The 218,963-nt window shown below is 49.1% G+C and overlaps 3 protein-coding genes across 5 annotated transcripts; 1 reads left to right on the forward strand and 2 right to left on the reverse strand.

Moving 5' to 3' along the window:
• Positions 1–54,500: 54,500 nt before the first annotated feature.
• Positions 54,501–123,765, forward strand: NID2 (nidogen 2). 2 transcript variants are annotated; one of them, XM_084834882.1, is made up of 23 exons: positions 54,501–54,834; positions 57,740–58,045; positions 67,623–67,849; positions 72,884–73,608; positions 83,729–83,878; positions 84,762–85,007; positions 86,696–86,896; positions 87,656–87,886; positions 91,649–91,792; positions 93,441–93,569; positions 96,260–96,403; positions 99,094–99,213; positions 103,679–103,906; positions 110,733–110,957; positions 111,285–111,509; positions 112,302–112,523; positions 114,010–114,179; positions 117,531–117,660; positions 118,509–118,680; positions 120,193–120,350; positions 120,882–121,005; positions 121,466–121,578; positions 122,931–123,765. In XM_084834882.1, the coding sequence occupies exons 1-23, from the start codon at positions 54,616–54,618 to the stop codon at positions 122,939–122,941; spliced, it is 4,620 nt and encodes a 1,539-aa protein (XP_084691008.1). In that variant the 5' UTR covers positions 54,501–54,615; the 3' UTR covers positions 122,942–123,765. The 2 variants fall into 2 exon arrangements, with proteins under 2 accessions (XP_084691008.1, XP_084690997.1); XM_084834871.1 differs by having other exon boundaries at positions 54,531–54,834; positions 103,682–103,906.
• Positions 123,268–136,877, reverse strand: RTRAF (RNA transcription, translation and transport factor). Its single transcript, XM_084834896.1, has 8 exons — positions 136,699–136,877; positions 135,215–135,342; positions 132,293–132,392; positions 130,588–130,674; positions 130,381–130,469; positions 128,402–128,470; positions 125,524–125,572; positions 123,268–124,309 (listed from the first exon to the last, which is right to left on the reverse strand). Exons 1-8 carry the CDS (start codon positions 136,757–136,759, stop codon positions 124,155–124,157), a joined length of 738 nt encoding a protein of 245 aa, XP_084691022.1. The 5' UTR covers positions 136,760–136,877; the 3' UTR covers positions 123,268–124,154.
• Positions 136,878–140,842: 3,965 nt separating this feature from the next.
• GNG2 (G protein subunit gamma 2) lies at positions 140,843–208,982 on the reverse strand. Of its 2 annotated transcripts, none has more exons than XM_084834913.1 (4): positions 208,766–208,941; positions 149,303–149,391; positions 147,476–147,615; positions 140,843–141,704 (listed from the first exon to the last, which is right to left on the reverse strand). In XM_084834913.1, the coding sequence occupies exons 3-4, from the start codon at positions 147,560–147,562 to the stop codon at positions 141,576–141,578; spliced, it is 216 nt and encodes a 71-aa protein (XP_084691039.1). In that variant the 5' UTR covers positions 147,563–147,615; positions 149,303–149,391; positions 208,766–208,941; the 3' UTR covers positions 140,843–141,575. The 2 variants fall into 2 exon arrangements, 1 of the variants encoding a protein (XP_084691039.1); XR_014787859.1 differs by lacking the exon at positions 140,843–141,704 and adding an exon at positions 166,682–166,747 and having other exon boundaries at positions 147,605–147,615; positions 208,766–208,982.
• Between the last annotated feature and the right edge of the window lie 9,981 nt (positions 208,983–218,963).

A 218,963-nucleotide genomic window follows, 5' to 3' on the forward strand; every position in this document is an offset into this window, starting at 1 on the left:
ACGTAAAGTGCATTGAAGTATTCTAATCGGAAAGTTACCGGTGCATGTACTACTGTGGCTGGGTTATCCCTGTCTGGAAAAGGCTGTAGCTGGCCCAAGTACTCCAAGCCACCTGGCACTCCAGGGACAGGGATGGATCTAGGCATACTCTCAAGCTACGCACTTCCCCCTTCAGGAGGAGTGCAACGCTGTCCAGGATAGGTTGCCTACCCAATTCCCAGACTCGGGAACCACCAATCCACAGAGCTCCCGTCTTGTCAGGATTTAGCTTCAGTTTATTGTCCCTCATCCAGCCCATTATAGCTTCCAGGCACCGGTCCAGCACCTTCACCACCCCAGCTGACTCCAACAACAAGAAGTATGGTATATGTATGGTCCCATCTTTGCCACAGGAGGACAAGTGGATGTGGCAAGGACTCTCTGGAACAGTAGCTGTCCGTCCAGCCCCACGCAAATTCTCATGGCGGTACCCATGCGAAGCCGGCTTCTTAAGAAAGACAGACCTCTGTCAATATTGGTACTTCTCAGCTTAACTACAATTTGTTGATCGTACCAAGAGCAGCTGCTAGATCTACCAAGGCCCCATGAAAGTGGTGACTGGAATCCATGGCGTATTTTCTTATTAGGTGACTGAGAAGTAAACATCCATCAATTGCTCTGTTACCCCACCTAAAGCCTGTGTTCTCTTTAATAAAGACATGATTAGCATTGGCTCATTCTTCCAGGATTCTCATGAAATAATGGACATATATATGAATGTATATGAACGATAGACTAATATCAGAGTAATTAAAATATATATTTAGTGCTAAAAGTTTTGGCTTCCACCTTCATCAATATGGATGACATACTGAATGAAAATGGAAAAAGACTGGCTTTGTTATTTTTTTAAATACTGGACTGTTGGTTCCCCTTTTGGAGGAAACTTCCCACAAGTGTGAACATAAGAGAACGATTTCTCCAGGCCAGGAGCCCGCCAGGTGAAATTCCCCGGAACAGTTTCAGGCACCCACAGCACATCCTCACCTGGAGATGTATCTCCCTGGTGACTTTTGACTAGGGTCTTTAAGACCACCCAGACCCAGCTTCTCCCAAAAGGTGCTTCCCACTCCTGAGACAAAGACTGAGAATCTAGTCCAAATTTTACCTCTCTAGAACATTACACTGCTAAGTTGCCAGGGTTTAGAATGCTCTTTTCTAATAGCCACTAGACACACTGAACGCCTGTGCCTGCAATTCAACATGTTTTACAGCATGTGCCATCCTCAAGCTTCTTATTTTAGGTGGGGACAATTTTTCCTTTCTTTTCCTTTCCTCCTCCTTTTGGTACACTATATTTCTCCGCATACTGGTGGCTTCCTTGGGCATGCAGAAACCCTACCCTATCGCCTACACATGGCCCCATTTTGCTGCTGTCCTGGCCGGCACAAGTTCACACATTTTAAAATTAGAGGGAATATTGGGGTGAGAGTGTGATTCTATATGGGCACCATGGCCTTATACATTATAGATTTAGGGTGCAGTCCTAGGCATGTTTAGATAGAAAAAAGTCTTACAGTTCCCAGCATTCCCAGCCATGCTGGGAGTTGTAGGACTTCTGTCTGTCTAAACATACCTAGGATTGCACCCTTACTTCATTTATATCCTGCCTTTCCTCCAAGGAGGCCAAGGCGGTGTACATCCTCCTCCTCTCCATTTTATCCTCACAACAACCCTGTGGGGTAGGTTGGGCTGCAAATCCGTGATTGGCCCAAAGTCACCCAGGGAACTTCATGACTGAGTGGGGACTAGAACCTGGGTTCCGTGAGTTCCAGTCCAACATTCTGACCACTACACCACACGGGCTGTAGCCAAGTCGAGTTGAGGTACCTTCCGTCTTGAGACAGATGCAGTCAAATGGTACTGGGGAACAGCTGAGTATTAATAATGCCAAGATTAAGGTGAAAACAATGAAGAGTTTCATAGCACTGTATACACCAACAAAGGTATGATGGCTTTCCTGGACAGCAGTCCACTTCATTTGATGGCTGCATTTGGCATGAGAGCTAAAGTGGTCATGTGGGGAGGACGTGGAGTACATTTGAACTTTCAGCTCTCTGGGTTTTATGTTTTCAGGAAAAGGGCTGTGGGGTCATCCTCATTCTGCAATTAAGACTAAAGCGTGTGATCCAGATATAGGTGCGTGCAAATGGGCAGGCAGAAGCAGACCCCCTCCCCTTCTCCCCCACAGCAGCCCCCCACAAATGCTACATAGATGGCCAGCCCCCCCCTGGTGAATGGGGTAGGCTGTAGGGCAGAGGAAATAGGGAGACCCTCCCACAAATTGGGCAGAGGCAGCTGGAGCTTTGCTCCTGGAAGGTGCCACCACCCACTTTGCAGGGATCCCACCTTCCCCATCAGCCTGCTGCACATGTTACAAGAATCAGAGTGGGAAATTTCATTGGCCCATCCCTTAAGGCAGGGGTGCAGAACTTCAGGCTGGGGGCCAAATCCAGCTCTCCGGAGTTCCCCAGATGGCCATGCCCCTTTCCCCCAGCCATTGATGGCCAGGCCATTTCTTGGCTTTCGTGCAGTTTTCCCCCATTCTAAAAGGTTGAAATGCCTCTCTTGGGACTTGGTTACTGGCAGGAAGCGCTTGCAGCTAAAATATGCTGGTATTTTGGCACTGCCCCTTGTCCCACGTGGACCACTGGAATGCGGCCCCCGAAAGCATCTCCAAAGTGGAATTTGACCCGCAGGCTGAAAGCTCTTGCCTTAAGGTGAGTTCAGGACAAGTCCTTTTCCAATGAACCCGTGCGGTTGAAATTTGGAGAACGCGTTGGCCAGCCCATCTTCGGGGAGCACAAAACAACTTCTTAAGAACCCTTTTAGGTGTGCTGCTGCACCCGCAATCCCACTGCAAATGTCAGAGCCAACGTGGGATTTTTGCCTGTCAGTGTGGCACCTTTGGAGTAGCTCCAAAGGTACAACATAATAACATAAGACGTCCTAAAAGGTTTTCTGGATCAGAGTAAAAACCCAGATTCTGACTCGTAGCCAAAGAACACACTGAACTCAGTTGCATGTAGTTTTTCTCTGAGGCTCCGGCCCCCCTTTACTGCCTTTGCAGCTACAGAGGCTGCAATCTGGAGTGGAAATCTGACGCAGGGGTGAGAGGAGAGTCTTAACCCCTTCCCCTCTTCCAGGTTTTTGGTAAAAATAATCCCCCCCCCAGCTGTTTCCTTCCCCAAGGGTAGCTTGGTGGAGGGGGGTGGGCAGAAAAACTGGCTGGGGAGTAAGTGTCATGAAGCTCCTCACACATATTCCTGGCTGTGTTGTTTTTTGTTCTGGATTACAGATCCTGCACAGCAAACAAGATAATGACAGAGAAAAAGCAACATGACTGTCTGTTCAGATGAGATGCCAAACCATGGTTTGGTCTGACATCTTCGGAATACAGGAAGCTGCCTGTTATCAGACCATCTGCCTGTTATCGCTGACTTTTGTCGACACTGACTGGCAGCGTTTCTGAGAGGAGTGTTTCCCAGCCCTATCTGGAGATGCTGGGGATCAAAGCTGGAACCTTCTGCATGCAAAACAGGGGCTCTGCCACTGAGTTAAGGCCACATCCCCGCACGAATGAGCCCTCTGTTTGTGTCCTCTCTCCTCCCCTTGTCCTCTCCTCCTTCACTTCTGATTTAGTAGCAAACCATAGTTTGTCCTTCCATCCAAACCCAGGAAACTATGGTTTGTGCAAAGGGCAGTTTGCCTGCAAACTAGGATTGGAAACCATAGTTTGCCCAGTTTGGAAGTAGCGCATTACTATGTTTTGCTGCTAAACCAGATGTGAAGGAGGAAATCGGAGCGCGTGAGGAGGAGGGAGCACAAGGTCTCTTTCGCTATTGTCTCGCCTTAGGTCCAACCCACTGAGTTATAGTTTGATCCTGTTTGGAAGTTGAAACAGACATAAACTTGTTATGTCTGTTATTTAGGATTGATCCCACCGTCATAGAAAATTGGAGGGTAGAGCCAATTGAACACATTGATACAACCTCAGCAAGTTCTGTGTTGATGATACGCAACCAATTCAAAATTCATTGTGCTCTCCATATCTGTGGTCTTGAAAAGAGTCACATGTTTTAGATTAAAAAAACCAAAGATAGTCATGCTGGCCATTGAGAACCCCCCCCCCCCAAGATCCACAGTTGAATAATATCTTTATTAGGACCAGCAAATTTTCACAAAAACGTGCAAGCTTTCGAGTTTTCCAGAACTCTTCATTAGGCTAGCTTTTTGGACCATCAAGCCTAATGAAGAATTCTGGAGAACTCGAAAGCTGGCACATTTTTGTGGAATTTTGGTTGGTCCTTAATAAAGGTATTGTCTAACTGTAGATCTCAGATGTTTTAGATAGATGCAATGCTTAGATTACTGCAATGCCCTGTACATGGGACTACCTTTGAAGACAGTTCAGAAAAGCCCATTAAAAACAGAGCTGCTAATTTACTAACCAGGACCAGCCAATATGATCATGGGATGCCAGTGCTTTTGTCAGCTGCGCTGCCTTCCATTCTGTCTCTGAGCCCAATTCAAGCCCTAATTGGCCTGGGACCAGAGTCTCCAAAGGAACATCTCCTCCTGCATGTACCTGCTCAGACCCTTATGCCACCTTTGGTGGCCCTCCTCTAGGTGCCCCCACTGAAGGAAGTTAGGTGAGTGGCTACAAGAGAGAGGGCCTTCTCAGTGGTGGCAACCCACTTACAGCATGCCCTCCCTCCCCAAGGAAGTCTGCCTGGCACCTACAGTGTTATCTTTTTGGCACCAGGCAAAGGCCTTTCTTTTCTCCCAGGCATTTTAGGGAGCAATCCGATGCGGATCGACAGCTGCCTCCGAGGCCAGGGGCGACTGCCTATCCAGTGCAGGGCAGGAGGAGTGGTGAGGAGTGGATCTCCTCCCTGCTCCTGATGCCCTGCTTTCGCGGCTAGATGGCTGATTTTGGCCGTCTAGCTGCAGGACCTCGAAGTGCAGGGAGAGGCGGCCGGACGACACATAGGAAGTGTTGTACTGGCACTTCTGACCTCCCCACCCCGCCCCCGGGAATGCCCCGTTTCCCCCGCTTTGCACTGCTCTTCTGAGCATGGAGCACAGGGTTGAGCCGCGCTCCTTACAAGGTGGTGTGGGAGTGGGTGGAGGGCGGTTCTCTGGGAACTGACTTCGGAGCACGGGCTCCCAGGAACGGCTCCCAGAAACCGACCTATCCTATGGCCGTCTAGCCGCTCACTAGTGGCCATAGGCTTGCACCCTTAGAGACCTAGCTCTAGATTTTTATGGATGATTTATTGATTCCTGTTTTGTATCATATTGTTTTTTATTCTTTTAAATATTTGTGTTGTATTTTATGTTTTTAACTGCTTGTATGGCATTTTAGTCTTATAACCGTTTGTAATCTGCCCAGAGAACATTGGTTATTCGGTGGATTAAAAATATAATAAATAAATACATTCTGTGACTTTTGCCCCCTGCCTCCCCAGTAATCTCTCAATTTGTTTATCTTAATACATTCCCTGCCTGTGATCTTTGCTTCTGCTCCTCTTTCCAATGACTCCACCTTTGCTGCCAAGTATACTTGGAACACTTTTTAATTGTGAAAACAACTTGCATTTGATTGCTTGGTTTCTTCTTCTTTAAGACGTGTTCATGCAGTTTGATTTATTTACATTTAGGTTATTACACAGCAGAAGTAGCAGGCGAGTTTTACCGAAATACTATTGATGCTAACACTTGGCTGAACAACCTTTTTTGTCTCGTGTTCTATGTAGAGGAAGCCAAGTATCAACTACTGACTGGTTATTACGGCCTCCTCTGGCAAAGTTCCTCCTGCCAGATCGCTGGATGCCAGATGGCAGCGGGCCCTCAATGCCAAGCCAGCCTTGCCGAGGGCTCTGTCACAGACTGGCATACTGGTGGCAGAGTTGGCAGATCCAATTCAAGAGGCATCCCAAATCGTTCTGTTTGCAAAAGCCTGTACAAAAACAGAGGCAAATTTTCTACCAGGAAACAATGGGAGTGAACAAGTGTAAAGAAAGCTGCTTTTAAAATAAAATGTGCGCACCAGAACTTTCTTTCTGCATGGTGTCTGCCACTACTCTAAAGTTTTCCTGCAGAAGCCATGTGTATGGATTCCCAGGACACCTGCATGGTGCTACTTTCTTTAAATCCCTCCTCAAAATCGATCTTTTCCGTGAAGCCTTTAGCACAACCGTGGCCCGCTTCTTCTCTTGTCCTACTGAAGAGGTGTTGAACCTCAGGCTTGTGGGCTGAATCTGGCCTGCTTGGGGGTCCAGCTTGCCACACCTCTTTCCCTTGACCACCAATCAATTGGTTTACCAGTTTTTGTGCAGTTCTCTCCCGCCCCCATTCTAAAAGGTTGAGATGCCTCACCTAATGCTCAGTTACTGGCAAGCTTTAAGCTACAATAGGCTGGCATTTGGGGTGTTTGGGGGCCGTGCCCCTTTCGCCTTTGGCCCCGCTGACCACTGGAATGTACCCCCCGAAAGCTTCTCCAAAATGGAATTTGGCCCTTGGGCTGAAAGGTTCAACAGCCCCGTCCTGCTGGAACTGAGCAGAGCAGAGGCATTTGTAATGTGAAAGTGCATCCTTGCCAATGCAGGGTTTTACATTCATGTTAGAAATCTGATTGAAACAAGAACTGTTTTAAGCCTGTGTGGTGTAGCGGTTAGAGTGTTGGACTGGGCCAGTCACTGAATCTCAGCCTAACCTACCTCACAGGGTTGTTGAGAGGATAAAATGGAGAGGAGGTGGTTCATGTACTCCACCTTGGGTTCCTTGCAAGAGTGAAAAAGGTGAGATGTAAATGTAAAAAGAAAGAAAGAAAGAGAAAGAAAGAAAGAAAGAAAGAAAGAAAGAAAAAAGAAAGAAAGAAAGAAAGAAAGAAAGAAAGAAAGAAAGGTTTCCTCCTCTGATGGCAAGCCATTTTGCTGTGTCAATATACTGCATGATCCAGACACACCCAATGCAGAGATTGGCCGACTGATCTGTCTCCAGTGGAGGCTGATTGGAAGGAGAGAGGGAATCATGCCGAATGCTTTGGGCTCACAGGAAACCTGCAAAGATTATTTAATGAATTATTTTCCTGTGGGCACACTCGCAGTTATCCAGTGGTGTGGAGTTCAAGGCCGACCGATCTAACCATTTTAACTAGACGGGATTTAAATACAACACATAAATAAGCCTTGTGTGAATGTGCCCTAAGAATGAAGCCTCTTTGTGCAGAGGCAGTATACCAGATGCTGAAGATGAACAGCAGCAGCTGGGGCTTGCCCTGCTTGGGAGCTTCCCAAGGGCATTTGGGTGTTGGAGGTAAGAATGCAGGATGAGATGGACTTCTGCCTCTTCCTGCAAGGCAGTTTGTATGTAGCTGTTGCACGCACCACACACACACAAAGGCTTGTGTTAAAAGGCTCCTTCCGAGGGCCAAGCATCCCTAGGCCTGCTCTGCATGAGGCACAGTGCTGCATGGGGGAAGATTCATGTGAAATGGACTCCATGCAGAGAGATCCTGCTGCAACAGTCTCTGGCTGCAGCTACTGCTGCCATTTCCCCAGATGTCATGACTGTGACAGTCGGTGGCTCTTTCCATGCATACCTTTGCTCCTTGTTCCCGATTCAAGCGTGAGCATGCAGCATTGAAGTGAGCATGCAGCATTGCCCTGCTTGGGAGCTTCCCAAGGGCATTTGGAAGAATAGGGATGTATGGCGTTTGTTAAATCCCTTCCCTCTGTGTTTCGCAAATTGCCAGGCGTCTTTCATTCCATTGTCCATTCATTGACACAGTTGGGTTTTTAAGTAGAATTTTGTTCTGCTTGCACCAATGAGCACTTGTGCAAATACATATTAATTAATGCGAATTAGAGCTAATGTGAATGAGTGCAATCCCCCCGAAAAGTGAAGAACCAGTCCACAAGTCCACAGAGTCTGCACGACTCAGCAAAAAATGCTCCGCTACGGAATTTGCAGGTCGGATTCAGAGAAATCCAAACTAATTTGAGTCTGTTGAGGATTTCTCTGGCATCCCTTAGTCTAGATGATATAGTGTTCCACTCGTAGCCATCCCATATTTTCCCACCACTTCTTTTTCCCCATCTTTTTTCTTACTGCAGAAAATCTGTTTAGGAGAAAAAGAATAGCTGCGTAATATCTTTGGACTGGTAGTGCTGGAGGAACCGTCTGCCTGGAAGCACCCCAGGGTGTGAAGGGGAACCCTTCCGCTTGTGTACTGGCCAGTCCCAGGGGGAAACAGCCCGACGTCTCCCAGGGCATGGAACTTGTTCTTCGCCTTCCCGAATCCATGTTTACTTTGCATCGTTTTGGGGCTCTTCCAAAGCTGAACAGATTTATTGCTCTACATCTTCCAGAGCTTAGCCCTGGCGCTGAAAGGAATGCGGATTAAGCTCTGAAAACATTGTCTCGCCGAGTGGCCCCATAGACTGCCAAGCATCAGGGGCCGGGGTGCTCGGTGAGGACTGGATGCTTTTGTTCACTTCTCTAGTACATTTGGAACAGGCCACTATCCGAGGCGAGGCAGAGGAACAGGCAGAGGTTGATCTGACCTCACAAGGCGTCTCTGATGTCTTTATGGCTTGGACCCTGCCTGTGATGTCAGCTTGGACATACTGCTCTTTGGAATGGTCTGCTTGGTTTCTTTCTACGCCTGCTTGCTTTCTCTCTCTGTCTCTCTGTCTCTCTCTCTAAGGTATTCCTCAAAACACCAGACTTTGATTACATTTTTTGTTATGGTAATATTAACAACTGGTAAGCTCTGTATGTGATTTTATGTAAATACAATAAAAACTTCCGAATTTGGAACAGGGAGCAGAATTCGCCTTCCTGAGAATCCCAGCTTATTTGCATAATATATGCAACTAAGTGTATCAAAGCACAACCCTTAGTCAGCGAACTTTAGAGCTTTTGTCAGGCTTCTGACTGCACCCTTGCATTGACCACACACTTTCAGGCCTACCTTTGCAAGCATAAGGGATAGAAACCATTCTTTTTAGAGGTTGCTGTTGCGCTCATGTCCTGCTTGTGGGTTTCCCATAGCAGCTGGTTGGCCACTGTGTGAACAGAATGCTGGACTAGATGGCCCCTTGGTATCATCCAGCATCAGGACTCTTCTTATGTTCTGAAAAGATTCCTTGGAGCCAAGAGGAGACACAGCCCTGTAATATGCTGTTGTTCAGTCGTGTCCGACTCTTCGTGACCCCATGGACCATAGTACGCCAGGCCTTCCTGTCCTGCGCTCTCTCCCGGAGTGTGCTCAAGTTCATATTCATTGCATCGGTGATGCTACCTAGCCATCTCATCCTCTGCCGTCCCCTTCTCCTTTGGCCTTCAGTCTTTCCCAGCATCAGGGTCTTTTCCAGGGACTTTTCTCTTCGCATTAGGTGGCCAAAATATTTGAGCTTCAGCTTCAGTATCTGTCCTTCCAATGAGCAGTCAGGGTTGATTTCCTTTAGGATGGACTGATCTGACCTCCTTGCAGTCCAGGGGACTCGTAAGAGTCTTCTCCAGCACCACAGTTCGAAAGCATCAATTCTTCGGTGCTCAGCCTTCCTTATAGTCCAGCTCTCACAGCCATACATTACTACTGGGAAAACCATAGCTTTGATTATACGAACCTTTGTCGGCAAGGTGATGTCTCTGCTTCTTACTATGCTGCCTAGGTTTGCCATAGCTTTCCTCCCAAGGAGCAAGCGTCTTTTAATTTCATGGCTACAGTCACCGTCTGCGGTGATCTTGGAGCCCAAGAAAGTAAAATCTGTCACTGCTTCCATTTCTTCCCCTTCTATATGCCAGGAAGTGATAGGGCCAGATGCCATGATCTTTGTTTTTTTAATGTTGAGTTTCAAACCAGCTTTTGCACTCTCCACTTTCACCCTCGACAAGAGGCTCTTTAGATCCTTTTCGCTTTCTGCCATTAGGGTGGTGTTGTCTGCATATCGGAGGTTGTTGATAATTCTCCCAGCAATCTTAATTCCGACCTCTGATTCATCCAACCGGCATTTCTCATGATGTACTCTGCATATAAGTTAAATAAGCAGGGTGACAATATGCAGCCTTGTCGTACTCCTTTCCCAATTTTGAACCACTCGGTTGTTCCATGTTTGGTTCTTACAGTTGCTTCTTGACCCTCGTACAGGTTTCTCAGGAGACAGGTAAGGTAGTCTGGTACTCCCATCACTTTAAGAATTTGCCAGAGTTTGTTGTGATCCACACAATCAAAGGCTTTAGCGTAGTCAATGAAGCAGAAATAGACGTTTTTCTGGAATTCTCTTGCTTTCTCCATGATCCAGTGAATGTTGGCGATTTGATCTCTAGTTCCTCTGCCTCTTCGAAACCCAGCTTGTACTTCCGGTAGTTCTCGGTTCGCATACTGCTGAAGCCTAGCTTGTAGGATTTTGAGCATCACCTTGCTGGCATGTGAAATGAGCGCAATGGTGCAGTAGTTTGAACACTCTTTGGCATTGCCCTTCTTTGGAATTGGAATGTAAACTGACCTTTTCCAGTCTTGCGGCCATTGTTGAGTGTTCCAAATTTGTTGGCATATTGAATGCAGCACTTTAACAGCATCATCTTTTAGGATTTTAAATAGCTCAGATGGAATACTGTCATCTCCACTAGCTTTGTTGTTAGTAATGCTTCCTAAGGCCCACTTGACTTCACTCTCGAGGATGTCCGGCTCAAGTTCAGTGACCGCACTATCATGGCTATCAGGGACATTCAGATCTTTCCTGTATAGTTCTGTGTATTCTTGCCACCTCTTCTTAATCTCACTGCTTCTGTTAGGTCCCTGCCTTCTTTGTCCTTTATCATACCCGTCTTTGCAAAAACATTCCCTTGAGATCTCCAATTTTCTTGAAGAGATCTCTAGTCTTTCCCATTCTGTTGTTTTCCTCGATTTCTTTGCATTATTCATTTAAGAAGGCCTTCTTGTCTCTCCTTGCTATTCTCTGGAACTCTGCATTCAGTTGGATCTATCTTCTCCTTTCTCCCTTGCTTTTCGCTTCCCTTCTTTCCTCAGCTACTTGTAAAGCCTCATCAGACAGCCACTTTGCTTTCTTGCATTTCTTTTTCTTTGGGATGGATTGAGTTGCTGCCTCCTGAACAATGTTATGGACCTCCGTCCATAGTTCCTCAGGCACTCTGTCTATCAGGTGTAATCCCTGAAATCTATTCCTCACCTCCACTGTATATTCAGAAGGGATATGATTTAGGTCATACCTGAATGGTTTAGTGGTTTTCCCTACGTTCTTCAATTTCAGCCGAAATTTTGCAACAAGAAGCTCATGATCTGAGCCACAGTCAGCTCCAAGTCTTGTTTTGACTGACTGTATAGAGCTTCTCCGTCTTTGGCTGCAAAGGACATAATCAATCTGATTTCGATATTGACCATCTGGTGATGTCCATGTGTAGAGTCGTCTCTTGTGCTGTTGGAAAAGAGTGTTTGCTATGATCAGTGTGTTCTCTTGGCAAAACTCTATTAGCTTTTGTCCTGCTTCATTTTGTACACCAAGGCCATGCCTGCCTGTTATCCCAGTGATTTCTTGACTTCCTACTTTAGCATTCCAATCCCCTATGATGAAAAGGACATCTTTTTTTGGTGTTAGTTCTAGAAGGTGTTGTAGGTCTTCATAGAACCGATCAACCTCAGCTTCTTCGGCCTCAGTGGTTGGGGCATAGACTTGAATGACTGTGATGTTGAATGGTTTGCCTTGGATTCGTGCTGAGATCATTCTATCATTTTTAAGATTGTACCCCAGTACTGCTTTTCCCACCCTTTTGTTGACTATGAGTGCTACTCCATTTCTTCTAAGGGATTCTTGCCCACAATAGTAGATATGATGGTCACCTGAATTAAATTCGCCCATGCCTGTCCATTTTAGTTCGCTGATTCCCAAGATGTCGATGTTCAATCTTGCCATCTCATGTTTGACCACCTCCAGCTTACCTTGATTCATTGATCTAACATTCCAGGTTCCTAAACAATATTGTTCTTTACAGCATCGGATTTTCTTTTCACCACCAGACACATCCACAGCTGAGTGTCCTTTCGGCTTTGGCCCAGCCGCTTCACTCTTTCTGGCGCTACTTGGAAATACCCTCTGCTCTTCCCCAGTAGTATATTGGACACCTTCCGACCTGAGGGGCTCCTCTTCCGGCGTCATCTCTTTTAGCCTTGCGATACGTTCCATGGGGTTTTCTTGGCAAGAATCCTGGAGTGGGTTGCCATTTCCTTCTCCAGTGGACCACATTTTGTCAGAACTCTCTGCCATGACCTGTCTGTCTTGGGTGGCCCTGCACGGCATAGCTTATGGCTTCACTGAGTCATGCAAGCCCCTTCGCCACAACAAGGCAGTGATCCATGAAGGGGCCTGTAATATGAGCATGTATTTAATGGAAACATTCATTTCAGGGGGAGAATAATTTTAAAAGCATACTCTTTATTTATAAGCAAAAATCTGAATTTTTCTAATCTCATATTTCAAATGTGCTTCAACTTGCGGTATCGGATTTTTCGGAAATTCCAAGCAGGGAAGATGGGCAGCAAGGAAAGGGTCATAGACGCCTTTCCCCGTCGCCACCAACTTCTCTGCCAGGACAATATACCACCATTGTTATTTCCACACTGTTTTAATTGCATCCTGTTTGTTTGAAGTTTTCTTACCATTCCCAGCAGCCACGCAGATGTGCACATAAAGGGAATTTAAATGGGAATCACAAATCTCGTCTTTTGAGTGCAACGTGTTCTGTATGGCTGGGAAACAAACCAGCTGCCAAGGGCAAACAGGAAGCCACCTCTGGCCTAACAGGAAGGATGCTGGGTGGCCATGCAGATCACTCCCACCACAGTTACCGCCTGCCCCAGCACAAATTAACCAGCCTCCTATGTGAAGCATGCACGGGCGGGCAAATGGTTGGTCTGTGAAGTCCTGGCATGTAGCATTCTCGGGGGCCGCCCACAACTGGCATCCACCCTGCTCCTCCATTAAAGACCCCAGAAGGGTCTAGAAGCCAGCCTTTTAAACCTCCCCTCTCTTGCCCTGGACTTGTAGTGACGCTGCTTCAGGGACATGGTGGCTCGCAGACTCCCTCTCTCTCCGAGGTCTGGTCTTTAGAATCCTTTGCCCTGGAATATCCCATCTATCTCCTGCCTCCATAGGCCAAGTCAAGTCACTCTTATTTCAGTCTGTTTTTGCCCTTGGCCATCTTACTGGGCTTTGTTTCTGCTTTTGCTGCCCCTTTTTGGCAGGTTTTTTTCTTCTTCTTCCAAAGATTGCATTTACATCCCACTGTTTTTCCAGGCATCCTCAGGCCAGCGTCCATGGTTCATTTCTCCCTCTCCCGCCATGTTATCTTCACAACAATCCTGTGAGGTAGCTTAGGGTGGGAGATTGTGATTGGCCTAAAGCAGTGTCCTCCAAGCAGGTGCCCTCCAAAGGTGTTGGACTGCAACTCCCATCATCCCCATGACAGCTGGGGATGATGGGAGTTGCGGTCCAACACGTCCAGAGGGCACCTGCTTGGGGGACACTGCCCTAACGTCACCACCCAGTGAAGATCAGAACCTGGGTCTCCCCATCCTTGTCCAACACTTGGGCTCTACACCCCACTGGCCCTGGATGTGCCGGCATTTTATTTGCACTGATGCTGCTGAGCCTGTGTGGTGTGTGGTTGGAGTGTTGGGCTGGGAGTCAGAAGACCCAGGTTCTAGTCCCCGCTCGGCCAGAAAGCTCACTGGGTGATTTTGGGCCAGTCACTGACTCTCAGCCTAACCTACCTCACAGGGTTACTGTTGTGAGGATAAGATGGAGTGGAAGGAGGAAGCCACTTTGGGATCCTTGCAAAAGGAACAAAGGCAGCATATAAAAGTAATAATATAATTTAAATTTGACTTTTTTAACCTGTTTTCATGTGTGTGTTTTAAAGTTTTATTGTGAGCTGTGTTGCACAGGGTCTGTGCAGATGGAACAGTGGGATAAAAATAATTTCAGAACATCGGCAGCTGCTTTATACTGAGTCAGGCAACTGGGTCCCTCTAGCCATGCTAACTGGCAGCAGCTCTCCTGGGTTTTCAGACAGAAAGGGGCTTTTCCCATCACCTACTATGTCTTCCTTTAAAAAGGGCAGGGGGAAGAAGCCTGGAGACACCAGGGATTGAACCTGGACCTTCCGCATGCACAGCAGGGACTCTGGCACTGGGCTGTATCTGTGACAGTTATAAGAAAGAGCAGCTGGATTTCTTTCCTCCTCCCTTCCTTCCACTCCCCTTTCCTTTTGTGTTCTGCCTTTTGGCTGTAAGCCTGAGGCCAGGGGGCTGCCTTACTAAACTTCATAAGCCACTCTGGGACCCTCCAGAGCAGGCGTTCTGCCACCGAGCTATGGCACCTCACTTTCATGCAGGCAACCTGGTGTCCTCCAGTTGGACTACAACTCCCATCAGACCCAGCTGGGATGCCCAATAGTCAGGGATTATGGAAGGTGCAGTCCAAAACATCTAGAGAGTACTGGGTTGCCTCCCGCTGCCTTAACATGTCCTTCCTTTTGGTGTTGGTGGGACAGTCACGCAAAATGCTGCTTCTGTAAGGAAACCAGGGGTGGATTTTTGAGGCTGCCCCTGGCAGAATTTTGCAAACTGGATAAGAACACAAGAAGAGCCCTTCTGGATCAGACCAAAGGTCTATCTAGTCAAGCATCCTGTTTCCCACAGTGGCCTGCTGGATGCCTCTGGGAAGCACATTAGCAGGCCACTGTTGCTCCCCCAAAACTCTTATTCTGTGGTATACTTCCCCTGAACCTGGAGGTTCCACATGTCATTTATTTATTTGAAGTATTTTTACACGGCTGCTCAGCCAAAAAGGCTCCCAGAGCAGCTTACATACAATTAATTAAACAAGGCAGTCTCTGCCCGCAGGCTTACAATCGAAGAAGACACGACACAAGGAAAAAGGAATGGGGAGGGAAGAGGGGGGAAATGGAGTCTTTCATCAGGGCTGCTGAAATGGCCCAGGTTGCTGCTCTCATCTCTCTGTGGATGGCCTGCTGGAATGGCTGCTGGTGGTGACAGCGGAGGGAAGAAGGGCTTCACGAGGGAGGTTTTCAGCAGTTCTGGTGGAACGGCCCCGCACTCCCTCTTTTCTCGCCCCGTACAGAATTTGGACTGCAAGTGGCGATGCTGTTTTCAAATGCTCCCCCTGTATCAACAGCCTGCGCCTAAAAGGCTAGTACAACAGGAAGAAAGGTTCTCGCTCACAGAACCTTCCCACCTAGATCCAGCAGATTTTCACCGCCATCGGTACAGCATCCGTTACAATTATAGGCCATTCATGTGCCCAGGACTCCCAAGTCAACGCAAGAGGCAAAGTGTGATGTTTTTTCTTTCCGGCAGGTGACTAAAAACGGATATCAAGGCAGAGTTATCTTCCCAGGGTTGTAGGTGGTAGGGGGAGGCAATGTTTCTCACACAGTGAAGCAATGGATGGATGTGAAACCAGACGTCATCGATCCAGTCCAAGGCTAGAGTACATTTCCCATCTAATGGTAAGGAACCTGCAGAAATTGACTGCAATTTCACTCTGTGCAAACACAGTTTTTTCGCAAGATTGACGTTGAGTCTTCAAAGCCCCGACTAGTTCTTCTCCAGAAACTGGAAAGGAAGTGAAACTTCTAAACTTCTAAGCTACAAAATGTTTCAACGGAATCTTCTGAACGAGAAAATTTACGCCCCAAAAGCGAAAACTAAAAACACCAGCAGTAGAATGATCAGTCGACTTCCTTTGGATGACGAACAGACAAGACAGTGGGCCTGTTTGGATGACCACGGGGGAAGGAGGGTTGCGGAACCATGTTGCGAGGGGGGGGGGGACCATGGCATTGGCAACCCCCCCCATGGCCGCCAAACCACACCAGGCAGAGTGGTGGACTTGCCGCCCGGTACCCACGCCCCCTCTGCTGTCCTCCCGCCACGGCTGCTGCTCATCCCAGTGGCCACTGCGACAGAAATGGGCTCTCGACACCGACACCAGCCATTGCTAGGTGATCTCGGGCATAGAGATCTGCCAAGTGGGTCAGAGTGTTGGCGGCGTTTCAGGCCGATCTAGGCGGCTGTCTCTCTGGCCACTCATGGTAATCCACGGGAGCTCACCACTCGACACAGTAAGATACCCCAGGGCCCTTTACCCACACTGCAGAGGGTGGATTCCGAGAGTGGGTAACGGACCCACTGTGAGCACGAGAAATGGTCCCCACATGACACATTAACCCCTCGTGGGTCACCCCCGGAAGCTACCCACTGTGGGTTATCGTCTCCTGATCAGGGGTGCACAACCTGCAGTCCCCTCGATGGTTTGGCCTACAACACCTGTCAGTCCTAGCCAGCAGAGCCAACGTTGAGGAATCATGGGAGAGGTAGGCCAAAACCCCTGGAGGGCTACAAGTCGCCCACCCCGTAAAAGAAACATTTGACATCTCTGAGGCCTAACTCTGAAGAGCTATTTGCCCTTTGAATCCTTTTGTTCGGAGAGCTTCTCTCAAGCCTGGCGCTGGTAGTGGCAGGTGGGGGAAAGGGGAACGTGTGTCCCACCCCTATTACAGCCCTTCTAGGATGTCCCAGCTTGTGTGGCTGCTCCCTCAGCTGCTCCCTCAGGCCGCTTCACACACGCATGCTTGTCACCTGATCACAGACATGAGCTATGCAGAGGGGAGGCGATGGGTTTTGCAGTCCAACACATCTGCAGGTCACCAGGCTGCGGAAGGCTTCGCTAGACACCTCTGCCTGATACGCTCGCTGGCCACTCTGTCTTCCACCCATGTCCAGCTCTGCAACCGGCTTGCTTTCATTGGCATTTGCCATGGCAGAGTCGCAGAAGTGGCGTCGTTTCGGGGCAAGAATGACCCCCAGTTCAAATGCAACCTTGAGACAGCCATGAACTGAATAAGTGACGGAAGGAAAATTTGCCAATTCCTCAGCTGAAGCCTTCCATTTACAGCATGGGGATAATAACACTGGCCTACCATGCAGGGCTGTTGGGAAGATTGCTGAGATAATGTAACCGAAGCATTTTAAAGCTGCAAAAAGTGCTACATAAATGCTATCGTGCTAATAAAGCATGGAGCTCACTGGAGCATCTCCATTCTTGGCTCCTCCTTCCATCTCCCCTCCCCGTTCTGCTTTCCCACTGAAAGGGCTTCCCAAAAAATGCCGTTTTACGAGGAACACACAAGTGCAGAGAACAGATGTTCTAGGACGGATTCTCCGTTCTGTCCCAAGGACTGCACAGTACAAATTGAACGCTGTTTTATTGCCTCTCTTAATCCCAGTGTATTTTGAGCCCTCAAATACTCCAAAACATTACCAAAAAATAAAATAAAAAATCACTGGTTTGGTGTTGATTTAAGGTGACCTAAGATTTAAAGGCAGCATAAAATGGATTTATTTCGATACCTGTTTTACTTGTTCCTGTTCCACACTAAATGGTGCCCTTCAAAACTGCTGCCCTCCAGATGTGCATCTCCCATCATTCACAGTCAGCAGAGCCAATAAATTATATATATAAACTACACATGTAATTTATTTTAGAAACTTTTATGCCACCTTTCAAAACAAAAACTTTTCCAGTGGTGGCTCACAGTCAAAAAATCTCAAACAAAAAATAATATAAAGAATAACATCAGTATCTAAAATATTAAAAACAGAAACAATCAGAACATAAAAAACTAAGGGCGCAATCTTATGCAGGTTTAGACAGAAAAAAGTCCTACAACTCCCAGCATTCCCCAGCCAGCTCAGAGCAAAGAGCCAACCCAGTATTAACAGTATCATTTTTGTGTGTTTTTTGTGAACCGCCCAGAGAGCTTAGGCTATTGGGCGGTATAGAAATGAAATAAATAAATAAATATCACAATTTTTTAAAAATGAAGATGAGCCGTATTCAATTGAAACCAGCCTGTCTACTTTATCTAAAATATCAAGTAACATTATTATTATGTGTATGTGTGTGTATTAGAACAGGGTTGGGGAACCTCATGACCAGGGGCCAAATCTGGCCCCCAGGACTTCTCCAGAGGGCCACACCCCCTTCTCTTGGCTCTACCCCCTTTCCCCCAACCATTGATCATTTAGTGGTTTCCTAGCTTTTGTGAAATTCTTTCCCCATTCTAAAAGGTTGAAATGCCTCTCCTAAGGCTTACTGACTGGCAGGAAGAGCTTTCAGCTACAATATGTTGATATTTTTCGTAGTTTTTTGCATTTTTGGCCCCACTCCCTTTGCCTCCAACCTGGCCCGCCACTGGAATGCAGCCCCTGAGAAACTGAATTCAGCCCTTGGGTTGCAAGAAGGTCCCCAGCTCTGTATTAGAAGATTCCCACATAAAACTCTTTCCAGCTACAGCCCCATCTGCTTCCAGTAGGGCCAACTGAAGATATTTTGCAGTCAGGGAAATGGAATTACTGTGATCACAGTCGTCCTGTATGTAGCAGGGGGTGGGGAGATAACCCATCACATTCTGGGATCCCTTTGCCACAAGAGGACAGTAGATCTGTTACAATCATGATATTATATTCAATAATAAGCCTGTGACAGTGATTCAGCGAGGTGCCTGATTAACCTGGTGGGAATGTTAACTGGCTGGCACGCACAAGAAGGATGACTGAGCGCTCCCATGGATTCCCTGGGTTCTGTGCAAGAGGGAAAAATGCAGGATATAAATGTCAACAACAACAATAATAATCATTTGGAGGGGCCTTTCTCTGCATCATCATTATCATCATCATTATTATATTTATATCCCGCCTTTTACACAATACTGGGACTCAAGGCGGCCTTACAACATTAAAACTGCTACAATTAAAACCTATAAATAGAAATATAAATACAACTGTATAAAAGTTAAAAATATAATTAAATCATCAATATTAAAATTATAAAGATATTAAAACATTAAAAGACAACCAGAACAATAAAAATGGTATCCATATGTCACATTTCCCCAGGTCCAGACTAGTTATCCCCAAAGGCCTGCTGGAACAAAAAGGTTTTTGCATGCCTGCGAAAACATATCAAGGAGGGTGCCACTCTCGCCTCCCTGGGAAGGGAGTTCCAGAGCCTTGGGGCAGCCACCGAGAAGGCCCTCTCCTGCATTCCCACCAGGCGTGCCTGTGATGATGGCGGGATGGCGAGAAGGGCTTCCACTGAAGATCTCAGGGCACGAGTAGGCTCATAAGGGAGAATACGGTCTTTCAGATAACCTGGACCCGAGCCATATAGGGCTTGATAGGACATAAGCAGCACTTTGAATTGTGCCCGGAAACAGACTGGGAGCCAGCGAAGCTGTTTTAACAGGGGAGTTGTATGCTCCCTGTAACCAGCCCCAGTCAGCAGTCTGGCCGCAGCTCTTTGAACCAGCTGAAATTTCCGAAAACTCTTCTGAGGCAGCCCCACATAGAGTGCGTTATAGTAATCCAAACGGGATGTAACTATGGCATGTGTCACTGTGGCCAAGTCAGACATCTCAAGGAACGGGCGCAGCTGGCGCACTCGCTTTAACTGTGCAAATGCAGTCCTGGCTGAAACTTGGGCATCCAGGCTCAGGGCTGAATCCAGAAGTACACCTAAGCTGCGAACTTGTGTCTTCAGGGGGAGTGTAACCCCCTCCAGCACAAGCCAGATCCCTATTCCCTGATCTACCTTTCAACTGACCAGGAGCACCTCTGTCTTGTCTGGATTAAGCCTCAATTTGTTTGCTCTCATCCAGTCCATTACTGCGGACAGACACTGGTTCAGCACCCCAACAGCTTCCTTGGAATTAGATGGAAAGGAAAAGTAGAGTTGGGTGTCATCAGCGTACTGGTGACACCGAACCCCAAAACTCCGGACAACCTCCCCCAGTGGTTTCATGTATATGTTCAATAGCACGGGGGACAAAACAGAACCCTGAGGGACCCCACAAGCCAATGGCCAGGGAGTCGAACAGGAGTCCCCCAGCACCACCTTCTGGGTCCGCCCCTCCAAGAAGGAATGGAGCCACTGTAAAATAGTGCCTCCAAGTCCCATCCCAGCGAGGCGGCCCAGAAGGATACCATGGTCGATGGTATCAAAAGTCGCTGAGAGGTCCAGCAGAACCAACAGGGACACACTCCCCCTGTCTAGTTCCCGGTGTAGGTCATCCACCAAGGCGACCAAAGCTGTTTCTGTCCCATAACTGGGTCTGAAGCCAGACTGAAATGGATCTAGATAATCTGTCTCATCCAGGAATCTCCAGAGTTGGGAGGCCACCACGTGCTCCAATATCTTGCCCAGAAATGGAATATTGGAGACTGGCCGATAATTATCCAATATAGTGGGGTTCAGGGAGGGCTTTTTTAACAAAGGTCTCACCACCGCCTCCTTCAAGCAGGCTGGAATTCTGCCTTGCCTAAGGGAGGCATTAACCACTCCCTTACCTCTGGCTGCTTTTATGAGCCAGGAACGGCAAGGATCTAGAACACACGTGGTGGCTCTCACCTCTCCAAGGATCCTGTCCACATCCTCAGGCTGTACAAATTGAAAAGTATCCAACAACACTGGACAAGCAGGGGCCAAAGTTACATCCTCTGGGTCTGTAGCAACTATAGCGTCCAAGTCAGAGCGGAACCGAGCGATTTTGTCTGCAAAGTGCTGAGCAAATTGTTCACAGCGGGCTGTCGAGGGGATTAAATTATCCTCTTGTGGGCTAGCGTGTAAAAGACCCCTGACCACTCAAAACAGCTCCACTGGATGGCTCTTTGCAGACGCAGTAGTGGCAGAAAAAAATATTCTCTTTGCTGCCTGTATTGCCACAGAGTAGGCCTTCAAATAGGCTCTAGCCCGTGTTCGATCGGATTCGCTCCAAGCTTTCTGCCAACGTTGCTCCAGTCATCTTCTCACTCGTTTCATCACTGCCAGCTTCCTAGAAAACCAGGGTGCTGGTGCAGCTCCACTTCGTCAGAGAGGACGCTCAGGAGTGATTGTGTCCACAGGCCTGGTCATTTCTCCATTCCAGAGATCGGCCAGGGCTCCGACAGAATCGCCTGCCGAGGCAACGGGAAAATCCCCAAGAGCTGTCAGGAAACCATTCGGATCCATCAGCCTCCTGGGGTGGACCGTCTTAATCGGCCCTCCACCCCTGCAGAGGTTCCGAGTGCCAGCAAGCCTAAACCCCACCAGGTAGTGATCTGTCTAGTGATCACCAGGTAGTGACAACGGAACTACAGAGAGTTCCTCCACTCTCAGATCACTATCACCCCATCCAGCACAGAAAACGAGGTCCAGAGTGTGCCCAGTAGCATGGGTGGGGCCAGATACCTTCTGGGACAGCCCCATGGTTGTCATGGCGGACATGAAGTCCTGAGCCGCTCCCAACAGGGCAGCCTCAGCATGGATGTTGAAATCCTCCAGCACAACAAGCCGAAGGGTCTCCAACACCAACCCCAAGACTACCCCGGCTAGCTCAGGAAGGGAGACTGTTGGGCAGCAGGGTGGATGGTACACCAACAGAATCCCTATTCTGTCCCGGACACCCACCTTCAAATACACACACTCGAACCCAGCAGACTTCAGGATAGGGCACCTGGTAAGGGGGATCGAATCACGATAGACCACTGCCACTCTACCTCCCCGCCCCCCAGGTCTTGCCTACTGCTGAACAGAGAACCCTGGAGGGCAGAGCTGAGAGAGATTAACCCCCACCAGCTTCGTCCAGCCAGGTCTCTGTAACACAAGCCAGGTCAGCGCGCTCATCCAGGATCAAGTCCTGGATAGCAGTTGTTTTACCATTCACTGACCTGGCATTCAGCAGCAGCAGTTTCAACCCAGGGGGTCTGTTGCCGGGGCCATGCAGGTTATTTGAGTTGGGGAACGGTTTAGGGACAGTCAGCACCCTATTGTTACACACTTTGCCTTTACAGCGTGACTGTCTCCCCCCTCCGTATCTCCGTCTGCCCTGTAGAACTGTAATGGCCGTTCCCTGGCTCCCAACACCTCCCCCCTTCATTGGAAAACACATATTTAATGCAGGCAGTCCAGCAGGCCGCACTGAGGCAAACAGTCCCCTTCCCTCCTTCCAAGCAGGGGGACAGGCCCTCACCCTCGTGCTCCCCCGAAGTGGCTCCCCCAAAGGCGCAACCCCCTTTGGTGTCACCCCCTTCGGCGGTGACACCCGCCGGCAGAGGTCCCGCCCCCACCGGGCCTGGGTTTTACGCCCCAGCTCCCACAGGTGTTGCAGCTGGGAGTGGGGTGGTGCTTGGCTGGACCTGGGTCTGCAAGGAGGCAGAGTAGAAGTCCCCCAGGTGGAGGTACAGCTCCAGCAAGGCAGCAGCAGCAAGAGCGCCAGATCCCACCTGCCTTGCAATACTGAAGGGCTTCCTCTCCTTGCAGCAACGATGGCATCCCATCGTACTGCTTCCCACCAGTACGAGACATACACTATTATGGGACATGGGAGAGTGCCTGGCCTTCTCTGCTGTGGCACCCCAGTTGTGCAATGCCTGCCCTGAGGCCCGATTGGCGCAGATGTTGGTTTCATTTCGGCACCAAGTTAAAACATGGCTTTTCACCAAAGCCTTTGAGGGCTAATTGACTTCTCTAAAGTTGCACACTGTTTTAACTGTGCTATTGCTTTGGATTTTTAATTAGTATTAGCATGTTTCCCCTTCATGGATCACTGCCTTGTTGTGGCGAAGGGGCTTGCGTAACTCAGTGAAGCCATAAGCTATGCCGTGCAGGGCCACCCAAGACGGACAGGTCATGGCGGAGAGTTCTGACAAAATGTGGTCCACTGGAGAAGGAAATGGCAACCCACTCCAGGATTCTTGCCAAGAAAACCCCATGGAACGTATCACAAGGCTAAAAGATATGACGCCGGAAGATGAGCCCCTCAGGTCGGAAGGTGTCCAATATGCTACTGGGGAAGAGCAGAGGGTATTTCCAAGTAGCGCCAGAAAGAGTGAAGCGGCTGGGCCAAACCCGAAAGGACACTCAGCTGTGGATGTGTCTGGTGATGAAAAGAAAGTCCAATGCTGTAAAGAAAAATATTGTTTAGGAACCTGGAATGTAAGACCAATGAATCAAGGTAAGCTGGACGTGGTCAAACATGAGATGGCAAGATTGAACATCGACAGCTTGGGAATCAGAGAACTACAATGGACAAGCATGGGTGAATTTAATTCAGGTGACCATTATATCTACTACTGTGGGCAAGAATCCCATAGAAGAAATGGAGTAGCACTCATAGTCAACAAAAGGGTGGGAAAAGCAGTACTGGGGTACAATCTCAAAAATGACAGAATGATCTCAGTACGAATCCAAGGCAAACCATTCAACATCACAGTCATTCAAGTCTATGCCCCAACCACTGAGGCCAAGGAAGCTGAGGTTGATCAGTTCTATGAAGACCTACAACACCTTTTAGAACTAACACCAAAAAAAGATGTCCTCTTCATCATAGGGGATTGGAATGCCAAAGTAGGAAGTCAAGAAATCACTGGGATAACAGGCAAGCATGGCCTTGGTGTACAAAATGAAGCAAGACAAAGGCTAATAGAGTTTTGCCAAGAGAACACGCTGATCATAGCAAACACTCTTTTCCAACAGCACAAGAGGTGACTCTATACATGGACATCACCAGACGGTCAATATCGAAATCAGATTGATTGTGTACTTTGCAGCCAAAGATGGAGAAGCTCCATACAGTCAGTAAAAACAAGACTTGGAGCTGACTGTGGCTCAGATCATGAGCTGCTTCTTGCAAAATTTCAGCTTAAATTGAAGAACGTAGGGAAAACCACTAAACCATTCAGGTATGACCTAAATCATATCCCTTCTGAATATACAGTGGAGGTGAGGAATAGATTCAAGGGATTAGACCTGATAGACACAGTGCCTGAGGAACTATGGACGGAGGTCCGTAACATTGTTCAGGAGGCAGCAACTCAATCCATCCCAAAGAAAAAGAAATGCAAGAAAGCAAAGTGGCTGTCTGATGAGGCTTTACAAGTAGCTGAGGAAAGAAGGGAAGCGAAAAGCAAGGGAGAAAGGGGAAGATATATCCAACTGAATGCAGAGTTCCAGAGAACATCAAGGAGAGACAAGAAGGCCTTCTTAAATGAACAATGCGAAGAAATCGAGGAAAACAATAGAATCGGAGATCTCAAGGGAACGTTTTGTGCAAAGATGGGCATGATAAAGGACAAAGAAGGCAAGGACCTAACAGAAGCAGATGAGATTAAGAAGAGGTGGAAAGTATACACAGAAGAACTATACAGGAAAGATCTGAATGTCCCTGATAGCTATGATAGTGCGGTCACTGAACTTGAGCCGGACATCCTCGAGAGTGAAGTCAAGTGGGCCTTAGGAAGCATTAGTAACAACAAAGCTAGCGGAGATGACAGTATTCCAGCTGAGCTATTTAAATTCCTAAAAGATGATGCTGTTAAAGTGCTGCACTCAATATGCCAACAAATTTGGAACACTCAACAGTGGCCACAAGACTGGAAAAGGTCAGTTTACATTCCCATTCCAAAGAAGGGCAATGCCAAAGAGTGTTCAAACTACCGCACAATTGCGTTCATTTCGCATGCCAGAAAGGTGATGCTCAAAATCCTACAAGCTAGGCTTCAGCAACATGTGAACCGAGAACTACCGGAAGTACAAGTGGGGTTTCGAAGAGGCAGAGGAACTAGAGATCAAATCGCCAACATTCGCTAGATCATGGAGAAAGCAAGAGAATTCCAGAAAAACGTCTATTTCTGCTTCATTGACTACGCTAAAGCCTTTGATTGTGTGGATCACAACAAACTGTGGCAAATTCTTAAAGAGATGGGAGTACCAGACCACCTTACCTGTCTCCTGAGAAACCTGTACGAGGGTCAAGAAGCAACAGTAAGAACCAGACATGGAACAACCGATTGGTTCCAAATTGGGAAAGGAGTATGACAAGGCTGTAGATTGTCACCCTGCTTATTTAACTTATATGCAGAGTACATCATGAGAAACGCTGGGTTGGATGAATCACAGGTCGGAATTAAGATTGCCGGGAGAATTATCAACGACCTCAGATACGCAGACGATACCACCCTAATGGCAGAAAGCAAAGAGGATCTAAAGAGCCTGTTGTTGAGGGTGAAAGTGGAGAGTGCAAAAGCTGGTTTGAAACTCAACATTAAAAAAACAAAGATCATGTGGCATCTGGCCCCATCACTTCCTGGCATATAGAAGGGGAAGAAATGGAAGCAGTGACAGATTTTACTTTCTTGGGCTCCAAGATCACCGCAGACGGTGACTGTAGCCATGAAATTAAAAGACGCTTGCTCCTTGGGAGGAAAGCTATGGCACACCTAGACAGCATAGTAAGAAGCAGAGACATCACCTTGCCGACAAAGGTCCCCATAATCAAAGCTATGGTTTTCCCAGTAGTAATGTATGGCTGTGAGAGCTGGACTGTAAGGAAGGCTGAGCGCTGAAGAATTGATGCTTTCGAACTGTGGTGCTGGAGAAGACTCCTATGAGTCCCCTGGACTGCAAGGAGGTCAAATCAGTCAGTCCTAAAGGAAATCAACCCTGACTGCTCATTGGAAGGACAGATACTGAAGCTGAAGCTCAAATATTTTGGCCACCTAATGCGAAGAGAAAACTCACTGGAAAAGACCTTGATGCTGGGAAAGATCGAAGGCAAAAGGAGAAGGGGACGGCAGAGGATGAGATGGCTAGGTAGCATCACCGTTGCAATGAATATGAACTTGAGCACACTCCGGGAGAGAGCGGAGGACAGGAAGGCCTGGCGTGCTATGGTCCATGGGGTCACGGAGAGTCGGACACGACTGAACAACTGAACAACAAGAACAAATTAGCATGTTTAATGGTTTGATACACTTTTAGCTGTTTAAATTATTTATTGTTTTTACTGTTTAAATTGATTTTATCTTTACGTCTACCTGAAATCTTAATGATATAGGGTGGGACACAAATGTTTTAAATAAATAAATAAATAATCTAGTCCAGCATTCTGTTCACACAGTTCACATACAAATGTTTATTATAATAATAATAATATCCCACATAGCAGGTATGCAGAGTTGATAATGGGCTGGACGACGGCCAAGAAACCATAGCTCCAGCCACACATTAAGACCCAAATACCATCACTTAGGGACATGGTTGGCTGGAAAGCTGGAATTCAGCCTGTCCTTGGTTGGGTTATTTGGGCTGTCAGGTTTGCAGCTCAAGTGAGTACTGCGATTAGACCCACCCTCATGAGTGAATGCCCAGGAGGCTTCTCTGGCTTAGAGCAGCGCATTTCAAAGGCTTTGGCTGATACACCAGCTGCAGCTTGTAAAAGAAGTACTTGGGGGAGTGCGTGTGTGCATGTGTTCAAACCCTTGAACCACGGATTTTATGGGAGACAGGCCAAGCTTAACAAATTGATGGATTTTTTTTTCATTAGATGGTGAGGGAAACAAATAAACATCAAACTGGAATGCTAGCAAATTTGCGTCATTTGCGTGCAAGCCTCTTTTTATATGGAAATCTTAGAGTATCCTATTCCTAAACATACTCCTAATCTGCACCTCACCTCCCATCTCCCTTCCATCCTAGACACAGACCCAACCTCTCCCCGCCACCCTGTCCTGTCTTGCTTGGATCAAGGTTCCCAGGGAAGCCAATCTGAAACAGTTGCATGAACAAGAAGGATGAGGCAGGGTAGATCTGTGCTGGCTGGAACTCACCCAGAAAGAGCAGTTGTCTCAGCAACATGCAGACGCCTTCTGGAGGCTGGCAGGTCTGGACCTGCTGTTTAACTCCAACGCCTCTGATTTTAACCTCCCTGCCCCCCAATGTCCTGGACCCAGAGAGATGCTGCATCAGGGGCATAGTAGGAAACGAAAATGGTGACTCCTAGATTCCCCCTATCTCCTGGGTCTGATCTTTAGAATTCTTCACCCTGGAATATCCCATCAGCCTCCTGCCTCCACGTGCCAGGTCAAGACACTCTTGTTTCAGTCTCTTTTTGCCCTGTGTGTGTGTGAGGGAGAGCATCTCTACACCACCCTAAAATCCCACATTTTAAAGGGGGCTTTCTGCTTCCATTTTAAATGCAGGATAACAACGGACTCCCTTTACACGTGCTTCCTTTCCCCCCTCCCCTTTCCCCCTCCCTCTCCCCCTTATCTGATCCTTCCATATGTTTCATTGGTCTCGCTCCTCTTCTTGTGGCTTTTCCTTTTTCATGGAGGAAACTCAAGCAGAACACAAGTGGGGTAGTTGGATAGCTCATTATCTCGAACCTATTTAAAAATGGAATAAAGGTGTCAGGGTGGAGACTGAGCCCCAGAGCAGTTCTGATTCTGAGGAGGATCAGCAATCCGTGGGAGAGGAGCCAGCTCATCCCTCACAGGCACAGCAGCTGGCAGAGATTCCTCCTGCTGGCATTCCTGAGATAGATAGTGATCCTAGCAGTGAGAAAGTGCTGGAGGGGGGCTTGCTGGACGCTCGGCGCAGACGCAAAGAACGACGAGCGATGGAGGGCACGGAAAGGAGGCGTAGTGCTCGTTTGGAGTGCAAGCAACGGCTGCCTCCCGTGGACCCAAGGGAAAGAGGGAGGATCGCTCCCTAGCCCATACGTTCAGGGTCTTCACATGACTCTCCTTCAAACGAGGATCAACTGCCTACTGGGCGCATAGGCCACTCTGCTGTTCCTTGCTTAGTCGCTGGTAAATAGCATCTGAAAGAGTCATTAAGTTGTAAAGGATTAAAGCCTTGAAAAGAATCCTTTCGTCTGTGTCTTGAGTTGGCTATTGGGGTCTACTGAAAGAGGCCGCAACCCTGGAGGTTAACAACGTCATCTAAAGGGCCTGCAAACATCCATGAGTGAGCAATCTCAATAGCAAGATAAAAGCTCCATGTGAAGAAGCCCCATGTCTTTTGGGGTTTGTTTCTGCTTTTGCTGTTCTGTTGGGAGGGGGGATTTCAAAAGCTGCATTTATGTCCCATTCTTCTTCCAGGCCTTCTCAGGGCAGCATGCATGGTTCACTCCCCCCGCTCTTTCATATTACCTTTACAACTATCCTGTGAGGTAGGTTAGGGTTGGAGGCAGTGATTGCCGTCGCCAAGCTGGTGCCCCCCACATGTGCTAGACTGCCTCCTTCCCCCCTGAGTCCTCCTCTAAACCGGTAGGGGAAGGGATAGAGGCTGGAGAACATGACACGCCCATACCCTCCAAAGCCGAAGCCCACGAACAGCTTTTCTTGAGCTACCTTCCTCCCTTCCCATTCTCCTTCCCAACATTCCAACTGGTCTGTCCCCAAATCCTGCTCTCCTGGTGGGAATCTCTGGGACCATGTGGGTCCAGCAGGCAGTGCCTGTCCCCATGCAGCCCCCACGCCATTGGAACTGCTACCCACAGGCATCTCTGCTACCCACAGGCATCCGTGCGGGGGGGTGGTTGCTAGGGGCTTAAAAGATTCAGAGGCCAGGCCCAGAAGATACAATTCTGCACATACCGGTGTATATCTATAGGTGAACATTTAGAAACAGTTACTTGGATTTCTTTAGATTTCCCAGGAATGTAAAGAAAGGCAGTGCCAGGTTCCTTCTTCCTCTCCCTCTGCAATCAACACACTCCAGGAAACAAAGCTTCAGGCCAGCAGTACTTTATTGGTACACCACTAGCTTCTTTACATATGCAGATTTTAGGAAACTCTCAGACTGCATAGAACCAGCTAATCCACACATCTACAAATATCGTTAGAGGAGACGACTAGGAAGTTAGAGAAGTTGCCAGCAGACTGGACATGACCTTCACGGCCAGACTTGCTTTGCGAGGATGCCACTCCCTTAGGGTGGCTCTCTCCTACGTTGGCCTTCATGAGTGGCCAACCTGCCGGAGCGTCTGAGCTCTGCCCCTAACTTTTCCCGCTTCACTCTGCAACGGACCCTACCATCTCTTCAAGTCATGCCCCTCGCCCTCCTCCTCCTCCTCCTCCGAAACTTGAATTCTCATGGTGGAGGAATGGGGGAGCCGTTCAGGCTGGGCCATCTGTGCATCAAGGTCTGGGGAAGAAAGTCTCGCCATATCTGGGCTCACTAAGGAGGGTGCCTCCCTCTGTTCTGGCAGTTCCCATTCTGATTCCGAATCTGAGCTGAGCTGCCAGACATCTCCACACGCTCAGATTCATTCCTGACAGCCAGCCCCTTAATTCCTCATCCAAACCATCTCGAATGAAATGAATTCTTCCATTAATTGCACCCTGACCCAAATCATCCCAAACCAACAGAAGAGGTTCCCCCCCCCCATCTTACTTGCCAAGCAGGGGAAGAATTTTTTTGGGGGGGGTGTTGTAGCATGTGGGAAGGGGAGAGCTAACTCTCATCTTCCTAGCTGCAGTCCCCCTTGAAAATTGCTCCCTGCATGGCAATTAAGCTGAGAAAAAAAAACAACCCTTCCATTGGTACCAGTAGACACTCGGGGCTCTGTGGAATAGGTCTGGGGCCCTGGGAATTAGATCTGGGATCCTGGGAATCAGACTGGCAGTTAGGGTCCCATGGGCCCAGTCCTAGCATCACCCTGCACCCTGTCTCGCCTCAGGATAGCTGTCAGCTGGCAATTCCAGCCTCTGCCAAACCCTCCAACCACGGTTCCACCTAGTTTGCAGGAACTCTCTGGGCATCCTTGGTGCTTGGCTGGAGGCCGTGTGCTTGTTGCTGGGACTCCTTCCAGCTTTCCTGCTTTTGAGGACAATCGATGACATTTTCATAACCGGAAAATGGAACTTGGCCACTGTAGTTCCTGCGCTGATTACTTCCAGAGTCTTCCGCGACGCATGTGAATCAGGGCTCCTTTTTTAGTCTGCTCAGGAGGCTCATCGGTTCAAGAGGCAGTGAGCGGGCGACGAACTGGTCCAGCCCATACAGAGATGATTTCAGCCTACCACAACCTGCCACCCTCCAGATGTGCTGGACTGCAACTGGCTGGGGATGATGGGAGTTGCAGTCCAGCACAGATTTGGGGAAGGATCTTATAGAGTTGATTACACATAAAAGCTTGACTGGAGGCATGAAAGGCCTCTTGTCAAGGAAGAACGTACGGAAGAACATACGCAGCATTCTTTAAAAGTGCAACATCCTGCTGGCATTTTGGTACTCTTCCCAGGATATTCAGCGGGTGTTCAGGCCATGGGGTGGAGGAGAACCACAGCCACCTGAGGGAGCACTGCTTTGGTGCAAAACCCGCAAGAGCAGTGCAGAAAGGTAAACTGGGGTGTGTGTGTGTGGGGGGGGGGCAGTTTCAGACCCCCTTTCCTACTAGGATTTTGAACCAAAAGTTCTCAGTTGAGAACTTTCTCCTCAACTCTAATGGGTGGGTGGCTCTGCGGAGCAGGGCCCTCTCAGTTGTGGCACCTCCAGACCCACTGGGAAATCCAGACCCATGTTAATTGGTTTTTCTAAGGTTGCGCTTCTGTTGTGGAGAGATTATGGCTTCTGTGCTGAGAAAGCTCAACATTTTCTGCCTGGGGAAAAAGTCATCCCCTCCCTCAGACAGGGGCATTTGCTGTGGTGACTGGGGCTCCCCACTTTCCCCGCAATGTGTTGTGCACGGTATTTATAATGTAGTGAGTGTTCTGGCATCATCTGAGCCTTGAGGAGTGGTGGAGCATCGCTCAAGGGTGGGGCACTTGCTTCGCATGCAGCAGGTGCCAGGTTTGGTCTCTGACTGTGGCCTGCTCCAGCCTTATTACCTCAGCTGAGTTGACAATTCCGGGCATGGTGAACCATGGGTATGATCATTGGGTGGATTTCTTTCTGAGTAGACTATTTGGGAGGGACTGTCGCTCAGGGGTGGGGCATGTGCTTTGCATGCAGGATGAGGGCAACAAAGATGATCAGGGGACTGGAAACAAAGCCCTATGAGGAGAGACTGAAAGAACTGGGCATGTTTAGCCTCGAGAAGAGGAGATAGGATAGCGCTCTTCAAGTACTTGAAAGGCTGCCACAGAGAGGAAGGCCAGCATCTCTTAGAATCATAGAATAGTAGGGTTGGAAGGGGCCTACAAGGCCATCTTCTTGATCATCCCAGAGCGCAGGACATGGAATCATGGGCTGAAGTGACAGGAAGCCAGATTCTGGCTGAACATCAGGAAAAACGTCCTGACTGTTAGAACAATATGACAATGGAACCAATTCCCTGGGGAGGTGGTGGGCTCGCCCACACTGGAGGCATTCAAGATGAGGCTGGACAGCCATCTGTCGGGAATGCTCTGACCTGAATTCCTGCACTGAGCAGGGGGTTGGACTCGATGGCCTTGTAGGCCCCTTCCAACCCTACTATTCTATGATTCTATGAAGGCCCCAGGTTCCACCCTCGGCATCTCCAGGTAGGGCTAGGAAAGAATCGTGCCTGAATCCCTGGAGAGCCACTGCTGCCAGTCAGTGTGACCATGCTGGGCTAGGTGGACCCAGGGTCTGACTCCTCCTCCTCTGTTCCTAAGACCGTCTGCACTGCTGGGCCCTGCTCACACATGCCGGGTGGTGCTAGCCTGGGGTCAGGGCTGGCGTCCAGGGTCGGCATGGCTGGGCACCTGCGGAGGGCCCACGCCTTGCCTGGTGGCTGGCCGACAACAGCCCCCTGGCCTGCTCTGCCTCATCCCCATCGCAACCTGCTTGTTCGCCCACCCCTGGCTCTGCCCTGGCGGGGTGGGAGGAAACAAGAAAGCCCACAGCGCAGAGGAGAAGGGTGAAGAGCAGCTGCCCCTGTTTGCTTGCTTCCTGACGCTCCGTTTAGCAAGCAAGCGGGTGGTAGAAACGATGAGGGAGAGGAGCAGCAGCCATGAGCAAGGATGGCGATGTGGAAGTAGGCCCATGGAGGGGGGGGCTCACGGGGGTGTCTTACCCAAGGGCCCCCCAAACCTGAAGCAGACACTGCATGCAAGATCCTGCCAAAATGTGGGCACTCCCCAGGGACACAGGAATAGTGTGCATGTGTGTGGGGGAGGGGGGAACGGACAGATGGATTGAATTCCTCTCCGATTGGGCTTCCCAGCAGCTTCCTTTTGTTCGTCCTGAATCTTCTGTCAGCCCCCTTGGGTGAGGCCATGCTCTGTCTCAGGGCCCTCCCAAGCTTGGTGCTCTCCAGATGTTTTGGGCTACAACCCCCTGCCATCATCTCTGACCATTGGCCATGTTGGTTGGCGCTCTGATGTGTGTTGTGCTGCTTTTTTAGTCCTTTATTTTCTGATTGTTTCAGTTTTTAATATTTTAGGTACTGATGTCATTCTCATACTATTTTTTTGTTTAAGATTTGTTGACTGTGAGCCACCATGGGAAAAGTGTTTGCTTTGAAAGGTGGCATAAACGTTTCTTAGTTAAATTATATATGGAGTTTATATATATAATTTATTGGCTGTGCTGGCTATGAATGATGGGAGTTGCAGTCCAAACCATCTGGAGAGCACCGGTCTCTCTATGCATTGCCTCTGCCCCCTGCATGATTTTATAAATTTCTGTTGTGTCCCCTCACTTACTCGTCTTTTTCTAAGCTAAACAGCCCCAAGCGTTGTAACCTTTCCTTGTGGGGGAGTTGGTCCAGCCCCTTGATCATTTGGGTTGTTCTTTTCTGCACCTTCTCCAGCTCTACAATAAACTTTTTGAGATGTGGCAACCAGACATGAACACAGTATTTCAAGAGCTTTTCTAAAGGAGGTTGTTAATCCACTGTATCTTATTTTAGTTTTGTTGAAGAATTGAGATCTGAGCTAGTATCTGAAGATCAAGCTGCTAAGGGCAGAGGAGCAGGGGCCAGTAAAACAGTTGGCAACTCTAGATCCAACTGGGCTGTGGCTATGAACGGCTCACACATAGAAGTCCTGGAAGCCAAGCCATTAAAGATTTGTATTTGAACATGATTCTGGATGGAAACTAGTGTCCATGCCTTCTTTGTAGGTCTCCCAATGGAAGTGATGTGACCAATGGAGGCTGGTGGCTCCTATGTCAGTGGGGCTGTGAATCTGCTCTGAGCTTCAGTCAGACCTCTAACGGAGCTGTCCAAGGTGCCGAACCTATCTGGGGAATTGGGTTCAGCACCTTGGATAGCTCCTTTAGAGTTCTGGCTGAAACCCAGAGTGGATTTGTGGCCCCACTGACATAGGAGCCACCAGCCTCCACTGGATGTACACCCCCTCTGAAGTACTAACTGCAACTGGTGAGCAAGGGGAAGAACCAATGTGCTGCTGTGGCAGAGCATTTCTGAGGACATACCGTCATCTACCGGAGAGTCATTGAGCTGCAACATTTCTCCTTTGTGTTATGGTAGCCAGGGAGTATAGGGGTTAATTTCTATGGACTTTTCATATTTCAGACACCCTGCCCCAAACAAGCAATAACTAGACATTACTCAGATATAAGTCTAACTGTTTTATTCATTTTAAGTGGTTCCCCTACATAGAGAGTCAATAGAAGCTAAATTGGGTAGAATTACCTAATATGTGTAGGGCATGAAACCCTCATAAGTTAAGTCCTATGTTCATGTGGCAGGGTATCATTTTCCTCCCATTTTTGAGAGCCCTCTTCTGGACAGCTAAGTGCAGTATTCTCCAAAGCCCGCAAAAAACGTAGGTAACAAAGTTGCTCCATTAAAAACAAAACAAAACCTTGAAGCTGCAATATGGCAATACCTATAGCCTTCCTCAACCTGGTGCCTTCCAGATGGAGGGCACCAGGTTGGGGAGGGCTGCTCAACCCACGTCTCACATACTTGTGAGAGCATGTTTGGGTTTCCCAGAATTAAGAAGTTTGGAAATAGGACTGTCAGGATTCCTTTTGCCCGCGCGCTCAACTTCAAATTCAAACAAAGACAAAAGGCTTCAATCCACTGCTTTTAATCCATTACTTCAAAGGGTCATACAGATGCAAATTCTCAGTGACTCTCAGTCTACAAGGAAATGCCTTCAGGGGGTTCAAAGGATAGCTATGAAAGCTGCCTGCCATTTGAAAGGAAAGCGGGCTCACTAGCCTAACTTAAGGGGTGGGAGGAGGTCTCTGTCTCTCTCCTGAGGTTTCTAGGTGCAGCTGTTCGGGCAAGGCCAATTGGGTAGACGGTCTAAGTTCCGCCCCGGCCTTCTCCCTCTTGGCTCTGCGTCTGCACCTGGCATCTATTAATTCAGACTCCCCAAACTCCGCCTCTCCCTGTTCGCTGTCTCTCACAGGGGTGGTGGTGGTGAAGAGGGACCCTCCTCCTCCAGCTGGACCTTTGAAACCTGAGGATCCTACCTCACCATGTCTGGACTAGCCTGGGAAAATACCTCCCCCATGTCTGGTGGTACTTCTTCAGAATCTGAACTACTGTCCCACTCCCTGCACTCAGAGACACTCCTGACAAGGACCTTCAATATATGTATTCTCCAGCCACTAGGAAATACTGCTCAATTTGACGGCCAGAAGCAGCAGCAGCAGGAGATTTATTTATTTAATTATTACATTTCTATCCCACCCAATAGCTGAAGCTCTCAGGGCGGTTCACAACAATTAAACCATAAAATACAACATGACATACAATATAAAGGTTTAAAACTACAGTATAAAATAGAAGTAAAAACCAAAATAAAACCTAGCAGCAATTACAACAACGTGCACTGAATTCGTATGATTATGGGCGCTTTACACGAGGCTTTTATCGTGTGTTTGTGATTGTTCACTCACGGACGTTTGTGGGTCCTTTTCATGATGTCGTCAGCCTCCGGTGCCTCTCTCGTTGTTTTTTAGGTTTATAGCGCCTTTTAACAACAACAAAAAAGCCCTGCCAAAAACTGCATCAAAGAGCTGGTATAATTCAAGAATCCTGTGATATTTTAGAAAACTTGCAGCGCTGAATAAATGAAACATATGGAATTTGCCCACAAAGGGACCTGGGAAAAACAAGGAGAAGCATGTGTATTGTGCCCATTGTAAACCTGCAAAGATGCCAGAAGATAAAGCCCTGGTAAGTTTGTGGGATTTTTCCTTAATGGAGAGAAGCTCTCACTCTAGTCTTTGCTTCCTCCTTCCATCTTGTCTCCTTTTCCAGCACCGTTTTTCTTCTGAATAGATTTCAGGTGTTCATGAGAAAGGGAAGCATGCAGTGATGGAGATGTTCTAGGGCAGATTCTCTGTCCTACCCTCAAATCCAGGGACTCTGGACATTATCATCTCTCCTAATCATAATGGCTTCTGAACCCTCAGAAATAACTCAAAAAAAATCAAACCAGTTTTGTGCTGATGTAAGGAGTTTTCCTAGATGATGCTTTTATTATGCACTCATCATTCCTCATGCACGGTCGTTCACAGGTGCATTAGATGTTGGCGTCACTATTCAGTTTTGCTTTTGATTTTTAAAAGCAATTTCTCTGAATATTTTGGAGTGGGGAAAATCCAGTATTATTTGTGAAAGTGAAACAAAGCACTTGTCCCTGCCACTGTAGTTGCATTATTCTCCTATACCACAGTGCCACCTAGAGGTTATGAAGTGGAGAGTATAGAAAGACAGGAAAGGAAAATAATCCATGTAGACCTCCGACCTTAATTCTGCAACGAAATCAGAAGTAGAAATAATGGAGTAAATAGCCTTGTCTAGAAAAGCTCACAATGATGTAGGATTTAATGGCAGCATACAATGGACTGAACCTTGGGCTTGCGTGCTTCTCGTTCTCCTCCTCCAGTGCGGCACTAAGAAGACTGCAATCCTAGAAGCATATGCTTCTAGATTTAAACTAACCACAGTTTATTGTTACCTCTGAACTGGAGAAAAGTGTGGTTAGTTTAAACTATGGTTTATTGAAACAAGCCAAAATTGAATCTTGATTTATGTCAGCTTTCCCCAATCTGGTGCTGTCTTGATGTGTTGGACTGCACAGCTGGTGGGAATGATGGGAGGTGCAGTCCAACACATCAGGAGGCTGGTTAATGATTACATTTAATGAAACCCATTAAAAAATGTAAAAGCAGTTTTAAAAAAGTAGAGCAACCGCAGTCCTGATCGTACTATTGCCCAAAGAGGTAGCTGTCAAGATGGCAGACAGACGTGACCTCTGAGACACAACAGCTGTCCTTGTTTGTCCTGGGAAGACATGAGGTTTTGCTTTGAGACCACACATCTGCTACGCGCCCCCCGTGCTCACTCATCCATATAACACTCTCCTGTCCACCCAAATAGTAAAGGGCTGCAAATGTTCAAGTTGCATCCTTGACATTCTCCAGTTTACAGGCTGCTCTCCCTTACCCTAAAAAGGATTGAAAGAGGCTGTGAGACGATGGCAATCACATGCGCAGTTGCGCCTGCTGAGCTCACAGAGACTTAAGAACATCAGAAGATTCCTGCTGGATCAAACCAAGGGTCCATCTAGTCCAGCATTCTATTCACACAGTGGACAACCAGATGCCCACGGGAAACCCACAAAGAGGATAAGAGTGCAGCAGCACCCTCCAGCCCATGTTCCCCAGCAACTGATGATCATAGGCATACTGCCTCTGATACAGGAAGAAGCACATAGCCATCAGGGCTTATAGCATTGATAACCTTCTCCTCCATGAATTTGTCCAGGCCCCTTTTGAAGCCATCCAAATTGGTGGCCATTACTGCAGCTTGTGGAAGTGAATTCCATAGTTTAACTATGAGTTGTGTGAAGAAGTACTTCTTTTCCTCTGTCTTGAACATCCCACAAATCAGCTTCATGGAATGACCCTGTTGAGAGAGGGAGAAACATGTCTCCCTATCCACATTCCCCACACCATGCATAATTTTGTAGACCTCTGTCATGTCTCCCCTTACCCTCCTTTTCCCAAGCTAAACAATCCCAGCTGTTGTAACCTTCTCTTATAGGGGAGATGCTCCAACCCTTCGACCATTTTAGTTGCCCCTTCTGCACTTTTTCCTGCTCTACAATATCCTTTTTTAGGTGTGGTGACCAGAACTGTACATAGTATTCTAAGTGTGGTTGCAACATAGATTTGTATAGGGGCAGTATAATATTGGCAGTTTTATTCTCAGTTCCATTTCTAATTATGCCTAACATGGAGTCTGCCTTTTTTACAGCGGCCGCACACTGGGTTGACATCTTCATTGAGCTCTCCACCACAACCCCAAGATCTCTTTCCTGGTCGGTCACTACTAGCTCAGATCCCATCAGGCTATCCTTGAAGTTGGGATTTTTTGTCCCAACATGCATCACTTACATTTGCTTACATTGAACCACATTTGCCATTTGGATGCCCATTCTCCCAGTTTGAAGCTCCCCACAATCCCTTTTTGTTTTAACTTCCATAAATAATTTGGTGTCATCTGCAAACTTGGCCACTTCACTGCTCATTCCTAATTCTAGATCATTTATGAACAGGTTGAAAAGCATTGGTCCTACAGATCCCTGGGGGAACCCACTATTCACTTCCCTCCATTGGGAGAATTTACCATTTATTCCTACTCTCTGCTTTCTGTTCTTTAACCAGTTACTGATCCATAAGAGGGCTTCTCCTCTTATTCCATGACTGCTAAGTTTGCTCAGAAGTCTTTGGTGACGGACTTTGTCAAAAGCCCTTTGGAAGTCCAAGTAGATAATGTCTACCAGATCACCCCTGTCTACATGTCTATTGACACTTGCTTCTGGGCAGCATGCATGGGACTGGGCAGTAAGGATGGGTAGAGGTAGACGTTATCTTAGCAAATGCATGGTCCCATACGTGGTGGTGGCAGTGTGACTTCTGCTTTCACCACACCCCCAGCCCACATGGAATAAGAACAGAAGAAGAACCCTGCAGGATCAGAATGAGAGACCATATAGTTCATGGGGGTATGGCTATCAATGGCTACTAGTCTTGATGGCTACATGCTACCTCCAGTATGAGAGGCAGTATGCCTATGTCCACCAGTTGCTGGGGAACATGGGCAGGAGATGTGCCATGGCACTCATGTCCTGCTCATATCCTGTGGGCAGCTAGCTGGCCACTGTGTGAACAGAATACTAGACTGGATGGGGGCTGGATCTAGCCTGGCTGTTCTTATGAAACTGGAAGTAAGTTTTGGATTCTACCATGCTCTCTCTCTCTCTCTCTCTCTCTCTGAATATATATTCGTGCAGAATGCAAGATGGCTTTTGTGAATTTATGTAGGGCTGAGCCCTGGAGGGGGCACATAATTGGGAACCTGCCCCAGGTGTAGTCAGTTACCACAGTGCTCAGCAAAGAGAGAGAGAGAGAGAGAGAGACTTTTAATGTCTTAGTACAACAGAGGGCGCAATTGTCATCACAAACCATCGTGTTACAGTCAGCACTAGAAAGGATACTACAAAATTCACTTTTAGGAGTTCCTGAAATTATTACTCTGGGGAAACATGAGAGATGATTTTGGACAAAGCAAATATGAGAAAGATACATCAGTGTCTGTACCATAATACTAATAAGACTAATAATAATAATGTAGCTTCTTCTACTTTGTTGCTCGGAAGAGCTTCCAATCTAAATTTAAATTGTGTGTGTGTGTGTGTGTGTGTTGTGGGGGAACTCTATCTAGATTTAGGTGGGTGGGGCTGAAAGGCTCACAAGGGATGCAAATGACATTTCTTGTGCAGGCAGCCCGACCCACGCTGAGGCATAAAAGTAAGCCTCCCTGTCTCCAGTGGGGCTTACTCCTAGGCAACTGTGCACCGCAATTGCAGTCTTAAGTCTCGTTTCAGTAGGCGGTGAGGCACTAAAGCAGGGATTGAGAACCACCGGTGTGCGGGCTGCATGAGACCGCTAAATGGCTGGCAGTCGGGGGAAAGGGAATGGGGCGAGAGCGAGGGGGTGCGGTTATGTGGGGAACCCAGGGGGCCCGATTGAGACCTCAGGCAGGCCAGATCAGGGCCATGGGCCTGACCCTTGCTATGGTGTTCTGATTTCAGGGTGGGGTCTCCACCAGCAATTTACTCCGAGCTGGCTGAGTGTTGAGGTCGATAGGGATAGATGATGCTGTGGCCATCCAGTAGCCACCCTGAAGGGATTTTTTTTTCCTTATCAAGGAAAAAATGGATTTCCTGAGACTGCTTAAAGTCTGATTCTTTTCCGCAAGTCGGGTTCTCCCTGTATAGTTGTTGTATGCCTCAACCCCCTCGCGTAGCTCGGGTATGCTAGCCCTGCCCAGGGGTGTGCCTTTCACCCTGAAGGGGTGTTTCCTCCCACTGTGCTGAATGAGGCTTGCCCTCTCAATGCCCACAGAAATTACAGAGAAGCCCCTCAGTTGACATGGCACATTTTAAAGCCCAGTTCCTTAAGTGCGATTAAGCGCGATCTCGAGGCTCCAATTCATTGCCTTAGGAAGTAACCACTTCACAGTTTCCTTATAGAGATCCTGTGCGTGAAAATGGAGGCTGGTTTCCATCTCTTTCCCACAACAAACCCATTAGTGTCTCCTCAGAAGTAACTCCCATTGCAATCAATGAGGCTTGCCTTTGAATGCCCACATCAGAACTTAGAGATTCCCCCTCAATTGAAATGGCACATTTTAAAGCCCAATTCCTTAAGTGCGATCTCAAGGCTCCGATTCATTGCCTTAGGAAGTACTTCACAGCTTTGTTATAAACATCCTGTGGGTTACAGTGGGGCTGGTTTCTGTCTTTGTGTTTACTGCTCTCTTTCCCACAACAAACCCATTAGTGTCTCCTCAGAAGTAACTCCCATTGTGGTCAATGAGGTCCTGCGGGTCAAAATGGAGGCTGGTTTCTGCCTTTGTGTTCTCCCTCCCTCTTTCCCAGCACAAGCATATGTGTGTCTACTCAGAAGTAACTCCCATTGTGCTCAATGAGGCTTGCTCCTGAAATGCAGATGCATCTGGAGTTTCAGGGGAAAGGTGAAAGGGGGGGAGAGGGCGGGAAGCCTCTCTCATTGGTTGAGCAGCCCCTGCCAGTCAGATGATGTTCACTCCCACCCGGAAGTATGTTCTGTGAAGCGATTTTTACTGCTGCAGAGAACCTGCTGGTGGAGTCCTGCATGGACCAAAGCTGGCTGCTTTTAAAAAAATCCGGTACTCCATTCGCTTTACCTTCCACTGTCGTGGAAACATGGCCCAGCCCAGGAAGTGCCATTCCAGCTGCCAAGCAAAGGCTCCTGCGTGCCAGGCCAAGGGAGAGAAGCGTGGCGCATGCTGGCGATCCTCTCCGGGTTGGAGGAGGAGAACCTTCAGCTGAATACCTACAAAGGTGTGCGAGCTCCAGATGGGTGAAGAGGCCTTCCCCTTGCAACCACTGTTCAGAAGCCCCCCCTCCGGGGGCCCCGCCTGGAAGGGAGCACCGGGCACAGTGTGCAGCTCAGTGCACAAGTGTGTCGGCAATGCTGAGGGACCTCCCTGAAGATTTGCACAGGGCGCATCTGCTGCTCACCGCCTCACAAGGGGGGGGCAGAGGCTTCCTGGCCCCATCTGGTCCCAGGCTGTATACAGTCCTGAGGAGAAGCACCTCCCAAGTGACTGACATGAGAGGGTGGGGGGTGGGGATTGCCTTTTAACTCACGAAAGGAGATTTGCATTTCAGCCATCAGATGGCAGCAAAGAGCAGAGTCCTAAGATGCTGATTTTGGCAACCTGGTTTAGAGGGGGAAAGGGGCACATTTTCCCTCCCCCTTAAACTGGATGATGGGCTAAGGGTGCAATCCTAGGCATGTTTAGACAGAAAAAAGTCCTACAACTCCCAGCATTTCCCAACCAGAAATGCTGGGAGTTGTAGGACTTTTTCTGTCTAAACATGCCTAGGATTGCGCCTTAAGAGTCATTCCTCTTTTGAGAGAACCTTGACATTTTGGGTGATGTGGGGGGCTGGGGCATGTGATCCGAAACAGATTCCTCAGCACCTTCAGGAAAACAAACATTTCTGGGGGGGGGGCATGAATTTGTCGCAGCACAAAACCACAAAGGATCTGGAAGCACCTTAAAGACTAAAACAGCCTCCCTCCATCCTGATGACCCCCCCCAGGGGTGTTGGACTACAGCTCCCATCCTCCCCAGCCAGCATGGCAAAGGCTCTGGGTGGGCCAGGGACGGAGGCAGGGATGATGGGAGTTGTAATCCAACACTCCCAGTCGGGGAAGGCTGGACTAAGAGATGCATGGTGACATGCCCAGGGGAGCTAGGCTCTCAAAAGGAGAGGTGAGGGGCCTCGAGGTGGCCTGGGCGTCACTTTCTCTGACCCCAGTTGTGTGGGGAAGGGGTGGCAGTGGCAGGGAGCTGCATTTGGCTGTAAAATGATAAGAGAAAGTCTCTTTGCTCAGCTTTGAGTACGGAAGGATTGAGCTCTCTCGGGTTCCCTTGTCCAGCCTGGAGTGCAGCAGCCAGGGCTGGCGCCAGGACTTTTGAGGGACCTTGGGCAAGCCGCCCGCACAGGGCCCCCTCCCTCAGCGAGTCCCCCTTCTCAGTGCCAGGGCCCCCCCGCTGCTCTTGCGCCCCCTTCTCCTCCTGGCTCCCACTTGCTGGCTTGACAGGGAGAGAGCCAGGGAGTGAGGAGGCCTCTCCTGCTCCTCCTTCTCACCACCACCGTTGTCCAGAGCAAGAGGCAGGCGAGAGGCAGGAGAACAAGCTGCTTGCAATGGCGAAGAGGAGGAGCAACTCCAGGGGGTCTTCCCAGTGGGCCCCTGCTGGGGTCTGGGCCCTCGGCAAGTGCCCAGCCATGCCGACCCTTGATGCAAGCGCAGGCAGCGACCACTCCCAGCTGCAAGCCCACCGTGACTCAGCATGGGCCCTCTGGCTGCCTCTGCCTCCAGCCTGGGCCAGTTCACCCCTCCTTTGGCAGCCTGGGGTCCCCCAGTTCCCCAGGCCCCACTCTGTTGATGCTCTCCTTTGCAAGGATGCCCGCTCAGCAGAGCTCGTGGCAGTCCAGCATCCTGAGCTCAAAGGGCCCAAGCCTCCCCTCCGCCTCCCCGCCACCACCAGGCGCGGCTGGAAGGACAGGAGGGAGCCATGCTGCCCAACTCTCTGCTGGCCTGCTGTCAACATTTAAACTTGGGGCCAAATGAAACGATAATTGCATGAAAGCAGCTAACATTCAATTTTTTAAAAGATATATACGTAGCCATGAGAGAAGGGCCTGAACAGGATTGGGAGCAGAGCTGGCAGGGAGGGTGGTTAAGACCCTCCCATCTTGAGCTGTTATTAGCCCCAGACAGAACACCCCCATTGGCACCAATGGAGTCTTCTCTTCCCTCCTTGGGCTAATAGCATCGGGGGGGGGGCATCCATAGGGATTGTGATGCTGGGGAAAGGGTTAAGCCATTCCTCCCATCCCACTTGGGGGCCTCCTCACTGGCTATTAAAAATGTACACATCAATTGCTTTTATGCAATTGACGGCCTGTTCAGTTTGACCCTCGAATGGTGAGAATTTTGGTTGGCAAGAAAGTGGCAGGCGGGAAAAGAACCCAGGGAAGATTCAAAAGCAGCTTGCAATACAAGACGGGCGCCTGCCCTTTAGAGTGGGGGGAGGGGAAGCCCCACATGCCACCACGGGGCTAGCAGAAGCCCCTTGCAGGAGGCCACCAGGCAGCTCTTTGGATCCTAGCCAATGAGTGTGAAGAAATGCGCCCACCTGTCTTGTAGTGTGGGCTAGGCCGCAGTGTTTCTTCCTTTGTTTATACTCTCATCACTTCCACCGCTTCTCTTTCCACCCAAGGCCTGAAGCCAAGGGAACTCCAAGACCTGGGGCTTTACCTGGGAAGGGGCAGCTCTTTGCAAGCTCTTTAAAGACACTCGTGGGCAGAGTCCAATCTGTTATCCAAGGGGGCAGAAACCCTTCAGCCTGAGGGCCAAATTCCATTCCAGAGAAGATCTCGGGGGCCAAAATACAAAAAAATCTGCCTATTTTAGCTTAAACCTCTTCCTACCAGTAAGTAAGCCTTGAGAGAGGCAGTTCAACATTTTAGAGTGGGGGAAACAGCGGAACACCGCCAAATGTTCGGCGGTGGGGGGGGCGTGGCCTTTTATGGACCCCTAGAGGGCTAGATGTGACCCCCGGACTTGAGGCTGCAGGCCTGCTCTTATCCTTTTACCTCCCCTATAGCCAAGCTACCAGTATTGGCTGTGGTAGTGTAGTGGTGTACGGGAATTAGCCCTCAAGTACACCATCAACCCCAGTTCCAAATTATTTTTATTAAGTTTAAAGATAAGGAATGAGGGAGAAATTAGAAAGCAGCATAAAAAGAAATAAAACTATTTACTCTTTAGCTTACTATGTACCGTTAGAGAGACATGCTTCCTTCTCTGGATGGCCAAGGTTTGACTTCGCAGAGGCTCCGATGTCAGTGGGGCGGTAAATCTGCTCTGGGTTTCAGTCAGTACTCTAAAGGAGCTCTCCAGGGTGCTTCTGCACCTTGGATGGCTCCTTTAGAGTCCTGACTGGTTCTGACTAAAACCCGGAGCGGATGCACTGCCCCACTGACATTGTAGCCACCGGCCTCCACTGATCAAGAGCTATTGGACATGATGGCTGTATAGAACCTCGAGGCTGAGAGACAGTCTGTTGCTCGAGACCAATTGCTCAGGAATGAACAGTGGGGGGAAGTTGCCCCCTTCATGTCCTGCTCATGGACTTCCCAGAGAGGCATCTGGCTGGCCACTGTGCAAAAAGGGATGCTGAACTAGATGGCCTCTCGGCCTGATCCAGGAGCAGGTCTCTCCTGTTCTTATTCCGTGTGGGCCACGGGATTGCTAGAAGCAGAAGCCCCCACTGCCCCACCTGCCAGGAGTGAAGCCCTTAGTAGCTGCCTCCTCTTCTGCTGCTGAGCTGCTCACACCACTGGTGAACATCTGGGAGGTGGTGGGCTCTCTGTCAGGGATGCTCTGGCTTGGATTCCTGCATTGAGCAGGGGGTTGGACTCGATGGCCCTGTAGGCCCCTCCCAACCCTGCTGTTCTATGATTCTATGATTCTGTGATCTGCATAAAAATGGAAAGAACAGCCAGCTAATTCCCCAGGGGCCAAAAGAGCCTGGCCAAAGATGGGGCGGAATGCAACCGAGGTGCTTGTTGGGGGAGAATAGATGAGGGTGAAGAAGTCCTTCCTTTTATCCGTCCTGAATCTCACACCATTCGGTTTCATGGAATGACCCCGTTGGGCTCTAGTATTATGAGGGAGAAAAACTTCTCTCTATCCCCCTTCTTCACATCATCCATAATGTTACAGCTTTCCATCATGTTCCACTTTACTCTCCTTCTTTCTAAATGAAAAAGACCCGAACGTTGTAATCTTTCAGCTCTCGGTAGAGGATTCCGTGGTCCCCAGAAACAGTGAAAAGGATTTGGCCTTTCTCAAAATACAAAGAACTTGAGAGAGTCTCTATCAGGCAAACTGTGGAGCCAGCAGGAAACCTGGCTCACATTGCAGGCGGAAATTTTGCTCTGAAGTTTCTTTAAAGAGTACATTTGCCTTCAGCCTTGGAAGGAGAACATTGCTGACTGTATTGCAGCACTTCTGAGGGGCTCACAAGACACATTCTGTGCAAGCATGTGTAAGAGTATGTTTCCACCTCCGGCCAGGGGAATGTGCATTTTGAAATCCTGCAGAGGGGAAAGTTGGTAGCTGCTGGAGAAAGGGTTAAGCACCTCCTCCCTCTCCCTGCTTCTTTATTCCAAATTCCTCTTCCTCCATGATGCTTTTATTTTTTTTTAAAGGCAAGGCGGGGGGGGGGGTATATATGCATGTGAGCATAATGTGTCATTAGCAACCTAGACGTGCTACACTGTGCGGAGGCAGCAACCTCTTTTTTGTATTTACTAAACATCTTTCCAATGTTTAAGAAGAGTTGTAATTCCCAAAGAGAAGTCTTGACAATACTGGATTCCATTGGACAACATCCTATGCTGCCAAAACAGGAAATGTCCCCACCTGACATGGGGAAATGAGGCTCATACAAAAGTGAAGTCACCTCGCTGCTGCTGCTGCTGGGGGTTCTCATGAGGTTCTGTGCTTGCCTCTTGGATGCTGCAAAGGCCAGGGGGCCTTGGGAGTGCATGTTGAGAAACCCACGGGTGTGTCGGCAGGAGACCATCAGCGGCTAACTGAGGACCCAAGGCAGACTTCCATGCCTGGCACCCCCTAGATGGATCGGGACTACAACTCTCATCATCCCTGGTTGGCCAAGGATGATGGGAGTTGTAGTCCAATAAATCTGGAGGGTGCCGGGCTGCAGAAGGCTGACCTGTTTCCTAGTCTCTTAGCCAAACTTTTTCTGAATGGAAGCACATTTCACTCACACCCACCAAAAGGTTCATTTTTTACAGTACGTAAAAATGACTTGCTCTCCCAAGACCTCACCCGACTGTGATTCTCCTGGGCCAGTCTCCTCTGAGGGAAGGTAATTATTTCTAGAACATGGGAATCTGTCTTAGATGGAGTCCGTTCACCTAGTCCAGTATTATTGACATTGGCGAGCATCTGTTTCAGCATTTCTCAGTATGTCTACACCAGGGGTGGGCAGAAAGTAGATCTCCAGATGTTTTGGACTTCAACTCCCAGCGTTCCTAACCATTGGCCATGTTGGTAGGGGCTTCTGGGAGTTGAAGGCCAAAACGTTCTGAACATCCACCTTCTGCACATCTCCGGTTTACACCAGCTTTCCCCACCCCAATGTCCTCCAGATGTCTTGGACTACAAATCCCATGGTCCCTAGCCAGAGTTTAAGCCCTCCCTCCCTCCACAGTGTGGTTCCAGTCAAAATTGGAACCCCCTGGTGTTACTTTAAGTTTTAAATTTTGGGGAGGGAGAGCTGATGACAGATCTCCTCCACCACATCTGTGTTGGCCCTAAAGCACAGCAGGGAAAGCAACTGCCAATCTCTCTCTCCCTCTCTCCCTCCCTCCTTAAATGGCATCTCTGGGATTGTGAAATGGGCTCGTGTTCATGGCCAAAAAGGGAGTCGAAATTAGATGCAGACATTTGCATGGCAATTCTTAGGATAGGGATGGTCCCTGCATTCAAAACAAAAATCTGCTTCTTTGTGATTCCTTTCTTTCAGACGGTCCTGCGCCATTAGTGAAAGAAAAGATGAACATGGAGCAAAAACTGCCAGTGTTCTGATGGAGACGTTTTTTCCTTTGTTGTATTTTCACAGCCATGAGAACTGATAAAGAGTTCCAGATCTGTCCTCCAAAAAGATTCGCGCAGGCCCTGGGGACAACAAGGAGGGGAGCTAATGATGGGAGAAGCACAACCTCCCATTCTCAAAGCAGCTGCCGCAAGAGCATGGAAAATGAGTGGGATGGAGAAGAATCCGTTCCCATCCAAAGGCAGGCTGGATTGATGCACGGCTTGATAATTGCTCTCTTTCACAGGCCGTGCGGAGCCTCATGCGCACTGCGGCCGTGCGTGGTGGCGATGTCCTGCTAATCATGGTGATTTGCAGGGGCAGGGAAATTAGCCACATTCAGTTGTCTTGCTCAGAGTTGCTTGACTGATAGTTTTCTGTCCTGGAGATTCTCAGGGTGAGAACATGCCCTAGCAGCCCTCTCTTCAAAAATTGTGCGAAGCTCTCTGCCGCAACATAAGGAGGTCAACATCTGCACCAGGACCAAATCTGAATTCTGTGATGTGTGCCAGTGATGCCAAAGGAGGCAGATCTGAGTATGTCCATGACTGGAGGAGTCACAAGGAGGCACCAGCGAATAATGACACCTGACACTGAAGCCCAGCACCTGAAAATGCTGCTCAGACACCCCCACCCTGCTTGGAGATTTGATCAGGCTTCCAAGTCTACACTAGGACCTTGCTTTTAAAACAATAAATCCGAGATTCTCAAACTGCTGAACTCTGCATCGGAGTGTAAATGCCGTACTTGTGCATTGTGATCATGGGATGCACGCTCAGCCTTGAATGGGACATTTGCCTTCCCCTGGGGTGATTTAATTCTCCATAAGGGGTATGCCTGTATATGTATATATACACAAATATATATCTAACTGTACATCCATGTATACACAGCAAACGCCTTTGGCTGTAATGAATATGGGACACATCTTCTTGAATTAATAATCTGTTCTGTGTGTGGGGGTCCATGTGGTCGAGCAACGGCCATCTGGATGCTTCAAGAAAGCCCACGAGAAGGGCTTGCACAGGACGGAGCTGGAACGTAGTGCTATCTCCTGTGTTTCTTGTGCTTTCAGAGTAACTCCATTATGCTGTTCTTCTGGTACTTTAGGTCCATCTGCTTCAGCCCACTTTCACCATTTTCTTTATGTCAATGCAGGGCCAATGTCAAGGGTAGGCATGGTTGGGCACTTGCCAAGGGCCCACACCCCAGCAGGGGCCCACTAACAAGACCCTCCTGGACTTGATCCTCCTCTTCGCCACTGCAAGCTGCTTGTTCACCTGCCTCTCGCCCTGGCCCAGACAACAGAGGTGGTCAGGAGGAGGAGGAGGCGGAGCAGGAGAAGCCATGGCCTCCTCGCTCCCTGGCTCTCTGCCTGTCAAGCAACTGAGTGGGAGCAAGGAGGAGAAAGGGAGAGAGGAGCAATGGTGGTGAAAAGGTGCACTCACTGAGGGAGGGGGCCCATCGAGGGTGATTTGCCCCAGGCCCCCCCAAACCTGGAGCCAGCACTGCTTTGAAGGGCAACCTGCAGTTCTTATGAGGTTCTGTGATGGCCTCCAAAATCAGCCCTCCAAACGTCCTGCATTTTCCTCCTTCCCTTGGGTAGAATCCAACAGTGTCCCAGCGCTCATGATGTTGTGCTCACAACATAAACCAACACTAGCGCAATGGCAAATTGCCGCTTTACCTCATTGTACTAATTATCTTTGCAAAGTGGGTTTATGCTGTGTAACTGCTAATGCTGGGATACTGTGGGATTCTATCCCATCTCATTGCAGCCCCAGCATTTGTCTTGCCGATTGCAGTACAGTGGTGCTGGGGAGGGGGAATGCAGGGCAGGGCAGGGCAGGGCAGGGACAATGACATCATCTGCCAAGGGCATCCAGGTGACTGACAGAGCCTCTTGGTCTGGCAAAAGGCTGAGGCGATGAGAAGGCTTTCAAGTTTTATGACCGTTCAGCAGAGAGGAAGTTGGAGGAGGAGGAAATAGTCAAGCGGAGCCTAGTTACTTGCTTTTCTGTGACAGCAGTTCCTATTTCACCTTAGCAGTTTAAATGATAACACTTCTTTCCAAGATCATTTGCATGACAAATGAAAAGCAGAGGGTTGGGCTCAAGACCTTTTGTTGAAACTCCATGTGTTTTACAAGTCGAACCTATGTACTGGGAACACTTAATGCAACGGAGCTCACTCCCAGATAACTAGTCATGCCCTGTAAATGTAATGGTGAGATTTCATTGCTAGCTTGTTCATTTGTTTTGGATGTCTGTGTTTTATGATGGAGTTTTTAACCATAGTGTTAGCTCCTTTGAATATTAAAAATGGAAAAGCAGTGTCTGTCTGTCTACCTGTGGAGGCTGGTGGCTCCAGTGTCAGTGGGGTGGTGAATCCGCTCCTGGTTTCTGTCAGAACTCTAAAGGAGCTGCCCAAGGAGCCTCCACTGCTCCCTCCCTCCCTCCCTCCCTCCCTCCCTCCAGGGGATAGCCATGGAGGTAGCCATGATGAGCTCCCGCACTTCAAAATTTGCCACTGCACCATTTTCTGCAGTAGCTGTTAGCATACTTGCTATTTTTTATTGTGTCATTGGCACCCCCTAAAAATACTGCCTTTCGTTGAGCTGGATTGTTTCTGGGCCATTACGATATTTTTTTTACAGCTCTGCAAAGTAAGAGTCTGGTTTTTGTTCAGATGAATAGCAAAAGATTGTTCTGCTTCCTTAAAATGAGCATTGATGGCAGGTGGCTACTAGCTATTGAGCACTGCCCCCCCCCCCCGTTTGGGGGAAAGCTGGAGAAATATAGTTTGGTAGTTGGAATATAGCCAGCACAGGAGGCAGAAGTCTGGTGAATTTGGCTGCTGGCTGGTGAGAAGGAACTGGAGTATGTTTATTTGTGTGTATTTTGGGTCTCAAAGGGCATGCTGTTTGCTTGGGATGGGGGGACTGATACTGCCTGCCAGGGTGCTTGCCTGCCCCCCCCCTCCACATACAGGTCTGTAAATAAACAGATATCACAAAAACATACTGCATGTCTCCAGGGCCTTCTCCTTGCAATGTGATAAAAGACTGCCCCCACCCCCAAAGTATCCTTGTTTTCGGAGAAGGGGGACACACGAAACAGCATCCAGCTTTTGCTCAAGAGCAGCTTAACAGCCTTTGCTTATCCTGAAGAATTACGAGGACGCTGGGAAGATAAACAAACGATCTTTGGCACAGGCAGGGGGTTGAGCAGCTGTGAGGGCCTGACGTGAAAGCCAAGAGATTACTGATGTGGAGAGGGGAGCAGGAGAAAGAGCCCACCACATGTCTTCAGCACTTCCTCTCCCTGCTCCAGGCCATGCTCCGTTATCTCATGTGGGGCTCTCCTACACACCTGCCTGGAGCCCATCGAAGGCCCTTCTTCTTTGGAGTCACAAAAAAGATGTCTTCAGATCTGGCAAAGATCCCTGGTTCAAAGGCCTGCAGTGACGTCACTGTGGGGGCACCAGGCGAATTACCCTGGAATTTATTTCCATTCTTTCGCCCACGTGTCCCCCCCCACTTCTTGGCTGACATCACTGCAGATCAGGGGCTGACAGGCTGTGCCCTGGGTATTGCTGCGTGGGTGAAATATTCCCAGTGCTAGGAGGAGGCCCTCTTGACTGTACGCTGTCACAGCAGCGATAAGAACCTCTTGGTCCCGCTATTTCTAGGGAGCGTCTCATGCCTGGGAACACGAGGACATGGTTGAAACGGCTCTGGCCTCTTCCCTGCTGGTGTTTCGTGCTCCTGGATTTCCCAAGTGGTACAAAATTCCAGGAACCAAGGATGGCTCCAGGTTTGAAGGTCAGGGTGGCCACTTCCCTATAGCTGAAAGATAGGAAATGCATAATTAAAATAGAAGGCACCAATTCTCATGGCATTTGGACATGCCAGTTAATATGCAAATTTAGAAATAATGGCATTAATTTGAATAGAAGTACAGTTGTTGTTGTTGTTCAGTCATTAAGTCATGTCCGACTCTTCGTGACCCCATGGACCATAGCACGCCAGGCCTTCCTGTCCTCCGCTCTCTCCTGGAGTGTGCTCAAGTTCATATTCATTGCATCAGTGATGCTATCTAGCCATCTCATCCTCTGCCGTCCCCTTCTCCTTTTGCCTTCAGTCTTTCCCAGCATCAGGGTCTTTTCCAGGGAGTTTTCTCTTCGCATTAGATGGCCAAAATATTTGAGCTTCAGCTTCAGTATCTGTCCTTCCAATGAGCAGTCAGGGTTGATTTCCTTTAGGATTGATTGATTTGACCTCCTTGCAGTCTAGGGGACTCGTAAGAGTCTTCTCCAGCACCACAGTTTGAAAGCATCGATTCTTCGGCGCTCAGCCTTCCTTATAGTCCAGCTCTCACAACGATACGTTGCTACTGGGAAAACCATAGCTTTGATTATACGAACCTTTGTCGGCAAGGTGATGTCTCTGCTTCTTACTATGCTGTCTAGGTGTGCCATAGCTTTCCTCCCAAGGACCAAGCGTCTTTTAATTTCATGGCTACAGTCACCATCTGCGGTGATCTTGGAGCCCAAAAAGATAAAATCTGTCACTGCTTCCATTTCTTCCCCTTCTATATGCCAGGAAGTGATGGGGCCAGATGCCATGATCTTCGTTTTTTTAATGTTGAGTTTCAAACCAGCTTTTGCACTCTCCTCTTTCACCCTCAACAAGAGGCTCTTTAGATCCTCTTTGCTTTCTGCCATTAGGGTGGTATCATCTGCATATCGGAGGTTGTTGATAATTCTCCCAGAAATCTTAATTCCAACCTCTGATTCATCCAACCCGGCGTTTCTCATGATGTACTCTGCATATAAGTTAAATAAGCAGGGTGACAATATGCAGCCTTGTCGTACTCCTTTCCCAATTTTGAACCAATCGGTTGTTCCATGTCTGGTTCTTACTGTTGCTTCTTGACCCTCATACAGGTTTCTCAGGAGACAGGTAAGGTGGTCTGGTACTCCCCTCTCTTTCAGAATTTGCCACAGTTTGTTGTGATCCACACAATCAAAGGCTTTAGCGTAGTCAGTGAAGCAGAAATAGACGTTTTTCTGGAATTCTCTTGCTTTCTCCATGAAGGCACCATAGTGGGAAGGCTGTGACCAGGGGAACTATGTACTGTCCAGGTTTAACTCTCAGTGGGCAACTTCAAGGCCTCTCTTCTCCATCCTCGTGGTTCGTCAGTCTTAAACTGGACTTGGACTGGACCGCACTTCAAACAGAGGATGCCTTCCAGTGGAGGCTGGTGGTTCCGATGTCAGTGGGGCAGTGAATCTGCTCTGGGTTTTCGTCAGAACCAGTCAGAACTCTAAAGGAGTTTCACACCTTGGATAGCTCCACCCCTTGGATAGCTCCTTTAGAGTTCTGAGTAGGTTCTGACTAAAACCTGGAGCGGATTCACCACCCCACTGACATCGGAGCCACCAATGTCTACTGATGCCTTCCGACAGAGGACTGTCCTCTGTAAAGTAGGACACCTGGCCACCCTATGAGGGGTCTGTGGCAAAGTGCTCTCTGGTGGGCCCTCTCTCTCCTCTGTTGGTAGGCCCCTGGCCATGTGCTTACTTGGATGCAGGGGCCAGCACCTATGAGCACCCGTTCTAAATTCTCACAAAGGCAAATGCTTAAATGGGCATGACTAAAGGAGGAGGGGTGAGGCTAAAAGGCCACTAGCATTTCCCTATTATTAGTCCCAGCTTCTTGTCTTCCAAGATATACTATCTCTGAATACAGAGGTTCTGTATTGTGGCACATGGGCCTAAGGGGACAGAGAATTTGTCTGCACATTGAATGTGGGCCCTTCACTTCTGGCTGCTAGGGCAGACTTTGCTGCAAACTTTCAAGTTCTTTGAAAGGAAGCAAATGAAATCATGCACGGGATAATACATGGAGATGTATGCAATCCACATCATTTATGCAGCTCTCTTTGATGCAGTTTCTTTGATATGATTGCTGCTTTCCTAGCTACAGAATTGAGATTTTTCTTATTTATTCTTAGCAAATGCAGGCCTGTTTCTATCCCGCTCCCCTCGCTTGTGCCCCCTGGCCTTTGCACCCTGAAAGAATTAATTAGACGTTTCACTAAAACAAAGGAGCAGGAAATGTTCCATATCTCCCCAGGGCATTTTAAATGGATGTCCAATGATTGAACAAGGCTTCCTTTTCTTTATTTTTTTTTGTAATTACAAAAGGATGTTCTGTGTGGCACTGAGTAACAGCTGGGAATAGTCTGGGTTTCAGCTATAACTGGCTACATGCCCACATTAAGGGATATTAAGGCTGCAATTCTGAACCCATTTACCTGGGAGTAATTCCCATTGAATTCAGTGGGACTTACTTCTGAGTAGTCAGCTACCGGATTGTGCTGTAAGTAACAGAAAAACAAGACTGCTTCCTCTATTTCAAAGGCTGGTTGGTGTGAAAGGCCCCAAAGCTAGCCAGGAACTGACCAACAGACCTACCTGTTTTGATCCAGGAAGAGAACTTAGGCTGCAGTCCTACGCACACTTACTTGGGAGTAAGCCCCACTGAACGCAGTTGGACTTATTTTTGAGTATACGTACATTACACTGTTGTTAATTGATAAGAGTTATGAGAGAAATTGTTTTATTTGAACAAGGAGAGGGGAAAAGCCCCCCTCTGAGCTGAAGCCCCTTATGGTCCCCCTAGCAGTTCTACTCCAGATGTAGTGGGGCGGGCAACAGAACAGATTTTTGCACACTTGCTCAATGGAGGCTGGTGGCTCCGATGTCAGTGGGGAGGTGAATCTGGAGTTCAGCCTGAAGCAGTCAGAACTCTAAAGGAGCTCTCCAAGGTGCTCCACAGAGGTTGTTCTCTAGAGCAGCGGTCCCCAACCTTTTTGGCACCAGCGACCGGTCTCGTGGAAGACAATTTTTCCACGGACCGGGGGGTGGGGGGTGGATTCGCTGGTGGACTTCCGGCCACTGGGACGTAAATTTGTGTCCCTGTTCTTTGCAGTAATAGGCTACGTAAAGATTTACATAGCCTATTACTTGAAGAACAGGGACACAAATGGCGTCCGCATAGCGGACACCATTTGCGTCCCAGCGGCTGGAAGTCTGCCAGTGGCCGGAGCCGGCCAGCAGCTCCGTGGACTTGCTGCGGAGCGGAGCCGGCTGGGGCTGGTGAGGATTCTGGGGGGGGGGACAGATCACCTCCCCCCACCCCGCGGACCCAAGGTAAGGGGGTTTTGCACACCCCTACTGTGGCCTGGTTCCTAACAGGCCACGGACTGGTACCGGTTTGCAGCCCGGGGGTTGGGGACCCCTGCTCTAGAGGATAATTTGCTGTAGTTCAGGGGTGGGCACCTTGTGGTCCTTCAGATATTTTGACCTACAGCTTGCATCATCCTCCATTATTGCTTATGATGGTTAGAGCTGATGGGAGTTGTAGGCCAAAGGATCTGAAAGGCCACAAGCTGCCCACCCCTGCTGTAAGAGTTACTCCGTCACCACATCTGAATAACTGTAGAATGGGATTAACAACCTGGTGCCCTCCAGATGTTGGACTGCAACACCCATAATTCCCAACCAGCATAGACACTGTGCGCCACACACTCCCTTCCCCCAAGGTGTCACCCACCAGATGTGTTGGACTAGCACTCTCAGCATCCATTGGCCATGATCACTGGGGATTATGGGAGCTGTAGTCCAACACAGCTGGAAGACACTAGGGTGGCATCCCAGAGAGAACACTCCAGATGTTACCCCACCTCGGGCTGTTTACACCAGGGGTGGGCAACTTGTGTCCCTCCGGCTGTTTTGGCCTACAGCTCCCATCATCCCTCCCCATTGGCTATGCTGACTAGGGCTGATGAGAGTTGTAGGCCAAAACAGCTGGAGGGACACAAGTTGCTGGCTCGAGGAATCCACCTTGGAAGTCTTGACATGGGGAGGCAGGATACATATTCAATAAGCCGGGGTGGGTGGAAGGCCGATCTCCAGATGTTCAGGACTTCAACTCCCAGAAGCCTCTGCCAGCATGGCCAGCGGTCAGGAATGCTGGGAGTTGCAGTCCCAACGCTCTGGCGGTCTCCTTTCTGCCCACCCTTGCAGGGAACTGACAGGGCGATGAGCCCGCCGCTGTTCCAGGGCTGCAGGCGACACCCCTCGACGTGACCGTACCGGGAGCACCAGCACCCAGCTGTCGGGGGGGGGGGTGCTCTTGCCAGGCGGCCCGCTGCGGGAGAGCGGCCCGCGTGGGGCTGGCGGGGCGGGGCGGGGCCGAAGCAGCTGCGCCAGAGGAGCGCAGCTAACGAGATCCAGATGTTCGACGGGGGGCGCCGCTCTGGAGGGATTGGCCAGCGGCCGGGCCGCGGACAGCCAATGGCGGCGCGGGAAGGCGCCTCCGCCCCGCCCCGGCCAGGGCCAGCCGGGCACTTCGGGCTCGGGGCGGACTCGCTGCCTCCCGCACCAGCGCCGCCGCCGCCGCCGCCGCCGCCAGGGCAGGGAAGCATGCGAGGGCGCGGGCTGCTCGGCGGCGCTCCGCTGGCGCTGGCGCTGGCGCTGGCGCTGCTGCCGGGCTGGGCGGCCGCGCTGCCCCGGCCGCAGCTCTTCCCCTTCGGGGCCGCCCGCGGGGACCGGCAGCTGCCCGAAGGCGACGACGAGACCTCGGCGCCCGCGCCCCTGCCCAGCCCGCTGCGCTTCTACGAGGCCCGCTTCGGGCAGCTCTACGTAAGTGCGCCCGCAGCCCCGGGGTGCCCGCTCGCGGCGGGCCGCCGGCTGCCGCCCGCAGCCCGCCTCCCCCGACGGACGCGCCTCCGGACGTGTGGGGCGGCGGCCCCCGCCAGCCCCGGACAGCCAGGCCCGCGGGCAGGGGCGACGGGGCCGGGCTCGGCCCCTGGGCGCGCGCGGCGGAGGCCGCGGGCACCCCTGCACGGCGCTGCGGCGAGCCGGGGCCGGGCCGGGCCGCGCCCCGCAGACGGGCCCTGGTCCGGGCAGCTGTTTGCCCAAGGCGGCCTGGCGCCCCGCGGAGCGCTCTCGCCCTCCGGCGCGCCTCTCCCCTCTGGCGCGCCCCGGCCTGACCGAGGCCGTCGAACGCCCCGCAGCCCCTCGAGTCCGGGGCAGCTGCAGGGCGCCCGGGCTTCTCCCTCCGCCTCCGCCGCTGCGTCAAGCAGGATCAAGCCGACCTGCTTCTCCTCTGCCGGGGGCCGTTCGCTGCCCTCCCCGTTTTGCGGCCGAGGACGCGAGTCCGAGAGGCGGCAGCGTGTGCCCCGCGGCCGGGACAGATGTGGGCCCAGGGCTGAGCCGCGCCTCAGCGGGGTCAGGGAGCCTTCCCCGTTCACACCGTGAATGTGGGGGGTGGGGGTGCAGGCATTTATGCGCTTATTGATCTGTCATTTTTCAAACGAAGTGGCCTGAAGCAGGGTAGCTGCCTCTCTCAGCATTAGATCCTGAGGTCGATATGGAGGAATCAAAACACTGGCCTACCTTGCAGGGTTGTTAATAATAATACAGGCTTCCCTGATTTGAGAAGGCAGCTCCCTAGCAGCTGAACAGACTCTTCAATTACCCAGTGTTTTATCTTACCGGATTCCTTGTGTTTGTAAGCAGAGACTTGCACATTGGGTGATTGTGAATAGCGTATGAACATTCACACTTTCACATTTGGACAGCCTCCAGATGTGTTGGACTACAACTCCCAGCATGCCCCAGCTATTCAACGGTAGGAGCTGCTCGACAGTGGAACAGGCTGCTGTGGGAGGTGGCCGGCTCCCCCGTGCAGGAGGCATTTAAGCAGAGGACACGGCACTTGGGGATGCTGCCATTGTGTCTTGTTTTCTGGATCCTGCAGGGGGCTGGACTAGATAATCTCTGAGACGCTTTGGAGCTCTAACTTCCCCCCAAACTCTAAGAGCGATTGACCTCTCCAGTGGGGGCTGGGGGCTCCGATGTCAGTGGGGCGGTGAATCCGCTCTGGGTTTCAAGCCGAACCAGTTTCAGTCCGAACCAGTCAGAACTCTAAAGGAGCTCTCCAAGGTGCTCTGCCAGTTCTGACTGGTTTGGCTTGAAACCCAGAGCAGGTTCACCGCCCCACTGACATCAGAGCCACCAGCCTCCACTGGACCTCTCTTCTCCACAAATTTGTCGAGTCCCCTTTTAAAGCAGTTTAAGCTACTGCACAGAGGATCCTAGAACGGGTTTGAGAGCACGCTTTGGGTTCATGTGCAGCTCTGGTCTGCTGGGCCTCACCGTTGCCGTATGTCAGCGTTCTCCATCCAGGTGACCTCTAGATGTCTTGGATGATAAGCCTCACCTTCGCCAACCCTCAGTGCTATGGGCCATGTTGGCTGGGAATGAATGGGGCTGTAGTCCAGCACGTCTGGAAGGCACCAGACTGGGAACGACTGCCCTGTGTGAAGCGAGAGAGCGCTGTGGGGCACACCTGACACACCTTTGCAGCTGCACGTTGCAGGGGGGACACTGGTACTGGCGGGCAAGGAATCTTCTGGTAGCATTTCTCCATGGCTGCTGATCTGTTAAGTGAAGAGCTTTCTAATAACATCTTAGTTTGAATCCTGCTGCTCTAGATCCTGGGGTTGTGGTGGAGAGCGCGATGAAGTTGTCAGCCCAGCGTGCAGCCGCTGTGAAAAAGGCAAACTCCATGCTAGGCATAATTAGAAAAGGTACTGAGAATAAAACGGCCAATGTCATACTGCCCCTATGCAAATCTCTGGTGCGACCACACTTGGAACATTGTGTCCAGTTCTGATCACCACACCTAAAAAAGATATTGTAGAGCAGGAAAAAGTGCAGAAAAGGGCAACTAAAATGATTACGGGGCTGGAGCATCTCCCCTATGAGGGAAGGTTACAATGGCTGGGACTGTTAAGCTTGGAAAAAAGGAGGGTGAGGGGAGACATGATAGAGGTCTACAAAATCATGCCTGGTGTGGGGAATGTGGATAGGGTGACATTTTTCTCCCTCTCTCAAAATACTAGAGCCCAGGGTCATCCTGTGCAGCTGATCGGTGGGCGATTCAGGACAGATCAAAAGAAGGACTTCTTTACACAGCACATAGTTAACCTATGGAATTTGCTACCCCAGGATGTAGTGATGGCCACCAGTTTGGATGGCTTGAAAAGGAGGTTGCACAAATTCCGGGAGGAGAAGGCTATCAATGACTACTAGTCCTGATGGCTATGTGCTACCTGAAGTATCAGAGGCAGTATGCTCATGTACACCAGTTGCTGGGGAACATGGGCGGGAGGTTGCTGTTGCACTCATGCCCCGCTTGTGGGTTCCTGGTCGACAGCTGGCTGGCCGCTGTGTGAACAGAATGCTGGACTAGATGGGTCCTGGGTCTGAGCCAGTAGGGCTCTTCTTATGTTCTTATGTAGATCTGAATAGTTTTGACAGACATGGGGCTATGTGGTTCCTGATTGCTCATAGTTGCATTCAAGACCCCTTCTACCTTTATACTTAATGGCTCTTCAGCATTTAAAGTAACGCTCTCTCACAAGGTAGCAGCCTCCTCTCCAAGCGACGTTTCGTCGGTTCATTAGTCTCCCACTCCAGGTAGCGGTGTTTGCTGTTGGATCTCTTTTGCTCACTATGCTTTGATCTGGTTCCCTGACAGGTTGGGACCAACGGGGTCATTTCCACCCAGGACTTTCCCAGAGAGACCCAGTACGTGGATGATGATTTCCCCACGGACTTCCCTGTGGTGGCTCCTTTCCTGTCGGACATCGACACCAGTGGCGGGAGGGGCAAAATCTATTACCGCCTGGATGATTCCAGAGAGGTGCTGGATCGGACCGCCCAGCTTATCCAGGCTGGATTTCCCAGCGCCACTAACTTTGCCCCACGCCACGCCTTCATTGCTACCTGGGAGAACGTGGGGGCCTACGAAGAAGTCACCCGGAATGCGGAGCCGTCCAGACAGGTGAGGTGATGCTTTATGGCATCTGGACTGGTAATGATTCCCCCCCCCCCCATTGGCCAGGCTGCTAGGATCTTACGAAACATTAAAAAAATCAATAGGGGGGAAGAGTCAGTCATAGAATGCTGACAGCCTTTGCTGTTGTTGAGGGGGAAGTAGAAAGTTGATGTAGGTGAGAGAAAAACGTCACCTGGGATATTTGAACAGGGGTGTCTGTGTGCTCAGAACACAGAGGTTGACAGTGGGGGCAAGAGGGGGGGTGAGGTGGAAGGACCTCTGGCTCCCCCGTCAACTTGAAGGGTCAGGATGGGAGTCTGAATGGGAGATCTGAGGACAGAGATCTTTACTTTAAATTTAGGCTGTCTTTGCTTTCTGTTGCTGCTGCTCTGATATACCAGGCAGCAAAAGGAAGGGTTCCATGCAGAGTGGCTGCTCTTCCGTTGAGCTCTGCCCCATGCTTGGCACACAGAAGCTATGATGATCAAGGTGCCTTGTTTGACTGCAGAGGCAGAGGCTTTCTCGAATTCATTTAAGGTTTACGTTTGCCTGGAAGGATTATTTTGCATTGTGCAAGTATGGGATTATTGTGTGAGTATGGGTGCTGGAATCAGCTGAGGACCTCCAGCTCTCTTAAATAGTAAGCTTCTAGTCCTCATGGGGCTGCAAAGATAGCCTTGAAAGTGGGAAATCCCCAATGAAATCTCAGAACTGGGGAAGCAGGGCTGAGTAAGGTTACTAGAATCAGGAGCCACACTTTCAGTACTCTAGAGGGGTTGGCAGCATGGTGCCTGCAGGCACTCATGAGCCCCTGGGCACCTTTCTTGTCACCCACAAAGGTGCCCTGCTCCTCCCGCTTAAAAAAATCAAAACGCACTTTTCTTGCCAGCAGCTAGGATTGCCGTGACAGAGGTTTCTGCTGGGGCTGGTGTATACTGTGCTGGGGCTCAGACCTCTGCCTTGTACTTGGTCTCTTGGGTAGGTTACTTGTCCTTCGTCACGCCTCCTGTGGCAGCCATGTGGTGGTGGTGCCCAGGAGAGTTTCTCAAATTGCCAGATGTACCCATGGCCCCAAAAGCTTGCCTACCTCTGGTCTAGAGAAGAGATGGGGTGGCACAAAGAGAGAGAAAGAGCTAGGCAGTCCCACAACACTGCAAACTCTGGCTGTATGGGGCTGTGGCCTTGCCTGCAATGGGCTCTGGCCCCACCCACCCTCAGCCGCAGCCCCCAGTGGACTATTCCCTGGGGGTCAGCGGCCCCTCATAGGAGAAAGGTTCCCACCCTTGGTTTAGAGGTCTGATTAGGTTGTGAGAGATCCTGGGTTCAGTTCCCAGATAAGTCCATGCACTAGGGTAAGGGAGGGGTCATACTGCTAGAATTTTAATGTAGAGGGTCCATAGATCTGTAGCAGGGCACATGCTTTACACGCGGAAGATTTCAGATCCCGTGCCTGCCTCTCCAGCCCCAAAGGATCAGGAACCAAATGATGGGGGAGCCACCACCAGTGAGAGTGCCCCAGCCTTTTTGGGCCGGTGGGCACATTTGGGATTTTGAGTGAGTGTTGTGGGCACACTCACAAAATGGCTGCCATGGTGGGCATCACCAGTCACAAAACACCCAATTCTGGGAAGGCCAGATGGACCCTGGGTCTAATCCAGCACCAGGGCTCTTCTCATGTTCTATGGAGGACAGGGGTGCAAAACCCGACCCCTGATCATTTCATGGTTTCCCAGCTTCTGTGCAGTTCCCCCCCCCATTCTAAAAGATTGAAATTGATCTGTACCCCACCTTTCTCCCAAGAGAAATGGCACTCAAGGCGGCTTACAATTGTAAATGAAAACGTGATTAACACAAGAATAAAACAAATGCATTAGAGCACAACTAAAAACACAACAATAACAGAATCAACACAGCACACAGCACACAGATCCGCTTACACGCCAAAGGCGTGCTTGAACAGAACGGCCTTTGCCTGCCAGCAGAAGGACAGCAGAGGGGGAGCTGGCCTCCCTCTCTCCCCTAAGACTTAATGACTGGTGCCAAGACCTTTAAGCTAAAATCTGCTGGCGTTTTTGCTATTTTGGCCCCGCCCCTTTGCATCTGGCCCCACCCGGTTCTGCCTTTGGCCCCACCCACTGATGGAATGCGTCCCCTGAGAGCTTCTGCAAAATGGAATTCGGCCCTCGGGCTGAAAGAAGTTCAGCATCCCTGTGGAAGGGGAGCCTGGACCTTCAGGAGTGGCGCAGAAGGCGGAATTTCACCAGATGTGGCTTTTCCCCTGCAGCAATGCAGTGCAGGGAGAAGCTTCTCCTGGGGGTGGAGCGTTGCCCTCTGTGCGGTTCTGGGCGGTGGGGGGCCCTCCCAGGTTCTGGAGCTGGTGATGCTGCCTCTCTTCTGAGGAAGCGAGGAGGGTTTGCTCCTTTCGGAAACTCTGACTGCTTCGTTAGCTGTGTTCACTTCGGTGTTTTGTTTTGTTCTGTTGGTGGGTGGAGGGGATTTTTCGCCACACGATTTGTTCGCCTGTCAGCAGAGAATGGCATGTTCTGGATTTTCCACAGTGGAAAGGAGATACTAATGAAATTCCTATAGCGGGGTGGGTGTGCGTTCCTTTTTCGTTTTGGAATTGACTCATCTGCATTAAAGCACGCACGCACGCATACACACACACACACACACACACGAACGCACGCACGCACGCACGCATGCACGCACACCAATCCTGTCTGTGGAAAGCTATCCCTGGTGTGCTGTAACGTTCTTTAAATGTGGGGGGACACGTGAAAGCAGCTGTCCCCAAGCTGGCTCCCTCCAGAGGGGTTGGACTACAACTCCCATCACCCCCAGCCAGCACAGCTGTCAGAAAGGTTTAGCCTTTGCATTGAAAACAGATACAACCGGGGGGCTGCACCTCCTGCCTCCCAGGATGAACGTCATCACAGGGGGGAGACCAACCTGGCCCTACACATCGGTCAGCAGTGTATTTGCTTTCCTTCCCCTCCTTCCTCCCAGTCCCTTTTCCTTTTGTGTCGTGTCTTTCAGGTTGTAAGCCCGAGGGCAGGGACTGTCTGAATATTCATCTTTGTCAGCCACTCTGGGAGGCTTTCTCGGCTGAACGGTGGGGTGAAAACACCCCAAATAAAAATAAGCCATAGATTAGCCTTCTTCAACCTTGTGCCCCCCCAGATGTGTTGCTCTGCAACTCCCATCATCCCCAGCTAGCGTGGCCACATACAACTGCAGCTACCACCCAGTCCGATAAAACATAGTCGGGGAAAGGCCAGAGTAAAGTAATGGGTTTTCAGGGCCTTTCTGAAAACCTGCAATGAGGGGGCCCGGTGGACCCCTGATGGCTACTTATTCCAGAGGTGTGGGGCCACTGCATATAAAGCCCTTACCTGTGTAGTCGCCCACCTCACTGCCCTCACAGGGGGGCAAGTGAGAAGGGGGGGCATATGAGAAAAAAGGATGAGAGAATCTTTTGATTTCAGAGTGCGGGCAAAGATGGGTGAAGGTGCTCTCTCAAGGTCCCAAGCCGTCTAAGGGCGCAGCCCTATCGATTGTGGGTTTGCTGCTCAGAAGCGTCTGATGTCAGAGGCTTCCGCATTGCCTGTGCCCTGCCAGGCTGGAGCCGGCAGCGTGGGAGGAGCGGTGGAGGCGATCTCCCTGTCCCCGTCCTCCGTCTTGGGCAATTTTGACTGGATGGGCTTTTCAGCCTGTCCAGTGAAGGTGCTTTGGAAGGGGAGGGAAGGAGGCTGGAGGAGGCTCAGGGTATTATTTATTTATTTATTTATTACTTTTATATCCCGCCTTTTTATCCTGTCTCCTATCTTGGCCACTCTGGTCTCCTCCCCGCCCCCCAAACCAGAAAGCCCCCTTTCCTCCCCCCCGCAGTAGCATTTCCAGCCTCAGAGGGTAGCTGGCGCGGTTCTTTCCATGCCGGCTGCTGGGGGTGGGGTGGGGGGCGGAATCTCCAACGTCCCGTTCCGAGGTCGGAATGGAGCTTCAGCTATTGGATGGTATAGAAACATAATGAATACATACTTCTTTCCCCAGGTAGTCTTATGGTCCCCGGGATGTTCCCCCCAGGGTCATAGGATTGCTCTGTAAGGCGTTAAAGGTCAAGACCAGCACGTGGATTGGTGCTTGGGAACAGACCAGCAGCTGGCGCAGGGTGGGCGCTATGTGGCTGGATCGCGTCGCCCCCGCCAGCGCGCAGTCGGCCATGTTCGTTGTGGGACTACGGAATTTGCTGCCAAGATGCAGTGGCAGCCACTGACGTGAATGGCTTTACAAGAGGATTAGCTGAGTTCCTGGAGGAGAAGGCTGTCGAGGGCTGCTCGTCACGACGGCTGCATAGCACCTCCAGGATCAGGGGCGGTGTGCCTGTGTACACCAGTTGCGGGCAAGCACGAGCAGAGGGGTGCTACTGCGCTCAAGCCCTGCTCATGGGCTTCCCACTGGGGCACCTAGTTTGCCACTGGGGGAGCACAACTGGACTGGATGGACCTTTGGTCTGATCCGGCACAGCCCTTCTGTGTTCTTGCGTGGCCAGTGGGCTGAGGGCCGCTGAGGGCCGAGGGCCGAGGGCCGCTGGGAGTCGCCCTCTGTGTCGCTCTTAGCAAGTGTTGCGCACGCGAAGTCCACTGAGCGTGGCTGAGGAACGAGCGCCGATCTGACTGCTGCAGATGCCCTTTGACCCTTGACCCCACCGTGCTCTTATCTGTCGGCTTCCCCATTTAGAGCGCTGTGTCAACTTGAGGCTTAATCATGTTCTGCTTTTGTGCGTTACCTCTGTTTTTTTCCATTTGCTGAGGGCATGATCTGGGGGAAAGTTCTCTGGAAGCCCCGTTGAAATGCCTGGCATACTACAGAAGAGCATGGGAGGAGAACCTCCCCAGCAGGGACCGTGCCCTAAAATGTTACCCTTGTTGCCATAAGCTAACACTTATGCTGGCACCCTCCAGAGGTGTTGGACTGCAACTTCCATCATCCCCAGCCAGCAAGGCTATGCTGGCTGGGGATGATGGGAGTTGCAGTCCTCCAGAGCGTGCCTGCTTAGGGGATGCTGCCCTAACATCACCACCCAGTGAAGACTGGAACCTGGGTCTCCCCGTCCTTGTCCAACACTTGGGCTCTACGCCCCACTGGCCCGGGATGTGCTGGCATTTTATTTGCAGTGATGATGCTGAGCCCGTGTGGTGTCATAGTTAGTGTGTTGGGCTGGGAATCAGGAGACCCGGGTTCTAGTCCCCTCTTGGCCAGAAAGCTCACTGGGTGATTTGGGCCAGCCACTGACTCTCAGCCTAACCTACCTCACTGGATTGTTGTTGTGAGGATAAGATGGAGAGGAAGGAGGAACCCCACTTTCTTGCAAAAGGAACAAAGGTGGCATATAAATGTAATAAAATTTAAATTTATTTTTTTAACCTGTTTTCATGTGCGCATTTTAAAGTTTTATTGTGAGCTGCGTTGCACAGGGTCTGTGCAGATGGAACAGTGGGATAAAAATAAATTTAGGACATTGGCAGCTGTCTTATATCACAACGACTTAGAGAAGGGTGGTATAAACACTTTGGCAGTGCATTAAGGCCACTTTACACGACTCTTGATGGCTATGTCAAATTCCAACTAAGTTGTGGCAAAGATTTTCCATCACTTATTTCATTATTATTCATTCATCCATTTCATTGATTACGTTTCTGTACCGCCCAATAGCCAAAGTACCCCGGGCAGTTTACACAGAAGAAAAATCTTTAAACCCCCCCAATATGGTACATAATATAAAAACCATTTATGCACAAACACAGAAACAGGCAGTACACGTGCACACACGTATCTAAAACACTTTTAACAATCAACAATAAAACATCCGAGACCAGATTTGAAAACCTGATCATCTGCTGCCAAGTGCCTGAGAGTCAGGGAACCTGAATGAATAAATGAATGAATATATAGCGTTAAGAATATAGCAGTGTCAATGTGCAATGCACATCACAAGTTAGAAGAGGGCAGGTTATCTTAGCCTTTCCCCAAGCTGGTTCCCTCCAGATGTGCTGGACTGTGACTCCTGGGATTCCCAGCCAGCATGGCATGCTGGCTGGGAATTATGGGGGTTGCAGTCCAGCACATCTGGAGGGAGCCAGCTTGGGGGAAGGCTGCTGTAAGGAAACCCTTTGGCTTTAGCGGCAGCACGCCCAACTCTCTCCCTTCTCCCACCCTCACTGTGTCTGCCTAGGTTTTCAGCGAGGACCCACGCTTCCTTCCCAGGCTGTTCCTCCTCAGCCTCAAACCAAATTAGCTTTGTTTACACAGCTCGGCTGCTGTCCCTGGGGCTCAGTCCAGGAGATGTCTGTGTGTGCGTGTCCTTTGACAACAAACGCGCCTTTATATCTGGCAGGAATGACAAGTGGCTGCCACCGGAAAATGCACAGAAACTGGAAGCCATCTCCCGCCCCCCCAAATCCCTGCTTGCCGCTGGAAGCAAATGCTCAAGGCTTGCGGTCATCTTTCCATGACTTTATATAGCCTGTTCCTGCTTGAAAAGGGGGCATGAATGGAGCTCTATCAGCATTATTTCCTAGGAGAGCCTTCCCTGCTGCCTGGGGATGATGGGGCTTGTGGTCCAGTTTGAGGGTGGCTGCAATAACCTGTCCCTTTGCACTTGGGAAAATGCCTTGTGCATTGATGGCACATTATGGTCATCATTCTATGAAATATTGTAATGGAGAATTTCTGCCACACCTTTGTTGAAATCTGACACGGCCATCAAGAGTCACATTAAGTTGCCTCAGGGGCTGAATCATCCTACAAGCTGAATGTTGCCCAACTTGAAATAAAGGGGTGATGCATATAGTGACGGGGAAATGGGATGGATGGAGTGTAAAAATCAGCAAAGCATGAAGAGGTCAGCAGAGAAAGGCAATTCGTCTTGCAGAGCGTAAGGAGAGAAGAATAAGATTTAAGAATTAGGCAGAATAAAGAAGGGTGCCTCTGAGCACCTGTGGAGCGTTGCTTGCTCATCTAATTACACAGGCGTTTGGGCTAAGGCCTTTGAAATCCAGGGGACAGGCTTGGAACCCACAGCTTCCCCCTTTGGGGGGCATTGAGCATTCCAGCTCTGAAGCTCCTTTTGGCCTGGGTGGCGCCTGTAGCAAGAATTGAAGTCTCTCTCGTCTTTCCCGGGGTGTGTGTGTGTGTGGAATCATCAAATAGAGCAAAATAATCCCCCTGCTGGTGAAAGAAGAGGCAAGACCAAAAGCCAGGAAGATAAAACAGGAGGGAGGAAAGATAAATGGGAGCAAGCTGAGAGGTTTCATAAGTTCTTGAGCAAGAGGAGGCTTGGGAAAGGAGGAGCGGGAGAAATGGAATCAGCCTTTCCGAGAGGGTAACTGTGGAGACCTCACTGCTCCTTAAGTGGAGCTTTTACATTTTATTTTATTTTCGGTATTATTATACTGCCCAGTAAGAGACATGCTCCATTAATAGAGCTCTGCAGCAATGACCACACAGTGCTCTGGGAATGTAGGACTCTGTTTTCCGTGCATGGGGAACCCTCGGTCCTGTGTGCCACGTTAGGCCTGCGTAGCCTCCCCATCCAGCCCACAGAGGTCCTGGTAGAGGATCCTCCCACAAACTAAAAGCCTACAACCCCCAGAGAAGGGTGCTCTGATCTGGCGGTGGAGGAAGAGAACATCACTTTCTCCATGGCAAGATCGCTGCTTTCTCTGTGCCCTTTTCCTCATGCACAGAGAGCCATCTGGCAATGGAGAAAGAGATCGGTCCCTTTCTCCATGGCTGGATTGCTCTCTCTTCTGCTCTGTGCATGGTGCACGTGTGTCTGTGGGTGCAGGTCCATGGGGCATATGGATGAGACCGTGGGATGTGGGCCCACTCATTTTCAGTTGTGCCACACTCTGTTGGAATGGAATGCTCTCAGGATGCCCTGACAGCTCTCAGGGCAAAAAAGATTCCCCAGCCCAGCTGTATTCTGTGTGTTTCCAGGGCTGGTAGTGTAGGACTCTGTGATCTGTGTGTCCTTAGGGCTGCCGTGAGAGCACAGCATTGGAACTCTGGCACAGAATTCACCATCTTGAGATACCTAACTTTTTTTTAACTGAATTTTCTGGGCATTAAATCCTGGGTTGTGTGTGCATGTTGGGAACATTGGAAACTGCCTCATACTGTGTGAGACGCTTGGTCCACCTAGCCCAATGTTGTTGACACTGACTGGCAGCAGCGGCTCTCCAGGGTTTCAGGCAGTTTTTCCTATCCCTACCTGGAGAAGCCGGGGATTGAACCTGGGACCTTCTGTGTGCAAAGCAGGGGCTCTGCTACTGAGCTACAGCCCGTCCTCATATGAGTAGACATTCCCCATACTTTTTTCACATGAGTAGACATCGGCCATACAATTGTAAGCATATCTTTGCACCCATGAGGACTAGAAATGTGAGTTTTAAATTTTTCATATGAAAGCTTGAGATTCCTGAGGACTCGGTGACCTGCTTTTACTGCACTTCTGTGGAACCCCCAATATACATACTTAAGGACCAGAAACTTGGATTTTTAAAAAAAATATTATCTGCTTAAAAGTGTATAGACAATGCTTTTTGTTGTTGTTCAGTCGTTCAGTCGTGTCCGACTCTTCGTGACCCCATGGACCATCGCACGCCAGGCCTTCCTGTCCTGCGCTCTCTCCCGGAGCGTGCTCAAGTCCATATTCATTGCATCGGCGATGCTATCCAGCCATCTCCTGTAAGAAGCCATAAGAAGGCTAAAAATCATTTCCAGTAGTTGGGGTTAGGGGCTTCAGTGTCACACATTGCTCCTTGCCCAGGGATGAGCAAAACCAGAAAAATTATACAAAGTAATACAAAATGGCAGACGAAATTGCACGGAAAAAGAGCTGAAGGCTCCTCCTCCCTCAGCTGTTGCTACCAGCAGCCGTTCCAGCAGGCTGTATGGAGGGAGACCAGGGCCTTCCTTCCACCAGCCCTACTGGAAAACGTAACTTTTCCCCCTCTTCCCTTCCCTTCCCTTCCCTTCCCTTCCCTCCCCTTCCCTTCCCTTCCCTCCCCTTCCCTCCCCTTTCCTTTTTCCTTGCATGTCATGCCTTGTTAGATGGTATGTCTGTGGGCGGAGACTGTCTTGTTTAAGCGATCATATGTAAGGCACTCTGGGAGCTTTTTTGGCAGAGGATACTTGAAATAAATAAATAAATTGCTTAATTGACACAGGGCACAAAATTTCACTTTTTATTTTTTTCCTGAATGGCGCGTTCAAGAGGCTTTATGAACTTTATCTCAGCAAATCTTCACAACAACCTGTAAAGTAGGCCACTGCTATTATCCCCATATTACAAAGGCAGGGCTGAGGCTGACAGCATCTAAGATCACCGGTTGAGTTCATGGTAGATGGGAGACCTGAACCCGGCACAAGCTTGTAAGCCCTGCACCGCCTCCACTTGCCGCTTTGTGACTTGGTCTTGATTTGGGTCTTAGTTACCCTAATCATGGTCATGGCTCTGTCTTCGAAGCCATGAGTTCTGATCCCTGCATTTTCCCTTTGTGTTGATTTGCTTCTGCAGCGTAACACCTTCCAGGCAGTCTTAGCCTACAGCCATTTGGATGCCTACGCCCTCTTCCTGTATCCCGACGATGGGATCCAGTTCTTTGGAACGCGGCCGAAGGAATCGTACAATGTCCACTTGGAGCTCCCGGCCCGCGTAGGCTTCAGCAGAGGGGACTATCAACGGCGGGAAGGGCCGTACCACAGCGTAACGAGCAGCGAGCAGTCCGTCAAAAACCTCTACCAGTAAGTAGCTGCCATGCGGTGAAGGACTCTGGCCTAACTCATTGCAGGTTGTGGAATCCAGCTTTTCCGGGTGCAGAAGTTAGACCGAAATCTGACTTTAAAAAATGTTGTGCAGCCCAGATGTCCCCCTTGTACTTTTCAGGCCCAACAAGCATACCTACCTGCTTCATCAGAGATTGGAAAGCAGCGTGGATGTGATGTCAGATGTTGACTTGAACGTTGTTTGCATAAGGCAGCTGTTTCATTAGATAATGCCGTCTATGCTGGGAAATGTGTGCATTTTGTTTTTTTAGAGATTGGGTTCAAAGAGAGGCCAACGTTGTGTGGAAAACCTGTGGAAACATCCTTCCCAGATGGTGGTGGAGGTGGTAGCAGTGGGGACGTTGTTGCAAATGGTTAGGAGGAAGTACTTGCCAATGTCACTGTCTTGACGGATGATTTCCTACAGTTGACCTGGTCACGTTGTTGTTGCAGCATGGACAGGCTGTGGCCCTACGAGCTGCCGGGCTTAGAGGATGCCCTTCAGAATGGAAACAGATCCAAGCAGGCAGGCTGGAGAGTCTCCTCTTCAGGTGCCTGCCGCTTCTGTATCAACTTGTTTCCTCCAAGTCTGATTGGGGTGAAGGAGTTTGTGTGTGTGTGTGACAGGAAATATTCTGGGTTGCATGAAAGCAGCTATTGTTTCAAGTCAGTGGTGCTCTGATATCCTAACTTCAGGGAGCCCCTTCCATACTGACTCCTCTGCTGAGGAACTCTGGCCTGCCCCAGAGGATTCTGGGGCATGTGCATTGGTACATTCAGTTCTGGGCAGCACATGTTAAGAAGGGCTTTTACAAACTGGAGCGTGTCCAGAGAAGAGCAGCCATGATGGTTAGCGGTCTGGAAACCAAGTCCTATGAGGAACGGTTGAAAGAACTGGGTATGTTTCGTCTGGAGATGAAAAGATTAAGTGGAGACATGATAGCGGTCTTCAAATATTTGAGGGGCTGTTATGCAGAAGATGGAGCAGACTTAGGCTGGGTTCACACAACATAAGCCAGGGTATGGGTTGAGTGTGGGTTGCTGTTCAACCATGGGTGGTTGTGTTGTGTGAACTCAGCCAGGCTAACAAACCATGGTTTGTTAACCATGGATCACTCATGAAGAGAGCCCATGGTTTGTTGTGGGGTTGTGAACTTGGGTTGTTTGTGGTTCACAAACCATGGCTTGTTAGTGTGGCTGGATTCACACAACACAACAATCCACGATTCAGCAACAAGTCACGGTTCAATGACAACCCACACTCAACCCGTATTCTGGCTTGTTGTGTTGGGTGAACCAGGGCTTATACTCTTTTGCTCCAGAGGGCAGGACTTTGCCATTTGGCATCTGCCTCCAAGCCCGAGAGGGGTCCGGCTATGTCTTGAGTGGAAGGGCTGGCGGCGGTCTCCCTGAGTGCCTGGGATCCCCTTGACTTGCCTCGGGGCACCTCGACGCAGGCAGCCCCTCCGCGACCTTCAGCTTGAGGGATTTCAGGTTCTTCTCCTAGAGGAGTCCTTCAGAGGGGGCATAACAGGGAGTCACGTCCATGTTCTGTACTGAGTCAAGCATAGGGTTAGCCCCAGATTATTATTTTGGAGGAGGACTGAGAGGGGCAGATCACTCCAGGTGCGGAAGGAGCGCAGCAGAAGATCTCATTAAGAGCCCCCAGAAATGCTTCCTCTCCCCAGGGTCAAAGGTAGGCATGGCTGGCCACCTGCCCAGGGCCCACTCCCTAGCAGGGGCCCACCCCCAGTGGAGTTGCTGCTCCTCTTCGCCATTGCATCCAGCTTGTTTGCCTTCCTCTTGCTCTGGCCCAGACAAGGGAGGTGGTGAGGAGGCGGTGCAGGAGATGCCCTGGCCTGCGTGCTCCCTGCTCTCTCTGCCCGTCAAGCAAGCGAGCGCTGGTGCTGATGAGACAGAGGATGAGGAGCCAGAGCAGCTGGTGACCATGGCAGTGAGAAGGGGGGCTCACCGAGGGAGGGGGCCCAGGGAGCATGTCCTGCCCCAGGGCCCTCACCAAACTGGAGCCAGCAATGCCCAGACCCACTCCCGAAATGGACATTTCTTCCAGCCGTGAGCCTTCCCAGCTGCTTAGGGTGGCATTAGAGAGTCTGGGGATTGAGGGGGGGGATGGATTTAGACATTTAACTGAAACACAACCAACACAAGAAGTCGAGCTTGTAAAAGGAGCAGCTGCTGCTTCCAGTTCCTGCTGTTCTCAGATGCCAGCTGTTCTCTGGCTCGGAGCTGCCCCACACGAGAGAGGCCAAGAGGGATGCGGCAAGGAAAAGGCTGTGGAGCACAGGGGCTGCTTGTCCGGTTTCCCGATCCCCCCAGCGCACACGCTCAGGCAATCTGACACTGGACACCCAAACCAGTGAGATTTCTTCATTGCAGGGAATCCCACGGCAAAAGCTTAATGGTTACGCTCTTCAGAAATCATACTGCTGGTGGTCAGTAGCTGTAGGCTCTATGTAATTCCAGAACAGTCCAAAGCTAAACATGACCACCGTGACTGAGATCCTCAGCATGGTTTCTCCGTTGCCATCTCCACGGTTCTGAACACAAGGGAAGGCACTCTGGATTCCTCCAGATTTTGGAGGAGGCGGAATCCAGAGTCCCTGACAGCGCTAAACCAGCTTTTGAAAGAGACGCTATTTGCTTCGATATGCTGGGGGCCTGCAGCTGAGTATTTGGACAGCTATTTTGTGAGTTGAATTTTGTTTTGTACAATGAACACCGAAGCAGCAGCAGTTATGAATGCTACATCTGAGCTTCCTTCCCATTCCTCGTTTCACGTCCTGTCATGTCATCTTATCTACTCAGCTGCTTATTCCAGATCAGGATAGGGAACTCCAGCTGTCCTCGACTTTTCTGCATCCCTGCTCACACCAGTGGTTCGTGCTGTCCCACGCCCCAGGCCTCTTTCCTGGCTCCTGGCTTTCCTGACTTCCCAAACACCTGATCTCCCTGGACGCCTCTGCGACACCCAGCTGCTGCTCTCCTTCGGCCCTTTGTGATGTTTCCTGCCCCGTCCATGTTCTCATTGCTTCCTTTTCCTTGGTTTCTTCCTCCCTCGGCTGATCTGCTCTTCTCTGATGTGGCTCAATGTGTATAGAATCATAGAATAGTAGGGTTGGAAGGGGCCTACAAGGCCATCGAGTCCAACCCCCTGCTCAGTGCAGAAGTCCAAGTCAGAGCATCCCTGACAGATGGCTGTTCAGCCTCATCTTGAATGCCTCCAGCGTGGGAGAGCCCACCACCTCCCTAGGGAATTGGTTCCATTGTTGTATTGCTCTAACAGTCAGGAAGTTTTTCCTGATGTTCAGCCGGAATCGAGCTTCCTGTCACTTGAGCCCATTATTCCGTGTCCTGCGCTCTGGGATGATGGAGAAGAGATCCTGGCCTTCCTCTCTGTGACAACCTTTCAAGTACTTGAAGAGCACTATCCTATCTCCCCTCAGTCTTCTCTTCTCAAGGCTAAACATACCCAGTTCTTTCAGTCTCTCTTCATAGGGCTTTATTTCCAGTCCCCTGATCATCTTTGTTGCCCTCCTCTGAACCCTCTCCAGTTTGTCTGCATCCTTCTTAAAGTGTGGTGCCCAGAACTGGACACAGTATTCCAGTTGAAGCCTAACCAGTGCTGAGTAGAGGGGAACTAGTACTTCACGTGAGATTTGGAAGCTATGCTTCTCTTAATGCAGCCCAAAAGAGCATTTGCCTTTTTTGCAGCCACATCACATTGTTGGCTCATATTCAGCTTGTGATCGATAACAATTCCAAGATCCTTCTCGCTTGTAGCATTGTTGAGCCATGTATCCCCCATCTTGTAACTGTGCAGATGCTGGGTTTAAGTAGCCAGTGAAAAATCTCTCCCCCTGACCAGGATCCATGTGGCTTCTGAAGTGCAGGGTTGTTTGAGCATATGGCTGGTCCATTTCACATGGTGACTTTATCAGGGCCGCTGCCGTTGCAGTTAACCACGTGATCTGGGCTACCTGTGGGATTTTCCACTGGTTATCACGCCAGGGCAATAACGTATGAGAGCAGGCAGTTCTTGAGAACTCCCCAGTCCCAAGCCAAAAAGGGATTTATAGGTTGTCATAATCCCCCTTTCCCCTCCTACTCCCTGTTCCCTTGTGCATCATGCTTTATTAGCAGAACCCACAATTTTATAATCTGTGTCTCAGTTTTGTATTGCCCTGTACAGAAGCGCCATCTGAATGATAGTTTAAGAAGCCTTCGTTAAAGGCAGCATGTCACTGAAGACCCCTTGCAGGGGAACAGCAGCAGGAGGGGCTATTTTGCTCATGGCTAGTCTGGGCTTCCCAGGGGCATCTGGGTGGCCACAGTGGGAAACAGAATGCTGGACTAGACAGGCCTTTGGTCTGATCCAGTCACGGACCTCCTCTGATGCCTCTTCTGCATTTGCTCACAACTATCCCTTGTTAATCTTTTGTCCCTAGCTGTCTTCGTCCACTGCCAAAATTTAGACGATTGTAAACTCCTTGGGGCAGGGCTCTGCTTTCCCCACTTAGGTACGTTACTTTGTGAAGTTCCATGGAATCTGAATTAGTGACACTGTATTATTAATTCATTCATTATTAATTCATTACATTTATTATTATGTTTATATCCCACCTTTTTCACCTTGCAAGGAATCCAGGGGTGCTTACATAGTCCTCCTTTTCTTCATTTTATCCACACAACAACCCTGTGAGGTAGCTTAGGCTGAGAGGCAGTGACTGGCCCAAAGTCACTCAGTGATGGCAGTGGGGTGGTGAACCCATTCTGGGTTTCAGTCAGGACCAGTCAGAAATCTAAAGGAGCTCTCCGAGGTGCAAAGCACTCCTTTGGAGTTCTGACTAGTTCTGATTCAAACCCAGAGCAGATTCACTGCCCACTGACATCGGAGCCACCGGCCTCCACTGTTTTTTTTTTTTTTTTAATGTGAAAGGTGGTTGCCACTCAGTAGCCACCGCAGGTTTAACCCTTATTTCCTTCTTAATTTAGGGCAAGCAACGTGGGGATCCCTGGTGTGTGGGTCTTCCATATTGGCAGTGCCGCCCCACTGGACAGCGTGATGCCAGCCACGCTTGGCAAGAGCCCCCCGCCTTCTCCAAGAACGCCGGAGAGCGGCTCTGTTGATCACAACATCCTGGAGGCTGAATACCCCGATTCCAACCTTGAGTACGGAGACTCTTTCTATGATGGGACTGAGGACGACTTTGAGTACTTGCCCATTGCACCCACCGAGCCAGTGCCTGGCCCGGAAGTGAGACCCGGCAGCTCGTTCGACCCCGATGACCAACTTGGTTACAACGAGCCAAGGCAGTCCGGTGCCCAGCTGGATCTGGAGCGGGGGTCCCCCTTGCACTATCCGGCCTCGAGCCTTCTGCCGCCTTACCCTGACTTGGATTCCATCCTCCTGTACCCAGTGGAGGAAGTGCCGTCCGCAGCATCTTCTGTATCAGAAGACAGCGCTCCAACCCCGTCCTTGCCGTTGGTTTACGAGAGTCCGATTGAGGCGGTCACGGCCATCCTGCTGAGGCGGCCAGGCCACGAGGGTGCCTTGCCCCCCCAGGAAGAAGATAGGGGTGCCCCTTCGGAAATGGAAAGCTTTCCTGTCTACCCAGAGGGTGAGGCTGTCCTGGAAAGCTTCCCAGAAAATGCCCCTCCTTTCAGCCACCGGAGACGGGTCGTAGGTGTAGACGAGGACATCAGTTTTAACCCAGATGGTAAGTCTCCGAGACTTCTTAACATGCTAGACCTCATTCTCTGAACCACAGTCGTTGGAAACTCCTTAGGCAGCTAAATTAATAATTGCATGTATCCCACCCCATAGAGTCCTATGAATAAACCCTTTGCAACCCAGGAACAGAGGAAGCTGCCTTATCCTGGGTCCATCTAGCCCAGTACTGTCGACACTGACTGGCAGCAGCGGCTCTCCGGGGCTTCAGGCAGGATTCCTTCCTAGCCCTGCCTGGAGATGCCACTGGGGATCGAACCTGGGACCTTTTGCATGCCAAGCACGGGCTCTACCGCTGAGCCATGGCTCACTTTGCTTCTTAGCGAATTGTGCTCCAGACTATTGATAGGTACATTTTTTCCACACCGGCAGTGAGACCTTCTGCTGCCCGCAAGGAGATGTTCCACAGTTAGCATGTGGTTTACTGTTCGTAGTTGGGACGGCAACTGCGGGAGCCCCATCCACAGGGAAGCAGGGTTTCTAGTGGCCATCGTGCTACCCCTCCCCCCACCCTGTTTGAACTGGGCCATATTCGGGGTCAGAGAAGTTACACTAATTAGCGGAGACAGTATTAACTAGAGCCAGTGTAGTGTAGTGGTGAGAGTGACGGACTGGGAGCCGGGAGATCCGGGTTCTAGTCCCCACTCGGCCATGGAAGCTCACTGGGTGACTTTGGGCCAGTCACGGACTCTCAGCCCAGCCTACCTCACAGGGTTGTTGTTGTGAGGATACAACGGTGAGGAGGAGGATAATGTCAGCCGCCTTGGGTTCCTTGCGAGAGGGAGAAAGGCGGGGTATAAATGCAATAAATAAATAAATAAATAAATAAAATTAACTAGCTGGCCCTGGCACCACAACATCTGGTGATTGACGGGAGCGCATGAGTGCACATGCATGTAGATTGAAAGTATGCGCATGTGTGCTAATGGGATAACAGAGGAGGCTGCATGTTCAGACGCGGGCTAGAGCTGCATCTGCGGCCTGTCACGTGGCGGTGAAGGCAGCAAAGAAGGGATACGATGCTGCCTCCATCGCGTCTGCAGAGTGCTGCCCCAGGAGGCTGTTCCAAGTGGTCCGGAGCCTGGTCGGTCCTGTGGCTCCGGAACCACTGGAGCATTCTAAGGCCTCCTGTGAGGCCTTGGCAAGGCACTTTGCAGATAAAATTGACCGGATTAGGTGTGTTACTCCGCACGCTGTGGATACAGTTAGTGAGCAGGAGGCGCCTGTGGCAAACCGGTTTTGTGGGATCGGTTCCAGCTTCTTCCTCCTGATGAAGTGGACAAGGTGCTTTCATCTGTACGGCCGACCACCTGCTTACTTGATCCTTGCCCATCTTGGCTCATTATGGGCTGCAGAGAGAGACTGGGTGAGGGGATCAAGGCGGTGGTGAACGCCTCCCTTGAGGAGGGAGTGATGCCATCAGCCCTCAAGGAGGCAGTGATAAGACCGCTCTTAAAGAAGCCCTCCTTGGATCCTCAAGTTCTGAACAACTTTCACCCAGTCTCAAATCTGCCACTTTTGGGCAAGGTGATTGAGCGGGTGGTGGCGGTGCAGTTGAAGGCACACTTGGAAGAAACTGATTATCTAGACCCATTTCAGTCGGGCTTCAGGCTTCGGCATGGGACAGAAACGGCCTTGGTCGCCTTGGTAGATGATATGAGGGGGGCTCTGGATAGGGGTGAATGCTCCTTCCTTGTTCTCCTCGACCTCTCAGCGGCTTTCGATACCGTTGACCACGGTATCCTCCTGGACCGCCTGGAGGGGCTGGGCATTGGAGACACCGTATTGCGGTGGTTCCGGTCCTTCCTCTCCGACAGGTACCAGAGGGTAGCACTGGGAGAGGAGGTTTCGGACCCGTGGCCACTTACTTGTGGGGTGCCACAGGGTTCCATCCTCTCCCCGATGCTATTTAACATCTATGTGAAGCCGCTGGGGGCTATCATCAGGAGGTTTGGGGTGCAGTGTCATCAATATGCGGATGACACTCAGCTCTACCTCTCGTTTAAATCTTCACCAAGGTTGGACGTAGAATCCCTGTCCAAATGTCTGGAGACGGTGAGTGGCTGGATGGGGAGGAATAGGCTGAAGCTGAACCCTGACAAGACCGAGGTACTTTTGGTGGGAGACAAGAGGAGGCTGAGGGATGTTGACCTGGTGTTGAATGGGGTATGGCTACCCTTGAAAGACCAGGTCTGCAGCCTGGGGGTCATTTTGGACTCCCAGCTGTCCATGGAGGCTCAGGTGTCAGCTGTGAGCCGGACAGCGCTGTATCAACTCCATCTGATACGGCGGCTGCGCCCCTTCCTTCCTGACCATCTGCTGCCATTGGTAGTACATGCCCTGGCCTCCTCTCGTTTAGACTACTGTAATGCGCTCTACATGGGGTTACCCTTGAAGACGGTTCGGAAACTGCAGCTGGTACAGAACGCGGCGGCTTGCCTGATTAAAGGCAGCCGCCAGCGAGATCACATCACTCCAGTGCTGAAGGAGTTGCACTGGTTACCAGTTGTTTTCCGGGCAGCCGTGCTGGTGGCCTTCCCAGAGGAGAAGCAGCTAGCCTGCCCAAGCTGGAAACAGAATGCTGGGTGAGAGGGACCTCTGTTGTGTTCCATTAAGGCTCTCCTTATGATATGAAAGATGAAATGACAAGTCTAGAAAGCCAGACCAACACGAAACAGGAGTGGAGTCGAGTAACAGGGCAGGGAAAGAAAAGGTTCTGTGCGCATGTTCAGAAGTGCTCTGTCCTTTCAAGACACAAACAGTCCCGTCAAGCTCTATCCATGCTGACTCATCTTATCCCGGAAACCCATAAGGAAATTAGCTTGGTGTGCTGTGCTTTGGAGTTGCTCCTCTAGTCCTGAATCAGGAGAGGAGATTGAAGTGTGTGTGTGTGTGTATGTGTGTGTGGAGTGGAGAGTCATTTCTTTGCCTGGTGCCCTCCAGCTGTGTTGGACTACAACCCCCAGTATCTGGGGGATGCTGGGAGTTGTAGTCCAACACACCTGGAGGACGCCAGGTTGGGGAAGGCAACTTTGAATGATTTCAGGAGGAGTGTGTGTGTGGAGGCTGAACAATTAAAATCAGGGACGAGCCGAATTTTATAATGAGCTGGCTTGTTTGCTGAAACGCATCCATTCGTAATGCTCACCGTTGTGGCAAGCCTGGGTCACTGTACTACAAATTTGCTCTTAAGTTTGGAATGCATTTTGGGCTTCGGAGCATGTGCAGTCTGCATCCAAATGGTGCCCCCTTGAATGAGCCAGTGCTGCTTCCGCTGCAGCTCTGGTGCCACGAGGAAGAGCGGGGGGACTCAGGTGCCGTTTGTCTTTCTCCTCCGTGTCGGTGACAACAGCGAGTAAACATTACGTAGACAGGCCACATGGAAGCAGCCGGTCAGGAAGGGGATACAGGATGTGGTGACGCATGACATCAAGCCATGCTGTGGGGTTACAAGCCACAGCTCCCGTGTGGCCCTTCGATATTGCGCATGCGCACACGCGCGCGTAGGATGAGATTTTGTGTGCAAGGAGAACTCTCGTCTGAGCGAACATGGGTGAATTAATTGCTTTCTGGGGAAATAACACATTCGCTCAGGGCATGGTAATGATGCTGAACATGAACTGGATGTTCCCTGCCAGTCACGGATTGTGGGGAGGCCACTCTAGATCCTGGCACCATGGGGGAGGGAGGGACGCTGTTTACCCGCTCCCGAATGTGCACTCTGGGATTTTTTCTTTGGGCCTCTTCAACTCTTGTCATTTCCGGAGAGAAAATACACAGAAAGACCCTCTCTCATGTACTTGACCATTTACGTGCCCTCAAACGTGGGCAAGTGAGACGGGCCTCTTTTACTGATCTTAAAGCATGGGCAGGTGGAAACAGCTGAAGGTGGCCCTTCAAGTAATTTGGTCCCAAACCATGCCAGGCTTTAAAGGCCAGAACCAGCTGTTCAGATTGGGCTTGGCAATGCACCAGTATAAGTGCAGGATAGGCAATATAGCTGGGGCAATATCGGTGCCATAGGATCTGGCTGCCTTGACCACCCCAACACTCAGGTGCCTTTGGTAGCATCCATCAACACAGGTTTGTGGAACCCTTGCTGCTACTGTGTACTGGTGCATTTGGGTTTAGCCGTCTGCCGTTGGGTCCAGCCAAGGTACACACTTGGCCTAGCCTGATAAAGGGCAAAAGGGCTCAGTAAGCCAACTGGGTTTTTACTATTTACCTGAGTCTGAAGCCCCCCGCAGGGGTGTGGGGAATGGGCGGTTCTCAAGCTCCCAGCAGGCTAGAGCAGGAGAGGCATTTCAACCTTTTGGAATGGGGGAGAAATTGTGCAAAAGGTGGGGAACAGCCCAACCACTGGCAGGCAGGGGAAAGGGGGCGAGGCCAGGGGAAGTGGGCATGGCCTCCTGGGGAACCCTGGAGGCCAGATTGGGAACCCAGGTGGACTGCATTTGGCCCACGGGCCTCAGGTTCAACACCCCTGCTCTAAAGCAACTAGTACAATAAAATTCCACAAAAGCATTAAAAAGTATAAACATCACAGAAATAGCAGTTAAAAAAAATCTCCAGAGCCCACGACAATACTAGAACTAGCTGTAAAATGTGCTGGAATCCCTGGAATGCAGCGTTTTCCTTCTTTTTATAAAAAACTTTGCCTGGCGCCAAAAAGCCATCCGGGTTGGCTTCGGCCAGCTTCTCTGGGGGAGGAGTTCCAACTGGGATGGCCGTGTGCTGCCTTGCTTCCAGCAGTGGGCTTCCAAGGAAGGAGGGAAGGGGGAGAAGACGACCCCTCAAATTAGCCTGGGTCAAGCTCCTTTGGACCTTCTAGGGAATGACTGGCACTTTTGACTCATGCTTGGAAATGGACCAGCATCCTGAGCGGCTGCTTCAGCGCCTGAGAGATGTTTTTCCCTAGAGCCTGTTCCAGTGACTCACCCTTGCAGCTGGATTCTGCTCTGCTTGGCGTTCCAGTGTTGTGCATGTAGGCGAGGCAACTTCATTTGAACATGGGAAGGAGCCTGGGGAAGGAGGACCAGCCAGCAGCTGCACCAGGTGGATCCTGAGCCTGGGCCTGTTTCTGCCCCCGCCCACAGGTACTTAAGGCGGGGCTGCCAGAGGCAGCGCCTTAGCATGCTCCTCGTCATCGCGCCAAGTGCGACGCTAAGTGCGCACTTAGCGTCACACTTGGAGTCGCGTAGGATCTGAAGATCTACCCACCTGCCTCTCCAGAGACACCAGCAGCCACAATACCAGCAGCAAATAGCAGCAGTGGAGGGCAGCAGCTTTAAAGACAAGGGGAAGGGGCAAAAGTGGACTATCTGCTCCTTCTTAGCTGCTGTTCTCTTTTATCTCTTTTATATTCTTTTAAACTGTTGTGCATTTTATATCCTAACATTTTAATATGTGCCTGGGAGGACTGTTGGGCAACTCAGGGGGTGGGGGAGGTGCCACCATAACTGTGGTCACGGGCAGGGGAAGGTATGGCGTTGGGGGATTAACAGGCCAGCTGAGGAGAAGAGGGGCTAGACACCTTACAGCTGTCCCCTCTTCTGGTTCTTCCCCCAACTTGATGGTTCCTGGCAGCCTTACCAGTCTGCCTTCGGGTCTGGTGGTGCTGCTGCTGAATGCCAGGTCGGCCCAAAATAAGACCTCCCTCATCCATGACTTGATTGTGGATGAGGGGGCTGACCTGGCATGTATTACTGAGACCTGGGTGGGGGAACTGGGAGGGGTCACTCTCTCCCAGCTGGTGCTCCTGTCGAAGCCGAGGTCGCTCTGTGGAATGCAGAGATGACATGGGCGGTTGACACGATCGCGCCCAAGCGCCCTCTCCCTCTGAGCAGAGCCCGGCCAGCTCCTTGGTATATACCTGAGCTGAGGGCAATGAAGCAAGAGGGGAGACGGCTAGAACGCAGGTGGAGGAAAACTCGTGCTGAGTCTGAGCGAACACAGGTAAGAGCCCATTATCGAGCCTACTCTGTGGCGGTAAGGGTGGCAAAGAGGCAGTTCTTTTCCACCAGCATTGCATGTTCTCAGTATCGCCCAGCGGAGCTTTTCCGAGTGGTTCGCAGCCTGTTACATTCTGGGCCAGGGAGAGAGACGGTGGAACCCTCGGTAGCACGCTGTGACGAGTTTGCACGGCACTTTGAGGATAAAGTCACTCAGATTCGTCATGAATTGGACACCACCATTAATGCAGTTCCATTGGTAGAGGCGTTCAGAGCACCGTCTGGTCCAGTTTTATTGGATGAGTTTCAGTTACTGAGGCCTGAGGATGCGGACAAGGTGCTTGGCCAAGTCCGATCGACCACTTGTGTGCTTGACCCTTGCCCTTCATGGCTTATTAAATCAAACAAGGAGGGGTTGTCTGGCTGGGTCCAGGAGGTTGTAAATTCCTCCTTGAGAGAGGGAGTGGTGCCTGCCGCTTTAAAAGAGGCAGTAATTAGGCCACTCCTGAAAAAGCCTAACCTTGACCCAGAGGATGTTAACAATTATAGGCCAGTGGCCAACATCCCCTTCCTGGGCAAGGTGCTTGAGCGGGTGGTTGTAGGACAGCTCCAGGCACTGTTGAATGAAACTGATTATCTAGATCCATTTCAATCGGGCTTCAGGCCTGGTTTTGGAACAGAAACTGCCTTGGTCGCCCTGTGGGATGACCTCTGCCGGGAGAGGGACAGGGGGAGTGCGACCCTGTTGATTCTCCTGGACCTCTCAGTGGCTTTCGATACCATCGACCATGGTATCCTTCTGGATAGGTTGTCTGGGTTGGGAGTTGGAGGCACTGCACTACAGTGGTTCCGCTCCTACTTGGATGGCCGATTCCAGAAGGTGGTGCTGGGGGATTATTGCTCTGTGCCATGGAAATTGTGCCATGGGGTTCCACAGGGCTCTATTTTATCCCCCATGCTGTTTAACATCTACATGAAACCTCTGGGGGAGGTTATCCGGAGGTGTGGGCTGAGGTGCCATCAATATGCGGATGACACCCAGCTCTACCTCTCTTTCTCATCAAAACCAGGTGAGGCAGTGGCTGTTCTGAAACAATGCCTGGGCACGGTAATGGACTGGATGAGGGCTAATAAACTGAAACTCAATCCAGACAAGACGGAGGTACTGTTAGTGGGTGGTTTGTCTGCCCAGCTAGGTGATATTCAACCTGTTCTGGAGGGGGTTGCACTCCCCCTAAAGGATCAGGTTCGTAGTTTGGGGGTGCTCTTGGATCCAGAACTGTCACTTGAGGCACAGGTGAACTCAGTGGCACGGAGCACTTTTTATCAGCTTAGGCTGGTATACCAACTACGCCCTTATCTGGACAGAGATAGCCTAGCTACAGTTATCCATGCTCTGATAACTTCTCGTCTGGATTACTGCAATGCGTTATACGTGGGGCTGCCTTTGAAAACGGTCCGGAAACTTCAGCTGGTCCAAAATAGGGCAGCAAGATTGTTAACAGGGACTGGCCTGCGAGCTCATATTACGCCAGTACTTTTCCAGCTGCACTGGCTGCCAGTCCATTTCCGGGCCCGATTCAAAGTGCTGGTGTTAACATTTAAAGCCCTTAACGGCTTGGGGCCAGGTTATCTGAAGGATCGCCTCCTCCCATATATGCCTGCCCGGACCTTAAGATCATCCTCAGCGGCCCTTCTCCGTGAGCCCCTGCCAAAGGAAGTGAGGCGGGTGGCTACTAGGAGGAGGGCTTTTTCTGTTGTGGCACCCCGGCTCTGGAATGAGCTCTCTAGTGAGGTTCGCCTGGCGCCTACATTGTACTCCTTTCGGCGCCAGGTGAAGACCTTTTTATTTTCCCAGGCATTTTAGCATTTTAGCTTTCTAAATTTTTATCTTTGCTGTTTTAAATCTGTATTTTAAACTCCTGTACTGCTGCTAGGTTTTATTGTGGTTGTATTGTTATATTGTGGTTTTAATGTTCTATATATTTTAAATTGTTTTATTGTGTGTTGTTTGGTTTTAATTTTTGTGAACCGCCCAGAGAGCTTCGGCTGTTGGGTGGTATAGAAATGAAATAAATAAATAAATAAATAAATAAATAAATGACACCAGCTAGATGGGGCACCGGCCTGGTGACCTCCAGATGTGCTGGACTGCAACTCCCATCATTCCCAATGGCTGGGCCACCTGGAATGACGGGAATACCAGCCCGGCACATCTGGAGGGCCCCAAGTTGGAGAAGGATGTGGGCAACTTGTGGCCCTCCAGATGTTTTGGCTTACAAGTCCCATCAGCCCTAGCCAGCATAGCCTCTGGTGAGGGATGATGGGAGTTGTGGCTCTCCAGATGTCTTGGCCTACAGTTGCCCACTCCTGCCATATGCCATTGCATCCATGTGTTGCTGTTTTCTCACTGGTTTGGGGTCTAGGATTTCCTTTTTAATAACAACACGCTTCAGAGCTCTGAATGCTTTCCTCTGAAAAGGAAAAAAAGAGGTACATCTGTACCAAGAAGAGCTGGATTTTGTGTCTTGGAGAAGCTGCACCATTTGGGGGGCTGTCCTGGGGATCCCTACGGAAAGCACTCCGAGTTTCCCAAAGATGGCGCTGAATGTGAACTGAACCTATGGGAATCGTCGCCATTTCCAATCCTTTGGGCAAATGTGACCTGGATGTGAACACATCATATTTTTGCTTTGCTTTTGGATGCAAATGACAGCCATGTGCCCAACTGCAGTAAGTTACCTCTTAAGAACATAAGAAGAGCCCCGCTGGTCCCGTGTGTGGGGGAGCTACTTTAGGAAAAGGAATCCCCTGAAGGTGGCGGTGGTGGTGGGGCTCCCACTCGAACCTCTGATGACTTCTGGTGTCTTAGTGGGAATGCAGACTCCAGAGAGGACCTCATGTGGGATGCACGGGAGATACCAATAATAAAATGGTGATAATAATAACTCAACAAATTATAATTCCTTTATTTAATCTCCTGGTATGAACCTACTGTATACTACAGTCATCATCTGAGGCCCTCCTCCAAGGGAGGCTCAGAGGATGGCAACAAGGGAGTGGGCCTTTTCAGTGATGGCCCCTGTATTTATGGAACACTTTCCCCAGTGAGGCCCACCTGGTGCTGACATTGTGGTCTTTTCAGCGCCAGGTTAAGACTTTACTCCTGAATATATGACAATGTATGATAAGGTTTTAATAGACCCTGGGATTTATAACGGATTGTTTAGAATTGTTGTATTTTTGTATGTAACTAGTTTTATATTGTTGCTATATTGCATCTTCAGGGCTTTAATCTCTGTAAACCACCCAGAGAGCTTTGGCTATTGGGTGGTATAGAAATGGAATGAATGAATGAATGAATGAATGAATGAATGAATGAAATATTTTTATCTCGCTCTTCACCCAGAAAGGCACCTGGAGCAGCTCACATGCAATTAATAAAACAAGGCGGTCCCTGCTTGCAAGGTTACAGTCTAGAAAATCATGACATGGAAGGAAAAAGGGATGGGAAGGGGAGAGGAAAAAATGAAGCCATCTTTCGGCAGGGCTGCTGGAACGGCCCGGCTTTGCATTCTCATCTCCCTCTGTACAGCCTGCTAGGGATGACCACTGCACTTTCTAAAATTTTAAAAGGAAACGGTAACACCGGACTCCCTATGAATGGCCGAGAGGCTTTAGCTCAGCAGTGCAAAGTTTCGTGCAGAAGATGCTAGATCCAGACCCCTGGAAGCTCCGATTCAAGGAATCCCAAGTAGCAGGTGATTGGAGAGACCAGACTGGTCAGGGATAGTGGGCTTTGCAGGGCAAAACATCTGGGGAGCACCAGCTAGCCTACCCCGGGCTAGATGGGCCAGTGGTCTGACTGCCCGAGGCAGCTTCACGTGTCCTGCGAAAGCCAGGTGAGATGCGCAACCCAAACCGGACAGACTGCCAGTCAAGCATCGGGTTCTGCAACAGAGGCTACGGTGAAGCCGTGGAGCAGTCTTCCCCACGCTGGGGCCCTCCAGACGTTTTGGACTTCAACTCCCATCAGCCCCAGCCAGCATGGCCAGTGGCCAGGGATGCTGGGAGATACAATCCAGAACATCTGGAGGGCCCCAGGCTGGGCCAGGCAAGCCATCCCCTCCGATCGAACGGCTGCTTCTTCTCATTCAGGCTTCACGTACAGCACAGCCAGTGTGGACACTTGCGAGCAGCACCACGCCCAGTGCTCCCCGCACGCCTTCTGCACAGATTACAGCACCGGGTTCTGCTGCCACTGCCAGAGCAAGTTCTACGGGAACGGCAGGCATTGCTTACCGGAAGGTACGTTGCAAGGTTCGCTCAGCTGAGTCACGGAAGCACCTGGGTCAGTGGTGTAGCTCCAGGAGGGGCGTATGTTTGTGTTTTTGGGGTGGTGGGGCTGGCCCCGGCCTGAGTGATTCCCTCATGACCCAAGAGTCCTGTGTGGAAGGGTGGGTTCAAACATTCCCATATCCCCTTAGAGCGGGGCTGGGGAAGCTTGGGCATGTAGGCCATATCCAGCTCTCCTGGGGTTCCAGTGTGGCCCTCTGGGGTTCCCCGCCTCTTCCCCTGGCCCCGCCCCTTTCCCCAGCCCCACCCCTTTCCCCAGCCCCGCCCCTTTCCCCAGCCATTGATCATTGGGTAATTTCCCAGCTTTTGTGCATTTCCCCCCACTCTCGAAGGTTGAAACGCCCCTCCTGAGGCTGAGTTACTGGCAGGAAGAGTGTTAAGCTAAAACATCCTGGCTCTTTGGCCCTGCCCCTTTTGCCTCTGGCCCCGCCCCCCACAGCAATGCAGCCCCGGGACCTTCTCCGGAAAGGAATTTGGCCCTCAGGTGGAGGGGGATCCCCCAGCTTCTGCCCGGGAGACAGGGAGCACCGAACCGACTGAAGTGATCCTCAGCCGTGGGCGGTGACTTGATTTAAGAAGCAGTGTGTCCCCAGACTGGAGCACTTTCCCTCCACCTGATATGCAGCAGGACCCTGGCCAGTTCAGATGCGCGGTAGGCTTTTCGCCTCGTGAGGGATTTTCGCTGGTTTGGTCTTCTTGAAGTTCTCCTGAGCTGTGCTGCAAACCCTGGTCCTCCCGTGCCCTCCCAAGGACCCCCTGTCCCCTGCGATCTCCGCTGCCGGGTGTTGTCGGGAGGGCCCGGCCCTCCGTTGCAAGGTTTCCCTTGTCTCCGCAGGGGCAGCTCATCGTCTCAATGGCAAAGTGAGTGGGAGCCTGCTGGTGGGGCAGACGCCCGTGCGCTTCGGCCCAGTCGACCTCCATGCCTACGTCGTGGGCAACGATGGGCGGGCCTACACGGCCATCAGCCACATCCCCCAGCCGGCCGCCAGGTCGCTGATGCCGTTGGCGCCCATTGGGGGCTTCTTCGGTTGGCTCTTTGCCCTGGAGAAACCGGGCTACGAAAACGGCTTCAGTATCACTGGTGAGTGGAACGCGTTTGTACAGGGTTCCTTGCTCCTTTCCCTTCAGTGCATTGTGGGGAAGGGGAGAAGTGGTGCGAGGCTCTGAGGACCCCTCCTTTCGGCCCCTGCTGAGCCTCTAGAGCTTCTTTCTGGCTCTGGAGAATTTGCCGTGCGTTGCCCGTGCGCGCGCGCGTTCATGCCTCTTCAGGACTAGCCGCTGTGTGTGTGTGTGTGTGTGTGTGTAAATGGAAGCAGGAAGGCTCAAGATGCTGGATTCAGGATGGTGAATGTTGCGACTTTTCTCTGCATTGCACAAAATCGCAGTGGCTTGGATCCGGACTGTGTTAGTCCCGGTCAAATCAATGGGGCTTAAGTTAGTCATAACTAACTTTTCCCATTGATTAAGATGGGACTAAAACATGTCTAAGGGTGTGATCCTATGCATGTTTAGACAGGAAAAAAAAGTCCTGCAACTCCCAGCATTCCCCAGCCAGCAATAGCTGGCTGGGGAATGCTGGGAGTTGCAGGACTTTTTTTTCTGTCTAAACATGCATAGGATTGTGCCTTGACTTAGTCTAGATCCAACACATTTCACAAACGGCCCTGCAAAAGGAATATCTAGTAGCGTTTTCTCCTACGGATGATGCCCAGGAGAGATAATGCAAAACTTCTCATGTCTCGAGTTCCTAAAGCAAATTCCGGTGTCATGCAGACTTTGGCTCTGGGGGCTAAAACATGCTTGTTGTCCCAAGGGAGTGTGGCTCCAGGAATCCACAGAGCTGCTGATCACAGAATCCTCGAGTTGGAAGGGGCCACTGAGGCCATCGAGTCCAACCCCCTACCCAGTGCAGGAATCCCGTTTCAAGCATCCCTGCCAGATGACAGTCCAGTCCCTGCTGCAATACCTCCAGCAAAGAGAGCCCACCGCCTCCCTGGGCAGCTGGTTCCATTGTCTGGCCAGTCTGACTGTTAGGAGGTTTTTCCTGATGTTCAACTGAAATCCACCTTCCTGTAACTTAAGCCCGTTGTTTTGTGTCCTACAATCTTGGATGATAGAGAACAGGTTGCGGCCCTCTTCTGTGTGACCACCCTTTAGGCACTTGAAGAACACCGTCATATCCCCCCTCAGTCTGCTCTCCTCAAGGCTAAACACACCCAGCTCCTTCCATCTGGCCTGGACTCGATGGCCTTGTAGGCCCCTTCCAACCCTACTATTCTATGATTCTACTATTCTATGATCTTTCCTTGTAGGATAGAAAGGACTTAGTTTCGAGTCATTTTTGCTCATCTCTGAGCTCGTTCCAATTTATCTGCATCCTTCTGAAAGTGTGGTGTCCAGAACTGGACACGGTGTTTGAGGGGAAAGAAAGGATAGTAAATTTGAACTTACATGCAGGATTTGCTAGAGTGGGCGGTGAGCAGGTGTCAAGCAGAGCAGTGAGCGGGCAGCAGTGAGGTGTTGGGGGTGCTCTTGTGGACCCTGTGGCCTGCCTGGCACCCCCTGAGTGAGCCTTCAGGTGCAGTGGAAGATGCTGGCCCGTCACCAGTGCTCAAGTAAGGCTCGCTTGCCCATCCAGTCAGCTCCTCTGTGTGGATTGGGTGCCATCTTGTCCTTTGCCTCAGGCAGCAAAATGACTTGGGATGGCCCTGCTCTTCAGTGCCATAATAATGTTTTTTCCTCCCCTCCCTCCCTCCTTCTTCCAAATAGGTGCTAAATTCACTCACAATGTGGAAGTCACTTTCTATCCAGGAGAGGAAAGAGTTTTTGTCAGGCAAACAGCTGATGGGCTGGATGCAGAAAATTACCTCAGCATTAGGACAGAAATCCAAGGACAGGTGCCCGATATTCCTGAGAATTTTACTGTCCGCATTGCACCTTACAAAGAGATTTACCACTACTCAGATTCAGGTATGGCTGAGCTTCTCCTGTCTTACTTCCCTGAGCCTTGTATGCGATCATTTGTCCAGTGGAAGCTGTGCTGTTTTTGCAGTGCTGCCCCCACCCCCACAGCCACACTTGGCATATGATCTCTTAGCCATGAATAGGAATCTGTGGATTTCACACACCAAACATCCCAAAATTTCTCAACAGGAAAACCCACACTTTTGCAACCAAAATATATTTTTAGGTAAAGGTCCCATAGCCATCAAATTGATTAGTCAGTTCAAATGAGTAGGTAAACATCATCGCTTTTAAGCTAAGCAGTTGGAATATTGGTGAACATTCCATCACACCACAGCAAATCAGCCATGGAGGAAGCAAGCTAAGATTTTTGCCTTTTCCCTTAAGGTGGGTAGCAATGTGTCATTGTCTAAAACAACTAAATACAAAAAATGAAAGTCCTGAAAAAGAAAGAGGAATGTAACATTTAATTGTAAGTCCTTTGGGTCAAACAGTATCATCAGTGTCCACATTATGTATTTCTTTTATGGTGACACACATATTGTTAGGTGATAGCAAAAACCGATGCATATCTTTAGATAATACAGTGATTTTCTAACACCTGCCTCCCTCAACCTGGTGCCCTCCAGAGGTGTTGGACTACAACTCCCAACACCCCCAGCCAGCTGGGGATGTTGGGAGTTGTAGTTCAACACTTCTGGAGGGCACCAGGTTGGGGGAGGGTGCTCTACCACTATCCTTACCCTGTTTCGCTCTCTTCCACAGTGGTGACATCCACATCTTATCGGGAGTATTCCCTTACTTTTGGAAGCAGCAACCAAACCTTCTCCTACCGGCTGCGCCAGAATATCACCTACCAGGAGTGCCCGCATGGCCGCCACCGCAGGCTGGCCCCTGCCGCTCAGCAGCTGACAGTGGACAGGATCTTTGCACTGTACAACGAGGAGGAGAGGGTGCTTCGCTACGCCGTCACCAACCAGATTGGGCCCTTGGGAGGTGAGTCCTGACCAGGGAGGGCCCTCGATCCTCGCCAGATTTGTGTTCCAAGCTCAGTCCTGTGTGTTTTGACTCTCCGGGGGGGGGGGTGCCCCTCATCCACAGGTGTCTGTCACTGCTGCCTTCTTGAGAACCGCTGGCTGCCCGCTTCTAAGATGGCAGGACTGGGGAAACAACGGCCTGCCACGATTTTGGGCGGAGAGACAGTAAGGTTGCCCCATGCCTCCTGGATGTTTTTGGACTCCAGCTTCCTTCATCCCTGACGATTAGCCATGCTGGTTGGGGTTGATGGGAGTTGGAGGCCCAACAACATCTGGAGCAGGGGTGGGGAACCTCAGTCATGGGGCCTCATCCAGCCCTCCTGGGGTCCCAGTGTGGCACTTTGGGGTTCCCCAATGGCCATGCCCCTTCCCCCCAGCCACCAATCACTGGATGGTGTCCCAGCTTTTGTGCAGTTTCTTCCTCCTTTTAAAAGGTTGGAATGCCTCTCGGAAGGCTTTGGCACTAGCAGGAAGAGCTTTCAGCTAACATCTGCTGGTATTTTCTGTATTTTGGGCTCCGCCCCTTCTGCCTTTGGCCACACCCACCACTGGAATGTGGCCCCTGAGAGCTTCTCTGAAATGGAATCCTGCCTTCAAGGTGAACACAGCGCAGGCTGGCGGCTCCGATGTCAGTGGGGCGGTGAATCTGCTCCGGGTTTCAGTCAGAACCAGTCAGATCTCTAAAGGAGCTCTCCGAGGTGCGGAAGCTTCCCCACCCTTGTTCTGGAGGCTCCGCCCCCCTGGCTCTACATAAAGAGCCATGTAATGGAGTCTGCTTAGGTAGGGCCCGTGTACGCACTGCATTTTTGCCAACACAAAATGTCTGCCTGATATGCTGAAAAACCACAGCTATTCTGGAATGCTCAGCTGACACGCGCAAGGAATAATTCCAAGTGCTGTAAACCTACATTCTTGTCTCCGTTATCTGTACGACAACCCTGCTGTGTGTTGAGGGCTGATGTGCTTCTCTACCTGTCTCCCAGTTGTCTAATCGTGGCAGTGTAATCATGGATGAGCTCTTGGTACTACTCTCTGCCTGCTTGCTTAGTAGTACAAGAGAGAGTACATAGGTCCATGATCTGGCTCTGTATACGGCCGCTCCATACGTTTGTCTCTGTAAGCTCTTTGGGGCAGGGACCCATCTTTTTAGTTATGACACACTCATAAGCACCACGTCCATGTCCGGCAGTAATAAATATTAAATAATGGTAATATTTAGTTATGGAGCGACACGTTTCTGCAATGTTATATAGAGTCTCTAATGACACGCTTTTGCTAGTTCCTGGAAAGGAATTCAAGCATTCTGTGCTTGGGACCTGAAGGCCTAGAAACTTGCTTTTTACAGTTTAAAATAAAGGAAAATAAAGCAGAGATAAAGCAGAGATGCTCAGGATGTTGAGTCCTACAACCCTACCTCTTTCTGTACCAGTTTCTGCACTTCTGTAATGCAACTGGAAATAAAGCTTCCCCAGTAGTTTGTGACATTTTGGTTGGTCCTAATAAAGGTATTGTTCTACTGTAGATTTTGGCTGTTTTTCCTATGGACCAATATGGCTATGCTATTTTTATAAATGTCCAATGATATCATGCCTCGGGGCTGATTTATATGATCTGCAAGTTCACATGGAACATTTAAAGCTTTCCTATATGTAGAAGCTAGTGAAAAGGCTAGGCTAGAACCTTCTTGATACATTAATTTTCTACATGCAGGGAACACTCACATATAGAGGGAGCACTCTAATATGCAGCTTTCTCCCTGCATTCTGAAGTGGCACAGTCACTCCAGGAAGGACTCTACCATGTCATTTTGCTGGAAACCTAGCTCAGCTCTGCAAGGAAGAGCCCGAGAGGTGACTCACTTCTCCCACCGGGAGAAGTAACCCTGCATTCTAGGAAAGAGGAAACAAAACGGGCGCTGTGAAGGCCGGCGCTTGCTCCAGGATGGTGCTGACGTGCAGCGTCTCACGCTTGCAGCATCCTCCAAGCCACATTTTTTCTGGCCTCCAGTTTGAGTAAACATTGCGGGGGTGATCTTTCGATGGGGAGAAATGATAAATCTGGCTTTTGTGGGCTCTTCGTTGCTGACTTTTTCACCCCTGGGTCTGCAAAACATAACCTGTGTAAAAAATTACTCTGCGGTGGAGCTATTAAGGGAGGTTAATGAGACTCCCTCTTCCTCCTGTTAGTGATAAAGTCATTTCAGTGTGCGTGGGGGCAGAGCTAGAAGGCCTCGCCTGAAGAGCTGGGGTGGTCTGCTTATGCCTTCGCTAACAACAGAAGATGCCATTTGCAGTCCCCGCTCCTCCAAAGTGCGCCAACAAGTTCCAGATCCCGGGGTTACGAATCCAAGTAGTTTATAACCCGCTGTAATGAATAGCCAAAGAAGGACACATCTGTTTGCACAACTGCAGGACCTGGGGGAATTATACGGAGAGCCGTCAATCAGCTTGGCCACTCTGAAAGGGATGAGAACCATGTGCAGTGTCTATGGGGGAAGGTTTCGTCATTGATTACTGCATTTATAGCATCGAATTCAGCCTCCTCCTCAGCCTCATGACTCATTTGGTGGCTTCCCAGCTCTTGTGTGGCAATTTCCATCATTCTAAAAGGGTGCCCTGCCTCTCGTGAGGCGGAGTGACTGGCGGTCAGAGCTTTCAGCTACGATCGGCTGGTATTTTTTGTATATTGGGCCCCGCCCATTCTGCCTTTGGCCCTGCCCCCTTTGCTTTCAGCCCCACCTACCGCTGGAATGCAGCCCCCAAGACCCTCCCTGAAACTGGGAAGAAGTTCTCCACCCCTGCACTATGGGCAGTGCAGAGTCTGGTCTCGCGTGCATGAGATGCCGTATGCTCATTGAAATTCTGCCCGCAGGCTTTTCACAAAACCCCATTCCCCCTCGGGAGTTAAAACGTTCTGCGACTGCACTTGGACACCATCTATAGTTCTGGTCACAATTTAAAGGTAGGGATCAGAGTCTGAGATCTCTGAGATCAGAGTCTGAGCAGCAACAAACAGTTCGAATTCTCTTTTCTGTGTCCTGGCCCAACGGTCCAGCTGAGTCGCTGGTGGAGTGGCGCCAGGGCTCATGGGGATGCAGCACTGGTCTTTCCCTGTTAGCAGGGGCGCTGGCGTCCTCTGCCAGCCCGTGCAGAATTCCCTCTTCCCTTTGGGCTTACCTGCAGTCCTCAAAGCAGCTGGGGGTGGGTGGGAATGGATTTTCCCAGCAAAGATATAGTGTTCCCTGTTACAGTGTAAAGTATTTTGGGGTCGGCTTGGTCTTGAATGAGCAATGAGGACCCCTTGGATTTACAAAAGCCGCGCTCCTGGTGGAGATAAAAACTGCTAGAACTGGTTTGTTGATATGGATCAACGCAGCAACCTGAATTTCTGGACTCCCTGGGGGCATGGCTACGGGGATGGTCAGAATGAGTGCTTGCACTTCAAAATTGGCCACTACACCACTGGGCCCAGCTCTCATTAATAGGGTAAACCTGTGTCCAGGCTGTAGGACCCTGGACTGCAGGCATGGGCTCCCATCCGTATCCAAACAGGCACCCCTCCCCAAAAGACGGGAACACAAGCACATCAGAAGAGCCCTGGTGCTGGATCAGGCCGAGGGTCCACCAAGTCCAGCATTCTGTTCACACGGGGGCCGACCAGCTGTCCCCAGGGTCTCTCCGGGTCCACTCTTTTAACCCGATTGTTTTTCTTGCCTGTCTAGATACTTCTGGGTCGGCCACGCCGAACCCGTGCTATGACGGCACACACACGTGCGACACGACGGCACGCTGCCAACCAGGCGCTGGTCTGGATTACACCTGCGAGTGCACTGCTGGCTACTGGGGCGACGGCAAGGACTGTGTCGGTGAGTCGGAAAGGTGCCCAGCTCCTTTCTGTCTTGTCTCGAAGCGCAGTAGGGTTGTCCTGGCATCCTGCTCACCTGATGGCCAAATTCAGGGTTTGTTGGGGCTTGTCAGGGCTGGGTTAGGAAGCATCGGAAGCTGCCTTAGACTGAGTCAGGCCCTGGGTCCATCTAGCCCAGTACTGGTGACACTGACTGGCACTAATGGCTCTCTGAGGTTTCAGCCAGGGGTCTTTCCCAGCCCTATCCCGAAATCCTGGGGATCGAACCTGGAACCTTCTGTATGCTAAGCAGGTGCTCTACCACTGAACCATGGCCCTGCCCAAAGGTAGTACTGCGTCACAGAGACGGTGTAGGAAAGCTGAGTGTGGTGTGTGTGTGGGACTCATCCTGTCTCTGCTTTTATCATTATGGCACAGCAGTGGGCAACCATTTGCTAACAGTGGACTGAAGCTGCACACCTCAGTCTAGGCTTGCAAATATTCATTTGCATGGTCGCCTATGGTGAGCTAAGAATTGCTCGCAGATGACCAGGCAAGGAAGGCTGTGTACATTAGAAGATTATCGATCTTTCGTTCAGTTCATCAGAGTGCCCAAAATGACTAGTTATGTGTGGACTAAGGGGGCTTGTAAGAATGTATGTGGATTAGTAATGAATTTCAAGTTGACAGCCACGCTCAAGCAGATTTCCATATGTGACACTTACATCACCTTGGATGCTACCATGTGCTAGTCATCTTTGTATAACTGATCCTTATTCATGTGAAGGAAGGACTTTTGTTATACTAATGAGCATTCTGATCAATAAATATTTTACATATGTGTTAGAAAACAACTGAAGCCAGTGTCTCTTGAAGCGTGTGAAAACACTCCCAAGGTGGCTTGAAATGTATGTGGTTGCATGCCCAGTGCACCCTGCCACACATAGGCAGCAGTGCATAGCCTCTTCTGTGAAGGCTTAGTGAGGTTTCTCCTTGAGCTAAATTGACCCTCATCGTCTCTCACAGAAGCTGCGCTGATTGCTAATATTCTATGCTTTAAATGGTTAATCTGAATTCTGCACTGTCTCCCTCAGTAGTTAGAATATTTGTGAGTGTTCTGTGACATGATGGTACCTCAGCCAATAGCTAACTGGAGACTGCAGGAGACGGCCAGCTTCTTAGCCGTAAAATACACATGCACGCACACACACACACAATTGGGGATTGGATCGGCCTAGTTCAAATTGCTGTGGTTGAACTTCCCAGAGGTATGGTTGTGTCAAGAACAGTGTGATTTAAAGGGGTCCGGGGCAGGGAGTAAGAGGATGGAAAATGTTGCCCCCATAGCTCGTGTTATTCAAAGCCGAACTTGTGTGCTTTCAACACATTTAGGAAGCTGAGCCTTGGAACTTTGCTCCCCCTCAAAAACATCTGGAACCATTTGGCGCTGGATGTGTTTTTATAGCTGGAGGGGGGCTGAGCATCCTGGCCACATTGAGCCAGATGGGAGTGGGGCTGGGGAGTTGACGGTTGCAAAGCTGATAAGCGTAAAATGTGCCGGAACTCCCTGGAATATTAACGCAAATGCTTCTCCTCTTCCTCCTCCTTCCAGCCTGGCAACTGTCATGAGCATTTATTCGCCCATTAATCTTACCCCTGCTCCCCCCCAGATATCAATGAGTGTGCTGAAGGCCTCAGCAGATGCAGCCAGGAGTCGGTGTGTGTCAACACCCAGGGCAGCTACAGATGCGAGTGCCCCAGTGGATACCAGCTTGCAGCTGACCGGGCTACTTGTATAGGTAAGAGGCTAGTCCCTTTTGAGGAAGGCTCTCCCTGGAACGCATGTTGAAGGAACTTGGGTGAAATTTGCCAACGGCCATGTTGTAGAGGGCAACTGAGCAGTTAGAGAAGAGGAATACAGCCAAAGAGCCATGGCTGCTGGGCACTCTTGGCCAACAGAGCTGGACCTGCAGGGGGTAAACCTAGGAAGCTGCCTTCCACCAGGGCAGACTCTTTATTGATTTAGCCCAGATTAGTCTGCTCTGACTAGCAGTGGCTCTCTAGGATCTCTTCAATCTGGCAGCATGGATTCCTGAATTCTATCCCTTCACCATGTGCCCACTTCTGTGCTTCCTGGAGATAGCATGCCTCCATTCAAAAACTTTATGTGGTAATTGAAAGAGTCTCTGCACATAGAAAACTAGCATCCTAGGGAGACATGCTGGTTTTCTGCATGTAGGGAATGTGCAAAAGTGCAATTCCTCCTCCCCCAGATGTTTTAATGGTCCATTGCATTTTGAGGCACTTCTCTCAATGTCAGCTTCTCTGTGTCAAGAAAAGCTGGATTCTATAACTTTCATGCGTTATGCAAATTGAGCAGTTTATGCATAATTGATCTTATGTTTGAACATTCTGCTGTTTTAATCTATTTTGCATAATTCTGTTTGTTGTTAGTCATGGGGAGGGGTAGAGAAATATTCAGCGGAGTGTTTTTCAGGACACTGAAGCCCTGCCTCAAATCACTGCACATTTTATTCAGCTCTGCCCCCACCCCAGTTTTTCCATTTCAGCACATATTACCCACGCGCTTTCAAAGATATCATAAGGATTAACACCTTGCTGTTTCTTCCCTAATGAGAGCCAAGATTCTCAGGAAGCTGAATTCCTTGGGATTTCTGTGCCCTTGGAGAATCATGGCATATGCGTAGTCCTTGTTTCTTGGTCTCCATGTGAAGCTTAAGAAAAAGACAAAAAAAAAGAAAAAAGACTTGGGAATCACAGCCTTAGCAGGCGTAACAAATACTGCAGTCTCTGGCACTTCTCTTTTTCCCAGACTTCTGCTGATAGCAGTGGGAAATTTACTGGTTGCCTCAAAGTTACATCAAGGTTTGGCCTTGGGGCTTTTCTGGTATGTTATTAATTAACTCTCCAGTTGCATCCGCAGCCGGAGGAATTGCAGAGAAAAGCGGGGTGGGGGGTGGGGGGAAGAATATAGCCAGGCAGGGGAAAGGAGGAAACTTGGAGGCTGGTTAGCTGCTCAGTTTCTGAGATTTTATCAGGTATTGCCCTCATGTTTTTTGGCCTTAAGGACTAGAAACTTCGCTTTTAATGAAACAAAACAACTGCAGAATCCAAAACTGAGTGCCAGTTTTCTGTGCTTTTGTGGTACTGCAGAATGAATGCATCCTCGCGTGACAGTCCCAAGAAGGTTCTGCTGATGAATTCCTTCTTGGAAGCTTTCTCTTTCAATTAAAGTCCTGTCTAAATATAGTCCGGCCCTGTTGTCAGGGTGGGGTGTCCAGGAGATTGAAATATGCCTTCCCAGGACAGCTCTCCCCAACTTAGTGCCCTCCCGGTGTCTTGGACTACAACTCCTATCATCCCCCAGCCAGCATAGGACTTGTAGTCCAACACATCTGGAGGGGATCAGGTTGGGGAAGGCTGCTCTATGACACCATTTTCACTCTAGCTTTGGCCAAAGTTTCATGGGCACGATCCAGCCAAAGTTAGTTTTTGTGTGACTCACTCCAGTTGAAGCTGACGGAAGGTCCACTTGTCATGACAAAGTCCCATTCCATTGCTGTCAGTGTGATTCAGCACCAGCTACACTCAAGCTGCACATTACTCAGAAGTTCCAGCATCCTTTCCTTTTGGCTGTGGGGGCAGGCTGTGAATCCAAATAAAGGGATGATGGGCAGGGAGAAAGGCTACTTGGCCCTTTCCCTCCGGTCCTTTTACAGTGCAAAGCCATCGTAACCAAGCCGGATTTTCACCCATGGAGGGAAAGATCTAGGGAAGATACGTGCACTGTCCCCCGCAGGTTGAAAAAGCAGTTCACAGGAGGGTGATTCGAAGCCAGAAAATAACTGGAGGGCAAAGGGTTAAGCAATCTCCACCTGCATGCCCTTTTCCCACTCAGACCCAGCCTCCCCTCAGCCGCTGTGGGTTTCCTTTTCAATGCCAAGGAGAGAATGGCAGCATTCCTCTTGAAGTGTCACTGGAGTTTAATTGCTGCTGGATGTGCCATTGAGTTTAGGGCAGGGATGTTGAACCTCCGACCCGTGGGCCACATCTGGCCTACCTGCAGTCCCAGTCGGGCCCTCCAGGGTTCCCCAGATGGACATGCCCCCTTCTCCTTTCCCTCAGTTGCCAGTCGTTTGGTGGTTTCCCAGTTTTTCTGTGTTTTCCTCCCATTCTGAAAGGTTGAGACGCCCCTCCTAAGCCTTAGTTACAAGCAGTAAAAGCTTTCAGCCAAACTATGCTGGTATTTTTGGCCCCGCCCCTTTTGCCTTTGGCCCCGCCCACCACCGGAATGCGGCCCTCGAGAGCTTCTCCAAAATGGAATGCGGCCTTTGGGCTGCAAAAGGCTCCACACCCCTGGTTTAGGGTGGCAGGCTGGAAGGGTAGGCTCCCCAGCTCTTTCCCACGGGAGAAGATTAGCAACGTCATGTGGGAGCTGACCACCCCTCCCGCTCCTGACCCTTTTCAGCCACTGCTCCCCCTCCGGATCCCTGTGTGGACGGCACTCACACCTGCGCCTCAGCAGATCAGGCGCGCTGTGTGCACCACGGGGGCGGCACCTTCGAATGCGTCTGCCGTACTGGTTATGCTGGCAACGGGCACAACTGCACAGGTAAGGGCGAGAGGAGGTGGGCCTTGGACCCTTTCCTCGTCCATCTTGTCCTGGGATGGAGCGGCTCCCCATGAGGGAAGGTAGCAACAGCTGGGACTTGGAGAAAAGTAGGGTAAGGGGAGACATGACAGAGGGGTAGAGAAATGGGTGCATGGTGTGGAGAACGTGGACAGGGTTCTTTTTTCTCCCTCTCTCATAATACTAGAACCTGGTGGGGCCATCCCATGGAGCTGACTGGTGGGAGATTCTGGACAGACAAAAGGAAGAGCTTCTTCACGCAGCGCACAGTTAAACTATGGAATTCGCTACCACAGGATGTAGTGATGGCCACCAATTTGAAGGGCTTTAAAAGGGGACTAGGCAAATTCAAGGAGGAGAAAACTATAGGTGGCTACTAGTCCTGATGGCTGTTTGATACCTCCAGTCTCAGAGGCAGTATGCCTGTGTACACCAGTTGCTGGGGAACATGGGTGGGAGGGTGCTCTTGCACGCGTGTCCTCCTTGTGGTTTCCTGGTCGACAGCTGGTGAACAGAATGCTGGACTAGATGGACTCTTAGTCTGATCCAGCATGGCCCTTATGTTCTTATCCTGTTCCACAATGATGCCCAGGAAACATTGAAACCGGAGCAGAAACCACATGGCAGCAGCTTTTGAAATCTGAGTTACTTCCTTGAATGGTTAGAAAATACGTGGTTTCAAAAATCATTCCATTTAAAAATGTTCTTGGAAATTAGCGCATTCCCTTCCTTGGGAGGCAGCCCCGGTGCAAGCTCTCTCACTGCCTGAGGCAGGCAAGGACATGCCCCCTGTCCTGTGCTTCCTTTCCATTTGCCACTGCCACCTGCCCTCTATTTGCTTCATCACGTGAAGAGCTGCAAGGCTGGAAGAAGTGGCTGCAGAGCTCCAAGGGGAGCTTGCAAGACTCCCATGGCTGCTTCTTCGAGCTGTGCTGCTCTCCATGTGATGATGCAAACGGAGGGCAGGCAGTTGCTCTAGAGAGCCTCACCAGCCACTCTCTCACTGCAGCAGATGCCATGGCAGGGGAGTGGCTGGCAGGGCTCTCTAGAGCACCCACTGGAGGTGGCAGGGTGGTGGTGGGCCCTCGGGGGGGGGGAGGATGGGACACCTAACCCTGCTTCATGGAAGGGCTGGTCCTGATGGGAGGAAATTCCAAGGGAGCACCCAGATCACTCAACTGAAGGCAGAGCCCTAGTAGCCAGTAACCAGTTTTCAAAAACTGCCTCCTCTGTTATCTTTTTCCAATGGGAGCTGTTACAGCAAAAACTACGAAGAGCCTTGTAAAGACTTAAACATTTATTATAGCATAAGCTTTTGTGGACTAGGCATTTCTCTTTCGATGGTGGTGGAGTCTGTTGTCAAAACCTTTTTCTATAAATCTAGATGATACATGCTTTAAGCTAGGGGTGGGCAAAATGTGGCCCTTCAGATATTTTGGCCTACAACTCCCATCAGCCGTGAATATTCAATGGTGAGGGATCATGGGAGTTGTAGGCTAAAACACCTGGAGGGCCACAAGTTGCCCACCTCTGCTTTAAGCTCATATCTTGTTCATCTCCCTCCAGCCACACCAAGGACCTTGAAATAATTACCCAAAGACAGCTTTGACTTTGCAAATTTTTATTTAATTGACTAATCAGTTAAAAGCCCCATCAGTGAACACATTAAACCAGCCTTTCCCAAATCTGGTGTGCTCAAATGGTTTTGAACTTCCATTCCCTTCCATTCCCTTTTTGTAGTCCAAAACATCTGGAGGGCACCAGGTTGGCAGAAGGCTACATTTCAAAAGTAATAATTGTTTGATAGTCCAGCGTTTCTGCTTTCTCATTATTTGGAACACTGAGTCAGTTTCCTCCTAAAGTGCCCTCGGCCCAAGAGAGCATTTTCAAGCCCGAGGGAGGAATCTCCTGGCCATGGCAGAATGGGGCTTAGCACTTCTCAGCTCTGAAAATGTTAGGGGCTTAAGAAAGTTTTTCCCCTTAGCTTCTGATGCCAGTTACGAAGAAGCTGTCATCACTTTCCTAAAAAAAACAATCCTATGCTGTGGATTCATGGAAGGGGCGAGATCTGAACTGGGGACATCCTGATCTGGAGCTCTGGCTTTTAGCCAGGATACTACCCCAGTTCTAAGTTAGTTTATATAACATTTTATGAGCCTGAGCTATAATAACTCCCATTTTACGTCCCATTCCTAGGCTGAGAAGAAATAACTATTTTGATTCATTTTTGGAGTGGGGAGTGAAAGGGGGTGAACCCAATGGCAAGCTTAAAGCTGTCGGCAATGGCATTCGTAATGTCTTGACTAGTGGACACGGTATTTTCTTAAAGTTCTCAGAGTGGATGCAGGATACATTGCCCTCACTCTGATTTGACTTCAGGATGCATTGCCCTCACTCTGATTTGACTTCAGGATGATGCTCTGGCACGTAGTATCAGAGTGAGAGCCATGCTTTCTGCTTGCGCTTTGGGAGTTGCTGCCATCACAAGGGCATTGGAACAGGCAGCAAAGGAGTTAAATGAAGGAGGGGAGGTCCCCCCAGAGCCCCCAAATTTCGACCTGGAATTTTTACCAGATTTGGATGTCCTGCCTTGGGCCCCAAAATATCCTGGGCTGTTTCTGGGTAGGAACAAAACTCCTGGATGCTTTCAGCGTTTTCTTACTCCTTTGCAGATGTGGATGAATGTGCGGAAGGGAGATGCCACCGAGCTGCTGATTGCTACAATTCCCCAGGCTCCTTCTCCTGTCGCTGTCGGGCTGGCTATGAAGGAGACGGTTTCCATTGCTCTCCAGGTATGGGCTCAAGGGCTGGATCTTTCTCTCGATTGTGATCACATCCTGGTAAGGCAGAAATGGAATACAGTCACCTCCACTTCCCTTCTGATCTACAATGCAGCAGACATCTTTAGTTCACAATGTGCATTTTTCCAAGATGGGCTAAATAGTGTGTATGTTAAAACAGATAGGGTGAGAAGGCACATGAAATATCCATGTGGAAATGTTAGCTGCCAGCCATAGCCTGCTGGTAGTGCGCACTTACGCTTTGCATACAGGCCGCAGGTCCAGTCCCCAGCACAGGGATGTCGGAGAAATTCGCAACATAATTCAAATGAGTTTGGATTTCTACGAATCTGACTTGCGGATTTCACAGTGCACCACCTTTTTCTGAGTCATGCGAATTCTGCGGACTTCCAGACCAGTTTTTCAATTTGGGGAGGATTTGCATATTAGCGTAAGTGTGCATTACATGTGCTAACGTGCTAATCCGCATTAGTTGATGTGAACTTGCACAAGTGCAATGAAATTCTTAAATTACTTAAATTTCGGCTTAAATTGAAGAATGTAGGGAAAACCACTAAACCATTCAGGTATGACCTAAATCACATCCCTTATGAATATACAGTGGAGGTGATGAATAGATTTAAGGGATTAGACCTGATAGACAGAGTGCCTGAGGAACTATGGATGGAGGTCCACAACATTGTTCAGGAGGCAGCAACGAAATCCATCCCAAAGAAGAAGAAATGCAAGAAGGCAAAGTGGCTGTCTGATGAGGCTTTACAAGTAGCTGAGGAAAGCAGGGAAGCAAAAAGCAAGGGAGAAAGGGGAAGATATATCCAACTGAATGCAGAGTTCCAGAGAATAGCAAGGAGAGACAAGAAGGCCTTCTTAAATGAACAATGCAAAGAAATCGAGGAAAACAACAGAATGGGAAAGACTAGCGATCCCTTCAAGAAAATTGGAGATCTCAAGGGAACGTTTTGTGCAAAGATGGGCATGATAAAGGACAAAGAAGGCAGGGACCTAACAGAAGCAGATGAGATTAAGAAGAAGTGGAAAGAATACACAGAAGAACTATACAGGAAAGATCTGAATGTCCCTGATAGCCATGATTGTGCGGTCACTGAACTTGAGCCGGACTTCCTAGAGAGCGAAGTCAAGTGGGCCTTAGGAAGCATTAGTAACAACAAAGCTAGCGGAGATGACAGTATTCCAGCTGAGCTGTTTAAAATCCTAAAAGATGATGCTGTTAAAGTGCTGCACTCAATATGCCAACAAATTTGGAACACTCAACAGTGGCCACAAGACTGGAAAAGGTCAGTTTACATTCCAATTCCAAAGAAGGGCACTGCCAAAGAGTGTTCAAACTACCATACAATTGCGCTCATTTCACATGTCAGCAAGGCTATGCTCAAAATCCTACAAGCTAGGCTTCAGCAGTATGCAAACCGAGAACTACTGGAAGTGCAAACTGGGTTTCGAAGAGGCAGAGGAACTAGAGTTCAAATCGCCAACTTTCGCTGGATCACGGAGAAAGCAAGAGAATTCCAGAAAAACGTCTATTTCTGCTTCATTGACTACGCTAAAGCCTTTGATTGTGTGGATCACAACAAACTGTGGCAAATTCTGAAAGAGATGGGAGTACCAGACCACCTTACCTGTCTCCTGAGAAACTTGTACGAGGGTCAAGAAGCAACAGTAAGAACCGGACATGGAACAACCGATTGGTTCAAAATTGGGAAAGGAGTACGACAAGGCTGCATATTGTTGCCCTGTTTATTTAACTTTTATGCAGAGTACATCATGAGAAACGCTGGGTTGGATGAATCACAGATCAGAATTAAGATTGCCGGGAGAATTATCAACAACCTCAGATACGCAGACGATATCACCCTAATGGCAGAAAGCGAAGAGGATCTAAAGAGCCTCTTGTTGAGGGTGAAAGTGGAGAGCGCAAAAGTTGGTTTGAAACTCAACATTAAAAAAACGAAGATCATGGCATGTGGCCCCATCACGTCCTGGCATATAGAAGGGGAAGAAATGGAAGCAGTGACAGATTTTACTTTCTTGGGCTCCAAGATCACCACAGACGGTGACTGTAGCCATGACATTAAAAGACGCTTGCTCCTTGGGAGGAAAGCTATGGCCAACCTAGACAGCATAGTAAGAAGCAGAGACATCACCTTGCCGACAAAGGTCCGTATAACCAAAGCTATGGTTTTCCCAGTAGCAACGTATGGCTGTGAGAGCGGGACTATAAGGAAGGCTGAGCACCGAAGAATTGATGCTTTCGAACTGTGGTGCTGGAGAAGACTCTTACGAGTCCCCTGGACTGCAAGGAGATCAAATCAGTCAATCCTAAAGGAAATCAACCCTGACTGCTCATTGGAAGGACAGATACTGAAGCTGAAGCTCCAATATTTTGGCCACCTAATGCGAAGAGAAAACTCCCTGGAAAAGACCCTGATGCTGGGAAAGACTGAAGGCAAAAGGAGAAGGGGACAGCAGAGGATGAGATGGGTAGATAGCATCACCGATGCAATGAATATGGACTTGAGCACACTCTGGGAGAGAGCGCAGGACAGGAAGGCCTGGCGTGCTATGGTCCATGGGGTCACGAAGAGTTGGACACGACTGAACAACAATGAAATTCTAGTAAAAACATCTAATTCCATCAATGAGCAGCTGATGGAATGAAAGACACCTGATTATCCACGAAACACTGATGGAACAGACTTAACAAAATCCCTACATGCTGCCTACCCCAGCACCTATACTTAAAAATGATCTAAATTAGCACTGCTGGTAAAGAGCTATTGCCAGTCATCGTCGTAGGGAGTGCTTGCACCGCTCCCAAATTGTCCATCGTGACTCTGACTTCATTGGCCAAACACACGGAACGGCGGTAGCAGGCTTGTTTCTCGCAAAACGATTGGACAGAATAGTGCCTGAACATTTTGTCTCCTATCTCGGGTTCCACAAGGGCTAGCAAGCTGGGAATCTGGACTAGCCAGAGTGGCCCCCGAGGTAGTGGGTTGGGGGCTGCAGCCCCCTTAGCCCAAAGGTTAATCCGGTCATTCGCGTGCATGCATGTGTGCAATTTGCGGGAGAGAGGTGGCATGGATTTTAGCCAGAGAATAATACACTCCCTTTTAAAAATGTACATGTTGTAGCTTTTTGAGAGTGAGAGAGAGAGAGAGAGCAAGAGCCATAGCTGTATGCTACATATTTAATATAATGAAAAAGTTTCAATTGTTGAGTTGTCCTCATCCTGGCAACATATCAAACAAAAAAAAGACTGTGCCTCGTTATGCCAATGCCTAATTTAAAAAACACCATCTCATTTGTTTTCCAGTGTGTGTGATGGTCCTCCTTTTAACTTCGCCAGTTCAGCACAGTCCTGCACTCTCTCTTCCCGTCATGTCAGAGTGAGAATAGTTTGTTTCTTCCAAAGTTTAGCATAGCACCACATACTTTTGCAGCAGAAAAGAAGACACTTCTGGAGGTTTTCCCAAACCAGGGATAGATTTATTTTGGGGCCGGGGAGGTAGACACTAGTACAGCAGTTAGCAAAGGGGCTGAGTTATGAATCAGAAAGTTCCCAGTTAAAATCTCACCCCTGCCATGAGCTCACTAAACTGCTTTAGGCAAACCACTGTATCACAGCCTCAGGCCTCCCATCTGTGATATGGGAGGTAATAATATTGGCCTACCTTACAAGGTTGCTGTAAGGGCTAAAACTGAACAGTGCATTGTGAAATACTTACAGCTCTTGAAAGTGCTACGAAAACATTATTATTATTAATGTTATTAATATTATTTATCTTACACATTATGATATGAAATCTAATATCTATAACAGTCAATGAACAGCTGTTTTTCCATTGCTGCTGTTTTTGTGGTAGTTACTATTGTGTTGTTGTTACTATTGTGTTGTTGTTGTTATTATAGCTCCCACATTGTAGATATTATGAAACCTAATATCCATACGAGGCAATGAACAGCCTGCATTGTTGAACATTATTGTTGGTGATGTTGTTGTTGTTGTTGTTGTACGTTCATAATAGACAGTGAACAGCTTTCGTTGCTGTTGATGATGACTTAGCTTACGTGTTGGGGATATTCTGAAATCTACAGGATGGCTGCAGGCTTCACGCTTACTGCTGCAGCTGCTGGGCTCTGCAGGCAGCCCCCCTGCCCCCCCAGCAGGCACAGCACTGAGCCCACCTTTGCCTGCTCTGCTGGTCTCTTGACTGCGGCTGGACTCTGGGGGAGCCTCCGCTCCAGTGCTGGCCTCTGTGGAGCTCAGACTTCCTCAATGCGGTGCCCTCTAGATTTGTTGGACTGCAACTCCCGTCATTCCCAGGCAGCCCAGACAAAGGGCACATTGTCTAGGGATGATGGGAATTACAGTCCCTCACCTTAAAACTCCCACTGTGAGATCTTGAGCCCAACTGCCCCTCTCTGTTCCGGCCAGCAGGGACCGTGGCGAGTTTGACCCGCTGTGAACACGAGCGACGGCATTCAGGCCCGCTGGGCCTCCCCGGTGGTCCCCACATCCCCGAGTGCGACGACCAGGGGAACTACAGGCCACTGCAGTGCCATGGAAGCACAGGGTACTGCTGGTGCGTTGACGGGGAGGGCAAGGAAATTGCCAGGACCCGGGTGCCGCCGGGCACTCCCCTGCCACGCTGCGGGGCTCCAGGTGAGTGGCTCCCACCGTCCTGTTCTGCCTTGCTCTCAGCACTACTGGGGGAAGGCAAGGTTGGTGCTGTCCTCTGAGAGAATGTCAGTAGCAGCTCAGGGGCACTGAGGGTTGGCCCAGGACCAAGGGTGGGTTGCGTTGGCTTTCCGTGTGGCAGTCTTTCCCAGCCGGGTGCCCTCCAGATGTGTTGGACTGCAACTCCCATCATTCCCAGCCACTGCTGAGTGGGGTAGGAAGGGAAGATCACAGTTGCTCTGCCACCTTTGAATTTGCTTCTCAGCTGTGTCTGGGTTGAGCTGTCCACCCCTTCTTCCTGCCTGGCTTTGTATGTGTCTTGCTCTTTTTTTGCACTTTTGATGAATTTTTGCAACTCTAACTCTCGAAAGTGCCATGGAAACATTATTTATTTGTTTAGCTTACACGTTATGGTATTCCAAAACAAAACAAGTGACCAACGATGATGCATCAAGTTTACAAATTTATAGATTTTAAAATATATAATTCTAAACAGATATTTAAATGTGAAATGTTTCAGCAAAGAACTCCATCTTCAGTCACAAATAAGAGTATGTACTATGCCGCCTCTAAACTGAGCCCGAACCGATCATTCTGAAATGTAGTACTCATAATAGCCAATGAGCAGCCTTCATTGTTGCTGTTTTTGTTGTTGTTATTTTAGCTCACACGTTATTGATATTATGAAACCTGAAATCCATAAGGGGTGATTTTTGCCTCTTTTTTGGGCAATTTTTTGCAGTTCTCACTCTTGAAAGTGCTATGAAAACCTTCTTCTTATTATTATTATCCTTCCATGTTATGATATTATGAAATCTAATATTTATAATTGGCAGTGAACAGCCTTTGATGTTGTTGTTGCTGTTTTTGTAATTATTTTAGCTACCCCGTTATAGATATCATGATACGTAACATTCTTAATAGGGAGTGAACAGCTTTCATTGTTGCTGTTGATGATGATTTAGCTCAGGTGTTATGGATATTCTGAAATAAACATTTTCGGTGACAGCCTTCACATTTACAGTTGCAGCCGCTGAGCATTGCAGGTAGCCCCCCACCCCTGCCCCCCAACAGGCATGGCACACCTTGCCTTGGGCACTGAGCTCAGCTGGTCACCTTTGTCTGCACTGCTGGTCTCTCGACTGCTGCTGGACTCAGGGAGGAGCCTTCCTTCCAGTGCCAGCCTCTGTGTAGCTCAGACTTCCTCAATTCCATGCCCTCTAGATTTGTTGGACTGTAACTCCCATCATTCCCAGGCAGCCCTGCCAATGGACACACTGTCTAGGGATGCAGTCCCTCACCTTAAAACTCCCAATGTGAGATCTTGAGCCCAACTGCCCCTCTCTGTTCTGGCCAGCCGGGCCTCCCTGGTGGTCCCCACATCCCCGAGTGCGACGACCAGGGGAACTACAAGCCTGGGAAGCCACGGAAGCACTGGGTACTGCTGGTGTGTTGATGGAGAGGGCAGGGAAATTTCCAGGACCCGGGTGCCGCCGGGCACTCCCCTGCCACGCTGTGGGGCGCCAGGTGAGTGGCTCCTACTGTCCTGTTCTGTCTTGCTCTCAGCACTACTGGGGGAAGGCAAGGTTGGCACCATTCTCTGAGGGGACATCAGTAGCAGCTCAGGGATGCTGACGGTTGGCCCAGGACCAAGGGGGTTCATAGAATAGTAGGGTTGGAAGGGGCCTACAAGGCCATACAAGGGTTGAATTGGCTTCCTGTGTAGCAGCTTTTCCCAGCTGGGTGTCCTCCACATGTGTTGGACTGCAACTCCCGTCATCCCCAGCCAGTAGTCCCAACACCTTGAGAGTTGCAGTCCAACACCTTGGGAGGACCCCAGGTTGGGGCAGGCTGGTGTAGCTGCTAGGCTTTCTTTCTGGGCCTTCTTTTTGGCACAAGTTAACTTTTAGTGGGCCACTCTTCCCATGAGGACTCAGATGTCAGCTAAAAACTCCTGCTGTGATATCTTGAACCCAACTGCCCCTTTGTGTAACTGTACTCTAGATAACCCCAAAGTAGTGTCAATACAGTCATTTCTTCAACATGTAATGCTTCCTAATTTATTAGAAGAGGATAAAGAAATGTTGGAGAAACCAGTACAAGAAGAGGAAGTGAGAGAACTTATATTGAATACTAAGGTGGAGAAAGTACCCAGTTTAGATGGATTTCCTTATGAATTTTATAAAACATTTCTAGAGGCAGTCTTAAAACCATTAACAAAAGCAATGAATGCTATTTTAGACATAGGAAATATAGCAAATATCTGGAATGGGGCAAAGGTGGTGATTATTCTAAAAGCAGATAAAGATCTATGTACATTTACGAACCTCGAGTCGCCCTAGTTTATTGGTAAACTGTGATGATAAAATCTTTGCTATAGTTTTAGCAGGCAGGTTAGATTTGTTGTTGTTGTTCAGTCGTTCAGTCGTGTCTGGCTCTTCGTGACCCCATGGACCATAGCACGCCAGGCCTTCCTGTCCTCCGCTCTCTCCCGGAGTGTGCTCAAGTTCATATTCATTGCATCGGTGGTGCTATCTAGCCATCTCATCCTCTGCCGTCCCCTTCTCCTGTTGCCTTCAATCTTTCCCAGCATCAGGGTCTTTTCCAGGGACTTTTCTCTTCGCATTAGGTGGCCAAAATATTTGAGCTTCAGCTTCAGTATCTGTCCTTCCAATGAGCAGTCAGGGCTGATTTCCTTTAGAATTGACTGATTTGACCTCCTTGCAGTCTAGGGGACTCGTAAGAGTCTTCTCCAGCACCACAGTTCGAAAGCATCAATTCTTCGGTGCTCAGCCTTCCTTATTGTCCAGCTCTCACAGCCATACATTACTACTGGGAAAACCATAGCTTTGATTAGACGGACCTTTGTTGGCAAGGTGATGTCTCTGCTTCTTACTATGCTGTCTAGGTGTGCCATAGCTTTCCTCCCAAGGAGCAAGCGTCTTTTAATGTCATGGCTACAGTCACCGTCTGTGGTGATCTTGGAGCCCAAGAAAGTAAAATCTGTCACTGCTTCCATTTCTTCCCCTTCTATATGCCAGGAAGTGATGGGGCCAGATGCCATGATCTTCATTTTTTTAATGTTGAGTTTCAAACCAGCTTTTGCACTCTCCACTTTCACCCTCAACAAGAGGCTCTTGAGATCCTCTTCGCTTTCTGCCATTAGGGTGGTATCGTCTGCATATCGGAGGTTGTTGATAATTCTCCCGGCAATCTTAATTCCGACCTGTGATTCATCCAAGTGATGGGGGTTGGACTCGATGGCCTTGTAGGCCCCTTCCAACCCTACTATTCTATAAACCCGGCGTTTCTCATGATGTACTCTGCATATAAGTTAAATAAGCAGGGCGACAATATGCAGCCTTGTTGTACTCCTTTCCCAATTTTGAACCAATCGGTTGTTCCATGTTTGGTTCTTACTGTTGCTTCTTGGCCCTCGTATGGGTTTCTCAGGAGACAGGTAAGGTGGTCTGGTACTCCCATCTCTTTCAGAATTTGCCACAGTTTGTTGTGATCCACACAATCAAAGGCTTTAGCGTAGTCAATGAAGCAGAAATAGACGTTTTTCTGGAATTCTCTTGCTTTCTCTGTGATCCAGCGAAAGTTGGCGATTTGATCTCTAGTTCCACTGCCTCTTGGAAACCCAGTTTGTACTTCCAGTAGTTCTTGGTTCGCATACTGCTGAAGCCTAGCTTGTAGGATTTTGAGCGTAGCATTGCTGGCATGTGAAATGAGCGCAATTGTATGGTAGTTTGAACACTCTTTGGCATTGCCCTTCTTTGAATTGGAATGTAAACTGACCTTTTCCAGTCTTGTGGCCACTGTTGAGTGTTCCAAATTTGTTGGCATATTGAGTGCAGCACTTTAACAGCATCATCTTTTAGGATTTTAAATAGCTCAGCTGGAATACTGTCATCTCCGCTAGCTTTGTTGTTACTAATGCTTCCTAAAGCCCACTTGACTTCACTCTCCAGGATGTCCGGCTCAAGTTCAGTGACCACACTATCATGGCTACCAGGGACATTCAGATCTTTCCTGTATAGTTCTTCTGTGTATTCTGTCCACCTCTTCTTCATCTCATCTGCTTCTGTTAGGTCCCTGCCTTCTTTGTCCTTTATCATGCCCATCTTTGCACAAAACGTTCCCTTGAGATCTCCAATTTTCTTGAAGAGATCTCTAGTCTTTCCCATTCTGTTGTTTTCCTCGATTTCTTTGCATTGTTCATTTAAGAAGGCCTTCTTGTCTCTCCTTGCTATTCTCTGGAACTCTGCATTCAGTTGGATATAACTTCCCCTTTCTCCCTTGCTTTTCGCTTCCCTTCTCTCCTCAGCTACTTGTAAAGCCTCATTAGACAGCCACTTTGCTTTCTTGCATTTCTTTTTCTTTGGGATGGATTGAGTTGCTGCCTCCTGAACAATGTTACGGACCTCCATCCATAGTTCCTCAGGCTCTCTGTCTATCAGGTCTAATCCCTTAAATCTATTCGTCACCTCCACTGTATATCCACTGTATATGCATAAATTAATTCACACTGACCATCAAGGGTCAGTCACGAGTGATCGCCATGATGATAATTAAAAATAGGAGAATGGGTTATAATATTCATAAAAAGGTTAACTTGATAGATTATATAAACTGGAAATAAGTAAGACCACAATAACATTTGTAGACACAGAGAAAGCTTTTGATAGGGTAGAGTGGTCCTTCTTATTTCAGGCTTTACAATGCCATGGATTTGGACTAAACTTAAGGAGCTGGATTAATAACGTTTATAGATCCCCACATGCAGGATTATTAGTTAATGATTTATTATCCCTGCAATTTCAGATATTTATTGAATTTGTATTTCGAGCTATTTTGACTGCATTATAGAACAACCCTAAGATAAAAGGGCAAAGGATGGGAGATCAAGAAATTAAGGTCTGTGCATATGCAGATGATGTTGCCCTGATCAATATAAAACCAGAACTTTCTTTAATTGGATTTTTAAAAATTGTAGAGGAATTTAAGTAAAATAGATGATTAATATTATATGATTAATATTACTAAATCAGACTTGTTAACTTCTTATTTTACAGAACTGGAATTAATAATACTGGAAAGTAAGATAAAATTTAAAGTTAACAAGTTGTTCAGCAAAATTGAGTTTTGAGATTGAGTTTTCCACCACAAATGAACATTTACAAGTACTAAATTAGGTTGTATTGTAAACGAAAATAAAAGATGAATTGGATAGATGGGAATATCTTAAGCTATCTTTTTCAGGAAGAATATCAGCAATAAAGATGAACATATTTCCTAAAATAAACTTCCTATTACAAAATATTCCTATAGCCATAACAAAATCAAGAATGAACTCATGGCAATGTATGATTAATAAATTTGTATGGGAGAGTAAAACATCTGTAATAAATATCAAAATGATGACAGTAGAAAGGAAGGAGAGCTTCCTTTACCAGATCTGAAGAATTATTTTCAAGCAGATTGTTTAATGTGGATTATGGACTGGTATCATGAAATTAGAGAGGGATATATAGATAATTTTGAACAAAGTTCTGCTAAAATACCATTAAAAGCTCTGCTTTGGCTGAATGTGAAAGACAGACATTTATTAAAGGAAACCAGTTGTATTATTACAGCTTTACTGACAGTTTGGCAGAAATTAAGAGTCTATGTCACTCGAATTCACAATTGGCATCAGTCTTATTTGATCAACAATTTAATAAAAATGGAGTAATTGACAATTTTATGAAATGGCAACAGTATGGGGTTGATAAATTTTTTGATTGGACTGATCATAATCAGTTTAAGCCTTTAGACTAATTGGAGAATAATATGCTTAATACAAGACTGGTATTGTTTTGAATACTTTCAAATTAGAGATTATTTAAATAGCTTGTTAAGAAATCAGGAGGGAGGATTAAGGCAGCTAAATACTTTTGAGAAGATAATGTGGGACAGACCAAAAAAGATGCTAACTCAAATCTACCAAATTATAATGCACATCATAGAAGACCAGTTTTCATTCAAAGATGGGAGAAGATACGTGGAGAAAGAACATCAGATGAAATGTGGAAATCTCTTCGGAATAACTCAAATAGATATACAACCTCTATGTTTTTAATAGAAAATCCAGTTAAGCTTCTGACTCAGTGGTCCCTGACTCCTTTATGGTTATCTAAGCTCTATGAAAATTGTAAGGCTATCTGTTGGGAGTGTGGAAAGGGAAGAGCAGATCTCATACATTGTTGGTGGAATTGTTCTGAGGCAAGGAGATTCTGGAAAGACATTATTTTTAATATTAGTAATATTTGTTTATTAACTTATCTGAAACATGCAGTCCCAAAGAAAAAGAAACACTACTCTTTTATATGATATTAGCAGCACATCATCTTTATGCTGGAAAAGAAATGAAATACCTAGACTAAAGGAGGGATATATTAAGATGTGGGATTTGGCAACTAAGAAAATTACATGGGTTCTTTGGGTTAGGCAGGAAAGATAACACAATAAATCCATTTGAATAGGAATGGGAGCCATTTAGGAGATTTTGGAAAGACAAGCAAGGTGATACAATGCAAACCATTTCCTTGATTGTAAGTTTAAAGGTCTTTGATGTCTTATTGTGGTAAGGAATTTGATAGCTCTCACTGCTTTTTAATGTTTGCAATAGATTTTGTTGTGTCCAATGACTAAAAAACAGTAATATCTTAGTGTTCACAGTGATTCGTTTTGTAAGGTAATCTGTTTAAAAATAATAAATAAATTCTCTCTCTCTTTCTCTCTCTCTCAACCCCCCCCCCCCGATCAGGGACCGTGGCGAGCTTGACCCGCTGTGAACACGAGCGATGGCATTCGGGTCAGCCAGGCCTCCCCGGCGGTCCCCACATCCCCGAGTGCGACGACCAGGGGAACTACAGGCCGCTGCAGTGCCACAGAAGCACAGGGTACTGCTGGTGCGTTGACGGGGAGGGCAAGGAAATTGCCAGGACCCGGGTGCCGCCGGGCACTCCCCTGCCACGCTGTGGGGCTCCAGGTGAGTGGCTCCCACCGTCCTGTTCTGCCTTGCTCTCAGCACTACTGGGGGAAGGCAAGGTTGGCGCTGTCCTCTGAGGGGACGTCAGTAGCAGCTCAGGGGCATTGAAGGTCGGCCCAGGACCAAGGGGGGTTGTGTTGATTTCCCATGAGCAAGCCTTCTCCAGTTGGGTGCCCTCCAGATGTGTTGGACTGCAACTCCCATCATTCCCAGGCAGCCCGGGCAATGGGCACACTGTCTAGGGATGATGGGAGTTGTAGTCCCCCACTTTAAAACTCCTCCTGTGAGATCTTGAGCCCAACCACCCCTCTCTGTTCTGCCTGGCAGGGACCATGGCAAGCTTGACCCGCTGTGAACACGAGCGACAGCATTCAGGTCAGCCAGGCCTCCCCGGCGGTCCCCACATCCCCGAGTGCGATGACCAGGGGAACTACAGGCCGCTGCAGTGCCACGGAAGCACGGGCTACTGCTGGTGCGTTGACGGAGAGGGCAGGGAAATTTCCAGGAGCCGGGTGCCACCGGGCGCTCCTGTGCCACGCTGCAGGGCTCCAGGTGAGTGGCTCCCACCATCCTGTTCTGCCTCGCTCTCAGCACTACTGGGGGAAGGCAAGGTTGATGCTGTCCGCTGAGGGGATGTCAGTAACAGCTCCAGGGTGCTGAGGGTCGGCCCAGGACCAAGGGGTGTTGTGTCAATTTCCCGTGTGGCAGCCTTCCCCAGCCAGGTGCCCTCCAGATGTGTTGGACTGCAACTCCCATCATTCCCAGCCCTTGACTAGCACAGGTTAGGGCAGTGGCTTCTTTAGACATGGTTGCACTGAGGACCATCATTTTATTTTGCACGTTGCTTTGGGGCCCTCCACCTTTTCCTATCTTGTGGCTTCCTCACTGGAGACTTGAAAGGCGCTTGGATTAAAACTCATCTCCTACATGTCTCCTCCTCAATCCAGGAGAGCTGTTTTTCCCCACAAGCGAGACGTCTGTGCACAATGAGCAGATTCCTCTGGTGTTTCTGCTACAGCTTTTTATGCTGCTGAAGAAGCAAACTACTTTTCAGGTTACCTTTTCAGATATAAACTGAAAAGGCATCTTCTCCCTTTAGCACTTTGTAGAACATCAAATAAAGTGTTGGTGCGCTTCCGTTTGCCCCTAGCACTGTTCTCGTGGTCTCAGGAACTCCCTGACACCGTGCCAAAGACCACTTGTGGCCTGTAGATTAAGATCCACTGGGTTAGGAGCCAAGAGTTCTTTGGGGTCAGGTTGAGGTCTGGAATCTCTGTGTTTTTACAAAATAAGCCCTGAAGATGCAGGGTGCCTTATGCCCTCCGATTGTTTTATGTCGTTTAGAGCCAACACAGAGGCTGCAGACGATGTGTGAACGCTGGAGACACAGCCTTCTGGAGCATTATGGTGGCAGCCCACGGGGTGACCAGTATGTGCCCCAGTGCGACACTCTGGGCAACTTCAACCCGCTGCAGTGCCACGGAAACAGCGGTTATTGCTGGTGTGCAGATGAACACGGACGCGAGATTCAAGGCACGAGATCGGAGCCTGGAGTCCCTCCTGCATGTAAGTGGGTGGCAACCTGCTGCAAAGCTCACTGGGAAAATGTGGGCGTAAGCTTGACATACAGACTGGCTGTTCACAGCTAGGAAGCCACATGGGAGCAGAAGGTACGGAGAGGGGTGTGGAGGAGTTCAAGGGCGAGGGCAGGGGCGAAGGGCGACTGCCAATTAGGGATGGACAAAAATGTCAGTTTTGGTTTCTCTCCATTTCTCTTTGTTCCAATCTTTAGTTCAGTTTGTCCTGACCTTAGAGATTAAAAAAAAGCTGCATGAAAATTTGTATGCATGTCTGTGCCAATTTCTCCTAATGCATGCATTTTTGTATGTAATTTCACCTACTATACAGATTTTTGCAAGTAATTTCCCAAATATAATGCATTTTTTAATATTTTCACTAATATATGCATTTTGTTTGCAAGTTCTCTAACATAGCACATATTTGTACACATTATTGGACTGGAAAATTCTACTGCGAAATTCACAGATGTGCAAATTTCAACTGATAACTGAACTTCGGTTGCAGAGTGGTTTGAAAGTGGGAAATTACTAAAGAAATGTCTTCTCCATCCCTACCGTCAATTAGTTGGTGTAGAACTGAGAGAGCTGATGTGGTTGCTGGGGGGGGGCACTGACCCCCTCCAGCCCCAATCCTTGTTCAAGCTCCGAGAAACGCAATCCCTACTTGTTCATGGGTTTCCTCTTTGCAGCCTCCCTCTGTAACAGCACTTCTGCAGTGGGGCTGCTTCAAGCGGCATGATCCCAAGACCAGAGATTCTACAAAAGTTCTTGGTGACGTGGTGAGATCCTGGCTGCACTAATCCTGTGAGAAGGAGCCCTGCTTAAGCCAAGCACTGATGGGTGAAGATTATGAAGCCTCCCCTCGAGATAAAGCTGGAGGGGAATTGTAGGGAGTGACAGCACATTTAGACAGTGGTGGGTGGTGCCTCCAATATTGGTAGGGCAGTGAATCCTCTCCAGGTTTCAGTCAGAACCAGTCAGAACTCTAAAGGAGTCCTTTAGAGTTCTGACTGAAACCCGGAGTGGATTCACCGCCCCACTGACAGCAGAGCTACCACCCTCCACTGCCTTCAGAGCTGTCTTTGTAGACTGTTAAATATGGTGAACTGTGTGGGAGCTGCAACAAAACTTTGCAGTATATCCTACCTAACAGCAAAAAGGCAAAACACCCCACGAGAGTCTCAAGGAAGAGATAACCCAAACCTTATTGGAAAAGCACAGTCTTCAGCTGATGGCGAATCACTGGTGAAGTGGTATCCAAATGACCCTCGTGAGGCAGGGAACTCCACTTTCTGGATGCCACCGCTGAAAAGGCCCTTTCACTCTGGCCCCTCGGCCATGCTTCAGAAGGAGGTAGGACATGCAGGCGGTCCTCGCCAGATGATTTTGGTGGAGAGGCAGTGTGTGTGGATGTGGTTTGTTCAATATTTTTGCCCAGCAATGTAATGCGTAGGTCTCACTTTTGTCCACAGGCCTCCCCAGTGTTGCCCCTCCAACTGTTCGCCCATCTCCACGCCCTGATGTCAGACTTCCCTCGGCTGGGACGTTCCTGCTTTATGCTCAGGGCCAGCAGATTGGCTCCTTGCCCCTGAATGGCACAAGACTCAAGAAGGAGGCAGCGAAGACCCTGCTCTCTCTCCATGTAAAGTATCCCCCTTCATGGTGGGGCACATCTGGGGATGCGGAGGCGGGAAGGGTGTTTAGCAAAGGAGCATGGGATCATGGGTTGTGTACTGACATGTCTACACACCAGGGGAGGGTTCAGATGACCCACATGTTGAAGGAATATGTGAGGTGAGGGGGGTGTTGCGGAAACCCCTCCCCCGTGCACCAAGGCCAAGCCCCCGCCTGCCCATCAGTGCATTCAGTCAGAGCGAGTAGGGGCCTCATTCTCAATGCATGTAGAATGTCTTCTCATGCCAGACAAACTCGCGGGTGGCCAGGGGGCAGGAGCTTGGGACTAGCCTGCATGGCCCCACAACCTCCCCTCACCTGTTCTTTCAAAGCACGGGGGACTGTCTGAACCCACTACAGGCTCCTTTTCTATATTTTCTCCTCTTGGGCATGGAACCAGCCTCCAAACGTGAATTCAGAGATGTGCAGATTTCAAAGGATAACTGAATTTTGGTTCGCAGAGTGGTTTAGAAGTGGGAAATTACCAAAGAAATGTCTCCTCCATCCCTACCGTCAATGAGCTGATGTAGAACTGAGGGAGCAGATGTGGTTGTGGGAGAGGGGGGCCCTGACCCCCTCCAATTCCGATTCTTATTCAGGCTTTGAGAAACGCAGCCCCTACCTGTCCATGGATTTCCTCTTTGCAGCCGTGAATGCTGTTATGAAAGGGAGCATCAGGTCTCCTCTGTCAACTGGAGGCTGCTTAGACCTGAACTTTCCTTTCAAATTCAAATGGAAATGGAAATACAGCAAGTGTTTTTCTTTATTCTTAAAAACTCTGTTTGGAACGACACTTTTTAACACCCTACCCCCCAGGTTAGCCTCAAATCGTCTTGTTGATAAATTGTGAAGCTTTAATTCATCACATCCAACACTTCATTGCCTGGTTTGGGTTTCTAAAACCCTTTTTCATTCAGCAGCCTCCATCATCAGGAATTTATGTTCTGCTGATTTGCAGTCAGGAGAACTTAAATCCAGCCATTTGTAAGCAGGCACATGTATTGCCTTTAGGTAGCTTTCCCCATCCTGGTGCCTTCCAGGACTGCAGTTCTCATCAGCCCCAGCTAGCATGGCTAAGGATCATGTGCTTGGAACTGTGGTCCAAAACATCTGGAGGGCACCAGGTTGGGGAAGAAGGCTGCTCTAGAGCTACAGGTAAACCCTATATATCTTGCATTGGAAGTGAGAGTAGAAAACTAATTCCATTTTCGGCTGAGAATGCCAGTAGGGGCTTTGCTGGGATGGCACCCCCTTGTTTGAAGTATCTGGGAGAAACTGTCACCCGGAAGATCAACACACTCGAGCTGCCTGTCTGCTCCCTTCCTGCCTCTGTGTCATGCCCCAGGCCAGTCTTTGTGCATGACTTCGAAAGCTTTTAAGATAATAATTCCGCCCCCCGCCCCCCAAAGTAAAACAGTTTTTATTGTGAAAACTGCCTCTTTGAAGCAATCTTAACCAGATTCTGGCCCCATGATGGAGTCAGGCATGGGACAGGAGTAATTTCCCCTTTCCCAACCTGGTAACCTCCAGCTGTGCTGGCCTACAATTCCTATTCTCCCCAGCCAGCATGCCATGTAGTCCCAAGGTCACCAGATTGGAAAAGGATGATGAAAGTGTTGTTGGGAGAAATGACCCTTTTAGAGTCTCTTCCTCCGCCGCCGCCTCCCATCTCAAACTCTTAATAATATTTACCCAAATTTTTATGAGCTTGAGGCCAAGAAGTGTTTGCAAACAAAGCTTCCAAGAATCAATCTGGGAATTTTGTTTTTCGAGAAAGGCAGATGTCCTCCAGATCCACCTCTTCAAGTACACGACTACTTACGCACACACGTTTGCACACACACACACTTTTGGATTCATGCAAAATTAAAAGAGGCAGAGAACTCAACCTCCAAAGGTTCTGTTGGGAATATATCACAAGCTGACCAAACTTTCCCCAAAGTGCAGCCGCCTCCAGGTCAGCCCCCTATTTTACCATTTCTCTCGCGGTCGACGAATGAAGCAGAAAACCGTTCCAAAGAAACAGCATTTCTGTGTTAGAATAAAGATAGGACTGACTGGAAGAAGGTGCTGATGTTTTTCCAGGGTGGATGTTCTGGCGCCTGAGGCAGAATGTCCAAACCGCCACCCCCCTTCCCCATGGCTGTGTGCACACAGACAGACACAGACTTGTTCAAAATAATTCAGTAACTGAGTGTGTTGTCCTTTCGGAGTCTACAAACTCTCCTGCCTGAAGCAGCCCCCTTGAATCCACACAGTGTCTGGCTGAAATGGCTTTCCTGTGAGCTCCTGAACGTGTTTCGGCATGAGGACTGGCCCCTCGGATGGGTGAAGTTCTTATAAAACAGAGTGCCTTTAAGCATGTGCAGAATGCCTTTTCCATTGCCAGGGCGTACCTGCGGCTGGCTCCCTTGACACCTGGGCCTGGTCTGCTCTCAGATGTCACTCTTCCACTCTCATCGTTTCCAGCCATTGGCCGTGGTGGCTGGGGAAGATGGGAATTGGAGTCCAACACATCCAGGGGACACTAGGCTGGGGAAGCCTGATCTAAATCATTGTGGTACCCATGTCTGAAGAATTGCTTTGTTTACAAAGAGCACCTGATCCCCACCCAGAATATTTTAAGACCCTAGGAACACTATCTGCTCTAAGACGCCTCAGCTGTGCTCTCCTGAGCTGAGACTCAGGTCTAAAAGATGCTGGAGGTCTGTGCCTGGGTCTCCCATCTCTCTTAATTTTTGTAAAAAGCAGGAGGCGTGTGTTGGGATTGGATTGAGATTGTGGTGCTGGGGGTGTATGTCATTCTTTACCCCCCAGGCCTTTGTCCCACTTCTTAGCGGAAACGTTTGCCTGAAATGCCACATCTTCTCTCTCCCCTGAACTGCTTTTTAAATAATTTTTAAAAAGAGAATGGAGGTCCATCTTGTCTAGTTTGGTGTTCAGCCGAAGTGCTCTTTAAACCATTAAAAAGCAGCTATAAAACAAAATTACATACAAAGCAAATTTGCAGGTAAAATAACAAAATAAATGAAGCAGAACATTAAAATGCCTGTCCAAATGAATGTATCTTCCAAAGGGGGAGCAAAACCAAGGAGAGTGCCTGTTGGATTTTGCGGGGCAGGCAGGGGGGTTCCACAACCCAGCTGAAGCCACAGAAAAGTCTGGCAATCCCCATCTAGAATTCAGCATCAATCATTTTCAGGGACTCTGTTTCCTCATCAGGCACAGAGAGCCCTTTTCACCAGCAGGGCTAATGAGATGAAGTCATAGCTGACCATTTATTTGCTGTGTGCCTGCGCATTGCATGTGCCTGCTCCAGGGCTCCATCGTGGTGGCGATCGACTATGACTGCAGGGAGAAAATGATGTACTGGACAGATGTTGCAGGGCGGACCATCAGCCGGGCAAGTCTAGAGCAGGGGGCAGAGCCAGAGACCGTCATCAACTCGGGTAGGTGGCTGGATGACCAAACAATGGAGGCTATGAGAGCATTTTCCCCAGCTCAGACTTGCCAGGAGTCATGGCCAAGCAAGGGGAAACTGGCTGCGCTTCCGCTGCCAGCTGGCTTCAAGGGAAAGTGGGGTGGGGGGATTGTTCCTGAGAAAGGCCACGGCAGGTTCGATCCAGCCTATGCAATGCCTACAGAAAAGCGGTGGAAGTCCTAATGGCAGGAAGCACGATTTAGGCTGATCTAGTCATTAGGTGACTAAATCAGCCTTCCCCAACCTGGTGCCCTCCAGATGTCTCGGATGGCAACTCCCATAATCCCAAGAAAGCATACAGTGATGGCTGGGGAAGATGGGAGTTGTAGTCCAACGCCATCTGGGGGGCCTCAGTTTGGGGAAGGCTGCTCTAACCGATTAGCTGACGTTTTACCACCTATCTGCCGAAGGAGCTGCCAGGAAGCGGGGGCCTGCCCAACCAATTGCCCCCAAATGTGTTACTCTTCCCTGAGGTCCAGGGTTTCCTGCTAGAAAATCAGAAGCGGAGCACTATTTATTTAATATCCCACCCTTCTTCCATCGTGGAACTCAAGGTGGATAGATATGGTTCCCAGGTGGTCCCCCCTCCAAACACTGACCAGACCCAGGCCTGCTTAGCTTCAGCAAGGTGGCTGCCTCATGTGCTTTCAGACCATGTCTTGGGACCCACTAAACATCAACAGAACAGGACATACATAGGCTGTGCCACATTCTTACGTAGCACATGGCGCAAAACTCTTGCCCCTTGAAACACACCCAAAGTTTCACCGGTTGGCCCTGCCAGAAAGCGTCTTCCTTTGCTTTCTCCTCTCTTAGGGCTGATCAGTCCAGAAGGCCTGGCCATAGACCATCTCAGAAGAACCATGTTTTGGACAGACAGTGGCTTGGACAAAATCGAGAGCGCCCGGCTGGATGGCACGGAACGCCGAGTCCTCTTTGCCACAGAGCTCGTCAATCCTCGTGCCATTGCAGTGGATCCCATCCATGGGTAAGTGGGTGGTGGCCGTGTGTGCTTTTGACAGAGAAGCAAGTGAGACATTTCTAAAATCAATTTTAAAAACCCCTCCAATCTCCAAAACAATACTCCCTTGGCTAGCTTTACATTAATCGCAACAGTCGCATAGCAATGGTTGAAAACACGTGAAAGGTTTTAGGCCGCAATCCAGCTTACCTGAGAATAAGCCTAACTGAACTCAATGGGACTTACTTTTGAGTAGACATGTACAGCAGTTTCAAGCACTTCACATCCATTATTTTGTAGTCCACACAACAACCCTGTAAGATAGACCAGTGTTCTTCTTCCCATCTTCTAAAGAGGGGGCTGGGGCTTGGGATGTTAGAGAAATCCACAACGGATTCAAAGGAGTTCAGATTTCTATAAATCTGATTCGGCAGCAGACTAGATTTTCACTTTTCGGGGGATTTGCACTAATTGGCATGAACGCTAATGTCGATTAGCGCAAGTAGAATGAAATTCTGGTTTGAAAATATCTGACTCCATTGATGAGCGGATGACAGAACGAAAGATGCCCGACAATCCGTGAAATACAGATGGAGCGAATTTAGCAGCATCCGTACTTCCGCAGCTGAGGCAGCAGTTTCCCTAAGGCTACCTATTGGATTCACAGCAGGGGAGAGATTCATACTAGAGACTTCCTGGTTTCATTTTTCACCACAGTCACTCAGCAGTTTTACCCACCTTCTTGGGCGGTATAAACAGCATGGCGGAAGGCAGTGGAGGGTAGTGGTTCTGATGTCAGTGGGGCGGTGAATCCGCTCTGGGTTTCAGTCAGAACTCTAAAGGAGCGATCCACACCTTGGATCACCCCTTTAGAGTTCTGACTGAAACCCGGATCCGATTCACCACCCCACTGACATAGGCGCTACCAGCCTCCCCTGGTGGGAGGTACTTTAAAACAACAACATATTTCATTTTGTTTTCTACATTTCCAGATCTCTTTCCTTCCCATTTTGGGTTACAGCAGCTCACAAGCATAATCATACTTGCAATCAAAGTGACAAGATCTCCCTAAAACAGCCTTCCCCAACCTTGTGCCTTCCAGCTCTGTTGGGCTGCAACTGGGAATGATGGGAGTTGTAGTCCAACACAGCTGGAAGGTACCAGGGTGGGGAAGGCTGCCTGAAATTAAACCCGAACTCTGAAAAATGCACACGCAGAGCAAGTATTCATCCCCAAAGCCCCAGAGGAAAAAAAGTGTTGACATTCTTTTGAAAAGTGAGCCAACGGAGCAGATATCGGGAATCCCGCAAACCAGGAACCACTCCTGGAAAAGTCCGTTGACTTGTGGATGCCACTTTCGCTTCAGCCACGGATGGCAGCCTGAGCCAGGCCCAGCAGACAATCTCAGAGCCCGAGGAGGTTCGTACAGGAGGAGACGCGCTCTAGCTGGATGTCACGCCACTCCCTGTCCTCGTCTCGTTTGCTTAGCTGCTTTTACCACACAGCCGACCTTGTGTTTGCTCCTTGGTTGCCTTCCAGGAATCTTTACTGGACAGACTGGAATCGCGAAGCCCCCAAAATCGAGACATCCACCGTGACTGGAGAAAATAGACAGATTTTGGTCAACCAAGACATTGGGCTGCCAAACGGATTAACCTTTGACCCCTTTTCCAAACTGATTTGTTGGGCAGATGCAGGTAACATGGATTTCATGAAGTGTGTGTGTGTGTGTGTGTGTGTGTGTGTGAGAGAGAGAGAGAGAGAGAGAGAGAGAGAGAGAATCCAGTTCCTTTTATTACATTTTGAATGGAAACCACTCTTTTAAGATCCATTCCACTGGAAGGGCTAAATCAGGGCCCCCGCACTTTTGGGGGCTGTGGGTAGATTTGGAATTTTGAGTGTCATGGGTGCCCTCATAAAATGGCCACCACAGCAGGGCTTGCCTTCACGAAGTGACATGTGGTAAATGGCAAGTCACGAAATACCCATTTCCCAGAAGGCGAACTGGTGAGGCTAAAAGAAAAGTTACACCCCCTCCCATCTCCTGTTGTAACATCTTCCCTAATGAAGAGAACTGGAGATCTCTAAAGCTTGCATGTATTTTTTTTTTAATTATTTGAGTTGGCCTAATAAAGGCATTACACTACAGGTTTTTGCATTCATGAACAAGAGCAAGGAAGGGGCAAACAGAATCTGTTCCCTGATTGAATTTCTTTTGTTTGAAAAAGGAACCAAGAAGCTGGAGTGCACGTTACCCAATGGAACAGGAAGGCGCGTCATTCAGGATAATCTCAACTACCCCTTCAGCATTGTTAGCTACGCCAACCACTTCTACCACACAGACTGGAGAAGGTAGCCCCCCCCCCCCATCACTATCCAGAAAAGGCTGGTGGCCTGAGGCCAGATAACAAATTAGCAAAGTGTGTTAGCAAGCATCCGCCCAGCATGAGCGGCCTACAGGTTTGGGTTAGTATCTTTCCCACATTGCAAGGGCGCTGGCCACTTCACACAGCCAGTTTGGATGTGGAAAAGCCACCATGAGACAGGTCTTCTCCCCAACGGTTACATAGTAAAATGGTGTAGAATCGGGGCTCCAAAAATGCACATTCTGCTGGCGTTGAGATCATACCATCCCCAAACTCCAAGAGACTGCCATTAGCTGTGGCCGTGTTGCCCCTCTGTACACCTTCATGAATGAGGGATAAAGAACACCAGAGTTAACTTTTCTCGCTCTTGCAAAGCAGATGAAAAACCGTTCATAGAGGGGTGTTGTATTAGGCGAAAATGGTTTTTCGTTTAATTTTCTGCACAGGGACGGCATTATAGCTGTGAACAAAGACAGCGGTGCTTTTACAGGTGAATATCTTCCAGAACAGCGGACACATCTCTATGGAATAACAGCAGTTCACCCATACTGCCCAGGAGGTAAAAACACACAAACGTGAGGACTTTGCCAAAATAGGGGTGGGTGTGGGAAGGGCTGGCTCTTTCCACAAACATTTTTGCTCCTTGCCAAAAACACCCCTCCCTTTTTTAGTAATTTTTCTCAAGGGTGCTGCAGAACTATTTGCACTTGTGTTGGGGACAAAAAGGGAACATGCCTCATAGCCAAGGCAACCAGTCCAACACACCTTAGTTAGCTGTCCCACGGGGGGTAGGGGGGGTCTGATTGCCTGGCATGACCATACAGTGGAACCGGCAGCAACAGCCTACTTGCCTTAGCAATAGAGATGTCTCTATAGATTTCCCCTTGCAACCCATTAAGACTGGGCGCAACCAGATTTGTGATGTCATTAACCACATCATCTGTTATACCATTATCCTGATTGGGAAGGAGGAAATAGGCCTGAACACTGAACAAAATGTGGTGCCTCGAACAGGCTACCAATATCTTTCGATCTATTGCAAACACTGTTAAAAGGTAGAAGCTTTGCATGGAAGATTACAGCCCTCTGGGAAAGCACATATCTCCCTCTTCATGGAGGATTTCTTCTTCTTTCATGGAGAACAAAGCTCTCAGTTGCTACCAGCTAAGATAGCCGTATTCTCCAGTATTATTTGTAGCACTTACATACTGCTTAATATAGTAAAATCACTATAAATTAGAGCTAGTATGGCTCTGTATACCAGCTGCTACAAGCAGAAGGGCGCTATTGCACTCATGTCTTGCTTTTGGGCTTCCTGTTGGGGCATATGGTTGGCCATTGTGCGAACAGAATGCTGGATTAAATGGTCTGATCCAGCATAGCTTTTCTGATGTTCTCTGAAAGGGTTTTGGGGAAACATTTGGCACAACCCTAGTGGAAGTGACATAGGCTTCGTTAGCCATATGCAAATACATGGCAAAAGGCTATTTTCAGTGCTTTTTAGTAGAGGTTCTCAAACTATTTTGCAACAGGCCTTAAAATTCAGGAGTTATTCTGGCTTCTCCTGGAGGGCAGCCTTTCCCAACCTGGCACCCTCTGGCTGTGTTGGATTACAACCTGCATCATCCCCAGCCAGTCTGTCCTCTAGATCTTGTGGCTCCCAATATTTTTTTTTAACCTCCCCCTAGTCGAACTCTACAGGCATCTGCATACAGAGGAAGAGGAAAAACATCCATGGAGGGCTGTCCCATCTGCTGCCAGCGGCACGCCACCTGTGAGCTCAAAGAGCCAGGAGTGGCAGGAAAGAGCTCACATCTTCCCTAATAGTGACCCCGGTCTCCTTTAAACTGATCTGTGCCACGCCTTAAGAATGGTGTCCTTCAAGATAACACTCGTTTCTGGTTTTTGCAGGAAGAAAATAAGCTGCCTGGTTTGTGGAGAAGTTCCACTGTGACAGCTGGAAGAACACTCCCAAATCCGGATAGTATTATACATAGTGCAAAAGACCCCCTTCAACTACATCAGGACAATCAGAGAATTAAGGAATTAAGTGGTTTAACTTAGAGCAAAAGTATCCAGTATTTTTAAGTTATACCTCAAATCTTTACTACTGTATTTTTATTTTTACAAAATGAAAACATTTTTATATATTGCCATGAAGAAATGGTGCTATGGATGATGGGGCTAATAATGTTCTCTTTTTGCTGATGGGAGCAACTTTGTAAAAAAAAAATTTTTTTACATAAACTTATCCTTATTCCACTGTTATTTTATTGGAAAACACAAGAGATTCTACACTTTGTAAAACAGTGGAGGTGGAAGGGAACCATCTTAGCTTAAACAGGGAAACTGTCTAGAATGGCTTCTACAGCAGTGCCTTAAGAAGTCAGTGGAAAAACTCTGGCTATGTGAGAAGGGTGGAAAAAGTACCTTGTTTGTAGTTAGGGGCCACGCAAAGCTGTTAAGGGTATTTTGGAAAACACAAAGCAGTGCCCACCTCTTGTTGCTTCTGCCTCAGTGCATGTCTTTTTAGTATTTGTATGAGAATAAGCTAGGATGAGCTGGTTCAAATTTATCCCCCACCACACCCCCAATTCTGAGAACGTGCGCGCGCGCGTGTGTGTGCGTGTGTGTGTGTGAGAGAGAGAGAGAGAGAGAGAATATCAATACCTGACTGTATCTTCTCATGTTTTCTAGGCTATTTCATGAATTAAATAAAAAAATTGTTTTGGATTTTTTGTTAGGCCATTTCAGCTTTCTTTTTGACAGCCTACCAGGTTAGGAACTATACCACCATTTGGCTAACTAAAAAAAGGGGAAAAAAACCCAGGAAATAAAGCAGGAATATCTGACTGTACAAGTCTGCAATATGCCCTTTGAACAAATGACCTCAAAGTGGAGAGCTGACCCACTATTGTACTTGGCAACCTCGTGCTAAAGGATAACAGGTTTGGATCTGTTTAATCCAAGCTTTATTTATGTAAAGAAAAATGATATTTAGTGGATGTGCTGGCACTCGCTGTTATTTTCTTTCCAAACACAGGAGCGGTATCCTTTCTGAACTGCATGCTAGGTTTGGAGGAGTCCCCTAACTCTGTGCCAGCAACACAGGAAAGCCAGAAGCCTTTTGTGTGCTTATCTTCCAACTTTGCCCAGTCTGTGATCAGTTTTTGGATCGGCAATAATTGCCTGAACCGCTACGATGGCTTCATTAATCTTTGTCTGCAGCTCGCGGAGCTCTTCTATATGCAGCAGCCGGAGGATCTGAGCAGCTTCATTGAGAACAGCATCTAGGGGGAAAAAGAAAAGAAACCTTGCTCAAGTTCAGTTTACGATTTCCTTTGAACAATGGGCCAAGTCTCTATGTTAAGCTGGCTTTCTCTAAATACCAACCACAGTCAGTTACACTGAAACCTTTTATAAACAAGTGCCTTGACCATGCCCTCAATGAAGGACAGCTAACCATCCTAAAGAAAGGCCATGGGAACTCAAAACCACACAGAGGTACATTGGAACAAAGCACCAGCTCTTCTGGGCTCTCTTTTGCTCAGAACAGCTTGGGAGAGTGGCGGCACCATCACAAAGCCAACATGCATCAGTGAGGCTCTCTGCAAGGAAACCTTTAGCCTACGCAGGCCAGGTCTTGGCTGGTGTGTGTGTGTGTGTGTGTGTGGTGGTGGGGGGGGGGGGTTGATTAAGAGGACAAAGGCTCCCTCTCCCAAGTTCGTATTCTTCCCCCCAGGGAAAGAAAGGAGCTAACTCCTTAAGTGGTCACTTTAAAACATAGGAACAGAGGAAGCTGCCTTGTGCTGATTCAGACCCTGGGTCCATCTAGCCCAGTATCGTCAACACTGACTGGCAGCAGCGGCTCTCCAGGGTTTCAGGCAGCACTCCCTCCTAGCCCTACCTGGAGATGCCGGGGATTGAACCTGGGACCTTCTGCATGCCAAGCAGGGGCTCTACCAGTGAGCTACGGCCCCTTCCACATATTCTACTCAGAAATCCATCCAATGATCATACGCGTGGTTCATCAAGCCCAGAATTGTCTACTCAGCTCAGGTAATAAGGCTGGAACAGGCCATGGTCAGCAGGGACCAAACCTAGCACCTACTGCATGCAAAGCACATGTCATAGAATCATTGAACAGTAGGGTTGGAAGGGGCCTATAAGACAAACTCCACCACTCCTCAAGGCTCAAATAATGCCAGGACACACAACTATAAATACAATGCCCAACACCTTGCGGGGAAAGTGGGGAGTCCTGTGTGATGGATCACACAGTCACCGGAACAAATTCCCCTGGCTGAGGGAAGTGATGACTTTTCCCCCCAGCAGAAAATGCTGGTTTTTCTCATCACATAAGCCATAGTCTCTCCACAACAGAAGCACAACCTTGAAGAAAGGATGGATTGTGCGCAACAGAAGAAAAAGAAGTGCCTTTACTGTGCAATAAAGCAACTGTGTGGAAAGGCCCTGGAGGGAGAAACATTAAAACAGAGCTTACCTCCTGTGTCAAAGCCAAGAATGTGCTTGTCTAAGGCAACGGGCAAGCCCTTGAAGAAAGAAAGGGGGGAGGCAGCACGTCATTAAAAAGGAACAGCTATATACTGTGGGAGAACTGAATCCAGCCCTGGTCATTCCTGTGAGTTCTGGGACCTCTCTCTAAATGAGAGGCTGTCATTCCCGTTTACTGAGGCTAAAACTGGCAAATCCTTCAAAAGGAAGCTCCAACTGTGAAGTGCTTGGATAACCAGGATTTTCCCAGCCTTGCTTCCACTGGCTTCAGCTGAACAACTTAGCTGCATGCAGTTCCCAGGATTGTGGGCCATGAAGTTAAGGCCCTTAGAAAGGTAGATACTTAGGAGTAAAAAGCAGTTTGTTCCACAATAGGGCTACCTGATGATTACAAAGCACTGAGGTCCTGAGTCATCTGCCTTTCAGCCCATTCAGTTTAATTTAACAGGAGCATATGATCCTGCCTTACACGGAATCAGACCATGGGTTGGCAGCGGCTCTTCAGGGTGCTGGGCAGAGGTTTTCCCCATTGTTGTTGTTTATTTTAAGAAATTGTAACAAACCTTTCTTTAGGAAATAAACTCAAAGCCGTATACAAACAAAACTTAAACAAAGGAAAACGTAGCATCATCTTACAAAGTCACAATGTAAGAAAATACAAGGTGAAAAATATTTATATACTCTGCCTTTCCACTAAAATAGCACTTAGGGTGACTAACAATAAAATACAGTATAAAAATATGAACTGAGTGCATGAAAGGATATATACAGGAAAAGGGGGTCCTTGTGAGTACCCAAGTCCCAAGCCAGATACAGGTAACCAGACATGTTGGTGGCTGAACCTGGGATTTCTGTATGCAAAATATGTGCTCCACCACGCGCTACAGTCCTGCTATGTAAAATCTGCATATTACCAGAACATAGGCAGACACAGAGGTGGTTTTTAAGATAATGAAGTTAAATGGGAGAGGACTTTCAAATAAACAGGGGTCAATAAGTATCCATTGACTTAAGAGCCAAGCCTCTATTTGCTCTCACTGCCAATTCCACCTCACCTCACTCCATGGGCACACGTGGAGGGCTCCTGGAAGAGACTGCCATTTCTTTATTTTGTGCTTCGATATGAAGAAAACAGAAGAAAAAGCAGAGGTCTCTCTGCTGGTTTTTTTCAGCCTTCCCCAAACTGTTGTGGGAGCAAAAAGACTGCCCTCTCTTTCAAGCTCTCTGGCAAGCACACAAAGCTTGGGAGAGAGATGGCATCTTGTCCACGTGAAAAGAGGTGTGGATAAGATACGAAACAGTGGGAGAAGTGCTGGCTGTTTCTTTTCTTAGACAAACAAAACTCAGTGCAAGAAATATAATCACTTCTCTTCAGAGGCCTCTGTGATTTCTAGTGAGCTGGAGAGGGAGGCAAAGACTCTTGCAACTTGCAGAAACTGTGGAGGAGGATAGGAAAAGGAGGCAAAATGCCCAGTTTCTCCAAAGTTTGCATCTTCCTTGAGCCCTTTATCAGAAACAAAGAGGTGGGGTCTTGCAGAAAGGTGTGGAGAAGGATAGAAACAGCAGGCATTTCTCCCACTGTTTGTCCTTTGTTCCTTTCAGGCAGCTTTAGAGGAGCTCCTGCTCTACCTCAAGCCCTCTAGTAAGCATGGAGGCAGGGTCTCGCCTTTCTTCTGCAGAGGCTTGGATAAGAAGAGAAACAGTGGGAGAAATGCCAGTTTCAATTTTTAACTTCACGGCTGCACTACTGAAAGTCTGTCATAGGCTGCTGTCAAGTCTCTTGCCAGGGGCCAAGGGACTCCCTAAATAGCTTGCAAGTTAAATAAACAAACTGTATAGGTTAGCCATGTTACACCAAAAGGCAAGAATGTGCCTTTAACTTATCCCCCAGTTAAAACTGGTCCTCACGTATTCATCAACTTAGGATGCAATCCTGTGCATATTAGACACAAAAAGTCCTATAACTTCCAGCATGCCCCAGCCAGCCTGGCTGACCAGGGTAAGTGGGGAGCTGTAGGACTTTTTTCTGTCTAGGGCGCAATCCTTTGCACGTTTAGTTTTGCTGCCTAAGCCACGGCACCAAGTGGGCAGCCCTAGTTGTTGCCATCCAGAAACCACCTGCCTAGTGGCCTTAAGCAGCTGGCAAGAGAAGCCCTCTGTGGTTCTTGCACAGTGCAGGTTGCTAGAAGGAAAACTGTCAAAAGGGATTAAAGGGCAACGTGGACTCCAAGCACCATCACCAGTTCAGCAGACGCAGCTCTGGACACGGCGTTGCCTGGAAGGGGCTTGAGAGAAAATTATCTGCTGACCTCCATCTCCTGTGCCAGTAGCTGCTCCCAGTCCTAGATGCTACAGAACATGGCTTTACCTTCTGAATGTGCCGCAATTTGGGCTGCCTGCTGTGAGTTTGGGGCACTCTCTGTTCTCCAGTGAATGAATAAAGCCACTCTCACTATTTTCATGGATACATGACTTTAGGTAACACGTGTTTTATTATAGATTTAGCTGGACAGCTTTAGAGAGGGCCTCTGTCCTAGGCACGCCTAAGCAAACCGGTGAACAGCTAAAAACAGATTCCTCCAGAGAAGCTTTTGAATGCCTTTGACCAGTTCATGCCCATTGCTCCAACTATGGATGCTAAAAGGGGCCTTTATTAGGTTCTCTCTGAAAAGAGGAGCTTTTTATTTAAGTAACTACCCAGTATTGTGGCTACTTCTGAAAGATGACCTTTTCTCTGTAGCCTTTCTACATATGACTTCCTGGATTGTTGCTGCTTATAACTTTTATAAGCAGCCTATTTAAATATTAGAAACATATTTAAATAGACATGGAAAGAGGCCAAAATTCAGGGATGTACTGAGACATACCTCTTTTGACTGATTTGCCTTTGCGACGGCATCCTGACTCAAACGCTCTTGAACCAAGATGCGAATTGCCTGGGAAGGAAAAAAGAAGGCAGCCCACATAAGTCCAAGTGAATTCCTGTAGTCCACAACAAACTGCAAGCGTTTAGAACAGCCAGCGTGGCATATGGTGGCAAATTATACAGCGCCACCAGCATACATGGTGCTTTACAGTACGTCATCTGGGACAGCTTTCCCCAGCTGTGTTGGACTACAACTCCCAACATTCCCCAGCCAGTTGGCTGGGACATGCTGGGACTTGTAGTGCAACGCAGCTGGAGGGCACGAGGTTGGAGAAGGCTGTCCTAGGAAAAGGAGACAGATCCCTGTCCCGAGAACCTTATAATGTGAATAAGGTGGCTGGGCACATTACCTATACGTGTACCACAGGCCTGAATGACAACCGCCACAAGGCGAAGGATGGCCCCTGAATTCCAACAAGTGTTCCTATCGTGTTTTGCTTGTTTACGCCCTGCACAAACCCCAGCACCACTGCCACATTTCAAAGTCTGCTCTTGCAACAAAGATGGTTTTAAAGACTTCATTCCGGAAATGGGAACGTTTGGCCATCCATCTGTATTTCCCTTTGTGCAAACTCCCAGTCACTGGAGTTTGTCAGCTAGTCAACGTGCCATCCACCTCATTCCAAACGAACTTAGTACTGAATATAGAGACATGAACTGCTGGTCACGGTAGCAGAAATTACTACCATGCCTGTTTCCAAAGCTACGCAGGATCCCCCAAGGCCTCTGCAGTGGTAAAGAGGCCAAGAACCCTGATGCAAGGGCCACCCATTTTTCCTCCAAGACAGTACAGAACCTACAGAAGGCTTGATCTCCCAAATCATTAACCAAAGTGAAATGAAAGCAAATGAAAACTTGTAGCAAGCTTAAATTTAACTAAAGCAGGATCTGGAGATCTGCATGACCCTAGGTCTGCAACCCAAACCATACTTACTTGGGAGTAAACCCCAATGAACTCAGTGACTGGGGCTTACGTCTGAGTAAGCATGCTTTGGATTAAGCTGAACTCCTTCCTTCAAAGGTAGGAGTGTCTTCGAATACTGCTGAAGCTGTTCTATAGCTGAATTGGTGGGAGATTCAGGACAGATAAAAGGAAATACTTCTTCACACAGCACGTAGTTAAGCTATGGAATTCACTACCACAAGATGTGGTGGTGGCCACCAATTTGGATAGCTTTAAAACGGGACTGGACAAATTCATGGAGAAGGCTATCGATGGCTACTAGTCCTGAGTGCGATATGCTACCTCCAGTACCAGAGGTGGTGTGTACACTTACATACACCAGTTGCTGGAGAACACAACCAGGAGGGTGTTATTCCACTCATGTCCTACTTCTGGGTTTCCCACAGGCAGCTAGTTGGCCAGTGTGTGAAGAGAATGCTGGACTGGATGGACCTTGGTCTGATCCAGCATGGTCCTTCTTATGTTCGTACCTGTTCTTATAGTTAGAAGATTTTTCATATGTTTAATCTAAGTATACCTTACAATGACAAGGTGGAAGACTGAGGATGAATATTGGGGATGTTTTCCTAGTTTAAGATACAGTTTATGACTGGAATAAGATCATCCTGTCACTCAAAGGTGTGTTTAGGTTAAATATCGGGAAAATGTTTCAACTATAAAGAGCAGAAGGTAGAAAAGGAAGTGTCTGAAAAGACAGACAAGCATCAATCAAGGGAAGAAGGCATTATATCTCAAAGTAGTAACTGGACAATAACTTATGAGTCCCCTTCCCATTCCACCCTCCCTGCTCCCCCAAGTCTTTCAAAGCTGCCAAATAAAATAGAAGTGTTAGCAGCTTTAGCAACTTTCGGGGTGGGTGAGGGACAGTCAGCAATCACGTGTTGTTTTTCTAAAAAAGCTTTAAAACTATTGCAGTCTGTATTTCAAGCCAGAATAAATTTTATTAATAAACTAACTTTGAGCATCACCAAATAGTCATCGTGCCGCTGGATCTGAAGGAGGTTCGCCAAAGCCATCACGCCTGTCTTGAAGTCAGGATTGTTCACTGTAAAAAAGCACACGCTCACAAGTTGGCTCAGAAAGCAGCAGCCTGAAATTCTCTTTGCGCTTACTTAATCCAGGTGCCAACTTTTACAGAGAGAAGAAGATGCAACTTCACTCACCATCCAGGTTTATCAGAGGTTCTGCATTTTTGGCTGCATTATCTGTATTTTTAGCCCCCTCAGGCGTGGAGTCCTTATACTTGTCAGCTGTTGAAACAAAAGCCAGTTTGACCCATGAAAGACAACAGGCCAGAGAGAACTAAGAACAAGCTAAAAATGAAAGAAAGCTCCAGGCCAACAAAAGGAGGACGCATGAAAGCATTATTCTCATCCATGAGAACAGCTTGTGCACAGAACTGCAGCAGCTGTACAAGTTGTCCACAGACTTTGTTCCGGATGCTTGTTAATCACTAATAACAATAATGAAGCCCCAGTAGCAGCTGATAGCTGTGTTCAGTGAAAGAAAACAGTGCATTTCCTCAAAGTGCTGGAAACTAAAAACTGTGGCCCAAATTCTGGAAAATTTAAGGCCAGCACTACTCCCCTAGCAAAGGCCAGGATGTGGGTATCAGCAGGACAGTTGCATACTGGCAAGGAGAGGAAGCAATGTGAAGAGAAGTGACAGGCAGAAAGAGGGGTGCTTAATCTTTCCTCTACCCTTCTTGTTTTCCCCTACAATGCCCTCACTCCAGTAACTATCCAAGTGAAAAAAAGCTGTGGGGAGGTAGTTTCAGGGCAAAAACAGTGGGCAGGGATGGGTTATGCACCTCCCCATCCATCCTTCTCCTGCCCGTTTGCAGCTGTTTGGCAAAGCTCCAGGTTCCCAGGCCTGTGTGTTTGTCAAATGAATAGTTCTGCCTTAAGTAGTAATTGAGTGCTAGGCAGAACAAAGCTAGCTTGCAGCTATTCAAGGGCAAATCCTGGAGTTAAAATCTTTGGTCTCTTTAAGCACATTTCCTTCAAAGTTAGCCCACAGTGATTATGACAGCACTTAATGGGCATCCAAATCAATCTGTTCAAGATCACAGTCTTAAACAAACTGATTGGAAAGTATGTTATTACAGCCACGTGCTTCCATTAATTGTTTTTTATATGCTACATCATCATTTCAGATTCCATGAAACTTTTAGGCAGCAGGCAATAGAACTAAACGATCATCAGGTATTATCACCTTTAAACACTTTAAGAACTAAATCCCAGGAGGGTAGCTATTTGCAGTAAACTAAGAGGGAAAGGCTAAAAGACTGACTGACATGCAAAAGTTGGTCGTGCTTGAGCCTATTAGCTTCTATCAGCTTGCTGATGCCTGGCAATTGAATCTTGTTAGCTTCAAAAGGTATATGCATGTGAAGTATCTCTGCTTTCAGGAAAGGCTCCTTTATTGTTCAATCTCGCTTTGCAGAAACCCCCTCCCCCACATCCCCTCCACGCATTTATACGTACAACATTCAATACCTTTGCTGTCCATGCAACTGATGAAGGAGGAAAGCAAGCTGGTATGATAATAAATGAGTTACAGCAGTACAGTCCTATGCAGTAGTAAGTCCTATTGAGTTCAATGAGATTTACTCCCAGGTAAGTGTGTATAGGAGTGCAGCCTCAGTCCTTAAGATGCCACAGGACTGTAGTCCCTGGACTGAAATAAAGGCATATTCTCTTTAAGCACATTACAAACTAGAGGCACAAATTAACAGTAAATTACAGTGTTAGCTGAGGTGAACCTCCTGATCTCTCTCTGGTTCAGTTCAAAAAATAAAACTGTAATTTGAAATTAAAGGAATAATCTACCCCTTTTTAAGACAAGAGGGCAAAAAGTCAAACCTACCATTGTCCCCATACTCGAGCCTAACTGCCAATCCCAGAAGCCAATCAATGGTTTCTTGTCGTTCTTGTATGGTGAAGGGGCAATTCACATCTTTAAGGTACTGTTAAAAAGAAGAAGATTGAAATGAGAACTTTAATGATTAAAAGAAATCAGCAAAGGCTGCAGGTTTTGTCTGGGAGAGCAGATTTACAGACAACTGGCATCTGACCAGGAGGGAAACACTAAAAAATGTCCTGGTGGTGGGAGCAGAAATAAAACTTGCTGTTGTCATGCCTAGTCTGGTACAACTCAGTGTTTTTCATGCCAAGTTACCAAATATTTATCATTTATCACTTTGAATGTAAGACTTCAGTACATATGCTGCAAACAAACAGCATGCCCACTGCCTGAAAACACTGGATGCAAAACTTTGCTGCAGCCTGGCCGGTGCTCGGATAGGAGACTGCCTGGAAACCCCATGAATGCCACCTTGAGTTCAATCAGGAAAAAAGGTGGGATATAAACCTAACCAACAACCAATATGTGGGAACTTTGCCTCTGCATGAAGCCAACAAGAGGGATGCCAAAGCACAGCCATGGTCTTGCAACACTCTTATTCATTTTAAAAAATTAATGGCAGGAAATGTCACTGGTAGATCACACTTGGGGGTATTTCCAACCCTCTTGTTGTTGTTGTTCAGTCGTGTCCGACTCTTCGTGACCCCATGGACCATAGCACGCCAGGCCTTCCTGTCCTGCGCTCTCTCCCGGAGCGTGCTCAAGTTCATATTCATTGCATCGGTGATGCTATCTAGCCATCTCGTCCTCTGCCGTCCCCTTCTCCTTTTGCCTTCAGTCTTTCCCAGCATCAGGGTCTTTTCCCGGCCTAAAATGAAGTTCAGCGTGTTCTCATACTCAGGCTAGCACTCACCTAATCCAAAGATAATCACAGGCTCACTCCTGCTGTTAAAAAAAAAAATCCAATCAAACTTGCTACATTCAGCAGAACTATCATCTGCCCAAATTGCTTTAATGTCTTTGGGGAAATGCCTCAAAACTGTAAGAACAAAACAAGAGCCATGCTGGATCAGACCAAGGGTCCATCTAGTCCAGCATTCTGTTCACACAGTGGCCAACCAGCTGTCGACCAGGAACCCATGCTGAAGCAAGCATGGCATTTCTCCCGAAGTGCATATGAACAGCAGGCTTCTTGCAGGCAGCCAGCAGTACAGAAGGTAGAGGAACCGCCATGAAGGCCAGCACACAGACACAGCAGCGATGTCTCGGACTGAAAACGTGGCCAGATATTTGCACCGTTCATGTGCGGAGAATTAAATGGAGAAGACAAATGAGTCTGAGTTAGCTGATTTTATCTCCAGAATGAAACTGGTGAGAACAGCAAGCAAGAAATAATGAAAAATTATTCACGTTTAGAGTACCTTCTTATTCCTATACCTTGCTTCTGGTGAGAGAAACAGGATGCCTTTACTACATTACTGTGGCAGCCTGGAAAATGCTTGTGCCTGGCTTCATTCAGTGCCAGAGCAAGAATGCTGAAAAACCTGGCAGGGCCAACACCCTGGGTGGGTTGGAAGGAAGGGTGACAACCAGAAACAACTGCCCCAGGTTCTAGCCGTTCACGTTATGTTATTGCATTGGGATGGGATAAAGCCACAGCAAAGGAGCTCTTGCATTGCTACTGTAATGTCCTCAGTACCCAACAAGCTGGTGAAAATATCTTGTCAGCTTATCATAAATATATGTTTGCTGGATCAGATCAAGACTCCACTGAGTCCTGTACTCTTATCCCAAACTGTGGACAAGGACAACCATCATGTATTTGTCTGCAGCTTCTGGTAATCAGAGGCAAGTGTCCACAAAAATAGTTGCCGTACAATCAAGAAAATACTTCCTGCAACTGTGACAGAAGACATCACAGTATGTGCCAGTTATAAATAAGCTACCAGCATTTTCTCTATTAACAGCTAAAGTAGATGTCCTTCTCTGCTGCCATGTCACTAATCCTCCCACATTTTGCAGTCCTAGGACTGACTGAGCATGGGAGCAGGCAGCAGTATTTAACTGCCCCCCCCAAAAAAATTCAGTCTGCTCTAATTCCCACTTCCATGCTGCATCTCCTCAGCAAAGTCCTCTTCAAGGTCCTTCTGTTTTCCCAGCTCGTGCCCTCTGCAGTAGAGTGCACCCCCACCTGGCTTCTCCCACCCACACTTCCCATCCCAGAAAGGGCGAAATTTTTTGGCACTAACTCCCTTGGTGTTGTTCTCCCAAGACTGATTAAAGAGAAAGAAAAGATCCCAAATGGAATTCTTGTAAGGAAGAAGGGTTGGCAGAAAAATCTGGAGTGAATGTCTTTTCTAGAACTAATGTTCAGTGGCCATTTTAGCCCTGGTGTTGGACAGATTTCAGCTGCTTAAGGCCAGAAAATTGTGTGTTTTGTGTCCACGTGGGGAGAAGTATTTTAACCGTGAACAGCTAATGGATGGGAGTTTGGGAATAAATAGCTCTGGATTTTTGGGAGAAGAAGTCTGTGTTATTTAGTTATATATGGCATACTTGCTAGGGATAAAGTGCAATGTTTAATTTCGAGAACAGTATAGGGACTCAAACAAGCTTGGCAGCAAGATCATCTGCTCTATAAGTTGTTTCCCTCAATTCTGTATGGGGGAAAGTCATTCAGCACATGCTCGGAGACACATTTCCTATATTCCTGCTGGCTAGGAGAAATAACAGTTGACTACTAAACTCACACACAATTTGCGGATCCCAGATCAAGAGGCACATCATTCCTGAATAGGGAAGTTACATTCTCTGCCATCATGGCTACTAGACAGACTGACAGAATTATCCACCATGAATCTATCCAATTCAATTGAAAGCCACCTAAGTTAGTGGACATCATCATCAGGTTTCAAGCAGGGCTACCTTTTCAAAGGACTTTGTCCATTCTGTGGCACTGTGGATGTTTCTTAAATTCCCTCGGTCTTCAATTTTGTAGTGCCGGATCTTCTGGTCTTCGAGCCAAACAATAAAGTTTCGGAATTCAGTTTCATCTGTGATAATAAAGAAATAAAAGTCACACTGAGAAAGCCAAAGTCTATATCTACCCAAGCCTATATCTACAGGGGATTACTGTAAGGGGCAGCTGTCTAAACTAGGAAAACCAAGTAGACTAATGGATAATGTGTTGAATCACCCAGACTGTAAAAAACAAAGAGAAATTCTTTCAAAGCTGCATTCCTTTGTTATGTTGTACATTATAGCACTTCTTACTACTTGCATATTGATATTCCAGTTTTATAAACAGTATGTAGACTTCACCTGGCAGGACAATGGAACCAATGACCTAGGGAGGTGGTGGGCCGTCCCACACTGGAGGCATTCAAGAGGAGGCTGGACAGCCATCTGTCAGGGATGCTCTGACTTGGATTCCTGCATTGAGCAGGGGGTTGGGCTCGATGGCCTTGTAGGCCCCTTCCAACCCTACTATTCTATGACAGCAGAAGCATCTTTATTGGATTGCTTCACCTTGAAAACTTGGTGACTAATGCTACAATCCTGTGCATGCCTACTCAGAAGTAAGTCCCACTGAGTTCAACAGGCCTTATTCCTAGCTAAGTGTGTATAGGGTTGAAGCCTAACCCAATGGTTTACCTTTGTACCACACCTAGAAGAGGGCAGTTGGTCACAAAAGCAATTACTGCTATTCACAAAGATGGTATCCTCTCCCATCTTTCATGCATTAAAGGGAGATCTGCCCAAGGTTTGGTTTTTTACGCTTTCACATGTGTTGTCTTAGTTACAGACAGTTTCCCCTTTCAACTTTTCTATGGGAGCCTACGCCAGATACTAGATAACATGCAAGTGTAGCAGGCCTGGCCTTGTACAATACACGCATTTCATATTCATCTAAGTATTCATCTTATCCACATAAGCAGCACGGTACATATTTAAAGGGAAAAAATAATTTGAGCTTAGTATTTATTTATTGCATTTATATCCCGCCTTTTTCCTCTTGCAAGGAACCCAAGGCGGCTTTCATTATCCCCCTCCTCTCCCTTTTATCCTCACAACAACAACCCTGTGAGGTGGGTTGGGCTGAGAGTCTGTGACTGGCCCGGAGTCACCCAGTGAGCTTCCATGGCCCAGCGGGGTCTAGACCCCGGCTCCCAGTCCGTCCCTCTCACCACTACACTACACTGGCTCCCCGCGAGGTAAAGTAACGTGTGAATTAGCCGCGAGGGGGCCGCGCTAGGAAGCCAAAGGCAGCAGGGGGCGTGGCCAGGACCAAGCGATGCGGGGCGGGGCCAAGAGGAGCTCGCGCATGCGCGCCACAATGCCGCCGGCCACGAATGAGGCAACGGGGGTTGGGGGTCGCGGCCTACCAGCGTCCCCTCGTCTCACCTCACCTCGGCAGTTGAACCCGGCCGGGTTGTGGTAGTCGAGCGCCGACAGCTTCCGCCGGAACATCGCGCCGCGCCTCGGGCGAGACCCCGCTCGGCTCCGCCGCCGCCGGACCGAGGAGCGCCTCAGTCGCTGACGAGCGGCCGAAGGAGACGGCGAGGGGCAGAATGCGCCTGCGCGACACAGGCGGGGGCGGGAGGAGTGCCAGCCGCGGCGGCCAATCGGCGCGCGAGTGCGCGCTCAGGCGGGGTGGGCGTGGCTTAGGCCGAAGGGAGGCGGACGCCTTCCGGAGGCGGCCCCGAAGAGTTTGACCGACAGGCGCGCTGGCGGGTAGAGACGCGAAGAGGGGAGGGACGCTGTCGCTGAAAAAAGACCATAGACTTCTCACAGATAGACTGAGGTACGGGGCCGGCTTCCGGGTTCGGCAGGGCCTTTTTCGCGTTGTCCCCGCGCGACAAGCGAGAGCTGCCCGCAGGAATCCGTGGAGGGTCCCGCCTTGGGGGCGGCAGAGGGCGCTCGCCTCTCTCCCGCCGCCTCCCGCACACCCGGGGCCGCCTCTTCCTTGTTGTAGAAGTTTTAACCGGGGTGGGGGATTTTTAGCCCAGCCTTCCCCGGCCTGATGCCCTCCAGATGGGTTGGACTGCAACCCCCATCACCCCCAGCTAGCTAGCTGGGGGTGATGGGGGTTGCAGTCCAACCCATCTGGAGGGCACCAGGCCGGGGAAGGCTGGGCTAAATCTTCACAAGCTCAAAGAAACATTTCTTCGCCCCCACTTTCATGGGCTGTGGTTTGGGGGAAGGGGTGCTGCTGCTCAGCCCCAGCCCAGCTGTGCTGAGTTCGTGACTGTATTTTTAAATCTTTACACGGCTGCGGGTCGTTTACTTTGGTTTTCCACTGTAGGGAGTTTTTTTTTTCTTTTTAAAGTATTATGTTTTCTCGTGCTGTATTTTATAGTTTTCATTGATATGGTTTTAATGGCTTTGGCTATTGGAGGGTATAGAAATGTGATGAAAAAAATAAAAATAAACGTGTTTTAGGTTCCAGGCAATGGTTGCTCGGCTTTTGTCATCTCTCTGGAGGCAAAGGGGCTACAGTCTTCGTGATTCTCTAGCATGACTTCTGGTTCCCTCTGGCCGGTGGTAGGAGCGTGGTAGAAATGCAGAGAAAGCTATGTAAAACAACAACAACCTCAGGGTCAGAGGCTCCAGTGCAATGCCCTCTACACATACACACACTGTAGGTGGATAAGGATGATGGGTTTTGTTTCGACAATTGTAGATTTCTTGTGCTTTTAAATGCACGGCAAGCAGAAATCCAGCAGATGGAGGACAAACGCTTCACTGGTTGATTGCTGACCTTAAGTGCACCAGGAGAGTGGCATTTAGATGTCTCCCCTTTTGTTGCGGTCTGTATCTAAGACATCCTGGCAGTGCTATGTGTCAACATCACATGCCATTCATGTATCGATGGCTACTAGTTATGATGGCTATATATTACCTCGAGGATCAGAGGCAGTATGCCTCTGGAGTATACCAGTTGCTGGGGGACATGAATAGGAGGCTGCTCCCGCACTCATGTCCTACACATGTGGTTGGCCACTGTGTGAATAGGCCTTTGGTGTGGCTCACCGTGGCTTATCCGGAGTTACAGGCTTTCCCCCTGCTTTTAGAAAGGGAGAGGGGCCATCGCTTAGTGGTAGAGGATTTGGGTGGACAAAGGTATAAATCAATGGCTGCATTGGCTGGGAATGATGGGAGTTGCAGTCCAACACATCTGGAGGGCACCAGGCTGGAGAAGGCTGAAGTATGGGCTTGAGGTCTCTGTGTTTGAGTCTGTATGTACATATTACCTGGGTAGCCTTTCAGAGGCTTATTACAAAATACATCCGGACCACATCTGGTTAACTCTGCTCTGCATGACAAAGAATATTGTTGTAACCCATGGGAGTCCATGGGAAAATTGGCTGGGAATGATGGGAGTTGTAGTCTAATTTGGAGGGCACCAGGTTGGGGAAGTCTGCTAAGAGTGAGTGGCTGTCCCCAAAGATTCAAGCTCAGCCATACTTTGAGTAGACCCATTGAAATCAATGGGGCTTAAATTGGTCATGAGCGAGTCCCATTAATTTCAGTGGGTCTGCTCTTGGGCACAAGTCTGGGTCCCATATCCGTGAGACAAGGCGACGTCTCTGAAACTGCACCACAGCATCATCCTACCCTCTAGCTCAACCTTCCCCAACCTGGTGCCCTCCAGAGGTGTTGGATGCTGAGAGATGTAGTCCACCACCTGTGGAGGCTCCCTGGTTGAGAAATGCTGCCCTGGTTGCGTTGGGCTCTCAGTCAATCAGTGTTTGCCCAGCGTGGCCAGCAGAGGGCCTTTGGAGCAGGAAGCAAGTTGCCGCTCTCTGGCAAGCTTTCCGTAGGGAGGGGACCGTTCCACAAAGGCTCACCCCAACAGATGCCTAGTAATAATGGCACAGCAAGGTGTTAATGTAGATATGACGTGCACAGTGGCCATCTTCCGGGGAGCCCTTAGTCTGAGAAGAAGTGAGAGACTGGCTGACAGCCTGCATTTAGGTTTGCACGGGGCATCAGGCTGGCATGGCCAGGGGCTGCGGCATGGGCAGAGGGCAGCTCCGCCCCAGCACGCTTTGCGACGGAGGCAGCACAGTGTGCCTGGACCTGATCTCAGTCAAGTGCAGCTTTTGGTTTCCATATACAGGTCGGGAAAGGGCACGGGGGAGAAGAATGCGGGCTTCTGGGGCCATAGCAAGTCTGCCTTCAAACAAACAATCTGACGTAAGGGCCGTTTGTTTTGCAGAAGCAGTGAATAGGGGACAATCCATCTGCTTGTGTGCAAAGAGGGTGGGCTGGAAATCCCCACTGGGCCCTAGACCTGACATGCTCCACCCACCCCACCCGCTCTGCAGTATGTCTGGCCATTCGCCATGAGCGCGAGACTCTGGAGTAGTCTGGCGCTCTGCCTAAACCATGGTCCTGTCCTCTCTAGAAGGAGAAAAGGCACCTTGGGGAATCGGGGGAAGCGAGTTGCCACTCAAGGGAAGGAGTCCCACCATCTTGCTGCCCACTGGCCATTTAAGTCTTCGGATGTTGGAGTGCGGAGTGTGGGGGGAAGAGAAGAGAAGAGAGCAACCAACTCTCAAATGGCCAATCTTCCTTGTTCTCTCTCTCTCTCTTTCCTCCCCCCAGCCCTCGGAATAGGAGATGTGCAGTTTGACAGTTCGCTGCTCATTCCTCACCAAATGAACACCAGAAGATGGGAAAGCGACGCCACTGCCACAGCAAGGCCACGTGGCTCGTGGCTCCTTGGTTTAGGCAAGGAGCTGCTCCCTGCTCTGTCAACTGACCCGGAACTCTCTTCCCCCTTTCTTCCCAGGAGAAAGGCACCCAGGAGAGGCTGCCTTGTGAAGGCCTGCAGGCCCCTCCTCTGGCCAGATGTGTGCGTGTTCACAATATCGGCTACTTCAGTTTCAGCTCATTCAAAGATGAGTCATGGTCGCATTCCTCCCTCCACATTTTGGATTTACCCATGGAGGGGGTCGTTTGAATACCACTCCTGACTTCTAAAGAATCCCTGTACTGCCAGAGAAGGATCGAGCACGGGCTTTCTTCTCTCGCAGACTCAACAGCCATCAGAACCAGTAGCCTCCACAGGCAACTGAGGCTTCTGACCATATGGAGACTTGAAGGCAGGGGTGCTGAACCTCTTCCAGCCCGAGGGACCCATTCGATTGTGGAGAAGCTCTCGGGGGCCGCATTACAGTGGTGGGAGAAGCCGAAGGCAAAAGGGGCGGGGGCAAAAATCCCAGCCTATTTTAGCATAAAGCACCTACTGCCAGTAATTATGCCTTTGAAAAGGGCTTGACATTAGACACCCCTACTTTAAGGCCTTTTGTCACACAGGAAGCCTGTAGCCTCCTTTTGTGCTTTGTTTAGAACGCCATGCTGGCTAGGAATAAAATAAGTGTCCCCTTCCCGAGCACAAAAACATCCCTGATGTGGGACAGGCCTGGCCTTCAGAGATGGTGACAACTCCACGCTCAGCGACATTGCTAGTCGTGCAGCCGGGTGTTGTCACTGTGTGGGCACCGCAGAGCACAGAACGCTGGGAAAGAAGGAGACAAAAGGCATCGAGATACCCATCACAACATACCGTTTACTTGCAGGACAAAAGCTACCAAATACAAATGTTAGAAAACAGTGGTACTAAGTATGCTAGGAATGCACAAGACAGCCCGTGGGCCCACTCAAAGCAATGACACGTTCTCAATTAAACCCTTGCTAGAAAGTTGCTTAGACTGATAGGTGGCTGCAAATCTGGTCTCTTCCCCTTTATATAGCACTACTCTAAAATGCTAAATATGCACAAGACTCAATGCTAAGAAACATCAGAAGAAATCTACCCTTTTGCAATTATTTTACAATTCAACATAAATAAGAGTGACTTTTGGGGCAAAGCAAAAGGGAAAAAAAACGTAATAAGGCTACATACATACACACCCCTTTGCACCATTTGTAACCTTGCTCTGCACACCCTATTTTTTCTTTGTTTGGAAAAAAAGAGAAAAGGGCTTTGTTTGGCAAGAGCAAAAAGTGGACATTAAATTTACTCTTTTACACATTTCCCCCCTCCCTCTCCAGGCAACTCTGTAGATGTCAAGATCTTTAACCTCATGACGTAGATCAACATCAGAAACTCATTCTCCAAAGAAGGCAGACACCCTTGTTTTGATCACGCACTTCTCTGTAAACTTCCAGGCTGTTCTGATTTTTTTAAAAAATTTAAATTGGGTGGACTCTGGAAACATGTCCACGTTGCTGAAAACTCTCTACATCACTGTCCTGGGTGGCCCAAATCAGAGGTTCACAGAATGGCACAGAAGAACTTCTTCTCTCTAAACGGGTTTTCTGAAGCAGGAACAGGAGTCAGTAAGGGGTCCTCCTTGGCATGGGCTTCACAGTATGCCATCAAGTCCGCTGCTGCTTTGGACACCTGGAAGAAAAGACAGCGGCTTTATGTTCCCTTGGTGCTCTGGAGCAGCAGTCCTCCGAGAGCGAGGAGGTATAGCCAGCTGGACCCGAGAGAGATTAAGAGAAAGATGCTCCCAGGGAATTTCTGGATGGATGTAGAGCGGCCTTCCCGAACTTGGTGCTCTCCAGATGTGTTGGACCGCAACGTCCATCATCCCCACCCAGCAGGGCCAATGACAACGCACAGCTTGCTTCGGCTTGGCTTGCTGTCTTTGTGTGAAAGCGGCTGGGCTCTTTCGCTTAGACCTCTTTATAAGGATGCCAAGCGGCATCCCAGCCGCCCTGGGGGATGCTTGCCGTTGCCATAGGAACCCAAGGGGAAAGGAGCGGCCTGCTGCTGCCTAAAGCGCTGAACGGGAACCACTCTAAGTCAAACGCCCAGTGCCAGGCCCTCAGAATTTCTGCCCGTAGTTAGTGGGGTAGGATGGGCCATTTAAAAGGGAGAGAAACACAGTGGATTGTAGCTATATGTCAGGGGCGGGCACCCTGTGGCCCTCCAGATGTCATTGTTTACATTATTATTATTGCACTTACATCCTGCCTTTTTTCCCCTTGCAAGGAACGCAAGGCAGTTTATATGATCCTCCTCCTCTCCATTCTATCCGCACAACAACCCTGTGTGGTAGGTTGGGCTGCGAGTCAGTGATTGGCCCAAAGTCACCCAGTGAGCTTCATGGCTGGGGGTGGGGGGACTAGAGCCCAGATTTCCCAAGTCCCAGTCCAACACTGTAACCATACTGGCTCTCCTGTTGGACTGGCTATGCTGAGTAGAAGTACATATGCTGCTGAATGCATACCAAGGAAAGCCTCTCTAAACTGAACCCAAGCCAAGATCCCCAGCTGCTACATTATGGCATGATTTGTGGGAACAGGTTTGAAGATTCCTCGATGGAGGGTGCGTCTGGCAGAATCACAGATGCGTCGGCAGAATCCCTAATCTGCCTTGGACAGGGAAGCCCCTTTCCACTGGAGGGTTCTACTAGGGTCCTGGCAAGAGCGCACATTGTACCTTGAAACAACCTAATGCTGCAGTCCTAGGCACACCTGTATTTGAGCATGCCTCATAGAACCATTTGCTTCTGATGGGGTGGGTTGGGGGGTGATGACATTCAAAAGAAACACCAGTGGAAGTTGCACAAGTGATTTACGCTTGCGCATTCATGCGTGAGGTGGCAACCATGCTTGGATCCCCCAGGTTCAGGCCAAGGCTCATCTGGCTTATCACGTAAGCTACCTGAATTCCCAAGGGAGCTGGCTAACAAAACGTTATTCTACTCAATACGTGGTCATCCAAAGCCAGCTTGAATTGTAAAAGACATCTTACGTAGCCTTGGAAAGATACACAAGCTCAGGCTTTAGCAAATCTCCAGGGTAAGAGGGGGGAGGAGGAGGAGAGGCCACCCAGAACTACTCTTGCCACAGGGGCCATGCTGAAGTTGCTCCTTTGCATGCAGCAGTGCCAGAGCAAGTTGCTCACACATGCTGCATCACAGCTTCTTGGAAGGTCTGAGAGCTTTTCTACATGAGGCTTTTAACCTGCACCTTTACTGAGGCTTCTGCTTCCAGATTATTTGCAGGATTAAGATCGGCTCCTTTACAGGTTTTTTTCCCAGGTTTCTCTCTCTCTTCTCTATGTTCCATTGCACAACCACTAGGTGGTGCTGTGGTACAGTGGAATTGTGCAATTACACTAGGTTTTTATAACGCCATTCAGAAAAAAATACTAGACTTCCCTTGTTAGGAAAAAACTCATGGTAATGGTTGCAAAGCACGGGAGAGGTCTTGGAGGATGATGATGTCATGTAAAAGACTCTCAAACTACCACGAATGAGGAATCACGAGTGCGCAATAAAACATCTTGTGTAGAAAGCCTCTGAATCCACTGCATGGCTGCATCTTATGGCAGCCTTCCCCAACTGGGCGTCCCCCCCAATGTTTTGGACTGCAACTCCCAGAATTCCTGAGCATTGGCCATGCTGGCTGGGGCTGATGGGAGTTGAAGTCCAAAACATTGGGAGGGCATCAGGTTGGGGGAGTCATGCTTTATGCTGTGCAACTCCCAACAGTTATTTGAGACTATCTGCAAGTTGCAAAAAGCCAATGCTTGGAATCAAGTCATGAAATACTCAAAGGTCACACATGGATGTGCGTCGGAGATGGGGCTTTTGTGGCACAGCCAGCTGCCGTTGCACTTTTGCCAGCCTGTATATTCTGGCATCCCAGCATGCGAATTCAAAGCACAAAGTCTATGAAGCACCACAAGGTGGTCTGCCAGGGCTAAGAAGCAGGGAGAGGCAAGCTGGTGCCCTCCAGATGTTTCGGACTACAACTCCTAGAATACCTGACCACTAGTCCATGCTGCCTGGGGCTGATGGAAACTGTAGTTCAAAACCATAGTTCTAATGTTGTCCCTATCTTCAAAAAGGGTAAAAAGGAGGAACCTGGGAACTATAGACCAGTCAGTCTGACATCAATCCCTGGGAAAATTCTGGAGCAGATGATAAAGCAATCCATCTGGAAGCACCTTGACAACAATGCCGTGATTACTTGAAGCCAACATGGATTTGTCAAAAACAAGTCCTGCCAGACAAATCTGATCTCATTTTTGATCAAGTAACCTCCCTTGTGGACCGTGGGAATGCTGTAGACATCATATACCTCGACTTCAGCAAAGCTTTCGACAAAGTGCCCCATGATCTCCTGATGAGCAAACTTGCTCAAAGTGGGCTAGATGAAACAACGATCCAGTGGATCCACAGTTGGCTACAGAATCGGACTCAAAGAGTGCTTCTTAATGGGACCTTCTCAAACTGGGGAGAGGTAATGAGCGTGGTACTGCAGGGCTCAGTCCTGGGCCCAGTGCTCTTCAACATTTATATTAATGACTTGGAGGAGGAGGTGCAGGGAATGCTGATCACATTTGCAGATGACACAAAATGGGGCGGGATAGCTAATACTTTGGAAGACAGAAACAAAATTCAAAGTGATCTGGATAGACTGGAGCGCTGGGCAGAAAACAACAGAATGACATTTAATAGGGATAAATGCCAAGTTCTGCACCTAGGAAAAAGAAACCAAATGCACAGTTACAAGATGGGGGATACGTGGCTCAACAACACGACAAGCGAGAAGGTTCTTGGAATTGTTGTCGATCACAAGCTTAAGATGGGCCAACAATGTGATGTGGCTGCAAAAAAGGCAAATGCTCTTTTGGGCTGCATTAATAGAAGCATAGCTTCCAAATCCCAGGAAGTACTAGTTCCCCTCTACTCAGCACTGGTTAGGCCTCATCTGGAGTACTGTGTCCAGTTCTGGGCACTGCACTTCTTAAAGGATGCAGACAAGCTGGAGAGGGTTCAGAGGAGGGCAACAAAGATGATCAGGGGACTGGAAACAAAGCCCTATGAAGAGAGACTGAAAGAACTGGGCATGTTTAGCCTTGAGAAGAGAAGACTGAGGGGAGAGATGATAGCACTCTTCAAGTACTTGAAAGGTTGTCACAGAGAGGAAGGCCAGCATCTCTTCTCGATCATGCCAGAGTGCAGGACACGGAATAATGGGCTCAAGTGACAGGAAGCCTGATTCCGGCTGAACATCAAGAAAAACGTCCTGACTGTTAAAGCGATACGACAATGGAGCCAATGACCTAGGGAGGTGGTGGGCTCTCCCACACTGGAGGCGTTCAAGACAAGGCTGGATAGCCATCTGTCAGGGATGATCTGACTTGGATTCCTGCACCCTTCCAACCCTATGATTCTATGACCACAAGAGGGCACCAGCTTCCCTCCCACTAGCTTAGAGAGACTTTGGAATCTCAAGAACCAACCCTATGGAAGCAGAACATTTGGAATCTTGCACTGATGGAGAAACTCACTAAACATCCTCAGGTACGAAGAGGCCAAGCAGAAATGGACACTTGGTATGGAATATGGCATCCATTTGCTGAATTTGCTAATACTGAGAAGAATATACAGCAACCTCCTAAGATACACGGAACTCTACAGCATGAGTTATTAGGACGATGAATGATCACTTTCTCGGATCATCTGGCTTGTACCAAATAGAGATCCTGAGTCATCAGAAAGACCGCAAAGAAATTGACTCACATGTTGTGCACCTAAATTTGTTACTGTACATTGTTATTTTGAAAAATGCAACAGAAAAAAGAAAAAAAGAACCAATGCCTAAAACCAGTCCAAATGCCTGGGAATATACCTGATGTAATAGCATATTGAATATATGCGAACAGCCTACCCTTGGGAACATGTACATTATGGTTTTTCCACAGGAGTGAGCAAAACCTAATCAGTCCTCATCAGTACCAATGCCTGCCCTCAGCTCCCCTTCATTTCTTTCCCTGGCCCACCAGAAAGAACTCTGAGCAGCACCAGGAGATAGGATCTCACCACCCTTTTGATTTCCCACAATGCCCTTCACCTAATGTCTCCGTGGGGCATTGTGGGACATTAAGAGTGTCGAGATCCAGCTGCCAAGTCCTGCTCACAGCTCTGCCTCCGCAGGCAGGTGAGCCTGCCAGGGCCCACAGGGAAAGGAGGGGGCTCACTGGAGGACCCTTTGCTCGGGGCCCCCTCAAACCTGGGGCTGGTTCTTGCTGCCATGACAGTTTCCCCTCATCACTTGGAAGGGCCCATTATGTGTGGTTTCCAAGCTTTCTACCTTGAGGGAAGGATTTCCATGTCAGCCTATCCATTGAAGAAATGCTGCATGCCCCTGCCCCATGGAGCATTCCGGGGTATATTTCGTGGGCACTCTGTTTACATGGGGTGCTCACCGTCACCCTGCATGAACTCAGCACATGCTCTGGAACAGCGGCCGGGAACGGTGGTCCTCCAGGCCTCCCCCTCTACCCCACCCACCTTCTGCCAGGCCACACTCCTCACGTCCCTTTTCTGCAGCGATTTGGCCGTCTCACTGAAGGGGAGAGAAGGGACTAAAGCACAGGTAGGGGGACCTGACATGGCGGGGGGAGAGAGAGAGAAAAGGGGAAGAAAAATAATGGGAGAAAGAGAAGGAGGGACATCAACTGACATCTACCGCCCTGTGGGAAAAGAGTGAGAGACACAGGAGCAGGCAAAGGGAACTCCAGGGCCTCCTCTCCCCCCCCCACCCCCAGGAGATGAGAGGGGAAGAGGGGCCATTCCACCAGTCCTGACGACAGTCTACTTAATTTTTTTCATCTTCCCTCCCCATCCCCTTTTCCTTGTGTGTCGTCTCTTTTTAGATTGTAAGCCTGCAGGTAGGGGCTGTCATTTTTGCTGATTGATTGTAAGCAGCTCCAAGAGTCTTTCTTTCTTTTTTTCCCCAGGAGAGGGATAAACATACTTTCAATAAAAATAATAATAAATGAGGGAGAAGGAGGTGAGAGAGAGGGAGACAGAAACACATTGCTTTGGCTGCACCCACTTTTGGCTTAGGCCACACCCACCTCTGTGCTCCCCCTCTGTGCCCCCGCCACCCCCGAGTGTTTTGGAGAAATGATTGCAGCCCTCCTGCTGAAAATGGTTCCTGCTCTAGAACACATCTTCTCCTCTGTGCATTGCATGGAAAGATTCTCAGCGGTAGACGAGCTTGTTCACAGAAGCCATTACTGATCCTCTCATTAAGAAACCCTGCCGTAAGCTTGAGAAGAAGATGCACCCCCCTTATGGGGTTCCCCCAGAACATGCTCCGAATCCACCGATTTGAGACAAAGGCAATCGATGTGGGCTTTACCTTTATTCTGTCGATATTTGCCTCCATTTTGAGCTGTTCTACCAGTTTCCTGGCTTGTGCTATGCTGGTGGTGTTGTTGCTGGCCATCTGAGCCTTCCTTGTGAGGATATGTTTGTTTCTTTCCCCCCTCTTCAAATGCACTGCCAAAGACAAGAGAATAAATTAAGGCGATCCATCAGGGAACTAATAAACTGCCAGGCTTGCAAACCCATCTGCAGGGACGTGGAATCTAATAAAGGAGCGGGCGGTTAATAATGACGCAAAAGCTCCACTTTGGTTGCGCCGGCACCAAGGTCCCGGCTACGAGAACAGAGGATCACCTTGGGGGAAAAAGGATTATTGCCAAGGGATGGCTCAGCCAAATAAAACATGGAGCGAGTTTTGAGAAAATGCAGTTGAGCATGCACAGAATGCCTTGTGCAGATTCCCAAGCCACCACAGCCAGCCCCCGTGCATTTGAGGTCAGGCAGAAGGGTTCCAAAAAGGTTGGCACCTCACCACCTCATTACAGAAATTAAGCATTAGAAGCCTCTAAGGAGCAGCGTTGCACAGAAGGAGGCCAAACGTTACACTGTCATCCTGTCTGGCAGCAGCCTGCTAGCGTTTTGGGAGGAGGTTTTCCCTGGTCTTATTACTGGCAATTCATTTATTTTATTTTATATTACATTTCTATCCCACCATTCTTCCTCTTGCAAGGAACCCCAGGCTGGCTTACACCGTTCTCCTCCTCAGTGCAAAGGATCGGCTAAAACAGGTGGCCCACTTCTGGCCCTCCAGATGTTTTGGCCAATGACTCTCATCAGCATAGCTAACCATGAAGGCTGATAGGGGGTGTAGGCCGAAACATCTGGAGGACCACAAATTTCCCGCCCCTGGGCTAAAGGAATCCAGTCAAAACAGCAGGCTTGCCACCAGAATCCATGGCTTTGATGTGTCCTGGTTATTTGCACCAGTCCTTTTTTTCCCTTGGAAGACTTCCTATGTCTAATCACTGCCTTACAGGCAGGGCCTATAAAGCTTTTCCCACAGAGCTTTCCAGGGTGCTTCCAGATGGAGGGCTCCTAGTGTGATCAACCAAGAGATCAGGTGGCCATGTGTCCTACTTTACAGAGGACAGCCCTCTATTTGAAGGCATCCTCTCTTTGAAGGGCCATCCAGTACGGGTCCAGTTTAACCAGAAGAAAGGAGACTGGCAGGGGCCTTGAAGTTACCCATAAAAACTCAGCAGCTGGCAGCAGACTGAGCATCAGGCACACACATCACCTGGTCACAGTCAACCCCACTATGGTGAGATGTCTTGTATTTCTATTTAATTATACTAGTTCTTCCCAAATTTGCATTTGTACATTAGCATATGCAAATCGATGTCCTCTTTTGTGGCGATTCATTTCTTCTTTTTTGACGATGCACAAGTGGCCACCCTAATTGTGCACCTATTGTGTCTTTTCCTCTGGAAGGGATTTTTTTTCTGGTAAGAAAAAAAGACAGAAGAAGTGGTGGGAAGACACAGGAGGGTTACAAATGGAACACGATCTGGAACACTCCTCACCACCACCCCTAAAATTCTGGTTTGAGGCAGGATAAAAACTTCAGTGCTTGCAGGATAAAAACTTCATCTGGAATCACCATCTATTCGAGGAAGAGGTTCAGCAGGTGTGATTCTGCCTCTTTAGGACAAGGAACTGAACCTGGTGGCCCTATTTGAACTGTGTGTGTCGTCTTCAAGAAAGCCGCCTTGTGAAAAAAAAGTAGTCGCCTTGACCTCAGAAGTTTGGATAACCAATTTAATAGTTTGGTTTGTTTGGTACAAGAATTTGGATAACTCACCCAAAGTCAACCTCAGATCCTCCCCTGGGACGTTCAGTGCAAAGCAGAACCAATCTCAAAGGCTGTTCACCTCAAGAGGAACCAGGACCCTGTTGAGTTAAAAGAATGGAACGTGTGAGACTTCCATGCCTTAACCCACCCCAGGGAATGTACAGAAGAGCACTCCACTACTTGCAAAAAACCATTCAAATGAAGTGATTTGATCCTTTCCATCAAAGTAACAATCCAAGAACTGTATGTCAGGCTCTGCTGTGGATAAGTCAGAATGGCCAAGAGCAGCCATTCAAACACATTCTGGATTCATCATCCTGGAACCTGAGCAAGAGCCAGGTTGGGAGTTATTCTAGTTAGAGGGTGTATGTACTGGAAACTGCAGTTTTATAGGGGCAGGACCAGTCAGTGGCTTGCTGACAGTCACCTGCCCAAGACTCATCATGTTTTTCACCCAGGGCTGGTCTGAAGGCACGTGAGGCAGCCACCTTGCTGAAGCTAAGCAGGGTCTGGTCTGGTCAGTGCTTGGAGGGGAGACCACCTGGGAACCACATGTATCCACCTTGACTTCCAGGATGGAAGGAAGGTGGGATACAAATGTAACAACAACAATAACAACAATAACAACAACAACAACAATAACACGCTGTAGAAGCAGTGGAAGCTGGTGGCTCTGTCATCAGGGGGGCGGTAAATCCACTCCGGGTTTCAGTCAGAACTCTGAAGAAGCTCTCCAAGGTGCTCTGTGTTTCAGTCAGAACTCTAAAGGAGTGAGCACCTTGGATAGCTCCTTCAGAGATCTGACTGAAACCAGGAGTGAATTCACTGCCCCACTGACATCGGAGCCACCAGCCTCCACTGTGTCGAAGGGATAAATGATCTTCTGATAATGGGTCTTTGGTTTCAGAGACGAGATGCAATAACACATTTGCAACAAGCTAAAATCAGCAAAGACAAAAGCACAAAGAGCCAAAGCAAACAAGCAATTATTAAAATTATTTAGGACCAGTCTGCTCTTCGACAAACCAGGGCAATCCAACCATGCAAGTGAGCCTGGGAAAAAGGCGAGCAATTCATTTTGTTAGCAATGATGTCAAAAGAGCAAGAAGTAATCAGAATTCCAGATGGTCAATTGCATGATTTCCTTTACTGAAGATGTTTAGGGTACTGCCCCTCCCCAAAATATTTAGTTTTGATTCAGACTGTTACTAGATTCATAAGATAAACTTAGTGCATGGGCTAACCAGGTTATGTTAACACTCCATAATCCCCCCCCCACACACACACACACATTTTTACAGAAGGAATAATGGAACACCCTTTCCTGCTCATTAATTTTAGCACTGTTAGTTTATTCATAAACATCCTTTCCCAGGATCTTTGCAGCCACTCTCTTTCTGAAGGTATGTTTACCAATATTTGCTTTTAAAATTTTGCTAAACATATTCTGGGGGTCATTTAAGACAGTCCTATACCACTCTTCAATTCAGTATTTCCAAGGTGGTTTATGAGGTTTTTTCTTTTTGGCTGCGTGCATGTTAAGACACCAGATTTGTAGGTAGCAGTGATGCACCATCAAAAATAAGTCTGAAAGCCACAATTTGGGTACACCTTTATCAGAATGAACCAAAACGTCAAAGTTGTGGGTAAGCGTCTGTGTTCTCCGAACTGGATATTGAGTAAAGTAGGTGGGTGGGTGAGGGGTGAAGAGAGAAAACATTGGCCATGGTGTTCCTTTCCCCAAATCTGCAATTTGTAACAGTCTCAGAATGGAATGCTGGAGGATTTATGCAGACATAATTAGATTACACTCAGTAGGTGCAAGACACATTTTTCTCGCAGATTAACATTGTTTCTTGCAATTGCTTGGCCTTTTAACAGATACAGTACACACAACATGGATGAGTAAGGAAAACTACATCCATGCTGCCGTCTTGGCAAAACGATGCTGTATCCATTTCCAGTCGCTCTGAATCCCTTTGCTGTCTCACCGTAGATCAGCCTTCCCCAGCGTGGTGCCTTTCAGATGTGTCGGACTGCAACTGGAAGTTGCCCTGCTACAAGTCTCTGGGTTTGACCTGGAGCTCCAGGTTTTTAGCCTCCTCCGGGGAAAGGGGAAAAACCTCAAGATGAAGGGCGGGCTATTTTTTGATGGCTCAAATGCTTGCTTCACTTCTCTTGCTCTGAGCGTGCCCTCATATGGCTGGGTTCTTTTGCTAGACTAGCCTGGTGCCACCCTCAGCCCACATCAGGTGCTGCTGAGCCCCACCTACTCCTATTAAGCTCCACCCCCTGCCCTGATCTGCTAGGCCACACCCCCTTCGCTCCCGGGCTCTGCACTTCCAGAGATCTAGCAACTCTGGATATCGTGCATACTTTTGATCCTCTCACATATGCGCAATACCGTCTACGTAACCTTTTCTTTGACATCCACTTGTGCACATGATGACATCCATTCATTCCATATGGCACAGTAGCACCCAACCCTCTCATGTTCTGGCTATACACTAAGGATTAGAATCCCCCATTTCATGCCTCTAAGTATTCTGGGGGGGAGTGGGGAGAAAACAATAACCTTCTTAGCGCCCTATATCAAGCCGGGTTGCAGGGTGCTAAAGGAGGCCCACAGAACTTGCAACACCTGCTCCATAGAATCATAAAACAGTAGGGTTGGAAGGGGCCTACAAGGCCATCGAGTCCAACCCCTTGCTCAAGGCAGGAATCCAAGTCAGAGCATCCCCGACAGGTGGCTGCCCAGCCTCGTCTTGAATGCCTCCAGAGTGGGAGAGCCCACCACCTCCCTAGGTCATTGGCTCCATTGTTGTATTGCTTTAAGAGCCAGGAGGTTTCTCCTGATGTTCAGCCGGAATCTGGCTTCCTGTCACTTGAGCCCATGATTCCGTGTCCTGCACTCTGGGATGATGGAGAAGAGATCCTGGCCTTCCTCTCTGTGACAGCCTTTCAAGTACTTGAAGAGTGCTATCCTATCTCCCCTCAGTCTTCTCCAGGCTGCGATTGCTCCAGTCAATCGCAGCCTGGAATTAGCTAGGGATGGCGGAGAATTTCTCCCCAAAACTTCGGGGGGCCGAGCGCCAACGTGTTCGGCCCCCCGAACAAGTTTCGGGGAGAAATCCTCTGCACCCCCCACCCCCTGCACCCCCCCCCCGGGACGGGACTTACCTTCACCGAATGTCCCTCCCGGTGGCTGGTCCGGCCGGCGGTTTGGCGGGTGTTCGAGCGAGGCGGGAGCGGCAGCCGGTCTTTCGACCGGCTGCCGCCGCCGCCATTGCAATGAAAGAAAAAAAAAAACGCCCAATAGGCTACGTGACGATTCACGTAGCCTATCACGGCTAGATTTGCAAAGTCAGCCATGATAGGCTACGTCAATCGTCACGTAGCCTATCACGGATGACTTTAAAAAAAAAAAAAAGTGTGTATGGATAATGGCGGCCCCCATAGGGAGCCGCCATTCCCCTTCCTTATTTGGTCGCTGTAGTCTATGTAAAGATTTACGTAGACTACGGCGAAAATAAGGGCAACGCTATTTGCGTTGCCCTTATTTTCGCCGTAGTCTACGTAAACATTTACGTAGACTACAGCGACTAAATAAGGAACGCGAATGGCGGCTCCCTATGGGGGCCGCCATTAGCGTATGCGATTTTTTTTTTTTTTAAGTCACCCGTGATAGGCTACGTGACGATTGACGTAGCCTATCACGGCTGACTTTGCAGATCTAGCCGTGATGGGCTACGTGAATCGTCACGTAGCCTATCAGGGGGCGTTTTTTTTTTTTTTAACTTTCGCGTTCTCGGCCGGGCGAGGCGCCTCCTCCCCGGCCTGAATTTCGGCCGGGCGAGGCGGAAAGCCTCCACCCCGGCCTGAACTTCGCGGGGGGACCAGCGAAGCGCCTCCCCCCCACCGCGAACGTCCTTCGAGGACAGGTAAGTGACTTTCGTCCACCCCTAGAATTAGCTCAGTAAACTGCTTCTTATTGCCAACACACAGGAGGATTGTCACTGCAGGGCCACACAAAATAGCTGTGGAGTCTTGGTCTTCAGTAAGCAATTGCTACGCGCCTGGCAGACCAGCACACGGGGCTGCCAATGAGCTGCATTCAGTTTCGAGGGGCCGAATGTTGTGCAGGCTCATCTTAAAAGTAATGAGGGTGAAGAGAGGAGACAGATGCTCTAAAGTGTAGTAGAAATCATTGGAACACATGTTCAGTGCCCTGAAAACAACTGCCTCCAAGTGCACCAAATATGGCACTTAAACCACTTCCATTATGCTTCAGAAAAGGGGTGCAGAACCTAAGGCCCACGGTCCCAATCCAGCACTCTGGGGGCCAGGCGTCCTTCCCCCCAACCACCAATCATTTGGAGATTTCCCAGTGTTTGTGCAGTTTTCCCCCTATTCTAAAAGGTTGAAAGGCTGAGTAAGCGGCAGTCAGAGCTTTAAGCTAAAACATGCTAGAATTTGGGGGGGGGGGTTGGCTCCACCCCCTTTACCTTCAGCCATGCTCACAACTGGAAAGCGGCCCCCAAGAGCTTCCCTGAAATGGAATTTGGCCCTCAGGCTGAAAGAGGTTCAACACCTCTGCTTTAGAACATCTGTCTCCATCTTCACCCACAGAATGACTGCTTGCCTCCCCCTACATTCGCTGTAGGGCAGGGGTGGGCAATGTGTGGCCCTCCAGATGTTGTGGGCTTACAACTCCCATCATCCCTTACCATTGGCTATGGTGGCTGGGGCTGATGGGAGTTGTAGGCCAAAATCTCTGGAGGACCCCAAGCTGCCCACCCTTGCTTTCAAGGGGTCACAAGGAAACACACCCAAACCTCCAGATATTTAGAGAAAGCAGATTACTGGCACAGGATACAGAAGCAGAGCAACCAACTCCAGGCCCACTTGTAAAGATAGACAGAACATTCACAGGAAGCACATGGATCAGGGCTTTTTGCAAGGGAGACAGTCTACAAAGAACCTCCCTCCATATTCCTAAATCCACCTACCTACTAGATCTTGGAGGAAATATTCTCATTTGCTGGATCTACAACAGCATGAGCAATGATTCCCCTAATTTCCAAAGGAGAACGTGAGCGTATCCTACTGTCCACCCTCTGCTCTTTCTATGCCTTCTCACCTGGCTCATTAAGTCCACTGTTAAACACCTGCCCCCATTGCTGGCAGGTGTCACACTTTAAGGCCTGGCCTGTGCCTGCCACCTCCCTGCAGCCCCTGCTTCTCCTGACAGATGCTGTGCCTTTAACAGAGTCATGATTCAGTGAGGGCAGCGTTACCACTTGCATTTCTGTGGTCCATTTCTTTGAAACTGCACTTGGGTCTTTTACAAGATTGTTCTGCAGCCTGACTCTACATGCATTTACTCAGAAGTAAGCTCCAGTCTCTTCAATTGGACTTACTTCTGGAAAAGTGTCTGTACAGGAAAGCACATGAACTCAGAGGAAAGTCCCGCTGTGTCCCAATAAGTCTGCACAGGACTGGAATCTGTGTTGGCTGGATCTGTGTTCAAGGGCTGCACGGGCCCCTTCCAATGTTGCCTTTAGGGCCTGCTGCAGTCTTGTAATGTCAGAAGATGGGGGCCACACTGGGAGAGGCCATGACACAGTTGCGTCTGTTTCTTGGAAGCTCCCATTTTGCAATGGGAGATGCTGGGATTTGTAGTCCAACACATCTGGAGGGTGCCAGGTTTGGGCAAGGCTGGTCAAATGGGTCGCTTGGGAATAGTTATATTAGGGCCAGTTCAAAGCGGTCCCCGCTAGCTACGCCTGGGCATGTGCTGCCCGGTGGATCTCATGTGAGTTTACTCTGAAGAAAGTGCCAGAGATTACAGTGTAATTCACTTATGGTATTCACATTCCCCAAAATGGAGTGATGGAGAATAGCTGAAATGGCTTTCAAAAAGGCAAATCCAGGGGGGAAAGGACCGGTCGATGGCAATTAGCTATGATAGCTAAATAAAGCCTCCATATTTGCAGGCAGTATATTTATTTACTTATTTACTTACAATATTTATATACCGCTCCACATCAAAAGGTTTCAGAGTGGTGAATAGCAAGGCTAAAAGAATAAAACACTATGTTCAACCAATTAAAGCATTTTAAAAGAATCAAGTTCCGATAGACCGGATTTAATAAACCGCAGCTGGTCACTCAAGGTAGGCTTCCCGAAATAATAATGTCTTCGGAAGGCACCAGAAGGAACACAATGTTGGCACCTGCCTGACCTCCAAAGTCAGGGAGTTCCACAGGAAGGGGGCCACCACACTGAAGGCTCTTTTCCTGGTGGACTCCAGCCGAGCCATGCATCCATGTGGAACCACCAGTAAAACATCCTCCGATGACCTCAGTGACCGGGCAAGTTGGTAAGGAAGGAGGTATACCCCTGGAGATGGCAGACAAGGAGGGGCTATTGCCTTCACCCACTGCTTGGAAGCTTCTTGATGACATTTGATTGTCCCCTCTTTGGAAGCACAACACTGGGCAACAAGGAATGTTGGTCTGATCTGGCAAGGAAAGTCTCATCTCAAGCCTGAAATAAATTTTTAAGAGTGACGCATCTCATGAATTCCTCTCTCCCTTTCAAGCAAGGAAAATGAAATGTTGCTCACTGGAATGATGTCTTGGGATTCCTGTAATATTATTATGGAATATTCTCCCCAGCAGGGCCTGCCTGGCAACACCAACACTGACACCTTTCAGTGCCAGGTTAAGACTTTTCTCTGTTCCCAGGCATTTGATGGCATCTGATGGGTGGTTGAATCCATCAGCCAAATTGTTTATGGTTGTCACTGATGTTTTAGTCATTTATAGGTTGGTTTAATGGATAACTCTGTCAGCTGTTTTAAATGTGTATGTTTTAATTCCATTGTGAGTTGCCTTGAGTCTATTTTTTTTTTTTGTTTGAGAAAGGTGTCTAAAAAATTTAAATAATAATAAATAGTATCATAGAATAGTAGGGTTGGAAGTGGCCTGTAAGACCATCGAGTCCAACCCCCTGCTCAATGCAGGAATCCAAGTCAGAGCATCCCTGACAGATGGCTGTCCAGCCTCGACTTGAATGCCTCCAGGGTGGGAGAGCCCGCCATCTCCGTAGGTCATGGGTTCCATTGTCGTATTGCTCTAACACTCAGGAAGTTTTTCCTGATTTTCAGTCAGAATCTGGCTTCCTGTCACTTGAGCCCATCATTCCTTGTCCTGCAATCTGGGATGATGGAGAAAAGATCCTGGCCTTCCTCTCTGGGACAACCTTTCAAGTACTTGAAGAGCGCGATCATCTCTCCCCTCAGTCTTCTCTTCTCAAGGCTAAACATGCCCAGTTCTTCCAGTCTCTCCTCATAGGGCTTTGTTTCCAGTCCCTGATCATCTTTGTTGCCCTCCTCTGAACCCTCTCCAGTTTGTCTGCATCCTTCTTAAAGTGTGGTGCCCAGAACTGGACACAGCACTCCAGATGAGGCCTAACCAGTGCTGAGTAGAGGGGAACTAGTACTTCATAAATAATTCTTAATGAAGACAAGGGAGTTGATTCACAAGGAGCAGTTGGTGGTTCTTTCTTTCTTAACTGATCCCACATATATATATACATATTGCTTGCTTTATGATGTGCGGCTGAAATTTGGAAAAGCAGTGCAGCCCAAGAACTGGAGGGGGGCCAGCAAAAATGAGCGATAATGAGCCCGTTTCCATGGGGACGGCTTCATTAGCATGCTGGCATACAATGCTGTCAACATCGCTGCATGGGGGGGGGTTCAAAAAGGCTGGCATGGGAGGGAAAGAAAGAGCCCCCTCTGTACGTTCTGTCTGTCTGTCTGTCTGTGTTTCTCTTCTCTACAAAAACAAAAAGCTGGTTGTAACTGCAGACCTTGCAAATAAGTCTCTCCCCCCCAATTCAAGACATGCTGAAACATGGATCAGTTTGAGCATGGAGCTGGAGGGGCAGGTGAGAAGGTGAAAACAGACCCCAAAAGGAAGGGAACAGAAACAGCGAAGGGCGGGTTTTTAGAGCACACCAACAATAAACCAGAATCAGCTTTCCCAGGACCTTACTGGCTGGGAATTTAGAGAGCTGCAGTCCCACACATCTGGAGGGCGCTGGATTAGGGGAGGCTGACCCAGACCATCATTAGCCAGTTCTGAGCAAGGGCAACTGGATGTCAGCAGCGGTGTAGTGGAGCCGGGGCTCGGCAGGGATGCAGCACCGGCCCTTTTCTGGGAGCAGGGGCGCTGGCGTCCTCTGCCGCCCCTCACGGAATTCCTTCTTCCCTCTCGAGTTTAGCTGCAATCCTCACAGTAGGTCATGGGGGCAGGGGACTGAATTTTCCCAGCAACGATATACTGAATCCAGTTGCAATACAAAGTGTCTTGGGTTGGTGTCAGGGTTGTATCTGAGCCCACAGAGCCCCAAAGCAGCTCTGATTCTGAGGAGGAGAGACAACTCATGGGGGAGGAACTCTCTCAGACTTCAGAGGCGCAGCTGGAGGGGGAGCCCCCCCTTCTCACATCCCTGGGAGCGACAGTGAACCAGGTGTGGAAAGGGAGGGACAACCTGAACTTTTAGATGCGAGGCGCAGACGCAGGCGCTGTCAAGGGCTCCTTGGAGGCCTCTCTCAGTCTAATCCAGTAGCCAAGTCCAGACACAGATAAAGGGATTCTTTTCAAAGCTTTATTCCTCTTTTACAACTTAACAACTCTACTGTTAGCAACTAGATATGAGCCGCAGAGTACCTATGCCCTAAGTTGGAACAGTTGGTCCCCGTTTGAAAGGGAATCACAGGCAGACCCTGAACTTATGGGCTAGGGAGAGTCCCTCCCCTTTTCCCTTGGATCCTCTGGGCGCAACCGTTGTTTGTGTGCCAACCGGGCACTACACCTCCTTTCTGCGCCCTCCATTTGGCGCCGCTCCCTGCATCAGCGTCGCGCGTCCAGCAAGTCTGCTTCCCGTGCTCTCTCACTCCCGGGAGCGCTATCTATGCCAGGAATGCCGGTGGGAGGAATCTCTGCCAGCTGTTGGCCCTGGGAAGCATGAGCGCGCTCCTCTCCCAGGAGCGGCTCCTCTTCCTCAGAATCAGAACTACTCTGGGATTCTATGGGCTCAGTGTCCACCCTGACAGGCACAAGCAAGAGATCGCAGGGTCTGAGCTTCGGCGCTCAGCCCAACTGGCTCAACGGCAACAGCTGCGCCCAGAAGCATCACGGGAGAGGGGAAGATCTTCCCCTCCCACCCCTTAAGTTCAGAGAATTGCCGCGTTTTTCCCAAACGGAGATCAACTGACGTCCTAACCCTTAGAAACCCCTAGATGGCTGCTCCTTTGTAGTTTCTCTGAGTCTCAAGCAATTAGCATCTGTATGCCTCATTAGGATAAAAGGAATTAAAGCCCTGGAAAGCAGCCCTTTTGCCTGAGTGTTGATTTTGGCTATCGGAGTATTTAGTAGGCAACAGGGGAACCTTGACAGCTGGCTTGGTCTTGAATGGGAGGTGAAGACCCATTCGCTTTACTAAAGACCTGCTCCTGGTGGAGGTGAAAACGGCTAAAACTGCTTTGTTGATGTGGATCAACACCACAGCCTGCAATGCTGGACTCTTCTTGAGGGCGTGGCTAGGGGGACTGTCACGAGGAGTACCTGCACTTTGAAAGTGACCACTGGGTGTAGGATCTGAAGAGGAGTCAGAGCAGGTTCGTCACTGAGCCCAACTGTGCAACTCGTAGGACAGATGCGCATTCCAGCAACTTGTATGCCAAGGCAGCAATTGGCCTTGCCCTCCCCTACTCCATACATCAGCTGGCTATCTGCCTTTAACATTTTTTTTTAAACAGGCACATGTATATTCATGCATTTATACATCCACCCTTCGCCTTCCCCACCCTCACAATCACTTAAAAATAATAAGGGTGAAACTGCTCTCGGACTGGTGGGGCAGGTGTGTGTTGGTGACATCCCATGCATCAGCCAATACATGGAGGAGGCTTTGCTATTAAAAATGATCTTTTGAAGCTCTTGTCAGAAGTTCCTACTGGCATTAACGAACGACTCTCAACCCCCCGAATAAAACTCGCCAAAAACCAGCAGGCAACTATTCTAAGTGCCTATGCACCAACATTAGATGCTGATGAAGACATCAAAGAAAAATTTTACTCCCAACTGGACACCATCTTATCAGAGATACCTAAGGAGGATAAAATCATCCTCCTGGGTGATTTTAATGCAAGAGTTGGGCGTGATTTTGATTTGTGGCCAGGGACCACTGGGAAAGAAGGAGTCAGCAATAGCAATCAGAATGGAATTCTACTTCTGACTAAATGTGCAGAGCATAATCTTGTCATTACCAACACAGAAAAATATTTTTCGTCAGAAAAATACATTTAAAACATCATGGAAGCACCCCCGGTCGAAGCACTGGCATCTTCTAGATTATGTAATTATTCGTGCCAGAGATCGCTGCGATGTACTCCTCACTACAGCCATGACGAGTGCTGATGACTGCTGGACAGACCACTGATTAATTTGTTCCATGATGGTAATTAAGATTGTCCATCAACGTAGGCTCCAAGGAAGAAAACCAAGGCGTAAAATGAACACCCAAGCCCTTCAAGACCCTATTAAATGAGCCTACTTTCAAACAACCCTCAAGGAACATCTACCTATGGAAACCCCTGAAAATGTCGAGGAACACTGGAATAAACTGAAGACTTCCATTATTGCAGCCTGTGAACAAACTATCGGATACCAAACTAAGAAACATCAGGACTGGTTTGATGAGAATGATAGGGAGATTGAACATATTATTGATAAGGAAAGATTTCCAAATATGGCAAAAAGACATCAACTGTGCCGCTAAGAAAAAAACCTACGCCAGTGCAAAGGCTGAGGTCCAAAGAAGAACTAGAGAACTTAAGAACACCTGGTGGATAAAGAAAGCTCAAGAAATCCTGCATTTTGCAGATGCCCATGATACACGGGGCTTTTTTAATGCCACAAAGGCCATCTACAGACCAACAAACCATGGTACAAACTCCTTACGCTCAATAGATGGTGTCGAACTTCTAAAGGACAAAGAGTCTATTGCACTGCATTGGAAAGAGCATTACCACAACCTCCTTAACTGTAACTCTATTGTGGCTGATGAGGTTTTCTCACAAATCCCACAAAAACAAACCAGAGATGAGCTTGCAGTATCCCCTAGTTAGGAGGAAGTCAGTAAAGCCATTAACCAAATGAAAAATAATAAACCTAGTGGACCCGATGGGATCCCTGTTGAAGTCTTTAAAGAAGGTGAGCCTTTAAAGAAGGTGAGCCACAACAGCTTCACAAGCTCATCGAAAAAATCTGGATGAGGGAGGAGATCCCAGCAGACTTCAGGGATGCCATAATTATCACTCTCTTTAAAAAGGGTGATAGAACAGATTGTGGAAACTATCAAGGCATCTCCCTTCTAGCTACGGCAGGCAAAATCTTGGCAAGGATCCCCACAAACCGCCTTCTACCTATCTCAGAAGACATCCTCCCTGAATCCCAAAATGGCTTCCGCCCTTCTAGGGGGACAGTGGATATGATCTTCACCGCACGACAGCTCCAAGAAAAATGCAGGGAGCAAAACCAGCCTCTGTACATGGCGTTTATTGATCTGACTAAGGCCTTCGACACTGTAAACTGAACTGCTCTCTCGACCATCCTTTTGAAAACCGGATGCCCTAATAAATTTGTGAACATCTTGTGGCTCCTCCATGATGACATGACGGAACAATCTTGGATAACAGTGGCTCTCAAAGTGATCCATTCAAAGTGGGATCAGGCGTTAGACAGGGATGCGTCATTGTTCCAACCTTATTCGCTATCTTCATCGCTATGTTTCTACGCCTCGTTGAAGGGAAACTTCCCACTGGTGTAGAAATCACATATCGAACAGATGGAAAACTTTTTAATCTCAGTAGGCTGAAAGCAAGAAGTAAGGTAATTATAACCTCTGCCATAGAACTTCAATATGCTGATGGTAATGTAATCTGTGCGCATTCAGTGGAAAATCTCCGGACTATCCTAAACACCTTTGCAGAAGCATATGAAAAGCTTGGCCTCTTGCTTAACATCAAAGAAACCAAAGTGCTTTACCAGCAAACACAAACCAATCCCTCTGTAGCACCATCAATCCAGCTTAACGGTGTGATGCTGGAAAATGTCAATCACTTTTCTTATCCTGGCAGCCATCTTTCCACAAAAGCCATCACTGATGCTGAAATTCAGCATCGCCTGAGCTCTGCAAGCGTAGCATTCTCCCGAATGAAGCGTAGAGTGTTCGAGGATCGGGACATTCGCAGGGAGACTAAAATGCTTGTTTACAAAGCCATTGTACTACCAACCTTACTGTACGGCTGTGAAACATGGCCCATCTATAAACGCCACTCCCAACTTCTCGAAAAATTCCACCAATGCTGCCTCCAAAAAATTCTGCAAATTACTTGGGAAGACAGACGGACTAATGTGAGCGTACTGGAAGAAGCAAAGACCACCAGCGTTGAAACAATGATTCTCCAACATCAACTTCGCTGGATCGGCCATGTTCGAATGCCTGATTATCATCTTCCAAAGCAGTTACTCTATTCCCAATTTATGAATGGAAAACGGAATATTGGTGGACAGCAAAAGAGATTTAAAGATGTTCTTAAGGCTAATCTAAAAAAATGTATCATAAACACTGAGAACTGGGAAGCTCTAACTTATGAGCGTTCCAACTGGAGGTCAGCCTATATTAAAGGAGCTATGGACTCTGAAGAAGCACGAGTACAGAGCGAAAGGGAGAAAGGAGCTCAGCGGAAGGCACATCAAGCAAACCCTCACCGTGACCACCTTCCACCTGGAAACCTATGTCCTCACTGTGGGAGGCTGCGTAGATCCAGAATCAGCCTTTACAGCCACCTGCAGACCCACTGCTAGAGATTAATGAGCTGATTGACCTATTTTCTATGAATCTGTCTAATCCTTTTAAAAAGTTATCTATATAGACTCTATCCTTGGAAGACAATCTTACTCGATCACGAGTGATCGCCATGATGATCAGCCAATAGGCACACTTCAGCATTGGCTTTCCCCCCAGTTGGAGACAGGGCTGGAGCTCAGTGGTAGGTCACATGCTTTGCATGCAATCCCCTGCATCTCCAAGTAGGGTTGAGAAAGAGCCCTGTCAGAATCCCAGGGGGTCAGAATCCAGTCAGTGTAGACCAGGGGTGGTCCAAGAGTAGATCTCCGGATCTTTTCTTCTACTACTACTACTACTACTACTACTACTACTACTAATTCTATTCCACCCAACAGCCAAAGTTCTCTGGGCAGTTTAAAAAGATTAAAAGCATGAAAAATACAGTATACAGCAATTAAAAGCCATTTACATAAAGAACACATGAACAGACAATATACACAAAAGAACATATATCTAAAACAACTTCAAACAATGAATCTCAAAACCAAACAACCATAACCATAAGACATTCCAGGATTGGTTAAACACTTATCATATGCTGCCAAATGCCTGGGAGAAGAGAAAGGTCTTAACCTGGCACCGAAAAGTTAACAATGCTGGTGCCAGGCGGGCCTTGTTGGGGAGGTCATTTCACAATTTGGGGGCCACCAGCAAGAAGGCCCTCTCCCTTGTTGCTGTCGTCCAAGCTTCTCTCAGAGTAGGCAGCTGGAAGAGTTGTACTACAACTTCCAGTATTACTGACCATTGGCCATACTGGGAAGGGCTTCTGGGACTTGAAGTCCCAAACATTTGGAGATCTATCTTCTGCCCACCCCTAGTGTAGACTAGGCATGGGGATGCTGGCTGGGGATGATAGTCCAACACATCTGGAGGGTCGGGAAGGCTGTGATATATGATGTAAAGTTCTGCAATGTGTGAAATATGAGAAGTTGTGATAATATGACATCCCATACCATATGGAATGACCATCTGAATCCTTCCCCTCGCCTAGAAATATCTCATCTTGCCACCTTGGGTATAATTGGAAGGTGTGAATGGCAACCCCTCAATTTTAGTGTGTGTGTGTGTGTGTTGGGGGCGGCATGAATAAATTCATCACCACAATGCATCATCTTTAAAAAAAAATTATTTTGGATTTCCACATTTTTTCTTCTTGGTGTGGACTTAACAGGCTTTCCAGCAGACCACTGGAAGTGGTTTCTTAATGGGAAGACTAGAAATTCTTAGAATCATAGAATAGTAGGGTTGGAAGGGGCGTATAAGACCACTGAGTTCAACCCCCTGCTCAATGCAGGAATCCAAGTCAGAGTGTCCCTGACAGGTGGCTGTCCAGCCTCATCTTGAATGCCTCCAGTGTGGGAGAGCCCACCACCTCCCTAGGTCATGGGTTCCACTGTCATGCTGCTCTTAACAGTCAGGACGTTTTTCTTGATGTTCAGCCGGGATCTGGCTTCCTGTCACTTGAGCCCATTATTCTGTGTCCTGCACTCTGGGATGATCGAGAAGAGATCCTGGCCTTCCTCTCTGTTACAACATTTCAAGGACTTGAAGAGCGCGATCATCTCTCCCCTCAGTCTTCTTTTCTCAAGGCTAAACATGCCCAGTTCTTTCAGTCTCTCTGTGTAGGGCTTTGTTTCCAGTCCCCTGATCATCTTGGTTGCCCTCCTCTGGACCCTCTCCAGCTTGTCTGCATCTTCTTAAAGTGCGGTGCCCAACAGTGGACACAGTACTCCAGATGAGGCCTAACCAGTGCTGAGTAGAGGGGAACTAGTACTTCCTGGGATTTGGAAGCTATGCTTCTATTAATGCAGCCCAACCAAAAGAGCATTGGCCTTTTTTTGCAGCCACATCACATGGTTGGCTCATATTCAGCTTGTGAGCTACCACAATTCCAAGACCCTTCTCGCTTGTAGTATTGTTGAGCCAAGTATCCCCCATCTTGTAACTGTGCATTTGGTTTTTTCCCCCTAGGTGCAGAACTTGGCATTTATCCCTATTAAATGTCATTCTGTTGTTGTCTGCCCAGCGCTTCAGCCTATCAAGATCACTTTGAATTTTGTTTCTGTCTTCCAGGGTATTAGCTATCCTGCCCAATTCACAAACATCCTCTTAACAAACATCCTGTCTCAAAGTGAGGATCTTTACGGCTGCCAATCAACTTCTGCAATGGAACAGTGTTGCTTGTGTTTGTGGGCACGCTCTACATTTGCAATGGGCGAGAGTGAGGCCCAACAGACCAGAGTGAAATGACTGCACATCCTAGAATGCATTCCAGAAATCCTCCGCAAGAGGTAGAGAGTCTGTGGCAACTTTCCATGGCAGCCTAGTAAATTTGGAAAGGCAGAAAGCTGAGAACCCCATTAGCCAAACCACCTGCCAAGGAGATCCTGTTAGAATTGTAATATTGCGGCATGCATGATTTCTGTGCAAAATTAGCTGAGGTTAATGTATGGTGATTTTTAAAATTAATTCGTTAAGCCACCAACAAATGCATGCATGTGTGAAGTCGTTCTGGGTTAAGCCCTGGAGAGTTCTAGCACAAATTTAGCCTCCTTTCTCCTTGCAACTTTTTCACAGCACTTCAGGAAAAACAAATCATTCTGAAAAGGTTGGAATGTGAATTTCAGTACTGGAAGGTTTTTTTAAAAACCAGGAAGTCTCTGGATTATGTAGCTGGCAAAACTCCCCCATGACACAGAACTTTGTAGCGGATGGGAACCAACTCCTTGTTAAACAAGGTCTGGACAGCTGGCTAATTGATCGCAAGAAGAAGCCTCACATTGGAACATCGACAGATGACATTTATGTTGTTTTCAGGCATTCACAGATTGTTCCCTGGAATGTTGGCAAGTAGCAAAGATTTAACAGGCACAACAGTATACAACAGCCTAGCGGCGTTCATTCACACAGTCCTGAAAATGGTACTGCAACTCCTGCCCGTGAATATGCAAATGAGAAAGAAAGGGATTTGCACAAAAGGAGGTGAGTGGTGGCTTCTGCAGGCGCAGGGACACAGTAGACAATATACACAAAAGAACATATATCTAAAACAACTTCAAACAATGAATCTCAAAACCAAACAACCATAACCATAAGACATTCCAGGATTGGTTAAACACTTATCATATGCTGCCAAATGCCTGGGAGAAGAGAAAGGTCTTAACCTGGCACCGAAAAGTTAACAATACTGGTGCCAGGCGGGCCTTGTTGGGGAGGTCATTTCCTAATTTGGGGGCCACCACCAAGAAGGCCCTCCCCCTTGTTGCTGTCGTCCAAGCTTCTCTCAGAGTACACAGGTATCTGGCTCCACCCACAGTGCTTTGATTGGCCCTCTCTGAGAGGGTGTGGCCAGGGAAGAATATAAAATCCCTGCTCTCGGTCAGGGTGGATTATGAGAAAGAGAAGTGTTGACCTCTGCTCCCACCACAAAATCCCACCCCCCATTGCACCGGGCAGACAAGGCAGCGGATCTACCCAGCATCAGAGGGACCCTCAAGTCTGCCTGCCACACGTAGGATCAGGGAAGAGGCACTAAGAGATGAGCTCTTGCCATAGCCCTCCAGTCTGCAGGGCTCTGTCCTCTGAGAACCACAGAACCAATCTACTTGAGACTCTGTGAGCAGGGACTGACATTGCTACAGAGAAAAGACCCACAAATGCCTAAACCAGCCTTCCCCAACCTGGCCCTCTCCCAAGGTGTGGGACTACAACTCCCACCATCTTCAGACAGCATGTCTATGCTGGCTGGGAATGATGGAAATTGTAATCCAACACATATGAGGGACACCTGGTTGTGGAAGGCCCTTTTTATTACTTTCAATATTGCACACCTCAAAGGTTTTATTATTTTCGATAGGACAAATCTCGTAGTTTTTTCTCAGTGCGTTTTGCAAATCAGATTTTTGAACCTTAAGATATCCTGGCAGACTTGTTTAATGTTGGTAGGTGACCAAACGTTAAGCAGGCATGGGGTTCTGGAAGAGATGTACGAGGCAGAGTGAATGGAAAGAGTCTGTTGATGCTGCAGCAAACGCTCATCTAATTTTACATCCCCCTGCTAAGAGAACCTCAACAGATGCCTGATTCTGCTCAGTATTTCCTTTCCCCTCTCTGCATTACACACCAGAGACGCTTAGAGAAACAGTAATGCCTTCATTAAGCTATGGAGAATCTACGGGTGGGTTGGGGCAAGGCTGCAGGGAAGACAAGGCAAGCATTGTAGAGTTAAGCAGTGGGGCCTACTGTGCCTTCGCAGCTACTGGAAAGAAGCCGTTCATCAGATGTTGGAGACATGGTCAACCGCCCATTTCTGCAACCCTATTGCCCCAGGAATATAATAAAACCCCTGTCGGGAAACCTCACTTCACATCAAGACTCTGAAATTGATGTAGACTCACTCACATAGATGGGCCAGCCAAATTGGGTACGATTCAGGAGAAACTGCGGGAGCAACGTGGTTAGGATGACCTGTTCTTTAAAAACAAAAAAAATTATTAGCATCCCTATGCAGCTGCATTGAAGAATAGAGGAAGCAGCATTCTGGGAAAGGCTGTTTAGAGCCTTACCTTCTCTGGCTTCCCCCCCAGTCTGAATTCCCTGCCTGCAAAGCTGTTTTCAGCTCCACAAGCAAAGGGAAAGAAGGGCACAGATCCGGCTCTTGTACCCTGTCTTCCCAACTCCCAGAGCTCTTAAGAGGCCTTGGCAGGGAAGTGTAAGGGGGGCAGGAAGGGTCAAACACACTCTCCCAGAGCGCCACTTCCCCAATCCTCAAAACAGTTCTGCGATGTTGGCTAAATAGTAGAACACAAAATAAAACAAAAGCTCCATAGGTGATCCTTAATGTGGACATCCCAGGTCCCACCTAGTGCTACTGGGTTGGATCCAGACTTAGTCATACTTAGAGTGGACCCACTAAAGACAAAGGGACTTAAAATTACTCATGACTAACTCGTCCCATTGATTTCAATGGGTCGGCTCTAAGGATGGCGAAGTCTGTTCCAGAACTAGACCATTGTTCCCCATTTCCCCCCTTTTGAACTGGCTATATGAGCCAGACTCAAAAGAATCAAAACAGCATTGTAGCCATTTTGTTTGGAAGAGGTCCCCAAAGGGGATGTTTGCTTCTTAACTTCCATGTCTCCACTATACACTTGAAGGAGGTGCAGGACCACCACCAACCCCCAGCCATTCAATGGTCCGTCGGAAAAGGTGGCCAACACATTTATAGCTGGATGTATGTGAGCTCTCCTCCTGAATGGGAACTCTGAGCACGCATGGTTCCCAGTCAGGCAGAGAGCCTAGACACCAACAGCTGTGCACATACATAGGCTCTCCTTTCCAGTGGGAATGAGACACAGGGGATGGGACTGGTGTGTGTGGTCCTGACCCTCCTCCATGTATATACCATATATATGGAAATGCATGACTACTCCTATGAAGGAGTGGGGAAGACTTGTATTGTTCATCTTCATCTGTGATGTCACAGGCACTGTCCAAGTGGTCCCTGCACCACTCCCACCTAGTACAGGTCGGGCAAGGGCCTGCCAGGCTGGGGAAAAGAATAGTGGTTTCCCAGTGACTGGGGCCATGACAACAGAAGGAGAAGCGAACCGAGGAGTACCAGATATTTTAAAAGCAACCAGCTTTGCTGTGCTTTGGTCCATGCCGGGCTCCACCAGCAGGTTCTCTGCAGCAGTAAAAATCACTTCACAGAACATACTTCCGGATGGGGGTGGGGGTTGGAGTGAACGTCATCTGACTGGCAGGGGCTGCTCAACCAATGAGAGAGGCTTCCACCCCTCTCCCCACCTTCTCCTTTCCCTTGAAATGCCAGATGCACCTGTATTTCAGGAGCAAGCCTTACTGAGCACAATGGGAGTTACTTCCGAGTAGACACACACATATGCTTGTGCTGGGAAAGGGTGGGGGGGAGAACACAAAGACGGAAACCAGCCCCATTTTAATCCACATGATCACAACGAAGGGTGGAAGTAGTTTCTTCCTAATGCAATAAACCAAACAAAGGAGAATTGGAGCCTTGAGATCGCGCTTACTTAGGGCATTGGGCTTTAAACTGTGCCATGTCAATTGAGGGGGATCTCTGTAAGTTCTGATGTGGGCATTCAGAGGGCAAGCCTCATTCAGCACAATGGGAGTTACTTCTGAGGAGACACTAATGGGTTTGTGCAGGGCCAGGAAACACACAGGCAACACCCCTTGACCGGGGTCACGGTGAAAGGCACACTCCTGGGCAGGGCTAGCATGCCCGAGCTAAATTCAGGGGTTGGGGCGCCCAGCAACTATACCGGGGAGAACCCAACTTAAGGAAAAGAATCGGACTTCAGCCTCGGGAAATCTGGGTTTTCCCTGATAAGCTCCAGGGTGGCTGCTGGATGGCCACGGCGTCCTGTATCCCTCATGACCTCTGCAGCCAGTTCAGAGTAAATCTGTCACAGACACAGGCCTGCATTCGGATGACACGATGAGCCACCATGCCCGCGGGTGCCAAGGTGCATATGCAACCCCCGGTTGTGGGTTGTCGTGTGGTGCAAACCTGATGAGTATGGGTTACAGGAGGGTTGAACAGCTCTCACATAACCCTAAAAAAGACCATGGCTTATGCGAGGGTCGTTCAACTCTTGCATAACCCACACTCGCTGGGTTTGCACAACACAACAACCTGTAAGTGGGGGTTGCATATTCAACATGGTGGCTGCACACACCGCAGCCTCCCTGTGGTTTAAATAACCCTTGTGGGCTGTTGTGTCATGCAAACGGCCCCAGTGGTTTGCTGTTTGGGGGCTAAGGGAAATCCAATACCATCATCAGAACAGGAAGAACGACAGCCGAATTCTTGCAATGAATACCGCATCCTCCCCCAACCTGGTACTCCCCAGATATCTTGGACTGCGGCTCCCAATGCCGACTTGGAGTTATGGGAGCTGCAGCCCAACACATCTGGGGGGCATCAGGCTGGGGAAAGCTGGTGCCCACACGACTGTCTGCTGAGCTCACAAGGCTGATCGTCTGGCTTCGTGTACTGCAGCTTCTTATGTTCTTAGTCAGCCTTCTTATGTTCTTAGTCAGCCTTTTTTCAGGACTATGGGGACTGGAATCTTACTCTGTTTTGAGAGGAAGGATCATAGCTCGGTGGAGCGTCAGGCCTTTGCATGCAGAAAGTCCCAGGCACTCCCAGGTTGGGTTGGGAAAGACCCCCTGCCTGAACCCTCCGAGAGCTGCTGCTGGTCAGCGTCAGTAATACGGGGATAGATGGACTGCTTCTGTATAAAATACAGCAGTGGTTACATTTGCTACCTGATAAGCTGATTGCTTGGAAAGGCAGATGGTTTTATTACTGCCAAGATCTCCGTGCAGCAGCCAGTCCCTGGCTATTGGCAAGGAAACTGTTTGGGTTTCCCAAACGGGTGGGGTGACCCCACCCGTTGACGGGCGGGGTCAGCGGGTGGGGGGGAGAGATGGGGCATAAGAACCTAAGTAGTGGAGGCTGGTGGCTCCGATGTCAGTGGGGCAGTGATTCCACTCCAGGTTTCAGTCAGGACCAGTCAGAATTCTAAGGGAGCTCTCCAAGGTGCTTCACAGAATTCCTGACCATTGAGCATGCTCCGCACCTTGGAGCGCTCCCTTGGGGCTCTGGCTGGTCCTGACTGAAACCTGGAGTGGATTCACTACCCCACAGACATTGGAGCTACCAGCCTCCACTGAACGTCATAGAATAGTAGGGTTGGAAGGGGCCTACAAGGCTCCACATCAGAGGAGCCCTGCTGGATCAGAGCCTGGGTCCATCCAGTCCAGCATTCTGTTCACACAGCGGCCAACCAGCTGCTCACGGGAAACCCACAAGCAGGGCATGAGTGCGACAGCGCCCATGAACATGGACTGACCATGGTCATGGCAGTCTCGTTTCTGAAATAAGAGGTGCTAGAAACTGAGCTGCCTAGAGACCTGGAAAGCTCATCCTTCTAATCTCGGGTGCATATGGCAGTTCTGTTTATTTGGTACTGTTGGAAAGGCATAACTCCATGGTACAGCATGTGGTTTTCAAGCCAACGGTCCCAGGTTCGATCCTGGCAGCTGGAAAGAATCCTGTCTAAAACTCTGGAAAGCCCTTGCCAGTCAGTGTAGACCAGCCGTCCCCAACCTAATATTTTGGACTTCAGCTCCCATTAGCCCAGCCAGCATAGTTAATGGTCAGGAATCCTGGCAATTGTAGTCCAAAACATCTGGAGGGCACCAGGTTGGGGAAGGCTGGAGTAGATAGTACTGGCCTAGGTGGACCGGTGGTCTGTCTCAGTAGAAGGCAGCTTCCTATGTGCCTAAGAAAGGCATTCTGTACATGTTCCAGGGTACTCTGCTGTATAAGCCCACATCACTCATGCACACACATACACAAGACACACACCCCTCTTAATTTTAGCTAGGGCCAAGCCCCAGGACCTGTACATTAAATTCTGAAAAATGTTCCAAATCATCTGAGAAGCTGCCTAGAAATATTCAAACGAACGTATGCAAAAGCATTTAATTCTATATGTTTTAAACTCATATGTCATGATGGTAGCCTACAAAGGTATTTGACTCTAGTATTATGTTCTAGCTTATTACAAGTCATCATTACACATATTTTAATTTATGTGGTTTTATCCTGACCTGTTTTTCCTATTATCCTAGCTAGCTTCTATTAGACATTAGAAAAGTGCATTATAAAGAGATATATAAATGAAATGAACTTACACGTTTGAGATTGGTGGGTGTTTTTTTCTGGTTGCAGAATTCCTTAGGTTTTTGGTACAGCAAAGAACGTTGAACTGAATTTGGAAAGCCTAACCTTGTTTCCATGGTGACATCTAGAAAAATGACCTTGGGAGGGGCCGTAGCTCAGTGGCAGAGCCTCTGCTTTGCATGCAGAAGGTGCCAGGTTCAATCCCCGGCATCTCCAGGTAGGGCTGGGAAGGAAACCTACCTGAAACCCAGGAGAGCCGCTGCTGCCAGTCAGTGTTGACAATGCTGGGCCAGATGGACTCAGGGTCTGACTCAGTACAAGGCAGCTTCCCGTGTTCCTACCACCAGACACCCAAAGAGTGCTAAAACAACAAAGTGGGCTGGGTTCACATGAAGAAAATAAGCCACAAGCCGCACCTGGGTGGTAATTATGGAAATCACACCCCACACACTCCTGGCATGCGCTGCAATTTACATAAGCCATTGTGGCTTATTTAAATTGCTGCGTGTGCCATGTGTAATTTCCATCACTGCTTGGGTGTGGTTTGTCATGTCACCTGAACGTGGGTGGCCTGGCTTGTTGGACAGGAAAACAACCCTCCAATAACCGTACAACAGCCCATGGGTTATTGGAGCAATTTAAATAAACTACCATGGCTGAAATAAACCACAGTGGCTTATTTAAATTGCTTTTTTTGATTGTGTGAACCTGTTGACTGTTTTGTGGAACCTGAAAGACTAACAAATTTATTCCGGCATAAATTTTCGTGACTGGTGTCCACTTCATCAGACGGAAGAAGTACTGACCACAAATTGGTAGATTTATATACACATGCTGGGGAGATACAAACCTGTGGTCAAAGGGAACTGAAATGCAAAAAGTACAGACAGTGATAATTACCTTAACAGTTGCCACTCACAAAACCTTGTTTGGTGATAACACAGAGATCATTGCAATGGTGAGCAGATGAACATATTCAATGTGATTTAAAACAAAAAACTGTCCAAAGAGGACAGTTGTTCACAAACTGATGAGGTGGATACGAAGCATATCGAGTGCTTTTCCAGACCAGCAGGGCAGCGAAAAGCAGCAGTCATGAATGGTTAGAATGAAAGAACTTAAGAGCATCCCTTGCTAGTTGTGGAAATGGAGAGAAAAGCCCAGAGGAATGAAAACGCACTACTAGGAAAAGCACACTGTGTTCTGTACTTTCACCAGTGTGCGTGTCAACATTTCTACAAGCACTACCACCACCACCTCTTCTGTTCTTAGAACAGGAACATTTCGACAACATTGGTTCACATGGCAGCTCTGACTCTGTCAGCGTGGATTGATGGATGTCATCAAGAGCCATTGTTTTATGGGGTCTTTTTGTTTGTTTGTTTGACCTTGTTTTCCAACTTGAATGTCTCCAAAGTGCCAAGCTGTAAAAGGTTGCCGGATGTTGACCTGGGGATCATGTTAGCCCCTTTAAAAGAGCCCAAATAAGCAAGAGAGAACTGGGCCTGACTTCAGATAGGCCCGCCACACAATTCAAGAGCTGCATCCCTACAATGGTTCTTGAATGCTGACCTTCTTCTCTTTGTAAGATCTCCTAACCAATTCCTCTCGGTCTCTTACAGCTTTGTTGGATCACACCCTTGTCACAATTGCAGCTTGAACTTTCTCTTCCCTTGGCAAAATTGCATCATCTCTTCCAGCGACGGAGACTGAAGTTTTATTTTAGTAACCACCAAACAAAGGCAAACACACCTGGCCCAGAGGCCTGTGGGATTTCTTCCAGCAATGACATCAGCAGTGACAAAAGCATCTGTCTGAATAAATGTCCCCTTAGCATGAAGCCTTTTGGACCACTTTAATTAGGTATCCATTCCAAGGATGAATTAATTAATTAGCAATCAGCACCTGGTGCAGAGTAGTCACAAGGGCTTGTTCCAGAGCTTCAAATACAGCAAACAGGTCAGACGTCTTGTGTTCATGCGCGTGCGCAGACTGACATGCACCAAAGGCTCCAGGAGTCCAGGGCTGGGGAAAACTTACATTTTCATTTAACTCTTAATGCTACTCAGGCCTAATTCTCAGCTTGGTGGTAAGACTATGTCATAGAATCAGTGGAGGATGGAGGCTCCAATGTCAGTGGGGCAGTGAATCCTCTCCGGGTTTCAGTCAGAACTAGTCAGAACTCTACAGGAACTATCCGAGGTGCAGAGCACTGGGACACTGGAGATAATCTAGTCCAGCCTCTTGCTCAACACAGGATCTACAATGCAAGATATATACTAACTACAGTATCCCTGACAGCTCTCCAGCCTCTGTATAAATACCTCCAGCAAAGAACCCACTGTTTTTCAAGGCTGTCTTTTCCATTTACAGTTAGGAAGTGTTTCTAATATTTAGCCAGATTTTGCTTCCTTGACATTTCCGCTCATAGGTTCTAGTCCCACCCTCTGGAGCAACAGAGAACAAGGCTGCTCCATTTTGTGTGTGACAGCTTGGACACCTCCGTTAGAGTTCTGACTGAAACCTGGAGTGGATTCACTGCCCCACTGACCTTAGAGCCACCAGCCTCTACTGCCAAGGGCGGAGGCAGATGTGCTGCTCCCAGAGAACCCATGGGTGGGCAGCCTCTGGCCCATGGGCCTAATCCAGCCTGTGCAGGTGGCCCATCCAGCCTGCAGAGGCGTGGGCTCCCTCCGTGGACCCCACCCACTCCCCTCCCTCAGCCCCGCCCCCTGGCCTGGAGGCTACCAGGGTCATTGGGAGGAGGCAGGGAGAGGAATCGCCTTGTTATCTCCAACCTGTGGTTGGAGATAACACGGAGATTCCCCTGGGGGAGTGGTGGTTGTGCGTTTATCAGGAGCATGCAGTAGCTCCTGCAAGTGCTGGACGTATGGACTCCACTTGTCTTTTGCTTTCCCCTCATAGGGAAGGTGAAGGGTGAGTGAAGCCATGCTGAGCATGCCTGCCCCTGGTCTGCTCCCAATGGGAAAAGCCCTGTGCGTAGCAAAGCTGGTTCCCAGTGCACATACCAGGAGGATCTTCCTCTCGACATACCCGCTGGGGACCAAATGATGTCAGGGCTGTGCCTCCATCCCTTTGATATGATTTGGCCTGAGAAGGGCTGGGTGGGTGGGTCATCCCACCCCCCGATTTTAGTTGCCTGCTCCCAGCTGTAACCAGTTATGCAGGAGGCCGTAGCTCAGTAGTGGAGCCCCTGCTTTGCATGCAGAATGTCCCAGGTTCGATCCCCAGCATCTCCAGGAAGGGCTGGAGAAATTCCTGCCTGAAGCCCTGGAGAGCCATTGCTGCCAGTCAGTGTTGACAATACTGGGCTAGATGGACCCATGGTCCTAATAGCTCGGTATACAGCAGCTTCCAGTGTTCCCATGCAAGGGATTGAACCGGGGACCTTTGGCATGCAGGGCAGTGCTTGACCACTAAGCGATGGCCCCCATGTTGTCTCATGAAGTCACAAGGCTCCACGTCTCCCTTCTCTCTCCCACCATCAGTAGCCCGTGATGTGGAGCAGGGGCAGGGAAATGCAGAACATTGCGATGAACAGAGGAGACAACTGAAGCCCTACTAGATGTCACGGAAAACGAAGCAAGATGCAGGCCTGCCATATTCAGAGCCTGCGGCACTTTTACCCCCGGGTCCAGCTTGGTCCTTGGAACCCTGGTTTTCATATCTCTAGCCCTTTTGACTGGAAAGGAAACCTCAAAAACGAATGGGGAAGGGTGAGTGAAACTGGGAAATCACTGGGTGGTTGAGAAGGGCTTCCCAGTGCAAACCAGGGGCGCTGCTAGGCCCAAATCTTTCCATTGTCATCAATGGAAGGTCTTTTTCTAAGCTTAGTTGCCTTGTGGAGGGGGCATGGGGGGGGGACAGTGCACAAGAAGAGGAGGGTTAGCCCTTTCTTCTCCAACTGTGATCTCCCTGGAAATCCCTCCCCTACCCCCCCAGGCATGGCAACTGTGCTTAGAAAAATCCACCCACTAGCACCAATCCTTTAATTAATTTATTAAATAAAATAAATTTAATCCTTTAATTAATTTAACATTAATCCTTCACTCCCCAGCCTCAATCCGCCTTGAAAGCTCCCCCCTGTCCTGAATGACAATTAAGCTGTAGGGGGAAAGCTTTCTATTGGCACTCTGGAAAATAGATCCGGGGGCTGCAGAAAATAGTTTTGGAGCTGAGGCCCCTCTGGCCTAGACCTAAGAATGCCCCTGCTCTACCAGAGACCCCAGATCAACATCAGAGGGCCTGCTCTCTAGGCTGTCGTGATTTAAGATCTGGAATCATCGTTCAAGATCTGGCTGGCATGTACCATAGGCAGGGCCTTTTTGGTGATGGCACTGCAGTGGTGGAGTTCTCTTCCCATGGAGGCCTGTCAACCACCTTCTCTTTCTGTTTTCAGATGGGTTCTGAAAACCTTTTAATTCTGTCAGGCATTATAGAATTAGTTTTGTTTTTTATGCTGTTTCCTTGGTTTTTAATGCTGTGGTGTTTTTGCAATTGTGTTCATTGGATTAGTTTTAACATGCGTTTTTACTGTTATTAATATTTCTTTTGAAAGCAACTTCGGGGAAATATATATTTTTTAATGCAGGCATTACAAATAATAAAGTTGTTCTTGTGGTTCACTTGCAAAGTGCCTAAAATTCATACGAAAGATCAGATAGGACCACAGAAGTAGGTTTCTTAAATGTGCCCCACTTCTAATTCTGTGCGTGTAGGGGTGATGACCCACATAGCATCGAGTGAATTGAATTAAATTATACTTTTGTGGCCTCCGGCTGTCTTTTATTTGAAGAATGCAAGTCATCCCAGCTCGAAAGAAGCAAGCCACATCGAGGTTCCAGCCTCTCCTCCTGGGCCTGACAAGATTCAATTAAAAGGAGCTGACAAGGGAAATCCCATTGGGCCAAGCCTCAAATTGGGCCATCGAAGTTGGGAAGTACAATGAAGGATCCAGACAGCCGTTTTCCCCACTTGGAGGTGGCCCCAGTGTGTGGGCTTGAGGATTTATGTTTAGTACAGAAAAGCCAAGCTCTGGTTTGGGCTAGCTATTGTTTCAAGTGACCAGGGGATCACCTGACACCACAAGAACGACATTTCATGTGATCTGGGTGAATTGTACAGAGTCAGCCGATGTTAGGGTGGCCAAGTGTCCTATTTTACAGAGCCGTGGTGTAGCAGGACCAGCGGTCTCAGGGACACAGCGCCGGCCCTTTTTAATTAGCGGGGATGTCAGAATTCCCTGTTCCCTCGGAGCTTAGCTGCAATCCTCACACTAGCTGGGGGGGGGGGAATGAATTCTCGCAGCAACAATATATTGTTTCCAGTTGTAACGTAAAGTGTTTTGGGGGTGGCTTGGTCTCGAATGGGCCATTAAGACCCTGCTCCTGGTGGAGAGGAAAACTGCTAGAGCCAGTTCCTCGCTATGGATCGACACAGCTGCTTGCAGTTTTGGACTCTCCTGTGTGGGGGGGGGTGCTTAGGGGGATGCCATGATGAGTGCCTGCACTTCAAAACTGACCACGACAGCAGTGGTATGGAGGACAGTCCTTCTGAAGACATCCGCTGCTTGAATGGCGGTCTAGTCCAACTCCGGCTTGATGTCCAAGACCATAAGAAGGGAGCGCAGAGCAGGAGCCCTGAAGTTGCCCAGCAGCCGTGAGCACCTGGACAGTGGACTGCGCAGCAGGCACAGAGCTCACCTGGTCCCCGTCCTCCCCCCCGCCGCGGGGTAAGGCGTGTGGTGCTTCTGCTTAAATGATAGGAACCCTTTCTAAATGTGCATCTAGACTGATGCATAAGCATATGCCAGTCGATGTCCTCTTTTCCTGGCAAGGCATGTCCTATTTTCTGGCGATATGTAAGTGGCCCCCCGCCCCCTCCCCTTCGGCCGAGGGGGATCAAGCAGCGAATGAGAGAGTTGCAGGTACAATGGTCCTCGCAGCCACCCAGCAATGAGGGGAGATGCCACTGCTACAGTCCCGGGCATGGCTCCTATGGAAGTCCAGTCCTGAGTCCGCAGTGCCTGGCCAGCAAAGGCTGTTTCCATCGGCCCAAGTGTTTGAACTGGACCCTAGAGTCAAAATTGCCATCTCAGGGTTGTTTATCATCATTCAGCCCCTGCCTGCACAACCTGCTAATTCCAGGGCATTTAAGCCTTGCCGATGGTCTGGAATCATTCCTAGGACACCATTTTCTAATGCAGCGCAGAGAACAACACACTTCAGAGTTAAGTACGGAGCTAATTATGCTGGGAACGACACCCATAATAGCTCTTTTATCACTCACAGCATCGCTTCCTCCCCACAAAAAGGAAAGAATAGGAAAAATGAAAGACAGGGATGAATGCCTCCTGCCCCTCTTCCATCTGGCTCCCTCCCTCTCCCACCAGCCCAGACTGGGAGCAGGAGATGTGGCTTGCTATTGCCTGGAGGTGCCATCGCAGAAGCTGCCGAGGCAGGCCAAGCCGGCTTCGAGGGCCCTTGGGCAGGCCGCCCACACTGGGCCCCCTCCCTCAGTGACTCTCCCTTCTCAGTGCCAGGGCCCCCCCGCTGCTCTTGCCCCTCCTGGCTGGCTTGGCAGGCAGGGAGCCAGGAGGCCGTGGCATCTCCTCCTCTTCCTCCTCCTTACCACCTCCGCTATCCGAGCCAGACTGAGAGGCAAGTGAGCCAGCAGGCTGAAAGGGTGAGGAGGGACAACTCCAGGGGGCTCTCACCAACGGGCAACTGCTGGGGTGTGGGCCCTGGGCCGGTGCCCCGCCACGCCCATCCTTGATGCCGGCTCTGGCTCTCATTTCCCGAGGGAAGGAGCACCTGCCAGGGAACAAGCGACATGCAGCTCTTCCATGTGCTGCTGCTCTCCCAGGTGGTACCCGTCTCTGAGCAACTTGACCTGGGAATTGGAGATGTCCGGGGCAAAAGTTGCTTCTTGTTTCCTCTGGGAGCAGCATCATTCAGGCTCTTCAGCTGTGGGGAAATTGGGGACTGGATTCTTCCATCCCAGCTGTCTGGGGTGTATGTGTGCAATTTCCGAGGGGGTACTGGGTTCGCCCTCACTTGGGGTTTTAAAGTAGGGGATGGACAGGGGCTGGATCTCTCGCTCTCCTGCACTGGGTGGCCTGGGTGGCCCTAAGGGCCTCTGCAGATCTATACGAGGTCATGGCCAGTGTGGATGGTGGGATGCTTAAACCCAGAGCCAAATCCTGGCTGGAGAGAGAGGAAGTCCAAGCCGAAGTCCTGAAATGCTCCTGATCGGTTATCTGAATTACTCACACCTTTTGCAGACATTTGTTGTTCGTTGTTGTTCAGTCATTCAGTCGTGTCCAACCCTTCGTGACCCCATGGACCAGAGCACGCCAGGCCTTCCTGCCCTCCGCTCAATCCCGGGGCGTGCTCAAGTTCATTGCAGACATTTATTTTCTTATGAAAATGCATGGGGAGGTGTGTGGGTGGGACCTCCATGCATTCAAATGCACATGCCTGATCTTAGATAAGTCCTAGAGGGGTTGCCATGTTAGTCTGTTGCAGCAAAAACAACAAAGAGCCTTCAAGACGAACCATTTCATTGTAGCACAAGCTTTTGTAGAGTCAACTCTGATGAAGTGGACTCTAGTGTACCGAACCTTATACCATGCTGAATTTGTATGGCGTTCCAAGCCTCGGAGCTTTTGCTGACCCTGGATGCAACTGGTACCCACCCCCTCACCCATTTCTAGCAGAGTATTAAGCCGATGCACATTTGGGTGTTTGGAAGTAGCAGGCGGGACTTTGAAGCCATGGAAGTTGAGGGGAGCCAGCAGGTAGACCCCTGATCCCCCTTCCTGTATTCATAGCTATACCAAATGAACAAGGCTTCAGATTTCAACACATGTATTATTTTGCTTTGGACAGATGGGTGTGTGCCTTGCAAACTTTATTTATTCACTAAAATCTATTCTAATAAAAGAGGATGTGTGTCCAGCTGTCCTTCAGTCCATCAGCGCCATAGTGCCATGACTGTGAAACCTAGACACTTGGAACTTCGCATGCATACTCAGGGGACTCTAGGGCTGTGCACCTCAAGGTTATTTAGTTTTTAAACACACTGATTAATTTCAATACATTTTAATGTGTCCATGTGGTTGAGGCCTGCAGTAACTTCTTCAGTCACTACACAACCACAAAGCTTTGCAGTCCATACAGTGGGAAGCCAGAGGAGATGAGTAGGCCGAAGGACAGAGTTACAGGCCTGCCCTCTCCTGGTTGCTGTGGGGCCACCCACAGGCTGCTGTAGGGGTGCACCATGGCAGGGGCCGTGCCCAGGGGTGCCAGCGGCAATAGCTTCCCGCAGATGGGGCAGGCACAGTGGGTCCAACTCTGACAGCTGCATAGCTTAAAGAACATAAGAAGAACCATGCTGAGTCAGACCCAAGGTCCATCTAGTCCAGCATCTGTTCACACAGTGGCGAACCAGCTGTTGACCGGGCGCCCACAGCAGGACATGAATGCAACAGCACCCTCCTGCCCATGTTCCCCAGCAACTGGTGTACGTAGGCTTAGCACTTCTGGTACTAGAGGTAGCACATAGCCATCAAGACTAGTAGCCATTGATAGCCTTCTCCTCCAGGAATTTGTCCAACCCCTTTTAAAGCCATCCAAACTGGTGGCCATCACTACACCCTGTGGTAGCGAATTCCATAGTTTAACTACGTGCTGTGTGAAGAAGTCCTTCCTTTGATCTGTCCTGAATCTCCCACCAGTCAGCTTCATAAGATGACCCCATTGGATTCTAGTATTTTGAGAAAGGGAGAAAAATGTCTCCCTGTCTCCATTCTCCACACCATGCATGATTTTGTAGACCTCTATCATGTCTCCCCTCACCCTCCCTTTTTGCCAAGCTAAACAATCCCAGCTGTTGTAACCTTCTCTTGTAGGGGAGAGCTCCAGCCCCATGATCATTTTAGTTGCCCTTTTCTGCACTTTTTCCAGCTCTACAGTATCTTTTTTTAGGTATGGTGACCAGAACTGGCCACAGTACTCCAAGTGTGGTCGCACCAGAGATTTGTATAGGGGCAGTATGATATTGGCCGTTTTATTCTCAATTCCATTTCTAATTATGCCTAACATGGAGTTTGCCTTTTTCACAGCAGCCACACACTGGGTTGACATCTTCACTGAGCTGTCCACCACAACCTCAAGATCTCTTTCCTGGTCAGTCACCGCTAGCTCAGATCCCATCAGGCTATACTTGAAGTTGGGATTTTTTGCCCCAATGTGCATCACTTTACACTTGCATACGTTGAACTGCATTTGCCACTTAGATGCTCATTCTCCCAGGTTGGAGAGATCCTTTTGGAGCTCTTCACAATCCCTTTCCGTTTTAACCACCCTAAATAATTTGGTGTTATTGGCAAACTTGGCCACTTCACTGCTAATTCCTGATCATTTATGAACAGGTTGAAAAGCACTGGTTCTAATACAGATCCCTGTGGGGTGCAACCCCACTATTTACTTCCCTCCATAGGGAGAATTTACCATTTATTCCTACTCTTTTTGCTTGAAGGCTTTACTATATCAAATTAAAGGCTCTTCCAACCTATGTGAAGCTGGGTCCGGTCTCTAGTATATACATAAAAAAAAATTCATAAGCCCCCCCACCGCCCCTGCTCCTGTTTTCCTTTCTTGAAAAACAACAACACACAGCTTGAGCTCCCAACTTAGGTGGGATCTCCTTCAGAAACATTCATAATATTTGCAGTGCTTCTCCACACTCACAAGGCACTCCTTATTATCTGCCTCAAATGCTGGCCACACAGCTGGAAGCAAGCCACGTGCAAAACTGCAGAGAATTCCCTTCTCTTGGAAACAGTGTGGCAGAGTGTACCTTTTCCCGGTTTGTCAGAGGAGACGCACAAGCACTGCTGTGTCTCTGAATCAACACTTTCCCCAATCTGTTTCCACGACGCCAGCCAGAAACCAAAGTGCCTGCTGCCCCAGAGAAAGAGCTCTGCGTGTGTGACTAAGTCGATGAAGGGCAATTAAGATTTGTGAGGTGTCCTCAGTGGAAGCCTTGAATATGGACTTGAGCACGCTCCGGGAGAGAGCGCAGGACAGGAAGGCCTGGCGTGCTATGGTCCACGGGGTCACAAAGAGTCGGACACGACTGAACGACTGAACAACAACAACTCAGTGGAAGCTACACCAACACAGCCAGAGTTTCTTAACTTCTGGTCCTATTAACACAAGCAGAAATGTGGTAACTGGCACACCTTTGAATGTGAAGAATCCCATCTTTGGCGTTGTTTTAACAGAATCTGCTTTGAGCTCAGCCTTGCAAATAAACCCACGAAATTTGTTGTATAGTTTCTGGTTAACCACTCCCTTGCTGGGCAGATCACTAGTTCATATCACAGAATGGTCAGGTGATGGGAGCTTAGGGTGTTTGCAGGAGATAGCAGGGAATCATAAGAATGTCAGAACATCAGAAGAGCCATGCTGGATCAGACCAAGGGTCCAGCTACTCCAGCATTCTGTTCACACAGTGGCCAACCAGCTGTTGACTGGGAACCTCTATCATGTCTCCCTTACTCTCCTTTCAATCTCTGTGTTTGCAGGAGATACCCGTTAATGCTTGGATGACACCCATCCAGTGGAGGGGAGAGGAAAAGAGCATTTTTCAGTTTGGAAGAAACAGAGGCAGAGAAGGGTGGTGTGATGTAAGTGTGCTGAAGGCACCTTGGGGTGCCGTGTCTCTCCCCCTAGGGGTGTGATCTGCTGTAGCCAGTTTGCTTCCACTTCTACTTTCCTTATATATTTGCAAATTAAGCAACAATTACAGAAGATGCCATAAATCTCTAGTGCTCACTCTCTAATCCAAAAGAAAACAACCCCAAGAGTCCTGCCTCTGGAACGACTTACCTGTCAGGCACCATGAGAAGCAGGCAACAGCATTTTACTTGCCCACCCACCTCTACATGGCTGCATTGGTCATATCTGGCCTAAAAAAGGAGTCAATTTTTTAAAAGTGTCTCTACCTGGTCACCCAGAGGTGATTTTTACTCCCCACAGGTGACCAGGTGAGTTGTTATTTACAAGCCTGTTCTTGCTCTGATGGCTGTAGAGATATGACTGAGCATGAGGTGTGGTAAGTGGCTGGTGAGATCTCAAAAAGTCCAGCAATGCGCGGGGGGGGGGGGGCGGTAGAGGATATACAAAACTTTGCACCTCTCCTCTGTGTAGACCCAGAATTATGCAAAGGTAACAGAATTTGGAGTACCTGAATTTGGCATGGAGGGTACACAGGATTTAAATTGCCAATACAGATTTAAATAAAGTTTCCCATTTTTTATAATTCATGCATTTTCTGAACAACAGTTTCACACTAATTGGTTGCTATAACAATTAACATTGTGTGGTTTGTAACTAAACAAAGCCTTTATTCTCTCTAGGTGAATGATCCCAAACTCTGAGAATTGCAGGTCTTTTGCCTGACACAATGATCTCTGCTTTGAAGAGGGCACCGTTAAATTAATGGAATAATCTTTGTCTTTTACATGATTAACTATCAGTCCATCTTGCATTTAGACTAACACAGGCAACGCAAATCAGTTCCCTTCTTCCTAAAGGGACCTCCTAATCTAAACACCACTGAAACATCTGTTGGTTTTGGTGGGTCCTGTATCTTGCTCAAGTAGTACCTTGTCAGATATATTTCACATCACATTCCTGTAGGAACCTATAAACAAGGCTTCACCTGGTGAGAAGTCTCCAGCAGTGGAGGCTTGTGGCTCCGATGTCAGTGGGGTGGTGAATCCACTCCCGGTTTCAGTCAGAACTCTACAGGAGCCACCCAAGGTGTGATAGCTCTTCTAGAGTTCTGACTGAAACCTGGAGTGGATTCACCACCCCACTGACATCGGAGCCACCGGCCTCCACTGGTCTCCAGGTGACTCTAGCTGCTAACCATTCTAAGAGCTGCTACAGTCACCTGAGGAGACCCCTCTTCCAGCACTGCTACCACCCACCCTCCAGCAGCGCCTGGCTTCTTTTTGGATTTAAGCACAGCCAGAAGAGCAAGGAGGTCACCGCTTGCTGATGAGGGGACAGTGAGCGAGACGGCGGCTGCCAGGGTCACCGCGAGTCTTCTCATCACATGGACTTCAATTTCGTGTATATTTATTGCATTTATATCCCAGCTTTTCTTCTAGGGAGCTTATGGCAGCATAGGTGGGGTTCTCAGGTGGTCTCCCACCATGACACTGACCAAACCCAGACCTGCTTAGTTTTAGAAATGTTGCTATAGCCACACCCTCAGGCAAGCTTAGTTTCTAAAATGAGACCTCAAGGATACCTGGAAGTCCTTCCCTGCCCTGGGAAGCACTTCTGCCTAATCCCAAAGGAGATGCGATGGCTTGTGGCTACTTACAGTAGTGAGAAAAAGGCTGCGATCCCTAATGATAATTACAGAAATTCCAGTTTTACCATGGTAGCCTTTGCGAATCAAAACCAGCCCTTTTCTAAATGTCCAATAGGGTCACTGAATTTCTTTTATGTTACTTGTAAGCCACCTTGGTAGGATTTGTATCCTGAGTGGTGGCATATAGTTGTGAGGGACACACACTCTATACACGCTCAGAGCATGAGCTCGAAATATTAACTCCGTAGCTGCCAACGCTACATTGCTAGGAACCAACATGCATTTTTTTAGAGCCACCCAGGCTTTTCTAGTTCTGTTAAGAGAACAGTCTCTTTGATTTGACTTTAAATGTCAAGATCTCCTGTGGGACTTGCAAAAACAGGTTCTGGAGCTAGGCTGCTGTGACCCCAGCTCAAAATTAAGCAGAACGAAGGAACCACATTGGGTTTGCTCTGACAGTGAGTTTTGTTATCACTGGTGTGATAACAAACATGGGTCGTGCAAAGATGTCAAATTCAGGCAGCCCTGCTCAGTTTGTCACACCTTGCTATGAAGTGTGTACACACACACACACCAAAACTCCATAGCATTTCAGTTTCCTCGTCTGATTTTTCCCCCCTGCTAGACACTAACGAAATAGTGCTATTCGTTGCCTTGGCAACGGCAAGCTTTTTGAAAGAGCAGCTCCTGTACCGCTCGTTGCTGGCACCAAAGGTCCCACTCCTGATCACAGCTCCCCGTTTCACAGGATTATTCACAACTTGGGAGCGATGCACCTGGGAATGAAAACGGAGCGGGTTGGAATGCCAGGCAGCTGGGTTCTTTACAGAGGCAGAGAATCACAGAGTTGTACATCGCAACTGAATCACATCTTTTCAGAGCCAATTGAAACATGACGAAAAGGCATGTGGTGTAGTCCCTATACTATAGAAGCAAGGTTCTTCTCCTTAACCCACTGGATTTCTACAAGCAGGGAGATTGTGAAAGGAGGGAGCAGTCAACCTAAGACTGCTTGCCAATGTAAGAGCTTTTAGTAGACTAATTGTCTGCCTTTTAGCCAATTCATCAATTTAGGGTGTTAAGCATGTTTAGACAGAAAAAAGGCCCACAACTCCCAGTTTTCTCCAGCCAGCCATGGCTTGCTGGGGAATGCTGGGAGTTGTAGGACTTGACAAGAATTATGCAGAAACATCAGAAACTGCCCTAGACTAGGTCAGATGCTTTGTTCACTCAGCCCAGTATTGGCTGGTCTCTCCCAGCTTTTAGCTGCAGGTGCCAGGGACCGAATCCGAGACTGTCAACAGGCCAAGCAGACTCTCTGTACTGAGCTGGGGTGTCCTCCACACCCACCTCCCAGACCAGGAGCAGAATTAACATGGATTCGGGGCTTCTGTCAATCAAATTTGCACAGAAAGGAAGAAGCAGGAAAGAGAGAGGGCTGTTTGCAGGGCTGAGCAACCTTTATTCTGCTGAGGGCCACGTTCCCTTGCGGGTACTCTTTGGGGGGCCGCACATCAGTGGTAGGCAGGTCTGAAACCAGCAGTGGGTAGTGCCAGAGCCAAAAGTAGGTGTGGCACCCCCTTGCTCTTTCTGCCCCCCCCCCCAATGTGCTTCCTGGGGAAGGACAGAGGTCTGAACTGATCACATGCAGAGTGCTTTTGAAATCAGGCCGAGGCCTGCACAGGGATAGGGCTGCATAAGCTCTCCTCACCTCTGCATATCTGTTTTGGTAAAAGATTAGGAGAGTGCCCTCACTGCAAGATTCAGATTAGATCCCAATTCGGCAATTTGGAAAACAGCCTGATTTGCCTCAGATTGATTCCGAGGCCACCCAATTTGACCCGAGCACTGAATCCAAATCTCCCATTCACACTATCATTAGAAATCAACAAATGCTGATAACCTTTTTGCTCTTTGACTGAATTAGATGGCATTTGGAGGCATAGTAACCCCTTGTGAGCCGACAAGACCTGCCAACTTTCAGATGAGTGGGTGCAGGCATTAGATACATATAAAGGGCTGTGTGTGTTTTAAGGGAACTGCCAATAACATCTGTATTTTTTTGGCAGAACTGAATGAAATTTGCAAGCAACGTTGCCCCTTCTGAGGGGATCCGGCATGCCACGTTTCAGAACAGCTAACGGCACCAGGTTCAATCCCTGCCTGGCATCACCAAGTACGGCTGGAAAAGACCCCTGCCTGAAATCCTGGAGAGCTGCTGTCAGTCAGCACAGACAATACTGGGCCAGATGGCCCAAGGGTCCGACTCAGTAGAAGGTGGGTTCATATGTACCCCCAAATCTTCTGCCCAAGGCAAGTGCCCTCACTCTGCTGAGTGCTAGGTTTGGTCCTGGTACTCTAGCAATCCTAAACAGGGCCAACCTCTTTGCGACCCACCACCCCAGCCCAATCCTGGCTGTAAGTGTACGGACTGGGCACAGATTTCGCCTGCAGGAGCCCAGCAGTGCAGGCACAGCAAGATTCTTTAAACTGACTCTAACAGCAACGAGCAGGCTAGAAATGGGGGCAGGTGGCAGCAGAGAGCAGGCAGCAGCACTGGAGAAGAAGATTAAGGGCTTATCGGCAATTTAGTTTTTGCAAGTGCTGAAATGACTCTCTGACTATACCTCACAGCACGCAATTCCTTTCTCTTCACGAGCGGCCTACTGGGTCTCCCCCACTTCCGTTCTCTTAACATGGGGCATCAGGCTGAAAGATCTGTCATGTCTGATTTGACTGTCCGTGTGCAAGTGTGTGTTAGAGAGAAAGAGGCCTGGTTCGCATGATCACCACAGCCCACAGTGGCTTATTTAAGCCATGGTGGGTTGCAGCACAGGCCGGACAGCATTTGAATCTTCAAGCCATGACTGTGGCCTGTCGTATCATCCAAACCTGGCAGGGGTGGGTTGTGCAAGGGTTAAACAACCCTTGTTGTTGTTCAGTCATTAAGTCGTGTCCCACTCTTCATGACCCCATGGACCATAGCACACCAGGCCTTCCTGTCCTCCGCTCTCTCCCCGAGTGTGCAAACAACCCTTGCATAGCCCTAAAACAAGCCATGGGTTATGCAAGGTTGTTGAACCCTCACCTGCCAGGTTTGGACGACACAAGCTGCAGTCATGGCTTGAATCTTCAAACTGGCTGCCTGCATGTGCCGCAGCTCACCATGGCTTAAATAAAGAAGCAGTGGGCTGTTTGGTTGTGCGGACAGGCAGAGAGAGAGAGAGAGAGAGAGAGAACCCTAAAACCTTGGTCAATATGCCCAAGCTGGGCTTCTATTTCAGATTGGGGGGGGCAGGGAGATTTCAGTAGGGTGCACAAGCTTCACAACAAGGTTCAAAGGCCCACTCTTTGATACAGTCAACATTAAATGGCAGAAAAGAGGCACATTCTAAGAACACGTAAATCCAAATTTATTGCGCGTGTGTGCTTTAGCAAAAGCGGACAGCATCGTTTTTATGCGGCAGGCACGTGCACTAATGCGCCATGTGGTTGTGCCAAGCCTCTGGGAGTCTGGAGGGCACCAAGCTGGGGAAGGCTGCCCTACCATCTCCCCTGCAGGCGTGCGATCCCTCCACAGCTGCTGTGTTGAGCAGAGAGGGGCCGGGGAGGAGAACGCCACGACAGGAGGAAGCAGCAGTGCAACCAGCCACCTGGTGAGGATGAGGAAATGGCAGCTGTGGGGGCAGCCCTCACAGCTGCTTCTGTGAGCAGCCCCTTGTGCTTCCCAGGCCCAAACCCCAAGGACACATTTAGCTCCTGGCAGCTGCCGGCACCAGCCACAGAAGCACGCTGAGGGCCAATGGTGCTCACTCCTTCGCCCAGTGGGCTCCGATGGACTCTTCTTCATGGACTAGGTAAGAAGCAGAAGTTTTGGAACCCAGAGCCAGCAGCCCTAAGTGGAGGCCAGTGGCCTTTCCCTTGCAAGCGGCTCTGTTCAAGGAAAAGGCACCGCCGTTTCCCCTCCTTTTTAGCACTGTAACAGGGGGCGGCCCCTGAGTCAGGGGCACAGCTGGGCAAAACATCAGCCTGAGACCCTGAAAAGCTCCCACCAGCCAGAGCAGAGCAGCCTTCCCCTCCAGGTGTGTTGGACAACAACTCCCATGATCCCCCAGCCAGCAGTGGACCATGCTGGCTATGAACGGGTGACCTGTGTGCTTGATCAGTCTGCTGTCCAGCTGCTCATTGTGCATGGGCAACTTCAAGGTCTCTCTTTCTCTCTCTCTTACATTTATATCTCAACTTTTTCCGCTTGCAAGCAACCCAAGGCTGATTCCATAGCCCTCCTCCTCCTCTTCATTTTATCTTCACAACAACCCTTTGAAGTAGTTGAGGCTGAGAGACAGCGAGTGGCCCAAAGCCACCCAGTGAGCTTCATGGCCGAGCAGGGACTGGAGCCCGGGTCTCCCCCGTCCCAGTTCAACACTCTAACCACTACACCACACTGGCTGGGTTTGCACAACATGCTAACCCACACTTAGTGGCTGAGTGTGGGTTGTTCGTTGAACCACGGGTTAGTGCATTGTCTGAAGCCAGGACATTTGCCACAGGGTGGCTTGTTAACCATGCAGTGTGGCTTATTTCTCCTTGAGCAAGCCACCTTGAGAACCCATGGTTTCTTGTTAGGTTGTTCAGCATGGTTAATAAGCCACACTGCATGGTTAACAAGCCACCTTGCAGAAAATGTCCTGGGTTTGGACAACATGCTAACCCACGGTTCAACAAACAACCCATGGTTCAACAACAACCCACACTCAGCCACTGAATGTGGGTTAGCGTGTTGTGTGAACAGCCCCACTGGCTTTCTTATGGCCGTTTATCATTACACCAGATTTGAACAGGGCATTCAAATAGAGAACTGTCCTTTGTGAAGTAGGGTCTGTGGCCACCCTACTCACTGATATGGGTCGGATGACAACAGAGGATTGAGAAAGGCCGTGGAAAGAAATCCACCTCAGCCCATTTGCACGGATACTGAAACTTCAGCCAGGCAAAGAAAGAGCCCTCATTCAGCCGTGAAGAGCGTCTCCAGTCCTGGCTCTAATTTTAGCCTCTCCCACGGTCACAGGATTCTCTATTGTTTCCAAACCGGTTCATGGATGTGATCTGGCACATTCTCAAACATGGGCAAATGAGATGGCCTCGGGTTCTGCTGCTCGCTGGCTCGTGATGCATTTTTTTAGGAACACAGAAAGCTGCCTTCTACCAAGCCAGGCCATCCGCCCGTCTTGCCTGCTTCTGCCAACAGTGATTGGCACCGGCTTTCCAGGATTTCAGACTGGGGACTTTTCCAGTGGAGGCTGGTGGCTCCGATGTCAGCAGGGCGGTCAGAACTGGCCCGAACTCTAAAGGGGCTATCGAAGGTGCTTTGCATCCCATCACCCTGCTTTACACCGTGGAGAGATCCTTCGGGGTTCTGGCTGAAACCAGCGCAGATTCCGCACCCCACTGGCAGCGGAGCCACCAGCCTCCACCGATCTTGTCCAGCCCTACCTGGAGATGTGAAGGATCGAACCCGGCACCTTTTGTGTACAGCTAAATAAAACCAAAGGAAGGAGACACGGAAGCAGCTTTCGAGAGCAGGGGTGAAGACAAATCGTTTAAGCACAGCATAAGCAAATTCAACACACATTCAAAAATGTGTTTCCAGGGCACTGTTACATGTGCGCAAGCCATTTTCAACACCCTTAGATTGTTACTACATCTGTCTTCACCTTTTGATTGGAAAATCTGTACGAGATGGGGCAAGAATGGTCCAGAGATTACAGAGACCCCTTTTCCTCGCATGGGATGGCCCTTCTTAGCAGAAGCTGAGATCCTTCCTTCCTTAGTATGGCACAACCTGAGCCTTTTTGCTAGTGCTGTAAGATTTACAGTGTAATCCCATGTGTGTTTATTCAGAAGTAAGCCCCACTAAACTCAATAGGTCTCCCTCCCAGGTAAACCTGGTGAGCTTAATGAGACATAGATCAGAGGAATGTATCATTCATTCATTCATTCGAGCCATGCTGGATCAGACCAAAGGTCCCTCTAGTCCAGCATTCTGTTCACACAGTGGCCAACCAGATGCCCCAATGGAAAACTCACAAGCAGGACATGAGTGTAACAGCACCCTCCAGCCCATGTTCCCCAGCAACTGGTGTACACAGGCTCACAGCCTCTGATACTGGAAGAAGCACATAGCCATCAAGACTAGTAGCCACTGATAGCCTTCTCCTCCAGGAATTTGTCTAATCCTCTTTTGAAGCCATCCAAGTTGGTGGCCATCACTACATCCTGTGGTAGTGAGTTCCACAGTTTATGCGCTGCATGAAGAAGTCCTTCCTTTTTTCTGTCCAGAATCTCTCACTATTCAACTTCATGGGTTGACCACATATTCTATTATTATGAGACAGGGAGAAAAATGTCTCCCTATCCATTTTCTCCATACCATGCTTAATTTTGGACACCTCTAATGTCTTCCCTCACTTGTCTTTTCTCTAAGCTAAACACTCCCAGATGTTGTAACCTTCCCTCATAGGGGAGTGAATCCAGCCCCTTGATCATTTTAGTTGCTGCTTTCTGCACTTTTTCTAACTCCACAATATCTTTTTTTTTTTGGTGTAGTGACCAGAACTGTACACAATATTCCAAATTTGGTCGCACCATAGATTTGTAAAAGTGTAATATGATATTGGCAGTTTTATTTTCAATTCTTTTCCCAATTTTGCCTAACATGGAATTTGTCTTTTTCACAGCAGCCTCATACTGGGTTGGCATTTTCATCAAGCTGTCCACCACAACCCCATGTTCTCTTTCTTGGTCAGTCTAGCACAGATCCCATCAGCTCGTAAGCGAAGTTGGGACTTTTTTTGCCCCAACGTGCATCGCTTTACACTTGCTTACATTGAACTGCATTTTTCGTTTTGATGCCCCTTCTCCCAGTTTGAAGAATGAGAGAACCATTTGGAGCTCTTCACAATCCCTTTTTGTTTTAACTACTCTAAATAATTTGGTGTCATCTGCAAAATTGGCCACCTCACTGCTCACTCCTAATTCTAGATCATTTATGAACAAGTTGGAAAACCTTGGTCCCAATTCAGATCCCTAAGGGACCCCACTGGTTACACCCCTCCATTAGGAGAAGTTACAATTTATTCCTACTCTGCTTTCTGTTTTCTATCAAGTCTTCCTTTCTGTGCTGTTTTTTCTATGCTAAAGAGCCCGAAATGTTGTAACCTGCCCTTGATCATTTTGGTTGACTTTTTCTGCAGCCATTCTAGTTTTACAATACTCTTTTTGAGATTCAGTGACCAGAACTGTACAAAGTATTCCAAGAGTGGTCCCACCATAGATTTGTATAAGGGCATTATGATCTTGGCAGTTTTATTTTCAGTTCCTTTCCTAATGATCCCCATCATGGAATTTGCTTGATGTCGTTGAACTACATCAGCTTCCCACAACCTGGCACCCTCCAATGGCCATGCAGGCTGAGCATGATGGGAGTTGTAGTCCAACACGTCTGGAGGGTGCCAGGTTGGGTAAGGCTGCACTACCAGATATGAATGGGGAGAAAGACAAGACTGAGATGCTGGTAGTGGGTGGTTCTTATTTATTTATTTAATTTTATTTATTTACAATATTTATATACTGCTCCATATCAAAAGATTTCAGAGCGGTGAACACAAAGACAAAAAAAACCACCATGTTAAAACGATTTAAACATTTTTAAAAGAAACAAGTTCTGATAAGACCAAATTTAGTAAGCCGCAGCTGGTCACTCAAGGAGGGCTTCCCGGAATAACAATGTCTTCAGGAGGCACCAGAAGCAACACAAAGTTGGCACCTGCCTGACCTCCAAAGGCAGGGAGTTCCACAGGAAGGGGGCTGCTACACTGTAGGCTCTTTTCCTGGTGGACTCCAGCTGGGCCATGGGTGGAACCACCAGGAACATGCCGTCTGATGACCTCATTGACCAGGCAAGTTGGTTCTTCCCCTCCAGCTCCCTGGCAACTGTGGGTGACTAGATGGAGGGTGTTCATCCTGTCCTGGATGGGGTCGCACTCTCCCTGAAGGAGCAGGTTGGTAGTTTGGGGGTTCTCCTGGAGCCATCTCTGTTCCTTGAGGCTCAGGTGGCCACAGTGGCACAGAGTGTCTTCTACCCACTTTGGCTGGTAGCCCAGCTATGCGCATATCTAGACAAGGATAACTTGCCTTCAGTAGTCTATGCTCTGGTAACCTCCAAGTTAGATTACTGCAATGCACTCTACGTGGTGCTGCCTTTTGCTTGTGCAAAAGGCAGCAGCCAGATTAATAACAGGGACATTTTCTGTGATCTTGCTGTCTGCAGTTTTTGACTGATTGACAGCTGGATGGATTGAATGATGATTATTGAATTTTTTATTGTATTTTAATATGCTGCTTTGGGGGCTCATAGGGTCGAAAATGGTATAACAGAAGCTGCAATAACAATAGTAGTAATACTACAACGACTACTAATTTCAGTGGTAGCTCCAAGTTGATAATCAAGTGTAGGTCCTGCTCTCCCCAGCCAATTTGGCACCAGTACTTCATTCCTGGCAGACAAGAAAGCCTCCACAAAAGCCCACTCTGCAGTTGTGTCAATCAGCCCTGGGTGTTTTTTGAGAAGTTAGGAGACCATCTTGCACGGCTGAGCCAAATTACTATAGCAACAGCACGAGCCGAGTGGGTGGATTTCTTGTGGGGTTTTTTAATGACTCATTTTTTTTCTTGAAGTAGTGATGCCTCAACCATACCATATTTTTTTTAAAGGCTGAATTGTTTAAAAATAGAAACCCAAATACACAAACAGTACGCACCAAATCGGAATGAACACCATTCCACAAAGATCACACCACCGTACATTGAATAATAACAGTCCTAATCTTTGAAGACTTGGGCTTGTATAAGCTTCTCTGTTATGAATGGGGGTGGGTAGGAAGGGGGGGTAGTAAAAATCCCAGCAGCCTCTGCATTCCAGGACAAAACTATGCAAATCTGAGCTTCCTAATCCAATTAATAAAGCTTTGTAAATAACTGAGAAGGGAGATATCATCCCCCATCGTAAACGGCTGCAATGTTGTTAAGTCGCTTTCAAAGTTATGGGGGTGTGTTCTCACATAAAACAAGCACAGGAAACAATAGCGTCTGCAACATGAATTAAACTACCCACAACTTACAGGGAGGATAACACTGATGTAGGCAGAACTGGGGATAAGGTGTCATGAAAAGCTGAATTCTGAAACTGTGAGTTATGCAAAAACAACCAAGAATCCTGTGCCCATTTAAAGCCTAACCCAGCCTTTCTGGCAGAAAGATTTGTCATCCAATGAAGCGGACCGCTGTCCACGAAAGCTTATAGAGCCAATTTCTTACCCTTGACAGCGTCGCAAGACTCATTATTTTGCATATTTTATTCTGATCTGAGGGAGGGGCAAATAGCTATGAAGCCCTGTCGCTGCCAGAAATCCTCATGTGCTCTGCTTTTGGGACGTCCCCAAACACTCTCTCTAGACACCAGCCTACGGCTGCAGCCTCAAGAACTAGAAACATGCATGTTGAGGAAACCTGGGAGCTGGCATTCTCAGCATACTTAAATCTTGCACCCAAATTTATCTGCGCGCATGCACTATGATCGTGGAATAGGCACAGCACTAGATACACCGTGAACCCTCTGGGGCTTAAAATACCCTGAAATCAAATTAGCGCAAGTGTGCAGAAAATTATTAATCTAGAGAGAGTTCAGCTTCTCCCGACGGGGAGGCCACAGGAGTGCTGTGAAGTGGAAGTCTCCGCCTGGGCTCTCAGGAGACCAGGTTGTGTCCTGCATCATTCTAGAGAGACAGACCCAACACAATTATCGACAATTGCTGGCGCCCGCTGAGATTTCTGACAGAGAGGCCGCCCTGCCAGAGGGAATCCTCTTGAGGGAAGGAGCAAGCCTTTTTGTCGAGGCTGCAATGATGATGAGAAACGAGAAGAAAAGAACTTGCTACCCGTCAAGGGCTTTTTGACATGGTTTCTTTTTTCCTCCTTTGTTTAATGGTGAATGGGAAAATGGGTTTCAGAGGATAATGGCCTTCTGAAGATATGGGGATTAGGGGGGCCTCTTATGCATTGCCAAAAAAAGAGAGGAATTGTGTCACCCCCCCCAAAGGAGACAAGAAGACTCCAATTAGCATAATGCATGTATATGCAAATGTCTGTGCCTAGGTGCACATTTATAATTTAAATAGAAATACAGTGTATCAATGCAATGAATATGAACTTGAGCACGCTCCGGGAGACAGCGCAGGACAGGAAGGCCTGGCGTGCTATGGTCCATGGGGTCACGAAGAGTCGGACACGACTGAACAACAACAACAACAACAGTGTATCATCCCACCTGTGTGCCTGCTCAGGCTGCTGTCTGTGTGCTAACTGTTGATGGGCAACTTCAAGGCCACTCCTGCTGCACTGCCTTCTTATGGGTCTTTGACTTCAAACCAGGCTTGGACTGGACAGACCATCAAGTAGAGGACCGTTCTCTGCCAGCTCTCCAGAGGACTGTCCTCTGTAAAGTAGGACACCCCCCCAGGCCAAACCGCAATGATCTGCTGCATCGAAACACGGCTCCTTCTGAGCTCCGATACAGCGGCACTTGATGTAACAAGGGGAACAGAAGGGGGAATCGTTGAGCGTCTCAGCGAGCAGGAGCATGCACCGGCCACAACTTTCCCCCTTCTTTGCAAGTGGAGTACAGCTGAATGGGGGTGTAGAAGAAACTGGGCTTTAACTGGGAAGCCGTTCAAGCAGCTTCCCTTGTGGCGACTGTAAGGTGGCAGGGGGGTGGCAACCTCCAGATGCTTGGGTCTGCAACTCCCATCATCCCTCACTGTTGTTGATGCTGGCGAGGGCTGATGAGAGAGAGAGTAGCTGCGCAAAGCCACTAACTAAGGCCCATGGATTGAAGAATGCCATAGCTGAAAGGACCAGGTAGCAGGGGATGGAAGATAACTTTTTGTGCCTGAGATGTTAGAGAGACGTGGCTGTCAGTCACTGGCCTGGATCACACGATCGTAGTGGGGGAAATAAGCCACAGTGGTTTATTTCCCCTGCTGTGCGGGCTGGTCACATGCCAGGGGGGAATAGCATAATTATCCTTAGTGTTATGCAAGCTTGGTGAGGGTGGCTTGTTGTCATGGTTAACAAGCCACCCAGAACCCATGGCCTGTTGTAGGGTTCTGGGGTGGCTAGTTAACTACGGCAACAAGCCACCCTCACCAGGTTCGCATGACATGGGAAGCCACCCTGCTGTGGGTCATTATGCTTGATCCCCTGGCATGCGACTGGCACATGCAGGTTGGTGAATAAGCCACCATGGCTTATTCACCACCCTGCAAACATGGAAAGTGTAAAGTGATGCACAATGGGGCAAAACATCCCAACTGCAAGTATAACTTGAAGGGATCCAAGCTAGCGGTGATTGAGCAAGAAAAAGATCTTGGGGTTGCGGTGGACAGCTCAGTGAGGTCAGCCCAGCGTGTGGCTGCTGTGAAAAAAACAAATTCCATTTTAGGCATAATTAGGAAAGGAATTGAGAATAGAAATGCCAAGATCATATTGTCCCTATACAAATCTAGGGTGTGACCACACTTGGAATACTGTGCACAGTTCTGGTCACTGCACCAAAAAAAGGATATTGCAGAGTTGGAAAAAGAGCAGAAAAGGGCAACTAAAATGATCAAGGGGCTGGAGCATCTCCCCTATGAAGGAAGGTAACAACATCTGGGAGTGTTTAGCTTAGAGAAAAGGCAAGTGAGGGAAACATGATCAAGGTGTACTATGCATGGTTTGGAGAAAGTGGATAGAGAGACATTTTTCTCCCTCTCATAATACTAGAACCCAGTGGGGTCATCCCATGAAGCTGGGTGGTGCGAGATTCAGAACAGAGAAAAGGAAAGACGTCTTCACACCGAGCATAGTTAGACTATGGAATTCACTTCCACAAGATGTAGTGATGGCCACCAATTTGGATGGTTTTAAAAGGGGATTCGACAAATTCCTGGAGGAGAAAGCTATCAGTGGCTACTAGTCCTGAGGGCTATATGCTACCTCCAGTCTCATAGGCTGGGGAACATGGGTGGGAGGGTGCTGTTGCACTCATGTCCTGCTTTGTGGCTTTCTGGTGGGCAGCTGGGTTTTAAAGTCTGGGTTTAGGGGTTGCTTTGCGTTTCGCTTCTTGTATTTTATGTGGCTTTTCATTTTGTTACATTTTGTAACCAAATTGTTTTTATGTTTATTTATTGTAAACCGCCCACAGAATGTTATGTTATTGGGCGTCATATAAATGTTGATAATAAGGAAATGAATAAATAAATAAGTCAGATGGAGTGGGAAGTAGTCCATGAAAATGTCTGCCAGGATAAAGCTATTAGTCTTTATGGTGCCTCAAGACTTCGTTTTCTTTTTGCTGCAACAGACTGACTTGGCTACCCTCCTCTGGAAATGTGTTTCTGTTCTTGGGACAAATGAGGTTTGGGCCCAGCAGGTACTGTGGGTGCTGAGAAAATACCAGCTCTGCTCTTGCTTCTATGCCAAAATTAATCAGAATCTAGAGACTGGAGTTTCATGCCCCTCTCCTCAAGACTTTTCCTCGGAAGTCCCATTACTTTCAAGGTGATTGACTTTGAAGTAAGCCCAGCATCACACACAAACACACACTCGCACACCCATCAATCCTAGAAGGAAACACATTTGTTTCAGTGGAACATACTTCCAAGTATGTTGCTCACTGCTGCAGTCTAAGGGTCTTTTGTTATTGAGAACAATAGTAGCAGCAACTCCCCCCCCCCCACAAACTGTTTCTTCCTTCCCTTGCCCTTTTCCAGTTACCAGGTGACCCTCTCTGGGAAAGCCATTCCACAGCTGGGATACTGCTACGGAAAAGGCCCTCTCCCTGGTAGTCACCCATTTCACTTCCTTCAGCAGGGGCATTCGATGTAGGGCCTCTGAAGAATGTCTTAAGGTTCAGGTAGCTATATATGGGTGAAGGTGGGCTTTCAGTTAACCTGGTCTTGAGCTGTGTAGAGCTTTAAAGTTTAAAACCATAACTTTCAATTGGGCCTGGAAATGAATTGGGAGCCAGTGCACTTGACACAGCACTGGCATAATATCAACGTTCCCTGACTCCCATCACCCCAAGCTAGTGTGGCCAATGGCCATTGTGGCTGGGGGGTGATGTGAGTTGCAGTCCAAAACATCTGGAGGGCACCAGGATGGGGAAGGCTACAGAATATGGTCAAACCACCCCATTTGGCTAATAATCCAGTGGCCCTGTTTCGGACCAACTGCAACTTCTGAATAATTTTTTAAAGGCAGCCCCATGTACAGTGCATATCTGGATGGGAGGTTACCAAATGGGAGGTTGCCAGGGCATGGGCAATTGTGGCCATGCAGTTGCTGTCCAGGCGAGAGTGTCACAGTCAGCGCTGAGAAAAGGCGATTTGAGCTACAGAGGTCCCTTGAACCTCTAATGACAGTGCTGGAGCAATACGTGCTGCCAGACTACGAAGCTGGGGCTTGAGGGCAGGGATGGGCAACTCATGGCCAGAGGGGCCCCCACCTGGCCTCACGTGCGTCTCCCTGATGGCCCCCGTCACTGCTGAGTATCCTGCTGCAAAACAGTAAGTGATTTGCCACCAGATTCTGACGGCAAACTGCAACAGTGGTCTAGACAGGCCAAATTTAGCTTTAAAACAAGGGGCACACTTCTGGACTAGTTCTGGACTTTTTAGGCCACTGTCATGGTTGGCCAAAAGCGGTGCATAGCTTGGAATTCACTGCCACGAGATGTGGTGATGGCCACCAATTTGGATGTCGAGTTGTGTGCAAATGACCACTCAAAATTCTCCAGCCTATTTGTGGGCAAAGAAACTGGGGGGACAATTTCACTGAATTTCTCCTAGGGGATAAGAAATTCTCCAACAGTTTCTCACAGATGGGACTCACTAATGGCAGGAGTTATAGCAAAGGTTCTTTCCTTTTTCCTAAGGGTTTTTGGTTTATTGCACTGCTCCTGCAAGTGGCAATAGCATCAACTATGTTGAGGCCACCACTTTTCTGAGGCAGAATTTGGAATTTCTTTTAGTTTTTGAGCTTACCTAATCACTGCGAGGTGGCAGAGGGGGCTGTGTGAGTTTTCTCTCTCCATTACTCATCTTTCCATTGCTCTGCAGCCTCTCAGGCCATCTGCACTTCCTGAACTGAAAACCCCCCATGGGAGGAATGGCCTCACGATGTCTTCCTCGTGATGGCTTTAACTGAAGTGTGTGAATTGCTGCCTCCAGTCTCAGAGGCAGTATGCCTAGGTACACCAGTTGCTGGGGAACATGGGTGGGAGGGTGCTGTTGCACTTGTGTCCTGCTGGTGGGTTTCTGGTCGACAGCTGGTCGGCCACCGTCTCAACAGAATGCTGGATGAGATGGATCCTTGGTCTGACCCAGCAGGGCTCTTCTTAGATTTGCTGCCAAGAGCTCCTGGGAGGTTTTGGGGGGTCGGAATTGCCCCCTGAGCTTTGCCACCCCTCCTGTAGGGGGTGAGTAACCCCCTCTAGAAGAAGCTGGACACCTTTCACCTGGGTGGGTGAGCGACCAACCAACAATGCCTCCGTCTTTTCTGGATTGAGTCTCAGTTTGTTCACCCTCAACCAGTCCGTTACTGCTCCCAAACACTGGTTCAGGGCTGCCAGAGCCTCACCCACATCTGATGAAAATGAGAGATAAAGCCACGTTTCATCTGCATACTAGCGACACCTCAGACCAAATCTCCAGATGGCCTCTCCCAACAGTTTCATATAAAATCAGGTAGGGATGTCAGAGAATTTCTCCACGAATCTCGGGGAGGCCAAATGCCAGCGCATTTGGCCCCCCGAAATCGGCGGAGAAACGGTCTGCCCCCCCGCCCCCCCCGGGACGGGACTTACCTTGGGTGAATCTCCCTGGCGGCGGCGGCTCTGGCGGCGGCTGGTCTTCCGACCGGCCGCCGCCATTTCCAGTAAAAAAAAACCAAAAAACAAAAAAAGTGATAGGCTATGTAAAGATTTACGTAGCCTATCACAGCTAGGTTTAGAAAAAATACCGTGATAGGCTACGTAAATGTTTACATAGCCTATCATGGCTGAGTAAAAACAAAAACAAAACCGCGCGTACGCAAATGGTGGCACCCATGGGCGCCGCCATTTGCGTTCCTTATTTTGGCACGTGTAGTCTACGTAAACATTTACGTAGACTACAGCAAAAAGAAGGGGAACGCAAACAGCGTAGACGCTATGCTATTTGTGTTCCCCTTATTTTCGCTGTAGTCTACGTAAATGTTTACGTAGACTACACGTGCCAAAATAAGGAACGCAAATGGCGGCGCCCATGGGTGCTGCCATTTACGTACACGCGGTTTTTTTTTTAACTCAGCCGTGATAGGCTATGTAAACATTTACATAGCCTATCACGGCTGACTGCAGCCGTGGCTATGGCCGCCGCCATTTGCATTCCCGGCTGGCCGGGATTCGCGGCGGGAGGGACGGGGCTCCTCCCGCCCGGCCAGAATTTCGGGGGGGGAGGGACAGGGTGCCTCCCCCCCGGCCAGAATTTCAGGGGGGAGGGACGGGGCGCCTCCCCCCCACCTCGAATCAGCTTTTGGGAACAGTTAAGTGACTTTCATACATCCCTAAAATCAGGGGAGTTGAACCCTTTTTCAGCACAAGGGCCAAATTCCATTTTGAAGGCGCTCTCGAGGGCCGCATTCCAGTAGTGGGTGGGGCAAAGGGGGCGGGGCCAAAAATACCAGCCTATTTTAGTGTGAAGGCCTTCCTGCCAGTAACTAGGCCTTGGGAGAGGCATGTCAAGTTTTTAGAATGAGGAAAAGTGCTGCTGGCCAGGAAAGCACAAAAGGTTGCTGGCTGGGCTGTGGCCAGCTGGTGAACCCTGGAGGGCCAGACTGGGACCTGAGGTGTCCTGGATTTGCCCCCCGCCCCGGGCCTCAGATTCTCCACCCCTTATATTGATGTTAAACAGCATGGGCGAAAGAACAGCACACCGTGGAACACGAAAGCATGGCTCCCAAGGGATGAGGCAGTCACCCCCAGCAGCACCTTCTGGAAACAGCCATCCAAGCAGGTGTGGGACTTCCACCAAGCAGGGCCTTTCACACCCCACCCCGCCAGGCTATTCAAAATGAGACCAAACGTGGCTGAGCGGTCCAGGAGAATCAACAGGCTCCCACTTCCTTGTCTTTCTGTCGACAGAAGTACCCCACAGGGTGACCAAGGCAGTTTGTGTCCCAAAGCCAGGCCTGAAATCCAAGTGAAATGGATATAGATAATCTAGACTGAAATGCATCTAATCAAGTGGTCTCTGGCCCACAAACGTCACAAGAAATCTGTTAGTCGTGACGGTGCATGAAGATTCCATTTTTGTTTCCATGATACAAGAAAACACTCCTAGGGCACAACCCCATACACGTTTAGACAGAAAAAAGGCCTAGAGCTCCCGGCATGCCCCAGCCTGCATTGTAGGCCTTTTTTCTGTCTAAACATGCCTGGGCTTGCGCATCGATTTAATATCTTTAAATGACACCCCTTTGCCCACTTCGGAGCCATCTGAAGGGAATTGTCACTTGCGGCAACCGTCAGGGGACTTTCTGTCACTTATTTGACGGGGAACAATGGAGCGGAGTCACGACGGCACCAGTTCCCCAGCCCTGGTATGAAGTAGCTTTCTGATGCAGAGATCTCTACACTGTTAGAAAGATCCCATTATAGTCACCCTCTGAATAAGCAGTCCTAGCACTAAGTGGCACTCTTGTGGAACAGAGAGAGGAGAAAATGTTTGCAAAATACAGATGTTATCCTATTGGAACTCAACCCCAGGCATTGTAGAATTTCACCACTTCTGTTTTTCCTTCCCTTTTCGCTCCTCCTTTAAGGAACTCAGGTTGGCATACTTTGAGTTGTCCCTTCCCTTCCCCTCCCCTCACAACAGCCCTTTGAGGTAAGCTAAGAGAGAGTGACTGGTTTAAGATCACCCAGCAACCTTCATGGCTGAACAAGGAGCTGAACTCAACTCTCCTTGGTCCAAAGCTGGGAAACAGCTAGTCACCCCGTTCTCAGACTTTCGGAAAACAGTAAGGACAGGTGTGGACTAGGGATACTGGAGAAATTTGAGACAGACTAAAATGAGCTTGGATTTCTAAGAACCTGACCTGCGGAATCTGCTGTGGCCCAATCTCCTCAGGCCGCACAGAGTCCGTGGACTTTCCAATCTTTTTTTTTTTTAACTTTCCCCAAATTTAGACTTATTTATTCATAGGAAAATATGCAACTTTGTTCTGAGACTGATAAATATATGTGGGGAAAAATGGAATGGAATGCAGTACAATACGCTAAATGTTACGTACTAAGATAAATTATGTAAATTGTTGCAAACCCTCTAACGGAATTATTTGTGTATTTTTCCGCATAATGGGGAAAAAAATCGAATCCGTCTGTGAACAGATTATGGAACAAAATGTGCCTGACAATCTGCGAAACACAGATGGAGTGGATTTTACACAGTTCCTACATCCTTAGTGTGGACACCCAGAAACTGCACAGGTTTTAAACAGCCTTATGTGGTGCTGGGGATGATGTGTTAATTTCTTTCTGAGACTGATTCTTGTCTTTTTGAGAAATGTTATGTATCCCAGGGCAACTATTTCAGAGTTCCAGTGGTTTCCGATGTCAGTCTACTTTCTCTTTTACTATCAAGGACCTGATACTAGTTTCCTCGTCTTGACTTTCAGGCTCTCCGCAGACCGGCTCTCTGGTCAGCTCGGCATTGCCCTCTGCATAGGCTTCTCTTCCAGAGCCACACAGCTGTCCTTGTGGGACCCTCCACACTACGCTTGTGTTTGTGGGTGCTTCCACAAAGCGCTGGCAGTGAGCTGACTGCAGCAAGCGTGGCTTTGACGTGTGAGCAGGCGATGCGGTGAACCACTTCCCTTGCACGCTGAGCTCTGCACAGGCCCGCTTCACCCATGTTCTCAACATGCCGATTTAGAGGTGCAACTTAGCCCTAAGCTGGCTTAAAACCAGCTGTTTCAGTAGAACAAAGCTGAGCATCAGAGCCCAAAGCAGGGGTGTTGAACCTCGGGTCTGTGGGCCAAATCCAGCCTACCTGGAGACCAAATCCAGCCCCCTAGGGTTTGCCAGAAGGCCACATCCCCTCCCTGGCACCACCCCCTTTCCCCTGAATGCAACTGTTTGGTGCTTTCATGTTTTCCCCCCCATTCCTCCCCTAAGGCTTAGTTACTGGAAGTACGAGCTTTAAGCTAACTTCCTCCTTTTGCTTTTCATCACCCCCCCATCACTGGAAGGGGCCACCTGAGAGCTTCCCCGAAATTGAATTTGGCCCATTGACTGAAAGAGGTTTGACAACCCAGGCTGAAGGCACTCCCACACAGATGTTTCCCCTGCTGCACACCCACTTCTAGGAGATGCGCTACCCTCCCAGAGGATCATCTGGCGACACGCTTGTCAGAGCAGACTCGGGTAACTGCAGGATGCAGACTGAACAGGCTTCCCAGGATGGGGCCAGCCAGCACAGGGCCTCTCCAGCACCATCCCCTGCCTGCCTTGGGAGCCTCCTTGTAGCCACTTCCCGAGAGCTAGAGTGAGCAGGGATAGGGAGTGAGATTTAGAATGGAAAGGGCTGGGTTCGAGTCACACCTCTGCCATGGATTCATAGTTTGGCCTTGGGCCAGTAGCCACAGCTCAGCCTTCATTTCCTCTGCCATTAAGTGGAAACAACAGCAAACTTGTTGTGAGGGGGAAAATAACAAGAGATGATCGAGCACTTTGCAAATCGGAAGAGCGATGTAAACAGGACACAGTAAGAGTGATGTGTTGAAACAGGAACTGCAAGAAAGGAACTTCTAATTATGAGTCTCACGGGGGACTCAAGAGCTGCCTTATGGCAGGCGGGTCACGCTCTAGGACCATCCAGGCTAGCGCTGTTCAGCGGAGGCTGGTGGCTCTGATGTCAGTGGGGCAGTGCATCCCCTCCAGGTTTCAGTCAGAACTCTAAAGGAGCTCTCCAAGGTGCTTCACAGAACTCCTTTAGAGTTCTGACCGTTTCTGACTGAAACCCAGAGCGTAATTCAGCGCCCCACTGACACTGGAGCCACCAGCCTCCACTGGTCTTTTCCCTACACCTCTTGCCTGATTCTTTCAACTGGAGATGTCGGGGACTGACCCCAGGACCTTCGGCATGCACTCTACCTTCGAACAACGGCCCTTCCCCAAGCCGTTCGTCAGCGCATGAAAATAACGAGCAGAGGGCTCTTAGCCAGTCTGTTCCAGCATCAGGCTCTGTGGAGCGCAGACCAGAAGCACCACAGGCCAGGCGCTGCGAGCGGCACCACGTTTCACTACATCCGCAGTGTGTAGCTGGGGCATCTCTCTCTCTTTATTCTCTTGTGTAAGCACACGCAGCCCTGATTTGGATCAGGGCCACCACACTGTGGGAGGGGAGGATTAAATCCCCCCTCCCCGGTTTCCTCTTGAAATTCCACCCTTGGGAGGGGGTGTTAGAAAAGAAAGAAAGCCCTCTCCACCCGAGGTGAATCCTCCCTTCCTGGAGTATGGTGGTCCCAATCCCAATCCACTGCATTAGTTTGGCCCCGAGTCTCTGTTCTAGCTTTCCCCAAACTGACGCCCTCCAGATGTGTTGGACTACAGCATCCATCGTTCCCAGCCACCATTCCAGCCAACGGCTCTATTCCAGGGATGGGCTTAGGTAGATTTCCAGGTGTTTTGGACTTCAACTCCCATAAGCCCCTGCCAACGGTCAGGAATGCTGGGAGCGGAAGTCCAAAGCATCTGGAGTTTTGCGTTTTGCCCGCCCCTGTATGCTATTGTGCGCTATGGCTGGAGGAGGGAACTCAAGTGAGGCTTCTATCGCCACAACCCAGACTCCTCCTGGTCCTGGGAGCCAGGTGACCCCAGACAGCCAATCCAGTGCGACTACTTTCAATAAAAGCTGCCGTTGCTCACCAGTGCACTGACTGCCCCACCCGCCTCTGCTCACCCCCGAGGCCTCGTTCGCTGCTGGGGAAAACCTTCAACAGGGAAACAGCAAGAGGGGAAGGCCCTGTATGTGTCTCACAACCGAAGAGAGATTGTATCCTGCCCAACGCGTTTCAGGAGGAAATTTCTGAAACGCATTGGGCGGAGTAGATATATTTTTTCTGGCACCTGAGGACGTCTTTTCTCTTCTGTTTTGTGGAAGTCTTGAGCAGACACAGCCAAGTATCGTCTCTAGGGCACGTCTCAACACGAAGCCACCCTCGTGTTCCCCATCCACACGGCCCCAGTTGAAAAGCTGCCTCGCGGATGTAGAAGGAGAATGCCCAGCTGCTGAGCCATCTGGGGCAAGCGTGGGCCTTTGCGACCCGTGTCCAAAGAGCACCAGCATGGAAAGCAAATGCCCTGCTGGATCGGACCAAAGGCCCATCCGGTCCAGAGCTGGGGAAACTGCCTCTCCAGGTGTAGTTGGGCTCTAGCTCCCAGCAGCCCCAGACAGCACAGCCAATGTCAGGGATGATGGGAGCAGTAGTCCCATCACCCCTGAAGCCGGGTGAAGGCCCTTTTATTTTCCCAAGCTTTTTAGTCTTTCAGGCTTTAAAAAAATGCCTGCGTGTGGTTTACGATCCTTGCACTGCAGAATAATAACAATTATAATAATAAGGAGCCAGTGTGGCGTAGTGGTGCGAGTGTTGGACTGGGAGCTGGGAGATCTGGGTTCTGGTCCCCAGTTGGCCATGGAAGCTCACTGGGTGACTTTGGGCCAGTCACAGACTCTCAGCCCAGCCTACCTGACAGGCTTGTTGTTGCAAGGATAAAATGGAGAGGAAGAGGATCATGTAAGTCGCCTTGCGTTCTCTGCAAGAGGAAACAAGGTGGGATATAAATGCAATAACCCTAATTAGTAATAATAATAATAATAAATTGATTATATTTCTATACTGCCCAATAGCCAAAGCTTTCTGGGCAGTTTAAAAAAGATTAAAAACACAATATCAAACAGGATATAAAAACCATATAAAATCATAAAAAAATATTAAGAACAGAAGCCCCAGGACCAGTTAAACCTTATCACATGCTGCCAAATGCCTGGGAGTAGAGGAAAGTCTCAACCTGGTGCCGAAAGGGTGCAATGCAGGAGCCAGGCAGGCCTCGCTGCAGAGAGCCTCCCATAATCACTGGGGTGCTGCGAGTTTTATTCTGACTTAAAACAGTAAAACACAACAGCATAATAAAACGCCACATAAAAATATTAAACAGTTTAAGGGCGCAATCATATGCATGTTTAGACAGTAAAAAGGCCTACAACTCCCAGGATTCCCCAGCCAGCATAGGAGTCGCAGGACCTTTTTCTCTCTAAGCATGCATAGGATTGCACTCTAAATCCTGTTTAGGATTGTGAACCACTTAGAGAGCTTTTATTTAATTTATTTATTGCATTTATACCCCGCCTTTTTTCTTCTTGCAAGGAACCCAAGGCGGCTTACATTATCCTTTTCCTCTCCATTTTATCCTCACAACAACAACCCTGTGAGGTGGGTTGGGCTGAGAGTCTGTGACTGGCCCAAAGTCACCCAGTGAGCTTCCATGGCCGAGTGGGGACTAGAACCCGGATCTCCCAGCTCCTAGTCCAACACTCTTGCCACTACACCACACCGGCTCTAGCTTTGGCTATAGGGCAGTGTACAGTGTGGTGGTGGTTGTTATTATTATCATTAGCCCAATGACAAGTGGAGGGCCACAGGTTCCACATCCCTGACTAGCCCACTGCCCAGTGGACTTGTCCAATGGGAGGGTGCTACTGCACTCATGTCCTGCTTGTGGGTTTCCCACTGGGGCAGCTGGTTGGCCACTGTGCAAACAGAATGCTGGACTAGATGGACCCTTGGTCTGATCCAGCTTGGTCCTCTCATGCTCTTAGGTTCTTAAGCTGTGCCCCTCCACTTGTCTTTGGTTTATCATTATTATTAATTAGCCCAGTGCCAGATGCTTCTGGAAAGCTCACAAGCAAGGCCTGAAGGTAACCGACCCACCGGTTGTATGCCTCCAGCGTTTGCTAGGCAGCCTCTAAACATGGAGGTCCCCTCAAAAGACCTACCTAATTCTATGAATCTCTCCCATCCTCCTTTGAAGTCGCCCCTAAATTAGTGGCAATAGCCGCTTCTTGTGTCTGTGAACTCCGTAAATGGATCAGGTGTTTTCACAGTCCTGATTTTCGTTGGATAATCCCAACTTGAAGTATTACGAGAAGTGGTAGTAGAACAGAGACATCCCTCTGGCCACACCACCTATACTTCGATTCACTTCTACCACAGGCTTTCCCAACCTGGGGCCCTCCATAAGTGCTGAACTACAACTCCCATCATCCCCATCTAGCATGGCCAATGGTCCTGAATGCTGGAACTTGTGGTCTAAAATATCTGGAGGGCACCAGGTTGGGGAGGGCTGCACTACCATGTCTCCCTTCACTGCCTTTTTTTCTAAAGGGAGAGGCCCCCAAATGCTGTTGCCCAAAGGTAATATCTACCAGGGTCTCCATCACGGAGGGTTTTATAGCATGCCACACCCATGGAGGAGCTGCAAAGCCACTGGAAGGTGAAAAAGCCAAGTGGCTTTCTGCATCATCCTGAAGCAAATCATATTTCCATTCAGCCAACGGCCATACGGCTGAAAAGGGGATTAAAATTTGAGAATTTGGAGAAATCCAGTTAATATGACAAAGGCGGGTAGGTGGGTGTGGGGGGAACCCCATCATGACGCCGCTGCCTGCAGAAATCAAGAGACAGATGTTGCCATTTTAAGACTCACATAATCCCTCACCCCGCCCCTAGCGCCCCCTCAAAACACCCCACAAAGAGCGCCCTGAAATACAGGTTGGTCTTTTGGCCTGGGCAGGTCGGTCAGAACAAACCCAGTGCTGCTGCTCCTGCCACCTCGGCTATTTTCTTAAGGTAACAGCACGTTAAAGGGCCAAGCGGGTAATCATTGCCAAGGAGGAGAAGGCGGTTTCATGCCAGTGCTTGTGCAGCTTAAATGAAACATGGGAACAATAACAGGCCATTTTAAATCATTTTCCTAAGGGACAAGAAACAACAGGTACCTTTGTCCAGCAATTCCTGATGTACCCAGATGCTAAGGACCATTAAGCTTTATAGGCTGTTAGACTCTATTAATACATGATTAATGTGGGAAGCCAGAGGAGGTGTGGGGACAGGGAGATGTTGCTTTAATTTCATAATATATATGGGGCTGAATACCCACTCAAGCTTGAAAAGGGCTTGTCCGTCGTTTTCTCTGATTCACCCACCAGCTTGAAATTAAGCCTCACACAATCACCCTCCCCACCAGACTTAGTTCTGTTAGACAGACACAGTGCAAGCCTGCCTACTCAGACACAAGTCCCATTGAGTTCAACGACGCTCACTCCCAGGTGACTGGGTGTAGGATTGTAAGCTGCAATCCTATACCCTGATACCTGGAGGTAAGCCCCATTGAACTCAATGGAACTTCTGAGTAGACTTAGATAGGAGTGCGTTCTTAGGCTGCTTTCAGTTTCTTCTCTTCTCCAAACATGCTTATTTGGCTCTAGTTACTTCCCATTCTATAACTGGAAAAAAAATGCCTGCATTTAAGAAATCAGAATTAAAATCAGTGACTGAAGTTAAACCCTTTTCTTCTGCACAAACAAGATCATTTTCAGAAACAGCTCATAAGAAAGGAGTAAAAATGTGAAGGTTGGTCTATTCCGTATTATTCTGAAGGGTGGCGGGGTGGACACCTATTTGTGGCAGGGATGGGGCGGAGAAATTGGTTGGGAAGCTGATCTCCAGCTTGAAAGAAGAAGAAAAAGGCAGGAACCTTGGATTCCATTCACTGAAGATTAACACAGGCAGCCCAAAGTACTTTAAATTCTGTCTTTGTTCACAGTGCCTAAACCCTGTTTCATGACCCATTTTGTCAATAGCCTCTCACCCCATGAACTGTCCTTTTCACAATTTCAGAATTCAAGGAAGTATCCAGCCCATCCCATTTCATGAATGGGTAGGGAAGAAATCAGAAGGGTGGCCCCTTTTGCCTTCAATGAAAAACCAACCTGGCTGCCCATTCAGTGTGCTCATCCAATTTAAAATCTATCTGTCCGTCTATCTATCTATCTATCTATCTATCTATCTCACTTAATGAATAAATACAGGAGCAGTTTCATTATTTTGCATTTCTACATGGTGGCTGCAAAATACCCCCCCCCCCGTATTTTAGGAGATTTCCTTCCCATCCCCCTTGCCATCAGAGTAATCCATATCACCCACCCATGTGTCAAAAAATAAAATAAAAATAAGAATCTGCTCACAGGGAGACATATTTGCAAGCGAAGGAGCCAGTATACAGATTTTCCTCCCTCTCCCCACAAAAAGCCAGTTTCTCCAGCTGGAGAGACAACTTCCAACAGCCACAAAACCGAGCGGCGGGATTTTGTTTTTCAAGGCGAAATCCGCGGGTGGGCTTCCTCTCCTTCCCCCACCACGGAGTGTATTCGACTCAGGCGGGGAGGGGCAAGCCGCCCTCGGTTTCCTATCAGCGCCAGGGCAGCTGCGGCGACGGCCCGGGCACGGGGGCGAGGGGACCTGCGCGGCTGTCGGCGCCGCGACGGCGCGTTTCCCCGAACAAAGGCGCCGCAGGGCGCAACCGCGGGCGCGGAGGCGCCGCCCGCCCGCCGGGCCGGCAGCGCGGAGGGAGCCCGCGTCGGCGCGCCCCGGGCGGCCAGGTGCCCGGGCGCCGCGAGCCGGCTCTGTGCGCGCGGCGCCGAGCCCGTGTTGGCGCTGCCGCGGGCCCCGCGCGCAAAGAGCTGCCGCGCGTCGGCCGTGTGCCCGCGCGAGTGGGCGCGGGCGGGCGGGCGCGGGCGGGCGGGCGCGCGCTCTTGGGAGGGGAAACCCTCCCCGCCCGCTCCTCTCGCCCGCGAGCCGCGCCATCCGCCTCTCCCCCCGCCCCCCCCGCCCCCTCCCGGCTTGCCGGACGCGGCGGGTCGGTCCCGCCGAGCGCCGGCTTGCTGGCGAGGGGCCCGGGCAGGATGCGCAGCCCTCGGCGCTCCCCCGACTCCGGGCGTTCGCCTGGAGGTCGTCGGAGAAGCCCGCGGGGCCGCGCAGAGGCCGGGACGCGACGCTCCACGCCGACCAGCCCATCGAAGGCGCCCCCGCGGGCACGGGCGTGCGCGCCCTCCGGGCTCGCCCGCCCGCTCGCTCACCTCGAGGAGGCTCCCACCGGCCGGTCCGCCCCGGGGTCTGCGAGACCTCTTCTCCTCCCAAGCTTCCTGCTCCGCGATGCCGACGGGGCGAGGCGGGGGCGGGGGCGCCGCCGCCGGGCGCAGCAGCAACGGCGGGCTCCGAGCCGTCCCCGAGAAGCCAGTCCCCACCCAGCCCTGCGCGCGCGCGCGTGTGCGCGACATCAGCTCTCCGCTGCACAGGAAGCAGCGCGCCCGCCACTTCCTTCTCTCGCCGCTCGGCGCCGCGTCCGGCTTCGAACTCGCCGCCCCGCCGGGTCGCCCGGCCCTGCCGGGGGGGCGATGCGCCGTCTCCCCGGCCCAGCCTGCGCCGCCGCCCCGCGGAAGCGCGCTCCCCGCTCCCCGCTTCGCAACAGAAAGGATTTTGTTCCTTTCGCGAATAAACGCAGTTAGATGTCATTTCGTTACTTCTTTTAAAAGCATCACCCCCACCACCATCTTCTTCTACATCTCAGTACCACCCCACAGCCAAAGCTCTCCGGGCAGTTTGCGAAGATGAAAAAGCACATTATACAAAGTGTGGAACCATCTACAGGCAGCGCACACGCAGACAACATATATCTAAAAAGCAATGTTAAGCAATCAACCATAAGACAAAATCAGGACCCGATTAAAACTCATCCTGTGCTGCTGAGCGAAGAGAAAGGTGTGCTGCTGAAAAGGTAACAGCGTTGGTGTCAGGCGGGCTTAAAAAACAAATTGGCTTCAACGTCCTACAGTTCTCAAAGATGACTAGGGTTGGAAGGGACCTCAGAGATCATTTAGTCCAACCCCCTGCTCAAGGCAGGCTCTGCACTGCTTTAAGCCCTCTGCTTAAATGCCTCTAGCGAAGGCAGCCTGTTCCCCTGCTCTCACTGCTGGGGAGCAGGGCATCCCCAGCAGGGATTAATTCCAGGCCCAGAACACGTTTTCCACACCAGCACTCAGTCATCCAGGTATGTGTGGATTAATAGTAAAAGGCTAGCATGGCTTTGGGCTTGTGCAGAGTTCCTTTCCCACTGGAGTAAGTATAAGCAAGCCACATACAGCTTTGAGCTTAAGGGGGAATCGTGATTTCTCTCCCCACCCACCGTGGAGCCCCGGCCTCTCTTACTGTGGGAATGAAGCAGCGCCCATCCATTGCTGCTGCTGCCGCCTGGAGAGGGCAGGGGGAACTAGGTATTACTCCAGAATGAAATGCAGCCGGGTCACAAAGCAAGGTGAATGTTAGGCTTCTTCAGTCCTGGAATATCTGACATAATATATCAGCATCCTCTGAGCATATGCAGAGTGTATCACTTTCACCATTAAAAAACAAGTCAAGCAACTCCTGTGCTCCTGTGCTCTGAACCTGGAGGTAACATGACTAGTAGCTCTTGATGGCCTTCTCCTCCCGGAATTTGCCTAACCCCCTTTTAAAGCCCTCCAAATGGGCAGCCGTCACGACATCCTGTGGCAGTGAATTCCATAGTTTAACTCTGTGCTGTGTGAAGAAGTCCTACCTTATACCTGTCTGGAATCTCCCACCAACCAACTTCACGGGATGAAGCCCAGGTTGGGGTCTGGCATTACGGGAGAGGGAGAAAAAGCTCTCTCTATCCATTTCCTCCACACTGCGTATCATTTTGTACCCCTCCGTCATGTCTCCACTTTACTTGCCTTTTTTTGTAAGCTAAAGTGCCACAGACATTGCTAGCTTTTCTCCTAGGGGAGCTGCTCTGGCCTCTTGGTCATATCAGCGGCTAACTAGATAGGCAGCTGCCTCTGACCTTGGAGGCGACCGCCTAGCCAAAGCATCGTTCCCTCCGTGCCTCTCCTGCCTTGCCTTTTTCCCCCTAGACAGCCATTTTTGGCTGTCTAGCGGCGGGGTGGGTGACCGGGAGAGGAAGCTTTTCCGTACGACACATTGGATGAGTTGTACACACAGCTCCACTCTCCCTGCCCCAGAATGCCCCCAGCCCTGCCCCTTTTCAGTCGCTCTTCCTAACGTGGAGGATGGGCCTTCTCTGCGCTGCCTCCGAGGCAGCGCGGATGAGGGGGGCAGTCGGTTTTCCGGGAACCGACCTCAGAATGCAGGCTCCGAGGTTGGTTGCTGGAAATGAGCATATCCTATGGCCCGCTAGACAGTGTCTAGTGGCCATAGGATTGCTCCCTTATTGTATTTTATTGTATTTTATCCCCTTTCTACCAAAAAAGGGCACTCAATGCTGCTTACAGAGCCAATTAAAATGGATTAAAACAATACATTAAAAGGCAATAAAAACCTAACAATATTTCAGCTCTACATTCATTTTGGTAGGGTTCACCTTTTGTGGTGAAAGGTGCTTGTGGTGGTGATGAAATCCTGCCCCGCAAACAAAAAAGGTAAAGGTATCCCCAACCAGTCATGTCCGACTCTAGGGTGCGGTGCTCATCCCCGTTTCTAAGCCGAAGAGCCAGCGCTGTCCGAAGACGCTTCCGTAGTCATGTGGCTGGCATGACTGAACACCGAGGCGCACGGAACGCTGTTACCTTTCCCGCCGAGGCGGTACCTATTTATCTACTTGCAATTTCTTGCTTTCGAACTGCTAGGTTGGCAGAACCTAGGTTGGCCCCCCAAACAGCACTCCTCTTAAAAAAATTATGTAGCATTCCAAGTGTGAAATTGCATCACCCCCATCCTCCCCAAGCTTGTCAGGAGAAGAAGAGGGGCTATGCTGTGCATTGTACTGTGGATCTCTTCCTGGAACGTGGCAGTTTCCAGGCGTGGACATATTTCCCACAATGCACTTGCTCCCCCACAAGATGGCTGAAAGGGGCAGGGCCTATTTCCCTGGGAAGGTCGGGCCCAAGACATTTTGCTGCCTGAAATAGACAAGATGGCACCCTGTCTTCATTCCATATACCAGCTTTCCGCAACCTGGTGCACTCCAGATGTGTTGGATTACAACTTCTAGCATCCCCCAGCCACCAGGTCCTCCAACAGAGGGGAACAGCTGGGAGGCTGCCAGCACTGCCCCCTCCCACCCCTGGCTTCCTGAAGCAATCGCCTCACTCTGCCTAATGGTAGGGCCGGCCCTCCTCCCGGGACTGAAAGGCTACAGGAGATGGGACTGGCCCCCGCCCCATTTTTGCTCACCCCTACCCCTATGTATTTAACATGATCATTTATTTATTTTATTTCTTCCCATTTTAGATCATCCAGTAACCAGAGTTCTCTGGACAATGTACAGTTAAATTTAAAAACCTTACTGGTGCTATTGCTACTTGGAGAGCAATCCTGTGCCCCCTCGACAGCATCTGGGAGGACATAGGATTGTGTCACGTTCTGACATCCTCTCCCTTCGTAATCAACACACTCCAGGAAACAAGGCTTCAGGCTAACACTACTTTATTAGTTAAGGACTAGCTGCTTTACAAATGCAGATTCTAGGGAACTCTCAGACTGCAATGAAGCCGCTAATCCACACATCTACGAATGTGGAAGTTAGAGAAGTTGCCAGCAGTCTGGGCATGAACTTCTCGGCCAGACTTGCTTCACAGGGATGCCCCTCCCTTCTGGTGGCTCCCTGCTATGATGGCTTCCATGAGTGGCCAACCTGGAAGAGCGTCTGAGCCCTGCCCTGAACTTTTCCACTTTGCTCTGAGACGGACCCTAGCATCCCTCAAGTCATGCCCCTCGCCCTCCTCTTCTCTGAACCCTGAGTTCTCATGGTGGAGGAAGGGGGCAGCTGTTCAGGCTGGGCCATCTGCCTGCCAAGTTCTTGGGAAGAAAGTCTCGCCATATCTGGGCTCACTTGGAGGGGTGCCTCCCTCTGTTCTAGCTGTTCCCATGCTGATTCTGAATCTGAGCTGCCACACACCTCTGCACACTCAGATTCATCCCTGACAGATGGTTCAGTTTCTGGGATCCGAGGTCGGAGACCATGCACCCTTTCCCCTTGCAGCGGGTGTGGTTCTCTCCACACTGGCTACATTTCTGCGCTCAGAAACGGAGTGCAGAGATGGAGAAAAGGGGGTGGTCCCAGGGGTGGGGAGGGAAGGAGACTGTGGAAGCTGCTTTATGCAACATTAAAAAAACTGAGATCATGGCATCTGGCCCCATCACTTCCTGGCATATAGAAGGGGAAGAAATAGAAGCAGTGACAGATTTTACTTTCTTGGGCTCCAAGATCACCGCAGACGGTGACTGTAGCCATGAAATTAAAAGACGCTTGCTCCTTGGGAGGAAAGCTATGGCCAACCTAGACAGCATAGTAAGAAGCAGAGACATCACCTTGCCAACAAAGGTCCGTCTAATCAAAGCTATGGTTTTCCCAGTAGTAATGTATGGTTGTGAGAGCTGGACTATAAGGAAGGCTGAGCGCCGAAGAATTGATGCTTTCGAACTGTGGTGCTGGAGAAGACTCTTACGAGTCCCCTGGACTGCAAGGAGGTCAAATCAGTCCATCCTAAAGGAAATCAACCCTGACTGCTCATTGGAAGGACAGATAATGAAGCTGAAGCTCCAATATTTTGGCCACCTAATGCGAAGAGAAAACTCCCTGGAAAAGACCCTGATGCTGGGAAAGACTGAAGGCCAAAGGAGAAGGGGACGGCAGAGGATGAGATGGCTAGATAGCATCACGGATGCAATGAATATGAACTTGAGCACGCTCCGGGAGAGAGCGCCGGACAGGAAGGCCTGGCATGCTATGGTCCATGGGGTCACGAAGAGTCGGACACGACTGAACAACAACAACAACAATAGGGTCTCCAGGCTCCTCCCCTCCCCCTCCCAGAAGCCGTGGCTCAACAGGTGAAATTGTGCATTTAGCCAAAATGCAGGGCAAACGGAGCACAGAGGAGAGAATTCCTCCATGCTCCAGCCACCCTGCACAGGATAGTCAGCACCCTCCGATTTCGGAGGCCGGCGACTATCTGGATAGGCACGCACCCTGAGATGCTTTTATGATCCGGGAAGGCGCCACTTGAGATAAGAATCTGTTTTTAAGGAACCTCAAATCAGTGGCAACAACAACTACAACTAACAGCAGCATTTAGAAAATTAAAGCATCTGCTGATCAGGAACTAGAGAAGGACTTCAAGGGTCCTTTAAAAGGCTTTATTTGCTGTTTGGGGGTGGCTCGGTGGGTCTTCCTGGGCAGGGCGTCCTGAAGTGCTGAGACGGAGGAAGCCCTGCTCGGACAAAGGGGGAGAATGGCACAGCACCACGAGGCCGGACCGAGCACAGAGGAAATGGCGGGCGGGGGGGGGGTAGGCGGGTTGCCTGCCTCAGCTACGCAAGTGCCTCCGAGAGACATTCTGGGCTACGTGGACCGAAGGCCTGACTCGGTATAAAGGGCTGCAGCTCAGGGGTAGAGCCCCTGCGCTGCATGCAGATGGTTCAGCCCCCAGCACCTCCGGGTAGGGCTCAGAAAGACCCCCAGCCTGAAGCCCTGGAGAGCAGAGCTGCTGCTGCCAGTCTGTGTCGACAATACTGGGCTACATGGTCTTGACTCGGTATAAGGCAGCTTCCTAGGTTCAGTGTCACGTGTTCAGCCATCCCAAACACACCACACATGCCCAGGAAAATCCAGCCGTCCTGGTGCAACCCAGGCCCTCTCTCACTGCTGTTAAGTCTGAGGGGTCAACAGGCAGTGCAAAGACCCTCCAGCCCATGGAGCCGTGGGCACTGGCTCCGTTAAAGCCTCTCTAGGTCTCTTCTTCTGCACGATGGTTCCATCAGGTGAACAATGGGGCCTACAAGCCTCCCTACCTCATAATGTATTGCCCCCTTTCTGGCATGTGTCCTGCCTTCCCTCTGCCCCTCACAAGTAGTCATCAGGAGGGTGAGGGCCCAATCCACTCCAGGAAGGATGCAGTGGATCAGTGGCGGGCCAAGGTTTTTTTTGGAGGACATCACATGACACCCTCAGTACGTGCCCCACTCACAAGGGAGTCCACCTTCTTTTTCACTGTCACCCCTGCTGCCCACTTCCTCACCCTCTGAACCAGAGTGGCTACATTAGCCTTCCCCGACCCGGTGCCCTTTGGAGGTGTTTCACTGCAACTCCCATCATTCCCAGCCAGCTTGCCAATGGCCAATCTGGCTGGGAATGCTGGGAGTTGCAGTCCAACACATCTGGAAGGTACCAGGTTTTGGAAGGCTGAGCAACATCTTTGTCTGAATCATGTCCATCAGATGCCGATGGAGTCAGCCCACTGGGATGTTACCAGGCTGTCAGAGGAGGCCTTCTTGAACGGTACTGGGGTAAACAAGATGGCTCAGGGAGGCTCCCGACTGGCTTCGTGAGCAGGTGGGCTTTGATTGTTTCCTTCCCAGCCAGGGCGGGGCAGGGGGGGTTACGCTCTGAGCAGGGGATGCTTCTGAGTAATTAAAGCAAACTGTGGTGGATGAATCATAGTGGCAGCCTTTAGGAGCCAGGCAGGAGATGTCTTCCAAGATGGAGAGTGGGGTTCAAAATGGAAGTGTTGAGCCAATGTGGCCAGCCCATGCAGCTAACACATAACATGCTGCTTAACCCATATCCCCCGCCCACCTTTGTCACCTATTGTCAGCATGTCACTGCCCCTTCCCTTCCTCTGGGTGCTTAAGCCTACTTCATACTTGCTTGATCTCAAATCATTGTTATTTTGCTTTGTCCTGGAACGGTTATTTATTTCCTGGAAAAGGATGCAAACGGCTGTGATTTATTTAATGCTTTGTTTTTTAAAGAAAGGGTATTCCTCTCTGGTTCCCATGGCAACACCAACTGACTACATCGTCATGTCACCATCGTGTGCAAGTCCAGCCGTCACGCAATGCAAAGCAACCAAAACCTGTCAGCCAAACAAAAAAACCTGTCCACCGTCCCTAAACTCCAGAGAGCAAAAACATACATTCAAATGTGAGAGGAAGCAAGAGGGCATGAGCTTTTGCTGAGTGGATCTATAATGCAAACTTACAACATTTTTAACTCTCATAGCTTCTGTGAAAGAATCATGGGAACTTTCTCAGAGACCTCTTAGCTCCCTTGGCAGAACTATGCTTCTGAACGTTTCTCTTGGGGGAGGAAATGGTGTTTGTAGGGTAGCTACCCACCCAGTCTCAATCCAACACAGAGGTCCATCCAATTTGGGGTGATTACTCCCCCCCCCACTGTACCCCATCATACATTGTTCAGGAGGAATCTCCCCCCGACTCCCCATAGAGTTTTTTTGAGATGTGGCAGCAGCTGCGGGGGGGGGGGGGGAGAAGGAGACAGGGAACTTTCCTTCCATTAAGTTCACTTATCATAGGATCCATGAGCTTTTCTACACGAGGCTGTTAATCATCTGCTAATCCACTGTATCTACTTTCTCTTTCATCGCAGAATTGAGATCTGAGAACTACACAAGGCGCATGTCCTTGCCTGCTTTTCCACTACATGACCTCTAGGTGGCACTATAGTACAGTGGAATAGCACAAATACACAAATGGAAATTGCACTTTCTTTCACTTTCACAATTCAATGCCGCATTTTCCCTGCTCTAAAAAACCTCTCCGAAAGTACTGGTTAGACACAGAATCGAAACTGGAGAGTCACAACATCGTCTAAAGAACCCATAAACAACCATGACTAGGGAATGGCGAGCGCCTGATAAATGCCTCAAGTAGAAAAGCCCCAAGTCAAAGGGCTCTAGGGTGGGAAGTGGTTGGATGGAGTTGGTTCTTTCTGTCTTGAACTCAGCGTCTGTGTCCACCTTCCCCAACCTGGCACCATTTTAGCCATGCTGGATGGGAATTATGGGAGCTGCAGGCCACTGCATCAGGGTGGGGAAGGCTGAGCTATGTGTATATACTTCTGGTTCTGTTCCCAAATGGCCCAGTAGGTATCAGTCTGTGGTATGCCACATACCCCCAAATGGAGAGAACAGTGAGCTCATCTGTGTAGCTGTGGATCGATGGGCCCACTTCTGTCCTTCTAATGTTGGAGTTCCAGTCTTTTTGTGATTCTCAGTGCTGGGTATGTGTTTCCTCCACGCTTTTTCCCAAACCGTGAATCTAACCAGCATCTAACCGGCCACTTGACTGATCCCATCATATTCAGGCCAGCTGTGTGTGGACAGGCAAACAGCCATGGTTGTGTGTGGAAATAAAAACCCTCTTAGCCTGCCAAACGTGCCAGGAGCATGAGCACAAGAGCGCAGGAATGTGGCATGGCCCAGGAATAAGATGCCACATTGCCAATGCATCGGGCACCCCTCCAGAGGCACCATCTAGGAGAGAAACAGCGGAGAGAAAATGATGGAATCAGAGGTTAATTTACGTTGACTGGACAGACAGCTCAAGCTCCTCGATGAACTGAGCAGCTAAAAGGTCCTTAGGATTAGCCATAGCTGGGAACTATTCCCCAACCCGTTGTCCTGATCCTGTTTCTCCCTCAGTATTCTGTTTTTTCCAAATTACTTTTCAGATGATTTTCTTTCTTCTTCTTTTTTGCAGGGGCAATTGTAGTTTCTGTGTGGCACCAAGCCATGTGTGTTCCAGTCTAGTAGTATTCTAACTCCTACTGGTGAGATTGGTTTTAAAGCTGTAGAACCTCTTTTGCAACATTCCCCCCGTGTCCTGCCCCCCAATCTTTCTCTTCCTTCCCTTCGCTGCTCTTTCCTTGTACAGATTTTGATGGGATTTGCAGGCAGGAAATTGGTGATTTTTATTTTTTTTTTTAGGCTATTTTTCACCACACACCTACAGAGCTGCGCAGCTGTGAATAACCACACAGTGCATTGTTAAGACTGCATTCCTCCACAGCTGTGAAGGCGTGCACACAATTACCAGACACTTTTTTTTTTTTTAAGGAACCTGAAATGGCAGGAGGACCTCCCGTTTCTCCTGCAATTGCAACACTATACTGTAAGTTGTGGCATGTGCTCATGCTATAAATACAATAAAACAGGATCTTTCAAACCCTTCCTACTTCTCCCACAATTACAACACCCTGCACTGGTATGTGGTACTTTACATGCAATGAACACGGTGTATACTGCATTTGAAAAAACAACCAGCACGCGTTGCCACACAAACCCCAGTGATTGGAGAGTATTTCCTGCAGTGCTGAGCTGGAAACTGATGATGTAGGGGGTGGGGCTTCAGGAGGTAGGGGCCCTCCCCCAGTATCATCTATCCCCCGGGGGCTGTCCCTGCAGGGAATCCATCCCCTGGGGCTGAAACAGTCCCTGGCCCCTCCCCTGTGGAATGATCTCCTCTCTGAGGCACAGAGTTCCCCTTCACTGTGGCTTTTCAGAGAGGGTGTAAAACATGTCTCTTCTGCTTAGCTTTTGGAATGGCTGGGTAGTCTCTCTCTCTCTCTCTGTCACGGCACTATGTTCTAGTTCTGCTGTATTTATTCATCTGCATTTATATGTTTGTAAGCTGTCCTGAGCCTCGCACCCTGGGCAATGCCATCGCTCATCTCTGCATGGCTCTTGTGAAAGAGTAGCTCTCTATGCGGCAGTACCACAGGTGCGCAGGTGAGCACAGGTGCACAGGAAATGCATGCGCACCGGCGATGGCCATCAACTTGGGTGGCTTTAAAAGGGGATCATACACATTCATGGAAGAGAAGGCTATCAGTGGCTTCTGGTCATGATGGCTATAGATTAGAGGTATGCAGCGACTGCAAGGTTTGACTCGGGCCCTGATTTGGTGCTTTGGAAAACACTCCAATTCAGCTTGGACTGATTTGGAGGCCACCTGCTTTGATTCGGGCACTGACCCTGAGTTGAGATTTGGAAATCCAAGGCGTCCTGCTTCCCATTGACTATCATGTGAAACCAAAGAATGACTCTCATTTTCTTTCTCTTTTGTCAGAATGGATGAAATTTGCAAGCCTAGTAGCCCCTAACAGAGATTAGGGATAATATGGGGAGTCCCCTCACAGAGACTGGCTCCTGCGAGCCCAGCCCCTTTCCGTGCTGCTCATGCCCCAATTGGGAAGCGGCCCGGGAAGGAGGCACCCGACTCAGCCGGGGCTGCAAGAGCTGGTCCTGCAAGCCTTCCTCTGCCACTCATGCCCCAATTGCAAGGCGAGCAGGGCTGGCGGGGTCCCTTTCTCTGTGCCTCCCTCTGCACAGAGCAAAGGGGAAGAAGTGGGTGGGGCAGGGGCCGATGATGCCATACTAGGGGGAGGGGCTTCAGGGTTGGTGGGCCCTGCCCGCTTGGCACCATTTGGTCTGCTGG

The sequence above is a fragment of the Heloderma suspectum genome, chromosome 1, assembly GCF_057233095.1.
Source record: "Heloderma suspectum isolate Gila_16-S chromosome 1, 16-S_ref, whole genome shotgun sequence".
NCBI lineage: Eukaryota > Metazoa > Chordata > Lepidosauria > Squamata > Helodermatidae > Heloderma > Heloderma suspectum.

Excerpts from the sequence above, each read along its gene's own strand:
- GNG2 (XM_084834913.1), bottom strand. The coding sequence starts at position 147,562 with ATGGCCAGCAACAACACCACCAGCATAGCACAAGCCAGGAAACTGGTA. Across the intron at positions 141,705-147,475 it reads CAAATATCGACAGAATAAAG|GTGTCCAAAGCAGCAGCGGA; the intron begins GTAAAGCCCACA and ends CTTTTCTTCCAG.
- NID2 (XM_084834882.1), top strand. The coding sequence starts at position 54,616 with ATGCGAGGGCGCGGGCTGCTCGGCGGCGCTCCGCTGGCGCTGGCGCTG. Across the intron at positions 103,907-110,732 it reads GCCACGCTGCGGGGCTCCAG|GGACCGTGGCGAGCTTGACC; the intron begins GTGAGTGGCTCC and ends CCCCCCGATCAG. Across the intron at positions 120,351-120,881 it reads GATTTGTTGGGCAGATGCAG|GAACCAAGAAGCTGGAGTGC; the intron begins GTAACATGGATT and ends TGTTTGAAAAAG.
- RTRAF (XM_084834896.1), bottom strand. The coding sequence starts at position 136,759 with ATGTTCCGGCGGAAGCTGTCGGCGCTCGACTACCACAACCCGGCCGGG. Across the intron at positions 135,343-136,698 it reads GGCCGGGTTCAACTGCCGAG|ATGAAACTGAATTCCGAAAC; the intron begins GTGAGGTGAGAC and ends TTATTATCACAG. Across the intron at positions 130,470-130,587 it reads ACCTCTGATAAACCTGGATG|TGAACAATCCTGACTTCAAG; the intron begins GTGAGTGAAGTT and ends GCTTTTTTACAG.